The sequence below is a fragment of the Gobius niger genome (genome assembly GCF_951799975.1).
Source record: "Gobius niger genome assembly, chromosome: 9".
NCBI lineage: Eukaryota > Metazoa > Chordata > Actinopteri > Gobiiformes > Gobiidae > Gobius > Gobius niger.
The window spans coordinates 15,559,453-15,836,134 of NC_136860.1; the positions used below are offsets into that span (position 1 = coordinate 15,559,453).

Below are 276,682 nucleotides of genomic sequence, written 5' to 3' on the forward strand. Positions count from 1 at the left end.
TCTTTTTTAACTTTCACCCCCTTTGATCTTAATGAATGCTACAGAAGCTATAGGAAAATTAATTAATTTTAAGCCAAAATTCAGTATACTTTTGGCCACATTAGAACTCTAAAATCACCGAACATCATGATATACCAGCGTGACAAGAAACTCATTAATGCAGAGACAGTTGTGATTCCCAACTTACGGGTCAGACATGCTTGTACTGTATCTAATGTCAAAGTCCCCTTTCATGTTGTTTTCTTCCTGTGATGGGGCTAAAGGTTCGTAAAGGTTGCATTATATCGGCTGCACTTACATACAATTGAAAGACACGGCTGTTACAAAACAAAACTGACCTTTTTATTATTTTATCATGTGTTATAATGCCATCTTTTCCACATAGTTTCTTCATCATATTTATTCATCTATAGAGATCTTTAACATGGCACAAGTTTACTGTTGAACCAGTGCTCATGCGTGTAAACCAGCCAACATGATTTTTTTTTTTTTCTGTATTTACAATAAAATGAAAGAAATGTACAAGACTCCATGGCATTACACTGTTTTTGGACAATAAGTACAGATACACTTTGATCCCTCTGTACAATCTAACATGATAAGTCTACAATTTCAGTTTATTTTTCTTAATACAGAAACGGAGTTCATGATCCATTTTGGCCTTGGCACGTACATGTTTCTTCTTCTCTGCTCTTCCGGCGCACCCTCACTGACATGACTTCACCACGCTAAAGAAAAATACTAACATCTAGCTATCTAGACAATACTCTGATGTACAGCTAGAAACTCCCGATCTACTTCCTCTCTCTCTCTACTAAAAAAATAATTTAAAAACACATCCCATGACTTTCTTCTTTGGCACACATTCCCACTCTTCCATCTTTTGTCGAACTCCATGACTTTTGTACACACGACACACAATCAATATTTTAAAGCCAACTTCATGAAAAAAAAAAAAAGAAATGTCTCTTCAGTTCGTTTGTGCTCCCAAAATGTCCCCAGAACTTGTCTGTAATGGAATGCCTTTATACCCAGGAGTCGGGAGAGCCCGGATACTGCTCCGCCCGGTACGAAGGTCGCCGCGTGCTCGCGTAAAAGTCCACGTAGTTGGGTTTGTGCGCGGGCGTTTGCGAGCTGTAGTCGACCGCTGGCGGGTACGTGATGACCTCGTCCATGTAGAAGTCGTCGTAGCCGTGCGGATGCTGCGGGTACATTCGGTATGTGTCGTAGTTGTTCCGCCGGCCCGTCTCGTCGGTGTAATACACAGGCTGGAAGAGACGGGAGAAAGCAATGAGTGCTGGAGGCTTTCAAAAGAAAATATCCCGAAAACAAATAGGCTGTAGATCAGGGGTGTGCAAACTTTTTTCGTGGGGGGCCGCATATTGAAGCGTACACAGGGTGAAGGGCCATAGATCGGTAGTTAGTGCCGCAAAAGCTTTGACTAGCAGAGGTTTAAATTGTGCCCCATACCTCTATTTAAGCTTAAAACCTTCATGCCAGCTCTGTCGCACTATAAAATGTTAGTTGTTAGGTTAGAATTGTATAGAATTATTACATTTCAGATAAAAAGGCCAGAACAGCTGGAAGAGGTGTGTGTGGATCGGGAAGTTTGGGCATCTCTGCTGAGACTGCTGCCCCCGCGACCCGGCCCCGGATAAAGCGGAAGAAAATGGATGGATGGATGGAGATAAAAAGGTCCATCTCTGGTGATGTGTACCGATACAGCAAGAGGCCGAGGGCCACCATTTATTGGTTTGAGGGCCGCATTTGGCCCCCGGGCCGCACTTTGGACACCCCTGCTGCAGATTGATAATGTTGATAATGTCTATTAAAATGACAAGATCTCATTCAATTACAAACATTGATAATAATGTATAAAGCAAGATTTTTTCGAATGGCTCAATCTGTTGAATTGATGTTTGTATTCAACGCCGATGCATCCAGTCGTAGAAAACTTAACTTTATTCTCCCTTTTGCCAGAACAACCCAGAAGCGGATGGGCATCTCCGTGGCCTGAGTCAAACTGTGGAACACCCTGCCCTTGAATTTAAAGAACTCCTCCACAGTGCACCAATATAAAAAACAGTTCAAATTAACAAATATCAACTCTTACACACTACTGCAAAAAGTACATATCAAGCATTGTCTTAAATGACTTGAATTGAGGAAATATATCTTGTTTTGAGCGTTTTTGGCTCATTTAGACATTTTTCCTGATCGGACCAAGTTTATTTTGCTTGTTTGAGGACATTTCAGACTGGTTCTAAGGTAAATCTCGCTTGAAATAAGAAAGTAAAATTGCCAATGAGATAAGACCAATTTTCTTATCCCATTGGCAAAGAAAATTACCTGAAAGAAGAACGAAATGTATTGAAACGAGTCAGAAACATCTCAGAACAAGTGAAATAATCTAGGACAAACGCCCAAGAACAACTTACCGAGTCAAAACAACTAAAATTTGGATTATTATGCTCAAATTTAGATGTTTATACTAATCTAGTTAATTACTTTTTGCAGTGTAAATATTAGATTTTAACTTTAAAAACAGTAGTACCTGTGTTGTTTATTCTAGCTTTTGGCTTAAAGTATAATACCTGCGAATCAGACCATCTTTTTTGTGTGTCTACTTTTTGTATTTGAAGAAAGGGGCACTTAGCATAAGCGTTGTCTTCATCGTGCTCCTTTTCAATCATGTATAAAAAAAAAAAAAATCATGTATAGTTGTTGAAATGTGAAAACATGTAACTAACATGTCTGAAATAAATAAATAATGTAACTTCACCCAAAATTAAAGGTGCATTATGTAACTTTTTTACGCGGAAAAAAAAAGTGTGCGTATTGACTCAGCAGCTGTACGAGGGGGCAGCATGGCGCATTTACTTTCGATCACGGTGGTCTCTACAACGCTCCAGGATCAATTGTTTTGTAGGTTTTCTGGTGGGAGGGTCCGTCAGCAGAGAAAACCTTCCAAACAATTAATCCTGGAGTGTCCTAGAGACCGCTGTGATCTAAAGTAAAGGTGTCATGCTGACCGCTCATACAGCTGCTGGGTCACTACAGTTAAATATGAACAAATATCATCTTCTTTTTCCCACATAAAAGTTGCATAATGCACCTTTAAAATGGATAATCAAAGTTAAAATGTGCAACCTAGAAACCATACTGGAACCGTTTTAGTAAATCCGAGTATACCAGCTACTAAATTGCCATACTTTTTCCTGTAAGACTTCAGCGCCAGCCAAATAATGTCATTCTATACAAAGACACAGTCTGGGACCCAGTGTCATGTCGCCAAGTTCCAATAAACGTCATACACAGACGGATAAACTAATCAGTACGTATCAAAACAAACATGGAGGTTTACACGAGTGCAAAGTAATGAAAAAGAACTAATAAAATCACACAGGATTGAGAAACAGCTTGAACTTCCAACTGGTGAAGCACTAAAAGCTGATAATTAGACAAGAGATAAGTTCTTAAGTTTACTGGGATATGGATTTTTTTCTACATTACAAACTATTGGATCGTGACCAAACTTGTGGGAGAAGAATGGATGCGGTTGGTCTGGCTACCTGGAGTCAAGAGTCCTATTAAAGTCATGTAGTGTCGGAGTATGAGTATTTAGTACTGTATGTATCAACAGTTTATTCATTTTATTGAGAGTCCCATTAGCTCCTGACTTGGGGCACAAGCAATTCTACCTGGGGTCTTCTAAAGTAAGTAGCAATAGTTTTTGCAGATAATATGACGCCATAAGGCAATAACTTTGTGGTTAATGTCAGCATGAACATCAAATAACATAACATTTTACTTTTACTTTTGATGGCAAGAGGAATCTTTTTGTTTTGTTTTTGCTGTATCCAGTACATTTGATTTCTTCAGCTACAACCCATTTTCAAAATTGTAATTTTGAGCATTACAATAAAAAAGTTGAAGAGCCAAATGGCACAGTTGATCACAGTTGAATTACTTGTATTACTTGCAATCAGATATTCATTCACAGTCATGCAGCCCTATTGCAGCGTATTTCTAACCCCCCAAAAATAAATACATTGACAATAAAGAGTGAAAAAGTGAAGTCCCGTCACTTTTTGAAACTGATTGCAGAGGAGCTCCCGTTGCCTTTGCTCTCCGCTGGTGTTATCTGAACGGGCACGGCTGACTCTGTGTGTGTGTGTGTGTGTGTGTGTCACTGACAGCTTCGTGAGACGCGCCCAGACCGTCCCAATCCCGGCAGTCACATCCACTCGCTTTCTCACAAAGGCTGACGAGCTGGGTCATTCGCCGGAATCACCCTTTATCCACAGCGGAATACATGTCAGTCTCTTTGTATTAGCCTAGTGAGCCGGAAGAGCCGATCGCCCTCGCCAAACTTCATTCTGCTGAGTGAAGTGATCTGAAATATCGGCCTTTCAGCGCAGCTATCAAACTCTTTCTCAAGTGTTTTGCCTTTTCTTTTTTATCGAAAAACCCTCTCAGAAGTCGAGACTGTCCTGGGTTTGATTCCCTGACTGTGTGGGGGGGCTTTTCAGTGGCAATGATTACCTGTGTTCTTCGTGGCTCCTCTCTTGTAGGTGATGGGTAGTAATACGATGAAGGCTTACCAGACCCTAAAAGAAACAAAACGATACAACACAAAAATATATGAATAAAAAGTTTCCACTTCCCTCAGGCTAAAAAGACTGGAAAAATCTATACAGCCATCAAGGACTACTTCACTGAGCAGGAGAGACATACCGGCCAATACCAGGGGGAGGTTTTTGCTGCTCTGTTGTTTACATAGCCCGAGGGACGAGTATTTGACTTGGCTTTTTATCAAGCCAGAGGAATCCCAAAACTCAATTTCCAGTTGGCTGTGTAATACACGACGGCTGTGGCTTGGTGCTGTTTACTTTGCCCTCAGTGTGTTCCTACCACGGTGCAGGATGGAGAGCGCTCTCGTCTGGGTGGAGTGCGTCTGGCTGCCCACTCCATGCCCCCCAGTCGCCCAGCTCGGATTGATTAACCCAAAATGTCCTTGAAAATGTCTCAAAATTGCCTATTTTGTGGAAGACAATTTGCATTTCTTTTTTTTTTTTTAGTTTAGGATTTCTTAACTGCATAACTAATACAAGAATCCCATGTATTTAAGACCATACACGTAGCGAGCAGGTTTCCTTTCCAAAACCCCAGTTACAACATTACTTTTTTTTTTTTTTTTTGCAAGCAGCTGCACCAACTTTCCTAGAGCTGCCAGGCCTGAGCAGAGTCAGATAATATCAGAAGGTAGACAGGTTATGGAATCTGCTTGGAGCATTTCGAGGTTTAAAGTAGATAATGCCCAGCACAGAAAAGCTAGAGGCCAGCCTGAGATAACAGTCTAGGAGGCGAGGGCACGGTCTGACTACTACCATTTTAAAACGTGGGCAAGAAAGGTTTTATACTTTTGGAGGAAATTGTCACACTGTATTACAAAACCAGTGTGGCTGAACTTTAAAGAGAGGGTACCCAACTTGTTTTCTTTAATTACAAATTGTAATAATTATAATATCGCATTGCATTTACAGTATGATTGTATATTATATTAATTTATGCCAATGATCTGGACATGCGAGAGGTAATGAAAGAAATGAGTTTGGTAGTTTATCCTCAGCTACCTCCCTCTTTTACTGAAAACTAGTGCAGCATCAAAAGAGTACTTTGTAAAATTGTTCCATTCAAGGATGTATGGCCTACCAAAGTATTAAATTCAAGGCTTGTCAACATCAAGGCTGCACAGGCTGATAATACAGAGAAAGTTGGTAAAAAAGTCTGTCAAAGTGTTTGCAAACTTTTGGAGGAACTCAGTGGGAAGTGCTCATCTTTAAAGATATACTTCTATTTTTATTCTCCTTTCACGGTGGCAATCTTTGACAAGCAATGAATCATAGCTTTTTCAGCAAGACAAATTAGCCAAATATAATCGTCACAGCATCTTTCATAGTGACAAGTTTTCACGCAACAACTGCAGGCCCATTCCAGTGCTTTCAATCATAAAGTGGAGGAGCTTTTTCTTAATATACACTTTTTTTTAAAAGAAAAACAAACAAAAAATGAAAGATTTAACACATAAATGGAAGGATATGAATACCTCTCAGTGTGCGTTTTTTTCCCCATACCTGTATACTGGTTTTTATGTACACTGTTGTCCGCCTGGTAACTATAAAATTGCATAGTTGATGGTGCTCTCTGATAGTCCCGGGTGTTGTCCCTCCTGTCTTTGATGCCCAACATGGCCGGAGAGGACGTGGCGCTGGCAGCTGAAAGGAGAATAACAGACTGACTACCACTGTGTGTTTTTCGCTCTGACGGCGCCTGTAACAAAGTGGACTGACCAGGATGGTTGACTGGGGAGATCTGGATAGTGCTGGTGGGGAGCGTTGGCTGGGACCTGAACCTGTCCCGTTCTAGTGTGGAGACGGGGGTGAGGAAGTGGTTTTGCGTCCAACCGTCCTGGAAAAAAAACAAGGCAATACATATTTTAGGCACAGATAAAAAAAAAAAAAAGATTTTGGTGTCAATAAGGAACAGCTTCTACGCATAAATGTACAACTTCTGCAAATGTGTGGCTTTCACTCACACAAACTTTTCCTATCAAATAGCATTTGATCAACTTTTCACTTGACTTACTTTCTTATAGATAGTCCGTAGATCCCGATACTGCCACAGTGTATTGAGCACCTGAGCTGCCGCTTTAACCACCTTCACAGAATACCTGAAAACATTTATAAATACATTTACTTTCATAAACATTATACCCATCCATGTCCTTTGATAAGTTACAAGAAAATAATTTTAAAATCAACTACTGAAAACATTTTTTAGGTTGATTTATTGTAAATTAGGGGTGACAATATATATCGATTTTGTGATATATCACGATATTTTTCAGGTCGATACGATACCGATACTTTTTATTCTGATATCGATGCTTTTGATGACATCTGGATATTAATGACCAATGTCACGCACATTAATGGTGTAGCAGTGCCCCACTGTCTTCAGCCAATACAGGCCAATAATGATCAAGAATTCAGGCAGACCAGTAGAGGGCAGCACTATGATTTTAAGCACTTGGACAAAACACCATCACACAAATATATTACTTTTAATTATAGTTTTTCTAATTATAAAGAAGATTAATTTGGGGTTGATTCATTCTTTTTGAAACAGGACTGTGGTTTCTTGTTTATTCAAATGTAAATGAAGTGATGTCACCAACAGATCAATAGACCCATTTCTTAGTGTGTAATAAGTCAGGGATCATTTATTCACTTATTTATTTAAGAAAAAGGGGAACAAAGCACATTAAAAAAAAAAATCTCTAGCATAATGGCCAAAATCATATTTCACTGTTTTTGGAAAACAAGAAAAACATTTTTTTTTTTTTTTAAATACATTGGTATTCTTTATCGATTTTGTAACAATACAAAATGTAAATGATGAATAATATGTAGTATGTTAAAATGTCTATGCTGCTTATTGTAATTTTTGTGCAAAATATAGTTATCGTTATCGTGAGCCATGGATCGCGTATCGAATCGTGAGGTACTGAGAGGTTCCCACTCCTGTTCATAATTAGAAACACATTTTACATAGCACACCCTGCATATTGTTCGGTCAAAAAGCCCACAGAGCCCCAGATTTCTGGTTGCCACATCCTAGTGCTAAAACAGTAGGCACTAAAGCTAAATATATGACAGGTTAAGGCAACCAAGCTCACCTTTATATTTGTCATTTATAGTAACAGTCGTAGTTTTCTCGTCACATTTTTTTATCAAGGCCATGTAAAATTGTCTCACCTCCTTTTAAGAAACCCCCAAATCTCACCTTGACCACTGTGTAAACCGAAGAATGTTCAAACGACAGAATGATGGAAAGTACACTCTGTCCCGAATGCATTTCAACCTAGAACACTACTTTATATAGAGCTGACTCGAAATAGCCGCTATCCCAGCCGCCCACTGGGACAGCAAACCTCAATGCACACAAAAGCACCTTCCCTGCGGCTACGGCTTGTCCTGTCACGTTCATTTTGATCCTAGGGATTCTGACACCATATCCATGTTTATTTCATTGACTAATATGTCGTTTTTGTCAACACAATATCTCGTTGAGCAAAAGTAAACAAATCCAACCTCACAGGATGTATGACTGAAACCAAATCAAAATGAGTGGTCAAAAAGCGGCACAGGTATCCTCACCTGTCCCCGCGGCCCTTGGTGATGTTGACCAGCTTCTCGATGCCGCCCGTGTCTGCCAGGGCTTTGGCGTTCTCCATGTTTTTGCTGGTGACCTCGTGCAGAGTGCAGCAGATGGCGGCGACCGTTTCATCAGAGAGCAGCGTGGTGTTCCCCCCAGGCAGGCGGTTCACCAAGTCCCTCATGGCGTATTTCCCTGACAAGCAGAAGGCGAGGGGGGATTTATTAGGACAAACTGGGATCTTGATTCAGAGAGTGAGTTTTATTTACATGGTAAAATTAAGCGCTTTCTATTAGCTTTGATGCTAATAGAAAGTGCATTTGTCTCTCAATCCTCCAAACTGTTCAGTGATCCACGTTGAAACCTAGTCACCCTATCTTACAGCAGTAGTAAAGTCAGAACAGAATAGGTTTTGTGCACGGAATGTTTTTGGCTAACTTCCTGTTGGCCAATGTAAGGTAAAGACTACTTCCTGTCCACATTTTAACATACAGTAAATTAAAAAAAAAGATATAACATACATATAAAAGTTAAATAAACATCAAGCCGAGTGTGTTTCAAAAAAAGGTGTTGAGATGGTGGTGCTATTATTATTAGCATTTAATTAGCGTTAGCCTTTAGCTTCAAGGCTAAAACACAGTGTTAAGTCTCCTCCAGTGAAGTAATTACATCCATAGTAAAGTTTTAAACATGTTTTAAGCAATTATTCAACAGCTGCTATATTTCTGCCATGTACTGGTAAAGGGGCTAGATGCAAGTTTGCCATTTTATACTCACTACTGCCACCTCAGGTCATACATGTAACTGCATGTTCTATATTAAGCGTGTGCATGACGGCAATTTGGACCCGAAGTAACACGTTTTTGAGTGACAGTGCAGGATTTTAGAGGCAGTTGTGGTGAATTCCACACATTAGGACATGTAGGGGGAGGAAAATACATAATTTTAACATTTTTAAACTCCGTATAGTCCCTTTAAAGTATATTTTTATATTAACAAGAAACAAAAATCTCTCCATAGAAATAAAACACAAACAGAAAACAGTCTGTGGGTTGCTAATATGATGGTTGCAAAAAGTCATTTAGACCATACTTAGACCATATTTAGACCAGTCACTTCATTTAGACCATACTTTTGTCTTAGTGCCAGTTTAAAAAATCTATTCACCAATGAGTTCCTTGTTCCTCACGTCCAGCGCCATATTCCTCAGCGCCGTGGCAACCGAACACACCACGCGGTCGTTGTCCATCCGCAACAGCTCCACCAGAATGGGCAGCCCTTTCTCCTTCCGCACCGCCGCTCGAATATACGCCGCGAACTGCAACACACAAAATGACAGCTTCTAGCGGAGAAGACTACAAGTAATCCTTCCTTTCACGGAGCGTAAGCACAAAGTATTAGATTGATAGTAGAAAAAATAAGAGCAGTACCTTCCAGTTTCCCGCTGATAGGTTTTGAAGAGACCCTGCAGCTCCCTCTAAAGTGGCAGGATTTGAGCTCTCGGCCAGTAGTGTGAGGTAAGGCTTAACTACAGCGGGGTGCCACAACATCTCGGCGCCCTTGGGAGACTTGGAGAAGCCGGGTATTGGTCCCACACCGTCCCACTACACAACAGTAATACAGTAGTAGCGTTATATGACAGCACAATATATCGCCAACTTATCATTAGCGCAATATCAGGGGCTTTACACATTTATTTTTTGCAAAGAGTGCAAAACAAAAATGCTGGTAATTGTTATTAATTAATTGTTAAAAAAAATCTGATTTAGTCAAGACTTTAAACTACGATTTTACTTTTATTTAAACCTTGTTTTGTTTTTTGTCTTATTTTGACACAATATGATGAAAAAGTTGGTTACCATTTTTGTAAAAAATAAATAAATTACAATATACTGCGTTCAAATGGCTTACCAGGCTAGTGCAATACTAAACAGTAATCGAATTGTGCAATTTTATCTCATACTGAGCTAGCCAAAAATTTAGCTATTGCGTTAGTTCATGTATTTCTCTGACGCTGGTTCAACTATGTTCAACAGTGAAAACTACTGTGATTTTTGTCATTTTAAACAAATGTATTACTTTGAAATCTTACAATTAGTGCAAAATGTTATAATGTATTTCAAACCAGTGACAAACTCACAGTGTCTTCTTGTGGGCTCTTTTTCTTCTTCTTCTTGCGTCCCCAACAACTTGAGTCGTCTTCTTTACTGGGTGACTCGCATCCCAACAACCCGTCGACTTCATTTCCCCCGACCTGTCTGGAGGGGGGCATCTCCAGCTCGAGGCGGTATGACAGGTTTCTCAGAGTGCAAATGCAGTTCTCTACAATCTATGGACAGAAAAGAGACAGCTGTCAGAGTCAGAACGCCAAACACATCTCAGTGGACTGGAAGACCGCTGTGATGAGGCTCAGCAACAATGATCTGGACAGAGCCCGTTCGGACAGGGTTGTCTCAGAGGGATAGAACACTGCATACATATCGCAGCCTATTCAGTCACGTCTTGATGGGGAAGGCTGCAGAGCCTTGATCCGTGCCAGCTCCAACTGACTGGGGCAGCTTCATTCACAAGGCTGCAAGGAAACTGAACTCTCTTCTTCCCTCTCTCTGCTGCCCCCTTTTGTGTCCATGTGTATTTTGTGCTCTTCCTTTCATGCATAGTAGTCACTACAGTGGGCAGTTACTAAATTGTTGTTTTCTCCGACATGAATGAGTCTACAGTGCACGCTAGTGTGTTGTACCAGACACTTCCACCCACTGGTCAGCTTTTGCAAGTGCATTTTTTCTCCCTCAAGAACAAGATGGACAGAAGAGCAGGTTTGCCTTGCAGGGGAGGAATGTCCATCCCTTCTATTCTAGGAGACCCTTGCATGGGACATCAAGCAACACCTAAGGAGTAATACAATTGTCAAATTGTCACTTATATATAATCAATATAAGTATAGAGTTTGTGATTTGAGGAAATTGTATAATAAGAATAATAAGAATAATTGTGTAATACTCATGTGTCCACTAAATTGAGCATCATGCTAGCTACATTTTGACTACGATATATAGTATTGCTGCAACTTTGTTGTTTTTGATCAAGAAATGCAAACAGATGCCATAACTCTGCCTGCAGAGTCATATGCAGCAGTGGTTCATAGCATAGGGTTTTGGCCTCCCCAAGGGGGCAGAGCTTTGTCTGGTCAGAGGATCAGATGGGCAGTTATGTTTATGTTTAGATATAATGTTGAGGGCCAAAGTTTTGTATGGAGGGGGGGTGCAGCCTGACTACAGCTTGCACCGGGGAGGGGCTTGGAGGGAAAAACACCTTGAAGAATGCATGTTGATAAAAATGAAAGTGTCTATTTTCTTCTCATGCCTATTGAGTAAAAAAAACATGTGGGAAAAAAATCCTGAAGCCGCCGATCATAATTCATGCATGAAAGGGTTTTTATGTGATGGTGTTTTCATTTTTTGCACTATGGGTTTGAGAGATTGTCTTAACGTGCTTTACATGTGGTAGAATCGGCAACAAAATGAACTGAACTGACACTGCCATGGTGGGAGGTCCCTAAATCACTCTGACAAAAGCCACAATACACATAACACCATTGTATTCATGACATTTCCCAGCGTTACTAATCAATTAGTCACACAACCTAAAGGGCGTTTGGTTAGAAAGACTATCTTGGACCCAGCCTAATGGACTAAGTCCCATGCTGTTGGAGTGCAGAAGCTCGCAGAATGTCAATGAGCATATACATCTGACAGAAGAGAGAGGCCCCGCTCCCAAAGGATTACAAACGAGCCACTTGCCTCTTCAAGTACTTTCACACCACATAAAAGTACATCTGGGAGCGTGATTTAATCTCCAGCACACGGACACGCGGATGTACTGTCAAGTCTGTGCTGATAAGGAGAGGCCTATCATGATGTTTTAATTGGCTGGTGCTTTGGGCAGTGGAGCATGAAGCAGTTTTCCGCTACTGGCTTTCCATGAGCATAATGTAGACAGGAAGAAATCTTTAAACAGGCTCAAGGAGATTTCCCCTCACGGTTCTTATCTTACGGCAACATGTTTCTCCTTTGAGTGAGCCCTAATGTGCAAAGAAATAGATGACATGCAGCTAACAACAAACTGAAACTACTTAAATCTATACAATCAAGTCGCAACCTAGACACATCCAGAGGTTCTACAAAAAGCCCCCAGAAATCCATCAGAAATGTGTCTGAATCGAGCAATTTCAACGAAGCCCTCGGTAAACATAGTAAATGTGTGGTTGTGTGTGTACGTGTACTTTACCTTGCTGTCAAAGTCCGAGGTGTTGACGCAGGCCTTGATGACGTAGAGTAGCGAGTCCACCAGCCCCTCACAAGTGCGCATCTGTTTTCGGGCCTCCTCCCCAGCCGAACTCAGGTTCCTTTCAAAACAAACACACAGTCTTTGATTTGGGGCTTAGCTTGACAAACAAATGGGCAACAACACCACCGCGGTAAACAGCAAGGCGGCGGCAGCTGCTCGTGCGGGTTTGACCATCTTTGTAGACAGTTTGTGAAGTACAAAGTGTGTGTGGCCTAACTGGACTCATAACGGCATCAGCTCTTGTCACTTTGTTGCACTTACGTCAGTAACTTTTTAAAGAGATGGTACTTTTAAGAGTAGTTTAATTACTCCATATGTGCTACTTGAGTTGTACCTGAGCAATACAATCTTGCAGCAATAGAATTGGTGGAAGAAAGTAGCAAGATCAACTGAAGTAAAAGAATCCGCTTCAAAGCAGTACTAAGTAACTTGTTTACCTTTTCGTAGTCCCTCTGGGGGTAATACAAGTGTTGAGGGGATGATTGGGGGGTCTTTCATCTCCCCCAGAAAACCACAATTGCAACTTCCCTGTCACTGGGTCGTAGTCCCCAATTACACACTAATAGAATCGCGAAGAAGAAGCCAACAGGCTAACGGCCAAAGCTAACAGCAGGCTAGCGCCACTTAAAAACAGTATTTACAGCCAAGTTTGAGTGAAAAAAAATATCTCCATTGTATAATTGGATGTACAATATCCCGCTCTCCCATTGTCTTTTCTGTAAGCGTAGTATTTACTCTCACGGACAATTAATGAGTACAAAAACTTAACATGCTACGACACCTGCAGTGGCGCTTATGGCCTCTAGGGGCATTGGTTACCTATTACTGCTTTAAAGGCGCTATGCCTATTTTTAGTTTTTTGATTGTAAACTCAAAACACCCTCTAATTATAAAGTATTTGCATCAATTTCATGAAGTTGTAGACTAGCTTGTTAGCATTACTTTGACAGTGAGCATGAAAGGTGACCCTGCAAGTTGTGAAAAGTGCTTGTAAACTCATCCCTGTGAAGAATTCTGAAGTAAGGAATGAGTTAGGGAAATTAGGGATTAAATTGGACACAACAAACAATTTAATTTACCTGCCCCCTCTTTCATTATCAACAAAACAATCAAGTACAGGGCCTAGTAGATAAAATTAAAAAAAAACTAAAAAAGGTTAAATTTATGATGCTCTTGATACACAGGGGAGAGCTGCTGGTGTTTTCAGACTTTATTACGTTCAACTCACCTAATACACTACGTCTACAATGACATCACAGCAAAAACAAAAGTGTTTAAACTAAAAACACTTTACTGTTACAAAGTAGTGAAGTAAAAAGTACTGACACAGTCTCTGAAATGCACTTCAATATAGCGGTTATTCCACTCACTGCCAGTCTGTCTAAAAGTGACAATCGCTTTATGTTGACAGTGACATATGACGAAGGGTTGAGGTAGTGCCAGTAAAGACATTTTAAAGCAACAGCACCACTTAACCCACCTCGGCACATTTAAACAACTCGACGGCTGACACACTCACACGCGGCGGAGAGGACATGTTCTATCTGCACGCTCTTATCTGAAAAGACTGTCACCAATTAAAGCGCTGTGTTCTCCATCCAGCAGCAGCAGTCTTCAAAGGAAATATCCCCAAGAGAAAAGCTAGACGCATTACATCACCACTCACTGGGAAGCCAAGAACAGAATGGGGGCAAATATGCTCTGTCAGGCTTCATGGGTCGTAGGCAACATCTCAAATTGGCTTTAAGATCATACAGCTATGTTTCTAATGCTTATTTATTATATTTATAGTTTTTTTTTTAACTCATTTGTTTTAATAAGTGGTTAGATGTTTTGGGCGCGGGTGGATGCAATTTCAGCAGCTGTCCACACAGAGGTGCTAGTGGTAAGCGTGTTAAATCCAGTGATCCTGGATTGTGACTCAATAGGAACAGTGATTTGTGCATTTTTCAGTAAGGGGAGTTTAGACTGCGATATGCTGATGGGCTAATACACCTATAAATTAATGTATTCATTTATTTGTCCAATTGGATCAGATATATTTTAAGCTAGAAAAGACAAACAATACAATATATATATATTCAAGAGCAAAACAAAAATGTTGCAAAACAGACTGATGGATACGGCAGCGGCTGCAGTACAAACACCGAGCACTTGGGGCAAAAGTGGCTCAGGTGGGTTTGTCTCATCAATGGAAAATCAGTAATCCTGCTCACGCCAGTTCATATCGTTGTTGTATCCTTGGGCAAAACAATTTACTCGCCTTGCCAGTTGCTAGCCGTGGCATTGTGTGCGACGATTAAAAATAAATGTTAAATAATAAATGTTCCTATCTCATCGATTAAATTCTCCAGGTTCTAAGTTTTAAAATGACATACTGCCCATATTCACTCAGAGTTAGTCTGTGAAACTTGTGTTTTGAAACTGTGCGATTCAAAACTGGTGTTGGTTCAGTATTGGATATTTGTAGCCGATCACCGATAGCATACTTTTTCCACTATCGGCTCCGGTATCCGATACAAGTATCGGATCGGTGCATCCCTAGCTGTAAGCCGTAGGTACATAAGTAACTTACCACCACCGAGTGTAGGGATCACCATTGAAATGACAGGTCTAGCTGTGTGGGAAGGCTATTGTTATATTATTTTCCAAAAAGGGCAACCTCGAATGGGACCAGCTGTGTGTGGTATGATCAATATTCACCTCACGTTGTGCAACTGCGAGTAAATTAAAAAAACTCTATAGGAGGCATCAGATTGAGGTGCATACCTCAGACTGCCCGTGGTGTTCCTCAGCACCAGAGACGAGTGGAACTTTAGCTTGTGGTCGTCGTCGAAGGTGCTGCTGCTCCAGCCAGAGTGCGGGATGATCACAGTGTTGGTCAGAGTGGTTAAGGCGTCCCGTATGATTGTCATTTTGACCGGATCGCACGAGGACAGGTTCCACAGCACCCCTGTAGAGGAGAGAGAGGGAGACCACAGCATGTAAACACAGCACACACAGGCGCAGGACAAAGGCACGCAGCGGTAGTTTGGTCAGCTGTCAGGTGCTGGAATGTGTGGACAGGTCTATCAACGTCCACACAGCAGGCACTTGTTTACACGCACGGCAAAAATTCTAACCAGTTCATGCTGTTTTAAAATGTGGAAATCTACAATGGGGAAAAGTCATCAGTGTCAACTGACTATTAGCATATGACAGTAACACATTAGGAGGGTATTTAAGGAGAAGCAGAAAATAAATAGATTAAACAGGCAAACAAATAAAACTATATTAACATACATGTTTTTTGTGGTAAGGAAGCCAGAGCATCCAAAACACAATAGCAAAAAGTAGGACCTCCGAAGAAGCTTTTTGGGAACAGGAGGACTGGGGAACTGTTGCTGCAGTGGTACGAACAACCACTGAAGAAGATTCAAATATTACACAAAGATGCGAAAGAGAAAGAAAGAAAGAGGCTCAACAACAACAATACAACTTCAGGCATGTTATTGCTTGAAGTTGTTTTTCCATAATATCCCTCATTTGAGATGAGTACGAAAGGCCATGCCCGGTCCCCGGCCTGGGAATCTTTATGACCAGGGTGAGATTGCCGCCGTGCCTTTATGAGTTTAACCTCTTAAGTCCCGCTTTAACTGAGCACATTTTCTCCAGTTCAGTTTCAGCCAAATCTAAAATCTTTTCCACTGGAGCTTACAGCCTATAGGCCAGAGTAACGCCTCATTTGAAAGCTAAGACCCACAAAACTGATGGCATCTTTTTGTGGTGCTTGCACTGCTTTTTTTTAAAAATCACATCTTCAAGTGTTTTTGTCTCTTTTAATTAGCTTTTTGTCACGTTTACATCACATTAGTCACTCTTTCATCATCCCCCTTTAGTCCCGTTTTTGTCGCTTTATTATTGTGTCATTGTTGCTCTTTTGTCATGTTTTTCATCTTCGTTTTTGTTGCAGTTTTGACACTTTTTTCAAGACGTTGGCAGATTTGGGTAAAGCCAAACTGGAGAAAAGGTGCACGGTTCAGGTGGGAGTTTAAAACCTCCTGCACCTCCATACCATTTTAATAACATGAATGTCTCTTTCAAAATACCATCGACTAAATCAAGGCTAAATGATGAGATGAGAAGTAAAGTCCAGTAGCGTTCAAACCACAAACAATTTCCTTTTTTTTATGACAAACTGTGGTAAACACAACCACGCAATATGAATGTACCATTAGCCAACAGTCCAGTCAAAAACCTTTAACCCCAGCACTAGAGCACATAGACCAGCCTTTACACACTGTAGAAATCCATCGCATCTGTGGGTGGACATTATTACTTTTCCATCAAGGTAATAATGTGAAGACACGGTTTGTGTGGCACTTTGTCATTTGTTTGAAATCTAATAATAGCTTAATATCAAGTCCCCCATAATAATATCATGTCACCCAGTTCAAGCATACTTTAGCAACCACTGATTATTATTACACAGTCTTGGTCGTCTTTGAAGCTGCATCTGTCAGGGATTATCCTCCTTGTAGCATATTCCTTTAATTAGATGGCTCTCGCTGCCAGGCTTATGCTCGGGCACACGCTGGCTCCTGCTGGGCACTGCTAACCTTGGAGCAGTGTGCAGAGAAGACCCAGGGCTAAAAACGGACCGCTCAGAAATGACAATGTCCGATTATGACGCAGGACATCGATATGACTGCTGTGCAAGGGGCATAATAACGAATTGTGGATTTTCAAACAAGTGAAGCGCTTTGCAATAAGATTTGAGTTCAGTGCAAGTTTGTAGAGGACGAACCTACAGCGCTGAGGGGTATATAATATCATTTCCTAAGTACTGTGATGGAAGCCTTTGTGACTTGATTATGCAGCCACTTAAAGCAGTACTAAGTAACTCATGCCCCTAGAGGCCATAAGCGCCACTGCAGGTGTCGTAGCATGTTACAATTCTTTACTCATTAATTGTCCGTGAGAGTAAATACTTTGCTGACAGAAAAGGGAGAGAGGGATATTGTACATCCAATTACACAATGGAGATATTTTTTTTAATCTCAAACTTGGCTGTAAATACTGTTTAAGTGGTGCTAGCCCACAGTTAGCTTTGCCCGTTAGCCTGTTAGCTTCTTCATGATTCCATTAGTGTGTATTGATGACTCCGACCCAGTGGCAGCCAAGTTGCAATTGTGGTTTTATGGCCAGAGACACCAGGAGGAGATGAAATACCTCCCAATCATCCCATTAACACTTGTATTACCCCCAGAGGGAGTATGGAAAGGATTTACTGAGGTAAACAAGTTAAGTTGTCAAAAATTCCTTCAACCAGGACAATGCAATTAATCATAATTTAATCAGATTGTGATCAATAAGATTGCAATGATTATTAGAAAAGAACAGGTCTTTAGCCATTCCTAAGGCACGATCTTAGAGTGAAATGCATCAGTTTTAAAGCTTTTGTTTTGTTTCTTTACAAAGGATTTATTCCATGTGTGTTATTTGAAACATATTTCCTTAAACCTATATCTATTTAGAAAAACAATGATCAATTTCTTTTATTCACATGCCATAGAAGGGTCAAGATGAAGCTTTATTAAGATTAGAACTTCAAAAGTTGGAGGATTATTCGCCCTATAAGGAAACAGATGGCATTTACTGCAGACTAACCATTACCATTGTTAACAGCTGTCCTTTACCGACATAAACATCTACAAAGCACATTACTTTACCCACAGCCTTTCGAATTTAAAATGCAGCGCATGTGTTTGCCAGCTATCTGCAGGACTGCCTGCACCAGCCCTCTCATTAGGTGGGCTAATGTCTCTGCACCTCTCAGACATTCAACAGTGGGAGACTTTCAAATCAAATGCTAATGCCGGGGACTTTAAGCACATTAAAAGTCACTCTTTGACTTTATCGCAGGTTAGAAACGATTTCTCTTGTTGACTGATGTCCGCAGACCGGCCTCCACAGCTGTCTGGACTCGTTTATTCTAAAGACGGAACGGCTGGGAATGAAAATAAGCAGGTACATATGTATGCAAGGAAGAAAGAATAGTTTTTGTACTCGTGTTCAAAAGTTGGATCTTTGTCTAAACTTTCTACTCGACTGGACCCTTTCTCTCTATTAGTTTTTTTTTTTTTTTTTACAATGATTAACCTCTTAACCCTCACTTGAACCGGACACATTACCTCCAGTGTGACATTACCCAAATCTAAAAGCCTCTTGGAAAAAGCATCAAAACAGTGACAAAAATGTGAAGATAACGAGGATGACAATGCAACAAAAAAGGACCAAAAAGGACCCAAAACAAGCAAAAAAAGAGCAACAAAAAAGCAGCAAAAAAGTGACAAAAACTCAACAAAATAATGGCAAAAATGAGATGAAGAAACAACAGCAACGACGCATGGAAAAAGATCAGTTTAGATCAGTTTTGTAGGTCTTAGCTTTCAAATGAGGCGTTACTACTGCTGGAGAAAATGCACTCGGTTAAGGCGGGTGGTAAGAGGTTAAAGTTTTGTGACAATAAGGTCGACAACAAATCTAAAAAGGAAGGAAATGATCATGAACCTGCCGTCATTTTGACAAACATGATGTTCCCAGCAGGCCACAGAACAAGCCCCCTGGAGGTTTTCCACGCTAGACAAATCAACAGGCGAGTCCGCCCAGGTGTGACTGACAGGCTGTCAACAAACCCGCACCGGCAGCACTACCCATGATTCATAGCTGCCTGCCACTGAATGTCCGAATGCGTGTTAACAGACCTCCAAGCCTTGTTCTCTGTGCCGTTCCCTTGTCCCTTGGCCTTACTATGAGAAACATTGACCCAAGGGGTGACGCACAGAACGGTGACAAAGACGCCACTAGTCCACATCCAGAATGAAGAGATAGACGTGTGTGATCGAAGACAGGCGTGGATAAAAATATCTTCCAGTCAGTGCTCCGGAGCGATAAAGTGAGCGGTGGCATAAGACGGATTGCTCTTTCCCTAAAGGTAATCGATGTCTAAAGATTATGGCTGATGGAGACTAATGGACCTATCAGGAAGGATTGAAGTCTGTGAAGATGGCACATGCTCATCAATACTTAGTAGACAGTACAGCCGCATCGTCATCGGCAGTGCAGACCAGATTTCAACGAGATACGAGATGATTTAAATGTGTTTTAGTGGATTTCTTAACTTTGTGAAATCAACCGTCAATAGGAAAAATGCTTACATATAGACAAGGTTCTTGATCTGAGTTTACATGTTTGTAGGGCGGGGGACCATTAAACGATACTGGTATTGTTATTATTATATTTATTATTATTTATTATTATTATTTTTATTTTTTTCTCCTTTTCTCTCTTTCCCTTTTTTGTTTTTGTTTTGTTTTTGTTGTGTGTTTCTTCTATCTCTCTGTTCGTTTCATCACTGTAATCTTCACTAATACTACTATTATTGTAATTATTATTATTATTATTTTCATTTATAAATGTATGTACTCACTGTAAATACCTGACACCTGGTGCATAAATAAAAAAAAAAAAAAAAAAAAAAACGATACTGGTATTGTATCGGTATTGAAAAAAATAAAGTAACAAAAGCAGGTACCAAAAAAATAGTTTTGATGTTGTTGAGGGACAGCATTAAAAGGAAGTGACTGGGTTGCTTCAGCTCAAATAAATGATTTCTAGCTATTGTTCCCCTTCATTTTATTTTTTCTCTATTTTTCCCTTTTTTTGCCAAATGTTTGCCCCATTTTTCCCAATTTTGTTTACACATTTTTTTTCTGATTCTTGCCCCTCATTTTTTGCTAATTTTAGTGCTTTATTTGTCATTGTACAAGTGGACAGCGAAATTGTGTTCAGGTGTTCTGTGGGTCAACCTGACCAGCATGTTTTTGGAGGTAGAGGAAACCGTAGCACCCGGAAAAAACTTGACCGCCTTCAGTCTCCTCTGATCCTCTGAAACCTCCTGGGTTTGTCCCTGTTTCAGAGCATGGTGTCCTGCACTGGTCAGCTCCTCCTCTTTCCTCTTCCTCCTGTGCAGCTCCTCCACTCCACTCCACTCCAGTCCTTAACCATCTTCAGTTAATCTGTTGTATTCGTCCATTAGCCAGAACAATAGAAGGCATGTGTGGCTTAGTAGCGAGTCTTGCCCGGATACCTCCTCGTTTGTCCCTTCCTTATTTCCTCTATACAGTAGGTATCAGAAAAAGTTCAGGTATCAGTACTGAAAACCAAGAATTGTTAAAGTACTGGTAATGAAAAAAACATTACAATACCCAACATTACATATTTGCGTACACCGATTTAGCTGTAGAATAGATTGAGATGCAAAATGGTCACAATAGGGCTGTGCAATATTGAAGTAACTTGCGATATGCAATATGGCTGTACAATGTTGCAATATTTCACTAGAAGAACTTTATTTATATAGCGCCTTTCACAGACATAGTCACAAAGCGCTTTACATGAGACAATGTGTCAATAGAAGATTTAAAACACACTAGATCAGCACCTTAACAGGACTAAAATATAACTAAATAAGGAAATGATTAACTAAAACTTTGACTAGAACTTTTACACATTTTTTTTGGCAGTTTGCAAAAAAAAAAATGTGTTGACTTAAGTGATGTTGCTGATATATTGTGGCTTCTAATATCGCAATACAATAGTTTTTGAAGTATATTGTGCAGCCCTACTGTGCAATGTAAGAGTATGATAGCGAATCATGGTTTGACCCAGTGACGATCTAACAATCTGGAGAGATTGTCACATCATGAGTCAGAGCACATGCCACGGTCTTGCTTGCCTGCCTCGCTTAATGAGTGAGAGGCGGATTTAACCAAACACAGCCAAGTATGAACCACAAGGAAGAAATAGCAGCAACAAGAAACTATTGGCGCACAAGGGTTAAGATGAAATTGAAAAATGTGAGATGTATAGGTCACAATTAGCATATTGCAAACCTTGAGGTAATGTAATGTCCTCTGCAATCGAAAACCTCCCCCTATATCTGCATGTTTCATAGACGTTTAGTAATACCTTTCCTCAAATGTGCGCAGTCTTGATTAGAAAGGTAAATCCAATATCAGTTTATGTCAGCATAATGGTAGTTATACAAAATCAGGCAGCCTGACTGGAGAAAGAGTGGATCTTGACGTAGAAAGAATGGATAATACAGTGGTGTGACATAATACATGGATGTCCCAGATGAAATATAAAAGAAAAAATGTAAAATACAGCAAAAAATCCATGTCCAGTCTATGATTTAGGTCAAAAGAAATAAATACGCAGAGAGAGTCAAGACTGCTGAGCACACACATAAATGCCCATTTTATTATTTCCTTGGAAAGTGGCCAATGCAGCCACAAACCGCTTACTGTTTGCTTTTGAACCATGTTTTTCATTTGTGCACTGGAAGCACATCGCTGCTCAAAGGCAAATATTGTCGCAGGTGGTTGAGCCAAAGACCAATTCTGTCCCGTTATTCTCATGGATTTTCACCCGAATAAATCCCTTAAAAAAAAAGGCAATAACTACTGGGAGATGTCATTATTTAATAAGATGAGGCAACCTATCCCCTTTTAGCAACTAGCAGTCAAGATAGATCGCTGTTTAGTGCAAGAGATGAGTATCGATGAAACACTCATGTGTACCACTGAGTGGAATCAATGGTGCGCCGAGAAAGTGATTCTGGTTATTGAGCTAAACCCTTTCTGTACAATCAAAAGGACCAGCGCCCGCAGTGGCAAGAGTGTTCAAGAGTGTGACCCAAGCGTTAGTCAATAAAATCATGCTAAAACAACGACTCAGTGCCACAGTAGTGTCCTGAAAGGTTGACCGAACATACTACATATCATGAGCGACTGTTCCGATAGCCCGAAGCAAATGAGCTCATAATGGGTTTTTGAAGCCAGTTCCATTATTTAGAAAAGACGAAAAATAAAAACAAAAATGGCCAAAGGAAAGAAATTGGGCATTTTAGCGCTTGGAAAGACAAATGCGTGGCGGTAAGAATGACAAGACTGTGTCCAATAATGACTTGAACAGGGGCGATAAAGGTTTGAATGGAAAGCCCATAAAAACCAAGGGCCTGCCCCCATTTCCTATAGGCTTCAGCAGCTAATGCGATGCTACCTCCATGTTTACTGCTCACAGTCTCTATGGTATCTACAGATTTATTTCTATAGAGAAGCGATAATGAATTAGCACCTAGTGCTCCTTAATTGGAGCTGTAAGATATATTCCTGCTGTCACAAAGCATACCAAGTGCACCAAAGTATGGAGTAAAATTAACAGTAAGTTACACAAAAGGATGAAAGAAAATTATTCCTACATTTTAGGTTTCTTAATTGGTTGTTTGCCATTGTACTGCATCTGCTCTCAGTAAATCACTGACTTGAATCAAAATAAACATGAGTTAAATATTTCAGAATTCAAATACACTCAACAATTACTAACATAAATAATACATTGGCCCCTTGCAAATGGCCTGGTTTGGCCCACGCAGACCATTAGAAATCCATAGCACTGAGCAGGGAGGTGGCAATGATTGTGAGCTGGAATAAGATGGATCGTTCTACTCCTTTAGGCGTAAAGATCATGGCTGTCAGAGACTGATTGGCTCATCAGTACAAACTGGTACTTTTGGATGTGGACATGACACAGACACTCTTCATTGGACCAGTCCAATAACCCGGCTGTATTTACTTGCAAAAACAGTTGCAGATGGCCGCCGACAGTGCATCACAGTTAGATTGAAACGTCTACTTGCATGCTGAAGACAAAGGTTCTTCAGCTGTCATCTGTACGTTTAAGTGTTGCTACGAGTCCAAGTTAAAACCCTCCCCCTGGTCTTTACGAGTTCACCTTCGAGCCATAGATTACTTATGCTGCTGACGAAGCTTCTTGGATGAGAGGCGAAACGTCTTACACCAAAGCGTGCATCTATCTACTTTGCTTTGCCTCAATGTTTACGCAATCCAGAACTCAGTCTCTATTAACGACATCTAATATCTTTACCTTGAGACTCGCAAAACAGGATCATATTCTTTATCAATTCAATAAGACCAGTTCTTTGAGTAAAATCTGTCAAAAAGTTGAAGTAAAATCCAGTAGTTCTTCGCTTGAGCAAGGCCATGAAACCCTACGCAGTAGTACGATTACTGACCCTGGCCCGTGTTTCATCTCTCAAAGAACCAAAGTGTTAACAAGATACATTTTTTCCCCCTTAACAATCCATGCCTCGCGCTATTGTTACAAGTGAGAAAAGCCCTGGGTGGCTTCTGTCCAGGGCTCTTGAAAGATTTGCTGTCTGCGTCTTCTAAGTGAGAGCTCTTTTTCCGCGGATTGTTCTCCTCAGCCGTAATTAAGGCGAGGTGATGCAGCAGTCCTGACCTTTGCTAATTGCTCGCCAACCTGGGGCCTGCACTACCAATTATCCACGGCAGGAGCTCAGAGTCCGGGATGAAAGGGGAGAATTAAACGGGCTCACAAAAAAAGCTGCCACCACTGATTGGCCGCGGCATGTCAGTACAACCTTTTGAAAGTGAAAAGGGAAAAAGGAGAGAAAATGTGGAAAGGTTGATAGTAAAGGTCATGTTTCTTTTGTTTTTAATCATTATTGCTTTTTAAACGATTTTGGACAATTTCCTTTGTAAAAAAACAAAACAAATACATGTTTAAAACCTGCTATACTTGTAGATTAGGCTTCAGGTTAGTCCTGAAATGTGGGCGATCCATATATCAGTCTGCTCTCCAATGTTATTGCTCCTAAACTTGTTCAAATCGAATGGCAATTGTGATTAGAGCTGGGCGATACAATGATAAAAATCACTCTGAGCTCAAATACTTTCTTCACTCACTACTCCTACTGTCAGGATTAAACCAGAACTAAATCAGGAGAAAACTAGGTCTAAACAAGGTCTAAAAGGTTGTGGCAATTGTAGCACTTTGAGATGTGTTTTTCATGTTTCATGTTTTCAAATAAAAAATAAAAAAAATCGGTCAATATCACAGACTGAATCTGGATTAAACCAGGACTACACCAAGAAGTAAATCAGACTAAAGCAGGGGCCAAAATCAAGGTCTGAACCAGGACTAAACTAAAACTAAACCAGAGACAGAATGAAACAAGGATTATCTGGGACAAAACAAGGGCTAAACCCAAGGACTCAATAAGAAATAAACCAAGAGAAAACTGGGTCTAAACCTTAACAATATCACAGACTGAATCAGGATTAAACCATGAGGGAAGCATGTCAAAACTATGTAACTAGGACTGAAACTTCAGACTCAAACAGGTCTTAACCAAGGCTAAACCTGGACTAAACCAGGACTGAACCTAAGAAGAAGCAGATGAATTTAGTCGCCTTTAAAAGACAATACAAACATTAATTCAAAGCTGTGGGAACCCAGGGTGCTGAGGTTGCTGCAGCACCCCCTTGTGTATGGTTTGTGCATTGCAGGCAATAGCAATAAATAGGAAATAATCACAGAAAAGGCATTTTTCGGGGCAACCTTGTCCCTCAGCACTCAATAACCAAAATATGCTCCCACGACTCTGCATGAATTGTGAGAAAATCAAAATTGTGATTCAAACTAGAGAAAATTGTGACACGAGTATTTGTCCATATCGCCCAGCCCTAATTGTGATTCTTAAAAATATAATCCAATTGATTTTTTCCCCTCAAAAGTGCGCGCCCTAATCTGCGTAGGGAAGACAATTTGACCAGACATCATGTATGTGGACAACAAAGATGCTCTAAACTGCGTTCATTTGAAGAAGTAGAATAGTTCAAGCATTTGGGATTTGCAAAGACCATAATCCTTTGCCTGGTTTTATTGCTGTCAATGTGAAAAAAAATGCATTCATTAAATCAAAATCTATTGTCAGAATACGTCAGTTATTGCTCTAAAGATCCATCCAAGACGAGTAGTCAAAAAAGTTGCATTTCTACCATAAGCCAACATATTACGACATATGATGCAGGCTAAGCAAGAAATCTCAAAATCACCGCTACAGTAAATATACTTAATTGCAACTGCATAGGGGGAATGATCTCCACTTTGTCCATAAACACCATCCCGCTTTGTGTACACGAATCCACATGTACCGCCTCCCCGGGGGACTGCTGGCACCGTAACGTGAGAGTGTGAAAGCGTGGGCCGGGCCAAACAGCTGACTCAGCCACCTGGGAGCCAAATGTCTCGCCTTTGCCTTTTTCTCTGCTGCTGCTGCTCCAGCTCCACCCTCATCCTAAACAACATGGATTTATCCCCAGTTCAGCAGAGCTCAGAGCTGGCAGGAGCTCGGGCGATGTGCAGGCCGTGGCCACTCCCAAACACACAGCAATTCCCAAAACTCAAGGAGCCAAATCCTTTCGCTGACTGTAGCTATGAAAAAAAAGAAAGAAAAAACGGCAGAGGAAATGTGGTTTCATTTTTTTGGGACTTTTGCAGATGGCACAAGCAGACGCTATGGTGGTTAAGGAAACGGAAACAGTCGCTATGACGAGGACAATTTTACAGTGCACTCAAAGGACAGACACGACTTAAGCACTGAAACTGGAGACTTTCAGCGTGGGTGAATAATATATCAAATAAAAGTGAGGGTAAAACTAGTTCCATGGTGTATTCTTTCCACTTCCGACTCTCTGACTATGACTTCAAACTTTTCTCAAGGTGTGCAAAAAATATCATACTTTTGTGTTGGTCACAAATATCATCCTAGTATTTTTACTATCATGATTTTCCTGTCACAGTCCATATTTAGTTTATTAGTTCCTTATGTTGATTTTCATTTAGCAACATAGGATGGTGCTGGTCTACTTTCCCACCACCATTGGGCGCGCGACACTTATTTCTACATCAGTGTGGTGGTGGTCAGCGACTAATCAGAGGCTCGTATCCTCCCGTGTCTCCTCATTTTGCAAACTAAGAAGGCCTTTCTGGTTAAAGAGGAGAGGAATTTGATTTTTTAATTTTTTATCTCTATCCCTCCTCACTTTGCAAACTTACAGACTATCACTTTAAGTGTCTTACCAAACAACACAAGTGAGAGTGTGCACTAGCCAGAAGTACAATGTAAGAAAAAATTAATAGTGGAACAACTTAACTTACTATATTTCACGAATGCATTTAAAACACATTACGCGCCTACAAATTTTACAATTGTTTTCTCCATCAAATTGTACAATCTAATGAATGAATGCGCTTCTAAAGAGCCGCACATTGAGGGAAACAAAAAAACAAGGCTTAAGTGGAACTAAATAAGGTAAATCATGACTTAACCTGAACATGTGCACATCTACTATGCGTTTTTATTTTAGGAATTGCTAGAAAAGTACATTATTTGTTATATATTGTGGCTACTTGCGATATGGTTATTACTGCAACAATCTTCAGCAAGATATTTTATTGACAATATGACAACAAAATGTGTTTGTAGCTTGTGAAAAGCAAACTTGAAGTCTGAAGTCAAAGTCTAAAAAAGAAGAAGAACTTTATTTATATAGCGCCTTTCACACCCATGGTCACAAAGCGCTTTACATGAGACAAAAAGAAAGCTTTCAAGACTGGCCAGACATCATCAACTTTCCACAATCAAATCTATGTGAAGCTGCATTCTCCTTATTGTTACAGGTTGCAAGCAAACTATTTACTTGCACTGTGAGCTAACCAAAGGATTGAATCCAGGCTGTGTGAGCAACCCAAGCTAGAACTGTACAAGAAAGCCAGAACAGTACATCAAACGGCATCCTCTCACTTCTTCATAGCGTGGGAAACAGTTGAAACATCCATCTTTATAAACCATCAGGGCAGCAGCACCAAAAGAGCTGGCTGCAAAAAGCAGTGCAGTCTCATGTTACTTCCCCAATTTCCCACTGCCTACGACAAATTACAGCTAACCTTTAGTGCACAACCCCCACAGGCAGCAGAGAGAAGCATGAAAGCGAGAGCGAGGCAACAGCAGCGCACACGCTAACGCTAAAGTAGCATTTTAGCACCTTCTGTATTTTTTCTGCATCATTACTCCGAGCTGTGAATCCGCCACAAAAGGCTCCGAATGCCAAAAAAAGCGCTCTACTCTAAATAGTATGGGTTGAACTGGTGCTAGTATTGTCTTTTTTAAGCTTTACAACAGCCATTTTAAGCACAAATTCACTACAAATAATGAACGTACCGGTTACGAGTTCTCGCACTTCCGCGTCCACAGTTTTCCGCAACAGCCGCAGCAGAGCCGGAATGCCGCCGGCGTTCCTCACGGCGATTTTGTTCTCGTCCATGGTTTTGCCGTAAACCAAATTCCGCAAGGCTCCGCACGCGTTCCTCTGCACTTCCAGGACTTTGTGATCCAGTAAGTCCACCAGGTGTTTGATGCCGCCGAGTCGACAAACCTGCGGGACGAAACAAATGCTTGAATATACTGGTTATATTGATGCCATTTCGAGGCTATGTTTATCCAAAACAAATCCTTTCCCTCGTCATCTCAAGAATCCCTGCGAGGTCGTTCATATTTCGAATTAAACGTGATTTGTGTGTGATGAACAGACGAAGTCACAGCGCACGGTCTTTGTGGAAGTCGACATGGAATGAAACATGACTCTCTGGATCTGGCATTGTTATATTTGTTGTCGGAAGCCAATGGTGCACATACATTTACAACCAAATGATCATGTAGGCAGTTTTTTGGACTGTGTATGTATTTGAGTGACGTACACAGATTTTATTCATGACAAGTGTTTCCTTCCCGAATCCCATCTACTTAACCTCTTACCGCCCGCCATTTTCTCCAGTTCGGCATGAAAAGCTTTCTTGACTGGAGCCTTGAACCTATCGGCCAGTGTACAACGCCTCATTTGAAAGCTAAGACCTACAAAACTGATCTAAACGGATCTTTTGTCACAGTTTCATTGCTTTTTTTTGGTCACTTTTTTGTTGCAGTTTAAGAGGATATTTCAGGATTTTTGACATAGGGCCTCATTTCCTAGTTATCCAGAGTGTTGTTGATTTCTGGAGATATATTTTGATTTCATGCAGTCCTTATATTTGAAGTTTAGGGTGCTAAGCTAGTGCTAGGCTAGCGCATGTCTATGGTAACTAGCAACCTGCATTTAAATCCTCTTCAAATCATGGGGTAGTCCTCCAAACGTTGCCATATCTGATTTGTAGTAAGCTCCTTTGTGAATTCCACGTGTAGTAATGCCGGCCGCTGCTTAGCTTACAACCAGGAAGCTGATGCTGCTCAAATATAAGTTCTTTTAAATGCAAAATGGTTATATTAAAAAAATTATTCAGTCAACACAGACATTTAGATCGGTAGTCTGGTGTTATAAGTGATTTGCCTCAGGTGCACTGTGCTTGGGTCAGACTGTTTTTAATGCAGGCTACTAGTTACCATAGACATGCGCTAGCCTAGCTCTAGCCTAGCACCACTACACTTTTCAAATATAAGGACTGAAATCTCTCTTGTCACTTTTTTGTTTTATCCTTGTTTTCGTCTCCTTTTATTCGCTATTTTGGCGCTTTTTTCAAGAAGCTTTTAGATTTGGGTAATGCCCAATTGGAGAAAATGTGTTTGGTTCAGGTGCGGGTTAAGAGGTCAAACACAGCATGAATGGCATTTTTGTAGTGTATCGATGTCGTGCAGGTCTGATAAATACGACTTGGCAGTTCAGACTGAAGCTGCAATGCATAATATCAGATACACATCAGACTCAGGACACAAAAGTGGTCTAGGTCGTGTTAGGTCAGATACAGGGCAAAAAAAAACACCGAATAGGGTTACTCTTGCCTGCAGTCTGAATGTAACCTAAGTGCCTGAGCGTGTGAGCGTGCAGATATACGTCAACAAAATAGTAGAAGGACAAATGTTCCGTGCTGAAAGTATCGTCTCCGAGTTGAACAGTAAACAAACTCCCATGTCCTCACCTCGGTCTTGATTCTGTTGTCTCCGTAGCACAGGTGTTGCAGGTAGGCCGCTGCGTTGGCCTGCACTGAGGGGAAGTGGTGCTGGAGCATGTGAATCACCTCCGTCAACTCCGGGTCGCGCCACGCAAACTCCCTAAAGAGAGCACGGAGAAAAAAAACATCAACTTCAGCTTCAGTCACTATTGCAGAACCCCGGGGCCAACACGATAAGTCCAGGAAATGATATTGACATCCGCTCATATGTAATCTAATCTGTTTCATACACACACCGGGATTATTAAGGCTTTACGTGCTTTTACCCAAACCTGAACTCATATGATGGATGAGGAGCTCCATTGTGTTCTGACTTTTCTTGTTCAAAGTTGTGGGGGGAACAGTGGGAAAGCAACATGGTCATAAGTGCCGTTGCCAAACAATGTTAAGAGGCAATTAGGTACATTACTGGCAGCTATTCAAACTGTTAGCTTGCTCAAAATCTGTTAACGCCGCAAACCTCAGACAATAAGCGTCTTGTAGGAAAAGCTTTATGACTTTAAATGAGTTCTGGTATGCTGTAGCAATATTGACAATAGTAAAACAAACTTTGTAGCAAACAAATTACATTCCAGAACGAGACTTTGAGAAAGGCTTGTAGCGCTTGTATTGTGTGGAAAGTTTAAAGGTTCTGTACCTGATTTTTTTTGGTTTGTTTACGAACAATGAAAGTAGGGGCATGTAATATTTAAACTGTTAGTATTCCTTCGTACCTGTCAGAATGTGTGTTTCACAACTTTTAGGGAGTAAAACAAAGCTTTACTATCATGCTAACGCTAACAATAACAAGTGTTCTGGCCGACTCTCCATAAAAAATGCTTTATAATTCAATTCTCAAGAATAAAAATAATAATAAAGCACAAAAAAGGCCTTTAAACTACAATTTCTAGAACAATATAAAACGGCGTGTCCCGGATGCTAACAATTACAACTGCCTTGGCTTCCAAATATCATCCAATAAATCACTATCCGCACAGCGTCGGGGCAGTCCACGTGCTGGTTTCTCTGCAACAACATACATCAGGGCAAACAAAGCTCCCAATGTGCCAGGTCAGGGGTTTACTGCGGAGGTCACCGCGCACCCGCAGATTACACAGGTTTGTGGGGACAAGAGCGGACGCAGCAGTCTGTGAGTGCCCATTGTAAAGAAGTCAGGCATATTAGAAGCGGCTTAATGGCCAGAGCGGTGGGCCACAACACCGGGGGGCTCCATGTTTGAATAGTAAGGGGACACTGGTGTTGACCCAGCAGAACAGGGGTGCCTTGTAAGCACACAGTGTTCCCTTTAAATGACTGGGCTAGGCTATGCTAATGGCTAACCACTGGTTAGCATTGGCTAGTTTTCCCCTCAAATTAGCACACATGATAAATTAAAATAGTTGTTTGTGAGTGAGGAGACAAAAACGTTACCTGACGCCATATTGGATAATGCTTCTAATGTAAATAATGTCAAACTGAACCTGAACTGAAAGCACAAAGCCTCTAACTTATCTATCCTTCCTTTCTCACTTTTATTGTGACAGAGCGGCAACAGGAATTACTACAGCCACAGGGGGTAGCCTACTGCACAAAATGCAACGACATCTTAAAGCATTCAAATAGATACGTTTTTTGCCTAAAATGCAAACGAATGATTAGCAACAGTGATTAGCTTTCAGGACCAAAAAGACTAAGTCATTAGCGTTTAAGGCAAAACACTTTATTGCTGTACTTTGTGTTGTACTGTGGTTGTAGTGAGTCTTATTTCTTCTCTGTGACAGTAAAAAAAAAAGTGAGAAAGGCAGGATAGATGAGCTGTTAGTAGCTTTGTGATTATAATGCAGGTTTAGTTTGACACTATTTACATTAGAAACATTATCCAATATGGCGGTGGGTGTCGTTTTTGACTCACGAGACTCACAAAAATCTATTGCAAACTAGAGGTCAACCGATCTGTCGCGCCGATATATGGAGATTTTACAATATCGGCTGTCGGCTGATCTAGTACCGATAAAAGCCAATATCTCCGGGATAAGTGATAGAGACTTCCCGTTTTTTGCATCTGAAAGATTCAGGGCTTTAAAACGAGTCCTCCCACAACTTCCTTGGCCTCAGGGGAACAGAGAAACATCGCAATAAAAATTGGTTAAATAGTTTCACTAAACCTCAGTCAATATGGACATGCCGTGGCTAGCAACAGTATGATAATGCTAACGGCAGCATGCTAATGCTAACGGCAACTAATCAAAGCTGGGACAGAAACTATGATTGGATCAATTAAAGTAATAAAATACAATCGTCCTCTGCTGGAGCGGCCAAGTCCTTGCGTTTTAAAGGACTAGAGATCAGACATTTCGAAAAATTGGCCAATAAAATTCCCCCAAAAATCAGCATCGGGCTTAGAAAAACCCATGTCGGTCGACATCTACTACAAACAAAATAAGACTACAAAGCGTTATATCTTGGTTTTGATTACAAATACTGCTTTTTAAGACAATTTGATGTCATGGTGTGCAATGCTTTGTACCACAGATACTGTAGTAGTAATGCATCCAATAATATACTTGCAGTGAGTCTATTGAAGATTCAAGATTTTTTATTTGTCAAACCATGTGAATGCCACATGTTGTAAAAATGCATAAAGCTAGAACACTTTGCCTTGTTTGTGACTTAAAAATAGTTGAAAAGCAAGTACTGCCTACCTTGGATCTTTCTGAATACTGTCTATCGAGGGTGAGCGTGTGGCGTCATCGTCCATAATAACAGCTTGCCGAGCGTAGTTTGGGTCCAAGGGCCGGTACTGTGACGTGCGGTAGGGATCAGGGTAGGTCGGCGTGCTGTTGAGCGCGTAGTTGCTTCTTTGGTAGGTCATAGCACTGCGCTGGCTGGACGTCCTCTGCAAGCTCCCCACACCTAAAAGTTCAACAAAACAAGCAACAAAAGCATGCCAAGTTATAACGACAACAAGAACAAGGAGACCAAAGGCAGGTTAGTGAGAGATTAGCGGACCTTTCGGCTTAACTGCGGCACACCGGCTTACAAACTAAAAAAAAAAGTGGCAGGCTGGAGTGGAAATACAAACAAGCATTCTGTCCAACTCAGCAAGTTTTCAAATCTGGGTCCAATTAATGATGAAACGCAGCTCCCATGGTTCCCCGAAAGCAAAGTTCCTCTTCTTTAAAGTTGTTGGCTTCTCCTTCTTCTTGTTTTTTTTTCCCTTTCTTTACAAGTCTGCACACAGCCAAGAGGAATCCCGCTGCTTTCCAAATAGGACAGGAGGGAGTCAACCTGGTCCGCAAATCCCTCGCCGGTCTATTCCTAGCTTTACTTGCTAAGACACAAGTTCATTCTTCCAGGCAGGAATTTATATCCATCTTGACAGCCTTCTTGTTCAATCGTTTTGCCGCTCCAAGTGATGGTATGGCCCAGTTTTTTACGCACAATGGGTCAACATCAACAGGCGCGCTGGAGGTATAGCATGTGATGGGAGGCAGCGTGACTGGCTTGATCCGTATCAGCCAACCAACCGGACGAGGCATGTGCGCCACGCTCCGGCTCCCCCCACCCCACCCCCCACCTCCTCCCACACCAGCCAGGAACCAAGACGTCAACCCGGCGGGAGCGCTCCAAAAACACAATTTCTCACATGAACGCACTTCCATGTTGGACGCGGGCGTGAATTTGGTGCAGTATGGTTATCGAGCAGAGAGCAAAAACAGAAGAGTAAAAAAAGTACAGAGAGGGTGAAAGCTTACAGGCAAAAAAGATTGTAATTTTGGACGCATGTTTTGAAATCTATCAATATCTTATACAATTATTAAGATTGTTGCTTGTTGGTGTTTTTGTCGTTCCACCAAATAGTCAGGTTCAAGATGCAATTTCCCCAGATTAGCAAAACTATACATTTTGAAATCTTTATTAAATAAGCAATCAGAAAAACAATGTTTCCATTTGCTTATATATATATACGATAATAGGAAAAATAAATTGAACGAACATCTATATCGGGAGTAAAAAACGTAGTTTGGCGGAAATTTGCAAAATTTGGCATAAAATTCCATTTAGTTGTTCCAATCAAAAAAGGCAATGAAACCCTTGTCATGTGTTTCATGGAGTTACCGTAGCGATGACCCGAACTTCCCATTTACTGTAATGGAAAAATTGTACAATTGCACAATTTTACCAAAGTGTCAAGGGCAAATGGAAACATTGTTTTTCTCATCGCTTATACCATGAAGTTTCCAAAAATATATCGTTTTCAGACTCTCCATGAAAATCCCAGTGGAAATCTAAACATAGTGAACTGGACTAAAATAATTCTAGTTTATGAAGATATTGACAAAATTGCAATGAAATAATATGAATTCCTCTGTAAACAAAGGTTAATGAACGGTAGCCATTACTTTTTACTTCAACTTATCATTTTTAAAGTAACAGTACAATTATTTGAGTAAAGTATTTGGTTAAGAGTAAATCTGTGAGTGACAACAGCTTCATGTGGCAGATGGAAGTTCAATTAACTTTTTGTAGCAGTGGTAATCGAATTATTATTATTTTTGGAGTAAAGTAAACTGCTTTTGGCACCATAGATCAAGATTTTATACATGATTTAATGTTTAGTTGGATTACATCAGCCCTAAAAACGTTTACAGTTATTCATTCATATAGTACACAACAAGTACTTAAGAAACTTTGGGTCATTACTTTTTCCTCAGGCTGGAGTAACATTATTTTAAAGTTAGGTTACCCTTACTTCAGTAAATCATTTGGACACTCGACCCACCTCTGCCAATGCATAGCTGTTTAATTTTAATCAAGACATTTCACAGTATATAAATAGAATAAATAGTAAATAGAATAATATATTAAGACAAGACACTAAAACAGAGCAAAGTCTAATCAACAGCTAGGACTAAATTTCACGACTCACTTTAGTCCAGCTTGTTGGATATTTGGATGTTTTTCTAAGTTTGTATAACGATATTTGGACACATCCCTCCAACTCCTCCCCTCAGCTTTTGGACAAAGTTCAGTACTTGGATGTCACATCAAATCTCTCGCACAAAAAATAAAGTAGAGCAACTTTCCTGGGACAAAAAACAGACAGCCAGCGGGGAAAATAACCCACTGAAATTTCATTTCACAAGATAACAAAAGAATGCTTTGGGATCAAATTGGATTTTTCTAATGAGGTACCTCTCACAAAAGCTTCATATCGAACAACCCCCGACTTCTCTACCCCTTCAGCTCTGCTTCGCCTTGTGCGTGTCCTCAATATAGCTTGCATTATATCTGTGGGGCTTCTGCGCGGCATCAATAGCATTTATTACAAGAGTTATCGGTCTAAACAGATCTTCGACGTGCCAGGGAGGAGGCAAGAAAGTGTGTGTTGCAAACTGATCGAGCGCATCAAATGTGACGCCAAAGTGAGGGGAGCCGGGAAGACGGGCAGGCTGTGGAGGTGGCTAAACCAAGCTGTCCTCCAGCCTCTTCATCCTCCAGCGTATTCTGCCGCTGACACACGGGTAATGGACTGCTTTGTGGCAGGATGACATATCAGTACCTGCCTATTAACTCTGCCTCACCCTTTTCTCACTGACAGCGGAGGGAGGACGGCAAAAAAACACAGGCTGAAAGAACAAAAAAGAACAGAAAATTGAGGAGGACTCGACAAAGAAAAAGCTGAAGGGCAGATGCACAGAGTGGTCCCAGAGGGATATAACACACTGGCAGGCAGGAGATGCAGAATTGTGTGGACAAAGCGCACAGATGTACTACGTTAAAAAGTGCTTATGTTGCAAGAAGCGCATGGACTCCTTTAAAAGACACGGGCTGCGATTCTCTCGTTCAAAGCAGACAGCAGGATTTACATTGCAAAAACACAAACACAATTAAGTATACATTGAGAGAACATCATTTAGAAAGCAAAATGTGCCGTCTACATGACGTATAATTACAGAGAGATTTATCAATTGCCAGTGTTCAAGATGACAAGCAGCATCTTTTATTTCTATTTAAATGATGATGAAGTAAATCCAAATGATTTTCATGAAGCCACTTTGCAGAACATTTCAGGTTATATTATGCTGCCATGTCCTAAAAGCAACTAATGTGATACATGTATGCCAACCATGAAGCTAACAAAGCTGTAGCATGAACAAGAAAAGCTACAAATCAGGTCTATAGAGAGGCAAGTTATTAAAGGGATATTTCAGGATTTTTGATATAGGTCCTCATTTCCTAGTTATCCAGAGTGTTGCTAATTTCTGGAGATATTTTTTGTATTTTATGCAGTTCTTCTGTTTGGAGAGTTACTTGGTGCTAGGCTAGTGCAAGGCTAGCGCATTTCTATGATATCAGCTAGCCTGTATTAAACACACAGTGTACACACAGTGCACCTGAGGCAAATCACTTACAACGCCAGACTAACGATATAAATGTCTGTGTCGATAGAATAATTTTAACTATTTTGCATTAAAATAACTTATATTTGAGCAGCATCAGCTTCGTGGTTGTATAAGCCATGCGGTGGCGGAGTGATCTGCTAGAAAATAGTTCCTTAAAATGCGATCATTCATGTGATGCAAGGTCAGTTATATTCCAAAAATTATTCTATCGACACAGACATTTATATGGTTAGTCTGGCGTTAAAAGTGATTTGCACAGATGCACTGTGGAGCGGGTCAGACTGTTTTTAATGCAGGCTAGCTGATACCATAGAAATGCACTAGCCTTGCACTAGCCTAGCGCTACGGAACTCTTCAAATGTAAGAACTGCATGAATTATTAAAAAAAATCTCTCCAGAAATCAGCAACACTCTGGATAACTAGGAAATGAGGCCCTATGTCAAAAATCCTGAAATATACCTTTAAGGTATTTTCCCCAATAAAAGACTTGACTAGTGATTAAACTAAAGCTTGTGTTTTATTCCATTTCTTGGATGAAATGTTTTGTAGCATCATTTTTAAGCCATGATCCTATCCAAACATGAGCACACTCTAAACAGAAAACATTTTGGAAAGCATTCTCGTTGAATTTATTTTATTTGACGTCCCTGTGCAGCAGAAGGGCACGCATCATGATTAGGATATTACAAGCTGCGGCAAAAGCCCGTTATCTCCCCCCATTCTCCCGAAGCACTGGGGCCTTTTCACATTTCTTACAATAATATGGTGCCTGTTTTGTCCAGATTCCCCTGACAGTCTCTTAGTGATGATGTATTGTAGATGGCAGCCCCACATGCTGCATTCATATTTAATAAACAAAGGGGAACAAACGTGTGTGTGCGTGGAATAATAAAGGATTTGCAGGTGTCGTCTTTAAGCCCTTTTGATGTGTCTTTGTATTCTGTCCTTTTTAGTTGCCGTCTTGTCTGTGAAGGTATCCGGCTGGTCTAGTGATATTTTAGTTTATTTCACATCTTTACATTACTTGTTGCAAACTTTTAATAGACTGTAGCTTCATTTCGTTCACAGTGACTACGTTGGCCAGAAACATCAGATAACTGGAGTAATCGGATAACCCAGTAATCAGATCTGATGCGTTTATATTCACTTCAGAAATCGGATTATCCAAAAACTCTGGGTTTTACATGAGCCACAGCAGCTTTGAGCCCCTGCAGAATGAGGTTTGAACGACATTGATTTGGACTATTTACTTTATTTTCCTGGTTAGTTTATACACAAGAGTGAAAGACCAGAAGGAAATAGACGTTACATCTTTATCAGATAATGTATTTCAGATTATGCTGTTATTTCTTCAGTAATCTGAGAACTCCAGAAATCAGATTATGATCAGATTTTTGGTCTCCATGTAAACGTTGCCAATGTCACCGAGATCTTGATAGTTTCATGTATTACATTTTGGAAGCTGGTTAAAAGTGTGAAAATGTCAAAATTATCTTAGTGACAAGCCTTGCCTGAATATTAGTCATTATCATATAAACTGCACTGCATTTTGACACAGCATACATTTATACTTTTCACATCGGACAAGCTGATGTTAAACAGAAAGCCTCAAAACAAAAAATATCCCCACAACAAAATTACATCCGTCTGCCTGAGGTAATTATAGATATTTATCCAGTTTTTCTTGTCGACAATAACAAACTGACAAACAGGATAGATCAATACATGACAAGATTTTTTTTTCTTTTCTTTTTTCTACTAACCTGACGCACTCCTATACAGAGTGCCCGGCTGAGTGGGGCTCCTGTACAGCGGTCCCTGGTATGTGCGGTCTTCGTAAATTGGCGCGATGTGGCGGTCAGGAGATATGGCTGACCTCATCTCCTGTCCCAGCGGGCTGTGCTGACTGGCGTAGGAGTTGCGCATACCTACACGTGGATGAAAAAAAGCATTGGTTTATACCTGTGTCGTGTGCTTTCTTCTGCTACTTATCTAATTTGTCAGGAGAAACAAGAGTGTGTCAATATGGATGTCTTATTTTCTGGATTGTACATTTATTTTCTTTGTACCAATGTCACTCTGCATGATGATGTAGTAGCTTAAATTAATTGAATTTCTTACTTCACAGGACAAACAGTGAAAATAAAACAAGCCAAACAACAAACAGCGCAAACAAATGAAAGGACAAGAAGTGCAAGGGAATGCTGACAGGTCGCTATAGTGACAGACTGTGGAGCTAGCATTAGCCTCAGTGTGAGTCAGATGTAGAGCTGGAGGAGGCAAACAAGTTATTCTAAGTGCTTGGAGAAAAACAAGTTTTATTGATCCAATACTAATCAGCAGCCGATTTCCATCAGTAAATATGATTGGCACAAGTCAAGTATAAAGATGTATTTCTTATACTTTGCTCAAGACTCTTTTCAGTTGTTAAGTAAAGCATCAGTGGAATTCTAATATATCACGCAAGTGCACTTTACCCAACTTACATTTAACTACTTTCTACCTTCATCCTTTCCGAGTGTTAATGATGCTTATTTTTGAGTGCGAATGTTATGCCGCGGTCAAGGGTGCTTTGAGAAACAGGAAGTAAGTCAGACAGCCAGGCCAGCAACCCCAATTACTTTTTGATTCAACAAATAATTAGGCTGGTCTCTGCAGATTTTGATCAGACATCCAGGGGATAAGAAACATGCACCATAAACATGGCAGAATATTCTCTTTGGGGTGTGGCGATACGGTCGCGAGGAAGACTCTGAAAAGGATCAAGCTCTTGCAAACAACCAAGCTCTGCTCAGTTTTCTCCTACTATTCTGATGCACATTATTCTTTATTAAACTATTATTTTCCAAATAGACAGGCCGTGTGATTGGCAACTGTTTCTCTAGATCAAGATCATCTGGTCAATCAGTAATAGACGTAGTAACTCAATGCATGAAATCACAAGCACTAGTACAACTGTTTTCAGCCAAAGAGAAATTCCACATATGTTCTTATGTAAACTTGAGTAAAAGAGAAGACTCTACAGAGACGTATTGGGAGTACTCATGACAAACTGTGCAATTTGAAGCCAGGCAGTCAGTCAGTCCCAGGAGAAACAAAGGAAACTCCCTACAGCTGAACATCCCGCTAAGCTGCGTGTTCCCAGATCACAGGTTTTTGTACATTTTCTGCAATTACGCTCAATTGCGAACATTTGGGAGGCAAAGTAGATGTCACTCAGCTAAATTTCAAACTTAAGGAAAGAAATTGGTTTGTGGGTTTTGCAATAACTCTGAAAAGACATCGGGTTTTGACGCTGAAAATTCGGGGAAATTGGTAGAAGAATAAATGCAGCTTTTTCTGGGTCTTTCCAGCGTGTTTTTACTCAAAGTGGTCCTTGTTTATCTCTTGTTAGCATGTGTTTACTCTGGGACTAAAAGCGGTCTCTGGGGCTGCATTTTGTAAAACCGGGCCAGTTTTAATGGAAAAGGTCAAAACAAAATACAGTTTTTGGACTGGTCAATTTGATTAGGCCAGTTCTTAAATAAAGCATCTGAGGCTACAACATGAAATCCCATCAAACGTTATCCTTTCTGATGAATCACAGAGAAACACCTATACATTCCCCCTTTTTGTAATCTCGAAAAGCATGCTCGTGCTGTTCTTCACTTCAGTGCGGCCCGCAAACCGTGAACCCCCATTGGACCAGTGTGCGCACAGTCGCTTGCTCGAGTCCCCACCAGCTGCACGACAAGCTTCCACCGCGCACAACAAGCCCGACGAGGAGTGCCGTCACAGTCTGCGGCGGAGGAAATGAATACACAGGCATCGCATCCATCCCCTGGGAGCTGGGGTCGAGAGGGGGGGTGACCGGTTTAGATTGACCCCCTGAAGGAAAAGCTGAAGAGAATACTGTACGCTCATTTCTTATTCATGGGAATGCGTGTTTACCAATCAAGACAATGGGGATTCCAGTTGCTTATTTAGGGGCGTTGTAGGGCTGAGTGATTATGGAAAAAAACATGTTTAAACTACAATGGTAGCGGATATAGTCAGGATTTTTTTTTTTTTTATTGCGCGCAGATTATGTTATACTGTATTAAAGTAACTGCAGCTTTTGAGCTTTTCCATTTGTGATTTAATTTTGACAGTAATTGATTAACCTAAGGGGACCAAACAATGGCAGGTTAAAAATTAAACAAACTGAGGCACTCCAAAAGTAGAAATATTAAAAAGCCTTTATTTAAACATGGCTAGATAAGGTAAAATTGCCAACGCGTTTCGGCTCTAGGCCTTCCTCAGGGCAAGCTCGAGATGGCTGCCTCTGTACAGCTATAAGCTTACAGCATTGGTCACATGTCCCAAGTGGGTTGGTCCAAGGTGGGTGTGTTCATAGTCACCTGGTTTGTAGAATACAAAACATTAAAATATGTACAATACTTAACACAATTAACATATTTTATTGTACATATTTTGGAGTGCCTCAGTTTGTTTGACTTTTTGCTGAAACGGATCCCTGCACTGAAGAGCACCCAAAAGACTAAACTCCTCCAATTTTTTCAACTAATGGCAGGTTAAAATCAGTTACTACATGATCTTTATAAAAAATACCATCTTGTGTGCAAATCCATTATATAGTAAGGATTTTTTTTCACGGCAAGTTATGCAAATAATATGACATTTTACAGGCACTTCTTTTTTTACTTGAGCCCTCGTTTTTATCGTGCAATTAAATACATTTTGTTTCTTTGTGCATTAATGAGTCAGCATTGTGTCTGTTAATGCATTTTAGCTTTTAGTGCCACCCACGGCGTATGTCCTTCAGTGACTTGCAAGGCCAGAGTAGCTTTTAAATGTAATACGCGCACACATACACACACACAAAAACTCCGGCATAAACTATTCCTCTGAGCAAAAACACAATGTTATGATTTGTGGTGGAATGGCGTCTCGCTGTTTAGGAGGGAGAAGCTGCATAATGCGGCCGCTGCTCGATCGCCCGAGCAACTCTGTATAGTCCACACAGTACTGCTAAAGGCTTGGCAGGGAATCAGTCAGGCTTTTCTTGTTCAAAGATTTAAGAAGGGTGCTCTCTGAAGTAGTAAAAAAAAAAAAAAAAAGTGAAAGAAAAGGGTTAGAAAAGCTACGCGGGGTTAATAAGGGAGGCAGGGACCACCGGAGAATAGGCTGGCCTCACAGGCGCAGTTCTTTGGGCCAAGTCTAACGTGATTATGCATGTTTCTGGTAACTCCAGGTACCCACCTAATCCTCGCAGTAGGACCGTGTATGATTACGGAATTATGTCAGATTGTGTGTGGGTTTTTTTTGCCCCCAGACAAGTGTTATGTTATTCAAATAAAATTCAGTTCACATTGCACATTTAGGCATACATTTTAGGAGCATAAACCTTTGAGAAAAAATGAAACTAAACTGCAGGGTTAGCAGGTTTTATCAGTAATAAGAACCTATGGAGACACATGGACATGCAGCTTTTTCAATATGCCAATTGTGATCATAAAATGCAGTAGTGGCTTGTCTAGTGTCACAGCAACTTGCTTTATACGTGAAATAAGTGTGGAGTCTCCCTCTTTTCAAGCATTCTGAACAACAATTTGATGTCTTCAAACTGAAGTCAATGACAAACCAAAAGGATTGTTTGAAATTAAGAATAACTTAACTGTTCTCTTGCAAGTGTAATTAAAGTTTTGATGGTTCTAAACTTGAAGCTGGTTAGATAAGATAAGATAAGAAGAACTTTATTGTCTGTCCCCAAAGGCGACAGAACGTGACAGTTAGGGTGTTACCAAAATGTTTTTTGGCAACTTAGTCATGTTTAATCATAATTTTTAATTCATTTAATTAATAGTTTTCCTACTCAAAGCCCACAAAAAACAAGGCCAAAAACAAACGGGCAGATAGTGAATGGATGTCAAATTTCCGAATTTTGTCAACTCTTTAAAATACAACTCAACAATGCCCTTTTAAAATTCCTTTTTAAATTGACCAATGCTGCTACTTCCAATAGTAGGAGAACCTATACTCTACTGCTAAATACATTGAGGCACCTCTTAACGGTTCTCACATACTGCATTTTAAATATTTGTTTTGCCCTGAAGTTATATCTATGGCTGAAAGATATCAAATCAATATCGAAATATGAACATTCAAGATATTAATATCGAAAAAGCAAGATATAAAACGATAAACCATTATCATCAATAAAACTGCATCGTTTGTAACATGCTGTTTATATTTTCTGAAAAATGCTTGGTTTTCACCAAACCCATAGTTATATCGTATCAATATCGAGATATCTGGCATATTTTTCCATATCGTTCAGACTTAGTTATATCTCCCTCGTCCTTCAGAGAATATTTTTTGTATATGTGCCAGAAGTAATTATTTTTCCCGCTTTGCACCGTTCTAAATTTAAAGCAGTACTCAGTAACTTGTTTAGCTTAATAAATCCTTTTTGTAGTCCCTGGAGGTAATACAAGTGTTGATGGGATGATTGGGGGCCTTTCATCTCCCCCTGGTGTCTCTGGCCAGAAAACCACACTTGCAGCTTTCCCAGCTCTGACCCGGACCACCAATACACATATGGAATCACGAAGCAGAAGCTAACAGGCTAACGGGCAATGCTAACTGCAGGCTAGCGCCACTTATACAGTATTTACAGCCAAGTTTGACGGGGAAAAAAACAACCTTCATTACGTATTTGGATGTACAATATCCCTCTCCCTTTGTCTTTTGTCTCATGGACAATAAATGAGTAAAAAACTGCAATAAAAAACCTTCATTACGTATTTGGATGAACAATATCCCTCTCCCTCTCCCTGCAGTGGCGCTTATGGCCTCTAGGGGCATGAGTTACTTAGTACTGCTTTAATCAAGTCTTCAAATTCTACAGCTTTTGTTTGTAGGAACTAAATACCCCAACACTTCCACACAATAAATGAAATAAGGCAGAAATAGTGCACAGTATGCATGTATATGATATGTATATGTAAATATGTATGTGTATATGTATATGATATGTATATGATATGTATATGTAAATATGTATGTGTATATGTATATGTAAATATGTATATGTATATGTATGTGTATATGTATATGTACTATATGTATATGTATATTGTGCCGTAACTTGCTTCCAAAGAGCATCTGCAAATTGTCAAGAAGGTGAAGAAAAATAACATGGAGCTGTCTATTGAGGATGAATGGCCCCCGTTCAGTGTGTTATAGTCATTTAATTCTCCCCTCAGCTCCTGCGTGCTGGCGTTAACAGATTACACTTGGCACACAGGCATTTGAGATGGAAGAGGTGGCGGGATGGGTGAGGGGGGGCTGCCTGGTGTGTGCCCGCTGAGGAGAAAACAAACATTTTAAATGGATCCAGCTGACTCGCTGTCTGGGATGCAAATTATTTATCAAAAGTTCAGGCATATGTATGATTTCATTTCAGTCACATCATGTCACGCAAAACGTAAGGGAGCTAAAGTTGTAGAAGAATCTTGTGCTACTACTTCCTGTAATAATCTGTTTAAAAATGGATGTATCCAATTTTGTTTGAATTTACAAGATTGAATTAACAGCATGGACAATGTTTTCTTGTCGCTACATTAGGAATTAGAATTGTAGGATATTGATAGAAAAATATAGGGATTAGTTTAACATTTTTAACATTTTAGGCATCCAGGGGCATTAACATTTTAGATAGGATTCAAATATGAACGGCTGAATTAAGGGGAGACACTACAGGCAAAACTAATTTTTTTTCAGTTTTCAGGTTTTGGGCCAAATTAGTCTCTGAACATATAAGCTTTCACCCGGAAACAGAAAATATGCCTAATCTTCACAATAACATGTTTAAATATTGCGCTGATTCAATGTTCCCCCATAGACTTATATGGGACAATGCAATTTCAAGGGCCTTTTTCTCAAAACACATTTTTCTTTCATTGTGGCGACACTATGTCCACGTCAGTAGGACCTAAAGACTTCAAATATTCCAGCCTTGGACTGAACAATATTTGGAAGAGGGATTTTTTATTATTTAATCCCTAGCCCCATTTATTGAGTTTTGAATGTCAAAAAATAAGGCGAAAATTTAATTTTTACAAAATCCTACAAAAAGAAATCCTAAATCCCCTCAGAGAAAGTCTTGGTAACTCATTTATCAATAAAAATGAAACCATAAATTTGAATGTAGCTCTATCCATTATTCAGATTTCGTCGCCGAAAAGATGGGAAATTTGGGGCATTTTTAGGCATAAAACACCTTGTTCTCATATGAAAAGATAAAATGACAGAAAACTTGCAATGTATTTTTTTCTCACATTTATGCCAGTGATCTACAGCAAAAGTTTGATTGATATCTGTAAATATAAATTTTTTCCCTATTCACCTGCAGTGTCTCGGCTTAAAGCATAATCCCCAGCATTTCAGAGCGAGTTCTGAACTACAGGGTTAGCAGGTTTGAGACATAAGATCCCCTATTTTGCTCTGTGCTGATACTGCGCTGTCTAAAGGACTGCAGCTCAAATTGCAACTTCAATTCTATTTCGATCAAGTTTTCAGCCCTAATATGTCTTCAGTGTATTATCTTACCTGCAGTTGGATTGTAAATAAATAACTGTAGCTTCTGATCTAACTCCTCATGACACAATGGTACTACACACCTATGTACTGCGTTGGTTTCAAACTAGAACACTAATACACAATACCTATACAAGGTGGATCTCATCAACTGACACAGAAAACCACTAACGCACAGCTAATGGTTGAGTCGGGGGCCAGAACAAGCTGCGGTGATTGTTTTTAAAGCGTGCACCTGTTGCTGAAAGGGCTGGTCGCGCTGCTGCCTGCCTTCACAGCCACGCGCTAATGAAACGGGGGAAAGGCAGGTCTACACCAATGACATGCATCACATTCACACCGACTCCACAATATGAAATGAAAGGAAACCAATAAAACGGTAACGCTCACCTTGAACGTCGGCATCCACCAGGGCATCTGAGGATATCCCCGGGGCAGCGTGAAGTCAAGCAGAAAACAGTCTACTAACCTTGCAATAACAACTGGAAACATTGCTGACATTGTGTTTTTCACAGCTGTAATGTCAAGGTAATGGATTTTGATTTGGCCCGTGCAATTTACACATTGTTCAAATCGCTCTCCACTTTAGCATCAAGGTGTAATGCCTTTCTGAGTGTGTAAATTATTCTTGTTGAAAAAAGGCACGTCACTATCTAGATGTATTGTTCTCCATTAATTCTTTAGGCAACCGACCAAGAGTTTTCCACCTGAGCAGACAAGCGGCAACTCCATGCTTGTATATTATAAAACATAAATCTACTGGAGCCAATGGTCTGTCCATGAGGTCAGACGGTAAAAAGTACGGTCCAGTTTTTCTACAACAGCTGCTGAAATGTAAAGCTCATAACATAAAGTTGCACGCGGCACAATCGCTGCGGTGTAGCATAGGTGTCGGAAAAAGCATCCGTCAGGTACCGGTACCAATAACCAGGTTATGTTTACGTATTTGACCTTTCAGTGACCCAGTGGCTGTATGAGTGGTCAGCATAGTGCCTTTACTTTTCATCTCCGTGGCCCCTACAACGTTCCAAGATCAACTGTTTTTATAGGTTTTCTGGTGAGAGGGCCCGCCAGCAATGGAAACCTTCCCAACTATTGATCCTGGAGCGTCCTGGAGCGTCCTTGAGACCAGTGTGATGGAAAGTAAAGGCGCCATGCTGACCACTCATACAGCCGCTGGGTCACTGAAAGGTCAATAATAAAAATAATAATATTTGCACAAAAGGTTCCATAATGCACCTTTAAAGCCTCACTGTGTAACATTTTTACCAAATAAATAGAACAATATTCAAGCATTTATTTTAGTACAGATATTGACTTAAGGCAGCCAAATTTGAGATTCAAATAGGTTAAGTCCTCATCCAAACCCATACTTGTTTTGTATTGGCAATAGTATAATTCAAAATGTTACGCAGTGTGCTTTTAAGAATTGGTATCAATAAAAATACAACAGTACCCAGCCCTAGCCATAAATTTGAAAGGTAAACATTCTTCCAAAATGAGTAAGTCGGCAATTGAAAGTGGGAAATTCTGATGCATTTGGTGCAAAGTTTAGCTCGAGGAGGCTGTGTCAGACTAAAAGAGAAAGGCAACTTCTGAACAAAGTACAAAACACAAACCGACTTAGCCTGAGAGGATTGTCGTCATCCAGTGAATTTAAAAGTCAGTGTTAATCACAAACATGTGCGAAAGTATATTGGCAAAGACCTTAAGAGAGCCTTCTATGACAAATGCTTTATACCGAGTGTGATCATTTACCCTCTCCATAGGTACATTACAGACAGCATAACTGATTAGCTATTGATCTGAGCCTGATTTACTTGAACAGAACGCTGACCTCCCCTCTATAGCCCAGGGTATTTATGCGTTCATTACCTGTGAGGCTGTCGGGCCGCGTCATCCTCTCGTAAATGTCGTAACTTTGGAGTCCGTACGGGTCCGTGCTGTGGAGCAAGGAACGCGGCATCGTGGAGCTGTAGTGCTGGGGTACGGCCGTCATACTCGTCCTAACCGGGGATGAGGAATGGGTGGGCTGCTTGGTGAGCGGCGCGCTGACGTTCTCCACCATTGTTAGCGGCGAGCCCATGCGTCCCGAAGATGACCCGGACGCTTGGTACGGCGACGTGGTCCGACTGCCCGACCGCGAATTGGCCGACCCCACGCGCCGCAGCCCGGAGGGGGAGTTCTTCTGAGTGGAATAGGGGGAAGTGCCCCCGCAGGTGGTGTTGGAGCGCTGCACAGAGGGTAAGGTGCTGGAGAAGATGCTGGATAGAGGCTTGGGTTCTGTGACGATGGGGGAGCTGTAGGGGCTGTTGACGGAGGTGCGCAGGGAGGAGCCGCGGGACGGGCTGGTGTAGGCCGGGGAGTGGGAGCGCGAGGGGACAGAGCTGACCCGACGCATGGCCCGACCCGGTACAGCTCCGGTGACCGGTGGGCCCTATGAAGAGAGAAGAAAGGGAACGTTCAGCATAGCCACACGATATTTTAATGTATGCTAATAACAATCACGAATGCATAATGTATAATGCATATGTTAAATCAAACATAATGCTGGACATAATAGCACAGGCTGTGTTCAGTTCCCCTCTGCCCCTGCCCCCCCCTCCCCTGTGGTGTTTGACGGTGCCATTTGGTTCTTCAGTGGTCTATGTGCAGCTCTGTATGAGGCGTGATTACACCACGGCACTGGTGCACTATGTTCCCTCTGTGCCCTGCAGCCTTACATTGCTACAGAGAGCGAGAAATTACAGCAATTACATTTTACAAGAGTTTGAGTGCTTTGTGTGTTTTTGTATCGCATCTTTACAGCCTGTACAGTGAGGAAGCTTCGCGCAACCTTGAACTCGCTGGTATTATTTTTGATACACATTGTTGTTCTGAAAGTGACATGTTTTTTTGTGCAGCAAACAGTATAATAGGAACTGCTACAATCACGTTTTCCCTCCGTGACAGAAAAACTAAACATTGCAACAATATCATCTTAAACCTTCACAAAGTACGTATAATTTATTGCCATACGATCTACAGCTGAAATAAAAACACTTCTGGATTTCCATGAGATCTCCCGATAAGCTCCTCCCACCCTACGCCTCTTGCTCCCCCTCACTGTTTGTTTGCATAATTAAAGGCCAACAGGCAGAGTCATCTACAAAGACCATGATGCTTTGCTCTGTTTAAAAGCAGTCAATAGGGATGCACCAATCCAATACATGTATCGGATATCGGAGTCGATACTGAAAAAAATACAATATTGGGTATTGTAGCCAATATTGGGTATTGGCTACAAACATTGGCTAACAACCTCTGTGAATGTTTTTTTCGCCACACAAAATGCCGGGGCTAGCAACAGCATGCTAAAGCTAGCGGGCGCATGCTATTTCTAACAGCAACTAATCAAGGCTTGGTCAGGAACCATAATAGAAATACCTAAAGTAGCCTAATAACATTAAATCGGCCACTGTTGGAGTGGCCAAGCGTTTGCATTTTAGTTTAAAAAATCTGTTATTCTGTTAAAGAATAACTGATCAAACATATTCTTAATGCACGGGTTGTAATGAACAGATCACTTTATGTGAGCTGTTTATATTAATGTAAAATAGCCTGTCACTATTTCACTCAGAGAAACCCACTTTTAAGACGCTCTCTTGGTCAGGTTAATATCGGATGCTCAAACCCCCGGTATCGGAAGCAAAAAAGCTGGATCGGTGCATCACAAGCCGTCAACATGAGATGTTTACTATCAGGACTCGTTTTGGGACGTTCTCTGTTGATTTGTGAGCCGGCTTTGTGTGTGATATGTTAAAAAAATGTCTAACCGGTCATGGGGATAGGGTTAGGTTTAAGGACGGCAAATGTCATGTAAGTTTTATTTTACACAGATCTTGCACATAATTTTAGAAACTAGAAGGTCTTGGCTTTCAAATGAGGTATCACACGGGCATATAGGCTGTAAGCTCTCTTGTCAATACGCTTTGGGATTTGGATATGCACACATGGAGAAAATAACCCTAAGATGGCAGGTTGATATTGTGAGAAAAAAAAGACATTTCCTGTTACTAAACATTTATCAAAACATGATGATGAAATGTTCCTGTGAATACAAGCCTGAAACTTTTCCCAACACCAAGCAGCATTTCTACAGTTTCTTCAGTGGCCCTCTATTTTGTAAGATATTTTAAGTTACTTCCTGAGGCTGTAAACATAAACTTGCCTGAATGTTATTTGCTGATAGATATTGGCATTTACAAGCATTACTACAGGTGCGTTTCATAACGTGTCCAGTGAAAGCGTCCATCTGGCAGGTACCTGCGTAGAAGCCTGGCCCTCTGCCCTGGCATTCCGGCCGGCGCCGTTGCCAGTGCCCGCTCCAGGAAATGAGTGCTGCACCCTAAGCTCCGCCTTGCCCAGGTTCTGGCTGCTGTGGTAGCCGCTGCTGGCATCCTGGTAGCCGCTGTCCGAGTAGGAGTTCATTTGAGTGGAGCTCCGAGAATTCCCTGCAGACCCTACGAGAGAGAGAGAGAGAGAGAGAGAGAGAGAGAGAGAGAGAGAGAGAGAGAGAGAGAGAGAGAGAGAGAGAGAGAGGGGCAGAAGGTGAGGGGACGGAGGCGCCATGAAGCTTACGTAACAGACATGACCTTTCGCTAGGCACCACCGCTAATGACAAATGGCTGGGCCCAGGGAAAACTGTTCTTTGGCCCCGCAATTTAACAACCCATTGTGGATTATTGAGTTTTTATTAGCCATAATGAAGGATCAGAAGTAAAAGTCATGCACTAAATATCAAGCTCGTCAGGGAAAGACAAAAGTTCTCAAAAGGGCTGGACAATTTAGAAGACAATTTGCAATCTTAATTGAATTCCTTCTGACCTAAAAAGCAAGGCTCGCACTTTTAATTAATGGTTGATTTATTATATTTGCTGACAGCTTTGCAAAGGGGGCTCTCATTGGCCACTTGACTAAATTGTTGATGGTTGGTGTAACATACTCAACAAAGCATTAGACCATTGTCATGCTGCCTTCGAGTGCTTTGGTAAAGATGGTCCTTTCCGGTTGTGAAGTGAAACATTACAAAACACACGAGAACACACGCAAACAAGTAAAATCATGTGAGAAAGTCGTATACAGCAAACCTATTGCTACCTCGCACCTACTTTGATCGGTAAAATATATATAGTATTGTTGCTGCTTTTTTGTGTGTTGAAAGGTCAAGTGTTGTGTCATCTCAGAAAACGCAGGTATCAAAACATAGCTCCAGTGGAAAATATGAGATGAGGTGGCGTCCGTGTGCAATTTTCTACTTGACAAGTGGTATTTATCATAATTACGAGACCACGGGAAGGCGGCATCAGACGCTGCAAAAGTCCTCTAACAAATGCACATGGATGATGCTTGGATCAGCAAGTGCAGTAAAAGTCCTGGTCAGGGGCACCTTTCTATACATATACAAATATACTTTGTATATTTGAGGCCTGCGGGTTTTATTAAACAGGGTAGAGTGACAGAAACTCTATGCCATGCTCATGTGCCTGAAGAAATATGATGAGAGACGATTCACAGCTTCAAAATCAGGGCATTTTAGTTTTGAGGTGTCCTTTATGAGAATGGTCAAACCTTCTTAGCCGCAACATATTTAAAGTGATAGTCTGTAAGATTTCAAAAGTAGACGTTCTAGCGCCCTCCCCCTTCCCTTCTGATCAGACCGGACAGGCCAGGCCAGTACACAGTAAAGCACCAGGGAAGGTAACTTTATAGGAGAATCTGATTGGTTGCCGAGTTAAAAAATATGAAACTATTAAATTGCAGGCACAGGCTGTCAATTATACTGGTTAAATAAAGGTCACCTAAATAAAAAAAATTATACAAGGTTTTAACCCCTTAACCCCCACCTTCTCCAATTCGGCTTTACCCGAATCTAAATGTTTCTTGACTGGAGCTCACAGACTATAGGCCAGTGTAAAGCTCAGACCTACAAAACTCATCGAAGTTTCTTCCTTGTTATGATTGTTGATGAATGATGATGATTACAGTGATCACAATGATGATCGCAATGAAAGAACGGCCAAAACGCTACAAAAACGCAATGATTCTGTGACAAAAATGAGGAAAAAAAAACATGACTAAAATATGACCAAAATGTGGCAAAAAGAAAACGTGACGAAAAGAAAACACGTCAAAAAAGTAATGAAAATGCCACAAAAACTTGATTAAAAGCGCAACAAAAATGACCAATATGTGATAACAAAAATAAGAAAGAAGCTTCAATGAGTTTTGTGGGCCTTAGCTTTCAAATGAGGCATTACCATGGCCTATAGGCTGTAAATCCAGTCGAGAAGCTTTGAGATTTGTGTAGAGGTGAACTGGAGAAAATGTGCTTGGTTAAGGTGGAGGTTAAAACATTGCACACGATTTCTCACTTAGGTTAAAACTGCATCTAAAACTTGCAGACAATCACTTTAAATTTCATTCACTATTGGGTTGCATAACAACAAAGAGGACCTCATTGCTGTTGATGATAACCGTATGGGAGTCGATGATTAAGCAGTTTCATTGTAATAATACAAAAACGCATACACTGGCCTTAATACAATACACTGGCTTTAATGGAATAATACATTTACCCCCTGGCCCTCATCGTGAGATTTATGAGGTTATGAAAAGTGTTGGTAATATGATTATGGGAGGGGCAAGACGAAACTATGAGTCAGCAACGAGAGAGCGGCAGTAACAGACCCTCACTTTCATGGGGGGAGGACTGCTCCGGGGAGTACAGGGACACCTGCTCCGGCTCGGTCCTGATGCGGTAACTAGGCGACTGCGAGCTGTCAGTCATCCGAGATTTGGCATCGCCCGAGGTGGCGGCATCTGGGGAGACGGAGGGAAACAGCCAGTCTAAAAAGAGGAAGAGCTTTGCGTCTCAAACAATTACAGCTTTTGCTTCAAATGGGAATATTTAAATAGCCATTATACCACAGTCACTTTTGGAGTTTAGAGAAAACAATAACAGATGAGATTTTCCGCAACATTAGTTTTGCCTTTGTGCGGCAGAGAGTCATTACGTTTTACTGCCCAGCTAATTTAGGAATACTAAATTGGGGCGCATTTCACAGCACGCGGTATGGGAACACTTTGGACTGCAGCACATTTAAACTAATGCTTGCGATAACTTAGTTGGACTTTGCAATCATGTTTACTTTACAATATTTGAATATTCAAAATTAAACATTTATTTAGCTTTGCATAGATTACTTTATGGGTCAATATATTAGGCTACTGCAGGTCTTAATGCTTAATTCAGATTTCTTTTTACAAGGTCATTCATATTACTTATTATACGCGAGCAGTTCTCGTTCTACCGTATTTTCTGGACTATAAGTCGCACTTTTTTTCACTTTGGCAGGGTCTTATACTCCGGAGCGACTAATATGTTATCTTTTTCCTTTCTTTTATTCAAATGTGTAATTTCACATGCCGCTAGAGGGCACTGAAGGCTAATCGAGCAGCAGAAACACAGTTTGGAGTGAGCAAGAAAGCGAGGTTACTCTTAGAGAAGAAAACAAAACAAAGCTAATCACGGGCTAAAAGCTAGATGGCCACAGCTAGAGGAAAGAGTTCACAAATGAGAGCTTGGACAACATGCTGCCGGGAGAGGTTTGTCAACGGTGCCTCCGTGCCCAGGTCGTTGCCAAGGCGATTGTTCAGAAGTGACACCGAAGATGAAGATTTCAATGGATTTAGTGATTTGGAGTGAGATCGAGAGTTTGGTTTGTTCTTTATGCTATAGCTATCTGAACGGCGGCATGGTAGCACAGCGGTTAGTGCTTGTGCTGCACAGCTAGAAGGCCCGGGTTCGATTCCCACCAAGGAGTTCGCATGTTCTCCCCGGGTACTCCGGTTTCCCCTACCACTAAAAACATGTACAATAGGCCAGGATGAATGAGTATGTTTGAGAGTGCGCATTGGGGACGACGGACGGAAATTAGCTCAAGGCTACAGTCGGGACAGTGCAAGTTAATGAACAAGCCACACCTGTTCATTAACTTGCACTGTCCCGACCAAATAAACCAATAAACTAAACTATTTATGTGGCGTCAACATACCAGACACCTATTTAGTTTGTTGTTTAGGCTTCATGTAGCTAACCATCAATGTGCTACGTTAGCAAACCGTACGCCTCTTCAGCCTGTTGTTTTTTTCTCATTCAAAATTTTTTGGCTGGTGCGTCTTGTACTCCAGAGTGACGTACAGTCTGGAATATACAGTACTATTAAAACAGAACATGTCCTGAACGTGTCGCGCATGCGCCACAGAGGGCAGAGCGTCACACATGGAAGTAAACATGGATTGAAACACAGGGCTGCGGCTCTGACCGTGTTAAAGTTGTGGGAATTCAACTGAACAAACACATTTATAACCTAATCATTTTAAAATGGAGGAGAGAGTTTTTTCAGGCTATGATCTTTTGTGTAGCAGAGGCAGTGACGTGTGTTATGTACAGAGATATGTGCCGCTGTCGAGTCCAGCAGTAGTAGGTGAGTGACTTCACTCATGCCAACTTCAGTCATAACAAGTCCACGTGTTGTTTTCCTCCCGACTCCAGGCAGTTTAAACGAAGAATGAATAGCATTTGTAGTGTATTGATGACATGTAGGTTGGATGAAACAGACAGAAGCAAAGGATCAGATACGTCTTGGATCTACGAGCACATATCCATTTGAAAAAATCAGATCCATTTTGTTCAAAAGTACAACTTTGATTTAGCCCAGGGCTGCCCAAAGTGTGGGCCAGGGACCACATTTTTGTTGAGTTAGAATAGTACAAGTTTAATAACTCTCAATAACTAAAATTTCCGTGTGAGTCAGAGCAGGCATTCATGTTCCAAGCCTGAATAAAGGTTAACACTTCTGCAAACTCTTTGTTGGGGGCCATATGGTATCTCCAAATCTATTAGGAAAGGGATAAGTAAATCATTAAAAACAAAGACCCACACATTCAGTCCCAATCGTCAAATGCCTAACTTTAGTCCGAACACTAGACATTAGCAATGCATTACAGCCCTAGTACGAGCCCCTTCTATTCCGCTTCTGTTCCCACAACAGCCGGCATGAAAAACAGGGACCTGAATCAGCTCTCTAATGTCCGTGCACTTAAAGCCTCTCAATCTGGTTAAGCATGACCAGTATCTCCGCATCAAAAACAGTAAGCAGTAAACAGAAGAGAACAGGCAGAGCCGCATTAACAGCCAGTCCCCCACCCCAAGTGAAAGCAGCCCCCCCCCTTCGCACCGCAGTGTGAATTAACGCGAGGCCTTGTGAAGGAACGGCCTGTTCTGTAGAATTGACCTGTTGGGGAAAAAAAAAATGTGTTGACAAAAAGGCCTAGTGTGTTTGACAAGCTGCCGCCACCCGCCACTGCCTCCTCTAGACTTCTGAGGCACTATTTACAAAAAGGATGAGTTTCAGTCCAAGAGATCCCGAGTTAAACTGTCAGAGTACACTTCAGCAGGACCTGTTGACCTTGAGAAGTAATGAAGAAGCGAAGTTTGTGTATTGCTACTTCCCCTCATTACCACAACCACTCAGGTACTCCTCTCAGTTCCATTTCTATTACTTCTACTACAACCTTTGTGGGCAATATGCCACTACAATTGTAAAACTGGGACTGCATTATCCATTTGTTGCTTAGTCTGAATCCTCATGGGTAATTTTGTGGACCACTGGCTGAGCTTGCTTTGGCGATAGTCCTGTATAATCAAAAGTTCAAAAATGACTTTCGCATCAGACCAAATGTGGATATAGCTGCATAAAGTTCTCCATCTTTGCACTCCGATGTTTGCCACTGTCACAGACCATAGAGACTTTACACTGGGCTCTGACCCTGTTTGATAAACGACATGCCAAAAAGCCAAAATGGGGCAGGAAAAGCGGAGAGGACTGGAGGCTAAGACAGCATCCTGTTCATCACGCTCAGAGGAAAGATGGCCGCTTTCAACCCCGCTATCTGTGGCTGACAACGTCGCCACTAAAAATGGAAGACTTTACTGCTTTAATGCCAGTGCACTTTAGGAGAGCACTGAAGACATTTGAAAGACAGAAACTGGGGCTAAATGCCTAACTCCTTCAATGGCTTTGTGAAGTAACTTTTTTTTCTCTCTATTCTTTAGCTTTGAACATTTTCTTATTAAAACTTGGTGTGTTTGATAGAAAGCGCAGCACAAGCAGGTCTACGACTGTCACAATACTCTGCATTCTTACCTCTTAACCCCCACCTGAACCAAGCACATTTTGTCCATTTGGCATTAACCAAATCTAAAAGCTTGTTGAGAACAGCGTCAAAATAGCAACAATAATGGGACAAAAAAAACACAAAAGAGGGAAAAAAATAAACTAAAGGGCAACCAAAATGGCAACAAAAACATGACAAAAATTTGACAAAAACAAGGACGATAAAGCAAAAAAAAAAAGGGATGGCTAACTTGTTCCACTTGGTTAAGCCGGGGGAGGTAACATGGCATCTTTTAATGTTTTTGGGATGTTTTATTGCATCTCTGTGCACTGCAGGGCACAGTTTTTTGCTGGAGTTAGAAAAACATCTTCTTGAAATGTAAACAAAGTGCTTCATGAAAAGTTATGTCATCTGCTCCAGACTTCTACAACTATAAGTGGAGTTACCAAAAACGGAAGAGAGTAAACAGAGGAGATCTCTTAGCCAGACCAGGCTAATCCACATAAGCCTCTTGTACTGACTGTAAAAGTCTAAGTACGCTCTTTGGATATCAAGCTGGACAACGCTCTTCTCCGTAGACTGTGTAAGACTGTTGTGCACATGGCTCAACAATGATCTGGACGGGGCCCATTTAACAGGCTTTCTCAGAGGGAGACACCATGGCCTTCTCACAGCCTCTTTAGTCCTGCCTCAGGGACAAGGCATCGGAGTCCAAGGCACTGAAGCACAGCGTCATCCAGCTAAACTTGAGTAAGAATAACAATGCTTTGACTATGATGCAACAAAATCCAGGAAATACATACAGGAGTGCTTCAATTGAAAACAACAACAGTAATCAAAAGAGCATAACTTTTGCCAGCGACTTTTCTGCCGAGTTTCCAACTTTCCGCTGGTCTGCTCCTGTGCCTTTCTCTCACTCTGCTCTCAGCGGACCATTTAACTCCGCTGAAGACGATAAAACACTTTTGAAAAAACAGAAATAACATTTTTTAAATAAAGGGTTATGTTATCTTAATGGCTACATTATGAAATATTAATGAGCAGGACTCTAAACAGTCTCCTGATCTTTGAAAAAAAAAAAACGGCTCAAAGTTTATTTCAAATAAAATCGATTAAAATCATAATCGTCCAAACTGAGTAAAAATATATATATAATAATAATAATAAAGAAATACATTTTTTTTAAATCGAGATTTTATTTTTTGGCCATATCGCCAGCCCTACTCCAGATATGTTTTTGATGAGCAAGCAACCTTGTAAAGCAGGAATAGGCAAGTGTGCTTGGTAGGCCGATTTTCTTCATAAAAAGAAGAAAAGCATGTTCTAGAAATGCCAGTGCTATACATAATATAGGACCTAATTGGGTGTTCTGTTTGGAAATTTTTGAAACATTTTTAGAGTACCTTAACTCTGAAAATGTTAAAGTACTGTCTGGTTTGTGTAAAAATATTTCTCAAAATCATCTTCCATGCTGGAGGGCCAAATTTGGCTCACGAGCCTGACGTTTGTAACCCTTTGTGACCCTTTGTAAACAGATTTTGCGTCATGTGAGTTTTATGTGACGGTTATTTAACCAGGCAAGCCTTTGAACTAAGATAGGCCTATCCTCAATGTTTTTGCACCAACTTTGGTGGCGATAGCTTAGTTGCTATGGTTCCATGATGTAAAGCTATTGAATTCCCAGTAGACATGGAAAAGTGCTATGTCGATGTGTTTATGTAATTACAGATACAAAATTCTTATTCTTACTATTTTGTACCATTAATAAGTCTGTTTTTGTGATCTGTTTGTGTCTGGAGTCGACATAAAACCACTCTTTGGTGTGGCGAAACAGTCTTGACAAGTTAGTCCCGTAGCTGTGCGAGTGTGCTGTGTGTCTGAGAGGTGACAAAAGGAGGAGGCATCGATGTGAAAACGTCCCAAAAACACAAAGCGACACCGTCTGAACCGGAGCGTGTCTGCGGTGCACGTCCTGTGCCGGCGGTGGACACGAGCTGTGACTGCATTGACATTTCCTGGGGCTAAAAAGCCTCGTTTCCACGGTAACGCTTACGGATACAGCCGCTCGTGAAGCCGATAATACAAGACGTCTCCCTCAATACGTTCGAATGGAAGGGAAAATAGATCATTTATCATCGGGGGGGCAATGGCAAATCAATACCAAACAAACTCACGATTGTGATTAGTTCCCCGACTCGGGACTAATGGAATGCAAAGCGGAAACAAATGAGAAAAAAAAAAAGCCAGGTCCGTGTTGATATTCCCAGCGCATATGTACAACTATCACCCCCCACAGGCCTCTCTGGCGGGGCTGACAATAAAAGATTAATGTCCGCCGCACAAATTCTGCTACGCAATTAATAAGCCATGAAATACATCGTAAATTCAATTCATTATCTCGTTTTGACTGAAGATCTTTGAAGGATGCAAGCTAGCCAAACAGAGACCAAAGGGGCCCGGCGCTAATCCCTGTGCTCCTGTCATGAGTGGGCACAAATAGCTGAGATAAATATTAAAGTGAGGATATGCCCGGGGCGGCTTGTTCCAAAAGATTCATGCTAGCAATTATAACAGGGATGCACTGTAAAGGTTTGACACGGCCATTAAGTTCTCATGAAGTAAACTTATTTGAAGTAGTGTGGCATAAATGAATAAACATGAGCAACAGGCAGCAGAGGATTATAATTTTTCTTCCAACTAAGAAAAAAAAGGTTGTTAGAAAATAATACACTAAACCTAAAAGGTGAATAAAAAAAGAAAATAATCTTCTGTAGAGGCATAGTGATGTAACTAAAATACGGTAAACTTTGGCTGCATCAATGGGCTAAAATTTCACAATCACCTACATTATACAACAGCCCTTCAGTATATTCTGACAAAATTAAAATGCTATTTTAGATCCGTGCACGATGCTCAAAAGTTCCTCGATTTAAGTGTTTTTTTTAAATTATTTTTTTAGGTATAGTAAAGACTACAGGTCAACTGATATAGGTTTTTCTAAGGCCGGTGCCGATATTTTTGTCCGATTTTTCCAAATGTCTGGCCTGAAATCCTGTAAAAACAAACTCCAGCAGAGGCCAATTTGACTTTATTACTTTGGGTTATTCATTCATAGTTTATTTGCCGTTATCATTAGCATACTGTACGCTAGTCCATGATTAACTGGTTAAAATTGCGTAACCGAGTAAAAGCATTTTGTTCGGTTAACTGGCGTCTTTACTTTGCTGTGCCATTGAAAATACTTGTAATACATCAGAATCAGAATAGTTTTTATTGTCATTGTTTATAAACAGGTTCACAAACTGGGAATTTTTCTCAGTGATGATGTGCGCTAGGGCTGAAAGATATATCATTATCGTATCAATATATGAACATTCAAGATTTTAATATCGAACAAGCAATGATATATCGCTATCATATTGATATCAAGATATGAACATTCAAAACATTAAAACTGAAAAAAGCAAGATATAAACAACATACATTTTCATATATAAAACTGCACTCTTTATTATTATGTTTTCATTTTTCTGAAAAATGCTTGGTTTTCACCTAACCCATAGTAATATCGTATCGTCTCGATATCAAGATATCTGGTATGAAATTTTGTCCATATCGTTCAGCCCTAATGTGCGCACACTAATGGTTAACCGAGTATTAACCGCCAAGGGCCTAACGGTTAATGAAAAACTTGTGAAACTTATGTTTAACAAACTTGCAGCTAACCAATTTTCATTGCAATGTTTCTCTATCGCTTTCGGTCCCGGAGATATCAGGCCAATAGCCAATAGCCCACATTGTAAAATCCCCAAATATCAGCCTAATACATCGGTCGACCTCTGGTAAAGACAAACGATAACCATTTCTTCTACTTGGCAACAACAATCCCTTAGCATCCTGCACCCACACAGTTCATAGTTTTACACTATGTTTGAAGGGACTCACCTGGAACTCTCCAAGGCAGGGACTTGTCAGATGAACTGTAAAGAGAGGGGGAAAAAAGACATCAATGTGGATACTATACACATAACAAAAGCACCGTGAAGCGAGAGTGAGAGCGATATCCTGTGGGAACAATACAGTGACCACTAATCATAACACTGCAAGGCTAGAGAATGGCTTATACGAGCAGCAGCATCCTTTTAACCGAGATGTGATGTCCATTTGTGTCAACAGTTTATCAATAAGAAAGGTCCCTTGGGTGTCGGCTGAGGCTTGTGGGGTTGTCTGCACAACCACAACACAGCTGTAGTCAAGATGTGATTCTTGAGATCGTGTTACGTGGGATGAAATTGAGAAGCATTACCAACACCACAACTCCCTGCTTTCTGTACGTCAATATAGTACATTATGAGAGTGTATGTGTATTTATCGATTGGAAGTAAAAAAGTATTTGTATAGCGCTTTTCACAGACAGTTGTCACACAGTAAAATAAGAACATACAACAAAATACTGTACATTCAACAACACTAGGTCAAATCTTTAGATCCAGAGAGGGCAGGTCGAGAAAAAGTTCATTCTTCAAGTCTTGGCGTGACTGCTTTGAAGCAACAGTCTCCCCGAGTTTTAAAGCAGGTTTGTGTAAATGATTTTGCAAGAAAGGGGCAAGAAGTTCCATTGCATTCCATTGGATGCACCAACATATCGGGCCAATTTGGGTATTTTACAACATCGTCCGATATCTCCGAAACCGAAGGTGATTGAGACCGAGCGGAGTCAGAGCTTTAAATTTAACCCCCCCACACATTCCTAGGCCTCAGTGGAGCGGAGGAACATCGGTCGCAAGTTTGTACACCTATTTTCTATATTTTATGTTATCTTTCAAGCAAGCTCCCTCTGAATAACCAACTAATCACGATTGCCCTGAATAAATCAGCCCTATGCCCCTCATACAGTGCCCCCTGCGGTCACAGTTCAACACACAACTCCATTAGATATATTTATCTACAGTATAGTATGTCTATGATTTAAACCTTTACTATATTAATACATGTTTAACTATTTGAGGAAACTAATTACACCAAATTAAATTAAGTAAAATATCGCCCTATATCAGCCTTCATATCGGCATACGTGGCAGACCCCGAAAATCCATATCGGTCGGGCCCTACCGTATACTGTATTGCTGCAATCTTGCTTAAAACATAGTGAGACAAACAAGATTTGATAGAGACAATTTTTTTCCCCGCAGAAAGCCTCACTTCGTCTGCGCTATGATTATGTATTTAGACCAAAGGCAGCACTTCACGTCTCTCCCTCTCTGCGCTGCTTATTAGCCCAGACAGGGGTCGTGAAGCAGACCCCTTTGCTTTTCCGCCACTCCTTTTGCCTAATGCAAAAGACGCTCTCCGACACCTGATGCCCCGAGCTGTGTATCCATTTTTTGTGACGCCTTTAAAAGAAAATAATCTTCCTCGATTTTTTTCATTTTTAATGAGCACGCGGGCAATTAAACAGGAGGAAGTTAGCGGCGCCTTGCTCCAGTGAACTGGGACAAATGGAGAGGCAGGAGAGCGCCAACCGCAAGACGCACCGAAAGCCAGCTAGTGACGGGACATTTCGTTTTATTGAGCCCTTTGGGTGGAGGAGACACTGGATGAATAGGGGTCTTTTAGAAGCGTCGCCACAGGTCAAGTTGGATGGTTGTCATTGCTGTGTATGCGTGTTGACAACGGAAGGGAGGGGGTCATTACAGGGGGGGGGCCAGGGGGGTGAAGCGACTCCAAACTGACTTGTTACCTGCTGGGCTATTGGAGGTGAAGCTCGATGGAGACAGCTATTCTCCATTGACACGCAAATGTGCACTGATAGCGGGCGTGCTGTTGTGGCTTTTAAAAAGGTGTGTGAAAGATCGGTTATGTTTCGCGAGCAATGTTTTAGACGAGGAAAAAATAGAGCTACAAGTGCAAACATAAGTGTAGTGTAAGTGTTTTCTTTTTATTCATGCCTCTCGATTTCAGCAGGTCATTATTGTGTACCTACATAATATTCGTATTTTGAGACGGTGCCCAAAGTAGGATGAGGTACGAATAGGCCTGTCAAGATAGTTACTATATCGACTTATCGTTCAATAAATAATAGATAAACAATACATTTTTTGGCTCGATATTTACCCCTATTTTTTCTTTGTAAAACAATTTTTAGCTGAAGCAAATTGAGCTACATTATATTTCATGTTTATTGAAGCTTGTGTGGCATTTCAGGATATGATGATGCACTTTTAGAACAATGGTTTACTGACAGTGTCCAGCATCGTTAGAGTCAATAATATCGTTTATCGCGATACTTTCCTGCCTCAATATGTCGAACTTCAAATTTGTTATCGTGACAGGCCTTAGGTACTAATGTAAAAAAATTATTCTTTTTGTAATTGTGAAAAGAGTACATTTGTCACAATGCATGTAAAATCAATCAATCAATCAAATTTTATTTGTATAGCGCCCAACAACAACCAGAAGGTGCCCAGAGCGCTTTCCAGGATAAAAACAAGAATCATAGTAGACAACAATAAATACAAAAACACATAAAAACAGCAGTCGAGTCGGTGGCTTTGTATCGAAGGTTTTCCTGAAAAAAATGTGTCTTCAACTGTGATTTAAAAACACTCAGCTCTGTGATGTTTCGAAGCTGGACCGGAAGTGCGTTCCACAGCTTTGGGCCTTGCGCGGCAAATGACCGGCCTCCAAACTTTTTGTATTTGAACTTGGGAGTGACCAGGGAGGTGTGTTCAGAGGAGCGCGGAGTTCTGGCTGGTTCGTAGACCGTTACTAATTCGGCAAGGTAGGCCGGGGCCAGACCATTGATGGCCTTGAAAACAAACATCAGGACCTTAAAGTCCACCCTAAACGCCACCGGGAGCCAGTGGAGAGAGCGGAGGACTGGGGTGATGTGTGAGCGTCTGGAGGTGTTGGAGAGGAGACGAGCTGCTGCGTTTTGTAGCAGTTGAAGTCTAAAACGCAGTCTGCGGTAAGTTCTGCAGGACAGGTCATAGTCATTTGGTGGAAAAATGCTAATACAAATCCTACATGGCCAAACTTTATCGTTACTAAACTTACAGTACAGTAATGCCTCAATGCTTTATTTTCACTTTTGTGCAGAGCAAAAGAAAAACCTAATATCCAGACTTCCACCTTTAAGTGTTATTACACATGCATTCACGCGTCCAAAAATGAACAATGCTAACCTCGATCTGGCATTTTCAGGTCTTAACCAACTCTCAAACACTGTGTTAACAATTACTGCGTTCACAGAAACAAAAAATATGGCCCAGGAGAGAGGAAACTGAAGTTAACAAGCTCAGCGCGCTTTAAAGCATAGCTGCCGAGATGTTTTTGTTATTCTTGAAACCGCATAGCACCTGCATCCATTTCCAAACGAACGGGGAAATGGACAGTCACTCAGAGTGCTCGCAATATGCGGGTAGTGCTATTCATGGCTTTGCGAGTGTGATTTGCAAGTAAAAGAATGTTTCAGGAACGGGAGCCTAACAGGTATTGTCATGAAGCCAGGAATGATCGCACGAAATGTTCCACCTTGGTGTTTGAACGTTAATGTATGTAATTTTATGTATATAGATTTGATAACTGCTGAAAATTCATTATTTCTGCTGTCAGTCAAATGGGAAAAAATAACATAGTATTCCCACTTGCAACGCTACAGTGAAATTGCAGATATTTTCAATGATACGGTATTACCGCAAGAGAAATAAAAAACGGCCAATTCCGAGGTACTCTTGTGCACTCAATCGCTCCATTTTTCGATTATCTTTCACATTGCAAACTCTTTCTATGAAAGATTTTCCCATGTTAGTGATTATCTACTGTATGGACGCCTCAGAATGGCGTCTTATTTAACGTCACATAAAAGCAGCAGTCTCAGGGGTGCAGTAAGCCATTCGATATGACCATCTTGCATATCAGACCTGATTTCCTTTCCCTCATGACAAAATCCTCTCATGTGCTGAAGATCTTTCTCCATGGGGTTTGGACATGTAGAAAACCAGCAAACCCTACAGTTTTTAGACCTACAGTGAGAACCACATGTTTACTTACACTTCATAAAAATACACATTTGCATTTTTCTCTCACTGTCTGAGTTGAAACCAGAATTAACTTGTATTTTTTTAGGTCAATTAAAATTTTATATTACTTTCTACGAAACCAAAAGTTGACATTTCATTAATATTTGGTTGCATTGCCTTTAAACTGTATATTTTGGGTCAAACATTTTGGATTTCCTTCCACAAGCCTCTCACAAAAGTTGGCAGGAGTTTTGATTCATTTCTCCAAGCAGAACTGGTGTAACTGAGACACATTTGTAGGCCACCCTGCGTGCACATGTCTTTTCAGCTCTACCAATACATTTTAACTGCATTGAGATCAGGACTTTAAGATTAGCACTTCAGATAACTTGACTTTGTTATCCTTAAGTCAGACTGTACCCAGTGTGGCAGTATGCTTTGAGAAGTGCCCATCTGCGCCCAAGCTTTAACTTCCTGGCTGATGTCTTGAGATGTTGCTCCAATATTTCCACATAGTGTTCTTTCTTCATTATGTCATCCATTTTGTGAGTGCACCAGTCCCTCCCACAGCAAAACAACCCCACAGCATGATGCTGCCACCCCCGTATTTCACAGTTGGGATGTTGTTCTCAGGCTTGGAAGATTCACCCTTTTTCCTCCAAACATGACGACGTTCATTATGGCTAAATTTGTTTTTGTTTTTTTTCCCCGTCAGACCACAGGATATGTCTCCAGAAATTATAGTCTTAATCCTTTTTTTATTTGAAAACTCCAATCTGGCTTTTTTGTGTTTCTTTTGGACTAAGGGCTTCTTCCTGGCAGAGTTCCCTCTCAGCCCATGTTGGTAGAGTACTTGCTTCACTCTAGATAATGACAAACTCTTTGCCACAGCACATTCATCACTGAGATACAGAACCTGCCTTCTATCTGATCTGTATGATGGCTGGTTTCCATCATTGTTTGAACCAATGTACCCGGCACCTTGAAGTGTCTTGAAACTGCACCCAAGGATGAACCAGACTTGTGCTTCCAAGAACATGACATCGTCATCTGGGCTTTCCCAAATTGTTTAAAGGCATAGTAATCTTAGTGTGTGTAAACTTTTGGTTTTGTAAAGACTTGTATAGAAATTGTGTAGAAAATTCTATCTCTCATTCTTGTGGAATTTGCCAAATGTAACTATTTTTTTTAAAAATTCTAATTGACCTAAGAAAACTAAAAGTTAGTTCTGGTTTCATGTCTGACAGTGGGGAAAAAAATGCAAATGTGCATTTTGATGAAGTGTATGTAAACATATGGTTCTCACTGTAGATGAACATGTCCCAAACATAATGAGCAAAATCGTGCAGTCATAGCACAGGCCGAGAGTTGAGTAAAATCTTTCAACTGATAAACACTTGCCTTTTTATTTTGTAGCTTTTAATCAAAAGTAAAGGGTGAGAAAGCAACATAGAACAAATGCATTAATGAAAGCCAGCACAAATCTGACCATTAGGTAATCTCAGAAATAATGTCACAGTCCATTAACCTCAGAGTAATTTCCCCCGACACCTCAAAGAAATGAATTTTAAACCAGACTTCAACCGGGGCTCAAAACAATTCCACCCATGCCGTGCAAGTAAATGGATGTGAAAAAGTGGCTGCACAAAAATGCTTTCAGCCTTTCCATCTAGGCTGGAATTACAGCATGAAATATTGTCTTACATAATCTTAATCAAATCATGCATAACTTAAAAATCGTCATGAAGCGGTCACAGGGGTAAGTTTGTTTGATCTGATATTGACCTTTCCGTTTGGTCACATGCTAACTGCTGCCCGTGGCTTTTATCGACCTGGTCACTTGAGCTCTGAGAGACAGCTGTGCTCGTTGAGGTGAGGTGCAGAGATGAAGTGAGAATGAACCAACCGGCTGACCGATATACTTCACTGGGCAAGAGACACTGCGCTGTCACAGGCTTAAATTGACCGATGCTTGTTGCTAAAACGTCTAAAAAAGTCATTATAGGAGAAACTCACGACTCAAAGTACATCTTTTCCACAAAGTAATAACGCCAGACAGAGGCACGACTGGATTTTACGCGAATATAGAACGATTATAGAACGACTGGTCCGCGTAGGGCTCGCTGTGGCCATGCAATGAGTTGTTTGTGCCGCTGTTTTGACAGAGAAATGAAATGTCTGTGTGTGTTCTGCTCTGTCATTGTGTGTGTCCACTTTTGAGACTCTAAAAATCAGTCACGCTTCTCCAAAAACGGGCTTAAAAATCAAACATGTTTGATGTCCTGCGATTGAGGTTTAGTCGCATCTTTCTGCTGCCCACATTACACGATTCCAATTCGAGTCCAGTCGTTGACCCTCCCACACACTAGGCAAAACTTGGAAAGACTGAGAATTAAAGCAATATTGGGCAAAAACTTTGTGTAGTGTGTGCTGAGCGTTATACATTTGTTTAACTTCTGTAGCCTACAATAAACAGAGTGTTTATTGGTTTGCTAAAAAAGGTGGACAATATAGCGATATAAAAATCAAATCAATCCCAATCTGACTTTGCATTCCCTACTCTACTAAAGCTGCTGATGTGCAACATTGCCGATACATCAATAACATTTCTATTATGGAAAACTGACTTAGTGCTTGTTGTTGCTGAAAATGTCTTAAATCTCAACAGGTAACACTTTTTGACATAGTGCCTCATTTACTAGTTATCCAGAGTTTTGTTGATTTTTATTTCTTTTATTTTAATTCATGCAGTCCTTATATTTGAAGAGCTTTGTGGTGCTAGGCTAGTGCATGTCTATGGTAACTAGTAGCCTCCATTAAAAACAGTCTGACCCAAGCACAGTGCACCTGAGGCAAATTACTTATAACACCAGACTACCCATATACATTTTTTTTTAAATCTAACCATTTTGCATTTAAAAGAACTAATATTTGAGCAGCGTCAGCTTCCTGGTTGTAAGCTACGCAGCGGCGGAGTGATCTGCTCGGTTACCGGATCTACAGTAGTTTGTTTACCTGCGGCTGGCATTACTACATGTGGAATTCACAAAGGAGCTTTCTACAAATCAGATATGGCAACGTTTGGAGGACTACCCCATGATTTTTAATGCAGACTACTAGTTATCATAGACATGCGCTAGCCTAGCACTAGCCTAAGAACTGCATGAATAAAACAAAACATATATCTCCAGAAATCAACAACACTCTGGATAATTAGGAAAGGAGGCCCGATGTCAAAAATCCTGAAATATCCCTTTAAGTACAGAGTCCCCAGTATATCAGCAGAATATGAAACTGAAGTGCCCTTTCATTCATTGTCCCATACGTCATATACACAGCAGGCTGATTCCATGCCATAAGGTTATACTACTATGGAATCTGGCTGCAGCTGAGCCGGATAAAAGCGCCATGTGGCATCTCATGTGAGCCGGGGGTATATGGAGTGAGCATCTTCTTCTCATTACCTGCTGCTCGCGGCGCCTGGCGATTCTGCCCCGAGTCGGCATCTTTCCAGCTGATTGGCCACAATCTGCCTCTCCACCTCCAGCTCCCGGGTTAGCCGCTCAAACTGCAGCTCCTGTATGAAAACACAAGGGGAAAGGAAGTTTATTAAAGGTTAAAAACACATAATGGATAGGGATGGAAGATAAATCGCAATTTGAAAGGTCACAGCTATCAATCGCATGGGCTGCAATCACACGAAAAAAAGCCTAAAGTTCTAGTCCATATTTCAGTTTCCTCTCAAATATTACTCCTCCTAGACATGTTGAAACTGCACATTGATTGAAAAAATAAATGGCAAATGTTATCATAATACTCTTTTCATATTTATTCCATAATCACTCAGTAATATTAATAGAAATACAACAGGTCTAGCAGCAGGTATGACACAAACGAAGGCAACATTTTGACAGGCATGGCAACATGGTGTGTTCCCCATTATTTGTGAACAAAAACAACAACCACACAGAAAGCAGTGCCAGAGAAAATGGTTACAAAACATTTATTTTGAAACTTTTCTGGATTTCGGCTCAAAGTGCACGAGCCAATTCTCACTTGCAAGGCCTCATTAATAACGCAAAAGCTTTAAGGGATTATGGAGCCAGAAGTAGTTACCATATTTTTTTTTTGGGGGGGGGGAGTAACAAAACCATGACGGACAATCGAAGAGTGAATCCTTGAAAAAGAGCTCAGCGACTTCAGACTTTTAGAAACATTTAATCTTTAGACGTTAACTCAGGCCATTTCCACGTTATGATGCTAGCAGCCAACGAAAACAAAACTTAACATTTTGTACAGTTGAGTGTTTTTGGCTGCCTAAAAATGCTAATGAGCGCTAATTTCCACCCATTGTCCCAGATTTACATTCACAAACACCCTCATTTACACATCAGGATAAACAGACGGTGGAGGGAAAGCAGGTGAAGTGTGTTGCCCCAGGACAAAACAACAGTATGAACTGGTAGGAGCTAGAATTTAACTGATGACCTTTGGATTGGTAGGTGAATGCTCTGCCACTGAGCCACTGCCATCTGTAACAAGAGGCAATCCACATTTGGTTGCATTATTTGACGTCACCTAGTCTTTAACAGCCCCAAACCTGGATAAATCAATGGACAATTAACAAAACCAAACGACATCAAAACCCCCCAACTTCCAAATTCACATCGATTTAATGCATAAACAAATGCCTTTCTGTAAACCAACAAAAAGTCAATAAAATCCCCCTGCATGTCCCCATAGGATTCTTTGGTCCAGTCCAGTTACTCACTGTCCGCGGCCTCTACGCAGGCAGCAGGACACGAGCATTTCTCTCTGCCCACACAGGGAGATAAGCACCACTTGTGAAGGTGATATTTAGCCTCGGTGGCACCGTTTCTAGGGGAGTTGTCTTGAAATCAGCATTTGACTAATTATATTGCCAGGGCAAAGCTATTACTTGCACAAATTTCCAGCTCCCTGGTCCGCATAATGGCACTCGTAAGACACACAATGTTTGGAGAACACGGCAAACACATTGGCTCTTTTAATTGGGTGCATTTACAATGGGGGGGGGAAACATTCACATTTTGTAACTAGAGGGGAAAGAAACGACAACAGCAAAATCTAGGCTGCATGATCAATCGCACAAAGTTCTAAAATGGATGTGATACATACACTTCATAAGTTTTCTATCAAAGATCATACCCAGTTCTATGCACAGCTGAAACAGGCCTTTTCTTACCTTCACGCTAGGCAGTGCTATCATCTTGTTGCCCTCCTTACATGTCCAAAGTAAAACCCATTACTGTGTTGAAATCCATATATGGTACACGCGCACACTTCTCGCACACAATCGCAGACTGCATGTGCTATTCTGTGACCTGCTTGAGGAAGTGTGGCCACTCCTAAGGCGCTTGGAACCGGCCCACTTTTCACACCTAGTGCCCAATAGGTCCCAGGGGGGCAGTGAAATCAGCCCCCGCACCACACCTCGCCTCTTAGCCGCTGCTCCGTGTTCCCTGGCTGCAGTTGTACAATGAAAACTTGAGTGAAAGGAAGCGTGAAGGAAGGAAAGGAAAGTGGCCCGATCCGGTTTTGTTTGTTTTTTTACTTTGCAGCCCATATGTAGGCTAGCCTATACACACGGGACACGGAAATGCAAGCAATTACGGCAACAAGCTGAAATGTCGGCGATGTGGGAAAATGGATATAGGGCCTTTTCGGAGATTTCTTGTTGTGACTTTTTTTTTTTTATTGTGGTTGTGCGTAAAGTGAAGCTAAAAGTATCTTATTTTTTGTTGTAAAGACAAAGGCCTAACGTCTTCAAGCCTTGCATTAAAAATCTTCTTGTTGCCAGGATAGACCTAGAGGAAGTTCGGCCCCATTCACTATAATGTATCTGCATAGCCCCCATGAGAATGCATTCAAATGGATTCTCATTTAGCATACTCACTTCATTAAGCCCTTGGTAAAGCAAAAAGTGCATTTCCTAGCATTCTATCCTGCTACTGTTAGCACAACATTGCTAGCAATTACTTTTAGCCTATATTTCAATCTAGAACACACAATCTAGAACAGCAAAATCAAGCTTAAGTGTGTTTACATAACAGTGCTATTTCGGAAAGTAGTGTTAGCATAGCAGCTAACACATTGATGATGGTATGTTTTGGTCTTTGCAAATACCTTGAGTTTAAGCTATTTCGACAACAGCTGCTAACTCTAGCTGTGCGGCGTGTGACGTTCTACTTCTACAGCATGCCGTCTGCTGAACTGAAGTACACGCATACATTTACACCTCTATAGGGATTATGCATTCTGGGTCTGGTTTAGCATATTCACACTTAGCCATGCTAAATCAACCAATTAGACAGCACAACCTTTGACGCCATGTATAAAAGGGGACAAAGATACCAAAATAGTAATGAATTGTGTCAAGGATTACACAGATAGCCTAGCTCTTATTTGAGGTATTACAAATGATTGCTAGTGTCTTCTAGACGTTTTCTAAAGAGGCTGGCTTTGAGCGAAATTTTAAGGGTGAAGGTGACTTGATATGCAGAACAACCCACCAGTGTGATTGACAGCTCTATCGCCACCCGCTAGCTTGAAAGATATGCACTCAAAGTCTCCTCTCTACGATAAGAGTAATTATTTAGAACCTCACAGTATTTTAAACGCCCTTCCCAAGTGGCAACCTTTACATTGTAATCGCTAATGTTTAATGATCTTGAGCGCCGATTTAGAAAACATGGTTATCTCAATTATAAGGACCTTCCCTTGCCTTCAGCACGGGAGATCAGGTGGAGCTTGACAGGAGGGGCATCTGATGTTTAAATAGACTGGTCTGCCGTTACAAGCTAGGTATGGCTAACTTTTATCATGTGGTATAAAAACAATAGGCTACGGCAAAGAAGTACCATAACATCATTGTCCAAGCCCTGTTATGAATCAACTTTTAGTCAAGAAACATGAAGACTTTAAAGCAGAACAAAGTAACTCAAGGCCATAAGCGCCACTGCAGGTCTCGTAGCATGTTATGGTTTTTTACTCATTAATTGTCCTTGAGAGTAAATACTACACTGATAGAAAAGACAAAGGGAGGGAGGGATATTGTACATCCAATTACACAATGGAGATAATTTTTTTCACTCAAACTTGGCTGTAAATACTGTTTAGCTAGCCCGAAGTTGTCTTTGCCTGTTAGCCTGTTAGCTTCTTCTTCATGATTAAGTGTGTATTGGGGCCTCCGACCCGGGCCAGGGAAAGCTGCAAGTGCTTTTTTTTTTCTTGCCAGAGGGAGATGAAAGACCCCACAATCATCCCATCAACACTTGTATTACCCCCAGAGGGACCACGAAAAGGATTTATTAAGGTAAACAAGTCATTTAGTACTGCTTTAAAACCAAAGACGGGGCTGCGGAGAGTGGCATTTCCTAACTTTCCCACAAAATCCAAACTCACTCTAAATATTAATATGGTTCCTTCATATGCCTTACTTTTATTAATATATATTCTTGACATTCATATGCCATTTTCTAGTCTCCGAGGTTATTCTTGCAAGACTGCATTATCTTCCAACATACTGAAGATTGCCCAGTTAATATCAACATTTTCATCACGTACGCCCGACAAGAACAGCGTTATGAGACAGACGCTATCGCAGGGCGCAGAAATCATCCCAATATAAGCCTTTGCTTGCTCCTCTTGCGACTGATGCACGGGCTGCTCATAAATAGAGCGCGCACAAACCAATGGGAAATGACAAAGACACCGCTTTTCCAGCAAAGATTTACTTACTAAGAAATGAGCCATCAATCCTGAGAGCCGCACCCCCCGCCGCGAGGTTTAGTCACAAGAAAATTGCCTATTTCAATCTGTCATTACGTCTTTCAGTTCTCCTATAAAATATGCAAATATGCAGCTATGACTGAAAAATAAACCAGCAAATCAGGGCCGTAATTATCTAAATATTCAAACTTAATGATGAGCTGTCTGTTTGTTGTAACTGTCAAAGAATATTTTATGGGGTGGCACGTGGTGTGAAACATTTGAGAACTTATAAAGCATTACCGAGACATTTCATTTGTAATGCAATCCTCATATCCACAATTCAATCATTACTTTCTCCACTCATGAGAAAACACCACGACCACAATCGCCTCACGCCAACCCAGGCCTCATACGCTTTAAGTAGCAGCTTGTTTCACTAAAGAGTCACACAGGGATAGAACAATAAGAGGATTTTGTACACAGAGATGCTTGAGGGCTGTACGCTTTAAAAAAGAGCTGTGGTAACAAGATGATATTACAATCCGAGCAGACGGTGTTTAAGATGCATCGGGGGAGAAGTGAATCAAATGGTCTCAGTGGTGACTTTGAAGAAAATGCGGAAATCAGTCCGGCGTGAGGGTTCGCCGCTGATCTGAGAGAGAGAGAGATGTATAATGTGGTAATGACACACATGGACACACTGCAGGCACAAAGAACAGCCAGTGTAGTCCCATCCACGGCACCATTCAAAAGAACAGGGGAGACTACTGGATGTACTTGTATTGTACCCCAGACTAAGCATGCGTCTATTATAGCTGGTTTTATATCTTATATCAAAGCAGATTTTTATGAGAAGCACAGTAGAGAGGGACATCTGCTGATCCATACGGCACTTTGGTTTCCTACCAGAGCTACGTGCCTATAGTGTTCTGCGACTGCCTTTGCGCCTGGCCCTGCCCTGCTGTCGGCAAGCCCAGCGGAGCTCCACAAAGCTCCAGGTCAGTCTGCGCCCTGACAAACTGGCTTCACAGCTGCCTGTCAGTTGGAAGTCATTTTCATATCTGAAGCCTTAATCACCTGTTCTCTTAGAGATTTCCAAAACAAATGAGTACATCAGCATTACACTCAGGAACAGGAAGACATGGTCTAAATTGTGTTAAAGGTTTTCTTAAATTCAATTCATTTATTCTTTGTTCTTCTGTTTTGATAGCTTTATTATTTGTGTGCCCCAAATGAATCTCTGACCTGTTTCCCTGTTTGGTTCAAGCTAATGAGAATTGAATCAGCGCCAAGCCGGTATGCCGACCAGTATTAAAGTGATAGTCTGGGAGCCTAAATGTTTTCCAAATGTTATAAAATGTGCATTAAGTAAGTAATAACACATATAATTTTTGTTATGTCCCTCCATCCCGGATCTCAGCAACTAATCAGAGTCTCATATACTCCCGCGTTGACCAATGAGACGAGATGTTCCTGTCAACCAGCTTGTCAGGTCCAATCAGGAGGGAGGGGGAGGAGCTTGATCGCTTACTTTTGAAAGTTCAGTTCCTGCTCTTCTCATTTTAAAAGGGCTTTTTGGTCAAAGAGGGGAGGAATTTGAATGTTCACTTTCAAATGTCACTATATCTCTCCTCACTTTGCAAAACTTACAGACTATCACAAAGACATTTTGAACGCCTATCCATTCTTTTCTCATTCAATCATTCTTTCAGAAGGTCACTGAACAGCGGTCCATAGCTCCAGAGACAAAAGAAAGACATTGGGATAGCAGCTTTCTGTTGTAACCATAACATTACCGACCATGTGTGGAGCAAATTGGAAAAGCAATTAATGGCGTAATTGCTTGCTGAGCTTCAATCCGTTTTAAAGCTTTGCCAATGAACTACTTCAAATGACAGAGAAGCTATCGGACAACTTTGGCGGCCCACTCCTTTGTAATGCACAGCCAGCCCTTAAGCGACACTGCTCCTCTTTTGTCACGCTACATTTCTGTCTTTTACAGGTGGCAATGGGGATTACAGTGACGCTCCTTTACCCTCACATCCGCCGGCTTTCTCACAGTGACACTTTTAGCACGCCATTTTACAAAGGCCATTTGGATCTGCATTACTCATTACAATACTTAAAGAGAATTTAATGTATCTATAATTGGCTTGTCATTGCGTGTAGCGCCATAGCAGGGACCTTATACGGGGCCATATATTCGCAATCACGACGAAGAGCCGGTAATTCACTGCTTTCTCAACGGTTGGCTTCTACTCACTGTAACGATCCTCTATGTCAGCCCGAGCACGGCGGTAACAAGTATTTAACAAGGCCGGAGCTTATTTAAGGGATATACGCGGGTCGAGGCGGAATGGCGTGGAGAGGAGAGGGCAGAGACGAGGATTTCTTGTGCAAACACGACTTGGGGCCGCTTTTATTTCTAACACAATGAGCCTCCTGATTCAGATCCTGCCCTCCTGTGTCCTCAAAAGAAAGCGATGACACTATGCTGGCAGTATGCGCGCTCCCATGTCATCTTTATGAGTGCTGACAATACCAAGCCCCACACGAGACGTGCAAAGTGGCTGCTGCCTGGTGCTGGTTCAGCACACTGTATATCAACAGAGATAAGAGTGACGTACACACTCGTAAAAACCTATATTACACACATAATAAAACTAATACGGAATGCAGTGGGGTATATTATGCCTTTGGGAGTATATTTACTTTGCCGTTTCATTCCAGGGAGGCACTTCAATACATAATTCAATACTTTTTAATGCATAACCAATGTTGTGCGGAGCAGGTTTGAATGGCACTTTTGTGGGAGGTTTGCAAATTTCTGACAGTATACTTTTGAGTTTCAAATAGCTGTGTGCGCAACTGCATAGACGTGGGCCAAAGCTTTCCAAATGAGATTATCTTTTTAGCCTTACACACAAACATCGGACGGCCAATTAAATCACCACTTCCATTATTGGTAATAACAGCCATAACCGTAATTGCATGGTGAATGGCAGCATTTAAGCTCACTGAGTCCACATTGTGGTAGTCATCACTGCCAGCAGGGATTCATTAAAACAGTTCTATTTAAGAATTAATGACAAAGTAAACACTGAACTATCCAAAAGTGCTGCATGCATTGTAAGTTGGTATGCACAATATTAAAAAAAAACTTTTATGCGATATGGGAGTGCAATGTTGCGTTATGATGTTAATTCGACTTTTTCCTTAAGAGTTTCAACAAGGCATGTTCTAATCAATTTAATCACAGTTTGCAAGATTGCGAGTTGTTTTTCCGCAAATTGTGAAGAATAAAACAAAAATACTAATTAGCACCAAAACAAGGCTCAAATTTAACTATATTGGAAAATCATAACCAAATCTGCTCCAATGGCACATTTATAAGTTCCATGTAGGGATGTCCCGATTGGATATTCAGATACACCGGTTTCGGAAGCTGATCCAGGTATTTTGAGAGTATCGTATTGGATTTAATGACTGATCGGGTCCGTTCGCCCAAAATGTGGCTGTGAATTATGACAAGAGAAAATTGCAGCGCAGTCATTTAGCTTTTACAGAGAAACCAGGAACTCAGGCAGAATCTAATCTAACAGCGGTGATGAGAGCGCTCTCGTAGGCACGCTCTTTTGCTTTATGCAGAATAATTAGGCATGTCGTCCTACTAGTAGAGACCAAGAGCCACAATGTTCAACCTTTATCCTGTGAAGAGCCACAAAGGCACCAACCATTTGCAAGATGCAGGGGTGGCAGTTTATTGTAATTGAATATAACGTGATCATTATATTTAATCACTATAAACTATGACTTTATGCCTGGCCTTTTTCTTTCCTTTTCAATAATTGTATTAGATTTATTGGTTTTACTCCGCACCAAGATTGAAATCAATTTATATTAAAGGATCTATCCTTGATTTTTTTTTAATTTTCTGTTATTGGAATACAATTAGTTTTCTCCTTTAGTATATGGTAAAAGCAGACATTTGTCAAAAAAACAAGCCTTTTAAAGCCGGTCATAAAATGTCAGGCTCGTAGGCATTTTTTTTACAGTGAAGCAACAGTTTTCCTCCCTGACATTTGTGAAACCTGGTTTAAACTCAGTCCCTGTGACAAATTTTGATGTTGTAAATGCAATAGGAAAGTTTGAGATGAGTTTGGACCAGAAAATAACAATTTGAAATTTGTACAATCAGGTATAGCTCCATTAAATAAACTTTTTTCTGCTGTTCTGCTCTGACTGGGACAGCATTTGATTCATTATTAACTCTACTACTATTATTTCGACTTTATTTGTATTAATGCTGGAGTATGTTTGTGCCCACTGAGCCCCTCCTCTGATTCGGCCCTGGCCAGTGTGCTCAGTGGCTGCAGCTTGACTGACTGGACAGTGCAGAGAAAGTGTTCTAGGCAACACAAAGTTCTCAAACTTCAATCAGGAGCCTCTGGAGAATGTCTGAGATTCTGTTTAATGTTGCATTTCATACAGTTAAAACACCTGTGAAAGAAAAGTCAATGACTTTGCGTATTTCTGCATTACCATGTCACGCTTCGCATCATATGCATTTCGTAATTTCGATCTTTTTCTGTGAATGTGAGGTCAAATGTCCTCAAATAAAGCGTGATCATAAACTTGAGAAGCACAGAAGCTGTTCCCAGTGACTGTTGTTTAACCTCACCGTCTCACTCATGTGTGTAGAGATGGGAAACGGGGTCTGTGGGATTGGATTTTTGGTCAAGATTCTTCATGACTGTCACAGTTTGTGGGAACTATGCACCAATTCTTATGTACAGAGCCACATTATATTAAAAATACCCAATCATGCAAAGAGCTGCACTCCGATTGGCCAAGAGTCGCATGAGGTTTGCGAGAAACACAAGGAAACATCCAACTTTAGTTTCATTTCCAAATCAAAGTCGCTCATCACAGCCGTGTCCCTGCATGTTTCAAAACTCTATCGGCGAACAAATATGCTGACATCAGAGTCTCTTGTGCTTGTTTTAAGAACTCTGAGAGAACTCTAAACAATCTGAGCGGAAATCACAGTTTCAGAACAAAAGTATTGATCAAATATGCAAACAGGGCTTGTACGTGGTGCATACACATTGTGATGAATCATGGGAATTATGTAGGGGATCCAAACGGCGACTCAGCGCTTTTTGCATCAGGGGACAGAATAACGAAGAGGTATACATGTCGCACGGCGTTTAATCTGCTGTGCTGTGTTGAAATCCCTTATTTAATTAAAAAGCGCTGATCGTATCCTCGCGCCACTTGTTAAGCGGGGCCAAGTATGTCGAAGTAGTAATGATGGGGGAAATCAGCTTTGAAGGGGAGGAGAAGAAGAAGAAAAAAAGTCTTGATGTTCTTGATAACTCACTTCCGCAGATGGCCTTTCCCTTTTAGCCAAATCCGAGAGCCTAGCAGAAATGTGTTTGTTCATTAAGTGGCAATGAGGCTTGACAGCTCCGCACCTCGCCGCAGTCTGGCATCTCGGCGAAGCGGCGGGAGAATGACAGCAGAGGTTAAAAGTCTTCCGCAGCGGGGTGGGGAGAAAAAAAATAGACCCAAAATATGAGCGACAAAAATACGTCGACGTGTTCGGACGAGGAGGAACCGCAACGGGATTTTACGAAATGCCACAACCTTGTTTAATCCACTGCAGTGTTAGGGAAGTGGTCGGAAGCGTCGTAGCTCAAGAATTAGAATAACCGCACTGAGACGGAAAAGAGATATAAAAATTGCACAGCTGCGGAGAGATATAGGTGAATCGGGGGGGAAAGGAAATTGCTTCAGCGTCCACAGCTGGATGAACTGATGATGTGACAAGAGGCCAAAATAGCACAGTGAGAAATTATTCACTCGCGGATAATGGGAGTACAATAGAGCCGGGGGAGAATGGATTTCTTGCTGAAAAACTCGTATAATCTTAAATGTACTTACACTTTCTCTCAGCAGGATTAGACGAGCACAGAATTGAAATGACTGTTTGTAAGGCTGTAGAATTACAGTAATCGATTATATTGTCAATAACAAGAGACTAACAAAAGAGTCACAAAAACACAATGAAGAATGAAGGCACCGGTGTCTAAATCTTATTGAAAAATAGTTTACAATTTACTTCTGTAGTTAAGGTCAATTCTCCTTTCAAGACATAGATACACAGATAAACTAAAGTGCACAGTTTGGTGTATTTCTGGTTTGCGGAAAGTGTTACGGTATCTCAAAAAATATGATATCAGGTATTGGCTACAAATACAGCTCAACAGTCCCACCCACTCCCGGTCACGTGTTGGGGTCCAACATGAAAAATCCCATGTATTATTAGCATTGACTTTCCGAAAAAGTAAACTATTAAGAGTTTACCATCACGGCGCCGGCTAATCAGCTATGCTCTAACTCATGGACATAAAACAAACAAGGTAAAATTGAAGATTTGTCTAAAATGTTATAAACTGCAAAATTCTAAAAGTAGTTTCTTCGTATTTTCAAGCATTGTTTGTTTCTTTCTTGTAAAATACCCGCGCAAGTGTCGGTAGTCAGCACAAAGCTGATGAGCCAGCGTCGCGCCTTTAAACTCTTAATACTTTTTCGAAAAGTCAATGCTGAAAATACATGGGATTTTTTAATGTCGTGGGTAGGAGTGTTGAGCTCTATGTCCGGCACCAGTTTTATTTCTGACCGTACATGATGAAACACAACTTTCTTCATGGGCATGCTGTACGTCAATGTGAAGCTAAGAACCTGGGTAATGAGATCACTTTTAATCTCTGCAAATGTATTTCTCATAACTGCGCAAAATGCCGTGGCTAGCAATAGCATGCTAAAGCGAGCAGCAACATGCTATTGCTAGCAGCAACTAATCAAGCCTGGGTCAGAAACTACCTCAAGTCACCTAATAAAATCAAACCGCCTGCTACAGTGGCACAAGTGTGATTTAGTTTATGAAATGCTGTTGAAAATAATTGATCGAACATTTTTAATGCACAAGTTGTAATGATCAGATCACTTTATGCAATAAAGTGATCTGACCTAAATTGCCGGTCATAAACCAAGGATATTTAGAGTAGAAAAGTCCAGTGATTCTTATTGAATGTGTTTCCATTTGTTTATTCATAGATATAATTGATATCTTTTCATGTCATGATGCTACAGATTTATTCAATCAATTTAATTCAATTCAACTTTATTCCGGACTGGTAGTCCATTAAAAATGAAATAAAAGACAAGACAAACAATTAAGATGGCATTTTAAAAAGACAATCATGCCATTGTGTCCACAAGTCAGATTGATAATGTGTCGCACTCCATTTTATATTTGTGAGGGACACTATTATTTCATTTTCAGACATTTTCTCTTAGTAACGGTTATTAGCGGGCATCAGCAGATACTCAAAGCCCCAGTATCGTTATAATGTCACATTATTGAAAGTTAAACTCTACTAGACTAGATTGGTCTATTCTGGCCAATAATGTCCAACTAGTAGATTTTCTTTATGAAGATTTCAAGGGGCTGTAGAAATAAAGAGGTTGAAGAGGCTGATGTTTCTGCTGCTGCGGGAGGAAATGGGATCAACAGTGGTTGTGGCACAGAATGATGGAGGGCAGAAAGAGTGTATTTATATGAATGGCTTGTGGAGCAATTAGTTGAGAGGCAAAAATAGCACGTGGTGATTGGGAGACACCGCTGCAACTTTTTCAACTTTGTATAACTCCAGCGGCTACAAGTGCTTAAAACCAAGTTTGGTTTTAACGGGAGGCACAGAAGCCAAAGACGCACACACGTGGGAGAAGTTCCTCCGTGCCATATTTGAACATGAAAAGGAAGTCACAATCCGTCTTGATAATTTAAATTCCACGAAAGGAACTGTCATCTAAGCGCTGAGTGCTATTAATGTAGCTGTCAACTGCATTAGCGAGTGCGGCACCCATTACTTGGCACACAACAGATTGACAACAAAAGATTCTGAGCAACAAAGGGCTTAAAATGGAAGCTATATGCAGATGAGAGAAGGAAAGGAGAGGAAGAAAGGAGCAAAACCACGTCAACGCTACGCTTGATGACATGAAAGTTTCCTTAACCAAAAACAAAAGTACAGTTTTGCATTTCCGTAAGCCTGATGCGTTCTTGAATTATTAGCAGCATAATTGCTCCGCTGATGCAACAAATCTGGTATAATGTCTCCTTTGTAAACTTTTAAATAGATAAATTTACTTTTTGAGCGACTTATGGGCAGTGTTTGTGTTGCATTCATGGATGTTTGAGTAATCCGGCATATTTAGTAGCACCTTTGTTTTATTTACATAAACCTTTACCAGACCTTCAAACTTACCTTCAAACGATCTGAGAAACAACGCTAAGTGAACTACCTGGCAAACTCTGCCTTTGCCTTTCTAATACAAATCAAAACAAGGTCCAGGTATTTTCTATCTGAACCCAATATTATCAATGACTGAAGTGTCCACATTTGTTCAGAAAAAAAATGCCTAATTTAAGACCCAAGACAATGATTATGTATGACATGATTGTAAGTTTGAGAATATACCGTAGTGATAGAATTTGATTTTGTATTGTACCAACTGTGCGACATTGTGTAGGTTACACAATTACAACACAAATGCATAGCAGAATAGAATAATATATCTGGAAGGCAATCTGCTTTCTTTGGATTGGAACAAAAAGCTGAAATGCCGCAGCAGTGCAATCACACTGCCACTTCATTCACGGAGACCTGTGAACATACAACTCCTCAGAGGGATCAATAGCCGTGTGTCAGACAAAAAGAACAGTGCTCGAGGCTACAGCGGGAAGAGTAAGCAATCTCCACACCGACAGTCAGTCTGCAGGTGGCTGGGTGGGAGCACAATGAGCTCACTGACTTCTGTGATTACCCAAGAATCAGTCATTTAGAGAGCTCATCAGAGACATATTTGGGCAGGCTACAGCTCTTGAGAGCCTCATCTTCTCGGCTGTTAACCCACACTAAACCATGCAACGCATTTTTCAGCAGCTGGACAGGAGAATCAAGAAGGAGCTGCAGGAGACAGTGTTATTTCACAGCATCCTCTTAACACTCATAGAGAGCATGCCTTAACACAAATGAAGTGAGAAGTTTAATTAATGATTATTGTCAACACGGCTGCCTGGAGGTGGTGATAAAAGTTTGACTGGGGGAAGGACGGATTTGCTTTATGAGCAATGGTAACACGCAGCACGGTATGAGGGGGTAATGCATCTTGAATGTTGCAATAGCGATATTCAATTACTGAAAACATTGGCAATTGTTAAAACACATAAAAACAGACGAAACGAAGCATAAAACTGTTAAAATATGTGTGTAAATCTCAGGCTGCCTGAGAACCTCAGTGATATTTTTAATCACTAATTATTGCAATTCTTAAAGTTTGCAAAGTGAGGAAAGAGTGAAATTTGAACGTAAACAAATCAAATTCCTCCCCTCTTTAACCAGAAAACCCTTCTTGCAAAATTAGGAGAACAGTATCAGAATTTAAACGATAAAGTAAGTAAACGAGACATAAATAAGTAAAAGCATGATAAGTAAATGATTGTTTATAAAATAGAAATATTCACCCTCCATGGGCGGTTTCTTTTTTCCTCCAAGCTCGGGTCCTCGACCAGAGGCCTGGGAGCTTGAGGGTTCTGCACAGTGTCTTTGCTGTTCCAAGAACTGCACTTTTCTGGACCGAGATGTCTGATATATTTCCTGGAATCTGCTGTAGACCTCCAGTTTGGACCACAGGCACCACTGATGCCTTCACCCGCCAGGTTTTCTCCAGCTCTTCTCTGAGCCTCTGGTATTTCTCTAGTTTCTTGTGTTCCTTGTCCTGATGTTGACGTCGCTTGGTATTGCCATGTCAACAACAACGGCTTTCCTCTGCTCTTTATCCACTACCACAATGTCTGGTTGGTTCATTACTATTCTGTCCGTCTGTATCTGGAGGTCCCACAGGATCTTGGCTCGGTCATTGTCTACCACCTTTGGAGGTGTTTCCCACTTTGACCTTGGGGTTTCCAGCCCATACTCTGCACAGATGTTCCTGTACACTATACCAGCCACTTGGTTATGGCGTTCCATGTAAGCTTTCCCTGCAGCATCTTACACCCTGCAGTTATGTGCTGGATTGTCTCAGGGGCCTCTTTGCACAGTCTATACCTGGGGTCTTGTCTGGTGTGATAGATCTGGGCCTCTATTGCTCTGGTGCTTAAGGCCTGCTCCTGTGCAGCCATGATGAGCCTCTGTGCTGTCCTTTAGTCCGGCTCTGTCTAGCCAATAGTAGGATTTCTTGATATCCGTCACTTCAGTTATGTTTCGGAGGTAAATCCCATGTAGAGGCTTGTCCTCCCATGACGGAACCTTCAACACCTCATCTTTTGTTACTCATTGTCTGAGACATTCACTGCCAACGTCATCTGTTGGAGCCTTTTCCTTAATGTACAGATCTTGGATGTTTCATCCTGGATAGTGGCTCACGACTAGTGTACAGTCTCTATCATGTGGTTAATTTTGCACATTTCATAAATCTAATACATTTAGACTTCCATCACTTAAATTAAGTAGTTAGTATCGCATTGATTGCTTGCCCAACAACAGGAAGAAGGCTGGTCTTTCGCGTTGATGTTATGTACATGTAATATATAGGCTGGTAGCTGTAGTTGTAGGAAACTGTGGCTGCAGTTTTCAACAACAAAAAAATCTCAATATATCCAACTTTGTAAACTGGAGCTATTCCAAGGGCACTCTAGCCTTTTGTACAGTGGCTCCATTTTCCAGAGCACTCTCGTCTCCCCAGCAGCTCAGCCCCATCGGGTGTGCAGTTGACAGTAGCGATGATTGTAGACATAATGATGATGAAGCTGACAGTGATGTTGATGCTTTCGAACAGTCTGGGTGGAGGGGTGGGGGTGGAGGAGTAGTCCCTGGGCTGGATTCACAAAGACAGCAGTGTACCATTCCCGCCGTCCCACACTTTTGCACAGTCTGTGACACGTAGGGGCAGATTATCTCCTCTGTTGCTTCCGTGTTGCTCTCTTGCGCTGACAGCCCTTTACAGCTTCAGCCCACAGGTGACAGGCTCGCTATGGTGCCTCTCCGCATCGCACTTTTGTCCTTTTTGTCTTCGCTCGCCGCCGTCTGAACTGCAGCTGGATGATGTGACCAAAAATGGCATGTTTTAAAATCACTATTCTACACTTTGTTGGCAAGAAAAAAAATACGGGATTGGTAAAGATTCTGAATATGTTTTTAGAAACGGCTTAATTAAAGTGAATATAGACATGCTGTATCTCATTTGGAAGCTCTGGGTGAGTGACCCTTCACTTTTCCATTCACATCAAGTCGCTTAAGAAAATCTCCTGGTATCGGATATCGGTAGACACTCAAACCCCAAATATCAGTAGCGGTATCGGGTAATAAAAAGCTGGATTGGTGCGTCTCCCTTATCTATATGACATATACAGTACACCAAGCGAATGTGGCTGTAGTGAAGAAGATTAGATGCACAAGTGGGTCAAAACACTGCTCCAGGTATGTTTTTGTTGAGAGAATAATGGAGCTTTTTACCATGTTTCAAAACCCCAAATGTGCCTCAGATTAAGTGTAAATGAATATAGCGAAAGGCCTATACAATACATTCTTGCTACATACATGAATTATTGCATTAGGCCAGGAGACCCTGACCGACTAATGGATATAACCTCTCCAAACCTTTGATCTAAGCAACAACTGTAGCCCATGTACAGTTTGAGAAGTGTAGCCTCAGCCAATATCGCCATAACAATAATTTCACTTTATTATGCATATACCTACCTACTCCTTATGTTGCTCCTCCCCCTTCATTTCCGTCCTTTTGCCTTCGCCCATCGCCCTCCGAACACTACATCTCGCCCCGTACACTCTCCTTCACCTGGCTCCTTTGAATCCACCTCGTACGTCGTGCACAGCTCCCCCATGGGGTAATTGCTTAGCGCCCAAGCTTCCATTTGTGCCTATAATCGAGGCCAGAATGCTTATGGCTCCAGATTTCTCCTTGCCCGTGTGACAGAGGCAGCAGCAGCAGCACAGGGAGGAAGGAGGGGGCTGATAAGACTCAGAGGAGAGGAGAAAATCACTAGTCGATTGTAATTAGAGGCCCTTATTTCGCTCAAAGAGTAGGCGCAGACACCGGAGCCTAAGGAGAACGCTTCAACCTTGCTTTTAAGCCGCGAGCAGCAGAGAGGTTTAGTGCAGGTTGAGCCAGTGCTATGAGCTTCTATTACACTTAGTCCTTACAAAAGCTGAGGCTAAACAAATGTGAGACTACTTCACACATTATTGTATTGGTTTACAGTCCCGGTGATCGTTTGAACACAGGGTTTCATGTAAAGCAATATCCGTAGCACGACTCACTCAATATCTGACTTAATAATGGAGGTTCTCGATCTGCGTGAGATTAAGACAATTTGTGAAAAAAGCCTCAGACAGACAAACATTCAATTGGAGTCTTCTTTTGATCATTATTCAAGTCTTGTTTTGGCAGCAATGGATGCAAAACAAAAACTAATTGCTTACTTATTTGGTTTCTAATTAAATGGAACGCGTGTTGTTGAAATGGTTTGGTAAATTATTGAAAAAATACTGTTATTGCAACATTCAATTCAATCATGGAATATAGTTTACATTTAAGATACAGCAACGCAGAAAGAAAAAGCCAGAGTTAGATTTTGTTCAGCTAAGCACGAGGAGTCAAGACTGGTCAGCTCTGCTTAATGCTTTAGCCTCAACTTTAGTCACATCGAGTCCAGAGATGGCAGGTTGGTATGCACAGGCAGGGAAAACTGACCCAATTCGCCAAATCCACATCACTTAAATCAAATTTCCTTTAGCGACTTACTTACTGCCATATTCTGTGTTGTCCACAGTGTTTTCCAAGGCCAGCCATTTGATTGTTTTCATGCAAACTGACATGGTTTGCTACAAAACTCGGGCAAATACAATTTTCTCCCTTTCCAAACCGAAAGTAGTTTGGGCAATTTGGATACTTATTAACATCGCAGCAGTGACAGGAAAAACACAAGGTCTGCTCCTGCAAACTTACAAACACACATTTAAGATATCAATGCTAATGTTTCTGGGCCTGTAATATCAATCTGGCTCTTACAGGAACCTCTTAACCCCCATCTGAACCGAGCACAATTTCTCCAGCTTGGTAATATCCAAATCCAAATCTAAAAGCTTCTTTAAAAAAAAGTATCAAAATAGCGTCAAAAACCAGGATGAAAATGCAACAAAAGTGAAATTAAAAAACGGCAAAAATACAACAAAAAAGTGACAAAAACGTACTGTTAAAAAGCCACAAAAAGTGCGGGAAAAAAAGTTCCAAAAAGACAACAAAGCAACAAAAACATAGCAACAATAACACAAGAATAACACAACGAAAATGTGACAAAAATGTGACAAAAAACGCTTCAAAAATGTGACAAAAAACGCTTCAAATATGTGACAAAAAAAGCGGCGGCACTGTGACAAAAAAGTTGCGATCAGTTATGTAGGTCTTAGTTTTCAAATGAGGCGTTTCTCTGGCCTATAGGCTGTAAACTCCAGTCGAGAAGCTTTTAGATTCGGTAAAGCTCAGTTAATGCGGGGGGTTAAGAGTTTGTTCTGGTGACCAGGAGGTCCCGACACCCATATTGAGAACCACTGATTTAGGTAAAGCAGTACTAAGTAACTCATGCCCCGAGAGGCCATAAGCTCAACTGCCGGTGTTGTAGCATGTTACGTTTTTTTACTCATTAATTGTCCGAGAGAGTAAATACTACGCTGACAGAAAAGACAAAGGGAGAGAGGGATACTGTACATCCAATGTCACAATGGAGATCATTTTTTCACTCAAACTTGGCTGTATATACTGTTAAAGTGGCGCTAGCCCGCAGTTAGCTTTGCCCGTTAGCATGTTAGCTTCTTCGTGATTCCATTAGTGTGTATTGGTGACTCCTACCCGGTGGCAGCGAACTTGCAGTTGTGGTTTTCTGGCCAGAGACACCAGGGGGAGATGGAAGACCCCCAATCATCCCATTAACACTTGTATTACCCCAAGAGGGACTACGAAAAGGATTTATTAAGGTAAACAAGTTACTTAGTACTGGTTTAGTACAAAACAACCTGTCTCTCTTAGGATTTATAATGTATAAAACTTGCACAATCTGCAAATTAAACCTCCACAAAAATGTACTGAAAATCACACAAGACTTGGCTTGTGCTCCTTGATGCATTTAAAACCTTCTGTGGTCAAAATGGCACATCTAAATCACAAGTCGCAAATCTAAATCTAAATTCCCCATTTTGTCTGTGATTGTCTAAAACCGTGCCACCCTAGATCGATATAGCGCCACCCAACAGAAATGGGGCTTTGCATAATGTCAATACCCATTCTTTACGCGGACACTGAGTGGGTCACAAATCCTATGGCAGCATTAAAACAAGATGGAGAAGCATCTTAAGCAGCCAACATTGCTGCCAGCTCATCAAGCTTTAAAGAGAGGGCTTGGGTGGTAGCACTAGTGCCAGGGTCAGCCCCTGAGCCATGCTAACAGCACATAGTCTGCTCGAAAATATCCCATTCAGAGACACAGCAGGCTGATTTTTCTTGTGTAATGGACTCCGACTAGAATATTCCTCTGTGGCGTTTTCAGGAGGGAGGCATATTGTGAGGCAATGGAGCGGCGTGAGAGAGCAGCCCTGTTTGCCCGTCTCTGTGGTACAAATAGGCATGTCCAGGCAAAGCTAATGACAATACACAGAGGGAGAAGCCTCGTGATAGAAGGGTAACACCTAAAACATCAGAAAACAGTGTTTCTCAGCGCGATGACCAACAATGTTTATATCTTAATTAACAGGAAAAGGAATTAAAATGTTTCAAGGCAATATGTGTGAATATTTCTTCAAACAACTGGCTTCACTTGAAACAAAACTTGAACATACATTACACAAAAGCACAGCATTAGTTGTTTACCCTCGTGACCAGCCACACAAAACTTTTGGCAGAGAGTAGATTCGAACATATGACCTCCTCCATTCCAGCCACTGCTGCTTCTTCTGTGAGTCAGCGTTGGGCAAGTCGCTACACAGTCGTCTCAAATAATTAGCCTGCTCTTTTCCTATTCCAAACAAAGAGTCTGGAACATTCTCTAAATGGATACTCGGAAACTACAACATTATTAACCACTATCCGAGTGAGACTCTTTCATTGTCATTTATTTTTCCCCATAAATTCTCTTCTGTGTAATTTTGAAATGACACTTTGACTGAATTGGCCAGCTGCTCTGCCTCAACTTGAAAGTATGAATTTTTAACACACAGCACATCAGCCGCTTCACAAACAACAGCACAATTATTTGTCTTTGGACTTAACGATAATAACAAAGTAGACGGTTATTGTCCAAAAAAGAGTGGGAAGAAGCACAGACGATCAAAACATTTCTTAAAGGAATAGGCCACCGTTTTTTAATACTAATATGTTCTTACCTTAGCTTAGACGAGTTGATGCGTAGCCGTCTGGTCTTTGTGCGTGCGCTCAGTCATGCAAATGTTATTAGCATTTAGCCTCTCCTAGCAAAGGTATAGCTCCAAACTGGGGTGAAGTTAGAAGCTGCCAAGCTGTTCCACGTTTTCCCTATTTAATTAGTTACGTGAGCCTTTACAAAATCTAAGTCTAGTTACACAAGATCAAACCTGTCGATTTTCTCAGCGGATAAAAGGGGTACTATATTGGTAGGCGTAATAACATAGGAGCGCTTCAACGTCCGCACAGTAATATCTCACTTTACTGTGTGGACGTTGAAGTGCTCCTTAGGTATTATTACGCCTTACAATATAGAATCCCTTTTATCCGCTGAGAAAATCGTTTGATCTTGTGTAACTAGACTTAGATCTTGTAAAGGCTCACGTAACTGTATTTAAATAGGGAAAACGTGGAAGAGCTTGGCAGCTTCTAACTTCACCCCAGTTTGGAGCTATTCCTTTGTTGGGAGAGGCTAAATGCATCAACTCATCTAAGCTAATGTAAGAACATATCTCAGTATGTAAAAACTGTGGCCTATTCCTTTAAAGCAGTACAAACTCGTGCACCCTAGAGGCTATAAGCGCCACTGCAGGTGTCGTAGCATGTTGCGTTTTTTTACTTATTAATTGTCTGTGAGAGTAAATACTATGCTGACAGAGAAGAGCAAGGGAGAGAGGGATACTGTACATCCAATTACTCAGTGGAGATATCTTTTTTTTTAGCCTGTTAGTTTCATCTTTGTGATTCCATTAGTGTGTATTGGTGACTCCGACCCGGTGGCAGTCATGTTGCAATCATGGTTTTCTGGCCAGAGACACCAGAGGGACTACGAAAAGGATTATTAAGGTAAACAAGTTACTTAGTATTGCTTTAAAAACCTCTTAGCCCCCACCAGTTTGGCGTTTCCCAAATCTAAAAGCTTCTTAAAAAAAGCGTCAAAATAGCGACGAAAAAGAGGATGAAAACACAACAAAAAAAGCAACAAAAAAGCAACAAAAACGTGCTCGAAATGCTACAATAACACAATAAACAAGCGACAAAAGCACAACTTAACAGTGGTGGAAGAGCCACAAAAAAAAAAGAGCAACAAAAATGTGCAGAAAAACAAGACAAAAAAGCGTGAAATAAAAGCAATGAAAAAGCAACAAAAAACATCAAAAACATGACAAAACCCCCCGTCAAAAAACCTACGAAGACACGACAAAAACGCGTACAAAATGTGACATAAATGCGGCGACAACGCAACAAAAAAGTTACTATCAGTTTTGTAAGTCTTAGCTTTCAAATGAGGTGTTACACTGGCCTATAGGCTGTAATCTCTCCCTTCAAGAAGCTTTAATATTTGGGTAAAACTGAACTGGAGAAAATTCACTCAGTTAAGGTGGGGGTAAGGTTAAATCTAAACATTAACACTTCCAACTAGTCTGCCTAAACTTATTATTCAAAACACATGTATATTTGTTAGTTTTTTCTCTACAACATGCGCTCGCTTCCAAACAGGAGACGCATTGTATCATGCGACCATTGTATCGTACTGTAAACTGAGTGGGAGAAACCCCTTTGACTAAAGCCAGTAACAACAAACTCTACCTTTCTTCCCTTTGAAAAGCTGACTGGCTGCGGGCTGGACCTACATGACAGACAATTTAGCAGCCATAAACTAAAACCGAAAGGAGCCAAGTACGTCCCGGGGCCATTTTGTGCTCAACAGAAAAATAAACGCACTAATTTGCTCTTTAAATGCACGTCAGTCAACTCCAATACGTCCAACTTGTTTAAAAGCAAAAGCCTTTCGAGTCATTGGGAATCTTCTGCTATCGCCTCGTAATGCTTCACCACCGCCGCTAAAGATAAAAGATTAAATAAAAACTAGGTCTCGAAAGCCGTCAAACACTGCCTTTGGTTAAATGAAAAAAATATTACCAGCGCAATTATGAAGAAAATTAATCTCGGCTGTTAATTAAGTATTAGGCTTTCGCTATTGGGGCGATATCACGCTTAAATAGTGAAAGATCATTGCATTGCGTTAAGTGGTTTTCAAAAAAGAAAAGGCAGAATGTGTAGCGTAGCCACTTATGGGCATTAAAATTGCACCATAAAAATGATGATAAGCTGGTTTGCTTAACATAGCTTGACATATGTCTAATGTACTAGGATCTAGCAACTCCAAGATATGGACAAGAGAAGTGGCTGAACTTGGGAACAAGACTTTGATATAAACTAGGGATGCACTGGTAATGATATCGGATATGGCTGCAAATATCTGATACTGAATCAGTTTTGACCCTCACCGCTTTAAAAACATGACATTCACCGAGTAAATCTATGTGCATGTGGGCATGAACCTGGAGAATCCAATCACTGAGTGAGTTTTAACCTCTGCAAATGTATTTATGATCGCTGCGCTATATGCTGTGGCTAGCAACAGCATGCTAAAGCTAGCAGCAGCGTGTTAAAGCTAGTGGCAGTAAGCTAATGCTACTGTCAACAATCAAGGCTGGGACTAAGATGGAAATACCTAAAGAATCTAAATAAAATAAAATAACCACTGCTGGAGCGGTCAAGTGTGTGTATTTTAGCTTATGAAATGCTGTTAAAGAATAACTGATCCGACATATTAGTTATGCATAAGTTATAATGATCAGATCACTTTATGGGAGTTGTTTATCTTTATGTCCTAAAAGCCTGTCATATAGCCAAGAATATAAAAAACTCCAGCGATCCTTGTTCAATGTTTTCTATTAGTTTATATACATTGATACAACTGATAATTGATCAGTAACATCATGACAAGAAAATATTAGACTTTATTGATGTTAAAATGGAGAGAAGAGAAACATTAACTTTTTTCAGTCAGAGAAAGACACTTAAGAAATTGGTACCGGTTAATATCGGATATCGGCAGGTACTCAAATCCCCAGTATTGGCATCAGAAGCAAAAAAGCTCGAATGGTCCATCTCTAATTTAAACCTATTTGTGTCCCCAGCTATGAGGCAATGTTTATCCAATGCAAAAAAAAACAACAAACAAAAAGAACATACCTTTAAGGGCTAAACATAACCCCTAAATAGGTTCACTGACTGCCTCAGACAGACAGCGATGTGTAAGTGGACACCTAAACCCTATATTGTGCAGACGCACAGATTGCTTTCAAGGAGAGGAAGACGCACACAATGCTGCTACACTAAGCTCTTATGACAAGTGAATGCGTGCTCCCTTGTATGGACAAAGCCAGTGCGGCTGTATATGTACGGTTTATAAAGTCTCAGAACTATACTGTCAAAATTATGCAACCAGTAGTAAAGCAAAAAGTTAATACAAACACGAACTTACCAGTAACTCCACTCATGTTACGCCTCTACTCTCCTGCCACCTTGCCAGTTCCCGACAGCGCAGGATCCTTCCCCATAACAATCACAGGAAAACCCAAAACAAAAAACAAAAAAAAAGGGTACTTTGCGTCCCTCCTACATCTTGCTACCATTTACCTCCGCAGTCCTGGTTAAACGTGCGTAAAAAAGTAAGAGATCATTTTTCATTCCCAGCTCCGCCGCGGCTCGGCTCCTGCCTGTCAGAGTGAAAAGGGAAAGCGGATGACTGGCTCTTCCTGCTCGCCTGCATGGATATGTGCTCCGACCGGACGAGCCACTAGGAAAGGAAGTGACATCGACAGGTGCTCCCCTGCGTCCTTCTAGGCTTCCTTCCTGGCTTACTTCCATATGTAAACAATAGCTGTCCAGGACTCGAGTGGCGCTAATAAATAAGTCAAAGTTGTTATATTAGGGAGAAGATATGAAAAGACATCAACCATATGACAACACACAACAAAGAGCTGTGTGCTTAATCTACAAAAGAAAATAAGTCGTGCCAGTTCTCATTGTCCCGGGGCTTTAATGCTGGACTCAGCAGCTTTGACTGTTTACATGGCAACCTTTCTTACAGGAAACTTCATTTACACAAGAAAAAGCTCTCGCAGGGGCCTCTGGAACAGCCAACTAGCTGTCATTCAATGCCAAAAAGTTCAAAAACACTAGCTCCTTCAGTGATGGTGAAAAGTATTTTAAAATACACAAAACATAACAGAATGCAAGTAAGAATTAAAATAGCAATTTACAAAGGGGCATTATGGTAGATCACTTTGAGGATCAGGAAGTGAAACTACTGAATATTTAGCTTTAGCCATCTTAATTCAAAATATTGCATTTTCTACCAAAGAAAATGTAAGATAGTGGTAAAGATGTGTTTGAAAATATTACAAGACCTGCAATAAGCACAAAACCCCATCTTTAAGAACTTTTAGCATGTTTTTTTGTGCAGATATAGTACGTCATTTCCTGAAGCAAACTAAATATAAGCACATATTCATTTTCATTAGCATTATGAATGACCTAATACTACTGACAGTCATTTACAAGCGGCAATAAACCATTTACAGCCATCATATAAAATCTAATTCGACTCCGGAACCACCACTTAAACGTCCGCCTCGAGGCATTACAGAGCCGTACACGGGCCAGGCCAGAGGGGCAGGGACTGTGGAAGTGAACGGGCAGAGAATGAGTTGAAGAGACAGGCCTGGATGGATTGAGTCAGAGGGCATGTCCTACTGCCGCCTCACGGCAAAACCCAGCTCAATATTACTTCCCTCTTCTCCGCGCGCCAAGCCACAGCCGTCGCCAACAAGCAAGGCAAACCCCTTCAGTTTTCCAAATAGGAAAGTCCGCCACAGTGGGATTTCAGTCTTTAGACATTTAATTTCCGAACAGACACGAATAATAGCTTTTTGCATTTATTATGCACCAGTGAGGATGTGATTATAGCAACAACTGGAAAGAAATGTGTTCCGCCAATGTTAATTTGCAGAAAATATATCAGTGATGTACCATTGTTAGCCACCTAGCGGTTTGATAATCTGCAGAACTGTCTTTCAGGTTCGATAAAACATACAAATCTAATGAATGAAGATTTAACTTTTTCCAGAATAATCAAAAAGCAGCAGCGCCCAAACCTTCATAGGAAATTGCCTTGGTACCAATTATATCATGCAACATCCAACATGAGAAAGCACACGCTGCACAAAGCTGACCACAATCTTTCATAACTGAGGAGAAGACCGACAGAAATGATATTCATTGTTCCCAGAGCTGTTATAGTGTGCAAATCCGTGATGTTTAGAGCCGTCACTATGTGGAACAAACTGATCGCTGCTGCATAGTGCCTACTGAAGCTTTTCTACTTTGAAGAGCTTCTTCAGATAGATCCATAGATACTTCATTTCATTCAAGAAAAAAACAGTTGCATATGACCCTGCTCATAAAGATTGCAACCTAATGTTTAGTGAGGATAAAGCTCGGCATCCCTCTATAGATGTACTTTATATAAAAAGCTTATGAACTTATGTTTTAGAAAGACCCCATGAAGTTAATCTGGTGAATACTAATGGGGTCTGGAAAAAACAAAATAACAATGTATGTCTCATCTTTTCAGAAAAAGTTTTAAAAGTGAGACTGCCTGATGAGTATCTGATTGATAAAAGTAGGACCTTGTTTTGCTTTTCTTCATCCCAAATGCTCCAAAATACGATATAAGTCAACAGCAGCTCCCCACTAGAATGTTATTGACCAACGTCTAAACTATAAGAATGGAAGCTTCAAAGATGTCACTGCACCTGCTCTTTGACGGAGGCCAGGATGTTGTTGGCCGTGGTGTCCGCCTCCATGCTGCGGCCCGTGGGTCTGTGGGTCTTCAGCAGAGGCCCCTCCTCCGTCCCGGGGCCCTGCTCAGGAGCGGGCATTCCCCCTGTCACCGCACAGAACAAGCATTCATCAGAAACATGTCTCAAGGTCAGATCCTAAAGTCAAACGACACGCTGTCCAGTAGCTTCCAGATACATGATGTCATATCCGAGCACACATTCATCATCGGAGTTTTTGTCGTATGAAATCAAAACACAATATGTAAACATGTCAGATTTTTCTGTGCTTTTTTCACATTGATTTATCGAACTATCAGAAGTTGCTAATTATTTATAAAGCTGTACGGAATGAAATGTCACAAAGGCAATTTCATTTATCGAAGTTCATTTCTGCACACAGTAACTTGCAGCAGACTGAATTGGATTACTTGCATTTCAGACCATGTTTGCAGAACAATGGTGTGCTGGGCAAAGGCAATGGATAGGTTAGGTTAGGTTAATTTATTTGTACCCGTGGGTAAATTCGTTTTGCAATTCTGAGAACTAGTCGACACATTAAAACACATTATACAAAGATAAAACATCACACATATAAAATATAAAACTTGTAAGTGCTCCACATACTAACAGGATGTGCCTTTGGTACAAAAACGACTGAAATTTAAAGGTCCTATATCATGCAAAATCGACTTTTTGTTGCTTTTAGCCATGTTGTTATGCTATTTCCTTATCAAAAACACCCCCAGAGTGGTTTGTGGCTTCATTCACGCAGCTCTCAGTAATCCTCCTGAATCCTGCTCTCTGAGCAGCTGCTCCTCCCTCTCCTGGTGAACGGCTGAGTGTTCAGTTGTGTCGTAACAACGGAACGGAAGTGCTCGACGTCTGTAATGTAATGTCTTAATTCTATGCTTACGGCCTGATTTTAATTTGTAAAACAGCTTTTTCATTATTTCTGTCGTAAGAGAGAAACAAAGAGTAAAAAATGAAAAAAAAAGGATGTGCCCGAAGTGCTTCCAGGTCAGCTGTGGCCAAAACAAACACATCGCTTCTGAACAGATCAGTCATGTTTGCGCTGCAGCTGTGAAGATGGAGCTCGTTACCTACTCTGGACACACCTGTTTTTTATTCTTAACTAACGATAATGTCACGGACGGAGAAAAAGAAGCGCGTTTGGCTACGGGGACAAGGAGTTTATATTCAACCCTTTTCAGGAAGAGGCCACTCAGCTGTTTTTTTCTCCGGGATTCAGCGACTATCACCAAAATGGTGTTTTTCTGTGATTGTCACTGATGGATGTTTGGGGAACCTTCGCCAGAACCAAAGTGGATTAACTTTTATAACCAACGCGAGTCCCATAATGTAAACAACGATGGAGCAGAGCGGTGAGTCAATCCAAACGCAGGTTAGCTTGTGTGTTAGCATATTAGCATGTGTGTTAGCCATTTATGAAGCTGTGTTGCAGATGTCAACTCCATATAACTGCATCGTGAAGTAACTTCACTTATTGTTGTTTATTTATATTACGGTAAAGTTGTATGCGTGGAGAGAGGGGGCGGAGTTAACTGAATCGAAGCGTTGTGTCTTCCGGGTTTGAAAAATACCTCCAGAAAACACTTATATTTATCACAAAAATGAGTGCTCCATAATGGTAGAGGTACAATATATCATATAAATGCCTATACTTAACTTTGGAATGGCTAAAATAGCATGATATAGCTCCTTTAAGACACTTGACAGTAACAAAGATAAAAAATTAAAAAAAAACCTGTCAGGGGCAATTTGATCCCGACTTGTTCATAAAGGAAAGGGCAGCGGGAACAAAGCTTTTCTTAAAACGGTTTGTGTGGCTCATTGGCATCAAAAACCGACGCCCAGACGGAAGCAATCGAAACTCTGAGTGCAAAGGATGCTCTGTGTCTTTTGCGATGCTTCGTGCCATCCTCTCTAACTGTCTATCAGGCAGAAAGTCCAAACTGGTCTGAGGCTGGCCAATGACTTTACTTGACCACTTGACCAGCTGATTCAAGGCGTTTTTGTTTCTAACAGAAGAGCTCCCGTACCAGGCGACCAGGCAAAAAGCTAGGGTCGCTTCGATGAATGCCCGATAGAATGAGCTAACCATCTAAGGCAGGGGTCCCCAACTAAATCAGCTCGAGGTCTGCAAACTTTTCTTTCGACATATGTCCAGGGTCCGGACATATGCAGTGCCCTTGCTCTTTAAAATGTTAAAACATGAACACAGGTTGTTTATTTACATTGCAGAGCTGATCAGTCAATCAAAAATGTTGCCGTCTTATTTCAATGTTATTCAAATTGTTTAGCTCATTTTGAATTCAGCCATAGAAATTAAGTATATTGAGAGGATTTTAAAGGCTTTAGGGTCTGGACTAAAGCCTCTGGAGGTCCGGATCTGGACCCCGGTCTGCCAGTTGGGGTCATCTGTTCTAAGAGAATCATTTACCAAGCGTTTGCTCATGTGCTAAACCAGTAGTAGCGCGTGCAAAAATGGATCTGCCACAAACTCATTCGCCCATCTTTTTTACTCTCATTTATATATCAGATTCGGGGCATTCATACCGTAATGCTTGCAATTCCAAATGGTAACTTAGGCGCAACATTCCCACAAAAGGTTATTTCCAGCTTGCACTGATAAATGACCTCCGAAGTGCGAAGAAGGCTGGTCTAAATAATGAAACTCCAGGCAGAAATAAGGTCTCAGCACATGACTGTCACAAAGGTCGAAACTACAGGCTTAGGAAATGTTACAAATAGTAGTTTATAGGTACATTATATTGCCTAAATAATTGCAGCCTTTGCCACCATATAATTTGGATTCTTTTTAGAGAGTGACTAATTGCACAGCCCTACAGCAGACTAAAAACTGATAAATAAAGTTGTGTTCATATTGCGACCAGAGTCAGACCTACGTTATGAAATGACTCATACTGTACAAGGATAAATATAGCAACTGAAACATTTGGGGTATTTGGTTCAGCTGAGAGAGCTCCAAGTCCGTCCCCCAGTTAAAATAAACCCTCATTTGTTCACACGTCCCGGCCCCTGTGCGGCACACGTGGAGACACACTCCTATCACATTAACACTCCGAAGTAGACACCTCGCGGATGACGAGCCGCCGAGTGAGCCTTTAAAAGAAACATCTAAATAAAAAGACGACTAAGCTGCGGCCACACGCTAACGCCGGCAACAAGCAAACACACCCACACATGCCATATGGCTCGGAGGGAAAAAGCTCCTCGTCTGTGACAGTGCAAACCAATGCCATATGGCCTTGGGACAACACACGAGTGAAATCATGATTTAATGCAGTGACATAGTGTACACACAAGCAGCGTGAGGTGGATCACAAACTCGAGCTTTCGGACCGGCTGTAGTGGATTTTTACTGGACAAGCGCAGGCAAGCCATTGTAGAGGCGTGATAGTTGTCAGGACTAGTTCACGATCAATTGGAATGCGATACATAACCAGAAGAAACTATCCAAGACACGCTAATACTGTAACCCAAAGGTAATCCATGCAAGTTCTTTTTGAAATGCACCAAACCACGTAAATCCAATGCCTTTGATCTAAAGCACACTATTTAATGAAGGTAATAGTAGATCCTGAGTCATTTGTTCATTACTCAACTCTTTTTCCACTTATAAGCTGTCGTATAATACTTGTCCCAGCAGCGAATGGGAGGATCCAGTGGAAACCATTCCAAAAAGGGAAGAACATTTAAACTCCACACATAAATGCCCACACAAATCGAACTCAGGAACTTCTTGCTGTGAGTCAAGAGCACTAACCACTCAGCCATCTAGTCACTGACAGTAAAGGTGACTTGGTAATTATTGCGACAGGCCAGATATAACACAAGCAGCATGAGTTGGATTGCAAACTAAAGCTTTTGAACCGGCTGTAGTGGATCTAACGAGACGAGCGCGGGCAGGTCATGTTAGAGGCAAAAAAATAATGGCGTGATAGTTGTTAGCGCCGTCTCCTTCTCCGGCATTAGAATGGGCAATAGTCACGGCCTCATTATATCTGTTGACAGGAAGGGACCCTGTACCTGGCTGCCTGGTGAGTCAGACAGTCAGCAGCCGTGTCGCAGTCAGGCTAAAGCAACAAGGCTAATAACACAGGAGAGCTTTGTGACTTCAGGGACTATGCGTGACGTTTACAGCCTGCCTGCTCTACCACCGCTGTCATCTCAGCCACGAGAATCAAAACACGCTCTTGTTTTGGTTACAAATATCATGAACTTTTTACAAGGTCTGACAGCCCAGGCAAGACTCTGGTGTAGCGGATAGTGCTGAGAGAGGACGGGAGAAATGCTTAAATCTGACAATAAAAAATTCTAACCATGCAACTTCGGGCAAACAAAGCTGGACTTTTTATTTATTTTTGACAGTGAAGCACCCCAAGGTGTCAGAGACCAACATGAGTAATAAGTGGGTGATCTTCTCCATTGACATGCAAGCAGCACAAAACACATTTTTAATCTTTTCACGTCTGTTTCAATTATGCATTAGAAGTTGGGCATTTTTGTGCCAAGTTTGGACAGAATTCAGTAATTTTTGTCTTTTTAAGACCCGGGTTAGTTCTGATTTGATCTTAGTCTGGGCCTGGTGATACTTGGAAGGTCAAATATTTCATGAGGCAGGACATGGTGAATAAAGTTTGAAAACCATACATATCATTAAGTAATAATAGACAAAGTAGAATTAAACCAGGCCTAAATAGACAAACTATGGCTAGATTAAGACTAAAATAGGTGTAAACAAGGCCAAGGCAAAGTTTAAATCCACTATTTGGCATAAATAAAATAGGCTCTGTCCACAGAATATTTGGCTAATATTTGGCTAGTGTGGCTAACTTCCTGTTGGCCAGTGTAGCGTAAACACTACACACGACTACCCTGACACATTTGAACGTAAATGCAAAATAAAATAAGAATAAAGAAAATAGAAAGTCAAATTAACGTCAAGCCAAGTGTGTTTCATAAAATCAGTTCAGATATTGCTGCTATTTTACCATTTGCTAGCTTTAGCTAAATTAACGTTAGCATTTAGCTTCAAGCTTAAAACAATGTTATAAACACAAGCGGGGAAGGGTGTCTGAGTAAAGTTTGTACACATGTAAACATGTAGTTTCAGGAAGACATGGATCTCTGCATAGGAATAAAACACAGTAAACAGTCAGAGCCTTAGGAAACTACCATATTAATGTTGCTAAAAAAAAAAAAAAAAGCCAACAGTGAAAAATAGGCTACCAATGATAAGCCCTTACATGCACAAATATCCTGACATTCCTGATAATGTCATTACTTGTCATACAAACTTGCTATTGCTCAATGCCTAAAAATGGTTTATAATGACATTTGGAAACCGACAAGTAAAAGAATGCCTCGCAGCCATTGCCGTTGCTGAATGGGCCCATTTTGCTGCAGCAGAAGTCACGCTAAAACAGTTAAAGGAATATGCTCCACCATAAACGCTCTGTGGTGAGTGGAACCATTCGCTCGGGATGACAGCCAGTTTAAACGCGCGCTGGTCGGATTGTTTACAAGAAGTATTTGGCAAGGGATGAGACCAGGAATTGGAGGGCGAGGAGGGGCATGAAAAGTACAACATGGGAGGTCTTTCAGAAATGTGACACCGAAGGTATTCCTGGAGTCCCTAAGATGAGGCACGCGCTTCAAGGTGTCAATCTTTACTCCCCAACTTGCAACATATACAGTCATGGGTCCGGGGAGTTGCACTGCTGGAAATACTCCTCTCTCTCCTCCAAAGACGTTTATGAATGTTCAGAAACATTACGACTACAACTGAGACAAGAACAGACGTTACATGCAAATGACATCACAGCGTGGCAACAGAAGCCAAATGAGTGTCAGCGCTAACTACACATCTTAAAATGAGCCTATAATTACCTCAGACTTCGGGATCAATCACATGGAGAAACGTTTTTGTTTCACTTTAAGTAGTTATTCCGAAGTCTGTTTGATTGTCATGCAAAGTGGTAACCGAGGAGACCCCACATGGTCGTCCACATGACTTTGTTTGCAATCAATCCGCTCAGAAAAAGATGGCGTTCCAGCTCATTTCCATCCATAATCAGAAAAAAAGCTTGGAGTATTAACACACTCGCATAAGTAGGTGGGAATATTTAAGTCAGTCTCAACTTTTTGAATTTCTATTTTAACATGATGTTGTTGCGTAATCAGTGTACATTTGTTTACAGAAACTAGAAATGTCTGAAAACTCTCTGAACCCACTGACTGCATACCGCTAGCTGCTCCCTCATTGCTAAATCGCATTGACCGCACCTCTTTTGTGAACTTTCAATGATTTTTATTCCAAGAAATTCCATCAACAGGAGAAAAAAAAGGAGGGAAAAAAAGGAAAGAGGAGCTGTTTTGGCTTGGCAGAACTCCTCCTCCTCTTTGACTTCTGCTCAAACAAAAACAGGAGTGAGTCAGTTCAAATTTGAAAAAAAAGTTGCTAACCCGGTCAGAGCGGGGGAAATGCCTATGACAAAAAGGGGAGGTGTGTAGCAGGAGATAAACAACAGCGAGACAGAGTTATAATCTATGGAAATTATGAGTAAAGCGTCTCTTATCGTGGGCTGGCCTCTCGGTAACCTCGCTATTTCATTGTTAAATACGCCTGCATTGAAGCGACTTAGTCACCTCTGACATTATTTCCGGGCTATCACTAAAGTCACTTTGCAAATTAGGTTTTTTTTTCTCCTCTGTCTGAGCCGCTTACACTTACACTGAGGAAAAATGTGTGCTAAGCAACTATAGAAAAAAGTTTTTCTATAGCAAAGTTAAACACTGCCCTCTTTAGACCTCTATTACTGTACAATCTGTTTGGTGTGAAAGGTGTGCATCATTAAAAATCAAGTTTGTATGTATGAGTATGAGTTAAAATATGAATAACATATATTCACTAATACAAACGTTATGGTCCAACATGTCAGTCTACCTTGCACTGTATTTACATTTTAGTTTTTCGTAACGATATAATTAACAAAGATTAGAAAAGACATTCAAATTGGATTTTTTTTAGCACCGGAAAGGTTTACCTGAATAAACATGATTCATAATGTTGCATCCATATCCTCCCTCCTTCTAAAACCTTGTCCCAAATGGTGCTTCCCCCCCTTTTTTCACCTTTAAAAGCAACCTCTGACACATAAATTAATTTGCCTCCCAATTTTAAGGCATCTCAAAATTTGCACTACGGAAACCAAATTGCTCAAAAAAGTTATCCCAAACACTCTTTTATGAAAAGCATGAATCCTACCTCTGAAGTTCCCCATTAACGCCGGTCTGGAATGCTTTTAGCCTTCGCAGGTTCGAGACAGGCACTGAAGACGACAACACCTCTGCCAGCCTAGTCTTTCGATGCACGCGGCTGACTGGTTCCTCTGCATTCTCGCTTCAAACCGAGAATTACCTCTGTAAACTTTGCGCGGAGTTTTCTGCTTTGTCAAGAATGCGACGCTGCAGAAGCAGGTAGGGGCCGGTACGAGTGGCTTTGAAGGCTGTCATTAAGGTTAATGCCAGAGGAAAACTGCAGCGAAGTTCCCACTCAGTCAAAGCATGACCTCATTTCAGCTCAAGAGCGGAGGCTAATTATTGCCGTTACTGTTATTGCCCTTGACTAAGCGCAAGACTAACAGTGTTTACACGGGACAGCCATTCTCTCGGGGATGCTTTTAACCAGAAACGAAGTACATACAACCCAAAAGCTATTTTCAGGACAGACCGAAGCGACTTTAAAAAGATCAGCAGCTAAAATGTTTTACCCATTAAGTGAAACGCACACTCCACACTCCAAAAAAAGTTAGCAAAGAGGAAGCTGAAAGCACCGTCGTGTTGTTATTTTAATGGAAAACCCACACGTTGTTTGCATACTACTGTTATATCAGGCAGTGGCAGTGGCACACATATTCTTCCTTCCCATTCACAAATTGACGTGTGGAGAGTTGGCCTTTTTAGCCCTAGTGCGGTGAGTGACCTCAGGCATATTTTCTTACACATCCTCTTTCCGTGATTCCCAAACTTAATGCACTTTACGGCACTGGAAAGCAAAAGGAAACGCGGTGGTAAGCAATTCACGCAGCGTACAGCCGGCTGAGTGTCAAATCACTGAATAAGCCCGTTTTGAAGTAAATGTCACCGGGCTAAGGAGAGATTTACAGTTCCACTTTCAAACATTGGCATTCCCCCCCCCCCCACACACAACCATTTCGTCCACCTATGAATCCGGCGGTTGTGTGATCCGCTGAAAGCCACCTGTGTTCTGTCGCCTTTCCCAGGGGTAGCGCCGCGCCGGCAAATCTAATATGACTGGCAGACTGTTGACGTGCACGAGAAACCGGGTTAGCGGAAAATGAAGTTAAAGAGGGGAAAGTTTACATGCTCCGCTCGGGTCAGGGAGGGGATTTTCTCACAGGACACGTTCACATTTTATTGGAATTTCAATCGTTGCATAACGTTGTGTACGTCACTTTCAGTCCCGGAGATATCGGCGCTAGATTGGCCAATAGCCGATATTGTAAAATCCCCAAATATCGTCCCGATTTATGTTTCCACCTCTACAAAAGTCACTTCACATTTCAACAGCAAAATTGCATATTCACATTGGCAAAAAGGGTTAAGAAAGCCTAATGAAACACACTGTATAGCGGGCAGTATTGGGATTTGGATGATAATCATAAGTGAGTGGTCAATGATCAGCGTACTACAGCACGACACAAACATTTCACTTGAGTTCATGTACTACTAAGTATTCCTTTACCCCTCACTTCCCCAGAAATGGCCTGCCAGTCAATAAGCTATCGTGTCAGTCAGCAGAATACAGATTTGTCTTCATGAAGCCAAGCAATGCCGGGTCGCTGACTTCAACACCGAGAAATAATTACACATTAGTGCGGATTTCAATTTCCATAGACCGCTGTTCATACGTTTGGGTTTATGTGGCTGGCTGAGCGCAAAGGGCAGACAAATGGGGAGCTGCGTGAAATCCAAACTGCAATTAGTAATCTACACAAAGCATTTCAGCTTTCATCTATTGTCTTTGTGACGGTGTAGATTGATGACATCTTTGAGTGCTTGGAGTAAGAAAAAAAGTGGACTGATGGAGCCAAATCGAATAAAACAACCCTTTGGGCAGCATAGGTGTCATAAACCTATTCATGAGCCCACACAGTTACGCAAGGACGCTAATTGTTGCAATGACTGTATAGCATTTGTACAACATTTAGTCAGGTTCTGAACAACGTATTCCTATTGCATGAGCGCCGAGCGTGCAATAGACAAACGTACACTCGCACGTAACACACACGTAGCTTATTTCTATCTATTGACCATGAGGTCTTTAAAATGGCGACCTTGACCTCCAGTGGGACTTTGATCAAGCCTTGAAACCATGCTCCTCACTGATTAGCATGAAGATAACCTGAGCCTGAGGAACTGCCGAGTGATATCATCTGGTTCACTTTTAATTGAAACCCACAGGCTCCCCACCCCGCCAGCATGTGGTCTCCTTAACCTCATCCGGACTTGCTCAGGCAGCATTACGTAGCATGAGCAGGTTTTCAGATGCAGAATACACACAGTCTCTTTGCAGCCACCGGCGGCGAGCACGGGGCAGCACTGTCCGATGGTGTTCCCAGACGCCAACTGTGCATTGACGGCCCTTGGGTAAAACAACAAGATCCCAGCAAATGTGCAACAGCAGTCACTGAAATGCATGTTCAAGACAAGACACTTTGGATGTGTGGTTTGGAGGCTGGATAAACAACTCGGATTTTTACACTGCTGTAGTTTTAACAGGTGCTATATATAGCTGCGACACTGCACAAACAAATGACTTTTTTTCAGAAGTCTGCTGCACTCTGACCACTCGGTAGGGAATGGAGGTGACGAATTCCCATAGAAGCCAGAGAACAAGAGTACATGACCTCTTTCTAGTGTGACAACCGTGAAAAGATTTGCATTCTTGATTAATCCCCGTGTTTACAATCTATTAAGCCATTAAATTGTATGTGGTATGTGTCGACACGCCAGTATGCGCTGGGTACGTTAGTTCAAATCCCAAGGGGCCGCATTAATCCAATGGCATATTCATTAGGCCGGCTCCCCTGCAGTTTATGTTTTATATTTTCACCGTAGAGACAAGTCATGTCGTATAACGGCAAAGACTCCTCTGAAAAAGTATAAATAAAAAGGCAGCGGCTTGCACCTTCGTCAAAACAAAGCGGTCCCACGGCGCTTTTACTTTATACGAGCCGTTTATGAAGCACTTAGCAAAAAGCAGCGATGGTTTTTATATGCTTAGTTTAGAAGGCTGTAGCTTTCCCATGCGGCCTTATGTCAGAATACAATTAAATTCAGTGTGATTTCGAAGAATATTTGTGAACATTTGCCAGAGTGGCCCTTCTGACTTGACTGGCAATACAATGCGGTAGTGTTGTTTACAAATTCTTTGCGAGGCTCCCACGTGGTCCAGTCAACCAGAAGCAAAAACACACCAAAGTTATTTTTAAATCCCTGTTTGACTTTTCTGCACTCTCAACAGCTGAAAATGTTTTGCTTAAGTTGACACACCCATCCACCAAAGAATGCGTCTCCTTTCAACAGCAAGACGCAGTATCCACATGCCGGCGCGCAATAACTCTATCAATCATTAGCTCGCTTCTCGGACAATGATGGACTATTTCAAGCGGGACGTACCTGCTCATTGTTGACTCTGGGTTTTGAAACGTGAGCGGAATTCCAGATAGCGGATGGGAGCAGCAGCGTGACACATCGCCCTTCATTTTCTGAACTAACGCGAGTCACACAACGCCTCACTCACGGGGCAGCTCCCATGGCTGCACGGCATATTGGACCGCAAAATGCTGTTGCAATATCCTGCGGCCTATCTGTTGCAGGCCAGGGGTAGGGCAAGGACGGGAGTTATAAGCTTTGGAGAGAAAGTCCGGACAGGCGCACACAACTGGGCGTGCACGCTCCCCATGTTTACCCGCGAAGGATGACTGCAGACCAAATATTCAGTGTTTGCAATGAGAACAGAAGGCCAACCATCCGTGGGACAACTTCCCACGAGTAATCGCTCACGTGCTGCAATCAGACTAAAATCACACTTTATATAGTCTAGGAAATCGCAAAAAAGTTCAATTATTTAGGAGGTAATGCAGGTCTTATCGTTGGGCTTAAAAACTGCTCAAAAGTAGCTCAGGTCTCTATTAATATATTACAGCATGTGATTCTGTATTAGTTTAGCAGCTATCTTTAAGTCTTCTCTCAAATGTTTACGCTCCTATACATGTTCAAAATCTGCCCTTTAAATGTAATTGTGCTTTCAAAACAAGCTGCACAAATCTAAGCACAATCTCAGAAAAAAGATTCGATTTTTTTCCCCCCAAATGTGCGAAGCCCAGTAGACAATAAATACCGGTGCCACTTCAGCCGTTTTCAATGCGCCTCCTCTGGTAATATGTTGTGACATGAAATTATTCTGATTGGATGTAAATCCTTTAAATGGAATCTGTTTGCGCTCGTCAGACGTGCCTTATCCTGTCACACATTGTTAGTGGAACACTTTTAATGGCCTATTGCGCTTCTGCATACAATTACAAGCTGCACACGACTGCGGATGCGACGCCAGCTGAGAGAGAATTACACAGCATAATACTGTCGCTGCCTCCGGAGGTCAAATTGAAAAGAATGCTATTTAATGACTATTAAATTGAGTATTTGGACAGATAATCTGACTTACAAAGATCAACATCTTGCACATGGAAGTTTATGCCTGGTTATTAAAATGAATGATTTTGGCACAACAACCGTAAAGTTGTCCAATCTCTTTTAAAAGTTCATCTAGATGTGGTTCTGTTTTAAAGCCACACTGTGTAACATTTCACCCAGAATATGCATGATTTTTAAAATAGATATTTCATGATTGCATGATTTTTAAAATAGATATTTCTATTGTGGAAAACTATAGAAACTATGAAAAACTTCATCTGATTTTACTGGGAGCGGGGGCGTCTCCAGCTCGTTTCCATGGAGATGATGACTAAAGGCAGCCATAAGTGAGACTTACAGAAATAAGTCCTCACTCAAATCCATCCTTTGATTAATGCAAAAGTAGACATTTCTGTGTCTATCTGGTCATAGTGAGCCTTTAAATAGACCTCCAGCAGTGGCGTGTCCTCTTTGGGCACCTGTACAAGTGCAGAATGTCGTCGGTATTTTCAATTATGTTTACTATCAGATACCTTAACGCAATGCACCAATATTATTAGAATACGCTGGCATCATTTTATGCTGCAGGCTTCCGTCCCGCAGATTTGCACCTTACTTACTTTGGATAAAATTCCTCCCACTAGGCACATAAGATGCCAGTCAAAGTCAATATGTTTAGACTTGATGTCACACAGGGCTCGGGAGTGTGAAAGGCGACAGAAATTCCATGTGCGCATCCCATTGGGGGAAAAAAAAATGTTGAAAAGGCAAATTAGCATAACAAATGTCCGGCGCCTGGCAGTGCTGCGGCTTTCACAATGTCAGGTGTCTGAGGTGAGTCAGCGAGCCCACTCAGCAACTCCACATTAAGACTGATTAGTTTTCTGGGACAGTTCATCTCCTGCCGCGATCAATCACCGACTTGAATTAGACACGGAGGCCCGAGCGGAAGGATTCCTCATAAAATCGCATTCTGTGGGTTTATTGTTGCATTTTGGGGGAGAATAACAGAGCTGACATTTACGGTAATAAATTCACCTGGGCCGCTGGTGATATGATAAACTGCTGCCGCTCAAGTAGTGGAAAAATCTGTGACATAACGCGAGGCTATGGAGGGACATCAGGACGGAGCTGACAAAAACAAACAAATCTACAGTATGCAAACAGAATCTAATAATGTTGACTCAAGAGCTTCTTCTTTTACTGTAACGGAGGCTGACACTGCACTTGAAAGCTACACTATAGCTTGGATGAAGTGTTGCATCAAGAAATAATGTTGTTGCAAGTTGTAAAAATTGTCCGTGATTTATCAACTGCTATCAAAGCTGTAGCACCAATCCGATGCCGGTATCGGATGTCAGATCCGATACCCGAAAAAATAAGGTACCTGCTTCAAATATCCGAGACTGAAATTAATCCAGTTTTGGCTCTCACCGCTTTAAAAACACATCTTTCACCAACTAAATCCAAGTGAATATGGGCATGCTGTATATCATTTTAACTGCACAGAACCTGGAGAATTAAATCAATGAGTTAGTTTAAACCTCCGTAAATGTCTGATTGCCGCACAAAATGCTGCGGGTAGCAATCGTGTGCTAAGGCTAGCAACAGCATGCTAAAGCCAACGGCAACAAATCAAGGTGGGACTGAAAGGGGAAAAAAAACAGTCATATATTTAGTGTAGAACTGTCCAGTTATTCTTGTTTAATTATTTTCCATTACAGTTTAAAGCAGTACTAAGTAACTCCTGCCCCTAGAGGCCATAAGCGCAACTGCAGGTGTAGTAGCAAGTTACAATTTTCTAACTTATTAATTGTCTTGGAGAGTAAATACTACGCTGACAGGAAAGGCGAAGAGAGAGAGGGATATTGTACATCCAATTATACAATGGAAATATTTTTTTTCACTCAAACTTGGCTGTAAATACTGTTTAAAGTGACGTTAGCCCGCAGTTAGCTTTGCCCGTTAGCATGTTAGCTTCCTCTTCGTGATTCCATTAGTGTGTATTGGTGGCTCCGGTCCGGTGGCAGTCAAGTTGCAAACATGGTTTTCTGACCAGAGACACCGGGGGAGATGAAAGACCCTTCAATCATCCCATAAACACTTGTATTGGACAACGAAAAGGATTTATTAAAGATTATGCTTTTTTTCAATCACATAGCACAGGTCTATATCACACTACAATGATGACGAAACCTTCTGTTGGTCTGTAAATGCGGTAAATTAGAATAACTGCCTTGTATAAAATTGCTCTCTCAAAATGGCTGTAGCGAATGTCTCTTTAAGAACCTCTGACCCTTTCCGACACGCCCCCTCCACACGCTGTCTGTGGTATCAGTGGGGAGGGGGTTCTGAGGAGCAGTGGTTGGTTACTCGGCTGGTGACCAAAGCTCGGAGGCGTCTCCAGGAGGTGGGGGCGTTCCTAGGAGGACTCAGGCAAACCTATCCCTAAAATGGCCACCATCAGAGTTTTTACAGATTACTCAAAAATACGTGAATGTGCCAAGGCAACACTTCAGGCATGTTTTTAATGAGGGAATAACATAATAACATGATGTAAAGCTTGAAAAAGTCGATTTTGCATAATACCCCCCCTTTAAGGTAAACACGTTACTTAGTACTGCTTTAAAGCTACTCTAAGCGTTCCCGATTTGCCAGACTGGCATGGTTGCATTCCCACTGTCGCAAACAGCTAGGCAACTTCGTACCACAGGAGTAGACCAGCGCCGCACCTCCCTAACCTCGCAGGACACCCCCTCACCATGTCAACACAAATACGTGTAGAGATCGCAAATGTTTGAAGCAGCAGAAGCCGCAATAGTTAGCGCTAACACAGTCAGAGTTTAGCTTTATCACAGAAGTTAAAGGGGGGGTATTATGCAAAATCGACTTTTTCAAGCTTTACATCATGTTATTAAGTCATTCCCTCATTAAAAACATGCCTGAAGTGTTGCCTTAGCACATTCACGTATTTTCGAGTAATCTGTAGAAACTCTGATGGCGGCCATTTTAGGGATAAAACGCCTGATTCCTTCAGGAAACGCCTCCGACCTCCAGGATACGCCTCCGACCTTTCGTCACCAGCCGAGTAACCAACCACTGCTCCTCAGCAAACCCCCTCCCCGCAGTGTCTAGCCCTAAGATGTAAACAGAGTCATCATGGAGGATTAGCTTCATGTGTTGTGAACCGGAGCTACAGCAGACTTTTACAAAGACACACATCAGTGTTTCTGTTACCGAAACACCCAGGATTCAAACCGGTGACAAGAACGCTTACTTCAGTGTCTGGTTCTGCGCTGGGCCTTGATGATGCACAGAGCCTCCGGAGAAAGCTAATGCTAAGCTAAACCTCGAGTCATCACGTGAAAACGAGAAATATGCACAAATAAAGTCAATAAAACCACCACACACATAAAGAACCGTTTAAGAATGATCACACACGGAGCCAGGCTTGTTGATTTGGAAGTTTATTGCTCACATTTCATCTACAATGGGTCATAGCCGAGTGGCTTTCTCCCGGAGCTAACAAGCTAGCCGCGACAAGCTAACGGGAAAATTCACTGAATACAAGCAGCATATTATGCATTGAAAACGTCACTAAAACAGGCAACTGCTTGAAGCAGCCTTTATGATGATCACACAATGAGCCTGGCTTTACACATTTGTGGTTTATTGCAGACTTTTCATCAACAATGAGCTGTAGTCGATTATAACAAGCTAACGGGTAACCTCGAAAAACCATTGTCCACCTGCACAGATAATGTCCGTCTTTAAATCGTATGGGCTCCTGCAGATCCTGGTGTAGTCCATGGGGGTATAGTTAGAGATCCATAGGGCATGGCAGATGCAAAGAGAGAGCCTCCAAACAGCAGTTATTTTTCAGGCAAGAGCCCCTTCCAAGCGTCCGGTGTGGAAGGTTTGTCTCCAAATAATATCCTGTGTGGCCATTGTTCACAAAGTGATAAACAGTAGGTCCTTACCAACAATAAAAAATAAAATGCACCGATCGTAGTTTCAATACTGTGGAGAAAGTGTTGTGATGCCACAGACAGCGTGTGGAGGGGGCGTGTCGGAAAGGGTCAGAGGTTCTTAAAGAGACAGGAGCCTATTTCAAGTCATTTGCTAACGCCATTTTGAAAGAGCAATTTTATACAAGGCAGTTATTCTAATTTACTGCATTTACAGACCAACAGAAGGTTTCGTCATCATTGTAGTGTGCTATAGACTGGTGCTATGTGGCTGAAAAAAGCATAATACCCCCTCTTTAAGAGAAAGATAGTGAACTGACAAACGTCTGACCGACCTGCTCTGATGCAGCTGAAATCCTCATGAAATGTCCGTTTGTTTAATAATCCAATATCTACAAGGAGCTGTCGGATCTTTTTCCTCCTTATGATTAAAAAGCAGGCACCGGAGGCTGAGGCGGTCAAAGGTTGCGGGAAAAAAAAGCTCTGCACTGTAAACTTAGTTCTAAACGGAGGTATTATGTTCTAAATGCAAAAAACAAAAAAAAGTTACATGAAAGTTGCAGTTTAGCTAATAAATGTAAGTCTCTTAATAATTACTTTGCTACATATGTTATTTATGCTGATTAATGAGATTTCCGTATCTCATTAACGGTTAATATCAGATATCGGCAGACACTCAAACCCCCAGTATTGGTATGGGAAGTGAAAAAGCTGGATCGGTGTCTCTCTGGCTGTGTTAGCCCATCACTCTTATGCAGTGTTAATTTATGTATCATACCACGACTTTCCCGGCCCCAAAGAGCACCTCTGGTTATTAGTAATTTACTCCTTGGAGGTCCAGGAAGCGCTCCTTTTCCCATCTTTCTTTGATAGTCTGTCCAAGTAATTGGCAGCTAATCATGCTTTAGAAAGCAATGCTAATTTGGGGAGAACATATCTACTATCCAAACAGAAGAAAAATGGAATGGAGGTCAAAGTACTCATCAGAAGATGGGGTGGTCAACACGATAACTAGCCAAACATGTCATACTTAATGATTTGAAGCAAAAAGAGACAAAGAAACCGATGTGGGAGATGTTCATTGATATGGTCAATAACAGTGCGCCCCACAACAGAGCAGAAGACCCCTGTTCCTGTGAAAACATAATGAAACCTGTTAAGATTAAATTAATAAACAGGAGGCTGGCTGTGCACTTCCTGATGGCTGATTACCCTGGCACTGCCTCTTTGATGCTCTGATACGGACAGGCCATGCATGGATGACGAATTATATCTGTTTGATGTCAGACCCCCCCCCCCCCCCTAACAAACATACTGCAATGAAAGAAGCACGGGATTAGCATTGTGACCTGCTAATCAAAGCAGACCCTTATGTCTACTAATTGAACTAATAACCCATGCTGTTGATGTGTTACGTGATGATATAATAGCAATCTGCCCACTCAAGGAATTAAATCAAAAGTTTTTCACTTGTTTGGCACTAGGCTGATGATAAGAAAGAAAAAAAAACTTCTCATTACATCACAGTACACTGATTATCATGTCATTATCTTGAAGTGGAGCCAAATCGTAATGTGGCAGCCAAGCTTTACGTCCCAATCGACATTTTATCCAGTGTTCTCAGCCAAGCAAGAAGCAAAACATCTCTTATGGAATTTGACTGTAATTTGACTGAAGAACGCTCACAAAAAAAGGTGATACAACCTCTCGACGTTGCAGTAATATTCCACGGGAACCCAGGTAATAACAGATATTACCGAAGCGCAAAATCAATTCATGTACCTGGGCCGTCAAGACAGCGAACGCAATGCACGTTGAAGCACGAACGTGTGAAAAATATCCAAGTTTAAGTAACACAGGCAAGGGAGAGGGAAATGTCAGTCGGCTGCACTCAGCCTTAAAGAAATAATGACATACATTACAGGTGAGTGGACGCTGAAATGGATCCCGAAGTTTTGCACATCTGTATTTTACCCGCACTAGAAGGCTGTGACATCTCCGGCTCCTTGTGCAATGTCACCGCAAACTGGGGGAAGAATGTAGGGTTTCCGCAAGACGGGATGGCTAATCTGTCAAAGGAGGATTTAATTGAAAAAATAAATCACACCCCAACAGTATAGCAAAAATAAATCCTGTCTTTAGTCGTACTCTAATGATTCATGGCGGATGTGGAGGGCTTTGCGGCTCGGGCAGAGATCCATTTCATCGTAAACGAAGTGCAGCTGGATGCGAGGCCTGTAAACGCTCTTTAGGTGAACCTCGCTCGCACCTGGGAGGGAGAAGGTACACAAAAATAAAGAGGAACTGGGATTGTTCAAAGCTGCCGGTGCGTGGAGAGGCGGAGTGCACTTGAGATGGCGTGGAAAGGAGTTATCCTCAGGTGAAAATGAGCGCTTTCAGGTTGGTTGGATCTGTAAGCTGCGGCTACAAAACAGAAAGAGTGGCTCGGGAAAGTTTGCAGGCAGCTGCAATCCAATCTGTGTTTTTTTATGAAATGGATACAACATTTCACACATCAATCATCAGGCTGCATGTCCAACATTTTTTAAAGACTTTTAGCACGAAGTCCTGAGCAACTGTATTTTTCAAAAAAAGAAGGTGGGCAATTGAGGATTATAGTATACTATTATAGCGTATACGTTTGTTAAATGTGGCGTCACGACATCCGCTTCCGGGTCCTGGCATAGCGGCTAATCAATATTTCTGAACCTACTTATTTCTCAGACTCATTAGCCAAAAATGCCGCACCTACTGCTAAAAAGTATTATTTACTAAAGTCAGTACTTCTGGGGTTAGCGTAGCTGCTCCGCCGTTAGCATTAATCCCCGCTAAACTGGAAGTACCGATTTTAATAAATAATACTTTTTTAGCAGTAATTGCAGCATTTTTGGCTGATGAGTCTGAGAAATAAGTATGTTCAGTCACTCCCCGTTGAGTTTCAGAAATATTGATTGTTGTATTAAAGAGTTTTTTGTAGTTTCTCACACATCTAAGACCCCGGAAGTAGAGCTGTGTACATTTTCAAAAATTACGGACAAATCAAGTCTAAAATGACCATGTTTTAGCAGGAAATCCTGAGCAATTGTATTTTTCAAAAAGGAGGTGGGCAGGTGACGATTAGCTTGAGGCTAGCATTTAGCGAGACGCAACAACTGCACAAGTCAAAGTAAATAATGCTCAAGACTAAATTAATTGTACATTTTTAAAAATTACTGACAAATGAAGTCTAAAATTAGTATGTTTTTCCCTTAAGTACTAAGTAACTCTTGAGTTACTTGAGTTACCTAGAGGCTATAAGTGTATAGATGTCGTAGCAAGTTGCGTTTTTTTTCATACATCCAATTACAAAATGGAAATATTTTTTTCACTCCAAAAACTTGGCTGTAAATACCGTTTAAAGTGGCACTAGCCCGCAGGTAGCTTTAGCCATTAGCCTGCTAGCTTCTTCTTTGTGATTCTATTAGTGTGTATTGGTTGCTCCGGTCCGGTGACAGTCAAGTTGCAATTGGGGTTTTCTGGCCAGAGACACCAAGGGGAGATAAAAGACTCTCGAATCATCCCATTAACACTTGTATTACCCCTCAGAGGGACTACGAAAAGGATTTGTTATGGTAAACAAGCTACTTAGTACTGCTTTGAGTCATGTCATGTTTTTTTTCACAGCTTTGAAAAGTTTCTTGTCACTTCATAAACTTAACTTTACGCTAGTTCTCAACGCCTTGGAGGCTTAAGTCTAGTAACCAGTGAGTATAGCAGCTCAAGTTCAGATTGCTTTGTGAGGGGAGTTCAAGCGAAGGGGCGTCTTTCAGGATCAATGTCTGCTTGTCTGCCTGCAGGCCACAGGTTTGTCAGCTTTCATGCCATCAGTGTGTGATGGATAAAAACAGGCTGTGCTCTGATGACATAAAGCCCATATAGAAGCTGGAGATCTATAATAAAAATGACTTTTAAATGTCACGTGCAAACTGTAGTCGCTCGTTTACACAATGTCAACAACATTTTTTTTCTACAGGCCCATTTCACTTTGCAGAAGCCTTTCACAAGCCTTGACATTTAAGAGGCGGATGCGTTGCTCTTTTGCAGACTTTTGAAGGACTGGATGATCATGAAATCAAACAGTAATTCTTAAAAGGTGAGTGAGTTTCAGGGCCTTTGATAAATTGTAGATTTTGACAACCTTATCAATGCGATCGATTGAAAACTGAGGAAATAAACAATTTTTATGTATTAGATTTTCTATTTTGGTTTTGGATGCTCATGGTATAGGTTCAAGAGGGGTGTGGAAGCTTCAATAGCTGAGAACCACTTAGCTTGACAACAGTTTCAGTTTTCACTGCTCGCCTGAGAACCGGTAGCGATACGTGGTCACTAGAATGTAACCTGACATTGACGAAATGCCTTCACCTCCGGAGTAACTGCAGCAGGCCGTGAATAGCTACGTTCACACCATTTGGGTATGACACAAGATCCTACAAACCAGATCCCAACCACGTAATTCTAAACCAAGAAACACTCAACTTATAGTGAGGAATTAACAACAGCTAGTCACACGTGTCACACTAAGACCATTTCAATTACAACATGTAGGGAATGGATAGAAGAACAAGAATCACGCTCGGATTTGATTTTTACAGCAGAATGAACATTGAAACAAGTCCACGAGGGTTAACATTTTGAGTCAGAAATATCAAGTGCTTAACGAAAGAATTACATGCATTTCATGTTTGTAAAGACTATAGTATAGTATAGTACTCGTCCAGGGTTAGCAGGGTGAACCTTGCATTCTTAAGAGCACGAGTTCATCTTAATTTGTTCTGCATTAAATAACATATAAAGGGCTGTTGCAGCAATAAAATCACCAACAAAAAAAAACATAGTCCATTAATTTTACAAGTGCCGAGATCAGAAATGTTAAATACGCCCACTGGGAGCCTTAGAATTTGCAGCATTTAACCTTGGACAGTGGATTTGCATAAGAAAAGAAAATCTGCTCTATAAAAATGGCCAACAATGTGCTCCCAGGAGCTGCATCTCTTCCCCCTCTACTCTTTATTGGACATGACAGTGGCGTTTCCTCTGCTGGACTGGTCTTTTTAGCATTAGTGAGAGACACCATTGAGTGGGGTGATAATGTGAGATGCTCTGTGAAATATTCAACAAGGTATTACGTGCACCGTAGAGGTAAATCTTCCGCTTCAGAAGTCTGATTGAGTAAGCGGCTTGATCCTTTACGGTTTTAGTATAGTAGTAGTAGTGGAAAAGCTTAGCTCCAGCTGTTCACACAGTGAGCACTGGCCAACGGGGGCCTGCTGCTCTAGACTTCTCATGTAGGCCATATACAAGAGCTTTTCACTGGACGAAAAAAAATATCTATTGTTAGGGTAATCTCTTGAAGCACTGACATGCTTTGTGTTGTGTTATTATCCTTAGCGGTCCGAGTTCCAACAATAGCATGAAATCTTATAGGAATTCATTGACAATCGCTCATCAGTCTTACACGCCAGGGCTTATCCACTGAAGTAGTTTCAAGACTCAAAATTGGTCATTTATTACTGTGGTAGCTAGAATGAAAGAAAACAGGGGAAAAACAATTAACTACAGTATGGATTGAGAGTGTAAAAAAGGGAAAAAACAAACATTTCAAAAATGAGTGTTGACTTCTACCCAGAGTCGGGTCCACTCGTGAAGGCACTTGACTGATTGAATAGCGCACAATGCGTGCTGACCTTCTCTTGACTTGTTGTGGGTGCAGCTTGATTTTTGGGCACTTACAGTACATACACACATTGATGCACAAAGCACAAGGAAAATAGCCATTCCATTCCATTCCATTTGTAAGACTGCACTGGAGACACTGTGCACATAAAAAGTGAAAAGCAACATTTGATCGCAGTAGAAAAAGCTAATCTGATGTGTAGCCTATACAGGGGTGAGGGCACCACTATTGCCAGACAAAATATCACAAGTGGTTTACGATCGTCCATAGCCGTGTATTGGGCGCTACGAATGTCATATCATGCGTCTGCACGTAGCAGATGATGAATACTCGCTGTCATGTTGGATCTGTTTTTTTTTATCCGTAAACAAACTACAAGCTTCCGTATGTTGAATAGTGCGTGATCGTCTTGCCATCCCTCCTTGTTCTGTGATTGGCTCCCAAATCCATGCGAAAATTTCGACCATGGTCCCCAGGCTGTTGTGCAGTTCAAAATGATTCGACCGCACACAGCAAAATGGGTATCCCCAGGCTAGGTAAAGAGTGGGTCAAACTTAAAGTTGCATTATGCAACTTTTTATGGGGGGGGGGGGGGAGGGTGATATTTGTGGGTATTTGAACTTGTAGTGACCCAGCGGCTGTATGAGTGGTCAGCATGACGCCTTTACTTTCGATCATGGTGGTCTCTAGGACCCTCCAGGATCAATCGAGGTTTTCACTGCGGATGGACTCTCTCACAAGACTAGAAAATGTACAAAACAATTGATTGTGGAGCATAGTAGAGACCACCGTGATGGAAAGGCGCCATGCTAATCTCTCATACAGTCACTAGGTAAAATACGCACTATTATCAACATTTTTTTTCCATATAAAAAGTTGCATAATGCACCTTTAACGTGTCAACTGCGCCAACAAGACTCTGGCAAAACGGTGTTAAATCAGAGTCATGGATGAGGAACTACACAGAAAGTTTGCAGTGGCAGGAATAGCAACATAAGTTAAAACATCTGACAAAAATGAAAGTATGTAACTAACAAAATGTCTATAAATCACCCTCGAAATCCTGTAGAAATCATGCCCCATTTAATCAGCCAAACCTGCTGAACCTCCCATATCAAATCAATAGGGAATACATGGCCGAATTCCAAAAGGCCACTGCTGGACCTGTCAACACAGCAAAGGTAGCGTGGCACATCCCCTTCCAGATAACACCCATGGCCTAAAAATCCAAACACCAAGTTTCAGACCCAACAAAAAAAAAAAGTGCTGCAGTTCTGTGCTGCAGAGGGGAGGGACAGCAAGGAGCATGACAAATGAAAGTGACAATCCGCTGGCTGCATTCATGACCTGCACAAAAAAAAAAAAAAGTCTGTCTCCCTCGTACCACATTGGACAAGCAGAGCATAGAAAAAAGGGGTGAAAAAGTTAGCATCTTGTCATGCTCTCAATCATTCGCTGTCAGTTACTTACGAAGCATTCTGTCTGGTTGGCTAATGGGAATCACAAGGGGAGTCACTAGCATTCTTCCCTGTCGTAGTGCGAACGGGAGAGTGCAAAGTGTTTGACTGACTGGCATTGAAAGGCTAACATGTTGGGGTACGGTAGGGCAGCGCAATCTTTTTAATCGTCGGGTCAGTCTGTCGCTCTGTAGAGATGATACAGGAGTGAAATGCATTCATTTTTTGATTGAGCTAAGGTTTATTATTCAAAAAGTCTTGTCTATGTTCATTATTCATAATATTAGAATCTATATTGATTGTTTTTGTACATAGATTCACCATATCTTTTTGAATTTACTCATTTATTGCCACAACGCCCAGCGCAAAAGGTGCATCCCCCTGCAACTCTTCTGGGCACACCTTCAGATGAGCTCAAGTTTGTCCGCAAATCTTTAAAGCCACGCCGCATAGGATTTTACCCAATATGTACATTTGAAATACACGCATTTATTTGATGACAGATTGAAAAAACACTTCATAAATGTACAAACAAACATGTGCTTTTGCTCCCCTACGTACAGACGCGACGGTCACTTTAGTGGGTGCGTCTCCAGCTCGTCTCCACGGCGACGTCGGCTAAAGCTAGCAGGATTTAAGATTTAAACAGGTTAGGCCCTCATCCAAATCCATGGTTTGATCATCACCCACTGCAGAAATAGCATTTTCTGTGTTAAGCTGGTCATTAGGAGCATTAGGGGTTTCGTATGCACGGCAACAGTATAGTCCCAACATGTCACACGGTGTGCATTTAAACAAGACACCTTTAATGTTATGCCTCTAAACAAAATTAATTAGGGGTCCTTTTAAGTTTTGAGCAGAGTTGAACGTGACTTTGAAGGATTAGAGTTGGGAAAAGAAATCCGCTACTCCCTGTAGAAACACAGCTTAGAAGACGAGATTTATTTTGGCGCTTAAAAAATGGGACAAGGCAATGATGAGTGGGTAGTATCTCTGAGGACACGCACAGAGTGATATGTGGTAGCCCCATTTGTGTCAATGTGGCAAGACTACACACACATTACGGCAATTCTAAAAGGCAAAGGGGCAAGGCATTTGACTCATTCTGTAGGTATATAGCTTCAAAGATCAAAACGTTCCCGGGGGCCACTGTGAGTCAATCCATCTTATCTTTACAGCTCGGGCCACAAAAACGCATGCACCACTGGCTGTAAAAGAAACGCCCGTAGTTAATACAGATGTGTCATTAAATATGGCGTGGTAGTAGTTTTGAAATGCAGCCTGAACGTGAGTAAAAGGTAAGCTTATCTTGTGTGAACAGCCTGGATCTCCTCCCCTCTCTCTCTCTCGGCGGCGACCTCGCATTCCCGGGATTCTCGCACTCAATGCTCACCTGCACCAGCGTTGGCCACTTAGCAGCAAGCGCGCTTTCGATGACAACAACGCTTTCAATGACAAGTCAAAGTGAACATTCGGCAAAACTTACGCACCGGTCTGCTTGCGCAAAAGAACCGGCTCTTTCGGCTTTTCTCTCGCGGCGCGCAGCTAAGTTTTCATCCCGACTCCCACTGCTGCTCGAGCCAAGGACTGCGCCTCAAGCACCATCTCTGGCTCAACAAAAAGGTGTTCGTTGTCGGCGATTAAGCGGGTCACAAGAGAAATGTTGGATTCTCCCCCGGTGTGGGAGAAGCCGAAAGTACCGCAAACACCAAAGAAAAGCCCCTCCGCTCTCTTTCCAAACACTTTTCCCACAGTGGAAGTCGCGAGCAAAGCCACGCATGGCTCGCGCGTAATGCTTTCGTTTCCACCATAGGTTTTCTCTCTCTCCACAAATTGCCATGCAGTTCTGAGTAAAAATACCTTGAAATACCTTTGGAGTGCTGTTGTCGCGCTGGATGAGCCCTGGCTTGGGGTCTACATTGGAATATGTAACTTCATAGGTCCCGTGGTTTAGTCCCATGCGTGTGGAAGAGAGGAGAAAGTCGGCTCCATAGCTGCGGTGGTGAAGAAGGAGAGAGGACTTCGCTGCTCCCTGCTCCACGGCGGCGGTCCCAGGCACTGCGAGCGGGCATGACGTCAGGACGAATGTGGGAAAGCCACGAGCACTCCTGATTGGTCGGTTATTTTTTATTTATTTATTTTTATATCCTTTTTGTTCTTTACTTTTTGTGTTTTTTTTTAGGTTACTGTTATTATTCTATTGTTATGTATTGGTGGAAAATAAAGAGAAAAGGAGGGGAAAATAGCAATCTTGTGGGCGTGTCTTCATGATGAACAAACCAATCACAGGCAGTGAATACCGTTGCCGTGGCTACAAATTTTGTCAACTGTGCCCAGTGCTGCTGCTACTAAGAGGGTAAGCTACACATGCAGGGCGTAGTGCCCGCTCAAGCTTTTGCTCTCTTTCTCAAATATCATTCTGCTTGTTATAAATGCCTGAAATGTGTAGAGTACAAAAAATAAAAAATCTATTTAAAAATGTTGCACTAGTATCATATTTCATGTAGGCTACGTAGCTTTTTCTGTCGTCTAACGTGACCATTTTTTCTTTTCCACTTCCATAGCGTTCTGTAGCAAATCATAAAATGATAACATTTATATTGTAAGAGCGTTTTAAACCTCCAAGGGCAACCTTGCCTGCTTATTCTGCAACTCAATCTGAATAATATCATCACAATGATAAAGTATAAGCCTGATAAATGACTTTATAATATGCCAAACAAGGTTAAGGGGCAAGTTACTTTAGAATTGAAAAATATTCTATATTAGCCAAGTTTGCATCACATATTACTGTTTTGAATATATAGCTGAGTTACACTACTTTGAGTTACTTTTGAGTTACTATAAACTGAAAATAGTACTAATGCCACTGAAGAAAAGTGCAGTCAAAGATTTCCTTTTCCTTCTCTTTCCCCATTCTCTCGTGTTTTGTTTTGATGACAACTGCAGACCTTATACACTAGTGTCCAACTTCATTTGGTGCTGCATTTTATTTGGGAGGAGTTTTTTTCTATCGAGCATGAATAGAAACGATTTAAATGCACTTGTAACTTGAGTTACTTAAATTGTAATGACAAATATATTACTGTATTTTGATGAAGTAATATGCTACATTCTTTAGTTGCTACAGAAGGTCCTATGTTTTTGTAGCTTATTACTTTTGTAATACATTGCCCCCAACACTGATGCAAAAGCTTTTCAATTTTAAACTATGTCAGTGTTCTTTGTTCACAGGAAAGCTTCTTCAATCAATACTTTACAAAGCATACACAAGTACAGAAATGAGTGGGAGAGATCCTCGTACATTTATCACCAAGTGCAGCACTGATGATGTTGGTAAGTCAGCAGAAAGTTGCTCTACATTGCTTTGCTTGTATCATAGTGACCGATTATATAGTTTGTCACTTTTGACCCCGAATCTTGCTGAATTGTCTTTGTAGCTGTCAGGATTTTGTCAGTCGTAACCTAAGTCTGTGTTTATTCACCTGCCAGTGTGACTCCACAGCTGAACTCCTCAAATGTTCTTGCACAGTCTGCTCCCTGCTCCCCTCTGCCTCCCTGAACGCTGATACCTCTGACTTTCCAGAGCTTCTTCTCCTTCTCTTGTGCCATTTATCTGCCTGTCTTTCCCTCCATGCTGAGCTGGCATAAAGACTTTTTCCTCCAGCATCAGAAACGATACGATTTTCAGCCATTTCCAACGATTCTAATTCAGCCACATCATTTGCTTTCATCCATGCAGAAAGACTGACAATGCGAATGAAAAATGGCCTCAGCGGCTGCACCAAGTATAGGCCCGCTCAGTATGAGAAACTGCAAGCCATTGTTGATGCCAAACGCCGGGAGTCTAATCTCATTGGACAAAAGGTAAATTTCAGTCCTGATCAGTGTCAGACGGGCTTTCCGTATGGCTAATGTAATTATATAATTTATTTATGTACGGTGTAGGGAATTCAGTTTGTAATGAAGTAATATCAGCAAGAACATTTTGGGATATCTAACGCCTGTATAGAAAGTAGGCAAGTAACAGTAGCCAAACTGTAGGAAAAGGACTCAAAACTTTCTTTGTCAAATGCAAATTGAAATAAAAAAAATATAAGAAAACTTCAAGATTAGAAATGTATACTTAAATTTTAATTAGTGATAATTGTGTTAAGGCTTTAGTACTGCATTTCAGTTTTTTTCTGGTTTAGAAATGGGTTAAGCCTAGTTTAAACATAAATATTATATTTGAATTCTGGTCTAATTTAGGCGTTTTCTTTACATTAGATGTAGTCCTGATCAGATATTGATCTAGGCCTGGTGGTGCTTGCCAGGTCAAATGTATGATACAGGGTGTAAAAAGTCAATAAAGACAGTATTTGTCCCCTTACTGACCTCTTGTGGCTGCACACTGCAATCACGCAAGTACCGAAATGAGTGGGAGAGATCCTCCTACATTTATCACCAAGTGCAGCACCGATGATGTTGGTAAGTCAGCAGAAAGTTGCTCTACATTGCTTTGCTTGTACCATAGTGACCGATTATATAGTTTGTCACTTTTGACCCCGAATCTTGCTGGTGGTGCTTGCCAGGTCAAATGTATGATACAAGGTGTGAAAAGTCAATAAAGACAGTATTTGTCCCCTTACTGACCTCTTGTGGCAAACTCCTCCACCCATCAGAATGACTTTCTTCCCTAGTTGCTTGTTCGTCTTACACATACACAATGTACAGTTTTTTACATTTGGTTAGGTAGTATGAGACACATATTTTGGTGTGGAATCCCTGAAAAGACAAATGTATGTATGATATTAGCCCGTAAAGAAAGTCCAAACAGTGGGCGTCCAAAAATACTGTGCTACTACACGCCCAGTTCACTGCATTGCTTTGAAAGGACGCCAAAAACAAAAACATTGCATAACCTTTACACCAATGGAATCAAGCAACATTATCCGTGGCATACACAAAAGCATAATAATCACTCTTTTCATGAATATTCATCCAGCCGCTTGTGGTCGGCTCTAAAAGTGTTTGAAGTTGCACGGTTAGGCCTGCTCCTGTGAGGTAATGGGCACACAGTAGCAGGAGCCAGTCTTCATAATCTTTACAGTTGCCCGTGGCCTCTTTGCAGCCCTGTTCTCTGCATAACCCAGATAAGGCCGGCGACGTCCTCATGCGGGCACCCTGCTGAAAGGCAGCTTTTCTGGGTCCCTGCACATGTCCTATTGGAGATGGTGATAGACAGTAAATAAATGACCATGAGTTGCCTTGAGCAGAAGATCATTTTTCCCCCCCTGCTGCAGGCTGTGTTTTGCTCTGGAGATAGCAAAAACCTGAACATTTCTGTTCCTTTGCAGAAGATGTTTTTACCCAGCAATGGAAAATGCGGCAAAAGGAGTTGCATGGTTGCTTACTCTGCAGCGGCATCCACTGAACCTTGTCCCTGTGTCAAAATAAAGATTATACAGTGAATGCAGAAAAATAAACTCTACTCCTCATTTGGATTCATTAAGAACTTAAATGTCATTATACAATTGTACAACGATATCGCGTAGATCAAATGTTAGTCCTGTGCCACTGCGGCTCTGTGTTCCACCTGACCAGCGTGTTTTTGGAGGAGGAGAACACGCAAACTCCAAGTCCCAGACAATCAGGTCTCACAGCTTGATATCCTTCATGTTACATGGTGAAAAAAATGGATGAAGCTACCAACTTATAAGACTGAGGCCCTTCTCACATAACTTCTTAGCTGCGGGTCTTGCCCGGATACCTCCTCTTTTGCCAGGAGGTATACGGGCAAGGCTTGCAGCTAGCTACACAAGTGTGGTGTTCTCTTTATTTTATGTAGCGCCTCTTGTGACGCCTCCACTGTGCTGCAGGTGTGGGCGCCTCTTGGTGCCTCTTCAGTGTTTCAGAAGAAGAAATCTGTTGATTGGCCTTTAGATCATCCACTGGCTTTTTATTTACTTTTTATAAAGCCGTTTCCTTCATGGCCAGTAAGGCGCTTAAGCAAAAAAGTCAGCTGAACCTTACATGGCAAAGATGTACAAAAGCATCTTGTAAAGCAATGTGGAACACACAATTATAGCCACACTGTGCAGCATTTTATCCAACCAACAGAATAAAAATGATATTTCACTGGTGAAACAAAAACATCCCAAAAAGTGTCTTGACTGGGAGCAGCTCGCCTTTCCTCAACCCTCACTTGTAACTGTGCTTGGAATGGGACATCACCACTATTCATGCTGCTTAGCTTTCGCTTCAAGTGGCTAAACACAAAACCGCTTCCAAAAGCTTCATTTTGTGAGTGCCAATTGTTTGTAATTGAGCAATAGTTAGTTTGATGACAGTTCAGTCGGTCCTGTAATGTAGAACCATATAACCTGGGATGTTTTCCGCAGTCTGGCTCTAAAAAAGTGTATTATGGGCTATTCTTCATACATCCAAGCAATTTTAAAACCTTGGTGCTGGCAACTATCAGAAGAAATACTTACTTACTGTCAAAATCAGCAATTTGAATAATCCCTGCAGACAGCTAGAGCTTACACTGATAGATGCATAACAAAGACTTTCTAAAAAGGTACAATGAAGCTATAACACAGAAGAAGACATTAAGTCTCTTAAAAATAGAATTTTTCATCAGACCAAATGTCAGTGTGTCAGTAAATAGTAATCTGTTCCAAGTGACTCATATGCATATGTTTTATCGTCGAGATTTCTCATAGTGTTTTGAGTGATCAAGATTAACTATCACAATATCATTACCTACAAAACATCAAGGTCCATAAACCTGATCATAATATTAAGGCTACAGTAGCAGCAATGCATTGTAAATTCAAACGTGCCTGCAAGATTAGCTTGGTGCAATTATCTGAACCGGCGGTCTGTGGGCGCAAACACAAGCAAAGAAACACGAATCAGTGCTCGCTGTGCTGTGACCGACATCCTTGTTCTCTCATTATTACAGAAGGAAACAAACGGGAGGCGATTAAGATTTGCACCCACCACTGTTCTTCAGAATGGTGCCCCATGCATGTCGGGCGGGCTTCTGCTTGATTATTTTGCTGCTGCTATTTGGCCTTTTTTATTTCCTAGCATCGGCGCAATTAGACTTTACCTGGGTAGAAAATGAATCAGCACGAACAGTTGGTGCTGATTTACAATAGAGCTTTTTCAGTCACAGTAGTAAACAGACAGAGGGTGTGAAATGATATAGCATTAGCATTACCTGTAGTTATTAGTTGAGGAAAACAACAAATGTGAGCTAAAGAAGAAAAAGCGTCTCATTCCTGGTTTGATTCCGCAGCTGTTTCCATGTGTAATGTTTCAGTTCTTTTTAAAACCCTGGAGATATGAAGGCATTTGTACAAACTTTTAACTTCATCACTCGTTCCCGCGGAGGTCCAGGTGGTGTCTAGCATTACCTTTTGTTCTCATTATTTTGCCCTCAGTAGCACTACAAAGTCAAACCAAACAAACATTCTTTCAGAGTGGATTTGAAAAGCAGCCACTCCGGAGACGGGTTTGTTTATCTCTCTCTTGCATATCCCATTTCAAGGATAAACTCTTCGATTACATTGTCTTTCAGGTTCAAAGAAGCTTGCGTGCCGCCAAGGTAACCAAGGAGAAGTCGATCTTACGGCAGCACAGGCAGGTGTGGAGCTCAGAGTGCCCCAGGCTGCGAAAGGCTGAGTAAGAGCACCCCCGATTATGCCCGTGCCATTATCTGCCGCACTTTTTTCAGAATCTACTCTTTCAACGCGGCACGCACCCATCATGCTTAAGCCCCGCACACCTGCACTGAGCCCCTGGAAAAAACCTGCTTCAAAAACAGGTTCAAGAATACCGGAGCCAAGAAGGGCAGGGATAAAACGCCGCTGGCAGACTCGTGGAGGGCTAATCAGAGTGAAGGCACACGATGTTTGAGCAAATTTTGAGGAAAAAGATTTCATTCATTCTACACTTTTAAAGGTACATTTTGACCTGGCAAGATGGATAACATGCTGACACACAAATATCCAGGTTCGATATCTATTATTATATATATATATTTTATTTATTGCATTGAAAAGCAACATTAAAATGTTTACATCACAACTGCAAAGTCCATACACTTTGAATGAAAAGGATCAGAGATTATTAGAACTGTATTGTGTCATCTGTGGGATAAAACCACTTAGGCAGCCACTGTATAGCAGCAGAGTCTTGTTGACTTATTTTCAGGTGGAAGAAGAAACATTTAAGCATTTTTAAATCAATCCACCATTGATCAAATGTGATTTCACTTTGCAGCTTCTTTTGATCCTGTGTCTTCAAAAAAATTAGCAATTCTCTCAAATATTATCATGAAAATCACATTGGCATATCAGATTGTGTTATTATTTAAAGACCTTTTAATCAAATTGACATTGTTACTAACAGGGTTCTTCATCTATGCTGTTTATTTCCACCTAATTACTTTATTTAAAGGCTTTATTGTTACTCTGAATCATGTCTGTTTTAGTAAAAGACATGTCCAGGTAAAGTTGGACAAACCTTTCAGATAAAGTGGAGCACTTTTGTCCGTCTGGCCTGTATAATGTATAGAAGATGCCAAGAAAGTCAATAAAAAGTCAGAGGCAAAAAATATATGTAATTGCTCTTGGTCTGAGCTACTGTGCTTAAAGAAACAATACTGTATGTATTTTAACATACTGAAATGTGCTTCAGTTTGCACATATCGAGTGATACAAATTCATACAATTTTTTCTTTGTATACGGTCAACTAAAACTGATGCTCAGCATTGTCAAAAAGCATGTTTTCACTTTGTCAAGTCCCGAGAGGGCGCGTTAACTCAAGCAAAAACTCAATCACTGCAATCGGCATAATATTTCTTTCCAAAATCCAAAAACTAAGACCCCCTAACAAAGAAAAAAACATAATGGCAGTAGCAATAATATATAAAAATAAGATGGCGTTGGGCAGGTCAGTCTGCAAGGGCGGTAATCACCGCTTTGCGACTATTTTTCAAATTATTGTTAAATAAATGTCTTTCCATACTTTTTTTGTAAATTATTATTGAAATAAATGTTTTTACTTTAAAAAAAAAAAAGGGTTCCGTGACCCACCTTAGGGTCCCCAGTTAAAGATGCACTATGCAACTTTTTTATGGAAAAAAGGTTGATATTAATACATATTTGAACTTTCAGTCACGCTTCAGGATAAAGTTTTAGGTTTTCACAGCTGATTGAACCTTATTCATGGTTACACATTCATTCAATTCCGAAAATCTACCAGAAAAAAAACTGAAATAAAATTGATCCTGAAGCATCAAAGGATGGAAATTAATGGCACTTTTTTTTCTTTTTTTTCTTTTTAATATAAAAATGCATAATGCACCTTTAAGAAACACTGGGAGCATACATACACATTTCATTTACTCAGTGTTGTTGAATGGTTATCCATTTGTACCTAGATTTTAATTTCTGCACAAGGAGTTTGACAATGACATCTGTAAGTAATATCATTAAATTAATACTTAAATAGATGTAGTATTTCTGACACAACAGTAGGCCTGTCACAACAAGTTTGAAGTTTATATAGTGGCAGGAAAGTATCACACGATAAACAATATTATTGACTCTAACAATACTAGATACTGTCAACTCTCAGGCATAAAAATGACAGTAAACCTTTGTTCTAAAAGTGCATAATCATGTCCTAAAATACCACACAAGCTGCATTAAACATGAAACATAATGAAACTCAATTTGCTTCAGTCAAAAATCAAAGTTTTCCAAAGAAAAAATATGGGGAAATGCTATTAAATGCACAGACAATAAATATCATTTGTCTGTCATTTATTGAACAATAAGTCGATATAGTAATTATCGTGACAGCCCTACACAACCGTTCATCAAATATCCATCCAGCTTATCTTTTAATTATTGATCCCAAAAATGTCAGTTGCTGAACTTGTGTATTCTAAGGCTGAAGTTCCCTTGGCCATGCTTGGTGGAGTGAGAAGGGCGGCCGTAGCTCTTGGGTGCAGCCTGACTGTGATGGTGTCTGAGCCAGCCAAGGTTAATGATGTACACAAGCGTCAGGCCGCCATAATGAGCCCCGTCATAAAGATGTGCCACCGCTCCTCGCATGCCACTAAGCCAGTCAAATTACCTTGGGATTACAAAGGCTCTGTCAAACGAGAGGCAACACAGTATGGCTCTGTAATGACAATCCTTTATGGCTAATAATGTTATGATGTTGTACACTGGGAAGTAACAAGCAGGCGAAAGGGAACGGAGATGCATTTTGACTGCATTTATGGTGATTATTTTTGTTTACGGATTTGATGTGGGAAAAGTGTTATGTATATGTGATTGTGCCATTTGAACGATACCAAGGAAGGATAACTGTGAGTAGAGGTTGTTTTTGAAAGTGACCATAGAAAAGATAAAAAATGCACATTGGCATTCGGTTTGTAAGACTAACTAGTTGCAGGTGGCAGTTGCGGCCGGTGGTTTTTTTCAGACATTCATTATCACAGATTTGAAAATACCAACATTGTACCAAGTAACACAGCATACAGGATTTATTTCCACTTCTGACTCTGCATTAGCCAAATAGTCAAGTCCAAACAGTAGCTACAACGCAAGATTTCATCTGGGATAATCCGAAACTTGGACTAAACAAAGACAACCTGGGACTGAACCTGGGACTAAACCAGAGCTAAACCAGATCTAAACTAGGACTAAACAAAGAAACCAGGTCCAAATTCTGTGCTGTTGTGCTTTGTCATGATGTAGCTACACAGGTATGTGGCTAATGCCAGCACAAAGCAGATGGAACTCTTATGGCACAAAACTATTTTGAAAGCTTCCATCAAACATGTAGTGAACATGAATTAAAGTCCATCCCTGTCAAAGCCTCACCCACTCACACCCCACCCCCCAGTTTGAGTTGGTAGCCATCACCATTTAGCTGGCCGATGTTACAACATTGCCCCCTGCTTTGAAGCACTGCTTTACAGTTAGCCAATCAGAGACTGCTTTCTCAATGCAGCGCTTCAATGGGATTTTCCATAGAGCTTCAGGCAGCTCTTAGGGAAAATGAGAAACACACATTTTCTCCTTTATTATAATTTAATACCTACATTTGCCAAATAAAATAAATGTTATTTGGCAATTTTTTGGGGGTGAAATTTTAGGGGACGTTCTGCTTCCCTTGTAGTCAATTGAAAAGTTCTGGAAGTGTCACAAAATGTCCTGAGAAAACAGGTGCTCATCAGATTCACAGGGGTGCAAGGTAATAAACATGGAAAATGCAAATGATCCAAGGCGCTCAAGTTTGCTTGTGCTTTATTTATTTGCCTAAGGCAAAATGAAGCACAAAGAAAACTGGAATGCCTTTGATATTTTGGTGCTTTATGTTTATACAGATCCAATTTTGACATTTTATTTCAGAACATTATTAAGTATTCAATTTTTCTGTATATTATTTAGTGTGCAGTAATGAGTTTCGATGTTCATTTGCTAAATTTTCAACCATGCTAAGACTTATTGATATGCTTATATATGTGCATTTTTATGAGGATGTACATGATGTAACACTAATCTGTCTGGCAGGGAGAAGACTGAGAATGACATCCAGGACTTTTTACAGCAAATCAGACCAAGTGACAGAAGTGACACTGCCATCATCTCAATTCAAGAATATGGTAAACTCAACCTCAATCTTAGTTTGTATGCAAATTGCAAACATTTCCTCCACTTTGCAGGGGGAAAAAGAACTTAATATTAAAACATGTTCAAAGTTACTTATTAGTTAGTTACTTATTTTATAGCATAGAAATGGTATGGTAATGGTATGGTCTAAAGTGAGTGTTTTTTTCATGATATAGGCTATATGCACAGTTTCCCCACGTGACGTCTTCCTGGACAGTCAGCCAGACGCAGCACTTCCTGTCGCTGGTCGTTTACGTTCACAATTAGCAGGTTCCCACACAAAAATAGCGATAGCTCAGGATCTGGTTAAGGACAACGAGTTACTGATGGACAGTCACAGCAACGTATTACAAACATCATGTTCGCTGTGAATCCAGCACCCAAAGGAAACGCCAGCTGTCGTAAGGTAGGAGCTTTTATCTTAGAGCTAAAGGCTAGTGTTGAAAAATGATAATATAACATGTAAACAAGTAAATATTATTTAAACTACTAACAGGACGATTCTTTTTTGCGCAGGCTCGTTCTAAACTTTGCGCTAGTTTTATTTTTTATTTTGTTAGCCGCGTTAGCTTCAAGACAAAAACATCCACCGTTATGAACACGGAGGTTTCCTCCAGTGAAGTCGTTACGTCTCACGTAATATTTTCTAACCTGCTCCAGCCACATCCGAACTTTTACTCGCTGTCCTTTACCAAATCTTAAGCTATTGCTTCATTTCTGTGGGACCTGCTAATTTTTAATGGGAAGAGATGACAGACAGGAAGGACAGCCTCTGGCTGACTGTCCAGGCGGAAATCACGTGGGGTCACTGTGCATATAGCCCATTATAACTGATCATAACCCTAACCCAACAACTATACATTTCGGAAACATTGCTTGTATTTTCTTGCTAATATCATGGGAACAAAGGCTGCAAAAAATCACTATCCCCCTTTATTTGTAGTTATCATGCAATTTCCATCTTACTGTGCTTTAAAGTTAGTCGTGTTTTTTTGTTTTTGTTCTGTATTGCTATTTGAGTAACTGTTTGAATAACTTAATACATGCTTGTGGGTGAAGAGTTCTTTCTGAAGAGCGATCGGGAAGCCTTCTGGAGAGCCACGGTGGAGCCTGTTCATCAGCTTAGAGACGACCTGCGCTTCAGACTCAGTGAGGCACTCAAGCAGCCACTCAGCACTGATGAGTCGGACAGCGAACGAGTGCTACAGCAGGTACAGTAACTCAGAGGTAGGCCGGGCAAGACTAAATGATGAAATAGTTTGCTCAACTGTTTGGTAGAGTACACTTTATTGAATGATGTGTTGTTTCTAATTCGGCCAATCTTTACCATTCGGTTTTAAGTGTAATGTTTAGATGAGGGTTGGGCTAGTTTGAACAGGTTTAGACAAGGTTTGGACTGGCCTATGCTGGTTTTGACCGGTTTGTATTGGTATAGACCAGGTTTGTATTGATTTAGAGCAGGTCTGGACTGGTTCAGATCATCTTTGATTGGTTTATGCTGGTTTTGACAGGTTTGGTTTTGAACAGGTTTAGACTGGTTCAAATCAGGTTTGGACTCATTTAGATTAGGGTGGGACTATTTTGGACTGGTTCATGCTGATTTGGACTGGTTCAGATCAGGTTTGGGCTGGTTTATGCTGGTTTTGACAGGCTCTAATTGGTTTAGACCGGGTTTGGATTGGTTTCTGCTGGTTTTGACAGATTTAGATTGGTCTAGAACAGGCTTGGACTGGTTTCTGCTGTTTTCTTTTTTTTTTTTTACAGGTTTAGGTTGGTTTAGACCAGGTTTGGACTGGTTGATGCTGGTTTTGACAGGTTTAGATAGGTTTAGAACAGGTTTGGACTGGTTTGTGCTGTTTTTGTTTTACAGCTTTAGGTTGGTTTAGACCAGGTTTAGATTGGTTTAGATCAGGTTTGGACTGGTTGATGCTGGTTTTGACAGGTTTAGATTGGTTTAGAACAGGTTTGGACTGGTTTGTGCTGTTTTTGTTTTACAGCTTTAGGTTGGTTTAGACCAGGTTTAGATTGGTTTAGACCAGATTTGGACAGGTTTAGATCAGGTTTGGACTGGTTTATGCTGGTTTTGACAGGTTTGGATTAGTTTAGAACAAGTTTGGATTGGTTTAACAAAAAACTAATAAACATTGATGTTTGTACCCCAAATGGTTTTAAAGTACAAAAAAGTGGGTGTAGGATATTAAATTTCAATGCATTTTTTTAAAACTTGTCAACTCTTGTAAGATTCGCAATTTTCATTCCAGCCATTCAAGATAACCACTAAGCGCAGATGCTTCACACTTTGCCCTTAATCAACAGTAACAGATAAACAAACAGTCCAACAAAAAAATGCCATAGCCTTTCATTTTAGCCCTCTCAGTTTTGCAAGTCGGCCCGATTCTTCATCTTTGCGGAACAAAACTACTCGCAGGTCTCATCGCTCAAAAGCCTATTTAATTGCTTAATATCTGAACTTCACATGCCTTCGTTTTACAAAGACCTTTGGCAAACGCCACACGTCAATGGTGAGATTAAGAGGTAAGTAGGGGTCTTTAGGAAGAACCAGCCATTTTGTGTTTGGCTCAGTCAGGCCAGTTTCTTTCCCACGACCCCCCACTACACTGGCTGGCTCGCAATCTCAAACCCTCCCTCCCATAGCTCCATAGGCATAAAAGAAAAACACCCCCCCACCTACCTAAAATGCTTTCTCTTTTCTTCTTTGTTTCTTGCTTATGCTTTTTCCGAATAAAAACAACAACAAAAAGACTCAAATCCATGGGAACTTAGGCCATACTTGTGCTGTAAACTTACTAGTTTATAGCTCGTGGGCTATATCTCCCTGTTATTGTGTGTGCAAAGCCAGCATTTCCAGCCTGATCCTATCACTGTTCCAATGTGCTTTCTAACTCCAGCAGAATGATGCATGTCTGCGCATATCAGTGAAAAATATTGTGGCCAAATAAACTGTCATATAAAGTTGCAATGGGGAAATATTGCCAAGGAATAGCTGTTGTTGTTGTTGTTGTTGTTGCGTTATTGCTTTCAAAATCATTAAAAGTACCACCACAGCGGAATGGTCATAAAAATTATTCAACTTGACAAAACTGCAAAGTTAAAATTACCCAATTTGTCAAACACAATGAAGTAAATTTGCACAATTAGCATATTTAAACGGTTTGATTGTGATTTCAAATCTGGAAAATAATCAGTACTTTATTCAAAAAAGCAACGGGTTTGGTCTATAACAATTTTTCTCCCCAACAAATGTCTGAAAGTTATCTATAAAAATGTAGAGCTAATTGATGGTGCGATAATTATTACTAGCTCATAAAAGTGTTACGAAGTAGGAACAATGCCTGATGTCTAAAACATCTTATGCACCTAAATTGTTTTAATTCCGAACTTAACAGCTCCAAGTTCCTGCCTGTGTCAGAAGAATTTATACCAACTATCATACGGTAACTCCCAGCTGACACTTTGATCCGTTTTGTAATCCTGTGACATAGTCTGCAATACACAAATCGTCGAACTTAGTCTTACATTTGGTAAAACACATTATAGTGCTCTATCAGCTTTATGTGGATGCTAACTTGAGTAGCTTCATCTTATTATGTCCAACTTCTCGCTTTTACCAGTTTTCGTAGCCATTAAACTTGTGATGGCACAATCCAAGGTGCATTTGTTGAAATTACAGTTCTTTTAAAAAAAAAAAATGCCAATACATAAATACTTATTGCATGATTAACTGTAAAGACTACAATCTGTCTTTACCAGAAAAGAAAATAACAACTACAAAACAACAACTTAGCATTATACTACACAGCATTGTGCCGTTATTGCAAACATACTGTGTAGTGAAAGATTTATTAAAAGAAACAAGACCATCTAAAAATCTGAATCATGTATAAATTTCATTTCACTTCACGATTGTGTGTCACTTAGTGTGTCTTTATATTTCAATTAAATACATTTATGTTTATGGTCGATAGTATGGCAAAATGTCGAAAAGTTAAAGAGAGGCCCATACTTTTGCATACCACTGTACCTCAAATAAAGCTGAGTGAACTTGTAATGGACATAATTGCATCCTCTTCCTACAGCCAGACCAGCCCTTCTTCCCCAATGAGCTTCCTGTGCCGCTTCTTGCCTAATGAGCTAAATTAGCTGCTCGTCACTCCCTGGTTCTCAAGGTGAATTCATACAAAGCAATGCTACTTCTTCCTGTTGTGGTCCATAGCGCCACTGCTAACTCAAAGCGTGAACCGGAGGTGTCCTAGACGTTGACATGCACCACACAGTTCCGGAGCCCCCGGGAGCCGTCTGCAAATTAGCTTAAAGGGCTACTAACCCCTCCTTCCAGAGCCTCAGTATCAGAGCCTCAGATTTGAAAATCTCAACAGAAAGGGGGCGTTGCCTGGAGGACTAAGGGGCACGCGGGAGGGGTGAGGGGTGGGAGGGGCTTGAGGCTTCTGACTTCGACGCTGCACCTGCAGCGCTCCTCGTAAACAAAGTCCGAGCATGGGAGCATGGAGTTCCAGCGAGCTAACTTATTTAGCAACTTGTTCCACTGGGACAGCTCGACAGCTCTCTCTACACAGGGGGGGCATCGTGGCAGACAGCGGCCTTGTACCTGAGGCGCTGGGTCATTTATTCCTCTGTCATTTACAAAGCTAGCGGCTTAGCATTGAGCTCGATCGACGTTAGCATCGCAGCTAAGGGACGTAACTGTCCTGGCTGCTTCAGAATTTACCGATCTATTTTAGATGTAGACTTTTGCTGTGGTCTACGTGAACATGGGAGATGTATCTCAGTGTCCTCAGCAGAGTGTGTGATATAGAGACGTGGCTATTTGTGTTACAAAGATTTTTATTATTTTTCTTACAGCAAAGTGCACAAAACATATCAAATAAATAAATGTAGGCCTGTATTATTGAGCAGGAACGCTGTCTTTTTGAAATTGTTTTTGGTTTGCCATTGAAGATGTGAGACAGAATCATTCAGGTCATGTTTCTCTAAAGGCTTGACTGTAACATTGTGAACCCAAAGAGCCAGTTAGCCCCAAGTAAATAGCCTGAAGTAATTTCTATTACTAAATTTAGTGAACTAAAAGGTTTAACCAACGTTAACACATACACTAAACTACCACTGAATGATGACACTGTAGAGTAAAGACTATAATGAAGTATTTATATGTATGCTTTTTTAGTTGAATATTGAAATATTAATGAAAATTATAGATCTTGTTTTGTACCAGTACTTGATTCTGCACTTCTGGCTCTTACAACAGTGCAATTTCCAAATTATAGCACAATTTCTTTGGTAAAACTTACTACAAACTTACAGCTCACATTTCACTTGAGGTTGAGCTGCATGTGGCACTCACTTGGTCTACATAGATGTGTGCAATAAACAAATTGAACAGACAAAGTTGACTGGTTATGTTATACAATACCAACTGTAATAAATATACATGCAGTAAGTTTTCAGCTTCTAGAAACATAAAGTGGTGCTGCATATACCTTCCTGTGACATATCTGACAGAACATATACAGGCTTCATTTTTTTTTTACTGCCCACAATTAAATCTTGCATGAAACATTGATTTTAATCTATTACGTTGTCCAATGGGCACAGAATGGTTCAGGCACAGGTCCTTTGTGTGCTCCTGATATGGGAGAGGATCCTCGACCACACTTTCAAACAGCAGGGCCATTAGTTGGTCAAAGTAGACTGTAAACAAAGCACAAAACATTTGTCCTTGTAAAAGCATTGGTTGTGTTGTTTTTAATGTGACATACCTGAGGTAGCTCTGGTCTTCATGGCTCTCACTGTGTAGTCTCCACGCTTGAATTTTGGATACACTATGACGATTTGCCTTTTTTAATCATAATTCAAGGCACCAAACTGCACCCTAAAATTTCACAAATAAACATTAATATGCAGTATCTATTTTCTAAACATTTCAAAGTGATAAAATAACTAGTGAATATTTGTTGAACCTTTAGGAATCATTACCTGGCCAGCCTTCCTTTGAATAAGAGGCCCAGACTATTGTGAGAATCAGACTATGGATTCCTCAATATTTGAAGTGTGGTATTGTGGGCTTATTTTAGCTTAATCTTTCAAAAAACGTGGTGTTAACAAAAGAGTAAGAGTCTCTCGCATGCTGCTGTGCCTACAAAGAATTATAAAGAATTACAAAGAATAATAAATTGATATGTGAAGTGTAAATACATCAATATAAATTAGATATTGGGAGGAGTAGTTGTAATTACACATACTTGATTTTGGCCACACTCTTGCATCATCCCCAACCAAAGGCCTGTGAAGACAGCGAGGGAACAGGGGGTTTTCCGTGGACATTCTGAATGTAGTTGCCCAGATGTCCACTCAGCCACAGCCTTTGATGGTGACCAGTAGAGATGGTTCATATAGATGGTTCACAATGCTTTTCTTCCACCTCGTCATTTCCTCCGTTCACCTTTTCTGGCCCAGCGCATCATTTTTTTCCAATCTCTGGGACACAAAACACAAACCCCTCCTTCTCCATGCGCACGCTGTTTCCAACCTCATTGCTCTAATAAGACAAAAAAATAAGAATATGAGTTCTATCATAATGCACAGTTATCCAAAGTTACATATTTATGTTTGTATTGTAATGTTTTACCTGGACTAGCTCGATGTCAATGACTTTGTTACTCGTTAGATTCATCATGGTGTAACTGCCATACTTGGCTGAATGTCCTACATGAATGCAAGTTATACATTAGCTGACTTTTAATACTTCAAATAAATGTTTATTAAATGTATTTACCAGGTGAATCTGCCCGCATGTCCCCGCCCAGTGTAACAGAGCCGCTTTCAAGAGCCTCCCTGATTAGGTCATCCTGCTCCAGCTTCCACTGCCAGTTGACCGTAGGGATGAGGAGCTTTGCCTGATGCCTATAGAAGCACTGCTCTGACAGTCCCTGAATATTGAAGGCCCCCAAGAACTATAAAATTAAAACATCTGTTATCATCGGATAATATATGGAAAAATAAAATGTTTTTGTAGTACCTTTGAAATCTGGCTAAAGGATGAGCCGGTGAACAGCACAGCAGCACAGAGCTGTAGGTTTCCAGCTGGGATGTTGTTCACCATGGGCTGACTGGACCACTGACTGGAGAACTCACAGCGAGGACACTGTTGAGTGACCCAGACAGGACATCGCCTAAACAGCTCCAGCAGTTGGTCCTCAAGAACAATATGTTCTTTGTCCTTGTGTGGAGGGACTTCAGCAGGAATGCTATATAAAATAAAGGATATTTCATCCCTCAAAAAACCAGGACGCTGTATATATTTTTTCAATTAAAACTCTAGATTTCCTTTGTACCTTGAACAGTTCACAGTGCTGGCACTGTCATCGATGTGGAAGCTGGGGTCAGACGCTGACACCTCACACCTTCTCCTTTTTAAAGATGTAGAGGCTGCTCTGGGACTGTCAGGAAGAGGGATTTCCATCAGGTCCTCAGTCCCACAACCGACGCTTGTGTAAGCGGTCCGGGCTTGAGTAGCTGTACAAAACACAAACAAAAAAAACACGTTTAAAATGGCAGTAATTACACAACTTGTGTCTAACTACAGTATATAAAAAAACAAAAGTGTAGACTGTTTTATACATAAAATGACAGTGCTGTATAAAGGATAAATAGATTTCACCTTTGCGTCGCCTGCTCGGCTTCACATTGGCCTGGACACTTGCATGCCTTGTAATGACTGGATCAGTCTGGACATTTCTCTCTGCTCACTTTTGGCTGAAAACATAACAATAAATAATATTTATAAAGTGCACACACAAGTGACATGCAAACACATTGTTTGTATTGATGATTTATAGGAATACAACCTAGGATATACTTCAGAATATGCCACCCTATAGCAGATCAACCAAATATTTGTATCAGGTTAATTCTGGCTACAGTCGCTACTAAAAACTTCCAAATGGTTTGGCATTTTGAAAAGCTGCGTCCAAATAGGTGTAAACTTTGGTTCACTTCAGAAAACTTGTCAACATGAACATAATTATCAGAATGTATCCTACTTTGTGAACCTGTTCAACAACAATGGCAATAACAACTATACTGATTCTGAAACCACGTAAGAACAGCTCACATCTGTGAGCGCCCAATGACCACACGGTCCACCTGGAGTGGTCAGCCCGCTCCTCACTGACCACATGGTCCACCTGGAGTGGTCAGCCCTCTCCTCACTGACCACATGGTCCACCTGGAGTGGTCAGCCCTCTCCTCACTGACCACCCGGTCCACCTGGAGTGGTCAGCCCTCTCCTCACTGACCGCATTCGAGCATCAAACGGGAGCAGAGCGCGCACGGAGCCGGTCAGTTTAGCCTCAGACACACAGTACGTTCTAGCTATACGTTAGCTTTACAGGCTAGCTATACGTTAGCTTTACAGGCTAGCTTGTAGCTACTGTCAAAAGCTACAGTCATGTCAAACTTCGATTAGTTTGGTGCTCAGACTCGTGCACATTTGCGCACAGTGTTGGCGTAACTTTGCAGACTGATGCATTAGCAGGCTGCCCCGGACAGCGAGTAGACGCGCTTATAACCGGTGGCTGCTGTTCCTCAGCCACAGTGAGCGAGTGCGGGACACGTCGCCTGGAGCTGAGGCTGCAGTGTCTATTTACACGCCATATTTTTTCAACAGATCTACACGACTCATGTGATTGGTGTTATCAGAGGCCAAAACGGCGAATTTGTTTGAGACACTACAATAACGATCTATTCTGACGTGCACATAAAAATTCTATATACTGTACATGACTCAATCTGTGAGCAAAGTAGCTACTACTGACAGAAATGACCGGGACAGAGTGAACCAAGTGCCTCTTTTTACAGCAGCTACAATCAATGCAATTACTACCAAATCCAAAATGGGTAAATCATTATTTTTCTCACTCACCTCACATTGTTGGCGGGGCAGGAGTGTCTGTGGGGACGGCCTCGCTCTTCAAACGGAGAAGACTAGCATAGCCCAGTTCAACCTCGGTGAAGTTGGCGAAGGAATCAGCACGTAAAATGGTCTTTTCAAACTCCAGCCCCACTACGCTACACTTCCTCCCCATCTTAACACAGTACAATTAACAACTAACAATTAAATTATACACGATAGACCACTAAAAACAATACTAACAAACGCCCTAAGCTAAACTGAGCAAACTAATCTAACAATAAAAGCAACTAGTGACTAAAACTACAATATTCAACAACTAACACAACTAAAACTATACACTTATTTATAATAAAAAAGCTATCCTAATAAAATCTACCTAAATGCTATGACAACTAATCGCAAACCTGACAATCGATGAAAATATTCTCTCGTTATTCCAACTCCAACTCGCTACGGGGGCGTGAGCGAGACTGAGCCCTTTTATACCCCAGAGCGGCAGGGCCCGTGACATCATCTCTCGCCTCCTGACATCATCTCTCTCCCCTCCGCTAATTGGGTGCCGAATTCAAAAAATCAAATGCAGTACCGACAGTTCGCTGCAGATGGCGCCACACAGACGGTTTGGGACACAAAGACAGGATTTCAACAAATTTGCACTAAATTGTTAAAATAGTGACATATACACGTAGACAACACTATAAGATACCCATTTATACAACTTAGCTAGAAAAAAAAGTTGATTTGGGGGTTAGTTGTTCTTTAATCATCTCCCGCTCAATACGGCTAAATGGTACAGATTGCAATATGGAAGAGGAAGCTTTACCGCTCCTGGCTCGGCACATTGTTCCCGTTTTTATGACGCACTTAGGTTGTCAAAGCCCATACATTTCTTATCCAAATGGTTTTATCTTCATGCTGCTAGATCAACTTTGTCAAGGAGCAGCAGGCGGACATAACCAGAAAACTTGAAGACGAGTACCGCGCGGTGGAGGCGGAAATGACAGCCTTGTGCTTGGAGGTACATTTCCTGACATTTTGTGTGATATGGTTGGCAATTTGCGTTTGTGATGATTTTGGCATCTGTTGCAAATTGCAGGAAATTTTGAGCGGGTCTTCAAATAACGTGCTAATGGAGGACCTTCCGGAGGAGGTGCTTTCGGACATGGACTATCCATACCCAGAGTTGAAATCGTCTCTGATGGAGGCCTTCCACTCGCTGTCAGAGAGGTACCGAAGCAGAGTGGAGAGCCTCAGAGACAAGCTGCGTCAAACTGACAGGTGGGGCTAATGGAGGGAAGATGGGAAGTTTAGGGTCAAGTCAAGGGTGTTGCAAAACATTATTAATCCTTGGTATGTGGAGAAAGAAGTTGTGAGTGCTTGGTAGATCACCTCTGTAAGCAAGAGAAACCGGTGCCCAACGCGTTTCGACTGTATTGAGTCTTCATCGGGGCACATGTCCTCACAGATGCATGATGATTATTGACAAACATGGTCACATAACCAGACAAGTTACAATACATGACAGCAATAATGCAAAAAAAAAAATATATATATGGGCTCCATATATGATGCATCGTATATAATGATTACAAAACCAATCTGACTCCAAAACCACCACATGTAGCTTGTGGGCAGTGTGGCTTACAATCATATACAGTATACAAGTAAAAGAGATTGATTCATTATCAACCCTTCTTCTGTAGTGCAATTTAAAGGTCCACAATATGGCCTTGTTGCTTTGACATTTTTGTAGCATGATTTCAATACTGCACTAGACAAAAAAAAATCTACTGCAGAAGTGCTCTGATATCTATTTCCTGTGTAGAATCAAGAATTCATCTTGCCAATCTTGTCAATCTGAGCAGGTCTACACTCAAAGTGTGTTCACTGCACCACAGATTTGCTAGCTTGGTGTTGAGGGTTACATTTTGTAAGTTCCTTTTCCACAGCCGCCTGCACAGGGCCTGACCAGCCTAGTCTCTCACTCCTTACAATCTATTCTTTACAAAATAAAAGAAGAAGAAGCCTCAATAATATCCATATAAAGATGCTGTAAAATGTAAAGTCAATAAACTTTTCTGAATCTGAATCAGAATAAGTAGATAAGTAAGTAAGTAAGTGCTTTATTGTCATTGTACAAGCGTACAACGAAATAGTGTTCAGGTGTCTATCCTGGGCTCCACCACCTACAGGGCTTGTCCCCCGCAGAGCGTGGTGTCCTGCACTTGTCAGCTCCACCTCCTCCTGCACAGCTCCCTCTGCTCCACAACAGTCTTTCACCACCTCCTCGTTTGTCCCTTCCTTGTTTCCTGTGGCTCCTCTTGTGACGCCAGTGCCAGTGTCTCAGAAGAAGAAATGTGTAGGTCTCAAATGGGTTTAGCTGATAAGCTAGCATTTGGTTTACCTTCAAGAAGCTGCTTTCTCCAGGACCATTTTGGACTCTCAAAGTAAACAAATCCACCAAACCTCCACAAAAACACGGCAAAGACGTACAAAGAATCATGGAAATCACAAGCGGAGGGCACTTTTCAGAAAGTGGTTGAAATTGAAAGTAACACAATGATAACCGGCAAACATGCTAATCTATAGAGTTTGACCACAGACAAGAACAGAACAAATTTGCTGACGGTGTCTAGACTATAATAGTATTCATTCCTTCGTATGACATTTCCGAAGTATGGGCTGGAGTTTTGAGAGCGTAAAAGAGAGGTCAAAGTAAAAATGACATCATGGACTGGGACAACAAGAGACCAGTATCAGGAATGCCACGGATATAGATCTGTAAACGTGTACCACAGACATTAAACCAGAACAAAGAGACACCTAGGATATTGTTCTGAAGAAGTCACACTGCAGATGGCAGTGTCGTTCTGTTGCTCCAAACTAGGACAAAAAAATGTAATCTCTTTAAATCAGGTGAACTGACAACATCAAACGACACTTCTGAGAAAGCCAGCAGAGTGCAGCCAAAAACTGTCATGAATGACAAATGATAAGAAATGCAAATTTAATAATTAGAGGACGTAATGAATCGACAAGCTTTTTGCTTGATTCACAAAGTTGGAGTGGTTAATATGATTAACTGTCACTTCCCTCAAAGTTGTGTGTTTAAGTTACCTGGACACAGGTAATTTGGGTCAGCTCTGAAATGAAACATTTGCTATGCATTTGCACATGCAATTGTTTTGTAAATGTGTCTCCTTTGTTTGGATTTTTCCAATTTCACTGTCTCTCACTTACTGCTGCCTTTTTAAATTAATATTGAAGACTGCAGTTTTCCCTGACTGCTTGTATACTAAATACAGTAATTCTTACCTTTCACATTTATTTTTGCTGTTATTTTTCAGATTCTGTGGCTGGGAGGAAGATGACCACCTGCAGTTCACTTTCATTGTCTCGCAGTATAACCAAAACGACAACAACACCAGGACTCTGTGTATGGACATGCTTCAGAGAGTGTTCTCAGAAAGAACAAGACAAGAGCTGGTCAGTGGTTTGGTCTTAATAATAATTTTAATATTATATATTCTGCACAGAATCATCTTTTTTTTTTGCTGTTCTGTATTTTTGTGACTTTTTTAAAATAATGACTGCACCTGCCACAATAGATCCACTTGTACTTAATGTTGACAAGATTAGCTTATAAAGATATCTTAAAGTTCTCGTAATGACACAAGTGAAAAAAACATCCTATTTTTTCCCTTGTGGTTGTGCCCTGTTTTCTGCTTCACCGCCAGCGCCATTGAGTTCACAGGTAGCGCACCCATGCATCCTAGTCTATAGATTGAGTGTCCCATCTTTCTAAAAACAGTCCTGCCATGGCCTGTCTGCTGCTCCACACAATCAATGCAGCTCAGCACCTTGAACCAAGCGACCACACCGATAAGCCGGTACAATGATCCACTCAGCACGCCGTAGGATTTGTGCCATGTCACCCAGCATGGACCACTCGCCTTCCATCACCATGACAACCCGATGACCACCACCTCTTCCTTTTTTTCCTCTCTAGCCTTTAGGGGCGGATGAGAAGGCAGTCTAATTTATGTCGCTTTTATTTTTAAAACCAGCCCGCTAAAGCCGCAGACAGCAATTAATTCTGCCATTAGTCATAATTAAACTGGCCAGTGTGCGGAAGATAATGAAGTGCAGATAGTTGGCCAAACCCCAATAATGAAGTGTTTGAATACTCGTTTTCATTCTAAATTAGCTTTTGCCCTCATTTTGTTGTCACAATATTAGATCTCTTCCCTGGAGAATTCTGTCTTACTTAAGTTTTCCATGGTATACGGAAATGTAACATGATGAGACTACCAACTGTAAACAGGGTCCATAAAGGTCCTATCTATATCATATCATATCTATATTCATGCAATATTATATATACCCCTCAGCCTTCATATTTTAGTTGTATAACGTAAAATGCAGTAACATATGTGTCTCGATAATTAACATATGTTTGATGATCAGGTAAAGTGCAGTAATGCTATAGACCAGCAGAGTGCGCAATTCAAGCAGGCCGACGTCGGAAGTTTCAAATCCACTTTGAAAGGCTCAGGCTGATTTCGTTTGGACTCAAATTCACTGGTGGATCAGACCAATCTCACGGGACCCGGGAGTATTGCCATGAGTGGGCCCTTTTATCAAAACTAACAACTTGGCAACGTCTCAAAAACACACAGTGTGCTGCTACATACACATACACTTTTGCTTTAGCCCTTTGTTGTTTAGCCACACTTTTAGACATGGCTATAATCAGGAGCATTTGACGAGGGTTTCACATTATAAACGTGGTTAAAACCTCAAAGTCGATTTTGTATTTGTATTTTTTGCAGAAGTAGACATATCACGTCTCCTGCAACTGCTGAGTCGCTAAGACAACCGGTTCTTAAAAGTTCTCCAAGTCAGAAAAGTTTCTTCACCCAAGTATAGGGTGAAAATATGAAACAAAGTAGGGAGCTCAGAGTAGACTCACTACATTCGGAAGGGTCAGATGAGGAGACTCCAGCTGTTGTGTGTCTATGTCAGTGGTTCTCTAACTGGTATGTGTCTCACTGGTGGTGTATGGGCTCATGGAGGTGGTTCTTCTCAGGGTCATTTGCAATTTAAGACTAAATGAACATATCTCGAGGGAAAATGACATTCACAGTTAAGTATAATGGTATGGCAATGTTTACCTCAACAAGTGGAAAAAACCTCTCCCTGTCATTTCAGCCGACCGATTTGAACAGACATTTTTTGTGTGATGGACAATTCCCATTGTTCTTTCTGACAAGCGAATCAATAGGATGTCTATAGTCAGTACTTAAATTACACTGTTGCCTTTGTGGACTTCCAGACTGCTGCCTCGTGCTTGCGGCTCGTCCTCTGTTCAAGGCTGTTGGTTTACTCGCTAACCATTCGCCACAATTTATTTTCATTCCAGCCTCATTGTCTCCGTTTTATTTCCTTTGTCAGTCTCCAAATAACGCTGTGAAATAAACCAGCGGCATTTTGTAGCTTGTGAGCAGAGGTGGCTGATTATCACAGTTTAAAGGCTGGAACACGCCACAGAGACACAGTTTAAGATAGACAAAGATTAGAAAAGATGTTTTTATATTTTCAAAAGATATTGCACATATAAAATTGCTTGATTCAGACTCTATAGTTATTAGTTCATATCCTGCTAGGGTTATCCACAACCTTTTATCCGTATACCTATAGCTTTGTTAAGGACATGCAGCCATCTCACTTGGGGTGCAATTGGAAGTGTTAGATGTTCTGAGCTTACACCTCCCTCTACTGGTCAGGGCACTTTACTGTCTTTAATCCCTGCTCGTAAACACCCAAAACCATCGCCATTTGAACAGCATCGCCAGCATGATCTCTCACAGTGGCATCCAGACTCCCCTCTCTCTCCCCTCTTGCAGCAGAGGCAGGCAGAGTGTTCTTCGAGGAGACAGCTCTCGGCAGGGGGGCAGTGGCTGAACTAAAGGCTGTGTCATTATAAAGGTGCATTGCAGACACCGGGGGCTGCAGACAAGCACGCACACAACAGGCGCAGTGCATGATGGAGGGTGTTAGCCAAGGGGCATGCTAAGGGAGTCACCCCCATAAGAGTGCACACAAACATGCATTCTGTCAATGTATTCAGTCTGTTATTTTGTTTTCTTTTTGTACTTGCATCATTTTGTTTGTAGTATCTAATACACCCCGGGATTGCTTTCAAAGTATTTGGGGAAATCCATGATATTAAACCAATGGAGACTTTCAAATGTAGAATACCAGAGAGAGAAGCCTCTGGTCCAGTCAGCTGGACATTGCCCGTAAAGTCCACAGTTTTGTCCTTGAAGAGCAGTGTGATTACATAAGGGAAGGGGTAATAACACATAAGTTATGCAAAACTGTAGATCAGCTTATCACATTGTTCCCAGTTTGGCTTTACCCAAATCTAAAAGCTCCTTGGCTAGAGAGCAAAAGTGTATTGCCTCATTTGAAAGAAAACTGAGTGTAACATTTTTGTTGCGTTGTTTGGTGCGGTTTTGTCACATTTTGAGCCGTTTTTGTCTTGTTTTTTTTTATGTTGCTTTTTTGGTGTGTTTTCTACGTTTTTGTCACTTTTTTGTTGTGTTATTGTTGCTTTTCTGGCATGTTTTTGTCGCCCTTTAGTTGCTACTTTGTTGGGTTTTTTGTCGCTCTGATAACTTTTTGTAATATTTTGAAAGCTGAAAACATCTAAGTACTTTTAAATTAAAATGTCAGAAATCTTCCCATATGGGAACAATAAAGTATACCTTAAACTTGCACAAAACTATGTGGGGCAGACCTAAACAGCTTGGCTCAATCCTTTACAAAAAAAACAACTAAAGTAATCAGTAATCAGATTACATTTGCATTAAAGTAATCAAAAAGTAACTAGAGTAATCATTAGTTGGATTACTTTCATTCATAAAGTATATTCATACCTATGCACACTCATTCTCTGGTTGATCATCACATTATAATCATAATGGTCACTCTAACTGTTACTTTACATTCTCCTAGCCTTCATCGTTCATCACTCCGATGCTGCTTCACCTATAGGCCCATTGTGTGATGAAGCATGTACCCTCAGGGTCATACAAACCTATGTACAGACACGCAGAGCATTGCAAGTCACCCCACGTCACCGTTGAGCTGCAAGAATAGTACAGGGTGGGGGGGATGAAACTCGGGGTGCGTCTCCGTCCATGTTCTCAACTTGTGCATTAATAAATAGGCCTCGCTTGGCTGGCCTCGGCGCTCGCTCCGTCACCTCACTCATTTTCAATAAAAGCAGTCAGGCGTCTAATGCCTTCCCTCCGTCAGTTAGCCGCTATTAGCCCGCAGATGAATATCGCTCCCTCTGTTCCAGCGCAGCGGCCAAGTGATGCAGCCCCCGTGAGCGCGCTGACACGATGATGAATAGCTCCGGAGCCCTCTCGCTCACAGAACGGAACAGGACATTTCACAGACAAGAGAAGAAAGGGTACAGCAGAACAGGTGTGCTGCCAATAATAGGCACATTGTAAAACGCTGCTGGTTCTAAGTGTGACGATGTAGACTTGAGAAGCGACAGTGGTGCAAGTGCTGGTAAGCATTGCCATTGAACCGAAGGGTAGCCAGTTTGAATCTCACCGGAAGTGCGTACTGTTGCTGTGTTGCTATTGCTCGTTGCTATTGTCAGTTCTTCTCCAGCTGTTACAGGGAGGGAAAGGGAATCTGGCGTAAAAATCTGAGTAAACAACATGTATTTGGACTCAACTCGACTCAGGAGCAAAAGTACAGACACATGAAAAGTTGACCATCCATTCTGTGAGCACCATGGACCAAAATGACTTTCGCAAATAACTGTATAAGAGGAAATACTGTAGTGCTAAAGTAAACAAAAGGTTTCACAAACACACCCAAAAACACTTTGGAATTGATGTGTTTAATTCAACCTTAAAGGGGCTCACTACTGCCACCTCAGGTCTTATGCGTAACTGCAGCTTCTAGAACGGCACTTAAGACCCGAATGAACACCTTTTTGAGTGACAGTGCAGAACTTTAGAGGCATTTGTGATGAACAGGTCTGAGCTCATTCTACATATTAGGACATGACTGGAACATGTAGGGGGATGAAAATACTTAGTTTTAACATGTTTAAACTCCGTATAGTCCCTTTAAGGTAATACTGATGCAAAGAAAATCCAGTTCATATTGTGTTCTCTGTCCTACTTTCTCCTCCCACTTATTTCACTCTCATCTCGTGTCTGTAAAACACCTCACCGAATGTGCTAATGCTCTGTCTGACCTGTTCTCCTCAGACGGACCACGAGCGTAAGTGGAGCTGGCAGCATTTCACTCAGAGCCAGCTGAGGGTAGTGACCCAGCAGTGGCACAGGGACCGCGAGGAGCTGCTGGCCCGGGCCCTGGTCAATCTACAGGAGGCCAAACATGCCCACCAGGAGGCGCTAGACATCCACAGGGACAGACAGCAGCAGCGGGACATCTGCGCCCAGCTCCACAGCAAGGTCAAAGCACAGGTCACGCAGTGTGCAAACACTCCATGTTTAATAGTACATTTCAAAAACACTAGCATATTAGTTATGCCCCGCTTTTTACTTTTTGATGTGCATTTTTATTGTGTAGGTGTTAGAATTAGGCCAATTGCCATTTTATCTGGGCAGAGTTATGTTAAGGTTCAGTTTAAGGTTTACTTTATCATCCAGAATCTACTCGGACCCCCTTTAGAAAACTAAAATAGATATAAATAATAAAGTGCCTTATTTTTCAACTGCACATTGTACAATGAAAATTGCGTTCAGGTGTTGGGTTAGAGTTTGGCCGCCATTGTGGGCCAACCTTACCAGCATATTTTTAGAGGTAGGGGAAACCGGAGTAACCCAGCTGACTACTACCTTCAGTGCTCCTCTGAAACGGTGCACCGCCTCCTGGGTTTATCCCTGTTTCAGAGCATGGTGTCCCGCACTGGTCAGCTCCTCCTCCTTCCTCTTCCGCCTGTGCAGCTCCCTCAAATCCTGCCGCACCGCCTTCTCTCGCTCCTTCTCATCTTCATCTTTGTCCTCCTCTTCTGCTGGCTCTGACGTCATTCTTCACCTGATGATCACCTGTGAAACTCCGCCTTACAGTTGAGCCAGGACTCAGTGAATATGAAAACACAACAGTCTTTCACCATCTCCAGTGAGCGTACGTTAGCTAGAACAATAGTAGGGATAGAAGGCTTGTGTGCCTTAGCTGTAAGTCTTGCCCGGATACCTCGTATATACAGTACCGTACCTCCTCCTAAATCACAAGAATTGCAACAGCAATATAATTTTTTAGTCGGTTGTCAAGTCTTATGGCGTCCAAATGTTCAGAAAGGGTGCCCATGTCAGCTAAAAATCACTTTTCACTGTTTCCCTATATACAGTATATACCTTTGTCAGTATAGGGTTAAGGGCTGAACAGTAGGATGCCAGTTTGTTCGTCCGTTGTCCATTCTGGCTGGAGGATCAAAAAAGTATTTTATAATCATCATGACTTGCCCTACTGACCCTTAAAATTCCTGTTTGAAGTACATTATAATAATATATACTTTCTGCCTTTTAGAATTCAAAGTCTACCTGACAGGAGACAAAATGTTCTGTTTGAAACAATCTCTAAATGGATGCATACTTTTGACAGCTCTAAGCACACTCAGTATCTCCCTCTACAGATCCAAAACAAATGGGGAAAAAAAGAAAACTGGCAGTGTTGATTTTCCTTTCTTATCATATCTAGCAGGATTTCCTTGTCCTGATAGGAGCATGTGTAGCGCTAGCAGGACATGTGGGAAAACAGACAGACAGGCAGCAGCAGCGTGCGAGGTGCCAGCGCTGCCTCCTCCTAACACTTTACATCTGCTGATCAGGCCGCGTGCGCTACCACTGCCAGTCCGTCTGACGGCATCTCGCTTTTGGGTGCCCCCTCGGGACTGGCTGTGAATGCAAACAAGCTAATAAGGACCGTCTGGCGAACGCGATGATGCAGTCTCCCATGGGTGCCACAGTTCACACTCGCACCACTTCTTTATGCGAGCAAATCCGTGTGCCGTGACGCGCTGCTGTACAAATGGGATATCTGCTTGTGCTTGTGCTTTCGCTGTTATGGCCGATTAGATAAAAGGACTCTGTGATGGATCGAGGGAGGCTTACTGATGGGAAAGTGGAAATGCCAAATCAGGAGGGATAGACTTACTGTTAAAAATGCCGACTGAGTTTTTGTATTTTGTGTTCAAAATCTGTGCTTATAAAGAGAACTACAGGAAGCGTTTATAGAAGGGAAGCAGTGAAAACTCGCCAGAAACCCAAAGACAATTGATCCTGGATCCGAAAGTAAAGGCACCACTCTAACCACCCATGCAGCCACTGGGTCACTGAAAGGTCAAATTAACTTTTGTTTTATCACGTAATGCACTTTTAACATGGACTGCTGCCCTTAAGAGCCTCCACAGTCAAGTCACATTTTAGGTCAACAGCGGACATGACCACATGGTAATAAAATAAAAGTTAGTAGGAAATAGGACGTTACACTTCGCAATAATGCATTTTCTTGCCTTCTACTAAACCATTTCCTCTAGATTTTTTCCAAAAACGGCAGGTGTCCTTTGGGTAATTTTGCTACATTTGCAGTACAACACAGGCAACTGTTATTTTTATGGCCCCGTGTGGCAATAAGGAAAACAATATGAAAACAAAACCCAGCAATTTTCTTCCTGTGACTTCTGCATATTTCCATCCACAAAAGTGCCTTTTCCGCCATTCGAAGCTCGGGTTAGTGGCCCTGTTTGCATCCAATTTCTGTTTGCCACTGCCTTTATCGCTCTGGCGCAGAGGCGAAAAGCGCAGGAGTGATGGATTCTTCTTTCTCCTGACCTTAACGACATGTCTCCTCTATCAACATAGAACAATTCTCATGCTCTTTCAAACAATATAAGGAGGGGTCCGCAAAGAGTTGAGTTTAGTTGATGAGCGATGATTGGAGTTACTTAAAGACACCATTTAGTGATTGTATGTTATTTTGTTTCATTGTTCAAGTTATAGTAAAGTACTGCGGCTACTTTTGGACCAGCCTACTATACTGTACCTACATCACTACTACAACAACAACAACCATGTCTATCCTTCCTATACACAAGGGCTGAATCAAAAATAGACTAGCTAATATTGTGTATTGTACACAGTATATGTCGTGTAACAGAAATCATAATCTTCCCAAAATAAATAGAGTTTAATTATAGATGTGTGTGACTGAAACTAGGGTTGCATGATATTGAAGTAATTAGCGATGCAGCAGTGCATTATACCCCATGATATTATTGCAATATTTTACCAAACCATTTCAATATGATGCAGTATGTTGCATTCTATTTAAATACAAATGACACGTTTTTCAGCTTGCAGGACTCAGAACACAAAATCAGGATTAAAATATTTTTAAAGAAGAACTAAGTCACTTGTTTACCTTAATAAATCCCCTCCTTCTGGGGGTAATACAAGTGTTAATGGCCCTTTCATCTCCCCTTGGTGTCTCTGGCCAAAAAACCACTCTTGCAACTTTCCCTGCACAGGCTAACGGGCAAAGCTAGCTGCGGGCTAGCACCACTTTTGCAGTGTTTACAGCCAAGTTTGAGTCTGCATTGTCTAATTGGGTTGTGGAACAATGTACAATAACCCTCTCTCCCTTTATATTTTCTGTCAGCGTAGTATTTTCTCACACGGACAATTAATGAGTAAAAAATACTACGCAACATGCTAAGACACCTGCAGTGGTGCTTATGGCCTCTAGGGACAAGAGCTACTTAGTTCTGCTTTAAGTTCTGTTCATTGTTTTTGGGTCAGTAAGATGAAGACTTTAATGATGTTGCCATATATAGTGGCTTAACCTAACACCTAATACGTGATACGATTTTATTTGCATTATACTGTGCAGCCTTAACTGAAACCCAGTGTCACAACCAATTGTCCATAGATAGCACAACTCGTCCAGTTGCAGTGATGACACTTTCATACAATATAAGATTAGTTAAGTAAGTAACACATTAGATTGGATTTAAAGAGGACATGTTTTAACCCAAGTTTATTTACACGTGAGAAACATTGCAAAAGCATTTCTCCTTAAAGGTGGCATCTAACCCATTCTCAAAAAAATCTAAATAAAAAGACATTTGATATATAACAACATGCTATCCATATAATGACCTAATGATTTACTCCTTTTTGTGCACTCTGAACTATGTTTGATGCTATTCACTCACTTCAAAGGACCACCCATTGACTAATGCCATTTTATGGTCACCTACCCCTTTAATTTCAGAAGTAGCCATACATACGTAATGTATACCAAGTATAATGACATGGTTGATCGAGTTGAGCACCTTACACAGTGGCTCATTTCCTTATAATTTATCTCTGAAAGACAGACTTCTTTTCAATCAGGCCCTGTTTGTTGCACGCTCCTCGGGTTTCTGTAATTAGCAGTCTTTGTTCTAGCCCGCGCTGTTTATTCACTCCTTTTATTCCGTCCTTGCTTTCATTCGCCTCCCACTTATAGCTGCCGCTCAGACTTCTCTGATGAGGGATTGTGATTTTCATATGAGTAAATAAAGCTGGACACACACACACATACACGCTCAGGTGAGGAAACAGCGCTGGACAGGAGGACGTGTAATGGGTTTGTTTGTTTACTTATGTACTGTACTTGATAATGTGTATAATGTGTAATATTCTTGGGACCATGTGAACGCACTTAGAAATCTACAAGAAGGGACAGATGAGCTGCTGGTCTGAATTGGTAATTTTGATCAGGGACAACAGAATTTCCTTTGTGTGGGTTCAGAAAGTTATCATAAATAATTAATCATTTTCCTCAGGTGGACTTGTGGAGGTGCATAACAACACAGACATGATTGAGACCAATGGAATAAGTCTGCAACTGTTTTACATATAAAACATCCCTTTCTAGTTTTTCATACTTTTCTGAAACTTTAATCATTTTTGTTAATACATTGTTCACTTTGGGCAGTCACTGGGTTTGAGTAATAAAATTATTTTTTGCTATTTTAGTGTCAGACTACAACCAGGCAGATATGGTTTAAAAGGGCTCTGAATACTTTTCACGGTAGTGTGGCAGTAATAGTACGGCAACAACCCATTTATTGAAGCTAATTGAATGATGTAACGCTGTTCTTGTCGACGCTACCTCCACACTGTCAAAATCACAGAGATGCCCACACACTGTTTCTCTTGGCTTTTTTCCCCCTGTTCATGGCGAAGAAAATCTCAATAAAATGACTACAGTATATACCTCGGCATTTGGTGAACTTGACCCATCCCCCCTGCAGTCTGGTAATACAGTATTACCGTATTTTCTGGACTATAAATCGCTCCGGAGTAAAAGTCACACCAGCCAAAAAATACATAATGAAGAAGAAAAAAAACATATATAAGTCGCTCTGGAGTATAAGTCGCACAACTACCTGGGCATGGAGGCGTAACTGCACCATTGACAAGCCTCTCCCGGCATCACGTTGCTCTCATTTGCGAACTCGTTCCTCTCGCTGTGGCCATCTAGCTTTTAGACCGCTATTTGCATTTTTTGTTTTCTTCATTGCAGTAAAAGGAACCTCTGCTTTTCGCCCGTCCTTCACAAGTTTCTCCCTCATTCCAAACTTTATTTCTTATTTTCTTTACTTATTTTTAAATCTTCAGTGGTACAGGAGCAGCAGATACTGGCACACAAGCCTAGAGGGCCTCCAGCGGCTGTCCGTGGGAAAATAGCAAACATGTGAAATGATATATTTTGATATATAAGTCACACCTGAGTATAAGTCGCACCCCCAGCCAAACTATGAAAAAAGTGTGACTTATAGTTTGGAAAATATGGTATGTGATTGTGACTGTGATCATATTGGGCCAGATCTTGTGGTTCATAGCGCAGGCTGTAGAGAAGACGAGTGCGCAGACGGGTGGCGCTCCTTGCAATCTTCAGTGTCATACCTGGCGCAAAAAGTGGGCAGGACAGGAGGGGGGGACAGACTCGCATTGCGATGTTGTGGTGCCGCCCCCTCCCCATGCTTTCCCCAGACCTGCGGAAGGTGGTGGGTAGCGGGGGGTTCTCTTGTACATGCGTAACATGCGTGATGCAACGCGCAATGTTTAGTAAAGATTAAAGAAATAAAACTGTCCCTCCGCTGCTGCAGCCACTCGCTGCAGATCCAAGGTGAGCGGGCGGGGACAGAGAGGCAGCAGCCCCGCGCTGGACACCGTTCGAATGCGCAAAGTTACGAAATGTACAGGATTTAACTGATCAGAAACTGTCATATCGGCTGCGAAGGAGTTGCAGAGTTATGTAGCAGTTGCAAGAAAACTGTAGCGTATTGGAACATTTGCGCTACAGCTGCAGGATTCTTGGAGCGGCTGAATTGGAAAAGAAAAAAAAAGTTGCTATGCGCCCTGAGCAGTAGCTACACAAGGAGCATCATCAGGAGGTAAAGATTGACACACGATGGAAATGTCACCTTAAAACTCAGATCAGACGTGGTGTTGTGGCACTTGAAGGCATGTGTGGTTTATTTATGGAAAACTGTTGTTTTGGTGTTGTGTTGTTGATCTACTGTAGAAAGTAAGCCGTGTGTATCCTACGCTCGAACAGACTTTTCAAGGCAATTTCGCTTTTGTTTTCAATTTGACATCGATTCTAAGGAAGAAGACAAGGCAGTGGTATGTAAAGAGGAACATAATGTGAAGGTTGCCATAGAAGAGTAGTGCTGCTTGTAATGAACCACGCCGATCTTGCATGTGGCGCAAAACCTGCGCCACATGCAAGATCGCGCGTGTACCACGTTGCGTTTAGAGTTGCGCACGGACTGCGCCAGTCACAAGATCTGGCCCATGGTGTGTTAAGTTTAACCTCTAAACCCCCGCCTTAACTGCTCACATTTTCTCCAGTTCGGCTTTACCCACATTTAAAAGTTTCTCAACTGGAGTTTACAGACTATAGGCCAGTGTGAAGCCTCATTTGAAAGTTAAGACCTGCAAAACTCCTCTAAGCTTCTGTTTTGTTTAGTCATTTTGTTGTGTTGTCGCATTTTTGCCACATTTTATTGCCTTTTTTGTCATGTTTTTGTCACTTGTCGTCGCACTTTTGTCATGTTTTCATTGCTGTGATCAAGCTACACAAATGTGACCAAAAAAGCAACAAAAGCGTGACGGAAACACAACCAAAAAGGATGAAAATGTCACAATCATAACGAGCAAGAAGCTTAGATTAGTTTTGCAGGTCTTAGCTTTCAAATGAGGCGTCACACTGGCCTATAGGCTGGAAGCTCCACTCGAGAAGCTTCTAGATTTGGGCAAAGCCGAACTAGAGAAAATGTGCTCGGTTAAGGCAGGGGGTCAAGGTGTGTAACCCATTCCATCGTTGACACCCGGCAACCAGCATTTGCGGGACTTGACCCACCCTCAACCCCAGCAGTTTAGTACTACAAACAATATAATTTGATCAGATTGTGTGCCAAGTTTAAGGTTTGTTAGAAACTTCTGGATTACAACAGTAAACAGGTTTTTACAGTTATTTGAACTGGCTTTAAAACCCTTCTATAGCTATTTCTTTGTGTTTTCCTCTCCAGCATTCGTTCCTTTGATTTCTCCTCAAACATGGACTGTTTTGCTACCTGATTAGCCTCAACTTCTAATTGACTTCTCCTTGAATCTGACCCTACCTGTCCTGCTTAGATCTCCTGAACGTTGGATATGTGCACAGCGGACTCCTTAGCTTAACCTCTCTCAGCTGAAGCGTGCCCTGGCTGTGTTAATCGAGGTATTCTCCCGATGCCATGCGCTGGCTGATCTTGTCTCACTCCCAGTCAATGCTTGGAATAACTAATTTGTCTCTTTGTGCGTGTATGGCTACGGCTCAGACTCGAGGTGGAGCGTGGGCAGCCGACATCTCTCTGAGGAGCTAATTGCTCAGATAAATTGCGGAAAAAAGCCCCATACCTGCAGGAAAATCTGTAATAATGCTGCTTCAGATAATTGCATGGTTTCAGCTCGCTCATTCCTTAATGGCTGTCTTTTGATGCGATATAGCATTAATGCTGCTCAGTGGAAAGGGCCCTGTGTACATAAGTCTGGCAGTTCACTGTTGTTGTCATTTGCAGCCTCATTTAGCCCCACAAAACATCAATCAGTATCGGCATGGAAGTAAGTTTAAAGTTGGCTTTCTTAGATACTGCATTGAAGTAGAGAAGTTAAAATGAATGAACAAGATATGACAGTTTTGGGAAATGTAACTTTACGTGCAAGAACAGTACAGTGTAACTACAGCAATGCCAGTGAAATTACATTCTTAGAACAGAGTACCGGTACAGGGTATCCACAGTGCAGTATATGCAGAAGTACTACAATCTCTCGCTCTCCACTTTTACTACAGAGGACACTCCAACTTCACATTATTATACTTTATTATTATTGATGCCACAATCATGCATGATATGCCCACTTTAAAGGGACTAGATGCATGGTCATTTTTATGCTCACTACTGCCACCTCAGGTCTTACGCGTAACTGCAGGTGCTATATTAAGCTCGTGCATGACGACACGTCAGACCCGAATTAACAATTTTTTCAGTGACAGGGCAGGATTTTAGAGGCAGTTGTGATGAACAGGTCTGAGCTCATTCTACACATTAGGACATGGCTGGAACATGTAGAGGGATGAAAATACTTCATTTTAACATTTTTAAACTCCGTATAGTCCCTTTAATGGCCACTCCCAGACAAGTCAGAAGCCTTAAAATTACACATTTTTTTCCACATTTCACATTCGTTGACTGAAGAGTTTTTCCAATGTCAGCACAGCCTTTTTTTTATTATCATTATCATTAGTTGATATATTGTTGTCATGCTGTGTTTATTTTGGTTTTCTTTAATGAAAGCCAGGATTTAGTGACCTGTTCACTTTGAACCTGTACAACACATTGGGGCAATGATGCTTTATAAACAAAGCTGACCTTGACCTTGACCAAAAAGAGAATGGTTTGTTCAAAAAAGGAAGTTTAGTGTATGCTCACTGTTTCTGTCATATTTAGCCTCAGCATGTTTATGTTTTTATCTTACTCATTTATCTCTTTCAGACAGAGCTGGAATAGAAAGCCTTTGAGGAGGCTGCCAAGCTCTGATAAAAAGCGCGTCACACTATTGTTATTCTGACATCTCTGTACTTTTCAAGCACTGTCAGAAAAATATGGCATTTTCACTTTAATCGCGCAGATTCCACTGACAAATTACGGTTGAACTCAATGCGATCGTTTTATTGTACGAGTGGCCGTCAAAAATGAGACACATATGAAATGGTCTGTTTCTTCTGATGATGACACCGGGTGTTCTAAAAGTCGACATAGCTTCACAAGTAAGGCTTAGAAATTAAGGCTGCGTAACTTTTACCAGCTTTCCATTAATTATTTTAAGTTATGAAATGTGAAATATCAATGCTGTGGTGTCCAAAAGGTTGTACAGGTACGAGCCCTTAAATACGTCCAGCATTTGGATGTATCCAGTATGACTATGGAAGAGCCAATGTATTATCCTTACATTTTTACACCTGAACTTTAGACTGGGCCATTGCATCATATATTTTCCTTGTAAACATGCATGAGAAGCCCACACACACTTTGTTGACACAACCTGAAGTCAAGGCTCAGAGTCGGTGAAATCTGCCTGTGTTATTATTGGGTCACATTTGGCTATGAGGTTGCAGCAGAAACGATTCACTGTGTGTGCTGATATTTAAATGTGAAAAATGCTTCACGTGAGGAAGTTACAAACAGAAAATGTGAAGGTCAGTGCTGGCCAAAGTGCATACCATTTGCACCATACAAATATGGTGTGGTTCAAATAAGAAAAAAATAAGCAATAATATCCCTTTTGTTTTGATAAATGTATGTAATGTAATGCACATGTTGCTACTCGGTGTGCCAATTGTCTATTGCAAGTCAAGGTGTTAGGAAAATGTTTCCTGACAAAGAGTAATGCCGAGACATAAAAACAGGCACTTGCCCTATAAAGAGTTAAATTTATATACAAATGTAAGTTGGATAAAAGTCAATTTTTTTATTTGACCATCTAACTCTGGCCAGAATATAAAGAATTGGCCTGCAGGTTTTAGACACATGGAAACCATAAAAACTCCAGTTACAAAAGGCCCCACGTGGTTTTGCATGGATCAAACCGGGGACCTTTTCTGCCCCCGCTCCACCCACATAAATGTCTCCCCATAGCAGTGACACCTGTTGCACCAGACCCGTGCCAAATGGGAGTGGATTAGAGACTGGCTTTGTCCAAATCCCCTGTCACCAAACACACTGTCAGCGGCAGTCATGTGCGTGGCGTTGTGATGGGCTGTGCTAACGCCTGTGAAGCTATGCTAATTTGCAGTTCGGCCCTCGAGGGATGGGTAAGCTGTGCGTTGATAGATCTGTGAACATGCTGCCCCGCTGGAGCCCTTTAAATAACTTACAAATGATGACTGCGTAATGCACGTCAATCACTCACTCTCAATCAGTGTGAGATGGGGTGTAAATGAATAGCCCCTCTGACGGGCCTATAAAACAATGCTACTACTATACTCCATATATTATGCTGTGATTTTCTTACCCAATTTCTCGCACTACCACTAATTCAGCTGATGTTGCAAGTAGAGCTGCTATGATTTGGGGCAGATACGATTGCAAAACCAGATTCCCAGTAAATAGAAAAGATAGCACGCACAAGTAAGTTTCCAATTATACACCAAAAGTTATTTCAGAGAAACATTTTGAAAAGTGCCCATTTTGTATGCAACCCAAAATAATATCAGTTTCGAAATGTTTTAACTGTGACTTAAAAAGCAGTGGAGCTCTGGAGCCTCATTAAAAGTGTTATGTCATTTAAGTATTGCGCTATGGGCTTTGGATACCGTATCACAACAAAACCATATTGCAATCAATGGGCGAGGGAAGTGCTTCTCTTTGGTCCTCATGGCGGGCAGCTGACATCCCTGCAATACTACCCTCTGGTGGCCAGGGGCGACTCCAAAAGACACTATGGGCCAGATCTTGAGCATGGCGCAAGGACAGCGCACACTCTAACTCGATGCCTATCTTCTGAGTGGCGCTGCTGTTGCGCTATTTGCCTGCGCCACTTGCGAGAGGGTGTTGCTTATAAAAAGAGAAGAGGTCGACTGAGCCGTGATTTATTATTATTTGATGGCAGCCTCACATTCATTTCCTTGTGTGCGTTATATGTTAAATGCTAAACGTTGTTCGTGTCCCGAGAGCTGTGGCGGCGCGGATCGGCACTCGCTTGGCCGTAATCGTGACCAAAACAAAAGCACATGTTCACCCCCCGTTCCGCCACAACCGCTCCCCCTCCACCCTTCCCGGCCGTGGAGTCTGGTTGGAGGATAAAGGCTGTTGTACATTGGCCATAGGTGTTCTTCCACTCCACGTACATCCCACTTAAATTTGCTAAGTCAAGGAGCTGCAAGATCTCAAAACGCAAAATGTTATGCATTTAGAAACACAGGATCGGGCTCCATATTTTGTACCTAGATCTATATGCCCTGAGGAAGACCGACTTGCAGTTTTCTGGTGAGAGGGCAAAAAATTGATCCTGGAGCGTCCTAGAGACCACTGTGATGGAAAGTAAAGGCGCCATGCTGACCACCCCATACCCCTACGAGGTCAAATACACACAAATATCAACTTTTTCCCCCCACATGTATTATTATTATTACTTTTAATGTTAGCTTTTTGGCCCTTAATAATCCTTTGTGATTCATCTCCCCAGCCACTGAGGTTGAACCCTGTGGTAAAACTTTTCCCCGTGATGTTCCCAAAAGTGATCAAACCCTAACTGGTCACGACAGTTTATAACACATTTAGAGGAAGCTCATGCCACCGCTCTGGCACTTGGTCTCAGCTGCCCTGTTACTTCCCAGACAGCTGCTAAAAAAAAAAAAAAAGGCTCCTTACATGCATTGTGTATTTCATCCTGGGTGTTTCGTGTGTGTGCATGCAGTTGCAGCAGTGGCGGGAGCAGCAGGAGAAGGTGGCGAAGCTTGAGGCGGCGATAGCTTCCAGACAACAGGAGGCCGAGGAGAAGAGGCTGGAGATGGAGAGAGAGAGAGAGGCTGCCATCAGGTCACAGCAGAAACAACAAGTAAACAGATCTCTCCGCTCTCACTGCCGCACTATACTTGGAGTTTGCCTTTTTGTTTATTTAAAATGAGTGAAGCCGATCAAAAGAAATGCTTGTACTTTACTCTCATTAACCTTATTGGAAGAAATATTACGATGGCTATACAGTACAAAATCTTTAACATAATTTTCTTAGTCATCTCTTTATTTTGATAGTAGCTTCGGGGTGGCTGTCCTCACCAGTGCAACAATAACTAAATGTTTGCCTGTTAATTAACTCTCTCCTCGGGGTTCTGGGAGGACGCCGTGATTAATGACGGGCATTTAGCTTCCAATGGATTTCATAAGACACAAAACAATGGGCTCGGGAGACAGTGAAATATCTGCTCATTCTGTCTTATTTACACTTATCTGATTTTTCCGCACCGTCTCAATCAATAGGACGCGGCGACGCTAAGAGCCACATTAGTGGGAGGACAGCGGGGGTACTTGTTGTTGCTAACTTCTTTTTTTTTTTACCCTTTCTTTATGGATATCCCGCAGTTGATGGAGTTTTACTTGAAGCAGCAGAGAAAAAGAGAGGAGTGTGTGAGGAGAGATCAGGAGAAACTGGCAAGTCTGCGGCACGAGATGGAGACGCAGGCCAAAAGAGACGGAGAGAGGTGGGTTTTACACATTGGGAAGTGACAGCACTGAAGTATAAGGTTGAACCTCTTAGCCTCCACCTTAACCGAGTTTTCTCCAGTTCAGCTTTACCCAAATACAAAAGGTCACAGCCTATAGGCCAGTGTAGCACCTCATTTGAAAGCTATGAACAATGTACAAAACTCATCTTTGGATCTTTTTCCTTGTGTTGTCGTCACTTTTACAACCTTTTTTTCCCCATTGCTTTTTTGTTGGGTTTTCATCACATTTTTGCCACATTTTCATCACTTTCTGTTACTTTTCCGTTGCTCTTTTATGGCTCTTCTGTTGCTTTTTCGTCACACATTTTTTTACTTTTTCGTCACATCTTTGTCGCTCTTTTGTTGCGTTTTCGTCATTTTTTCATTGCTTTTTTTCTCACGTTTTAGTCGCTCTTGTTGCGTTTTCCTCACACATTTTTGTCACTTTTTCATCGCTTTTTTGTCACGTTTTTGTTGCTCTTTTGTTACGTTTTCATCACACATTTTTGTCACTTTTTCATCGCTTTGCCAAGTTTTTGTTCGCTCTTTTGTTACGTTTTTGTCACACATTTTAGTTGCTCTTTTGTTGTGTTCAAGAAGCTTTTAGATTTGAAGAAATGTCCTTGGTTCAGGTGGGGGTTAAGGGGTTAAAACGAGCACTACGCCGATATTGAACCACTACATGCTGCTTATAATAATAAATGAGGTTTAACTGCTTAAAGCCACACCGCGTAGAAATTTACCCAATAAATAAAATTGAAACACAAGCAGTTATTTTATAACAGATATTTTCATCATTGAAAAATACCTCATAAATGTACAAACAAACATTTATGAGGCTCACCTCCCCTAAGATATATATGACTGTAAACTTTACTGGGAGTGGGTACGTCTCCAGCTCGTTCCCATGGAGATGTGACGAAAGGCAGTAGAATTTGACATTGAAACAGGTTAGGTTCTCATCCAAATCCATTCTTTTATTACACACTGCAGTAACAGCATTTTCTGTGTTGAGCTGGTCATTAAGGGCATGTTTTGTTTTGCCTGCAACAGTATAGTTCAAAATGTTACGCAGTGTGCCTTTAAGATTATGTTTAAAAACAGGGAGGTTAGTTATTACATGAAACAGGATATTTAATTTTTAAGTTTCAACAAATACTTTTCATCTTATTCTCAAACAAAAGTAAAATATTGAAGGTAACAATAGGTCCAGGTTTGGGTTGGTTTAATGCTGTCTGTTCAGTTTCTATGGTGTCAGTAGTTTTTGACTTGATATTTATGTAGTTCACTCAGTGGTCAGAAGCGAATGTAATCCCCGGGACAGCAAACACAACAAACACATTAAAACCTCTTAACCCCCACCTGAACTGGGCACATTTTCCTCCGGTTTGGCATAAAAGTGACTAAAACTCTACAAAAGAAAACAAAAATGTGACGAAAAAAACGTGAGAAAAAAATGATGAAAGTGCAGCAAAAAAGTGAGATACTCAAAAATAAAGCCTAAACTGGGAGTAAACCTTGTCTAAACTAGAAAAAACCCCTAAAACAATTATTTTTAACGTCTTTTGCGGGGGGTAGTCGGTGGTGTTTAAAGACTTCTTTTACAATGTCGTCAACACAACACATTAGCTATGACAAACAATCCGAATCACCCTGAAGTACAAGGAGGATGTGTCCTCTACGGTAATAATCTTAGCAGTTAACCATTATGCAACAACAAGCCGTAAACCTCTGGATACGTGAACACCAAAATGATTATCTCCTTCCACCATAAAATGAATAAACAACTATTTATCGCTGTAACCTTTACAGCGGGTCACTCCGGCCTGACCTAATCTGTGTGAGTTTATGTGCTGTGTGATCCTCTAAGGCTGAAGTAGAGGCAGATAATGGGGGTGACAGTGTCGGCAGAATGGGGCCCCGGCAGCATCCGCATAGGCAAGTATCTTGAGGGGCTGCGGACCAGATAAAAAGCACTTGATGGTCCTGGAGCTCAGACTGTGTGAATGTAAAAGGTCTATAAATGCCAACGCTGCCTGGGGAAATGCTGGGAATGGGTACTGGGAAGAAGGAGTCTCGGTGAAGGATGGGATAAACAACTAGGCAGGTTTTGGCACATCACAAAATTGACCTGTATCTAGGGCTGTCACAATAATTACAATATCGACTTATCATTCAATAAATAACAGATAAACAATGTATTTTTGGGCTCGATATTTATCGTTTGTACATATATTAGCATTTTTTCTAACGGAGGCTAATTGAGTTACATTATATTTCATGTTTATTGCAGCTTGATGCACTTTCAGAACAAAGGTTTACTGTCATTTTTATGCCTGAGAGTTGACAGTGTCTAGTATCGTTAGAGTCAATAATATCGTTTATCGCGATACTTTCCTACCTCAATATATCAAACTTCAAATTTGTTATCGTGACTGGCCTACCTGCATCGAGCTGCTTATTGATGTCCTGCCCTGCCTAAGACTAAGTTTCCTATTTTAAACAAAGACTAAGAAAATGAGAGCGTCTGGCTGGAAGTACGTTTGTCATTTATTTTCCCTTTCATTTGGGAAAAATAGTACTAAAACATATAGGCAGAAGTTTGTGGGTATGCATTTGAAAGCTCAGAACTTCAAGAATTCGGTCACGGAGTTTTAACAAGGCAAATGGAAGAAAGCACCAATTTGTGTTAACCTCATACAAGCGGCATAAGAGAGATGGCACATAAGATAAAGTGTAGCAAACAAAGTAAGTAAGTATTGGATATATTACTACCACCATGTTTTCTAGCTAGTAACAGTATCACACTTACCAAACAATGTTCTCTTGGCTTTTCTTGACCTACTAGCAGCGATGAGAGTACAATGAGATAATAGTGGGTCTGGGCCTGTCAGTCTGACATGTCTGCCTTCCTGCAGCTGGAGCCTGGTTCATCCCCGCACAATCACTCTCCTTCACCCAGAGGGAGCACGTCACCAGCCCTTTGATCCAGTACCAATGTTATACTGCTACTACAACTAACTTTCTTCTACTATAAGTGGATACAGAGGCTGAGCAGTCACTGGACCAAAGCTTGGCGATTCCATTGTCTGTGTCTTTTTCAAATGTGTGAGAGGCAGAAAATGACTAGTTCCTCTGGACTTTTGTTGCGTTTTAGTATTTTTGCTGGTCAGACAGGCTCTAGACGGGCTCTGTCAGTCAGCCCCCGGGCAGTTCACTTTTAGTTCATATGTGTGTATCCTCTGTCTCTGTTGTCTCCAGGGTACAGTTTAGGGCAGAGATGCTTCAGAAACGCCAGGAGGAGAGAGAGGGGCGGGAGGCGGAGCGACAGAAAGAAGAAGAGGAGAGAGAGAGGCGTCTGGAGGCTCTCCGAAACCAGGTGTGAGAAGTGCCTACTTAGGTTTGAACAACACTGCCATCTTCTGGTAAGGAAATACGTTTTCTAGCAGGGCGACAGAAAAGATTCACAGTACGTTAGTAAATACACTTTCACCTTTCAACGCTAGCTGCTAAATCTAAAGGACACTGTCTAAAAAAACTGTCTGAAATAGAGCAGATCTTAAACTGACGTAATTATCAACATTATATCATAGCACGAAGGTCCCAGGTTTGATCCACAAATGATAATCTTTCACACACACATCACAAGAAGAGAGTGTTGTGTCATTAATAACACCCTAAACACCCTGAGCCAATGTCGCCACATATCGAAATGCAAGTAGTTGTAGTAGTAGTAGCGCTATATTTCCCATGTGTATGTAAAGGACTTATAGACTAGTACGTCTGTTTCAGGTGGCAGTGGTGGCTGAGGCGGATCCCGACAGGTTGATGGCGGACACAGAGGCGTGGAGGAGTCGACACGTGAATGCGAATGATTTTGAGCTTCATAAACCTCTTTACAGTATCAACACGTACACAGACTCACAGGTGAGGAACATCTAAAAGCATATAAGCTCCTAACTAATGGAGATTTTGATGTGAACGTTATTGTTCACATAAAATGTACTAGTGACGGATTTCTTTATTGGTTTAAGCTTAATCTATGGATAATGTTGTGCAAGTATATGCCCCTGAAATGGAGGAGCCTATGCAGATGATGTCACAGGATGGAAACAGAAGTCAAATTAGTGTCAACATTTTGAATTATAAAATGTGCTTCATGAAAATGTTTTGAAGTGCTTACTCTCTATAACATTCCAAACCCGAACTCAGTTGGGAAAAAGAATAACAAGTCATTGACGGGAAAGACAGCAGTGTAAAGTGGAACTTACCGTAGCTTGTTTTTAGCGCAGAGTTTCCCGCTCAGATTGATGGACTTTGGGACACTTTACCGTGAACATTGCGTAAATCTTTTGCCAGTATTTTGTCACGTGTTACTTCCTGAACTGGGATAATTTTGCGTGTTATGCGACTGTGGCATTTTGTGATTTTAATTTTTTTTTTGCCAAAGTTTGCCATTCCTAGAATCTATTACAATTGACTAAAACATTTATATGACGAGTACAACTGTTACATTACGCAGTTTCCCTTTAAAGCTCTCGACCTTTTGACCGCTCTTGTGGTCACTTGGCTCTTATCATTGTCCCATATACGGGCCTCCTACTTCCACTGTGGCCTTGCTTCACTTTAAACTTGGGTGGGAATGACCAGTGCACGACATGCAAGAGAGGTCAGGTACTGTTTGCTTTCACGATGGGGGCCTTTTTATCACAGGCTGTACATCAAGAAGAAGAGATTGTGTGAGCTTTTTTTTGCTACATGAATATATAGAGTGTAGCTGTTTATATTTGTTCACACTTACGGTTCACAATCGCAATCCTTCTCGATACTTGTCTCGATATTGTTCCTCCATTGTGTAGTCCTGGCCTGTAATACTCTTGTGTAACATTGTGACTAATAATTCCCCACTTCCGCCAACGCTTTAAAACGTTGAAGTTACTCATAAGATTATAAAGCAAACACCGATAATGTGGGGGCGTGCAGAAGCTGTCAATGTGTTATCGACTTGGAGAAATATCTTGTGTTTTTCCAGATTGTGTCTGATCCGAGGGTGCGCGTGGAGCAGGCCCTGCGCGAGGCTGGTCTGCACAACACCGTGTACGCCCGACAAGTCCTGCTCGCCATCCCACCGCCCAAACCTCCCAGGAAAGACACCAAATCTGTACTTAAACTCTGATCGCTCAGTTTATACGTCACCGGAAAACTGAGCTGTCATAGAACTGAATATATGAATAAACATGAATTCCAAATGTGCGCCAAATGTTGTTTTGGTCAAGCACAAAATAGCTGCATGAGTGGCTCTAAAATGGGCTTTTAGAACTAGTGTTGCACAACTCTCCTGGTTTTGGGTGAAAAGCAGATGATTGTAAGAATAACTTTCTAACAATGTTTCACCAATAGTTGCCTTTGACTACAAACACAGATTGCTACTTAGACACTCTGAAGGGCAGTGTTTAATACAGTTAAAAAATACAGTTTATAGCTTTAAGAAGCAACTCAAATGATGTCACGGTGCATGAGTATTCTGGAGAGTTCTTAAAGGTGCATTATGCAACTTTTAATGTGAAAAAAAAACTTGTGTACCCAGCAGCTGTATGAGTGGTCAGCATGGTCTTTACTTTCACAATCACAGTATTCTCCAGGATCAATTGCTTGGAAGGTTTTCACTGCTGACGGACCCTCTCACCAGAAAACCTCCAAAACTGCTGACTGATCCTGGAGCTCTGTAGAGACCACCATGATGGAAAGTAAAGGCGCAATGCTGATCACTCACTTCTGGATCGCTACAAGGTCAAATACACACAAATATCAACTTTTTTTCTTCTAAAACATTTCGTCAGGTGGATTGATTTCGTTATTGGATCTGAAAATATTGCTGGATTGATCATGATTTCTTGTTCTTGATTGAGAACAGTAAAGAGGTGTTTGTTGTAAAAAAAAATATATATATATATAAAAAATATAAAAAGACTCCAGGAAGAGTAGGATAAGCGCTAAGCTGCTGACGCTAATGCGGTTCTTAAAGCAGTACTAAGTAATGTGTTTACCTTAATAAATCCTCCCCGTAGTCCCTGTGGAGGTAATACAAGTGTTTATGGGATGATTGGAGGGTCTTTCATCTCCCCCTGGTGTCTATGGACAGAAAACCATGTTTGCAAGTTGACTGCCACCGGTCCGGAGAAAGCAATACACACTAATGGAATCACGAAGAAGAAGCTAACATGCTAACGGGCAAAGCTAACTGTGGGCTAACGTCACTTTAAACAGTATTTACAGCCAAGTTTGAGTGAAAAAAAATATTTCCATCGTATAATTGGATGCACAGTAACCCTCTCTCCCTTTGCCTTTCCTGTCAGCGTAGTATTTACTCTCCAAGACAATTAATAAGTTAAAAAATCGTAACTTGCTACTACACCTGCAGTTGCGCTTATGGCCTCTAGGGGGAAGAGTTACCTAGTACTGCTTTAATGCATATAAACATAATGATTAGCTAGACATAATGCTTCTTACAACGGGTTATTACAACACACTGTTTGGAAGAGAACCTAATGCAGGCGTCCCTAACTGGTGGACCTGGGTCCAGATCCGGACCTCCAGAGACTTTAGTCCGGACCCCCAAAGCCTTTTTATCCTCTCAATATGCTTTGAATAACATTTAAATAAGATGGAAACATTTTTTATTCATTAATCAGTTCTGCTATGTAAATAGACAACCTGTGTTTCAAGAGCAATGATGTCCGGACCCTGAACATACTGTATGTCGAAGGTTACGGAAGAAAGGTTTGTGAACCTCGAGCTGATTTATTTGGGGAACCCTGACCTAATGTATTAAAACCCCATGTTTGCCAACTGTTGTCAAAAACAAAGCAGCAAAATCTCCATAAAAACGATCTGGTGGTGTCCCACTGCCAGAAAAGTACTAGTCATGTCTGAGAAAACCTGAACCTGCTCTCAGAAAAGGTTCACCTCTTAACCCCCGCCTAAACCGAGCACATTCTCTCCAGTTTGGCTTTACCCAAATAAAAAAAAGGCACCAAAATGGGATGAAACAAGATGAAAACACAACAAAAAGCGACAAAAAAGTGACACAAACGAGAGGAAAATGTGCAGACAAAAACATGACAACAAAAGCAACAAAAAAGCGGCAAAAACGAGGATGAAAACACAACAAAAAGCCACAAAAGAGCAACTAAACTGTGACAAAAATTAGGATGAAAAGGCACCAAAAAGGGGACGTAAACGAGACGAAAATGAGAGTGAAAACACACACACACACACACACACAAAAAGTGACAACAACACAGCAACAAAGCGAGGAAAAAGATCAATTTTGATCAGTTTTGCAGGTCTTAGATTTCAAACGAGGCTGTAAGAAACTCATCTACTCTTGGGTAAAGCTGAACAGGAGAAAATGTGCTCGGTTAAGGCGGGGGATAAGAAGTTAAAAGTATATATTTCACCAATGAAAACACCTATAATGAAATGAAGGCTTGCACAGTGGTTTTAATGTGTTGACATCATTATATACTTGCTCCACTTACAGTTCCACTCCCGCAGTTCCATTGGCCTCCGCTCTTAAATCTGATACCCTCACCTGATGAAATCGTAGAACGTGAACAACAACCTATTACTAATTAACATATTCACCTTACCCCAAAAAAACATCCTAAGTCAGCATCTGTCAGAACATCTGGTGTGGCTATAAGTAGAAACAGAAAGTCAACACTCGATGAGGTAACACTGACTTCTATGGTAAATGTTTGTATAGATTTGTAGGTGGAGTCAGTGGGTGAAAGAGCGCCCATGCTTTGGCTTTGAGCCCGGGACACTGCACTTTAATCACATACCATATCGGACGGCGTTCCAACAGAGGGGGGGGAAATGCACTCAGGCAGACGGACGACTGATCACATAACCTGTCCCTCGTTACACAATGTCCTCGTCCCATCTGCCAACACTGACGGGGGAACTTACATAAGACGGGGAAGGTATTTGTGAAATGGAATGGAGAAGTAAGTGGAAATTACAGTTGTAAAAATGAAATGAAACGCATGCCAGTCCTAATGCTCAGCTGAAAAGAACAGCTTTTGGAAGTGGACCCAATGTATTTTAACCTCACGTTTGGCAAAGTGTCATCAGAGTAAAGCAGCAACAACAACGTTTCACCCATAAAAACACCTGTAGTCAAATAAAGCGTGTTTTATTATGAGGTCAAATGTTGCAAAGTGTGGCTTTAAAAATAATACAGAATGACGAAAGAACTTTAGTTTTTTATTCACTTACAAGTAAAAACACATTTTTCCTCAAATTACTGTGAAACTACAACTTTACATGTCATTTCTATGAATAGTTTATTGACATACCCAAAGTGATACAGTCCTTAAAATATATTATATTAAGTACATAGTTTAATATTGTAGTACAAAGTTCCATTTACAATTCGCCGACTTTTAACAACAGAAATTCTCAAAGCATACAAATATGTACAATACTACTTATGTTAATACAACTGATCTCTTCCGTACAGTAGCACCAAAGCGTTTCATTGTAACAAAGTACAAAAAGTTAAAATATAGAGATTTACATTGAATATACATATAGACAAGGAAAGTGCATTCTGTTTACATATTCACAATTTGAATAAATTAGGCGATGAGTCCCAGGCGTTTCTTGATAAAGTAGGAGACTAACATCTGAGGTCTCTGCTGGTACTCCACTAGAACATCGTGAGGAGACGTGATCTGGTCTCCCTCGAAACGATTCAGCAATGTCACGCAAATCACAGCCGCTGCGGGAGACGGAAAACGCATGTTCAACACCGAGGAGGCAACGTTTTGAATATACTGCGTGGCTTTTGAAGTTGTACCTTTGAGTCCGCAGACACGGCACATCGCGGCGAAAACCGTGGACTCCATCTCAATGTTTCTCACTCCGGCGTCGTAAGCCTTTCTCAAATACTCCAGCTTGTCTTCATTGGAGAAGGAACAGAGTGCCCCGTCGAGCCTGCCCTGGCCTGGGAGAAGACATCACACGGGTCAGAGCGTAATCATAGGAATCACTTCACTGCCTCAAAAGCTGTTGCTACAAACCTTCATAAAAATCGTGGGTGCACATGGTGTTCCCGATGACGGTGGGCAGGTTTGGGATCTCAGTGGAGTACTGCAGGAGCTCGTTGGACACGCCCTCGTCCAGCTCGGTGCTCCTGGTGATGACCTTCCCCAGAACGACCTGCTCAAACTTGGCTTGGAAGGAGTAGTCCACAGCCTTTTCCGTGATGACCACAGTCCCTGCTGGAAGGCCTGCAGGCAAAGACGGGGATTACTTAATATGACTGGTATGATAGGAATACCCATCTCCGCTGTCCTGTCTCCAGAGGAAACTATTGTACATTCTTATATAGCCGGTTAAAGTGACAGTCTGTAAGTTTAGTAAATGTAAATGTTTCAGATTGCGCATAATTGACCCGCTAAGTCTGCAATTTCACCTAACGCAAGTAATTTCAAATAATTATGTTTCCACGAAAGTCCCTCCTTTTGCTGATTTCAGCAGCCAATCAGAATCCCCGGTGCCATCACTGTGCCCAATGAGACGAGCGTTCCTGTGAATCAGTTCCGGTGAAATGTTGTTCTTTCTCCTACATTTGCTTACTAGGAGTGGCTTTCAGTTCTAATCAAGATGAGGGAGGGGCTTGATTGTTTACTTTTGAAATTTGTCTCCCTCTCCTCATTTTGTAATCTTACTTTAAATGTAGATATGAATAATAATAATAAATATGACCTATGTTCTATCTTTTTTTTCTCCATCATTTGACATTCATTTACCAGAAAAGTCAGGCTAAGATTCAGAATCTCTTTTGCAGGGGGGTTCTAGCCCCAAAGGGAGCCCTACTGTACATGTTTTAGTGGTAGGGTATTCTCCTTGCTGTGAGGCGAGAGTGCTAACCATGTGCGCCACTGTTGGTCAGCTGATTTCTCATATTCAGTCCTGAACAGGGAACCAGTCGTATGGCGCCAGATGCCCTGCCTATTGCAATTAGAGATGTGTGTAATTGGAGTGGGCCAGGTGAATGAATTGTCTTGCTCTGGCCCAGGACACTATAGTAAAGCCTAAATGACGTTTCGATTACATGAAGTTATGAAAGTGCTGTATGTCGATCAAGTAAGTAAGTATAATGGACTAAATCAAGTCAGTCAGGCATAAGAGTAGAACCAAGCCTTGGCCTTAAAGCAGGGTGGACTTTGGACCCTCACAGGTATTCCTAACAAATATTTAAGCCTGTGTAGCCCTTCAAAAAAAAACATGAATCCCTCACCAACTCCGCCAGAGGTACCAAGTCTGAAGAGGACCACGTCACGGCACTGAGCGTGATGCAGCATTTTGATCAGCTCATGCAGCATGATGGATATTGAGGGCACTCCCATTCCATGCTGTTGAACAGATGAGACTTTTAGTTCCCAAACACGAGCAGGTAACACAGGGATCCGAGTATTTGCGCTGCATACTCACACTCATGGAAAGCACTGGCCCCACTTTGTACATGCAGTAGCGGTCCGTTCCCTCGCAGATGTCCTGAATGTCCTCGGGGTTTCCGGGCAGGGTGAGCTCTTGGTGGATGAATTGGGCGAACGCCTTCATGCGGTTTGCGCTGCCACCGACGCACACGAACTACAGGGAAGATTGTGAGTGAGCAAGTGTTTTTAGTTCAAAAATTTGATGCGTGAAGTGCCTTTACAAACCTTGATATCCCCAAACATTTCAGGGAGATTATGAGTCTTGGTGCCGAGGCTGAAGTGGTAGAGAATATCCTCCTCCATTGTGAGCAGATTGGGATTTCTCACAATAGCAGGTTCTCTAAAAAGTGGAATTAAAAAGTAAAGTAAACATTTTAAGCTCAATATGAAATGAAAGCTGCAAAAACACTTACTGGATGAACTCCTTGTGCTCAGTCCCCATACAGTTCAGCAGAATTGGAGCCATGATTGTCGATGAAAATGTTCTCCCAAAACTTCCAAAATAGTCACAATTCAAAGCTTCTTGTCAATTGTCGCCGTTATCCGAATAGGAGCTGAGTGTCAATGCCCGGCTTATATAGGGTCAGCCCGTTATCTGTGCACCGATTGGTTGTAAAAAGAGGAGTTTTCCTTCCTTCACACCCACCACCCCAACACAAACAGAAAGGGAGCAATCACCTGCTGGATCACAGTTGAAGGAGCCACAGCGATCAAAACAGACCCAGTGACGTAAATGCGGCTATAACGCGTTAACGAGTTAAACAAGAAGAAGAAATGGATTGAATTTTAGCTTTGGGTTACTACTGTTGTCATATGTGACGTATTATGAAATAAGACATTCTGGCTGTATCGATTTATATTTATTATAACTACAAAATATTTATTCAATTTCATAAAAAAAGCAACAAACAAATCATGTCCTTATTTACAGCAATGGACCAACACAAAATTTAACTCGTGCATCAAGCAAAGCACAAATGCTGCTGTGTGACGGGGCATTTCCGCACACTGGTCGTCTAATCTGTGGAAAGAGAAGTTTTCTGTTAAACGAAGCAATATAATAGTATTCTGAAGAAGTTTTACAATGATGTTACATTTTTCAGTTCCATATTTTTTTTAAATACAATGCACATTGCACAATTTGGGTCTGGATCATTCTCAAACCACATTTCTTTATAATTGTTATTATAATTATTATGGATTTATTCTGTGTGCAAATCTGACCAATTCTTCCTGTGGATTAGATTCTGCCGAACAAAATTTAGTTCAATATAATGTGCTCTGTAACTATGTGTAACTTGTACCTATAATGGGTTAGATACACAATGGACTAATATGTATTAGTATTTCATAGGTACATAATGTAAGATATAACTCGAACCCTAAGGGTCCCGTGCCCTACATTAAGTACCTACAAAGTACTAATACAAGTCCTTCCATTGTGTAAATTAAGTTTGGTACAATGTATCAAGGTGCTGTAGTATAAATCTCTCTATCCCAATTACTTCTGTGACCTGTGATTATTGGCCATTTCATAAACAATGGTCCTCATATGCAACAAAATGACAATACTGAATATGGAAAGAGGGCAATGTGTTTAGCTAGGCCAAATAGCTAGGTGTGCCCCAGGGTTCAATTTTAGGCCCAGTGCTTTTTAATCTGTATATGCTCCCTGTTGGTGATGTCAGCTGGAGACACAGGGTCAATTTTCACAGTTATGCTGATGATACACAGTTATACATCTCCATGTCTCCAGATGACACCAGGCCAATAGATGCACTTTTTTACTGCATTTTAGATATCAAATTCTGGATAGCAGATCCAGCTTAACCAGGACAAAACTGAAATGTTAATCATCGGCCCTGAGGCCCAGAGAGAGAGACTTTTACCCAAACTACAGTCACTGTCTTTTAATCCTTCCTCACAGGTGAAGAACCTGGGCGTGATCTTTGACTCTGAGCTGGCGTTTATTCCACACATTAAAAATATCACAAAGATAGGTTTTTACCATCTAAGAACATAGCCAGAGTCCGCCCCATTCTCTCTCGGGCCAACACGGAGACGCTCATGCATGCTTTTATCACCAGTCGTATCAACTACTGTAATCCCTGCTTTCTGGTCTCTTCCCAAAAAGAGTATCTCAGGTCTATAACTTTTACAAAATTCAGCAGCTCGTGTCCTGACGAAGACCAGGAGGCGGGACCACATTACACCGGTTTTAGAATCGCTGCATTGGCTCCCCGTGTGTTTCAGGATCGATTTTAAAGTTATTTTAATGTTTTTCAAATGTCTTAATGGTCTTGGTCCTTCTCTCTTTCAGAACTGCTTTTACCTTACGAACCTTCATGGCCCCTTCGCTCCTCCGGCAGGGGTCTCCAAGTTATTCCTAAAGTCAACAAAAAGACTCATGGTGAGGCGTCTTTCCAATATTACGGCCCTCGCCTCTGGAACCACCTGCCGGAGGAGCTCAGGGCTGCAGAGAACGTTCATGTTTTTAAGAGCACCCTTTTAGCTTATCTATTTTTTTAATCCTAATATATAAAATATATGTATGGGAGGTTGTCCCAGGCGCATTGTTTTAAATGTTGTAATCTGTAAAGCACTTTGTGATACCTTTCGGTATGAAAAGAGCTTTATAAATAAAATTTGATTGATTAATTGATTGATTGAAATAATAATTCGAATAATGTTTGGTGTCGCTGGCCTATACCCTGGAATTTTCCGCAATGTGGCTTTAAAAAAAATAATAAAAGGTTGCAGATTGTGCTTTACATACTTGACACATTAGCGCTGGCAGCAGGTTTGCAGTCTCCCACATAGCCAAAACTCAACAGTGTCGACATGTCCACGGGGGCAGGCTTCTTGTCAAAGACTCTGGGTATAGAAAGTTTAAAACATGTTTATTTAAGGTTGGCACTGGAACATTCAGTTTGTGTGCTAGACATGGACTCAAACAACAAAGTACACTCCAGGTCAATAACTGTGCCTTTTATGTCCATGTATATCGCTAAAAGTGCATAGTCACGCCTTCAAATCCCGACACGACATAGATGCGCGAATTTTATCTGGGAACAAAAGTACAGTTCTTTACATCACACTTACATAACCGCTAGTAAAGAGTTGACGCATGACAAATAATACACTATAGCAATCGTCTCTGCTCAAACTAAGGGCAGAGGAGGGCACAGAAGTGTTTAAAAAGTCACTGATTGTCCGGAAAGTAGCAAATTCAAACAGAGCAGAACAGCTGTGGCCAAGTCAAATAATCAGGTGAACTGTGTGTGACTGGATCTGTGCAAATTCCCGACATTTCACACAGACATGGTCTTCGAAAAACTACCATAACAAACAAACAAAATGTGTAGAATTTAGCAAATCCAGTGTGTAACTGGGGCACGGCTCAAGCAAATAGAGACAAACTGCAGACAAACCGCAATGTTCAGAGCAAAGTGCAGGTTTACCATCATAACATGTGGCTGTAAATAATATACACAAGGTCACAGGATTTGTAACTAGAAGAAAAAAAAAAGGAAAAAAAAAATGTCGGGTAGCCAAACATTTTTGTTTCCAGTGGTGCACAGTTTAATCTTTAAAAGCTTACAGTTCACATACTTTCCAATCACAACATTCTGATTGAAAAGGCAATACCTGCATTTATTTTGCATAACAACATGTTTTTTATAACTTACTTTCTGAACTATGATGCGTTAATACAACTGTCTAATAATGAGTATTGAAACCAGCAAGACATCGCAGGACAACAGCACCATCTAGTGGCTACAGACACTTACATCCGCCTGAACTTGCTGCGTTCTAATTTTTGACTTGGCAGTTTCTCCTCCGTCTGGCTGTCTGGGATGTTGTTATTCTGTGAAGTGCAAAGGCAGGCATATGTGACACATAAGGATACAATATGATTAATGCATTTAAATTAAGTTCCCAGACATTTCAGAACATATTTGCCCTGATATGTATGGTTCTCAAGTGGTGGTTCAGGACCCAAACGTGGGTTGAGGGGCCATTTTTAGTGTGTCAAACGCCTGTTAAAATAAAGGCATTGATCAATTGTTTTGATAGCTGACTGTTTGACGAACAACTATCTTTTACATTTTTCTAAATGCTTCATAATTGTTGATGGCACCAGTCACCTTGCCCAGGGAAAACAGTTGAAAGCTAGGTCTGCAGCTAACAGTGACACATTTACAGAAATGTTCATTAGTGTGTACTGTCCCTGTCAAATAAACGAACAAATATATATGTATAATCACTGCCTGAATCAAAAGAATTCAGTGAGAAAATACAGCAAACTGCAAATGTTTTTAATGATAAATTGATACTAATATTATTTTTATTTGCTTCTCATCTTATCTTAAAGCAGTACTAAGTAACTCTTCCCCCTAGAGGCCATAAGTGCAACTGCAGGTGTAGTAGCAAGTTACGATTTTTTAACTTATTAATTGTCTTGGAGAGTAGACAGGAAAGGCGAAGGGAGAGAGGGTTACTGTGCATCCAATTATACAATGGAAATATTTTTTTTCACTCAAACTTGGCTGTAAATACTGTTTAAAGTGACGCTAGCCCGCAGTTAGCTTTGCCCGTTAGCATGTTAGCTTCTTCTTCGTGATTCCATTAGTGTGTATTGCTTGCTCAGGACCGGTGGCAGTCAAGTTGCAAACATGGTTTTCTGGCCAGAGACACCAGGGGGAGATGAAAGACCCTTCAATCATCCCATTAACACTTGTATTACCCCCACAGGGACTACAGAAAGGATTTATTAAGGTAAACAAGTTACTTAGTACTGCTTTAAGGAAGGAAGGCGGATCTTAAAGCTGCACCCGTTGAAGACTACTGATCAAAACAACAGGGTCAACAGGATTTTTACACGTTAACATCTCAAGGGGAGCCACAATATTACCTATAAAGTACAGTCTTTACACATTTCTAACTGCAACCATTCAAATTACTAGTTCAACTTGATTTAGACTCATCATTCGACCATAAATCAACGTACAAAGTCACTCAGATTAATCAGCAACTTTGTAAAGTAGATCCAAGAGTCACTGGATAGATTTTGTTTACCTTCTCTGTGCCACCACCGCCGCCGCCACCGCCGCTGCTGCTATCATCCCTCTCCCAAGCAGACATATTATCACTCCCAAAGGGTGGCTCTCTGCGCTGAAAAGCTCTGGGGCTTCTCTTGTGTTCGCTGTTAATGAGACTGTCACAAACAGAAAGGCGCGGTGTGAATAAACTCCGAGCTGACAAATAAGGATGAAAAGATGAAAAAGTAGCAGAGATTAACGCTGGCGAAGATGCATGAAGTACTTTTAATGATTCCCCTGGCGTTGTCAATAAACTCAATCTGACTCATTACTGCATGAAACTCAATTGCAATGAAGGTTTGAAGTTTTGGAGACGCTCTGTATGAACGGCAATGACATATCAGCATATGCATACAATATAAGGGTGAGAAAACTTTTTTTGCTAAGGTGACTTGGCAATGTATGCAACAGCTTAAATATAGTAAAAGTGTTAACATTCGGATTAGAATTTCCATTATTAGAAATGGGGTTAGTGTCATCATACTGCAGTAAAATCCCAGGCAGTATAATAGTAAACCAATAGAACATTACAGTGTAAACTACTCAAATGATCATTCACACTTAAAGGAAAAGGCCACCGTTTTTCCATACTGAGATATGTTCTTACCTGAGCTTAGACGAGTTGACCTGTCTGGTCTTTGTGCGTGCAGTCATGCTCAAAGACCAAAGATGTTGATAGCGTTTGGCCTCTCCCAGCTTATTCCTATGGCTCCAAACGGGGGTGAAGTTGGAAGCTACCACGGTTTTCCACGGGCACGCAGAAAGACCAGACTGGTACGTATCAACTCGTCTAAGCTCAGGTAAGATCATATCTCAGTATGGAAAAACTGTGGCCTGTTCCTTTAAGTGAGTTCCTCCATGGCTACATTCATTGTTTTGGCAACTGTAAGATGCTCGGGTATATTCGGGTTCTTTACCGTGGACTCCCATTTCCTTCAGCAGCGAGTGAGAACCAGTCTGGAGCCCTATACGCTTGAGGGCTGGAGGTCGCAGATTCCTTGTGCCAAAGTAGTCCTGTTGAACAAAAACAACCTTTAGAAAAAAGCAACAAGAAGAATTTCCCTTTGTCGTCCAATAAAGTCGTTCCGATAAATCGCACGAATCTTTGGCTGCTCCATACTATCATAAGTGCCAATTACTTTATAGAGTTGGGGCATGGTAGTTTTGGGGGTCATGTACTGTAGGTATGCTAGTAAAATACAAATATTTACAGAGACCTTAAAGCTTTACGAGCCCACTGTCAGCAACTATGCGCAGGAGAGCGAGGGATGGGCGACTGACACATACCTTTATGTCCTCCTTGCTTGGCCAGTTTGACATACTCAGAATCCCCCTCCAGAACCCCAGCTCTCCTCCCTCGTGCTCTTTCATCAGTGAAGGCGTTCAGTATCGGAGACAGGCCAGGGATCTGTGAGATGTGGCCATTCACTGAAAGAAAGTCTTTCTCCTCTGTCACAAAAAAACAAGCATAAAACAAACCAAAAACAATTCATAAAAAAAAAAATGCCATGCCTAAGACCTAATGTAAACAATGGGTAACGTTGACTTCTTTTTCTTTTTCTTTTTTTTTTGCAAAGTGCATGCTAACAAGAGCTTTGCTAACCATGATCTAAAGTTATACTTGCCACTTTTGGTTAGTAGAAGGTCATCATCCGTGGGCATAGGTGGGTTTCTAGTAGAAAGATAAACAAAACGCCAGACTGTCAAATTCTCCTGATCCTGACTCAGCGCTAAATTAGCTTGTTAGCATAAAGGAAGTGCATATATAGTCCGACAAAGGGCAACAATACCAAAAAACAGCTAGTCGAGCGTGTGTTAAACCGCATTAGCATAACCTCTCCTCTTTATTTTGTACATTGTGTGTATGAACTTACTCTGAAGTCATGGTGGAAAGAGCGGAGCAAAGTGCAGGGTACGAAGCACGGAGTGTGTTGTTGAAAAGCTGGGAGGGCGTTGCCATGGAAACGGCCTCTAGTGCCTCCTCTGAGCATCAGGCGCTGGTGATCATCAGGCGGGACAGGGCGAGTGTGTGTGGTCCATGTGTGGTCCCCACAGACACCCGAGTTTCAGAACCGCTGGGCCACAGACTTGATTTCAGAGTCATTTGGCTTTGCAGCTAATTAGTCGACACAAATTCCACCCAGAGGTTCAGCGTATCGTAAATACCATAAAAAGTCATTGCCTTCAGGTAATCATGGAACATTTTAGATTTTTAAAACATTAAAATCTAAAAAAAAAAGTAAACCTTCAGAGCATAACGGATGTGTAAACAAACAATAGTAATGGTACTAATTGCAGAGCATAGACATGCCCTGGGCCCTGAACGTCCTGTAGTCAAGTCACACAAAATAACACAGTGAGTGACAGGAAACTCCTTTAAACCTTCAGCATAAAAGCAAAGTATGTGCTAAATATTTAAAGCAGTACTAAGTAACTTATTTACCTTAATAAATCCTTTCCGTAGTCCCTGTGGGGGTAATACAAGTGTTAATGGGATGATTGGAGGGTCTTTCATCTCCCCCTGGTGTCTCTGACCAGAAAACCATGTTTGCAACTTGACTGCCACCGGTGCGGAGAAGAAGCTAACATGCTAACGGGCAAAGCTAACTGCGGGCTAGCGTCACTTTAAACAGTATTTACAGCCAGGTTTGAGTGAAAAAAAATAGTTCCATTGTATAATTGGATGCACAGTAACCCTCTCTCCCTTCACCTTTCCTGTCGGTGTAGTATTTACTCTCCAAGACAATTAATAAGTTAAAAAATCGTAACTTGCTACGACACCTGCAGTTGCGCTTATGGCCTCTAGGGGGAAGAGTTACTTAGTACTGCTTTAAATGGGTATACGTTCACAATTATATTACTATTCTGGTTGACTGGAGTTTGCCCTTAAACGAGCGAGCAATTGTTCATGTATTGTAAAATGGATAATACATTATAAAAATGTAAAATTGGAAATTTGGAAAAGAAAAGTAAAGGTGGCATGATATACTTGGTTGTAAAGCAAGCAAGTTTTACAAGTAATAGTAATAATGATAAATAAGTTGTATTTATTTTTCTGCATTCATGACCCTATTTTAGTTACTGTTAAAATCTCACAACATCAGCCATTGCAGCTATACATTTAAAGCAGTACTAAGTAACTCTTCCCCCTAGAGGCCATAAGCGCAACTGCAGGTGTAGTAGAAAGTTACGATTTTTTTTAACTTATTAATTGTCTTAGAGAGTAAATACTGCGCCGACAGGAAAGGCGAAGGGAGAGAGGGTTACAGTGCATCCAATTATACAATGGAATTTTTTTTTTTCACTCAAACTTTGCTGTAAATACTGTTTAAAGTGACGTTAGCCCGCAGTTAGCTTTGCCCGTTAGCATGTTAGCTTAGGATTTATTAAGGTAAACACGTTACTTAGTACTGCTTTAATTTAGTAGATGCAGGTTAGCAGTAGTAGTGGTGGTGGTGGTGGTTGTTGTAGTTGTAGGCAGGGGTTCCCATACTTTTTAGGCCTCAACGCCGAAATTACCATGCAAAAATCCAGGACCCCCACTGCAAAAAACGAACAAACGAACAAACAATTAATAATATAGATGACAATGACATCAAGCAATAAACACGCAAAAGCTAATTCGGCCATATTTATCTCTACATTATCACATTAGCGCACTAGCTCTATTTTATTTTGAAGTCGGTCCACCGGAAGTGCGCGCTCGCGTCACTGTCGCTTGACACGTGTTAATTACAGTTTGTAGCACGGTGACTTCCTCCTCAGATCCCTGGATCCTCGCCTTCGCCGCACCGACGCCTTCAGTGTGAGTTGAGAGAGAAGCCAGACAGAAGCAGAGCTAAAGGTGTGCAGAAGCAGCGGCGGCAGCAGCAGCAACATGTATCTTCACACTATCTTCCATCTGTGGACGAAAACCGTATGATTTTTTTTACTTTTATCCACTGCGTAAACGCCAGGGAGACGATGTTGGCGTCAGACAGACTCGGCTTTTTGGAGTTTGGAAAACAAATCGGGTCCTGTGGGTGATTTTTTTCCCCCTTCTTCTTCTTCTTTTTTCGGGAGATGGCACTATAGTTCGACCTGCGCTGGTTGTTGAATCTCCATAAAGCACTTTCAAGACTCATTTACAAGGTAAGTTGGTGGAAAATGTTGGAACCGATCTATAGATAACGCGGAGTAGCCTATGTGTGGTGGTGGTGGTGGGGTATGGGCACATTTTTGAAGACGTGGTTAGAAGTTTGCTGATTTGTTGGAAACATATCTCCGACGTGAATTCTATGGTGTTTTTGGCAACATAAAACCTTTCAACCTCAATGCGCACAAATATCTGCTTGCGTTTTCGGATTATTTCACTGTTGTTACAAGATTGACACCAAAATATTGCGCATGAGCCTTTGGGGTGTATCTCTGGGTCGTAATTCCAGTGTCGCCATCACATTAAACCTCGAGCGTGTGACTTTGTAGGAAGAATTCTCATGCAAATTGTCTTTTTTGGGTAGAGGGTCGTTCTTGCAGACCGTGCGTCTAGCGTCGCCCCATGCCGCGCGCACTTTAACATTACAATTGCCAGCCTTGCACTTCTTGAATGGGGGTGAGGCCAGAGAGGAGAGGGGAGTTTGCACTACAGGTTTGGACACAGTGGAAGACGCACACCATCCAGAATGCACGTCTTGAGCAATATGTAAACAATCTTTGTTGACGTCTCTGGCCCAGGTGTGTGGCATCATCAAGTCAGGCATGAAGTGAGGAGATTCCAGAGGCAATCAGTTGTGAAAAGAGGGGAGGGAAAAGAGTAAAGGAAGAAAGACAGCCAGGGAGGCAGCTGATGAAAGGGTGCAAACTTCATTTACAGAGGTGTAAATGCTCGCGGAAAACCATCAGAGATAATTGTGTCGATTAAAAAGACGTGTGAATGGGCACGTCTCGCGCTCAGTGTGTTCTTTCTTCGAATCAACTCGCACATTGTTCCAAACGCCGGCTCCCCCTGAAATTACATTCCCACATACTAATCAGGCTTTTGCTTCACTTCGCAACAACTTGGGGGCTATATATTGCAGAGAGTCTGTAGTAACCTGGAAAATGTAGTGCAAATGAGCTGTGGCTTTTCATGATGTGCCACATGGTGATTATATGGAGAATCTTAGTCTACCCTTTTAGTTAGTTTAGTGCTTTTGGTAAATGGTCTAGTCTCAACTTATATAGTGCTTTTCCACCTACATTAGTCACTCAAAGCACTTTACAGCACGGATCCACTCAGCTGTTGTGGCAGACACTGGAGGCAAGGTGGCTGAAGTGTCTTGCCCAAGGACACAATGCCAGTGTGCACCGTCAGGAGGCGGGATTCGAGCCCCTAACCTTCCTATCACGAGACAACCCGCTTTTTACTTTATTTTTTAGATTTTAACTGTCTTATAATGATGTTCCTGTGTGAGACACCCGAGTTTACAGTCAATGTTCTGAGCCTTCAGTCCCGTGTCCCCTATGAATTTAAAGGAACGCTCTGTAACATTTTGGACTATACTGTTGACATCAGTGCAAAACATGCTCCTAATGACCAGCTCAACACACAGAAAATGCTTTTACTGCAGTGCGTGATCAAAGAATCGACCTGGATGAGGACCTAACCTGTTTCAATCTCAAACTCTGCTGACTTTAGTCACATCTCCATGGAGACGAGCTGGAGACTTACCCACTCCCGGTAAAGTTAAATTCATGTCTTAGGAGAGCTGAGCCGCTCACAGCAAAGGCAAAAGTTTGTTTGTACATTTATGAGGTGTTTTCCAATGATGAAAATATCTAAAATAAATGCTTGTATTTCAGTCAGATTTATTGGGTAAAATTCTATGCGTTGTGGCTTTAAGCATCGCAGGGTTCCTTCAATTGGCAGCGAGTCAAATTTAAAAGTAATATATTTTTAATGCCACTAATGCAAAAATTCCTGGCATATTTCATTTTGTAAGAGTTGTATGCATTCAATCAAATGGAGGAGTGAGGAGAAATTTAGATGTTCAAAACTAAATTGGTCCTTGAGCAAAAGCTAGTGAGATTTCAGTCAGAACTGCCGCAGAATTTGCTTTCGACCATTGCGACCACCAGTTTTTGTGTTTTTGACAAATGTATGTTCTACAAAGAGTTTAGCAACGTCATTGTTTTGTGTTCTGTCTCGAAGGGAAATTTATATTTTCCTCAGAAATGTATATTTGTTGTCAATTTGAATCCGATTTAATGCTCTCTGATTACTTATAAGGCCTTGATTTTGTTAGTTGTCACATACTTCATTCAATGCTTTATATTGCCCCGCGGAAACCCTTGATTTGTCCCACTTTTACGCCAGCTCTGTCCCAGGTGTCCCGCTTTTTCACCAGTTCCGTGCCTAAAGCAGTATTTTTCACTTGAAACTTAATGACTTTTTACCATGTGTGCGTCAAAACTCAAAGTTTCCATAGCAACTGAACCAATTATACAAGTCTTTCACCTTAACGCTGATTGGTCCATTTGATTGACATGACAATATACTTTTACACACTGTTTTACCGCTCACCGTGGTGGGAAAATTCACATTATGGCTCCCCGGACAAGTTCCCAGTGTTTTTAGTGGAAAATGTGGTCACTCTTTGTCTAAAACCTTCTTCCTGGAATAGTATTTTGTGTAATCCTGTTCACTTTTGGTCATATCTTCTACTGAAGCTCTTCAATCTGTTTTTCCTGGATTTTGTTGATCATAGAAAAAAAACAACTGTCTGTCCTCAAGATTTTTAAAGGCACTAATGCATAGTTCAAGGACTGTGCCGTTCGGGCTCAATTAAGTAATTCTTATTCTGATCAATGGACCTGTTCTGCGCTCGAAGTGTATTCATCACTGTGTCATGGATTCGCGAAAATACTGATGGATGAAAGTGCAAGTTTGTCCTTTCTCGCTGCTGCGTGCAGGCGGCGCTCCAGGCTACTTCCAAGTCCTATACAGTCCAGTCATCATTTTGAAAACATAAATATCAATGCTGAGGCACCCAAAAGAATGTTTGTAAGCCTCAGTTACGCATTCGTCCACTTTATCAGCTACAAAAATCTAAGTGCACATGAATTGTAAAGCAATCAAATCGTGATCTAGGAAATAGTTTTGTTTCACCAGATTGATATGGCCATGTATGTCATGTGGTGTGTGATCTTTGTGGAAGTATTGTTTATGTTCCATGGCCGACCAGTCACTGCTTCCTGGCTTGTGACTTCTTGGCTTTCACTGGCTCTCATACGGGAGTCCCTGATAGTGGTCAGATAAGAGGTCGTCAGGCAGTCTGTCTGTGGGCTCCGCTGGTCTTGAGGGGGGGTCTTGAAGACTTGCATCCTGCTATTGTAGTTAGTTGCCTTATCTGCTACAAACAATATCAATAGCGTTCAAAATAGTGGGTCGGCAAGTTTGATTTTTGGAACGTTAGACATGCAAGTTTCACAGTGTGTGGGAGTTACTTTTTTTCTCATGGAATATTAGACATAAAATATCGCCGTTGAAAGAGGTTTAGCTGCAATGATTGTCCCATTTATAACCAAGGGGCATTTATGGCTTGAAAGTCACAGGCGCAAACAGCCACCACAATTGATTATTATTATTATGCGTCTAGACACTAAGTAACAATTGGCATGATGACTCAGATGGATAGTGAAAAGACTAGGTTGTGGCTGAGGGTGCAAGGCAGCAGAGGCTGACACAAGAACATTTTTCATACTTTGTGTTTATAATATACTTTGGTGTGTACAACAGTAACATTGGAATGACCAGATGCATTGTTTTAAGCAATAAGCCTTGTCCAATCATCTGCACTTTTCTTTTCTTCATGAGCTTGTCATGTGTTTTTAAGTTGATATTTAAACTGATAGAGGAATTGCATGCATTTCAGAACATGTTTCTAGAGGTTTAGTGGTTGGTCTTTGGTCATATTTAAGTCTCAATCATAATTTTAAAATGTAAATAAGCAGCCTGATTAACGTCTATATTACATGGGGTAAATATGTCTCTTAAAAGTTTGTCATTGGACTTATTCAACTTTCTCTATTACGTCAGCGGCTGCTGCTTCAGACACCGCTGATGACCATAAAGTGTATAATTTTCCCACAGACGTCTGGGCATTTCAGAACGCGCGAGGTTAGGAGCGCGAGAAGAGGGACGGGGGGTAAGCCTGTGATAGCGATCATTTCTCAGTGCACAGTAATTTGGCTGTCACAAGCAGCTGGTAGTTTGTGTTGGAACAATATGGAGGGAAAAAGGGTAACGCAAGCTAGCCCAAAACCCTAAGCTAGAGTAGTTAAGGGGGTTGGGATGTGTATGCATATATGTGTGTGTGGAATCAGGTTACACTGTCTGTCATCAACAAGAGGGCTGCAGTTATGGGACCAAGATAGACTGCTTCAAGTCTGAGCAAGAGTCTGAGGGATCATGGCCTGTCTTCGTAGGTGGCTCTGGGGTTGGAAGAAAAGAAAAGGGCAGGGAGCTTTGTGGAGATACTGTTTGTTTACAAATGCGGTTGGTGGACTGATCCCAGCCTGGGAAAAGAGGCAGGACGTGGCTTGAAGTTGGAAACACAAACGTTATGGGAATTGGAGAGGATACCACTCCCCTGGCTTTGTTGCTAATTTGACTAGTGGGTACCTGTAGCACTAAAGGTACTATACAAACATACAATAGCAATTTGCTAGAAGGCACAATGGAAATCAGCTGGGGCACCACCTAATCCCGCACTTCATGATGACACTATTTATTAGATTTTGTATATATCGTATTTTCCGGGCTATAAGTCGCACCGCCAAAAAAAATGCAAAATGAAGAAGAAAAAAACATAAGAAGTCGCTCTGGAGTATAAGTCGCACAAATACCTGGGCATGGAGGCGTAACTGCATCGTTGACAAGCCTCTTCCGGCATCACGTTGTTCGAGCTCTCATTTGCGAACTCGTTCCTCTCGCTGTGGCCATGTAGGTTTTAGCCCGCGATTAGCTCTTTTTGTTTTCTTTATTGCAGTAAAAGTAACCTCCACTTTTCGCCAATCCCTCACAAGTTTCTCGCTCACTCGAAACTTTCTTTCTGCTGCTCGATGACTATTTTTTAAGTCTTCAGTGGTACAGGAGCAGCAGATACTGGTACACAAGCCTAGAGCGCCCTTTCGCAGCTGTCAGTGGGAAAATTGCAAACATGTGAAATTATATATTTTGATATATAAGTCACAGCCCCAGCAAAACTATGAAAAAAGTGTGACGTACTGTGTAGTCCTGAAAATACGGTAGGTAGTTACCATAACCTTTTAAGAAGATGTACTCTTGGCTATAACCAATGTTCACGCTTTGCTACCCTCTAAAACTGTAGGTGATCACTTGCCATCTGTACCATTTCACCCAAATAAGTCATTCTACACATCCAATTTTCATATTTTAATCTAATGTGGATGTTAACTTGATGTTGTAGCAGAGGATGTCTAGTACTATCATGCCTATAGTCTTTTCTAGCTACAGTATCAGCTCGGTACAATGCTGTCCAATGTCCATGTGCGAGTGTCGGCAGCCATCTTAAGTCGAGAAAGTTTTGCCTGAAGTAGGACTGCAAACCCCACAGCTTTTGACCATGTGTGAGCCTTTTATAAAGTTTGACTGGCGACAGATCTGGCTTCAGAGGATGCAGCAAGCAACACAAAAACACAGCATGTGGCTTGAATTTGCCTCTGTCTATGCTTCAGTCCACCATTCTTCTTCTTTTTTTTTGAAGGATCCCTCTGTCTGTTCTGTTATTTTTAGTGCAAAAAGGGAAGAAAAAAAAAATCTTTGAGCCTTTTAATAATCATCTGCTGTGTGTCGCCCAAGTGTATCAGGAGGAGAAAAGCTGTCTGGGACTGGCGGGCACTGCAGTCTCAGCAGGACACGAGGAAGTCGGAGAAAGAAAAACGCCGAGAGATAAAACAGCAAGAAGACACTGAATTTAGTCTTGCTTTAAGTGTTTGCTGTTTGTCTTCATTATATCGATTTCCTCTATTCTGTGTGTCCAATTGTGGAGACTGCGAGGAGACGAGACATAAGGCATAGATCCGCAGCGTCTCCCTCCCCGCGCTAACCCCAGACTGCACTGGAGACAGTCTGCAATACACATTTTATGAGCCCTTGACTCGCCTCGGTGCTCTTGTCTTATCGCTCAGCTGTTAGAGGGGAAAAGTTAAAGCTCTGTTTCAGTCTCTGATCTCATTCCCAAAACCAAATCTTGGGCTCTGTTTTGACTGGGAACGTAAAATAACCTGTCTTTCATCGTGTGGGATGTGCGATTGTGAAAGGGGAGTTTGTTATGATGGTGGTTTTAGCCAAGCGCTGGCAAAAGATGAACTGCAGGGTTTGAGGAAAGCAAAGGTTTTGCTTATGGCTTTTTGACTTGAGCTAGCTGTATCTGTGCTTTCTTGCTAAAGCTAAACATGGCAGGTGAAATTAGAAGGTTTTTAGTTTGTAAAAACAAATTTGTACAATGGTATTACCTGGAAATTGTATGCAGTCAGCTTGCCTTGTGGCTATAATATCTTTTTCTTCTAATTCTGTATAAAAATGGGCAAATGTGTGCCTTGAGGGTTGCACACTATATTGCAAACAATATCGTATCTGCGTATGCAATATCCGTTTATTATAGCCACATTATTCCGTAACATTTTTAAAGTCTTCATCTGACTGAGATCGACACATTTTTTTGCAAACTCAGCCAAAAACAAACGATGCATGAACTTATGTAAATGTGAAAAAGTTCAGTCTTCATTTGAGTCTTGTTTTGGTCCTGATGCTGTGTTATTTGTTTTGTCTTGTTTTGACACAATTTGCTGAGAAACTAGTTACTTACTATTTGTGTTAACTAGAATGGAACATATCGTGAAATGGTTTCGTGTCATTGCACAGCTGTATTGCATATCGCAAGTTACTTCAATATCGTTCAACCTAGTATCTTGTTATATTAGTATTCAATTTGTTCATCTGACTCTAGCTAAATCTACAATGTGTATTATATGTAGTATAATGCAATGTTTTTTGCATAGTGCTTATCTTGTTTGCGTGATTTGACTTAACCGGCTACATTTACATTTACAAACGTATCTGTTTTACAAGATGTACTGTTGAATGTTTTTGTTAATTTTCCTGACTTTCTTCTGCCGGGCTATTTGTGTATTTGACTTATGCTAAAATTATCTTGTAGAAATTGTAGAAATGTGGTTTAAGCAAAAGTTTGCTTGCTAACGCTAAACTTTTCTGAAAATAACATTGTATAAATTTCAGATTTTAGTTTACCTTTTGAATAGATAATAATCTTTGTATACCTTTTTAAATTTGCACAAGAACCTTTGTTTCTCCTGCTAAACGTTGAAGTACTCTCAATTCTCGAGAGCAAATTTTACAAGCTTTCAAAGGCTGAAATTAGACACATCAAAAACAGTTGTTAAAACATTCTTCAAAACTTTTACTGTTTGCCCCTGGTCTTAGAAGTCCCCAAGCAGTCAGGAACCTTGTGATTATAAACTCATCCGTAAGAGGCGACCGCCCGCGTCAGTCATGCTAAACAGACCCCGGCTTATGAGTCCATTGTTTTTCAAGGTGAGATGTTTGCACAGTCATTACCATCACTTTGGGGAATGGTCACACAGGAAAGGCTCGCTCCCAGGCTATAAGCACCGGTGACCAGTTTCGAAGGTGTGAACTTGGCTATGAAGTTTTTTATGTCACTCTAAAGCTTTTATTGTTAGACTTTCCGCCATTGCCCAAGTGCTTTGAAGTTCCAAGCGCTAAATAAGCTTTAGATTGGGTATCTTTTAAATGCTCATGTCTTGTCGGAGATACTGAACTTGTGAATAAAAGGCAATGGATTTTAGTTTTAAAATCTTTAAATATCAGTAAAGTAAAATGAATTAGTGAGATGTGTCATCATAGTCGCAGCCAAAACGTTTTCACAAGTCTTGTAATAATGATAATAAAAGATACTATAGGAAACTTGGCTGTGTTGTAACCACAAAAAGGGGTTATGCACCGAGCCCATTTCAAAATTAAAAACGCTGCCTCTCTTCTAATGGTCTGGGCCAAGAAAAGCACCAAAACACTCAATAAATATGTCCAGAGCACTCTGTGTCTGCACACTCTGTTCCCTGCTCTCTTTTCTCTACAAGGGGGAACATCTTGGAAAGTTGTACAAATCTAGGTGTCCTTTGGAGAAAAGTGGGCTGCCCTTAGGAAAGTGAACTTTGTGGGACAGTGTTGTATTTGTGCATTCCACTTTTGGGCAAACATTGTTCAACACTATAAAGACGGTGTTTGAGTTGGCCGCGTCCAATGTTTTGATGGCTCTGTTAAAATGAATGTCAAATCGCTATGGCGACCATTGCGTAGGACACTTGTCAAACATTGTCGTCAGAAGACAGTAAAACTATCCAACTTCTGTCTCATGAGAATTCAGGCCACAATAAAGGGACACAATGAGAGATCACTCAGGCTCCATGGGAAAGAAAATGGAGGTCTTTGTGTAAGATTATTTTTGTCACGTGTTTTAGACACAGGGGGGTGGCTCTGGGCATAGGTGAACCGGGCGGATGCTGTCTTAAATTGCCTGGCATTATGTACTCGCACAACATTACCGACATTCAGAAATATCGTTGGAATGGAAAGTGATGGAGACTTAGCGTGTTTTGTAGGAATTGTAGATTTCGTAGGTCCTTTGACTCGTCCACGTAGCTGTGTAAAAAAACATCAAATATACGGAAGGCCCTTGGACATTTTGGGTCAAAACCTACAGTGTGTCCTAGAGCTACAAATCAGTGATCAGATATTGTTTAGTCGGCAATTTCGCTCGCAACATGAAAGGAGTTTCAAACCTTAGCTATTGATGGGTTGGAGTATTCGATGGATAATTAACCATTTAGCTTATAGATTATTATTAGGAGATTATTCTTGTTTGTGATACAGTTACATGTATTTGTTGACATTCTGTGAAGCATCAGTCATCAACCTTTCTATATTGCATTATAATCGTTCGTAATAAAATTAAAGGGCGTGACATGCAAAATCAACTTTCTTTGAGCTTTTACCATTGATATTAAATCATCACCATGTCAAAAACTTTACCTTTTTTGACCATTCAATTACTTCACACCTCAGTTGTATCAAATTTATAATTGCATCGAATATAACCTGGAGAACTGTTCGATTTCATTTGTGTTTGTTCTGCCCTCAAAGCTCCCGGGCCGAAATGAGGTCTCTGCACGCCATTGCTTTAAGTTATACTACAAAAACAGACTAATAAAGTAGTTGTAAAAGCCATTCATTTTCTGAAATGTAAATGGATTCCCTTTAATCTCATACCTCTGTGGATCTGTGCACAGCCAGGTTGCTGTATCCATGGAGCGATGCCCAGCTATGCACTGGCCCACTACAGTGAGCGCTGAATGAAGAATTAAACATAAGCAAGGGGGTGGCATTTGCATTTGATTACTTAGCCCCGCGCAGTGAATAGGGGCAGCTGCCGCGATAGTGCCCCGAGAGGAGGGTCCTGGCCCGAGCTGACGGGGCACTCCGGATTCCAGCGGCTCTTCCCGGGGACCCGCTGAAGTTCGCCTTTCATCTCGTGCTTGATGAGGCTCTCGGACAGGCAAGTGTGTTCGCAAAGGTTAATGAGCTTTTCTTTCCAGTCAGCAAACCAAGTGTATGCAACTAGATATCAAGGAGTATAGGTCAGCCGGCATCTCGCTGTTATTTCAGGCTAGGTCGCGGCGCTGTCATGGGTAAATTTCAATTCGGGAGCCAGCGGGGTGCCCGAGCTATTTTGACTACGCATCTTGCTTGGGTATAAGTTTACCCTGGGACATGAAAAATCATACATATATATTCCGGTAATGGGGTGCTTGTTTGTTACTAGCATTTTCAATGTGTTAATGCACCAGCGTGATTGCCTCTCCTCATGTTGTGAATCCTAGAAGACAGCTTGACGGCTGGCCTGCTCATGTTTAGCGAGGGATTTTGTCTGAATATTTGACATAATCCGCCACAATATCAGCCCTGACATCTGTTGATGCAGCTGCCCTTACGACTCGCAGATTTTGGAAATGTGGCGGTCAAGCGTTTTTGCCTTGAGGGCGCCGCCTCAGATCAATATTGTGTTTTTGAGGGAAATGCTGGTCTGTTCTTCCTCGGTGTTGTGTAATTTGGTGCTGACTGCTACTTACGTCAAGGAATCAATCAATACTTTGATGCTTCTTGTTCACGATTTCATTTCGCAGAGCAACATTAATTTGTTTTCAAAGAATGTGAGCACAGTCTGATATATAATGTATTTTTGCCCCAATCAGTCAAGATTATTTCTGCTCTAATGGAAGCGCAAACAAAAAGAAATGGGTTGTTGTTTTATTTTGTTCCAATTTATTGTTCAGTACGTTTATTTTTAAAATGTGAGGCCCCATGATTTCTATTAATGGGAAACACTGAATTAAAGGAAAAGGCCACCGTTTTTCCATACTGAGATATGTTCTTACCTGAGCTTAGACGAGGTGATACGTACATAATCACTCCGTTTGGAGCTATAGGAATATATTGGGAGAGGCCAAATGCTAGCAACATCTTTGGTCTTTTTGCGTGACTGAGGGCACAAAGTTCTTCCATACTGTGATATGTTCTTACCTGAGCTTAGACGAGTTGATACGTACCTGTCTGGTGTTTGTGCGTGCCCGTGGAAGAGCGTGGTAGCTTCCAACTTCACCCCCGTTTGGAGCTATAGGAATACATCGGGAGAAGCCAAATGCTAACAACATCTTTGTGCGTGCCCTCAGTCATGCAAAACGACCAAAGACCAGACAGGTACGTATCAACTCGTCTAAGCTGAGGTAAGAACATATATCAGTATGGAAAAACGATGGCCTGTTCCTTTTAAACATGTGTTCTCTTCTCACCTTTAACTTTGCCCACAGTCCAACACATCTATACTCAAGAACTCTTTTAAAGCAATAACTTCTTACACTTTTTACATAACAGACCATTCTAAGCCCAATCTGACGCGGCCTAATTTTGAATTCTAACCGCCTGTCTGTGGACTCATCTTGTGCCGGACTCCATCTGAACCCACACGTTTTGCTGATAAAGTGTGCAAGGGCCCGGAGCCAAGCGATGACTGGTCCACAGGCCTCCCACTGCATGACGGGGCTCATCAACTCTGCTGAGTTAGTTCAGTTGAATCGCTTCAACGAAGAATCCAATGCAAGACTTCGGTGGGCTCCCTTCAGTCTTGATGGATGAGATGATTCTTATGTCATAATAAGCTTTTGATCTGATTGGTCGGCGCGCACTAAGATTTTGATTAGGTGAGGTACCAGTGGCCAAACTCATCTGAAACCAGCAGACATATTGCACAACCATCGTTTCTAGTTTACTTTTTATTGCCTCTACCCTCCTCTATTGACCTTGGGTTTCAGGATTTCTCTTTTGTTTTTTGAGGCGCTCGTTTAGACCCGTTTATTCTGTTTGCCCCGTTTATCATGAGTTTACCATGAGTTTTTTGCACCATTTTGTGTTGGCTCGTATACCCCCGTTAACCCACTCTTGTTCTTTTTGCCTGTCTCCGTTTTAGTCATTCAGAGTGTTACATTGCACTGTAGGCAGAGGAGGCTTTTGAGTCCGGGGTGAATGTGCAAAGCTGCGGTGTGAATATGAATGTAGGCTGCAGCAGGAGAGGACGGCGCTGGCCCGCAGGTTTTGCCGCACACCCACACGCACCTCACAGTCCAACCATCTGCACCGGCCCGATGGCGCTCGGGCACTTTGGACCGGGTCGAGGTCAGGGGCTCCGAACAACACTATAGGGAGTTTTGATCATTAGAAAAATATGATTGTTGGAAATGTGGTTATGTTTTAAGATTTGACAAATGTATTACAATGTACAATGATTCGCTTTATAAAGTGAGGTTGTCGTTACATTTTGTACTATATTTTTTGTAAAGTTTAGACATAATATGCATGGGTTTCAGTCATCACTCTTTCCTGTTATGTATGACATTGTTTTTACTTTTGACAACTCAAATGACATTATCACACGATTATTATTTATTTGCCGCCGTCTTAACCCCCACCCTCCACCTCACACATGCAAATTTTCACTGGATGTTACACAGCTCCCCTAGGAGTGTCAGGAAGGCCTCATTTCAATTCTCTAAATCTCTAGTTCCAACAAGTCTATCACATTTCATTCATATTTCATAAAGAGGGTAGAGCGGGTCGTCTTTTGATCGTTGCTGTGTCCTTGGGCAAGACACTTCACCCACCTCCCCTCCAGTGTCTGCCTACACTGGTGTGTGAATGAGCGTGTGAATGGGTTCCTTGATGTAAAGCGCTTTAGGTGCCTAAAGCAGGTAGAAAGGCGCTATATAAATGTGACCATTTATAAAAATAAAAAAAAAATAAAAAAAAAAAAAGTATGGCGCCCTAGGTTGCCTATGCACATGGCCGGCCCTGAACACACCAAGAAAAATCAGTTCAAACTGATTAAAAATCCATATTTAAACCAGGGTTAGGCAAGTTTGAGTGAAGGATATTTGCTGGAGAGCCAGATTTGGCCCCTGAGCTTGACATTGCTCACCTATACCTTTAATTAAAACTCCAGCATTTCCTATGTGCTTCATGTTTGACAACTTTTGAAGGAACAGCGGTAGACAGGAAGACCCACAGCAGCTCTTTTACTGCTGCTTAGTTAAGGTGTGGAATAAATGAAGCTCTAAACTTTAAAGGGGGCCTATTATGCAAAATCGACTTTTTCAAGCTTTACATCATGTTATTAAGTCATTCCCTCATTAAAACCATGCCTGAAGTGTTGCCTTGGCACATTCACGTATTTTCGAGTAATCTGTAGAAACTCTGATGGCGGCCATTTTAGGGATAAAACGCCTGATTCCTTCAGGAAACGCCCTCGACCTCCAGGATACGCCTCCGACCTTTCGTCACCAGCCGAGTAACCAACCACTGCTCCTCAGCAGAACCCCCTCCCCGCAGTGTCTAGCCCTAAGATGTAAACAGAGTCATCATGGAGGATTAGCTTCATGTGTTGTGAACCGGAGCCACAGCAGACTTTTACAAAGACACACATCAGTGTTTCTGTTACCGAAACACCCAGGATTAAAACCGGTGACAAGAACACTTATTTCAGTGTCTGGTTCTGCGCTGAGCCTTGATGATGCACAGAGCCTCCGGAGAAAGCTAATGCTAAGCTAAACCTCGAGTCATCACGTGGAAACGAGAAATATGCACAAATGAAGTCAATAAAACCACCACACACATAAAGAACCGTTTAACAATGATCACACACGGAGCCAGGCTTGTTGATTTGGAAGTTTATTGCTCACATTTCATCTACAATGGGTCATAGCCGAGTGGTTTTCTCCCGGAGCTAACAAGCTAGCCGCGACAAGCTAACGGGAAAATTCACTGAAAACAAGCATATTATGCATTGAAAACGTCACTAAAACAGGCAGCTGCTTGAAGCAGCCTTTATGATGATCACACACTGAGCCGGGCTTGTTGATTTCGTAGTTTATTGCTCACATTTCATCTACAGTGAGTCGTAGCCGAGTGGTTTTCTCCCGGAGCTAACAAGCTAGCCGCGATAAGCTAACGGGAACATTCACTGAATACAAGCAGCATATTATGCCTTGAAAACGTCACTAAAACAGGCAACTGCTTGAAGCAGCCTTTATGATGATCCCACACGGAGCCGGGCTTGTTGATTTCGTAGTTTATTGCTCACATTTCATCTACAGTGAGTCGTAGCCGAGTGGTTTCTCCCGGAGCTAAGGCACTATTAGCCGCGACAAGCTAACAACCTTCACCTTCACAACATTCATTGAAAACAGGCAGCATATTATGCACAAATAACGTCAATAAAGCCGGCAACTACTCGAAGCAGCGTTTACGATGATCACACAATGAGCCTGGCTTTACACATTTGTGGTTTATTACAGACTTTTCATCAACAATGAGCTGTAGTCGATTATAACAAGCTAACGGGTAACCTCGAAAAACCATTGTCCACCTGCACAGATAATGTCCGTCTTTGAATCGTATGGGCTCCTGCAGATCCTGGTGTCGTCCATGGGGGTATAGTTAGAGATCCATAGGGCATGGCAGATGCAAAGAGAAGCCTCCAAACAGCAGTTATTTTTCAGGCAAGAGCCCCTTCCAAGCGTCCGGTGTGGAAGGTTCGTTTCCAAATAATATCCTGTGTGGCCATTGTTCACAAAGTGATAAACAGTAGGTCCTTTCCAACAATAAAAATTAAAATGCACCGATCGTAGTTTCAATACTGTTGAGACGAGCGCAGTGTTGTTGTGATGCCACAGACAGCGTGTGGAGGGGGCGTGTCGGAAAGGGTCAGAGGTTCTTAAAGAGACAGGGGCCTATTTCAAGTCATTTGCTAACGCCATTTTGAAAGAGCAATTTTATACAAGGCAGTTCTTCTAATTTACTGCATTGACAGACCAACAGAAGGTTTCGTCATCATTGTAGTGTGCTATAGACTGGTGCTATGTGGCTGAAAAAAGCATAATACCCCCTCTTTAAGATTTTGAATAAAGATGTGCTGGGAGTGGGAGTCTCTATCTGTTAAAGCAGTGGCTCAATCCATATCGAACTAACTTTGCCTGAACCATCACCAGAGTGCGCATAACATTACATAACATAATTGGCGATACATTGTCCAGTCCGTGTCGTCTCCCCCTCCAGTTTGCCGCAGTTTTTCCCCCTCACTGGCCGTCGGTCCGTGCCATGGTAACAGTGCCAGGCTGCCAGCTCAGACACAGATTCCACCTCCCGTCTGCCTCCCTGCCAGCGTGATGACTCAGCAACCTCCTCCACCCTCCTCGCTCCTCTTCCTCCCTCCTCACCCTCGCCCATACTCCGCCACTGCGCTCATCAGACAAAGTAGTGTTTTGTCACCCTCTCCTTCCCCCTGACCTGAATGCGAAAACAGACCAAAATAATAATAATGATGCGCCCGACTCGGCTAATACGATTTGTTTTGCTCTCGAGAGCTTATTTCAACACTGGCTTTTTGAAATGGCACAGCAGTAAATTGGGTTTAATGCAGGGCTGAGTAATCTGAGTTTTGCAGCTTCTGATGAATGAGGTAAAAGTTAATGCTGTTATGAAATGTGTTGCTAAGAATCAGACAGACGCATAATGGAATACACTATTACAGAAAGTACACTGGTTTGCCCCTAGATTGGAGAGTTATTTGGATCAGTGAATTTAGAATATTTATGTAGCCCGCTTTGGAAATACTTAAAAGTAAATTATGAATTGGGTGTAGTTAACTTAAAGCCACACTGCTGATCAATGCTATCTTACAAGTTCAGCTTAAACTGCCGTAAAACTCAAAACATAAAAAAGGCTTGTAATATCAAGTTTAAACTTGTTCTTAATGAACAGCCAGACACCAACAATGCTATCTTTTGCTATGGGTTATGTGATATCGAGCCTCACAACAGTTTACACCTGGATGCCTGCGTTAAAGCAAAGTGGTAACATGTCCATGGAAACAAGCTTGTGATGTCCCGCTCCTAACAATGATACTAGTCAGGTATGCGGAGTAGTTGTGCCCCCCCCCCCCCAAAAAAATAAATAAAAATAAAAATGAAAATAAACCCCCATAAAGAAGTTTGTATTTTGGTGTGTTAATAGTGTGTAATATTATGCATTAATAATAATATATAATAATATAATAATATGGCATTAAAGTAACTTTTCTTAAGTTACAATCACTGTCCAAAGTGCTCAAATCTTAGTACTAATCTTCAAATTGCCTGTAAAAGGAAATGCAGGTCAGACTGTCTAGCATACTGTATATCTATATGATAATCTATCAAATGTCCTCCAGTTTGTCATTCATATTAAGTGGCACATTTTATTTACTGTAATCATCTCCGGCTGCTAATCACTTTAAACCCTCCTCAGTCTCTCCTCCGGGCAGTGCTTATCGGGATGGCCCTTTGGAGTGGGATCACTGGGAAGAAAAAAAAAAAACATGGCGTTGCCGCAAAGTTGGAGCTAGTGCTGATATGAGATCACTTTCAAGTGTCTCCAGCAGCACACAGCAGGGGTCACCCTCACGCACTCCACTCCCCGGGCCAAGTCTGTCTGTCCCAGCTAGTCCTCTCAAGTCCTCAAGTACACCGCCAATGGCTTTGTTGCGGAGGGTACAGTACAGCGAGACAGATTCTTAAAAAGATGCATGAATACTTTATGAGCAGTGGTCTATTGTGCGGCTATGTAGCTCAATTATAACCGTCGAGGGAACGATGGCTTTAAAGTGCACTTAAAAGCACAACTTCCCGTTTTTATTTTCTTGTCCCCATCCTAACCCCCAATACACTTAAACATGAAAAGTCCCCCTCTTTCTCAGTTTTAGATAGCACAGTTAGGGCTTTTGCCTTTGACTATCCAAGGCTTCAAACTTTGTTGGTCAAGTCACTATACGTTCTCCTTACTACCATGGTCTTTCTCAGTGTAGTCTTGCTCCTTCATCCTGTTCATATTAGGGGCTCTTGTGTTGGCAATTGAGGTTATTCGTGTGATGTCATAACATAGCAACAGCATGGTTGTTAGCATCACAGCAGCCGCAGAAAATTGAATATTGTAACATGAAACTATTTTTTAAGACAAAAAACAGTTTGTCATTGCTGAACTTGACTTACTGAACTTGATACCCACTAAGATCTGCAGGAAACGTAATAGATGGAGTGGATCTGTCATTACCTCCTAAAGATAAAGATAAACAACATAGAACAACATTGTCTGGATTAATAGATTCTAATTCTTGTCTGGGTTTGCAAACAAAACGGAAGATCCACACTAACAGACCATCCATCACTTCTTCAGTCCCTCCCCAGAGTTGGGTGCATCACTAAAACATGTATACCAGGTTTCAAGGATGAAAGGCTTGGGACGTCAATGTCTTCTGTGTGGCCCAACGCTGCCCCCAAAAATGTCACCCAATGCTCCCCTGTCAGACATTTTAGATGTTTTCACCTCCAGCCAAAAAAACCCTAAGGCATTTAGTCCATGATTGAGATACCTACTTAGTCTTTGGATTACGACAATTCATCCTGGAAACTATGATACATGGAACTTCAGTGGGAAAGCTCAATCACTCTTGAAAAGTTTACAAAAGTTTTTTTTTGTGTGTGTGTGTGTGTGTGTGCTCTGGTTCCCTCACTTTTCAGGCAGCTGCCATCTACCATCCCTGAACAGTTAGTGACATCACACTTGATCTGGTTTAGACCTTCTTTGAGTCAGGATTTAGTTCTATTTTAGAACTAGTATTGTCTTATTATTGGCTTTTTATAGAAGTGATCTTGATTTGGTGGTATATTTTCTTAAGTGGTACATGGCGACGTGTTAACAAACAGCAACCTCCCTCTCTCTTGGTACAGCTGCGTTTTTTTGCCGTTTTTTTTTTTTCTCCGACCTGCATTTGTGGTGTCAGTGTTCAACTCTGTTTTACTGGATGCTTTTGTACATCTTTGCCGTGTTTCTGTGGAGGTTTTTTGTTTTTTACTGCAGAGAGTCCATATTGGTCCTGAAGAAAGCAACTTTTTAAAAGTAAACAAACCGCTAACTTATGAGCTAGAGACATTTGAGACCCACAAATTTCTGAAGAGGCGCCAAGAGCCCCCCCATACCTGCAGCACAGTGAGGTGTCACAAGAGGTGCTACAGGAAACAAAAAAGGGACAAACAAGGAGGCTAGGCCACACATGCCTTCTATTCCTACTAGTGTTCTGGCTGATGGATGTTCTCCGTAGAATAAAACAGATTAACTGCTATGATCTTCCCAGAAGATGGTGAACAACTAGTGTGCAGCAGAGGGAGGAAGAGGGAGGTGGAGCTGACCAGTTCAGTGCACCACGCTCTGAAACAGGGGCAAACCCAGGAGGTGGTGCACCATTTCAGAATATCAGAGGAGCACTGAAGGCAGTCAGCCAGGTTTCCGCCGTGTGCTACGGTTTCCCCTACCCCCAAAACCACGCTGGTCAGGTTGGACCTTGGCTCAGTCGCAGCAGCTCAGGACTAACACCTGAACACAATTTAGTTGTATACTTACTTACTTACTTGGTGCCAAATGTTTGAGAAACACTGTCTACATGGCTGCAGTGGAGAGGTTTAGTGCCACACATGCACAATGCTCCAAAAACTACCATCATTAATCTCTTGACCATTAGAAGTGGAGAAATTCTGACCAAAAATAACAAGGTAGTAGTTTTTTAGTCATATTTTGTGGGTTATTGGCAGATCACATTATTCCCATCACTGGACATAGGAATAAAAACGAAAGGGGGTTGATAGATGGGTCGAAATGAGAGCGTACCCTTGGCACCGCGTCAACGCCGTACAGACACACGCACGCCTCTCCAAAGGCTGCCAGTGAATTCAATACACCACCACTACACACACGTACACACAAACTGGCATTCACACAGCGCCATGAAGTTGTCTGCTCAGATCGCAATCGCTCCTGCAGATGCCGCTAACCCTTCTCTCTCTCCTCTTTCCCCCTTCACGACGAATCCCTTCTGAGGTTTCCAGTGTCAGGACGAGTTCTGGGTGTGTAGTCAGACACAAAGCTGCGAGACGGCTCGATGTTACCGCGCTGCCTCGGTTCCATGCTAATGTGTGAACTGTGAACGCAAGTGTGGGGTATAGCGTCTATATACTGCCCCTATGTAAGGTAAACACGGTGCATAAACATGGGCAGTTGGGTTAGCGCTGACATGTCGGCGATGCGGGCCCACATGTATATGTATAGACGTTTCACACGATGGATGACTATAGTCTATATGATATGCGGACGGGGTATAATTAGAAGTTTGAAAATGTTTTACACATAGATAGGAATTGGAGTTTAGTCTAAGACAAGCAAAGGGTGGTTTGACGAAAACGAGGCGTAACCAAAGATGAAAACAACAAAAAAGTAGCAAAAAACATGACGAAAAAGTGACAACGCATGGAAACTCAACAAGGAAAAATCTGTGGGTCTTAGCTTTCAAATGAGGTATTAAACTGGCCTGTAGGCTGTAAGAAGCTTTTCGAATTGGGTAGAGCCGAACTGGAGAAAATGTGCTCACTTTCTCTACTTTTAATTCGGGGTTGCTGACAAAAAACCTTGATACTAAATATTTGTTCGCTAGCAATGTTAGCGGTTGCAATTGTCAGAAAAGCCAAAAGCTGCAAGTTTTATCAGGCATTTTCCTGTCCATACAATGACATGCACATATCCCATTGTTTACTGAATCGTCAATAAAAACAAACTGAAACATACTTGACGTTAATATTGCAGTTAGATATGTTGAGCATTGTTTTCTTCTTGAGTATCTCAGTTTGACTCATTTTTGCACGTCAAATAAACTGCATTTTCTGTGCTAAGGCCTAAATAATGTTGTTCAGGGGATGTCATTATTTTTGGGTTGTGCAACATTTAAATTCAGTAGTTATGGCCGCTGATCTTATGCATTTCTTTTTTGTTGTTCGTTTTGGAGACCGCGAGTGGGCGAAGAAATAAGATAATTCCCCTGGCCCACCGCACGGCAGGTCTTTTGGCAGCAAACAAAAACCGAATCATTTACCCACCCGCTAACTGCTGCCATTAAGTGGAGACTCCTGACATCCCCAGCTTAGTTAATTATGGTGAGTTATCGATCTGCCAACTGCGTCTACTTCTGGATACGGCGCTCATTGTTGGCTCTCGGACATGACTGATATATGAGTCAATATGGAGATAACTAAATCAGTCCTCTTCTTGGCCGCCGCGCTCGACTGGCAGACAAGTGTACTGTAGTGTCTTTTTACTCATGTCTTTGTCCCGCGTCTTCCGGACTGGGCAAACGTCCCGGGGTGGCGCGAGAGAGAGGGAGAGCGCGATGCCCTTCTTCTTCTCAGTGTCCCCAGGGCGCTGACACCAGACACTTCCCCGTCCCACTTCCTCCTCCTCATGCTGCCTACCACCAACCACGCTTTTCACGAGGCTGGCTTGGGGATTGTCTTAATTGTGGCAAGCCGTATTTTCATGTTAAATCGGTGGTTTCCATGGGTCCTTGCCAGATAGGTGTTGATGAACTGAATGCTTAACGCGTTGAGACAGCGCACTTGATGCTAATTCTACTTACCTGGGAGGTCTAAGGTAGCCCAACAGGGACATGGGACTTATTAACTTGATGATTCATTAGTTGTCGCTTGAAATCATACCTGGTGCATCCTGTAAGTTTGTTAAACTTCGGTAGCCTGGCTAGACGGTTGATTTATTCCATGCACAGTTAGGTTAGACAGTCTGGTATTTCAAGGCGGGACTGGCGCAGAGTGAACCCATCAGAGAAATAAGTGCATTTTCACTTTCGTCAGTACAATAAAGATGGCTTTTGGCAACTTTTATATCCATGGCAAGAGCAGTCACTTACTCTTCCTCTTTCAAAAACAGAAGCACAGGAGTAAAAGACTTCAAAACCAGCATTTTGAATCTTTTGCTTTAAAGAGCTGCCATGGATGTGCTTTGCTAGAGGGAAATCCAGTCTCTTATGCAGCAGAATCAGACAGTACTCTGTTTTGAATACATAGAGTAAGTCATGCGGCCAGACGGGCTATTCCTTTGGTATTTTGGAATGTCCATTCATGGTGTGTCATGGGTGCTAGCTGCTAATCATTGCCGTGTTTGATATAGCATGTTTGGCTAATTGTAGAGGTTAGTGTCACCCTAAACGGACTTTGGCACTTTTTTGTGTTTTGCCTTGCATTAATCATGAGTTTTTATAGTCTCAAATTACCACCCAAACAGCACCCCATAGCCTCCAATCTAACCCCACTGTGAGGCCTCTCCTGACCCACTGTCCCACTGTCCCCCAGTTGCCCTTTGGCCACGCCTCTTCCCCCCCTTTTTGCCCCCCCCATTTGGGAGCGCCCACTCTTCACCCCTCCACCATTCCCAAAAGCAACACATACACACTCGCCACTCAGCCTCCCGATTATCTCCATGTGCCAGGCCGCTGTTTTGTGCCCTGATTAAAGCAGCAGCATGTGGTCCGTGCGCAAGCGGGCCCGTGCAGACGCCGGCGTTGGGCTAATGCTGTTAACATTACGTGCTTAATCATTTATGTCTGAGGAGACGGGGGCACAATGGCTGGAGAGTGGGTGGGTGGAGGTGTGTTTGTGTGTGTATGGGGGGGGTATTTATCAGTGGCACAGATGCACTGAAGCGTGCACACACATGCTGCCAAGATAACGGCCCCGGTGTTGCTCAGTGTGACACAAAAGGCAGCGCGCTCCGGGATACTGTGCAGAAAAACTAACATGTCATCTTTATAAAATGGCTAGTCTAGAGAGTATTGGCTTTTTGTGTATTCAGTTTGCGATTTAATGTCACTGTGTGTAGTCGGGCGAAACAGCCTAAAGTATTGTATAGCAATAGTGGCCGTATATCTGGTTCGAAAGCCGCAGCTCTGAAGCCAAGTTTAACAAGAACAGGCTAAGAAAGTGGCGTCTGGAAAACCTGACCTGAAGTCAATGTGTGGGCAATGTAGCAAAACGTTTCAAATCACAGTTGTCAGAGTTTAGATTAAGATTGGTATTTTTATCATGATTTATGTGCAGCTAGTAGATTTATATTGCTTTTAAGGGAACTAAAGTCATCTGCTTCTTCTGAGTGTTCACACTTTACTGTGATTGGTTATACCTTTATCTGTCTATCTGTTTATGATGATCTCTACTCCCCCTACTGCCCAAATGTGGTATGGCCCCTGATGGTCTATATCTCCGTATGACGTGCTTGTTTCATATGAGGTGTTAAATGTCGTGGAGTCTCTAAAAGCCAGCGTTTGCGAGCCCACACTCCACGCCGTGCTCCTCTTCCTCCCTCTCTCCTCTTCCTCCCTCTCTCCTCTTCCTCCTCCTCCACCTCGCACGTCTGTCTGCCTCTCTCCACTCTGTGCCAAGCCGCCTGTCCCGGTGACACACACGCGCGGGCATCAACACACCCTCGCGCACACTCCAAAGGCAGCCAATAGGAGAGCACCAGTCTCCCCATTGCTTGCCACTCAACGCCTTGTTGCCAGGACGACAGGCAGGCATGAGACCCTCTTTATCTGAGCATTTTAAAAACTTGATGTTGACTCTTTTATTTTATTTTTTATTTTATTTTTTACAACAAGAACAAGAAAACAATTTGGTCTGTGAAAAAAATATTCTTGAAGCGTTAGAATATCCCCGCCACTAGCCTGGCTGTCTTGTTTCTCGCTGTGCTGTCCCGCAGATGGCTGGTGCAAAATTGAAAGCCTTTGCGTGGGGTTCATCGCATTTATTTTGGCAGTTTTTAGCATTAGCACACCACCATGTATTTGTGGGCTGGGTTTTCTGCACTGCAGCTCTGACCAGTTTCTTCTGTTCTCTGTGCTCTCCTAGGTCTACCATGAAGTCTGGGGCCATGTTTCTTTTGCTTTTGATCCTCCTCATAGTGCCTTGCTGTAGCTCGGAAGGTAAGTGTTAGTTAAAGCGGGCATTCCATAAATAACGGTGTATATACATTTTTAAAGTGTATAACTGCCCCATCAACCCCGCACATTGCAATAGGAATGATCTGCCGTCTAGACTTAAGTACAAAGGTGACTGGTGGCCCATGCGGCTTGTCATCAAGCCTATCAAACTGCATAGAATTCAGAAATCCAAAACTATAGTTAAACAATGATCATTTAAAAAAGTCTGTTCTTCAGGCCTGTTACTTAAAGCAGTACTAAGTAACTTGTTTACCTTTATAAATCCTTTCCGTAGTCCCTCCGGGGGTGATACAAGTGTTAATGGGATGATTGGATGGTCTTTCATCTCCCCCTGGTGTCCCGGGCCAGAAAACCACAATTGCAACTTGACTGCCACCGGACCGGAACAACCAATACACACTAATGGGATCACGAAGAAGAAGCTAACGGGCAAAGCTAACTGAGGGCTAACATCACTTTAAGCCATATTTACAGCCCAAAAAAATAATATTTCCATTGTGTAATTGGATGTACAATATCCCTCTCTCGCCTTTTCCGTCAGTGTAGTATTTACTCTCACTGACAATTAATAAGTAAAAAAAATCGCAACTTGCTACAACACCTGCAGTGGTGCTTATGGCCTCTAGGGGCATGAAGTTGCTTAGTACTGCTTTAAAAATGACAAATGGCATTATGATCTTGGAATATACCTGTGTGTGACCACTGATGGAAAAACCTTGTTGGAGCACATTGATTGAGGTCGTCAGTTGGCCTCATTCTTTGGCCCAAAATGTTGCTGAACCCAGATCTGACCAACTGCACCAACTGCAGCAACTGCAGATCAAGGTGAAGACATTTTAATGATCGGATGGTGTATTTTTGACCAACTAAACATTTTTTTTGTGTGTAATTGTTTTGAATTTGCACAGATTTTAAAATAAATAAATAAATATTTTGTTTTCTTATTTCTTTTCCACAACCAGTCAAAGCTCGTCTGATCCGTTTGCCCGTTATCTTAAAGGAGCCGTATGACGTATGCGCTATGAGTGGTTTAAAATAGACAATATAATCAGCACTTTAACTGGACTGCACTAGCACTAATTCAGACTGAGGATGTTCCCTTGTGTTCTGATATTAGCCACAGCATCAGGCAGCCCAATGCCGCTATTTGGGAACTAAAGCCAACAAAAGTGTAGACATAGAAAACTTTAACTTGTGAAATGTCTAATTATGAATAAATCTGCATTAATTCTGCATTAGAAAATCATTGTATCAAACAAATCATCACCGTCACAGATGGGGAAGGCATACAATAAATAATATTCCATGGCTTTAATTTTCCACCAACATAACTAATTCAAAGTCTTGTAGAAATGAGCAGGATGTGAGTAGGTCATACCCTGTCGCGGGGGGCTAAAATGCTATGATTCAGACCATCCCCCCCTCTCTTCAGTAACCCACATTAAAATAGACCGATCTTCCAGTCCCCACCCATGAGTCATTGCTCCAAATTCACACAATTTGTTTTGGTCTCACCACGCTCCCAGTCTGTCTCCCTTTTCTGAACTGCTGTCTATGTGTTATTTAAAAAGGACTGCAGTGGCACGCACTTTGAGAGAACGCCGCAGAGTCTTGCTTCAGAAGTTATCCCCTGACTAATCTCTCCGGCAGACACAAAACATTTTAGCGCCATTCTCCTCCCTGACCTTGTAATTTTTTGTGTGTGTGTATTTTTCGCAGGAGCCGGCAGTGTAAGGAACTTTGAATGCGAGTGTGACGCATCCACGTGCAATGCGGACAGCCGGTGTTTTGGACAGAAGTGCTTCACCTCACTAGCCGTACGGAACGGGACAATGGCATCAGAGAAGGGGTGCATTGTGGGTGGCGAAGACGACGCCTGCACACGCCCACCAGCGTCTGAGCTGGTGGTGGAATGCTGTGAAGGAGATTTCTGTAATAAGAACGTCTCCTTGCAGCTTCCAGTTGAAGGTAAGGTTGAAGAATGAAAGACAAGTCATTCTTATGGTTCAGTCACAATTTGAACAGTGGCAATTTCACAAAGGGTTGTGTGCTCTCACTGAAAATGAAGTTTCAACAGCAACAAAAAATGAAATGGGGAAAAAAATCCTGAATAAAACCCCAATTACTTATTTTTTCCATAATTGGTTTCTAGATCCCCATATGTACAGCTTTCCTGGCATCAATTAGCTGTGAAATGAGTCGCACAGACTGAATAAACATTTTGTCTGCTGTGCTGTCTCTTTAATGTAAGTAATTGCCTTTTTCGACAAGGGTTCAATTCAGCCACACTTGAAGAGTGTAGTACATCACTCCTGGGTTCAATGGGGTTGAACATTAGCCAAAGCCGTTTTGCTTTTGCTTTCCTTCAATCCTTCAAACAAAATCACCACAGAAAGTAAGAAGGAAAACACATAGGCAAAAGTAATTCAGATCTGATTCAATGTATTGTAAAAGTATCAAAGCCTATTTTATTTATTGTAGGCGATGTCTACATTGACCCCACGTCTCGTTTTACAACTTACTCTTCATATTTTGTAAACTAAAATAATCAGGTACAGGGTTTTTCAGTGAGAGTAATATGAGTGCTGAAATAAACATAATGAGTCTGATCAAGGGGTTTAGATTTGAAACCACAAAAGAGCATTGTCCGATCACTTCCTGAAACTGTAGGGTTGCAGAAAAGTCAAATCAAATCGAAATCACATAAAGAAATCCGAATATCGTTAAAAAGTGCATTCATTTCTGTCCCATGGTGGAGTTTTTTTGTTTTTAAGCTTGTGGATAAAAGGTGAAGTTAATACAGTAAGATCGTTAACAAAGAAAATCAGTTTAATTTTTCTTTTGATTGAATTGTGATCTTTTTATTTGGTTGCTTTCATTGCCTTTGCCTTTTGATTGCAGTGTTCAAAATGAAAATGGAATATGTCCAGTTTTTGAACGGCCAATGGAGCCTTATGACTCATCCTCTAATAATACAAATAATGGTGCCACTGGTCGCCCCACCACATATGCGTAGTACCGCTGTCTTCTGCCAAGCGGCGTCCATTTAATTCTCACTCCCATGTCGGCCATAATCTGCACGGCCGCCATTTAATTTAATGGTCACTAATGGTATTGGTCTAATGGACGCGCCGTATGTGCTCTTATCAGATGTGGAAGTGTCTGCTGGCAGGCCCGTCCTCCGGGAGCAGCAGTGCGTGTGCGACGGCGCCCACTGCCGGCACCACCCGCGCTGCACGGGCCAGCACTGCTTCTCGTCCCTCACGCTGAGCGACGGGGCTGCGGTCCAGCACAAGGGCTGCCTGAGGGACGACCAGGAGGGCAGGGACACCTGTGCCACGGCGCCCTCCTCCACCCGCGTCGTCAAGTGCTGCCAGGGCCATCTGTGTAACATGAACGTCACCGTGCAGGCGCCGGGGAAAGGTGACTTTGGACGCAATGTACACATTCATCTTACTCTCTGTTCACTCTGCACTTCCTGCTACATAAGAGATTAGAATTCTACTTCTCTGATTGTTGTCTTTCCACAGATTAACCTACAGTTCATCACATTATAAACTAGATACATAATGTCAAGTCAGCACATTCGAGTACTAAAGTTATTGTAATGTTTCAGTATTCTGACCAAATGTACGACCCTGTGGCTGGGAAAAGGAGCCAGAGGGATTTTTTTTAGTTTGAAATTAAAATGGTCCATCTTCCAAACACTTTAGTGGATGTACAATACTAACAAGTAGAAAAGGCAAGTTTGTTTTTATAGAGCAATTCAAGGACTTTACAGAGCAAGGAAATCATTAAGTACATTTAAAGGCAAGTTATTAAATACAGTACTAGTGAGTTCTCCCTGGAGTCTGACAATGGAAGATTTAACTAAAGCCACACTGCATAACATTTCACTTAGGGCTGGGCAAAATGGACCAAAAGTCATACCCCGATATATTTAGGTTGAATATTGATATATACAATATATATCCCGATATTTTTTTCTTAAAGTGCGCTCATGCACAAGCTTAATATAGAACCTGCAGTTACGCATAAGGCCTGAGGTGGCAGTAGTGAGCATAAAAATGGCCAACTTTTATCTTTAAGTAAAAGTCAAAGCCAAATACGAATAATTTTATTGAAACCTCACTATAAAATCTAGTCATACAATAAAGCTCCTGCACATTTTAATTAAAAAATATCTTAAATATAAAAATAGCCTATGAAATAAGTATTACAGGGCAAACTAGAACTATATCGATGTGTGATATGATCTAATTCCAGATCTCATTTAAAATATATGAATATATCTTAAATATCGATATATCACCCAGCCCTGATTTCACCCAACAGATAGAAATACAAGCATTGGTTTTATCAACCTCTTGACCCCGCATTAACCAAGCACATTTTCTTCAGTTCGACTTTACCGAAATCTAAAAGCTTCTTGAAAAATGTGACAAAAATGAGGCGTAAAAGAGGATGAAAACGCGGTAAAACAGGTGACAAAAAGTGATGGAAAAAGCGCCAAAAAACAAACAAAAAATGACAAAAACGCAGCAAAACAGGCGACAAAAAAGTGATAAAAGGCAACAAAATGATTTGGGCTTTTTATTCCAAAGTGAAAATGTGCTTGGTTAAGGTGGGGTTAAGTAGTTAAAGAGATTTTATAGTGTGTGTATTTAAAGTGTGTTTGCTGTGAGCAGCTCACCTCTCCTAAGACCTGACTGTAACTTTACTTGGTGAGGGGACGTCTCCAGCTCATCTCCGTGGAGATGTCGACTAAAGGCAGCCAAATATAATATTCAACTAGGTTAAGTACTGAATCGAATAAAGTATATTGTCCCTCGTGGGGAAATTTCTTCTGGGCAGGTGCAGCTGACGACATGTAATACAGAAACGGACAAAACAACAGTCAGTGCAAATTGTTAAGTTTAGCTTATTTGAGCTGTTTACATTCATTCAGTTACAGACGTCATATTATTACACAGTAATTGAAGCTCAAAAGAAGTAGACCTACCCCTATTTTCAATACTCTCAGTACTTGTGCATTTGTATCCCATTGGAAACTCGGCTGATGATAACTGTAGCTAACAATTTTCCTTACATTTATAAAGTTACCATAAGAATATGCAAAGTTCAAGTATGCCTTTTTCATACCCAGGCACGCACAACCACATGTACCTGATTATGAGTTACATTCTCCTATTACAATACATTCAGTAATATAGAAATTACTATTTGCAGCATTTGACAATATAAAATTGGTAATTAGTAATAATACTTAATAATAGGTGCAGACATGTACAATGTGATAATAAGACATTTAAGGAATAAAAAACTCAATCATCCAACCGAATGTGGGCAGACAAATAATACACATGAGCAGAGCCAAGGGTTGCCATGTTGCGACTCCAGAGCATATCATTCATATCCGTTTTTTGATTACTTGCCGCAAAAATAGCCTTATCTGTGACTAGCTGTTCACTCTTAGGGTTTTGTATTTCTGGTGTCAGTATAATCCAAAATATTACGCAGTGTGCCTTTTAAAGAACATTTCCTTAAAAATACAGTATTAAACTAAGAACAACCATTTTTCTTCATAATACAGTAATCTTACTAGTTGCACATTGTCAGCCTCTGTTATTTTTCTTTTGGCTAATTTGACATGGTAAATACATACATTAAACTTCTGTCTGAGTCAACTTTTTAATCATAATCTGAATACTTAGCTTGCGTCTCCTGGTTTTGCTCCCACAGAGGAGGCGGCGGTGAAGCCCGTGCTCAGAGAGGAGCATGAGTGCGTGTGCGAGGGCAGCTCCTGTGAGACGGAGAACCGCTGCAGGGGACACCAGTGCTTCTCCTCGCTCACAGTGAACGCCGGCTCCCTCATCCACCAGAAGGGCTGCTTTAAGGTGTACGAGCAGAGCACGCTGACCTGCAAGACGCCCCCATCCAGAGACCAGGTCGTGGAGTGCTGCTACGGCCACCTCTGCAACATGAACAGCACCGTGCAACTGCCGGTCAGAGGTAACTTCTTAGAATGCGCTGCACAAACATCGAAGGAAACTACTTGCATGCATAATTGTGGTTTATGAACCTGCTTTTGGGCACTTCAGCACTGAGATTTTACATTTCATAACACAAGTCCAACAAGAAGCTTGTCTTAGGAATCACAATTTTCTTCTTTTTATATGTTACTTGGCAGACTATAAACATATTTAGCACATACAAATAAAGTCCGGTCTTTGGCAGATTGTCCAGTAGAAGTGGAAAAAACGGCACTTGAAGCTGTTAGCATGAAGCTAACGTTAGCATTGTGGTTAGCTTTCTCTCTTATCTATGTATTTATGGGGCCATTGCTCCTCTCTATGTATCTGTATATTTATTTGGTAGAAAATACATCATTAAGCATTTGTTAAAGTACTTGTGGAGTAATGGGTGAAAGAGTAGTTTTCCTCTTTTTTCTTTTCCTCCTGGGGTACATTCGAATTTTGTGGGCGTTCCCAAATCTGCCATCTGTATCAATTATTCCACGAAAACGTAATTTGTTTGCTTTGTAGTAGCAGAGCTCTGGTGGAGTTTTTTCCTCTCGCAGACCTGTGATGGAGGTCAGCAGAGAGATTTCTGGTTAGCAGAGCCAAAGAAGAAGCCACAGTGGGAAATGAAGCGGCTATGCATGAAAAATGGAATCAGGCGCCACAGAATTTTGTCACAGCAGGACAGAACCTGCATCAGTGTCTCAAAATACCACACCAGGTGTGCTTTTTGACGAGGGAACAATATTGCCAGATGGTAGACAGCTCGAAAAGACGGGTCAATTTTGCATAAACCTCCCCTTTAAAATGTTCTTGTTTGCATTCATACACAGTAATTGCAGTACAGGCTGACTGAATATTCTACTAATTCATTCTGCCCATATGACTGTGAAGTTGACACCATTGTCTGTCAGATTTTCCGCCCCAGCTGTTTTGGATGCGTCCATTGGCCTGGGGTTTTTGGGGCAAAGTGGTCATTCGGCTGGAGCTTTATGAAACAGAAACGCCAAGGGACGGCCAGCAACCACAGGGAGGTTTTTGAATATTATTTAGTCATGGTCTACTTGCGCTGTGTCCCCCTCCGCGGCTGTCAAAAACTGCCTGACAAGCACCTACTGGGTGAAGCCACCTGGGAATGAAGGAGAGCTTTATACACAAAAATGCTGTCTGAACTTTCTGCTTTATGATTAATTTGAAGTGTGTGCAGAGAGCTTACGCGGCGACAGCGTGGTGATTATCTAAATATCTTAATGCATCTTGTGCTTATGTCTAGTAGGTTTCATGAATGCGTCGCTAGTTGAGTGGATTTGGGGGAAAAAGAGCGCACTATGCATGCTGAGAAAAGGGGGACATTGTCAATGCTGCAGCAGAGCTGCTCAGTCTCTCCCTCGGAATGCTGGGAAAGTCTGAATAGTGTTCAGTTGTTTGGGCTGGTCTCAGCGGGCCACATTGGACACCCCTCACCATTGATGTTTTTTCCGAGTAGGACGAGATTTTAGGATGTTGTTTGGTTTGCTATGAATTAAATAAATACGTGCCAGACAATTTTGTGTTGAGTTATACTTTATTTCTTTACATAATTTCATTATTAGGTCTTTCTTGTTCAATGCACTACTGCCTGTGCAGGTACGTTTCTTTAAAGCCTTTTCTACCTGGCAAGCTACTTTTACACAACAATTGTGTAAAATTGGTGAAGTTCACCCTGGAGAATTAGTAGCCAAGATGATAGGAAGTTTTGTCCTTGTACTTTACTATACTGATCCAAATGTTGGCAGGTTGTGTTCAGCGTGTTCAGAACAAAAAGATTATGCATCTACTATAACGTGAGTCATCAAGCACATGTAGAAATGTAGAAAGTATTTGGCGAGCTATGAAGTGCTACTGGTTGGACATGTCACCCTATGTAACACACACATTCATTTCATTAGCAGTGTTAAAAACCATGCCATCTTTACTGTGGGCAGGCTTGCCTCTCTTCAGACCTCTATGGAGACCCTAGGGTCTGGCCTTGGCCAAACTATAGCTGTAATTAATCTGGGTAGGGGTTAATTTGGCCTGTTACACAGTGTCTAATTGTCATAACAAACATGAGCAGGCAATGGAACTTCAATATGCAACAAGAGGAAATGAGAGAGACAGCCCTCTGCTGGCCGGGAGTTCCGCTGCTCCCAAAGGCAATTGGCTTAGGTAAAGCTGTCATGTCATCGAGAAACGATCTGGAGTCGAATCTTTCGGGTATTCAGACTAGACTTTGCATGTAAACATAATGAATATCATGCCTGGCTACTCATATGGAAAATGTTTGGTATAGCTGGCATGTCATTATTATTTTTTTTAGGACACTTTATGTAGTTGTTCTTGTGACTTTTACAAATATTGTACATTGTGTGTTTTTGTTTTTAGGCCATGATATACAATTGTTTTCACCTCACAAAAATACCTGCTCTAGCTGATTACATTAATATTGTAGGTAAATTATTCATCCAACTGTTTTAAGAAATCAAGAATAAAGCACACTGTAGCCTCTTGTACTGTTCATTCACCCTCACCAAAGAGAATTAATGAAAAAAACATCTAATGCTCTTTACAAAATTGTCTGAATAATGTCTCTATTGTTTCTCCTGATCACAAACCCACTCCTTTTATTGTGTGTCCTTCCAGCTGAGGAGCTCTCCCACTACAGCGTGACCACCCTGGCTATTGTCATCGTGGCGCCCATAATAGTCCTGATTGTCCTCTCCGCCATCGCCATCCTGGTGTTCCGCCGAATCCACCACAACCAGATGGAGAGGCTAACCTCCCGAGATGCTGAATACGGGACCATCGACGGACTCATAGCTTCCAATGTGGGGGAGAGCACTCTGGCAGTAAGTATTGGAGAAAGTAAGAGGCACGCTTTGCTAAAAATCTATAGTGGGTTAGAGAAGACCCGCTTTTCCTGCCTAGTTGATGGATTTTCCTGAATTACTCTGAAGTGCTTTCAGTGAATTGTGCTTTTAGTTTTTGTTTTTTTCATTTGCTAATGCAATGAAATATTGCTTTTTTTGTTGTTGCTAAAAAGTCTCAAATTCCACCTATGCCACTTGGGAGGTAGATTGTCCCTTGGGCCTGTGTGTAACACAAGAAGAAAAGAAGAAAATGAAAGGATTTAGTTGAACAATGGTACCATTCAGTATGCCACGGTCTGCTAGGATAAACAAACAATAATTACTGTAAATTGCACAGAAATTACTTATGCAGTTTTGTCAAAATTCAAAATATAAATGTTTGAATGGAGCTGTGTAATAAGCCCTGCAGCGCTGCAGGGAACCACTTGATCCTCATGCACAACACTGTACTTAAAGGAACAGGCCACCGTTTTTCCATATTGAGATATGTTCTTGCCTGAGCTTAGACAACTTGATACCTGGCTGGTCTTTGTGCGTGCCTGTGGAAGAGCTTGGTAGCTTCCAACCTCACCCCTATTTGGAGCTATAGAAATGCATTGGGAGAGGCCACATGCTAACAACATCTTTGGTCTTTTTGCGTGACCGAGGGCACGCACAAACGCCAGACAGGTACGTATCAACTGGCCTAAGCTCAGGCAAGAACATATCTCAGTATGTAAAAATGGTGGACTGTTCCTTTAAGTAGTTAAGGAAAACATCTAAAACGTAAAGCCACACAGTGTAACATTTTTGACTAGTAAATGGAAAAAATACAAGCGTCATGATAGATGTCTCAATAAACCAGTTTCTCTCTTCAAACCTGACCCGTAACTGTTCAGGTAGTGGGACGTCACCACCTCGTCTCCATTGAGATGTTACTGCTTTGCTTTTCAACAAGTAGATAGTATTATGTTTGAATGTGTAGGTCCTCTTCACATGCTTGATTGATAATCCTCTGCAAAAAAAAGCAGCATAGGCGCACGTTTTGGGTCGTCTGGCCGGACAAACTCGCTTCTTTCTGTTGGAAAGAATAAACAGAGGAGAGTAGTCTGGCTGGCAGGCATGTTTGTTTATGTTTTGACTCTCACAATCTTTTGTTTTATCTTGTGATGTAGCAACATATAACCTGGAATTATTGCGCAGTGTGGCTTTAAGTATAAATGATGCTTTATATGTTGCTTGTTTAATATTTAGTTGCAAAGCTGTCGTTTAGCTCATAAGTCTTTCCAGTGGCCATTGGCTGGATGCCTTCGCTCCACTCAGTCTTTGTATGCAGCGCTTTATGTTTGAGGTTAGCTCAAATGATCCAGAATTTGGGTGGAGGCTTGTGGTTAGCGTTTAGCCTGAGTGTGTAATCATGTCTTGCTGAAACATCTCAGTTGGCCTCAGCTCTACGGCAACTCCTACTTAAAGACAGAAGTTGAAAGTGAATATATTTTTGAGTAGTTTATTATTTGTGTGCATTTTTGGACAATACTTTTCCACCCTCTTTCTTTCTCGATGAGATACGAGATAGTGACTGAGGCAGTTGTCCACAGCGCAAATTTTAGAATTGGACTTTTCAGCAAAAGTTTTCAAAGTGGAGTTTTCTGGACTGGCTTGTGTGAGTTCTTTTTCCTTTCCTCTTCCTCAGCTGAAACAAAGTCCAGACAACCTCTTTGAAAACTTTTGCCAAGATGGAAAACTCCTGGATGAGATTGTAATATATTATTCACTGCAGACACGCGAGCGGGCTACACAATATTTGCACATCATCCTTTTTCCTTGAGAACCAGTTTTGTCGTGCCTGATTTACAATGGCAAACTATGACATTGAATGCCGCAGATTCTCTAATTCAACTTAACAACACCATCATATGCAGTCGCTCGTCTCGGAGAGATGCTTTCGACTCCATCCAAAGTCCGCTTCGTTTCAGCTTGGCAGCGAAACCTCCGAATATGAGAGCCACAGAATGTTTGTTTGAGCATAATTAAAGCGCTCTTGGCAGGATGAGGAGAAAGGTTATTAGGAACAGCGGTGTGGAAAAGCCGAAAACACATGCGCCGGCCGATCCCTCCGTCCGCAGCCCAGAAAGTCATCTCTGATTCCGAATGATAGTGCGGCGCGGTGATGATTGCGCTCTGCTGCTTGGCCCGAGTCTCACCTCATAAACCAACTCCACAGAGAAGAATCTGCAGGGCCCGTTTATGCTGAACGGACTTTTTTTTTTTGTGGGCCTAGTTTTAACCGCGTTCCAGTGTTGCCTCGTCATGAAAACTCACCTGGAGTTTTTTCATTCATGCAGGTTACAGGAATCCTCAATATTCAGCTTGCACAGATGTGTTTAAGTGGACATGTTTAAGTGAGGCTTGAAAGCATTCTTTTAGTTACATCTGCGTCAATATTTTATATTTTTAAGGTGACACTTCAGGTGAATAGAGAAAAACAAAACAAAACTGTAACTGTAACTAAACTGTAACTTGGAGATATCAATTCTAAAATATAGCTCTATATTACTAACGTTTTCTGTCTTTCTGTTTAATGTTTGCTTATGAAAATAATACATTTAATGCAGGTTTAAATGTATTATTGTTTTATTTTGTTGCTTTTTTAGGAGGGGATTTTGGATATCTTGTTTAGCTCGATAAATCACAGTAGGAATTAAATACTGTATTTATTTTTTAAAAATGCCTCTGGAAAAAACCTTCTAAATATTATTAAAACTGAACTATCTTTTGCCCCTAGAGGCCACAAGCGCCACAGCAGCTGTCGTGGCATGTTGCGTTTTTTTTTACTCATTGTGTGTGAGAGTAAGTAAAACGCTGAGAGAGGGATATTGTTCATTGTGCTAAAGCCCAATTATACAATAGACATTTTTTCCCCGCTCAAACTTGGCTGTAAGTACTGCTAAAATGGCGCTATCCCACAGTTAGCTTTAGCCTGTTAGCTTCTTCTGATCGTGATAATCCAAACAACAACGTTTTGCTAAATGTTCATCAACAAACCGAAAGCTGCAGACAGAATACAGTCAGGACTTGACTGTGCCATGTCATGAACCTAAGAAAATGATGAGTGATTATTAGACAACTGAGAGCAGCGGGGGAGATGTTTTCATTAGCGTGTTTTGGGGCTGCCGGGTCGGTGCAGGGAAAGTGGCAAGTGTGGTTTTCTGGCCAGAGACACCAGGGGGAGATGAAAGACCTCTCAATCATTCCATTAACACTTGTATTACCCCCAGAGGGACTACGGAAAGGATTGCATAAGGTACACACGTTACTTAGTACTGCTTTAAGTCTGCGTGGGTAACTAAATTAGAGATATTGTTGCAAGAGCGGAATAAAAACTTAATTTGGAGAAAATCATCCCTAAAGTTTGTAACGTGAGCACATGTAGTTTTCTCCCATCTTCAGCCGTGGCTGTCTTCCAGAAAGGAAATGACCATGGCGTCATCTTGCCTTTCGCAGTACACGTGGATACAAAATATAGCAATATTTGTGATTGAATATGAATCCGACTGCTGCGGTGTGTGACATTGTTGTAAGTGCCTGAATTGCTCAGGCTCCGTCACTAGCAGACAAAACGTCATAAGATAAGCATCGTGAAGTGAGTAGGTTTAGTCTTTTTTTCTCTGACATTAAAACTAGGATATTAAGAGTAAAATAAAAAAAAAGTAAAATTCACAACATTGATTTTGAGTGAAAAATCTGTTTTCACCAGCCGCATCTCGCCTTAAAATGTTAAAATATGTGTAAGAAAAGCACAATACAAAGTAAGTGAATCACTACAGACAGTAATGGGAATGGCAGACAGTGAATACAAGCTTTCACTTTGATCAAATGGCACATTAGCAAACCAATGAGGCCATGATGAACACACTTTGACCGCATAACTGCTCAGAGTGAATCTGTTCATGCATTTCTTTAAAAATGTGGCCAAAACTTTTGTCCATCGATCACGCAACAAAATCCAGAAAAACACAAAAAATAGATTGGAGCATTTCAGCAGTAGAAGAAGAAACAACTGAAGTTGCTCCAAACTGCGTTAATGAAGTGAAATTCTTCAGGTGTGTTTTTGATGAAGGTTGTGACATAGTTAAAAACGCCATAAAGTTTATTTTGCCCGTCTCCTTTAAGGTTTTCACTTGCATTTCATCACTTAAATTGCCTTCACTGCAAATAATCAAATCTGGCTTTATTTCACTTCGGATGTTGAGGCAGAATAGCTTCTATATTCATATCATCAAGTTATAAAAGATGAAGATCTGTGCAGAGTAAGCCCTCACTCTGTTTTATGTGCTTTCACCTATCTCTGCTTCAGTCTTTTAGGCCACATTTGCATTATGCATGTGTTTATCACTCCTGACAGTGCTGATTTGTCTGCCTCTGCTCCTAAACCTCTTTGTTCTGAGCTTCTGCAGTGCCCCCCTGTGGTAGCTCTGTGAAGCTCTGTGTCTCGGCGGCTAGATAAAAATAAAAGGCTTAGCAGCATTGCGCCTGTTTTGGAGTCTGGCCCTGGGATTAGATCAAATCTCCTGCGCCCACACCAGACACAAGGGAGGGGGGGGGCAGCCACGGCAATGGCGTTGTTTACTCACTAGGGGGCGCTCCACACCTCTGCTAAAATATGTTATTGCTGCTAGACATGTATAAAATGCAGTAGGAGCTGAATCTCTTTTAAAACACCAAATAAATAAATCAATACTTTTCAGGAAGATCGTAATTAGCCATCTTTGTTTCGTTTTTTTTTTTTTAACGCACACACCCAACAATCCACAATGTCGCAGTTCACACACGCCTCCCCTGGGTGCCACATCAAAGGCACCGCAGCCTGTTTGGCCTCCACTGGAGACCAGATGCTTCTTATTTCATCATTTTTAAACCGGCGCTTGAGGATTGCTTTGAAAAAGATTTTGTTATTCACACAGTCCCCACACACACACACACAAACACACGCACACAAACGCACACACACTGGCCCTAATGCTTTGTGTTGCTTTCTTTCCCAGGATTTGCTGGACCATTCGTGCACTTCAGGAAGCGGTTCGGGGCTGCCGTTCTTGGTCCAGAGAACAGTGGCTCGACAAATCACACTGAATGAATGCGTGGGTAAGTGGTCCTAGTGTTTTTATGTTCTCCAGAGAAACACTTTATAACTCGCACACAGCCCGTTCATTGCAATACGTCAATACCATCACAATGTCCGGACTTGGGTGTATGGAAAACAACAACAAAAATGTTGTGCTTGATCATTGGTTTGATCCACAAACTTGCCATATTAATCTTATGGTTTTTAACAGTCAACAATACGTTAAGAATTAAATAACTTTTTGAAATTTTGAGAAAGCAATTTACTGTAGTTTGTTTGTGACGACAGAGATGACAATTATTTTTCTTTGAGAATGAGCTCAATAAAAAAAAAAATTCAATTCAATTCAATTCACAGCTGCCCTCGAACTCAGTTATTAATCTACAGATTGTTAGGATGCCCTCAGTGCAATGTATTAAAATAAAGAAAACTTAATATCTTAAATTCTAACTACTACTGATGAAACTACTAAAACTATATCAAATATTGTGAACAATTTAATGAGAAAAGTGGAGTTTTCTTTTACATTCCTGTAGTACTTATTATACGGCCTTGCCAACACTAATTCCACATTCCTTTTGATACAAACTGTATGAGCTGTATTTCTCTGCCGCAGTTGTGTTCACAAATTCCTTGTAACTTAACCAGCATTTCGACGAGAATTAAAGTCGTAGATAACTTCACTGTATTAGACTTCAAGATGCAGAACAGACTAAAGTGTTCTGTCATTGTAGAGATTTTCAAATATTGTCAACTGGACTGGCCTGATCGTGTTGAGGTTTCACTTCTGTGTAGATCAGGGAAGCAGGAAGGAAAGGAAACATTTTTTGTTAGTGAAACTATTTTTCGTCATGGCAGTCCTGGTCTCTCCTCTAGGAGGAGCCAGAACTTAAAAAGGCCTCTTTGTGTTAATCTTATTTTTTAAGACAAGTGACTTCCACTCTAAATCACTGGTCTACGCTTAATAGGAAAACCAATGGTGTGATTTAAATGGGTGCCTCATGTTTTTGTCCACAGGTAAGGGCCGATATGGAGAGGTGTGGAGAGGACAGTGGCAAGGCGAGAACGTGGCTGTCAAAATCTTTTCCTCCAGAGATGAGAAGTCCTGGTTTAGAGAAACTGAAATCTACAACACTGTTCTGCTTCGGCATGAAAACATTCTAGGTTTGTCTTATACGTGTAACTCAAATCAAAGTTCCTGCTCTGTACTGAAAGAAAAAAGTATTGTTGTGCTGTATTAGTGGATGAGAAAAAGATTATTGTAATGAATGTTTGAATCAGCTTTATACTGTATCTTGCACATAATCAGTGTGATTGTTATATATTTTCTTCTCTAAATATTCCATTTAGTTTGCAATTCATCAAAAGGTGACAGTGCATTTGCATCAGCAGCGTTTTATTTGCTCCTGTAGGAATCATGTCATTTGGCAAATAGGGCCTGGCTGCCTGGACAAATGCTCGAACCACTGAACCCACCGTCTTATTAATGGTTTTGTTTTCCTCCTTCCTTAGGCTTCATTGCCTCCGACATGACGTCCCGTAACTCCAGCACTCAGCTCTGGCTCATCACGCACTACCACGAGATGGGCTCCCTGTACGACTACCTGCAGCTCAGCACCCTGGACGCCCTCAGCTGCCTCCGGATGGCGCTGTCCATCGCCAGTGGCCTCGCACACCTCCACGTGGAGATCTTCGGTACTCAAGGCAAACCGGCCATTGCACACAGAGACCTGAAGAGCAAAAACGTACTGGTTAAAAAGAACGGCCAGTGCTGCATTGCTGACCTCGGTAAGATGATGTTTTCTGTTTACATGCTTTTTAATTAGTTCCCCATCCATCACTGCCAGTTCCTCAAGCTAAAGGCAAACATTTAAAACCTGAAATTGCTTGTTTACACATTATGCTTTTGCTAACTATTTACACGCCCTGAGTGTTTCTCGAGAGCTGACTTTCGCCATTGTGAGATCAATAAAGTTCTATCTCATCTTCATTAGCCACTAGCATTGAGACAAAAACGGCTACCTTCATAAAAACAGAAGCATCCTCTTGGGTAAAATTCACACGCACACATTCCTACGTAATGTATTTAATAAAATATCTTGTAATAACTGGTTGTCTTTCACAAACTTTTTAAATTCACCGTCTTGCTAAGCCTTTATAGGCGTTCAATGGGATGGGAAGTGGTCATCTCCAGTGTTTGAATAAAACAGAGTTAGTCAATGTTAACCTCTTAACTCCCACCGGAACTGAGCACATTTTCTCCTGTTTGGGGAGGGGAGGAGAGAGGAGAGAGGAGAGAGGAGAGAGGAGGGAGGAGAGAGGAGAGAGGAGAGAGGAGAGAGGAGAGAGGAGAGAGGAGAGAGGAGAGAGGAGAGAGGAGAGAGGGGGGAGGAGGGAGGAGGGAGGAGGGAGGAGGGAGGAGAGAGGAGAGAGGAGAGAGGAGAGAGGAGAGAGGGGAGAGGAGAGAGGAGAGAGGGGAGAGGGGAGAGGGGAGGGGAGAGGGGAGAGGGGAGAGGGGAGAGGGGAGAGGGGAGAGGAGAGAGGAGAGAGGAGAGAGGAGAGAGGAGAGAGGAGAGAGGAGGGAGGAGGGAGGAGGGAGGAGGGAGGAGGGAGGAGGGAGGAGAGAGGAGAGAGGAGAGAGGGGAGAGGAGAGAGGAGAGAGGAGAGAGGAGAGAGGGGAGAGGGGAGAGGGGAGGGGGAGGGGAGAGGAGAGGGGAGAGGGGAGAGGGGAGAGGGGAGAGGGGAGAGGGGAGAGGGGAGAGGGGAGAGGAGAGAGGAGAGAGGAGAGAGGAGAGAGGAGAGAGGAGAGAGGAGAGAGGAGAGAGGAGAGAGGGGAGAGGGGAGGGGGGAGAGGGGAGAGGGGAGGGGGGAGAGGGGGGAGAGGGGGGAGAGGGGGGAGAGGGGGGAGAGGGAGGAGAGGGAGGAGAGAGGGGCTTATGGCCTCTAGGGGCATGAGTTACTTAGTTATGCTTTAACTAACAATATATTTTCAGGAGCACTGACCACTTTGTCTCATACAGCACTGCTTCCATTTGAGCAGTATAAATGTAATAGCACTCCAAGTCTTCATCCGCACAGGCAGACATGTTTATTTTAGAACTGAATTAGACTTGCTTTTCCGATCTGTCCTAATGTCCACATAAACATGGTTGCAGTTCTCTTGTGAGTTCGCTCTATTTTAGAAAGAAAAAACACAACATCCTGTGGAGAAAACCAAATCCGACAAGACCAGTGTGTTCAATAAGAGGAATTAGGTGCGCTTTGTCCCTAAAGGTGTTTATTTTCTCTATGCTAGGTTTGGCAGTCATGCATTTCCAAGACACCAACGAGTTAGACGTGGGGAACAACCCGAAAGTGGGCACCAAGCGCTACATGGCTCCGGAAGTGCTGGATGACTCTATTCAGATGGACTGCTTCGAGTCCTTCAAGAGGGTGGACATCTGGGCTCTGGGGCTGGTGCTGTGGGAGATCGCCCGGAGGACAGTGAGCAACGGTTAGTACACGTTTGTTAAAGTCAAGTATAACCATGTAGACTTGGCACTCATTTTGCTCTGTTGTTATGCTGTTGTGATGATGGAATGCGATCTGACATTTGTTTTTAGTGCTGTAAGTATAGTGAGCGTGTATGGACATTGAATATACGGAGGAGCACTTGCTGGATCAGCTGGTGGACCAGAGTAATTTGAGTTTAGAGAAAGGAAATGGACTGATTATACAGGTGGTTTAGTTCTCAAAAAAGTTGGTTTAGTCCAATATGGGCCTATAATAGTGACTGAAACCGGGTGACAGTGGTGACAGTGTTCGCCCCTGGAGGGTAGCCACTATACACACAATATGAGTTTTAAGACTCTTTTTTTATTGGTCAATAACGATTATTATTATTATTATTATTATTATTATTATTTATTTTTTATTTTTTTAATGTCTTTTATATAATCCTGTTTATGATGCTTCTGAAACTAAACTTTGTTGGTGTTGAACTGTGACAGCAGGGGGATTTATCATCTGATTTATTCAAGACATTCTGGTACTATTTTTAAGGCTCTGACTTGGCTCTTTCTAATGCAACAAAAAACAGGAACTCTCTTCCACTTTCGAGTTTGGAGATATCAGCTTTTATCAGCACTTTTATTAGCATTTGGCCGATAGCCAATATTGTTAAATACCCAAATATCAGCCCGATAAATCGTCCGACCTCTACTCACAATGTGGAACCCAGAAAACCAGTTTCTCCTTGTTTTATGTATTCTTTTTCGTTCATAGTGAAAGCAAAACTGAAATGTTGAATGTATTGTGTGTAGGAATTGTAGAGGACTACAAGCCGCCTTTCCATGACGTGGTCCCCAGCGACCCGAGCTTCGAGGACATGAAGAAAGTGGTGTGTGTGGACCAGCAGAGGCCTAATATTCCAAACCGTTGGTTCTCTGACCCGGTAAGTCTGATTTCAGACATTCTTGAATGCCACATTAAGATGGAGGCCAGGGGCCAATGTCTCTGATGGGCGATGCACTGTTTTTCATAGAAAATAGCCAAAGAAATAAATGAAAAGTGATTTAAGAGTTTAGTTCACAGATTAGTCGTCTCTGCCATACCTGTGTGATCTATGTGCCAGTTCAACACTATGATGTCATGTGATCGCAACATACTTTGACTGTGTTTATTACCTACCTCTTACACAAACATCTCTCTTTTCCAGACATTAAGCTCCTTGGCCAAACTCATGAAGGAGTGCTGGTACCAGAATCCCTCTGCTCGATTAACAGCGTTACGGATCAAAAAGACTCTCACAAAGATCGACAGCTCCCTGGACAAAATCAAGACGGACATTTGATTCTGCCGCAGTGGTGGAGAGCGCAATATTAAAAGCCTTTGAAGACGTCCTGAGACTGGAGTGAAAAACACACACAAACAAAGGACTTGATAAGTTGAGTGCCCTTATAGTGGCACAGACCAGTATTTATTTTGAAGAAAAAAAGAAACACTTGGTGGGAAACATTTTGGCATCCAAAGATGGCTTACCGGGGCATTTCTGAGACGGCCAAGAGTCTTGGGGAAAAGGAAAATATCGATACATTAAATAGGAACTCGACCATTGGGGAAAATATGTTACATGGGCATTTGCTTTTGTTAGTACTGCACATTTAGTTTGTTTTAAGTCTGAACTTACTGTATTTTGCAAGTTATTTTACATTGTTCTTTTGCATTGTAGTGGACTTAGAAAAAAGTCAGTTTGCCAACTCGTTGTGTACACACTCCACAATAAGCAGTGCTATGTTTTACTGGGACATGTATCTCTGTTTACAATGCTGTCTGAACTTCTGTAGGCTTTAACGTTTAGTTGTTCTTCTGCGACTAAGGCACTACTCTCTTGCTCTGAAACAATGCTTTGTATTTTCTCCATGCATTTGAGTTATGTACTTGTTCTTTTGTCTCCAGCTTTACAGACTCTAAAAGAACAAATCAAATATCTGCTAAGTAATTTGCCGCTCAGAGGCCTGTGCGTAAGCCTTGTACCCTGTCTTAATGCGTGCATTGTCGTCTTAATGCGTGCATCGTCAGAAAATGAAGTTCAACTTCAGCCTTTTTTATTCCTTTAACATTTTATATCAAATAGTGATTTCTATTAATTAAATAGAAAATGTGTTTTATTTGTCTGACTTGTCCTGATCTATTTATTGTTTGTTTTTTGAGATTTATAACATTCAAAGTAATGCTTCTAGACAGGAATTCAATAGTGATGAACTGGACTTGTCTTTGAGTTCTCATGCGCAGGATGGAATTAAAGTGCACTCTGCTCAGACTAACACTGCTTCATGGTCTTTGTGTTTTAATAGCTTTGCTTTGATTAAAGTGGAAACTCGTGGCCAAATTAGGCAAATCCATAAATGCAACATGTATTGTATATGTTTTATTTCTTCAAAATCATATACCACGATCAGACACAGTGCATTTCATTTAGCGAACCATCTTAATTTTGGTAATTTTGGTAACTCGTGATTTAAAACTGAGCTGACATAATTTATACTGTAAATATGAATCAGATTGTGATATATCTTTGTGATCATTAGATCGCTTTATAATGTCTGAAAAGTATTAAGTACTAATCATTGTTTTACAGTGAAGTGTCATGAACGTGTCATGTTCTGATTAATACATAGAACAGTGACATGTGAATATGGAAAGTTTCGTAGAACTCTGACTCAGGGCCTGTTGGTACATACGCAGTAATCCCACATCCACTGTCCAAGGATCAATGATAAACATCTATACAGTAAAATCTTAAATCCTGTAATGTGGTCTGTGCTCACTCCAACATTTTATTAGCATTTAATTTTTAAGGACCAAAAACTTGAACTTCTCTCCTCCAGACTGAACCTGCCTGCCCTGTATTGATCCACACACGGGGGCAAGTGTTTGAGACGGACTGAATATAAGCTGGAAACAAACATAAATGAAACATTGCACAACTCTGGGATTGGGTTGGTTTTAAATGAGGGATAACGTTCAAAAGGCACTGTAAGTTATCCTGTTGTCTGTTGTGACCGGCCTTGAATGTATGAATAGGTCAAACGTGTTGGCCTGTGTAGAGACTTGGATGGTTACCAAGGAAACAAACATTGCAGCCAAAAAAAAAAAAAAGTTGCTGTTGTTAATTCATTTTTTCCACACAGGTGTGCTAATCTGCAACTGTACGGGACAAGCGGACCCTGCCCCGGTCACTGAGCAGTGTTCAGAGAGGGGCTGGAGGCAGAAGAGAGTTAGTGTCAGAGGCTGATTTAAAATATACTGTCAAATAGGACATATAGAAAAATGGAAAACCTTTTTGACTGGAGTGGTCGCGGGTTCAATTCCCACTGAAGGGCATACTTTCCACACTCAACCAAAAGGAAGGGCATCTGGCTGTTGCGGGCAAAACAAAACATGCTCCCAATGACCAGTTCATCACACTGCAGCGGGTAATAAAAGAATGGATTTGGATGAGGATCTCGCCTGTTTACATCTCAAATTCTACTGCCTTTAGTCACATCTCCATGGAGACGAGCCGGAGACGTACCCACTCCCAGTAAAGTTTACAGTCATATCTTCGGAGAGGTGATTCTCATGGATATTTGTTTGTACATTTATGGGGTATTTTTCAATGATGAAAATATCTGTCGTAAAATAAATGCTTGTATTTCATTTTTATTTATTGGGTAAAATGTTACGCAGTGTGGCTTTAAAATCGCGTTGCGGAAAATTCCAGGTTAGACATTCTTACATCATGAGAACAACAGAATAAAACAACAAAAAACCCTCATAATGTTGTCGTGCCAGCAGCAATAATAAACCCCCCAAAGCAGCATCATCTCCCTGAGAGAAGTTGGGGACATCAAGTCAAGTGTGAGGAGGGGCGTGTCCCCGATCTGTAAAGACACGTGGTTTTATTTCTTCAGCACACCTTAAGTTAGAGCCTATTTTCATTTCCTCTTCACTGAATGAATTGTGTGACTTTAAATGCATGGACTCGTTGTTATAGCACTTAAATAGCCCAAATGTCGCGTGGGCGTCACGGCCCGTTCACATTCACATGTCTGTGCGGTCTGTTCTGTAATCCTCTTAAACTCCGGTCACAGAGGCGGGGCCATGCCTGTTACTCTGATCAACACTTTCCCCTCTCAACTCTCCCCTTCTCATTCACTCCGAGGACACTCCAATAACAGCCGCCCGGATAACTGGCCCTCTCCATGGGCCGTGCGTATGGCCGCCGCGCCCGTAACCCCGCGACGCGCCCCGGTCAGTCTGCGTAATCGAAGAGGAAAGCAAGGAGCGGGCCGGATGACATGACGCGCCCCGCCAAACGCAGCATTCAGGCGGCCTTGGTCTTTCTGTCAGTCGCCCACCTCACTGCAGGTACAGTGCTCTCATATCTGCTCATAAGTGTATTACGAACTCCTGTAAGTTATTGGGACGTTCATTAACAAAGTCCGCGTGCGCTGCAGACACCTGTTTGCTGCTGTTTACAGACTGGACAGTAGTCTTCTGTAGTTGTGCAAGCTTCTATATCGGATAACTGCGTATGAATATAGCATTACATTGTATTGCATAGCTTTCGGATATTTAATGGAGGCAAAGTATCAATTAAGATTGGATGTAGCCAAGATTCTTTGCAATGTTTTGGGGAGCTGCTGGCCAAACAGCCTGTAGCAACTATGTCTAATTTAGTTTGAAGTAGACTTGAATAAGTAAGTGAGTGTAAGTGAATAAGTATTTTTTTATTTTTCCTGATTTAATGTGTCTTGAATCATGACAGTGCTTGATTTGAGCTCACGTTTGGGGGAGCACATTTTCCATTTTGGGGGGTAAAAGATCCAGCAGATATTTTGGAGGATCCAGCAAAGGGATGTTTATAATATGGTGTAATGTTTCAATGACTATTTTGGCCTGTTCCCCTCGTTTTACACCAGTCCAAAAGTGTCCCCGTGTCTACTGATTTCACTCATTATGGGATGCTGTCGGTTGAGAATTCATCCACCAACCGGAAGCTCCCGGGTTCAGCTCTCATATGAGTGGATACAGCGTGCAAAAGTGTATCTGAACAGAAAAGCCACAGAATAAACGATACGACAACATCACTAAAGCGACAGATTTGATTATTACCATCACATCGCCCAGTCATCCTCTGTTATTGCCGTCTCTTTGCTCTATTTTTGTCAGTCTGATGATCATACGGCACTTGAATGGCGGATAATTGCAGAGTGCCTTTGTGCAGGTACGTGTGTTTTGCCAACAGCAACTGCACAAGTGTACTCAATGGACCTGGTTTAGCAAAATATAATCAAATCTGATCAGTGCTGGCCAACATGTACTCTTCTGTATTCAGCATTCACAGTGACGCATCAGGGAGATATTTTTAAAGAAGCGTTTGGACGATGGTAAATAATTTCCAAAACGCACCTGTTTAATACTGGCCGATACAGTGTTATTATCTTATTTTGTTTTGCTCCTTTTTTTTCCGTCAGTGGCCAGTTGGTCAATTTTCATGCTGGATGCCGTTCCCGCCGCCACATTACTATAACTGGAGATGCCAATTTCAGTTTCCAGAAAAATGCAGCCGACTCCGGCCGCTCCTCTGGTTAACAGAAAGTCTTAGAAGAACCATTTAAATAGTGAAATCTAAAAATGCAAATTGGCCATGTTTAGGGAGGAGGAGGAGGCGGAGAAAAAAAAGTCTGTTGTTGAGCTTTCGGGTGGTTTGGGGTTTGGAGCTTATCCACATTTGACAATATAAGAATCCTAACTTACTGCTGCTCCAGGCAATTGAGGATTTTTGTTTTCCTATGCGTTCAATGTTTCTTTATCAATACAGAATGTAGTAGTAGGTTGTAAGCCTTGAACATTGTTACCTGGCAACAGCTTGATCTGTGGACAAAATTCTTGACACACTTCATCTGCCCTTCTGCTGATCTTGTGCCAATAATACTTCATTCTATTTCTACTACAATTACCAAGAACACCTGATGTGCAGGAGTCAAGGTGACGTCATTGAGCCTTGATGAAAAGGAGTTCCCCTTTAAAATAGTGCCCAATGTTTTGATGAGTTGAGAAGATCTTGATGTGAACCAGGCCGTAAAATAATATTGGAGCATTTTTTTCTACAGTTGAAGTTTTGTCACACTACGAGTGCACGTCCCTTTAAAGCAATCATAACAAGCAATTAGTATAGGCTATATCTGCAAGGAAAATGATTAATGGTATAAACGTATTCACGAACTGAGCACAAACATTAGACACTATGGTTTAGTGTTTATCAATGATTCAGATGAATTACGTATTTGACAACACTTAACGTTTAATGTTAATATCTCAAATTTTCCTTTTCTCTTCCTTATCAAGTCACGGATGGTTCAATAAACAGAGCTTGGCAGCAGCTTGGAGGGGAACACAAGATTACCTGAGTGTTAAACTAAGAAGCATTACTTGTACAGCTTTGGGCGCTTAAGAGACTGACTGTACCTTATGTAACCGGAGCATCCTCAATTTTAGAGAAATAACTCGAGCGCAGCTAATTGGTGCGGTTTGTGTCAGTTTTCCAGCCCGGGAGTGCGTTTGCGTGCTTCAATATGCAAATACTATTGAGTTTTTGGACTGCCAGGCTGAAGTTAAGGAAAGGAAAGTATGTTTCTTGACAATTGTAAGTGGAGTCATTAGTGAAAGTTGCATTCATGGTTGTTATTGAAGTACCTGTATACCTTTGTAGGGCCCGACCCCAGCCGATACATCGGGGCGATATTTGGGTATTGTACAGTATCAGCTGTCGGTCGACGTCTCTGGGACTGACAGTGCGAGAGACTTCACCTTTTTTTGCGTTGGAAAGAGCTCAGTCAGAGCTTTAACATGAGCCCTCCACAACTCCCTGCCTCAGGGGAGCGGAGAAACATCGTGGTAAAAATCGGTCACAATGTCCTGAACAAATCAGCCATATGCCTCTCATACAGCGCCCCCTGCTGTCACAGTTCAACACTGACGTGTTTAGAACCATCATACACAGGATGATTGACAATATTTTTAATTTTTATTTCAACAGTGCATATTGGCATTGGAAACCCACATCAGTTGACCTCCATTAGATAAATTATATATATTTCTATGATTGAATCCTTTATTTGAGAGTTGTTGTTTTTTTAAATTACATCAAATTACTTGAAATATTGGCCTATATATCGGCTATCGGCCATGACACCCCCCTCATATCAGTATCAGAGCCCACAAATCCATGTCGCTCAGGCCCTATACCTTTGTCAACTGTCATATGAAATGTGGGACTGGTTTATGAATAATATCTCTAATATTAGGCCTATCTATGTAAAACGCTGGAATAAAGATCTTTTTTTGGACTAAAACAGTTAAATAAGGCTTAAAAAACAAATTTATGCTAAATATCTTTTTTAAATTGTATTTTTGTTAGCTTTTAACCATGTTATAATGTTCTTCCCTGGTCAAAAACATTCCTGAAATAATATTTCACTTCATTCAAGCAGTTTTGAATTGTCCTCCGAACTTTGGTCGTTTCTTCTTCCACAGATCTGTATTTCCTGGATTTGATTGCGTCACAGATGAAACACGACACTTCCCTCCACATGTTTAAAGCCCATTATCCATTGTTGTTGTTCTGAGTCATTCTGCTCTCAGAGTGTGTTCATGATGGCGTCATCGATTTGTGATATGCTGTCTATCAACATGTCATTCTCACTGCTGCCTTCATAGGGTTGCTCCAGACCACTTCAATACCTGACCAGCTCAATGAATTAGTCATTACGGGTCTGTTCCTTATATATATAAAATGTGAAAATTGTTTCTGAGCCTCAATAATGCGTATGTCTACTTAAATAACTCCAAAGTCCAAGCTTCATTAACTATCCATTATATAACATAGCTGAATCTGACGGGTGTGTTTGGTGTGTGTTCAACAGCCCTGAAGTGCGTGTGCCCGCTCTGTGCCAACCACACCTGTGAGACCTCGGCAGACGGAGCGTGCTGGAACTCCGTCATGTTGATCGATGGGAAGGAGGAGGCGGTCAAGTCCTGTCTGACGTCTGCAGAGATGAGGGGCCAGATCTTCTGCTATGGCTCGAGGAACGTCTCCAAGAGAAACTGCTGCTTCACCGACTTCTGTAACAACGAGACTCTCCATTTACAGCCAGGTAGGGTGGCATCTTGGGACCAACATTGCTGTGTTTATAAGTTAAAATAATGTTGGAAAAACAAAAAAATATAACTTAGCCAACACTAAAAGTGCACAATGCAACTTTTTATACGGAATAAAAGTCAATATTAGTTCGTGTTTGATCTTTCAGTGACTCTGGTGGTTTGGGTGGTTAGCTTGGTGCCTTTACTTTCCATCCCGATGGCCTAGGATGCACCAGGGTTAAATATTTTAAAGCTTTCTGGTAGGTTTTCACTGCTGATATAACTGTCTCTGTTACATTTCATCATAAAACCTACCAGAAACTCTTTTAAACTTGAAATAAAATTGATCCTGGAGCATCAAAGAGGCCACCGGGATGGAAAGTAGAGACACCGATCTAACCTCCCATACAGCCACTGGGTCACTGATAGGTAAAATAAAACTCATATATTTTTCTTTCCGCATAAGAAGTAGCATAATGTACCTTTACCATGTGCTAGCTCTCAATAATACATCGTTAAAAGGTCAAAATTATTATATAATTAACCCTCGCCATAGTTAGTTCATTCAAACTCTCAGAACAATGTCTCAGCGATTCAGCAGTCGCCTACAAACTTCAAGATTAGAAGTTCAATTCCCTCTCAGACTACATTGCTTCTCTGCCCTTGAGCAAGAAACATCACGTTTTCATTAAAAAAAACACATATATATCTGAAGTTTACAAACACCAAAAGGTCCTGTAGCTGAATTTCCTGTGGTGCTGTCAACAGTAGCAGTCAGTGTGGGATATCCTGGGTGAGACGGGGCAAGCAGACGCTGATCCTCCTAGATCCTGTGACATAACAGAGCTGGCGGCCAGTCACTGCCCCTCCCCCCCGGCACAAGTTTAAAAATACTCTGACGCCATTGGTTTGTAGCATAGACCACTGTAGGCTGAGGACACAGGGATACAGGATTTACAGTGACAAGGTAGACGTGTAATTTACTTGATGTGTAGGTCGCGTTCATCATCACCAAGAGCCTTTTCCGTTTTAATATTAGGGTTGAGGGTCGGTTAGAGTTTGCCTTTTAACTGTAAAGAAGAAGGGCATTCTGTTTCATACATATGACAAATAAATATTAAAAAGAAGGTACATTTATGGTACATAAAGGTGTAATGAGCAAACTAGGTGTTGCCCAGACAGTAAATCAGATGCATCCTTGTTGTTTTTTCTCTGGTGGACATGAATATAGGTTAAATGCAGTTTGATGACTGGGTTCAGACGTTCATCTCAGCCTCAGACATGTGCAATTGCTATGCAGGAGCAATGCAGCGTCACAGACTTAGAAGAGCTCATACGACACTGCTGTTTTAACCATGTTGTAAAGTTCTTCACATTTCGTTTCAGTGGTTAAAATGCCACATATATATCGCAAAGTCTTCATCGGACTGAGAGCGATATATTACTTTGAAAACTCTGCATAAAGCAAAGTTCACTTATAGGGAAACATTTACTTGGTCCTGATGTAGCCTAGTCTTTTTTTTTAAGTCTTCTTCTGACACATTTTGCTGAAAAACCTTTTTACTTACAATTTGTGTTTAAGTAGAATGGACCATATCATGTTGAAATGGTTTTGTGAAATATCGCAATATATTGTTATTGATGGGCGTAGCTATATATATTTTTTTAAACTGCTGTCTCTGTTTTCAGTGATGCCATTTTGCACATACACTAGTTTAGGGTTGAATTACATTTACCTTTGTTCCTTTTATATGGTCTTAAGCAATCACAGAAAAAAAAAAGTGAAGACAATTAAAAGCAATTTAAAATGAAACAAGAGTTATCTAAATGGACGGTCAGTGCACAGTTCAAGGCTGTGTGCGCGTTGCCAATTTTTATGAACTATTTATCCAGAGAAACTAGTCTTAAAAAAATGTCATATTGATAGGTGTTAAAAAGAGTTGATTTTGTCTATTAGATTTTTTAAAAATATATACAGCCTACTATATTTTGAGTGCGGGTGGAGGCACTACAGCATCTAGCTCGGCTAACCGCTATGTTGACTTAAATTGATCAGTGTACCTTTAATTACTGTCAGGGGATTGTTATGAATGATATATAACTTTTTCCAGATTAGATTTGATTTACTGCAAATTTGGATTCATCCTCAATCTGTGCAGTAACGTAGATATTTATGAGACGCATCCACATTTATATCGGTTAGCTTAGCGACCCTCTGCTGCAGTCAGTTGATTATTTCATAGCTTGCCAGTAAATCTTATTTCATCAGGATTCATAGGGATCTCCCGGCAAGCCTCACCAAAACAAAGACTATCCAACCAGTTGCGATTTCTCAGCTGTATAGCCTACTACAAAATTGCAGCAGAAATGCACAGGAAACATTGAGAGACATTGAAACAGTACATATGAAAGAACAAAGGCGATCTTCAACAAAAGACCTAAGACAGCAACATCAGGGAATTCATTTTAAATAAACAAATAAAAGTGTTGCTCCTCATTCAGATCATCTCTACTTAATTATGTGATATTTTTTTATGTGATTGTTATTAAAATAGTCTCATTACTCTATTCTATTAATTTTAATTCTATTAAATCCTACTTTCCCTTTATCTTGTGAGAAGGTTTACTTGCTGCTTATTCTTCATAATGTGGAAAATTTGCTGATGTATTTGTTCCATTCCTAATTACAATGTTCTTGATAGAGACTATATTTAGCAACATGAAGGCTTAACTTGGAGATTATCTTCAGGGCAATGTCTATACTGACCACCAGAGGGTGCTATGCCCGCGCTTACGATAATGGAAGGTATTAATCAATGATCACATGCTACAGTGCTGGGAATGCACATCCTCCATAGACAATAACATTTCCTGTCTTCGTGGGGTCTTTTTTAATGAAAGCTTGATAGTAAAAATCTACAATCGCATTATTTTACTACTTAAAATTGCTCTTACATTTTTATTATTGCAAAAAGTCATTCCACCTTATGCAATACTATGCCCTGTATCCTGATCTTGCTGTTCTTCTCTCCTCAGATCGTCCCACAGAGGAGGCGGGCTGGGGCAGACTACAGTGGACCGTGCTGATCCTTGGCCTCTCCAGTCTGCTGTGCCTGGCTGTGCTGCTGACTGTGTGTGTGCTTCATGGAAACAGGTGCTCCTACAGCCGGGCCCACAAGCAGGACCCCGAGGAGCCCTTGGACGACCAGACCCTCCTGTCCCCCGACAAGTGTCTCCAAGAGCTCATCTATGACATGAGCACCTCCGGCTCTGGGTCAGGTGAGACAATGAGCCAAATACACACGACAAAACCTAAGAAAGGAAACAGGAAAGTGGATTCAGGAAGCACTTAGAAACCTCTATTGTTTATCTTAATACGCTGAAGTTTGACACTGAAAATGTTTATTATTAGTTTATATTAGGTTTATATAAATACTGTTTTTCTGTATTATTTGCTGCTCTGTGGTAATATCTTTTTTCCCCTTCATTTTATTTCTCCTCATTGTTTCAGGCCTGCCACTGCTGGTCCAGAGAACCATAGCGCGCACCATCGTCCTGCAGGAGAGCATAGGTAAAGGCCGGTTTGGAGAGGTGTGGAGGGGCAAGTGGAGGGGCGAGGATGTGGCTGTGAAGATCTTCTCCTCCAGAGACGAGCGCTCCTGGTTCAGAGAGGCTGAGATCTATCAAACGGTGATGCTCCGACACGACAACATCCTGGGCTTCATCGCCGCTGACAACAAAGGTAATCCTAACGATACGGCTGATTCTATGGTTTGCAACAGGGCCGACTCTAGCCGATTTGGCACCGAGGCAAGATAGGGCTATGGGCATTGGTTTTACATAGTGCTTATCTGGATACTCAAAGACCCTTTACATTGCATTATTCATTCACTCCAAACTCGGTGGCTGTAAGCTTCTATTGTAGCCACAGCTGCCCTGGGGTAGACTGACAGAAGTGAGGCAACCAGTCTGTGCCATCGGTCCCTCCAACCACCATCAACCACTCACTCACGCACTACATTCACCCAGGTTCCCAAACAGTATCCAGTCCAAGTTCCAACTAGGCCCTTCCCTGCTTAGCTTCAGAGGTCTGACGGGATCGTGCAGAGAAAAGGTGGTATGGTCTTTAAGGCGTGTAAAAATATACTGACCTGAAAATAAAAAATATGTATATATTAAATGGCCATACCGCCTTTGCTATGCCCAATCCCGTCAGACCTTGGAGGCTAAGCAGGGAAGGGCCTGGTCGGTACTTGGATGGGAGACCGAGGAAGCCTGGTGAATGTAATGAGTGAGTGGTCAGTCTACCCCGGGGCAGCTGTGGCTACAATAGTAGCTTACCACCACCAAGTATGGAGTGAATGAATAATGCAATGTGAAGCGTCTTTGAGTATCCAGAAAAGCGCTATATAAAACCGATGCATTATTTATTATTATTAGTATTATTAAATGTGTAATTTGGTGTCCCCTCCTGTAGATGGTGCCTTAGGCAACAGCCTTATTTGCCTGTGCTCAGAGGCCCTGGTTTGCAAGCTGGAAATTATTATAATTTTTTTTTAAATGAGGAAATGAGGTAAAAAAAATCTATATTAAAAATTAATGTAATGAAGGTTTTGTTACTTTTACATTAGATCTGGTGTATGAAACTAGGACTCACAGTAAACACATGAGATTGAGATTTTTGCCCATGTATAAATATAATTTTGGAAAAACAACAGGAGTTGAGCTGAGTTTAACATTGCTATGTCTTGGACCTCTTCACATAGCTATTATCTTAGCAGACTCCACTGTAAGGGCTCTCTGTGCTTGGAGTGGCTTGATTCCCAAGGCTGTTTAGTGAGTTTTCACACTCCAGGATTGTTGTCATGTACATTCCTGTTTGTGCATTATGCCATTCTGTTTGCGGCAAGGATAAATGCATGCAAATGGACAGCAGATGTGAAGTGTGTGCTATGTTGTGTTGCAGACAGCGGCTCGTGGACTCAGCTGTGGCTGGTCTCAGAGTACCACGAGTACGGCTCCCTGTACGACTACCTCAGCAGTTTTACTGTGTCTGTGGAGGGCATGATCGCACTGGCTCTGTCTATCGCCAGCGGTCTAGCACATCTCCACATGGAAATCATTGGCACGCAAGGTACGGAAGTTAGAATATCATACACGCTTTTAGATCAATAAACACTCTCAAAAACTAAGAGGTGTTTTTGCTCAACTTGTTTATAGGGAAGCCTGCCATCGCCCACAGAGACCTCAAGTCTAAAAACGTCCTGGTGAAGAAAAACGGCACAGCAGTCATCGCCGACTTGGGTTTGGCTGTAAAACATGACTCCACCAGCAACGCCATAGACATTCCAACCAACCACAGAGTTGGAACTAAAAGGTCGGCTTGACTTCCAGAATCTCAAGAAAAACAACCATAACATATGCTGTAGTTGTAGTTTTTCCTAAGCATATTATGTTTTATTGATCTGTAAGACCAACAGGACAGTGTGAGGTCACATACGGCCAACATCAGAGCAAGGATGCGGAAATTGCTGCAGAAATGAGTTAGTTAGTTGGGTTCTTTGGTGAAAAGCTGCGAGGAGGGAGTTATTCTACAGAAGAAACTGACATTTTTAAACACTGTTGATCATTTTAGTGGGGCTGTTTTGAATTCATGATGCAATGACATTTGCTTTGTGGAATAAGTAAGGAGGATTTATCAACGCAGTTAATAATTACAGTAATTTCGAAGAGGCACTGGACCTTTTTCTTCATTAAAGGCCTAATTGTTTTGTCCTTTGCAGGTACATGGCCCCAGAAGTCCTGGACGAGACGATCAATACGGCAAACTTTGAGTCGTTTAAACGCGGCGACATCTACTCACTGGGACTGGTGTTCTGGGAGCTGTCCCGAAGATGCTCCACCAGAGGTAACCCCATATTGGCTTGGAAAACTTAAAAAAAAACCACAACAAAAAACAATATAAAAGTATTGATTTGAGAAGAATAGACGTCTAATATAGTGTTATGTTTTGTGACAGGATTCCATGAGGATTTCCAGTTGCCTTACTACGACATGGTGCCTTCAGATCCATCCATCGAGGACATGAAGAAAGTGGTTTGTGAGCAGAGACTCAGACCCAACATCCCCAACCAGTGGCAGAGCTGTGAGGTAAAATAACCGCCACTAGCATTACCAATACAAGCTAATGTAATCATCACTGTCAAGGAAAAACAAAAACTGCACAATAAATGGGAAGTAGGAAAGATGAATGCACCTCTCTTAGCTTTGGATGCCCCTTATTCTGTCTTTGAATGTGGCACACATCATCTAAAATAATATAATATCTCATTAAATACTGAAATAAGTGATTTTACGCATTCATTTATTTGTAAAAACAAAACAAACAAAAAAACATGTTTTGCTGCCCTAATGTTTTTAAAGGGACTAGATGCAAGTTGGTCATTTTTATACTCACTACTGCCACCTCAGGTCTTACGTGTAACTGCAGCTTCTATATTAAGCTTGTGCGTGACGGCACTTCGGACCCGAAGTAACACCTTTCTGAGTGAAAGTGCAGGATTTTAGAGGCAGTTGTGGTGAACAGGTCTGGGCTCATTCTACACAATAGGACATGGCTGGAACATGTAGGGGGAGGAAAATACATCATTTTAACATTTTTAAACTCCGTATAGCCCCTTTAAGTCTGTAAATGTAATGGATTTGTAGATCAAATAGAGCAAGGTTACTTTTTCCTAATCTGCCTTCGCCCCTAAATCATTCGACACACCCTGTACCATCACTGCATTAAAGCAATCACACTGAGAGCTCGATTCTATTAAAGTGATAATCTGTAAGTTTGCAAAGTGAGATAAGAGTGAAATTTGAAAATAACCAATCAAATCCCTCCCCTCTTTAACCAGAAAGCCCTTCTTAGTTTGCAAAATGAGGAGAGCAGGGTCCTCAAAAGTAAACGATCAAGCTCCTCCCCGTCCCTCCTGATTGGACCTGACAGGCTGGTTCACAGGATAAGCTCGTCTCATTGGTCGACGTGGGAGGAGACTAGACTCTGATTAGTGGCTGAGATCCGGGAAGGAGGGACTTTACAAAAATATTCACTTTAATGATTGTGAACTAGATCCACACCAAATAGTTGTAGAAAACAATAGCATGATGTATTCAATGGGCACCACAGGTTGTCTGTCCACATAAAAAGAAAGAGATAAAGATATATGATGTGACCAAACTGTCGCTTCTATTGGTAAAGGTAAGCAGTGTTAATTTTGACAACATATTTAGTTTTAGTTTTAGTCTTAGTCTTTTGACTAAAATGTAATTTAATTTTAGTCGAGATTTAGCACAAAAAAAACGTTTCAATTTTAGTCTAGTTTTAGTCAACTAAAATTGCATGTCAATGTAGTCGACTAAATTTAAGACGAATTTAGTCGACTTTGCATTTATAATATTCATCATAATCATATTTAATCAAGGTCCTCGACTTCATGGAGCTGCTCCACATGAACAAAGCTCAGAGCTGATCCTTTGGCATTGAATTTACATGATCTGAGGCTCTTTCAGACGGTCAATAGAAGTTTGGATGATTTTAGTCTCTCCCTTTCATTTTTATTTAGTCTTATTTTAGTCGACTAAAATATCTGGACATTTTAGTCATAGTTTTAGTCTCATGAAAAACTTTTCATTTAGTTTTAGTCCAATTTTAGTCGTCAAAAATATCACTTTGACTAAAATTAAGACTAAATATTATAGTCGACGAAATTAACACTGAAGGTACCTGCCTGACAAGCCTTTACAAAGTGACTAATGAAGTGTTTTGTAATAGTCACCAGCATTTTACAAAGTACACTAATTCTGCCTGTTCTCCCCCCCCCATGCAGCCGCTGCGAGTGATGGGCAAACTGATGAGAGAGTGCTGGTACGCCAACTCTGCCGCCCGACTCACTGCCCTGAGGGTCAAGAAGACGGTCTCCCAGCTCACTGTCACCAAGGACATGAAAGACTAGCCTGAGTATCAAAGACCCGGGTGAACAGACCGAACCGTGTGCTTTACAATACTGCCCTCTAGTGGATCTGGAGTGCACTAAAACGGACAACTAGAAATGAGAAAGAGCCATAAGAGTGTCATGTTTATTGTATATACAAAGGACTACCTCATTTAATAAGTGCCCAAAGCTTGAAGTTGCACAGCGTCACCTTTTTGTGCCATTTGTAGCAAACAGTATCGCTGAGTAGAATCTAAAACAAAAAAAAGACCTAAATTGCTGTTTGTTTTTTCCTTCTGTTTAAAAGTAGTTCTGTCCAAACACTTTTCAGCACGGATTGTATTTACTTATTCAAACACAATTGAATCAGTTTAAGATTGCCCATTTCTCTTTATATACATTGGCAAGGATGTGGCTTGAAAAAAGAAAAGAAAAAAAGTCTGCCTATGTGTTGCCAGGCCTGTAGATGCTCTCCCCTTTTGTAAGTGGCCTTAAGAGCGCATTTTGAGCAACATACCGCATTGTATTTATGAAGGGAGTTGGATTTGAAGCATTATTTCAGAATGAAGATACACTTCGGTTTTTAATTTTGCTTTATTGGCTCACTCTAGTTTAGCTCTCAGATACAGCAGTGCTGCCTCTAATGTACATTGACCGTGGGATTCTCCGGCGCGACACCCTGTACGTTAGTAGCGATAAACTTTACCGAGAAAAGGACAGTGTTTTTGTATATTTCATGTTGAAGTATTTTATTGTGTCATTATTTCTGTTTCTGTGAGAATCAGACGGGTGGCACTGAAAAAAAAGTGAAGGAAGAAGCTGCAAGCATTCCAAAGAGGAGCCCTTTCTATGTGCAATTGATCACTGGTGTCTATTTTTATACGATGTCGAGGTTTTTGAAAGAATATTCAGAGGCTGCTTTGGCAATGGTGACTTACTGACCTGTGAAATGTCGGAGATTTTGTTATTTGACTCGGACGTGGATCTCATATCACTTCATTGTAACATAATCTATTTATTCTGTACAGAAGTATATATGATAATGGTCAGTCAATAAACTGTTTTGAAGAAGCCGTGTGCTGTCCTGGATGTGACTATTGTGCAGTTTGCCTGGATGTTACATCAGATTTGGTACGTGTTGTGACCGATATTCACCTCGCAGATGCATTCTGAAACCAAGACTTTATCTCAGCTGCTGGGTTTTTTTTACCTGAAGTGACGCGTGTCGTTTCCTCTGCCCTGCTCATTCAGCTCCTGATCTGATAAGACCGTTAAACTGGGGGGTTCTAAGCCGGGTGAACAAGGACGTGAACGCTACACAGATGAGTCAGCTCCGAGTTCTGCTGCGCTCATTGAGAAAAATTTCCATTTCATCCATAATGTGCAAGACACTTGACGGTTGCAGCTTGCTTTGAACTCAGAAGTTTTTACATCAGAAAGTTTTCAAACCCATTTTCATTACGGCGAGTTGCTTTGATACTAAAACTACATACATGTATTTTATATTGATAAAATCTACGATACTTGACAAAAAATACAAATGAGAGTGTTGGGAAAAAATTAGTCCTATTTGCGTTGTTGTCAAAATGTTGTCATACATTGTGGTAATGGTGACAGATAAAAGTGCAGCCTCTAAATAAGGGAAAACCCCTCAATATTTTCAGTATCAGACTTCCACATAAAGTTAGAGATAAACAGGTGACTTGGTGCTTTTCGATGTGAAAAGGTAATGAAGGCCATGAGATGAAACTCAGCACATCTGACCTGTTTTTTTTTTCTCTTCATATCCCTTCACCATATAAAAGTTGTCCTTTGATGAAAGAATTTGTCGCCGACCCAGACAGTCCCGTGGCTGCTCTGCTAACACAATAAGGTCACTGGGGCAGACTGCTGATAAAATCTCTATTCAACTCAATTAAAAGTGTATAAAAGAGCATATAACAGTTTTTCTCAATAGCTTTGACACGTTTCTTTCATAAACCTGCTGCTCATAGTTTCTCTTTTGAATATCTCAACATTTTTCACATTTTTCATTGCAACACTTCCAGGCTCTTTCTCAGAACAACTCATGCAGTTCTCACAAGACACACAATTTACAGTGTTTCAAAATCAATACACCAGTTCTCACATGCAAACCTACTTCATCACTTTCAATAGAGTCACTCGGCCTTAACTGCAACTCTCATGACAGTGAATTCATACTTGTTTTATAGTTTTCACACATGAATCAAAAGTAGAAATAAATGACAATATAGAGACAATATTCAACGCACACACACATGTATGAGAGAGCTAAGACAACGCATGGCCAATGCAATACAGTAAATTAGTAAAAAGACACCAATTCTTGTTTATATTAAAACTGTAACTTGTCATGTTAAAAGGGATGACCATAACAAACTGCTGTAATCTATACAATACATACATTAAACTTGTACAGTGCATTTTTGTACCAGTATAGGCTAGTTTTAAGTATCACAGGTAGTGTCACGTGCTTCTGTCTGTTCCAAAATTGGCCTAGACGAGGGTAAAAGGTTGAAATTGCCACATGTTTTCCATTCCTTGAGATGTGTAAAATCCAAATGGTCACTGAGGTAAGTCACTGAGAGGAGGGCAAAGAGCTTTTACTTGTGTCAAAGGAATGAGGAACAGTTTGAGGGTTTTAATGCAAACATCTTTTGAAGACTGACTGGAGTGTTTTTGAAAACCAGATATCAGAAACCTCCCTCTCTCTCGGTACTGCTGCACTTTTTTTGCCCTTTTCTCTCGAACTGCATTTGTGGTTTCTGTGTTCCGCATTGTTTTACTGGATACGTCTTTGCCATGTTTTTGTCGGGATCTGTGGATTTTTTTTTTTTTACTGCAAAGAGTCCATAATGGTCCTGAAGAAAGTAGCTTTTTAAAAGTAAACGGCTATCTTATGAGCTAAAGACATTTGAGACCTACAAATGTCTTCTTCTGAGACACTGTAGAGGCACCAAGAGCCCCCCACACCTGCCGCACAGTGGAGGCATCACAAGCGGAGCTACAGGAAACAAGGAAGAGACATATGAGGAGGTATCCGGGCGAGGCTCACAGCTAAGCCACACATGCCTTCTATTGTTCTGGCTAATGGACGTTCACTGGAAAATAATACAGATTAACTGCTAAGCTCTTTCCAGACGATGGTGGAATACTGTTTTGGAGTGGAGGGAGCTGCGCAGGAGGAAGAGGAAGGAGGAGCTGACTAGTGCAGGACACCACGCTCTGAAACAGGGACAAACCCAGGAGGAGGACTGAAGGCAGCACAGCCAGGTTTCCTCCGGGTGCTCCGGTTTCCTCTACCTCTAAAAACACGCTGGTCAGGTTGGCCCACAGTGGCGGCGAGGCTCAGTCGCAGCAGCTCAGGACTAACAACTAAACACTATTTCGTTGTAAACTTCTACAATGACAAATAAATCACTTACTTACTTGTTGGTATAAACTATACCTTTACACTGTTATTGAGTCCTTGGGCAAGACACTTCGCCAGCCATGGCTCTGTGCCAGGAGCTGGGTAAGTGATGGTGGAAGGCACAGATTGAGAGCCATTATGCTTCCACTTGTCTGCTCCAGGACAGCTATGGCTACGAGTGAGGCGGGAAACCCATGCAATGATAAAGCACTACATAAAAGCGCTGTCATGTAAAAGAGCTAAAACAATGTAGGCTACACACTCGGTTGTACAGGAGTTTTCAATCGTATACAGCGGTGACTAATTTGTCAATTTCAGTCTTGCAGTGTTGAGGACGCTTCACCAGCTTGTAATATTTTGTCAGCAGGTTGTGTCAACTCAGTTCAGAAGTCTGGTTTGTATCTTGAGATAAAAAATAATATATAGAAGTTGTATTGCATTCAAGTTCTGCTCTTCCTTTAGCTTCTATTCCATCACCTAGTCCTTGATATTGTGTAGAAATAATGTCCCTTTAAAAGCCTGGGCGTGCCTGCTCCACTTCTCTCCCCTTTCCCCTCTATCCCATCATGTATTGTTCCTCTGACCACTGGGCTGTGCGTGCGCTTTTCTCTTTTGATCCGAGCATGTCTGATGCCTTCCACCCAATGACCCGTGCTGTCTGTTTGGGGAGCGAGCTAAGGCGGCCTTTTGTGTGCCCTCACGTGACATGTCTCCTTGGTTGGCGGCACACAGGGCTCCGAACTAAGCCAAAGCTGAGCCCTATTGAGGAACGGACAGAGTGCGGCGGCAGCAGCAGGTGCAGCCAGAGGAGGTGAGAGGGGGTACTTACTTTTCGTGCATTGCTGATTTCTGACAGGCGTGAATCCACTTGCAAAGGAACTCATGGGGCCATACATTTTACCCTCTCCTCTCCTCTCCTCTCCTCTCCTCTCCTCTCCTCTCCTCTCCTCTCCTCTCCTCTCCTCTCCTCTCCTCTCCTCTCCTCTCCTCTCCTCTCCTCTCCTCTCCCCTCCCCTCCCCTCCCCTCCCCTCCCCTCCCCTCCTCTCTCTTCTCTTCTCTTCTCTTCTCTTCTCTTCTCTTCTCTTCTCTTCTCTTCTCTTCTCTTCTCTTCTCTTCTCTTCTCTTCTCTTCTCTTCTCTTCTCTTCTCTTCTCTTCTCTTCTCTCCTCTCCTCTCCTCTCCTCTCCTCTCCTCTCCTCTCCTCTCCTCTCCTCTCCTCTCTCCTCTCTCCTCTCCTCTCCTCTCCTCTTCTCTCCTCTTCTCTCCTCTTCTTTTCTCTCCTTAAAGGTGCATTACGCAACTTTTTATGTGGAAAAAAAGTTGATATTTGTGCTTATTTGACCTGGTAGTAACCCAGCGGCTGTATCAGTGGTCAGCATGGCGCCTTTACTTTCCATCACGGTGGTCTTAACAATCCTCAAGGCTCACCTGTTTCGTAGGTTTTCTGGTGAGAGGGTCCCATCAGCAGTGAAACAACTGATCCTGGAGCGTCCTGTATGCCACAGTGATGGAAAGTAAAGGTGCCATGCTGACCTCTCATACAGCCGCCGGGACACTACCAGGTCATATACGGCAAATATCAAATTTTTTCTCACATAAAAGTTGCATATGCACCTTTAAGTACTATTGTAAAGATCTTTTTTATTTTTGAATTCCTGCAAAAGTCAAACTTTGCACACTCCCCTCTGCCCAGATGCCCTTCCTGAAGTCAAAGAAAGCTACGATTTACGACAATATGATTTATGTATTGTATGTTGTGTATTCAGGACAATAGCACACATTTTATTTACCAAGTTTTATTTAAATGTTCCACTGAAGAATCAGAATCTCTTTGTCAATGGAATCCTGGCCATTGACATTGGGAAACAAGTAACTAGCAGTGGTTGGGGTAAATGTACAATCAGAAGTGGGTAGTAGGCGAATAAGTAACAGAATAAGTAGTAGTAGTATTATCTGGCATATACAAAATACATAAAAGGCATTGAAAGGTAATTTGCTTTCTTTTGTGTCCTCTTTTTTATGTCGACTCAAGTCGCATTTTCAAGAAGCAACAAATCTAACTGTAAAAGCAAAGGGGACTTTTCTCTTTCTTTTGCAATTCTTGAGTAGAAAAAAGTTGAAAGCAGAGGTAAATAGGTGCTCCAGACAACCGATACACATCGACCACAGAACCTCTCACATGACGTGGATTTCCTGTGACACTTTCTGTACTTACTGGCTGCGCAGAGGGCCGGGCCACACAGTCAGTCACAGAGCAGGGCAGGAGGGCAGCATGGTGCATTGACGGCCACTTCCACCATGAATTTCAACATGTTCGGTCGCTACGGCAGCCAGGAGAACTGCAGCCAGGAGGGCAACACGTCCAGGAAGAAGAGCTCCCTGTGGCACCGGCGATCGCTGAAGGGAAACAGAGACAGACAGAGGCAGAATGTGGCAACTTTACCAAGATTCGGCAAGGTGAGAGATACTACGCAAACTGATAGACATGCATTAAATATACTGATCTATTGCAAACCACTATCATATGCATTGATAAATATACTAGAAGCATATGTGCTATGCAAAATAGTGTCTAAGAAAAACTTACTTTTGTGTGGATCTGCAGAGGAAACAAAGTATATGTGTTGATGTAAGTAAATAACAGTTAACCCTAATTAAAAGTAAGGCATAGTTTGGCATTTGTGACTAAAACAATACAGCACAATTCAATGAATCTCAGTTGGACACTTGTTCATATTTTGCAGTCAGTTTTCCAGAATTGTTTTTACCGTTTGTCATATTTATGTATTGCAAGATGCTTTTTAATATAGTCTGCCAAAGGTAGGCAACATCAGGTCCGCGAGCCAAATTTGGCCTCCAGCATATGTAATCTTGCCCCGATGATTCAGACAATTATGATGGTACACATTGTTTAGAGATCTAAAAAAAACTCAAAAAGGGGGAAAAAGGTGATGAGTGTAATCTATCTGATTTTGATCTTTTACAATACAGTACATGGAAGTTGTAATCCTGTTTAAAAGGAAGTGAGAGTTCACTGATTTCATGCCAGCTGTGTATTTGCAATGCAACATTGCAATGCAGAAGCCGACTAATAACTTTAATCTGTCGTCTGTTATATAATAATAAGCTGCATTAGACTCAAAAAGTCCTTAGATTGGATTTAAATGCTCTAATTGTATTGTTGTTATGCATTCACAGCCCAAGCAGCATACAGCACTGGTGGATTACTCTGACCCACAAAGGTGAATAAATGGCATTTGTGCCAGATTAGCCAGTTTATGTAACCAATATATGTGCATTTGAGTAACTAAAACTGACATTGTGTTGTGCAGGACCACGATTACTCTCGAAAAACAGGACAATGAATCGTACGGGTTTGAAATTCAGGTAAGAACTTATTGCAAAGAACTGGGAATGTTTGCATAGTAGACATGTCGGTAGTATTAGCAAGAGTAGAGGCACTATCAGAATATTTGTATAAACTTGAAGAATTTGAAGTACTAGCAGCATTCTACGAACAAAACAAAAAGGATCAGCAGCAGTAGTAGTAACTGTGACAGTGCGGTGAGTAACATAAGTACTGTATTGGCAAAAACAGTACTGACAGCTGCAGTAATCATGGTAGCAGGTTTATGAAAACTACTATTTGTTGGGTCAAAGATCAACCATAGTTGTAGCATTAGTAGAAGTACTAGCCGTAAGTAGTACTAGTTGTAGTGGCAGTGGCAATAGTAGTAGCATTAAAGGACTATAGCAACATAGCAGAAGTATAAAATCATTAGTGCTAGGTATAGTAGTGGTAGCAAAGTAATTGCAGTAGAAAAAACGGTTGCAAAAAGTAGCTCTAGTTATAGCTGATGCAGCAAAATGAACAAATATTACAGTATTTTTTTGCTGCAGAGTTTACAACTAAAGTACACACAATCCTTCAAAATCTGTTAAACTTTTACTGCTGCAAAAATCCCTCAACATTTTTACCTAACTATCTAGTCTATTATACACGACATGCACAACACTAACTCTACTTTATCTCCTGCAGACATACAAGCTGCCCCAGTGGAACAGCACAACAGTGGAGACGTGCACCTTGGTGTGTTTGGTGCAGGAGGACAGCATTGCAGAGAGCGCGGGGCTGACCGCAGGTAAATCTTACATATCCTCTCTCTGACCTTTCTGTGTTTATGTTCCAACGCCCACGCCACAAGTCACACCAAAAAACGAGCAACGGCAGATGTCACCTTTGCTCATTATAAAACAATTTCTCCTTTTCTACTTCCTCAATGCCCGCAGGAGACATCATCATTACTGTCAACGGCGTCAGCGTAGAGGGATCGTCGCCTCAGCACATATTAGACCTGATGAGAGAGTCGACAAACCGTCTCAAGTGAGTTTGGATGAGATACGGACACACAGTACAAAACTACAATGTGACAGTTAGCCCTTTAAACAAGTTACACAGGAGTATTAGTACTAACAGCAGAGAAGTAGTCTGCAGGTTTGTAATATTGACGACGGTTGTAATGTCACTAGATGGAAATTTGGCCTTTGATCAAGACCGCACCGTAAAATGTAAAGAATATTTTACCTTGATTTGCCAATAGAAATATAGTACTTCTTTAAAGGAGAAAAGCCCATCCCACCAAATCTTCGAAGCTTAGCACAGTAGGGTCTGGTTAGTAGGGATCCACTTTTGTCACAATCCGAATCGTATCATGAAACTCAGGGGGTGATCTGATACGTATCACGATACTCAGGGCCTGAACCGGTACGTATCATGATTTTAGGGGCTGATCCGATACATATCATCACCTTACTCAGGGGCCGATCCGATAGGCCTGTCACGATAACAAATTTGAAGTTCGATATACTGAGGCGCAATAAACGATAATATTGACTCTATTGATACTAGATACTGTATGAATAGTATCTAGTACTATTGATACAGTATCTATCAATAGTACTCGTACTACAGTACTAGTTTCTGCCAGTAAACCTTTATGAAAGTGCATCATTATATCCTAATATAACACACAGGCGGCAAGATACTTATCACAATATTCAGGGGCAGATCCGATACATATCACGATACTCAGGGCCTGATCCGATACGCATCACGATACTCACTCCTTAAAATGTGTCCAAAGTTTCTAAACCAAATGCCATTTGACACTTATTGAAGTGTTAAGATTGAAAAGTGCATTTACACAAAAAGTCAAAAAGTGCTGTGTAACGGTTACTGGACAACAAAAGAGGTACTGGAGCACAAAAGTATTGCGATCCGATCCGACATTTTGTCCAAGCCCTACTGGTTAGTATCAGGATGAGAGACCATAAGGGAATATCAGGAAGCCTGGGTGTGTGTCAGTGAGTGAGTGGTTGGCGGCGCAGATTGGTAACCTCACTTCCGCCAGTCTACCCAAGGGCATCTGTGGCTACAAAAAAACGTAGCCTCACACCACTGAATATGAAGCGAATGAATGATGCACAAAATTGAGCGTCTGGAAAAGCGATACAGATGAAAAAAACATAAAATAACCCCAAATCTTATTGCACCTAGAATAAGACTATTGTACTTCAAAATAAAATATTGTATCTCCATAATGCGAAAAGATTGTGTAACTAAAACCCACCCTTTGCTATGAAGCAGTAAGGAAGTAGTGCCAGGATCAAAAATATGTGCACGACCTCCAGTAACCTCGTTTATACTACTTACTATTATATGTCACACTGTGCTGAAATAAAAATGAACAGAGGAAAAAATAATTAAAGATGCACTAAAATGCCTCAAAAATTAAGTTGCTTATCTTTGTATTTGCAGAATTGAAACCGTCAGTGGAAATGTGGTGAAGCAGATCGAGCTGGACAAGAAGCTGAACCAGCTAAAGGTAACACCAACCCAGAGAACAAAAGTTATGTGTAAAATCAGCGTTCTAACGTTTCTTATTCTCACAGCTATCCCTCCGTGAGAAGTTGTTGGAGCTGCAAGCGCTGGGTTTACAAGAAAAGCGTCTAATGAAAGGTGAGGCAGTCAGACCGCAGCGCTTCCTTTCTCACACACCACTGGCTTCAGCGTCTTCAGAGCTCTTTACACAGTCAAACTTCTGCAGAACTGAGAAGGAGTTTCCCTCAGATGAAAGCTCTGATTACGGTTTCCAGAGAAGCTCGCACTTTGGGTTAATGTAACACACAACGCAAATCTCAGAAGCCAATTATGTTTACAAAGATGCGATGACGGTAACATAATGGAGGATATCGCACACAGCACAAAGGGTGGGTGCTACGATTTCCCTCATTAATCCAAAACATGTATAGTAGGCTAATCCTCCAGTGCATTTTTGCGTTTCTGTCACTTTTCTGTCACTCTTTTGTCACACTTGCCTTTGCAAATTGTACTTTTTTCCCCAGTTTGCTCCCCTCCCCCTTTCTTTCTCTGTTTTGCAAATGATGAATTGCCACAAATCAAGTACTATTCCCCCCCCTTTGTTTTCTAGGCAAAACATCTGACTCTGGTCTCCACCCTTCTATCGAATCTGACCTGAGTTCCCCCCCCACTGGCCACAGGGGGCGCCGTTTCTCCAGCGACAGCAGCTACAGGAGCGCCATGACCGATGACAGTGACCTGGCCAGCGTTTTCGGGGACGTCTGCTCCCCGAGCCCCCTCAGCGCGGCCACCACGGACGACGACGGCTGCTTCTTCCCCTCTAAAGACTTTTCAGCCCAGGCCCCGAAATATCGCTCGAGCCACGCCTTCAGTAGCAGCTCCAGTCTGGCGGGGAGCAGCAGTTCGTTGTCTCCGGCGTGGGACGAGACAAAAGTGACGTCCATATTCGGGACGTTGCCGAGGAGGGGCCGCAGAGCCAGTGTCCGCAAGCACATCTTCAAGTTGATCCCGGGGCTTCAGAGCTCTGTGGAGGAAGAAGACGCTCCGAGATAGAAGTTACACTAAGCATTTACGAACTTGAAGGACTGCCCGAATGTATTGGAAGTACTGTGACTAATCGCTGTACTGTACTGCGCAAAGTCGAAGTGGGACATCATGATAATATTATTTTACTTGTAGCTTTATATACTCTTAAGCGCTTTAGATTGTGTTACTCATTAACCACACACTCTTAGTGGGTGAAGGGATTGAACTGCCAACCTTCTGGTTATAAGTCAACGGCTCTTCCACCTGAGCCACCGTCACCACCAGATGTACTGTACATTGACAATGCTTGGAAGTTTTCGTTCCTAGCACATTTTTGAATGTTAAATTTTGCTGTCGATCAAAATCACGGGTTTGACTCAAAAGTGTTATATAAGATTTTGCACGTATTATTCACTAAAGAGGTAAAAACAAATGGAGATTGTTGAGAGTCTTTACCGATGGGTGAGTGAAGCGCTCCTCTTTGGTCCTCATGGCTGGGTGCTGTGCTGACATTGCTGCAATACCACCCCCTAGTGGCTATTGGCGACTTCAAAGCAACAATGAGCAACAATATGGAAGCCAATGGGGACTTTACATGTGTCAAAAACAACTTAAAAGGCTCCAAAGACTAAATTATTTCAAATATACTGTTTCCCATGACAACTCTGAGGAGAGTATCATTCTGTTAACCGTGCTGGTTTTCGTTGTATGCATTTTTAAAGTTTTAGCTTTGGGTTTTGATTGACAGGCCCTGGAGGACTGAGGAAGCCTGTTGTCGCACTGCCTGCTCCTTCTTGTCCTTTTTTGGAGCATGCTCTGTAGGAGGAGCTTCTCGATTATTAATGTAAATGAGGAGGATTGAGGAATCTATTAATATTATGACTTTGGACTTGAGCATCTGTACATGTTTGTTTAAAGCTTGTCATGAATGTATGCGGTGGCACAAAAGCATTACTCATCGCTGGTTCAGATTAATGTGCTTTCTTTATCATCAATCGATCAGCCAGATGAATGTAGTGTATGTAGCACAGTTGAAAACCACTTGGGTTGTCTTTTGGGGCACGTTCAGGTGCGCAAAACCAGCGATGCAAAGATAGCTGCTCAAAAACAGGATGTGGTTTAGACGTTTCTTTGCTGGTTATGTAGAGCATGCAAAAGGCAGACGTACAGAATGACATGTAAGTTCTTATTCGTGTCAATAAAGAGCCTGTCAAACAATGGCATTCGATTTTGGGTTAAAATGTGAGAAAAACTAGTGAGCATTTCCAGTAAACCATGAAGCTACTTAAAATGTGTGAAGTAACACTATAGGCGCTAAAACACAACTAAAAAGAAATGCTATAAGTAGGAAAACTGAGAAAATACATGTTCTTCTGGTTTCAATATTTTTTGTTTTTGAGCACCAGGTTGAAGCCAGTAATCGTAAATACAGCGACGGCGGAGTAGAAAATAAATGATGAATTGTTATAGACCACTGTGCAGAGAATTTACGGCTGAAACACACATTTGTTAGGGGCCAAAGACTTGATGAAAAATACATCTTCAAGAATACAAAAGAAGTAAACACGTCTTATGTAAAGCATATGTTGCAAACTGCATTTTGATTGTATTGCTTTTTTTCATCGGCAGAGAAAACCACCTGTAAGTTCTTGTAAGTATGGGTGGACGGCCTTGTGAACCCACACCCAGATGACAAGGGAAATGATGTGAGTCAAGCCCATTCACACAGAAGACCGGTGAATGACAAGAAAATGGGCTCGGTCATCAAAACCAGTTAGCTAACAACTCCTATAGATAGCCTCTCTTCCACAGAAACGGGTGGGAACCTCTGGGTACGATTCAATATACGATACATGGCTCACGATAACCTTACGAAACTGCAATAATCAATATATTGCACAAAAATAACCAACAATACAGTTTTCAGGTAACATACTGTACATATTACATGATATTATCCATCATTTACATTTGTTTTCATGTGCTTTATACCCCCACAGTCCTATTTCAAAAGGAATAAATCACCTGCACATTAATATGGTCTATAATCAAATATATCATTAATAGTAAAAATAAAAAGTATTGGTGTAAAATTTTGCGATACACTGCGAAATTAACATTGTTGATTGTAAATTGTTTGACACTCAATTCTATTCTCCCATTCAGTTCATTACACAGCCTACTTAGAAGTATATGATACAGTTTTTGTAAATAAAGGAAGTTATTTGTTTACCTGCCATGAAACAGGAAGCGTAAAGCCACCCCCTACACACCCGTAGCATTTGGTTTACCACAAGTTCCACTGCTATCAAATGCATGTCATTTCAAGCACATGCATCTTTCAGAATGAACTGGGCCATGGACTGGATAATATTTATCGTGTCCTACTTATCACAGTCTTGTGATAAGGTGACACACAATGTATAATGTGCAGAAACACTAATAGGTTGTGATATTTACGGAATTCTTGAGTTTGATTCAAGCACCATCTCAATACTATAGTAGAAAAAAATATATTTTACTGACCTAAGACAGAAGATGTAGAGCAGGGGTCCCCAACTGGCAGATCCGGGTCCAGATCTGGACCTCAAAAGGCTTTAGTCCGAACCACAAAGCCTTTTCATCCTCTCAATATACTTCATTTCTAATAATTGAATTAAAAAATATCTTAACAATTTGAATGACATTGAAATAAAATGGCAAAATGATTGATTCATTAATCAGCTCTGCTATGTAAATAAACAGCCTGTGCTCATGTTTTAACAATTTCAAACACAATAACAGCAAATGTCCGGACCTTGGACATATGTCGAGAGTTATGAAAGAAATGTTTGTGGACCTTGAGCTGATTTAATTGGGGACCCCTGATGTAGAGCTTTCGGACCATTATTTATGGATAACCATAAACCAGGAATCCAAGCATCTGCATTTTTGACAATTAAAATCTACCAATGAAGCAGGCCAGCCCTCCGGGATTAAACCATAGAGAAACTGCAGTTGGAATGTTTGTTAACAAGTTTAAAGATGATTTTTGTCATTTTTTCCCCTCCTCTTTTGCGTAATTCTTTGTTTAGAACTACTTCAGTTCAGATTTAGTCCAATAAGACCTGGTTTAGCCCTAGTTCAGTACTGTTCTATACTTGGTTTAGCTCTGATTAGGGCTGGGCATCGGTAAACCACTTGATACCAGCATGGAATCAAGAATAAAGTTTAGGCAATACCTGTATCGAAAAAATTGACAGCAGGTACAAAATTTTCTTTTTTTTATATTTAGATCCAAATTTTGAAGCTGTTGGTTCAGGGACAGCATTTTTGCCCAATCTCCCCACCCTATTTTTTTTCCCATTTTTAAAAAGGTTTTTGCACAATTTTCCCCCTAGTCCCCCCCCCCCATTTTTGCCACAATTTCTCTCAATACATCAATTAAGAGGATGTATTGGATGAGGGTTTGTGATGTGAAACCCTCATCCAAAAGTTTTAGAACTACTAAACTAGATGCGCCCAAGGAAGGTATGATGTCACGTGATCACAACCTATGTTTACAATTACCCGGTTCTAATGTTTTTGGGGGTGAAACATTTTCCAGCACGTTGCCGTATTATATAAATGTTCATTAGGTTTGCACTTCACACTTGCATAACAGTGCGTGGTGCTTAAGTAAACCATAGGGGGAATGTTAATCCTCGCTCCTGTGGTACAGAGAGAAGGTGGTCACAGCGAGGAGATTACTGAAGCACTGCATTCATTCCATATGCAGATGCAGGGCCCACAAAGGGGCTCTGTCGACGCCACAACAAAACCTTTGTACTTCACATTGTACAGAATGCACAACACTGCAGACGACACAGCCTTGGATAGATGCTCTCTTTGATGAAATTCAGGGAGCGCTGCTTTTCTTGGTGATGGGAGATTTCGGGGCGCTGAGTATTCGGACAAGCTGAGAAAGATGGCGGAGGTGTTACCTGGATTTGAGGACTGTCAAATTCTGGAGATCATCGGAGGGATCGCACCGAAAGCTCTGCAGACCACGCTGGAAGAGCCGCACAAAGAGACGGATGCCTGGTCCATGGAGGAGGGAGATGATTCCGTGTTCTACAGCGATGAAGACACACCTCAACAAGAGGCCATTTTGGAGCCGAGAAGAACGGTGAACAGTGAGGCTGAGGAGATGCCACTGGAGGAAGAAAAACATGGGGAGGAGAAAGTCACCGGGACTGTTCAACAAGACATGACACAAGAAGATCCGATTAGACTGGAGAAAAAGAAAAGAGAAATTGAGCATGAACTCGAAGCGGTAAATCCAAGCGCAATGATTCCAGAGATAATCGTGAGCACAAATGAAGACGCTTGCCAGTTGAACAACACAGATTTAACAGCTCATTCTTCAAGCCAAGGTGAGGCTCTGTCATCTTCACAAGTCAGGGCACGTAAAATGATTTTATTTGCTCTCTTATAATAACTTTAATAATAATAATGATATGGCTTTCAGTTCTGTTTTGTTTACTGAATCTCATAATGATTTCCATGTTTCTTTTTTTTTTGGCATTTTCTTTCATAATATTACAATTTTAATTTTTACACTATTTCATTTCATTCTATTTCTCATCATTTATGTAACAACTGAAACATAGATTAGACTTCTCAAACACTGAGTACTTCTACGTGAGTGAAACTATTTTAAAGTAAAATTACTCTTACTTGAGTAAATATTTTGGCTACTCTACCCACCTCTGCTCGGTGTTGGTAAGCTACTCTTGTAGCCAGAGCTGCCGATGTAAGGTTGCAAATCTGCGCCATTGGCTCCTCTGACCAGCATCAACCAACCAACCCAACAACCAACCAACCCACCCACCCAAATGTACAGTCTCCCTCTTCACCAGCAGTAACTCTAAAGGAAATCTGAAACTAATATTTTTTTCTGTGATCAATCAGTCTGATAATATAATATCATCTTTTTATTATATTTCTGATATTTTATGTTATGATTATGATTGTAGTACCATTACTGATATTTTATTTGGGAATGCTTTACATTACCTTATGTTCTTATTGCCATGTGGTGACGGTCATCTTTTCCAATTGTTAATGTTTACATTCATGCATTACTGCTTCACAAATTCAGATACCGTTTCCCATTCCACCAACCAAATTGACACAACTATGATCTAAAAATATGGTTTTCATTCTTTTCATCCATAAATCTTACAGACTTTTCTCCATCACCTAAAATTCCCAAAGAAGCAGAGGCTCCTGACCGACGGTCTGGCATCTACCAACCTCCACTTGTGGTGTATCGCAAGTCCGAGAAAAGCCACAGTGACTTACAAGCAGACTCCCAGGAATCCAGTGAGGCCCAGGCCCGCTCCGCTCCCGCCTTAAGTAAGAAGAAATCCAGCCATCCCAAGTCCTTCAACCACCTCACATCCTCCAAGTACAGCACTGTGTCCTACCGCAGGATCCGCCGCGGCAACACTAAGCAGAAGATAGAGGAGTTCGAGTACTTGATTATGAACTTATAGACATGTTTTCATATCTTTACTTATACAGCATTGTATACTAACTTTAAATCATGTAAGGTTCTTTCATAGAAAAGTGTGTTTTGTGTTCTGTTGCAAATGTAGCCTTCACTTGTTTCGCCTTGTTACCACTTCAGTCCTCAAACTGCCTTCACTGCATGTTATTTCTTCTTTTTACCAAACTGCTTGACTTCAAGATGCTTTGTATCTATAAATAACTAGGGCTTTTTTCCAAAGACACATTATTTGAAAGAAAAAGACAGAATAAGACAGAACCTGAAATACCAGTTACAATGTCCAAAAGTACTATGATAATCCTGAATAAAGTATACCATTAAAGTAACAGTGCATTGTGGGTTTCAGCCGTTCATACAGTGTATAAAAAAATTACTTACATGAAAAACCTCCGATCCATAACCTCTAAGATGAGGAATGTATTCTAAATAAGTGCTCAAATCTTAGTCAATTAAAACAGAAGTGACGCATGTAAAATGTTACTTTTGTAGAAAAGCCTGATTTATTTTGATTTATTTAACAAAACCTTAACAATTAAATGTCATTAAATAATGAAAACCTTGATTCTTTAGTGTTTTGAACAATACCTCCCCCTAGTGACAAAAAACAAAACTTACAATCATCACATTTACAGTGACAAGCAATTAGGCTCTTGTTCTCCGTACACTATAATCGCCACATATTTTTACTCAATTATTAAATACAAATTAAAAAGAGGCTGAAAGAAGTTTTTTTCCCCCTCCAAATACGCTACTCATGAAACTGTATGTAACACTTGGACTACACTGAAGCACTTTGAAAGTGACAATCTTATCTGCATTTGACATAACCCTGAATCATCCAGAATCATATCGAATACACTAAATAAACAAACCTAAAGTCAACAAACAGCATAATTAGCATGTGATGCAAATATATACAAAGAGAGACAAAATGTATACAAACAAGGCCAAATAAACAATCCAGTTAATTATTTCACTCTAGAAATCTAGAAAAGGCTCTTTGGCAGAAAATGATATGTTGTATTTAACTCTTACAGTCTATTAACGACATCCGTGTGATACTGATTTAATCAAAGTTTCATATAGGCACAAATGGTGGAAAAACAAAAAAACTAAAGTAAAAGCATTGCACAACCCCATCCAAACATGGCACCCACAAAGTCTACCACCAAAGTATTTCCAAGAAGTAGCTGCAGGACCGCAGTTAGCACTGAGTCCAGTCCAGTTCGATCATCAAGCAAAGTAATGAGTCAACTCCCACTTTTGAAAAGCGTTATTCTGGTCACACGATCTTTGCAGGACGGCGTCTCCTTTTGACCCGGCCTCCAGACACATGAGCTGGGCGTAGTCGCTCCTGAAGTGCTCGGCCTTCACAAACACCAAATGATGCATTGTTAGGAAAATACAAGCACAATTTCACAAATTAACACATCAATGACAATGAATAATCTACAATAGAAATTTAAGAGTCTTTACAGACATGATTAGGAAAAGTATTTTATGATTACAGTGATGATAGGTGGGAAATTCCTAATATTGCCTCAACTAAGAGAAGAAAAGCATTACGTAAAAATACTACTTTGAGTAACTTTTGGATGTAAAGTCTAATCGTAGCGTAGTTTTCAAAGTCTTGAAAGGAAATAATTCCACTACACATAACTACATGCGACACATGGAGCCGTGTAGAGCTTGACTAGAAAAAAAAAGGCAGAGGACAGACTCATGGGGAGATGAGTAGCTAATAATGAAAGTACTGTTACTTCAAAACTGTATTACTCAAGCACAAGTAAAAAGAACGCTGAAACTACTACAAAGTTATGGGTGGACTTACCAGTGGTAAGCTGGGGACTTTGTGGTACCATCTAAGCCGTGCGCTCGCCCGGTCACACAAGTATAATCCGATGTTGCCCCCTTCGCTCTGCGGGCCAATGCAAACGTTCTGCTGCTGTAGTTGTTTCAACCAGGTGTAATTAAAGTGCTGGCTCTATAAAAACAGGGAAGGAAAGCGTATAATTAAGCTAAAAAAAAAGGAAAACATTTTGGCAGACATGGAGCGTAACCAGTCTAAACATAAATGGCGGTTTTACGTCGATGCAGGTTGTGTCCTCAGCGGATAAGGTTTTGTAGATACAGCTTTTATTTTTGCTTTCAGACTGTGTGCTTTGGCAAAATCATTTAAAGGGAGAGTGTGCAATTCTCTTTTCTTAAGGATTTTGCATGAATTGTAGAGATGAGCAAAAGAAACATTAAGCAAATCAGGCAATGTGGTGCAAGCTTTTCTCAATGTGTTTCTTTTCTTTACATTGTAAGCAAATTGCGAAAGAAACAGGAGACACAGACACTGCAATTGACAAGCTGAGCTTAAACAGATGATATACTTACTTACTACAGCCAAAATGTTGTGCAACCTAAAAGCAGACCTCCTCTGTCATTTTTTTTTTGCTTTTTGCTAGAAGGTAACACGCTTTTCAACTGTAAATATGTTGCAGATGTGACTAGAAAATGTCATCTGTACCAATGCTCGAGCTTATTGTTATTATTCTACTCAGGTATTGTGCACTTTGTGAGCCTACCTGCTGGTTGAGATCGCAAGTTTCAAAGGTGAGAGATCCTTTTTGGAGATTGAGACATTTCCTCAAGCCTTGATTGAACACCTGCAAGTCAGAAAATGTATTCATACCAGCACATTCAAAGCAACATTTAAGATTTTGATGGTTAATGACCCCTGTTTATTTTGCCTGAGAGAATCCTAACAGCAGGTTTCTTAAAAACACCATGGGCGTTGTTTATTACCACGGCTCTTAATTAGTTTCTGTTCAGTAAACTTTGCTGGAAGCTTCCCCACAGAGTGGCATACTAATCAATGCAAATTTCTAAAGTTGATATTTTTGAAGAAAGTAAACAACTTTCTAGCGGAAAAACACGACAGGTTTTACATACCAATCCCTCGGCTTTGACCACAGGGGCGTCCGCATCGGGATACACGTTGTCCAGGTACCATTTGAAGCTCTTGCACTTGAGCTTTTTCCTCAGAGCGATTTGCTCGCTGAGGTCGCCGATGTCGATGTTGTTTCTGTTCAGCAGGTGGTGGTACCCGTGCCCGTAGAAGATGTCTTTGTACTCGTCCAGCCACACTTCGGCCACACGGGCCAGGTTTCTCTCCACCGTCTTCTGCCTGTCTTTGGGGAACTTGTATGGGTTTTGCCCACGGAATATATGGCCCACTCTGGAACAAGGGATGATCTCGATTTCTCCTCCACACATCCAGATCTATAGCAAAAGAAAAATGCATGTAAAAGAAACTTTACATGGCCATGGAAGGATTGTGCCTCAGTGCCGTCCCGGTTATACTAATTTTACACTTTTATAAATTTCACTGTTATGATTGTTGTGTGGGTTTGAAGTTTGATTTAAATTGATACCTTAAATGAGATCTCCATATTCTCCCCTCCCCACACATCCAAGCCGGGATCATATGCACCAAGTTCATAGAAATAGTTCTTGTCGATGGAGAAAAGTCCCCCAGCCATGACCGGACATCTGCAGAACACATTAAAGAGATGTCAGACAATACGCTGGGAATGTGCACAGGGACTATAATGTGTAAAAACACTTTTGCATTTGAACCTGATGGGGTCTGCAATGGTCATGTTATTCTTCTTAATGTAATCTTCAGACAGTGGACTCCATCCAAATACCAAAGGCCATTTGAAGATACCACGCTGGAAGTTGTCAACCAGAACGTAACTGCAAAAGGAAAAAAAAAAACCTGGTTTTGTAACCTGTTAACATAGAAAGTATTCACAAACCCCCATCATCTCCAGCTATTATGTTGAATTTCATATCTTTCTGTTTCATGGGCAATAAATACAACTTGTAAAACACCTCAACTTTTCAAAAGTTCAAAGGAAGCTCAACGATGATTGAGAGCAATGGAATATGTCTGTTGCACTTCAATGTTATGGAAGTACTGATTGATGTCAGTAGTGTAGATGGACAACTTCACTATAACAAAAAAGTGATTAATAAGTGTGTTGACTGCAGTTGTCACCTCAAATCTTGGTCACTGATGACCTCAATAACTGGACAGGGCACTTTCCTGCGGTCCAGATAGACTCGCTCCAGCAGTGGCTCCAGCCAGCCCACGTTACATTCAATGTGTGAGTCGAGGAAAGTCAGGACTTCACCTGTAGCACATTTGTAAAGACAGTAGTAGCAACATTAAACTCCAACTCTTGATTATTTGAAAAAATATAAAAGGTAAAAGTATCATTATTACATTATTATCAGATGTGGCAGTGAATGAAAGAATATACAATGAAAAGTGTGTATTTTGAGCTTGACTTCTTTGTTACATAGTTTTGCAACAACAGATTGTATCTATGACTTCAGCAGAGTTGACGGGTGAGAGTTAAAACAGATGTATGAAACAATAAGAAATGTGTTTTAAATAAGCTCAGTTAGAGGAAATGTTGTAAATCAAAGAGCAACCGTTTCAAATTTAGATTCCTGCTGACTAATGGCCGGTTGCAGAGTTGAACCAAATATTTGGAATATAATGCAGCCTAAATTTTTATTATAAGCTTTCCAGTTTCGTGAGTACATTTCCAAATCGCCTTCACAGAATCCCATTCATACAGATTTTTCTTTTAAAAGATACACTTTACCTTCCGCTACTTCTGCTCCAGCCATTCTGGCCCTGATGAGCCCCTGCCGCTCCTTTAGACGAACAATCTTCACTTTGGGAAACTGTGCCATGTAGTCGTCCAGCTGCTTCTTCAAATAGTCTGCAACGACAATACATGCACTGCTTTCAACAAGCTGCAGACGTTTTCACCATTCTGACCAGGCAAGCACAACACTAAAACACATAACAGAGTAAAAAACAACAACAACAACAACAACAACAACAACAACAACAACAACAACAACATGAAGCATTGCCTATATCACAATAGCAAGAGTAATGGCATTCATTAGATAAACATAATATCTGAAAATTTAAAGTTGAATTACCTCAGACTAAGTACAGTATGTAGCAGTTTGATCTTAAAGAGGGGGTATTATGCTTTTTTCAATCACATAGCACCAGTCTATATCACACTACGATGATGACAAAACCTTCTGTTGGTCTGTAAATGCAGTAAATTACAATAACTGCCTTGTATAAAATTGCTCTCTCAAAATGGCTGTAGTGAATGTCTTGAAATAGGCCTCTGTCTCTTTAAGAACCTCTGACCCTTTCCGACACGCCCCCTCCACACGCTGTCTGTGGCATCAGTGGGGAGGGGGTTCTGCTGAGGAGCAGTGGTTGGTTTCTCGGCTGGTGACGAAAGCTCGGAGGCGTCTCCAGGAGGTGGGGGCGTTCCTAGGAGGACTCAGGCAAACCTATCCCTAAAATGGCCGCCATCAGAGTTTTTACAGATTACTCAAAAATACGTGAATTTGCCAAGGCAACACTTCAGGCATGTTTTTAATGAGGGAATGACATAATAACATGATGTCAAGCTTGAAAAAGTCGATTTTGCATAATACCCCCCCCTTTAATATTTAGTTTCTATTGGTTAAAAAATGTACATAATGCAACTGCAGGTCCATTTCATTGCTCTGAAGTTGTGCTGTTTTTGACCATAAATGTTTAGGTCTGTGGTAAATTAATTTCACTGCCCATGATACAGAAAAGTGTAGCCTCTATGAGTCAGAGTGCAGATCATAATCAGGCTTAATAACATAGGAATAAGTTAATATAACATAGGTCAGAAACCACTGTTTATCTATAATAATCAGTCCTTTGAATAACACGTATCCATAAATAGAGTTTGTTTGCATTACCTCTGGTGCTGCAGTCATCCACCAGTATAATTTCCTTGAGGAGATGTGGTGGAGACCTGTTGAGGACACTGTGCACTGAACGAAGAAGGGTGGACCAGACTTCATCCACGAAACAGAAGATCACGCTGGTGGAAGGCAAGTCATCGTGGATCTTGTGGTCTTTACACCTTTAGACAAAACACTTTAGAATTAGACCTGGCGTTCAAACTTATACGGAAGACAATTTATCTGTCAATGCTCACGTCTTGGGCCTTGTGTCCGGGATGGCTCTGTCCAAAGGAATCTGGTCACTCAAGTGGACGTTAAAGAAACCCTCGTTCCACCTCTTCTTCACATTGCTGTCTTCTTCACTGGCCAAGATGACGGCATGTCCGTACTGGCCCACCGCTTTGGGATCTCTGGGAGCCTGAGTCATATCTAGTGCGAGCACTTTATGGACACCTGGCTTTTTCCTAACTGCGGTGACATTTTCTTTGAAGCCCACTTCCTTCTGGAGCTTTGGCACAAATGGCAGTGGCTCCGTTCCTTCTCCTTTTTCGTCTTCCACTTTGACATTTGCCTGGTCGTGTGCCTCTGTGACAGCGTTGTTTACCTTTGCATCCTTTAATAGAATGTCGGATGGTGTTCCAGCAGGGCGTGGTTCATCTTCGGCTTGAAGTTGTGTCATTATCTCAGCTTGTTTGTTCATTGCTTTGTCTATTGGCTTTGGTGGGGCATCTCTGCTCTTTGGAAGTTCGACTACTTTACTGTCAAGAACACCAGATTGCACTTTGGCGTCAGGCTGCTTCTTTCCATTGCCATCCAAGGCCACATGCTGTTTTGGCTGCTCCTTTTGTTGTTTACCTTTGTCATGAAAAGCAGGTTCAGGCTTGTCCTCCGGAAGCGGTGATTTGGAACGATTATGCTGTTTAAAATCCACCTTATTGTCTCCAAAAATGTGCTCTCTCTTTCTCCCCCTGTACACTTTCTCTGCCAACTTGTCAACATTGAGAGGTCCATTATTGGCTTGCGTCGCCGCCTGGTTGACCCTTTGAACTGGGTGTCCAAAGCCCTCCTTGATCACCTGGGACACCTTGGACTGCTGCTTGAAAAGTTCCCTCTCTCTGATCACCCTCTCCTTCAGCATCAGACTGTTCACGTCGTTTATGGACATGCGTAAAGCGGCTATATCGAACAGCAGCCATACGATAGACGCGGCGAACACGAACGCGAGCACCCTCCCACTCCCCCTCAGATATCTCCTCAGCTTCATCATCGTCAAAGTATTATACATTATTCAACTCGACATGTCAAAACGTCTCCTCACTGCACGAGGAATCACTGTTGTTCCAGATGAGCTCGCTGCCTGCGTGGCATGCTAAGACACAAACACATGTAATAACTGTATATCAGCGCAGAGAGAGTGACTGACAAGCCAACGCCAACAGTATAAAGTTAGTTTCCTATACCGTGAGGGTTCCCGATCATCTCCAAACGCCGGGAGACATTTTGTTGGACGTATTAGTGTCCCAAATTCGCGTTATCTGGGAAAATCCGACAGAAAACCCCGTAACTTCTTCTGTTTTATCTCGAAACCTCAACTTTGATTGACAGTGCGATTTGTATGAGGACGTAGCTACCGACTTCCACATGGCCAACGCGCGCTGATTGGTCAGATCTTATGACACGTCAACGACGCAGCGTCACGCTAAGCTAGCCGAAATTAGCCTCTACTAGCAAACAGGAAACCACAAATGTTTTCCTCTTTTCCTCTTATTTTCAGTTATATCATGTTCAATAGCGGTGTCATTTATTTTAACGTGTAAATGTGTGTGATTTTCTTCTAAAAAAAATAAGTGCAAATGTGTTTAATAGAATATTTGCTAATCTTATTTTAAGACCGGAAGTGGGTGCAATCATAATGCTAACTGCTTTACCATACAGTCTGCACATCAGCTTCTTTTACAGCCCCTTGTTTGTCAGAAGAGTGTAATATTAAAGATTGTCTCTCCGCTAACATTGCACACATAACAGGCTAAGCATATGTTTTATTTTATCTCATGCTTATAAGAAAAGTTATTATGACAGGTAAAATGCCATCCACGGTAAGTTTGTGCATTCCATTGACACACCTTGAGATTGAACTTGTCTGCCCACATTTTGATACCTGTAGGCCTACTTATTGAGCAAGTTTAACCTGTGCCATGCCTTTGACTATTATACTGTCAATGAGTAATGCTAATTCATTCATTCAAACCTTTATTTAACCAGGTTAAATCTCTTAAATCTCATTAGATTAAAAAAAAAAAAAATCTCTTACAAGAGTGCCCTGAACTAATACTACACCACTGACAGTACTCTATTGACAATGTACTACACATCTTAAATGGTAGTTTAAGTAATCCTGCGTTTAGCAGTGCAATGTGTGGCAAAATTATCCTTTTTGCCGCACATTTAATCACAAAAGATTGGATTTGTAACACTGTCTCAATTCCACTGTTAAGTATTACAAATGAAGCAATATACTGGTCCCATATGTGGCACAGTAAGAAATCACACATGCAATTCTTCTTGGTTTAATGCATTGACCTATGTAATATCCGGTTTAATGATACTTTATGGTATCCGTATATGAACTTTTTCGGTAGTGGCACCTATGCTATAAAATAGATGACACTGTCAATGGATTCCATTTTTTTTTTTTATATATATATTTGTGCTTGAGTCATCGAGTAGTTTTTGTGCTATCACAAAACATTACTATCTAAAGATTATTTTTAAAGATTATTTTTCCCCATCTTGTAACCAGTTCTCAGTAGCAATTACCAATAACCAGAGGCGGGTAGTACTCGGTTACATTAACAACTTTTTTGAAAAGATTGTACTTCTTAGAGTAGTTTTTTCATACAATACTTTTTACTTCTGCTTGAGTATAATAATGAATTATCTGTCATTCATTACAGATACTTGCAGAAACTGACTTGGCAGATCTGAAGGTTGAACCAACATAGGACAGGATGGTACAAAGTAAGGGCAGAATTTAAAAAAGTGTTTATTATGAACAAGTATAAATAATACACATACATAAAACTAAAAGGGTTTGGCCAGAACGCCACATCAAATTCGTTCCACTCCCTTGGCCGCACCCGCCTGACTCTTCCTACAATAACGATTATGTATTCCTAAGTATGTTTGCAGCACAACATAGTCACATGTGCTGCTCCTGCATTAGTTCAGCCATTAAGCAGTGATTAGCAAAGGTGACGGCAGGCTTTCCTCTTCATCAGCGGTCCTCTCCTGGGAGCCCCATTGACTCCAACCAGCCTATTAAGAGTCCCCAACACGAGGGGGAGAGGGGGAGGCGGGGCGGTTGCTGCTTCCCATGGTGGCTGCCCTTCGCCGCACTACACACGCTTTCATTAGTGTGTTAGCTAAATGATTGGCCTCAGGACAGCCCCCAAGCCCTGCGATGCATGTGTTAGCTTATGTTCCATCCGCCGGTCAATTTATTCATTTATGCAGGCGTTTCCGCATCCACACTCTCATGACATCATTTGGTACTTTTTTTTTTTTAATTGTGCGGCCTCCAAGCTGATGGGTATAGGGAAGGAAACACACTGGTGACACAGAGGTGACAGAAAGGTGAACGCCAATAAACAGGAGATTGTTATTCATAAATCCTATGGTGACATTCCTGGAGGCTATACAATAGACGTGCATGCATTTATGTGTTCCATACAGTCATACCTGTTTTGCAATGTATATGGATTTGTAAATGTGTTAATTAATTTTAATGTATTCATCGTATACAGCACAATTACGGAAAACAATGAGAACAAAGTGTAAGTCTGCAGATCGCTGTAACATTACAATAGAAAAAAAACGTACTTACTTACTTGAGATCAACAAGCTCAGCTGTACTAAATTCCTATCTTGATCTGCCCCGGGGCTGTTGTGACTCCAAGCATGCCTCTGCTGAGGGCGTGTAACGCGCAAATGCAAATGAGCTTTGAGAATAGCAAAAAGATTTATTATGGGAGTACATTGGAGGGGTCACAAGAGGCAGGAAAACAAAAAAGGGACAAACGGAAGTATCCGGGCAAGACTCACAGTTATAGCCACACATGCTTTCTATTATTCTGGCTAATAGACAGTCAGTGGAGAATCACACAGATGAACTGCTACGCTCTTCCCTGAAGATGGTGAAAGACTGTTGTGGAGTTGACGGATCTGCGCAGGAGGAGGAGCTGACCAATGCAGGACACCACGCTCTGAAACAAGGACAAACCCAGGAGGCGGTGCACCGGTGCTCCCACCCAAAAACAGGTGGTCAGGCTGGCCCACAGTCGCGGCGGCGGCGGCGGCTCAGTCGCGGCGGCGGCGGCTCAGTTGCGGCGGCGGTACTAACTCCTGAACACAATTTTGTTGTATGATTGTACAATGACAAATAAAGCCCTTCTTTCTTACTTACTATTTTTGATAGGATTTGGTAACAGAAAATGCACATGATTAACCCATTGATTGTTAATTCCCATAATGCAGCAGTCTCATTTAAACTAATTTAAAGGCCCTTTACCCCTTTTTCTCCCCTACTGCTAGTCGTGTATTTTTTGTGTGCAAATATATAGATAAAAAAAACATTAGGTACATTTTTTGCTGCTCAAAAGCCTTTGAACCATCACAAGTGCCAGGCTCACTTGCATCGGTTTGTAACATTTGTCTGTCATTAGCTTCACTGCTCCTGAGAGTCCTCACTCCTCACACAGTTCCTTTGACAAGATAAAGTTCAACACAGAAATATCCATCAAACGAGAACTTTTTGACCTGCCTGACACGTGCAACTTTAAGCCGTCGCCGCGCTCCCTCCATCAGAAGAGATTATTAGGCTAATGCCACCCCTGCAGTGGCGCGCGTGAAAGGAAGCTAAACGAGCTGGTATGATATCTTCAGAACATGCTAATTACACCCCGGAATTAAAACGACAACACTCGGTGTGTCATTTACAGAGGGGTCGGTGCGCTAATGTGGAGCTAGCAGGAACAGACAGCCAGCAACAATATGGTTAAGTCTGACCCAGTGACATTTTCGGCTTCAAATTATGCACATTGTGTGAATTAAATTAATTAGAGAATTCATTAAGAAATACGGCTCGCGGAAATGAGTATAATATTTAGTTATGTGATGTAATTTTCTCTCATTGTTAAAGCTAATTTGTTTCACAACACTTCCTGCGGTAGTTTGCCCACCGTGCTAACTATGATGTATGCAATTTGCCGGCCACTTAATTAATTATGATTAGAATTAGGGGAATGTACGGCCTGTTTTGACAGATGGTTCCCATCAGGGAGACCTTTGCACAATTAACTTGGAATCAATTACGTCCTATTTCTCTGTTTGGGGCGACTTTGGACTTGGTTATGTGAGGATAGTTCAGCATGCATCAAGAATGTGTATGAAGAATTTTAATTCATTAGCGAAAATGTGACAGTAATAGCTATTACTATGGTCGTACCTCACTCCCCCTTTCTTTAATTTATTTGTTGTATTTTTTTCTCCATCTTTCAAATCTTCTATGCTTTATGCGTCTCTCAATAGCAATAAATTGACGACTTTATTTTGAAAGTTTGCATATGCCTGTGTGCCTTCCCTTAGACATATTTTGGCATTTAACGTTAATGCAAACTTATGGTCTGCTGAGAAGATGAGGAAAATCTCTCACTGTTCCCTGCACTCATACCCACTTTAGTCCACAAGATGGCGCTTTAGTTCTGTAGGTTTGATGGGAATATGTCTGCATCGTACGAAGGGATGAAGACTCCTGAAGAATGCATCTTCTGGTTTTCATTTTGGAGGATAAAATATGTACATTTCCAGCTAAAGTTGGTCTTGCTCTGTGTAAGCAACAATGATACAAACATGTTCCATTAATCTCTCGATAAGTAATACGTGCTCATATATCCACTAAGGTGAGCAAAATCCTTGCAAAAGGACTCATAGAACCAAACCTAATTGTAGTATCTGCACTTTGTTTCCCCCGTAGAGTCCGAAAAGACAGCATTTTCGTTTGCAAATATGGCCCATGTAAAATTTCCTGTGTGAAAGGAGGATTGTCGGATAAACCTGCAGGCCAGGAACAGTATGTTTTTGAATTGTCATGTCTGTTTGGCCACTGTATCAAATTGTACAAATTTGTGAATCACTTTTTGCTTTAGAATGGGCCCGAAGAAGAGTGGTTTGAGAGTCGGTGTGTCTGCAGAACACAGGTAAGGCTGCTGTGAGATTGTTTCAGTTGTCAACTTGTCAGCATTTTCTTCTATTTGTCAATTTGACAAATGATAATTGTTTAGTGCACATTTAAGGCGTTTTTGCACGTTGTAATCAGATTATGATTATCACTCTGATAGAGAAAGACTGTCTTCCTTCAACAGCATGTTGCTGTGACATTTTGAACTAATTACGCCCCTGTCTTTGTGATAAAACCTGTGGACAGGCCTATTCTAAATAGTTCTGTCAATTACATAATGAGTTGATTCATATTACACTTGCTGACTGACATCGATTGATTCAATAGTTTTTGCAGTCCGTCTAATTACTGCGTTTGCTTTGTTCTTTTGAAAAGATCTGATTTCAAGCAAGTATTTTCATGTAAGTAAAATTACAGTAACATCTATGTAAAAAAGTATTAAATATGAAAACCTTTGAAAAACCTGAAAAGACCAAATTTCCTCCCCAAAATGAACTTGCAAATGAAAATGTGCCATACTATTTAAGTGTAACCAGTGTACCGTGGCACCGCAATAACAGACCTGCACAGAAAGGCCCTAATTCCATTCACTGCTGCATTCTCCGCCTAAATACTCGATCAAACCGCGTGCCTTTAAAGGAGGGCCAAGTCCTTTATCCGTTTTCTTGCAGGTGACATGAAGGTGATAGTGCCTTGGCTCCCACTGGACATGACTTAATGTCTGACATAAAAAAATAACTACATCATTTGTCTCAATCCAGAGGGCTGACTTGGCATGGACAGCAGCGTGCTAAATGTCACCCTGTAATGAGCTCTGGCCAAAGGTACACAGTATACGGAGAGTGCCCGCTGGCTGCTGGGATGCCCACAGCTTTTCACCCCTCAGCCATTTTGGACCACCCCAGCTTTCTTTGTCAACGCTCGCCTCGCATGATCCGTGTCCAAAGCGGAAAAGTTGGACAAGTGAAAAGTTTGAGTCAAACGGTGGTTTTGTTTTTGGGTGAATCAGCGTCATCTATATTTGAATGTTTCATTCAATGCTCTCATTTCATCAATTATTTTGCACTTCTCACTTCTTCACCGTTAAAGCGTCTCTGGACAAGGTAAGCTTTCACTTGATGCTTCCGTACGTAATGCAGTTTTATCTCTTTTGTAAGTAAGTTTTCTTACTAGTCTCGAAGCACAATAAATTCTGATATTCAGTACCCTCATATCTGTGTATAGAGTGCTTTCAGAAGACTTCTATTTCTCCTCTGATTACTCTTCAAAATTACGTCAATTTATTTTTAAATGAAATAAAATAAAAAACAATTACATAAAACAAGCAACATTTCATAGTGCCAAAAGTATTCCGACCTTACACTACTGCAAACCAATTACATAGCACTCAATCAAAAGTTTAGACCTGTGGTGCTTTCCATTAAGAAATGTGCAGCTTTGAAGAGTGTAGATATTTTTCCAGAATTAATCAAACACGATTTGAGTGTCAGACTTCATCATGAAAACATAGGGATAAAAAGAGGCATATTAATATTCCCGGGTACTGCTGTACATGTTTCTCCATATTAGAAATCCATTGAACTCTGCTTAATCTGTAACCTTGTAGCACAAAGGTCCACAGCCCAATGCACTACAATTGGCTAATTGAGGCTAACCGTTGATAGATGTATCGCTGCTTGGATCATGTGCCACCTCACACCAGTTGTCATCTTCTAATTGAACGCTTTGAGTTTTCAGGAACTTGTCTTGTATTGTTGCATGCCAGTGACAAGGCGCCAGCTTGATAATCACCCGAAGGCGACAGAGATGAGCGAACACGGTATCTAAATTAACTTTTCCTATTTCCTGGTGAATGAAATCAATTCCAGCCCTTTATGCTTCTTTCATCTGCCTTTTGTCTTGTTGCGGAATCTTTTCTCTTTCCTCCCCATTCATCTGTTTTGCCCTTTCCTTGATCTGATAGCATTAAACATATAATTAAGTCATAAAGGAGGGGACTGATGAGTGTAGCAGATGGTAATTGCGTCCTACATTTGAATGAAATGATATGCATTGCTACAATTTACAGCCCTCGCCTCATATTTTATTCAGCAACCTTTTATCTCTTTTCCTGCAGAATTATTCTGCAATAAATTTAGACATCTTATCAATAGGCCGAGTGGTAGTGGCAGAAACATGGGGAAAAATGAGGCCCGGCCGTTTTATGCTGTTTAAAATAATTTTCCATAATAAAGGAGCTATCAGAGCTGCTCTATCGCGGAAGAGGGAGCGCTTCCTCAGGCTGGCGCTGGTTTGTGGACGAGCTGTCAGTCTCCTGTTAGAGAGAGAGAGGAGATGGTTTCACGCAGGTTCATATGAGGTGTCTCAAACTCAGGGAAAACAAAAGTGAAGAGAAAAAGTTAAGCCCAGAGCTAAGCTGAGGGTTGATGGTTGAAATTCCACTGCATACCAAGTCTGTGACACAGTGCAAAACACTTCCTCTAAGTGATTTCAACACTATGATACTTGCCAGTGTATATATAGTTTTGAGACCTTCACAGAGAAGACCTTTTAAGTTGAGGTTTGGCCATAAGGGAATTAATTGCTGTGTCATGCATGCAAACTTCAGCACACTCTGTGAAGAAAGAATGTTGTCGCATGATTATATTAAGCTTTTGCAGTCACATTCAAACAAACAAACAAAAATATAGTAACGAAATTATTACTATTTATTTTTACTTTTCTTTTTATCATCAAATGTTTTCGTATCTTGATCACTCTCTTCTTGCAGGCTCCTTCAAGTCACGTAATAAGTTTCGGTGCTGACGACAGTGCCCTCTGCTGAAGCAAAAAAAAAGCCCCCTTGTCCTGGTTCACTGTCCTTTCGGCACATTTCTGTATTTCCAGCTACAAAGTTGATTGTGCTCCATTGTCATTGTAGAAGACAGTCCTTGCTCTCTGGGAAGTCAGCGGCAAAACCTGTCTGAAGCAGTTGACTAAAACATGTCAAGACACAAAAACAAAATCATGTTTATATTAATCACACGTATTACAGTTAGACTAAAATAAGGAATAAAAAAATCAACAAAAAATGACAATTGCAAAATTTGAACTCTGTTAAATCCAAATCTCTGTCCTTGCGGCGCATTGACTTTCCTGTCCAACTTCCAGGATGACTTTTCTTTTGTCTGATCATTTGTCCTCAGCCAAACTTTGCTCCTTCCTCGCACACGCTGCATGTGAATGGAGTAGTGCCAGGAGGCTCTTTTTGTCCCATTGACATGCTCCCCTCCTGCATGTCCCCGGTGTCGTGCTGGACTCCACTGATATTTGAGCTGTAGCCGGGGCCATATAGGTTTAATTCTCCTGCCAACCTGCCAAGTGCACACACTGCTTGCCAGCTGGAAGGCTTTGACATGTAGAGGACCATGGGGGCATTAGCATTAGGGGCAAGTGTACAGAACATAAGGGACTCTCCACCATGAAGGTGCAACACAAGTGCTTGGCAAGAGGCGAGACCTTTGGAGCTTGGGTTCATTACCTAAGCGTGTACTAGTCCATGAGTGTGTTTTTCCTTTTCATGTTGACCAGAAAACTTAAATATCACATTTTTTATGACAAATAGCTTTCGCATAAGTCTGTTTGATTAGCAACACGGGGACTTAAGTAGATTGGCATTTAATGAATTACTTCCAGCCTTGATAAAAGATTATAGTATCCACTTCATATACAGTAACACAATACTTCTCGTAAAATACAAACCTTCACTTTAATGATCTGGTCTTACAGTCAAGCTTACTTACTTACGTATGGCTTGTATAATGTGTTTTAATGTGTTGACTAGTTCTCAGAATTGCAAGACGAATTTACCCACGGGTACAAATAAATTAACCTAACCTAACCTAACCTTACGTATGGCTTGTGACACCTTAAAGCTAGTCATTTAGTCCAGTACTACTATCACGAGTCAGTTGTGGATTTTGGCATGTACAGCAGTTGTCACCTTCAAGTGCTCAAATAAAATAAGTCACTTTTCGCTACTGTTCTCTAAAGCGGCACTAACATTACACAGTCTATTGTCGTTCATGCACAATTAGCACTCTTGGTGGCTCCTGCTGATTCATCCATTAAGAATCTACAGTGGCCTGCTTAATTTAACATAGTTCACACACACACAGGTGGCCATCGTTGTTTACCAAGACTAAACAGGCCTATCTGTTTTCCAGCTCGGAGGAAATCTATCTGGAGCGACCCAACTCTATTTATTGATGCTTTCAGACTCAGCTGGTAATAGACTGGAAACCACAGATAATGCGTTTGATCGACCAACGTGAACACATTTCATTTGTCGGGGGTCGATAACAGTTTACAGTTGACAGAGCTACATTTATTTCAGCTTTTTGATTGTCCGGAGAGCAACGGCATCCGCTCCACTCCGAGACGACTATTACGGTTTTATATGTTGCAAGCATGGAGTCTTCTGTTCTATTATTGCCAGCAATCTGTATTTAAAACTAATATCAGTGCATGGCTCGGGGCGAAAGGCACCAAAGCAATCTCAAATGCACCATGGCTTTCCCTCTCTCTTCCTTGTGATGGGAATTAAAATGAGAAAAATAACAATTCCTCTACATTTTTCACTTACATCCGTTTTTTTTTTCTTCATTTGAGACTGGTAATGATTAGATTTATTTCTTTTTGTTTTGTCCAGAAGCCTGATTTGTGTTTTGTTGCGCTAAAACAAAATAGGAAAGTGACGTGGAACCGAAGGCAGGACTAAGGAAATTAACTGACGTGAAGCAGACGAAAGACGTTGGGGCGGCTCAACCTTTTGCAGTTTGCTGGATGATTTGGGGGGCGTTCGGCCATCATGCTCCACGGTTCGCCCCGGAGACATGGGAGGCCACGGCGGGCAGGGGCACACGGGGAGGACAGGCTGCGGTGTACCTCGCGCATATGAAGACAAAAGCACTGGAGATGGGGGAGTCCACATGGATAAACATTTACTGAGCTGTTGCTCCAGGCCACTACAATTCCAGGGGATTGCACTGGCTGAGGTTAGGCCCGTAACCTGCTTTTGAGGTTGGTGGGTCAAGATCTAATTTCACTGTTGTAAATATGGGCTCAATAGGAAGATTCTATCATTTTTGTTTTTGAAGATTGATGATCAAAGGTGCAGTATGCTGACAGTATGCGATTGCAATGTATAAATATTTCAAATAATAATAATAATACAAACTTTGGAGAGACTATTTAGTTCTTGTACCAGTTGTCCCTTGTCTGGCAACGACAACAATGAACATTAAAATGAACAGTTTCTAAATATGTTGCCCATTTCAAACAATGAATGAAAGCTTTATTCCATTTACAATACAATACTTTCTTTAACATAAACCTTTCTATACAACCATAACCTTTTTATTATATTTGACTGTGCATACATGATCTTTTTTTCATCTGACATCTAAGCTTCGTTACTCGCCTCTTGTGAAGAGCCTGTATTCAGTGCTTTAAGATGCGCTGGTCACGGGTGCCTTGGCGCTGGTACAGCCAGGTTAGGGCCAGGCATGAGCTGCATATTGTTTGTGTTCATTTGAATAAGGACAAATGTCAGATTTCCATGGCTCGGGGCGGCCTGCATGTTAGATGATCAACTCTTTTGGGCCCCTGGATGTGGGGTCGTGGGCAGCGCTTCCAGGTCACTGTCACTGCACGCCGGTTTGGGGCCATAATTGACCTTTTGACAGAGCGCACGGAGACAGCCGTTCTCCCAGGGCACAAATAATCACTTCACATTTACTTGTGGCTGGGCTCATGTTCACTAATTAAAACATTTGGTCTAGTCAAAAGAACAATGTGATGTAAGACGCTGCTTTAAGTATTAATTATCTCATCAGAGATTGTTGCAAAGAGGCTTTTGTGCATCAGTGTCAGGCAGCTACCAGTGAAGTTGCTTTGTGTATTTAGACTTACGAAGTAGTTTCCTTTAATTTATGTTTCATTTTTATGCTCATCTCATCATAATCTACCGTTCAAGTCTTGGAACAATCATTATCTCTTTTCTTTATGAAGTCTCTAAAAGATTCTTCATTGTATCATTTTTCTTAAGTCTCTTCTTGACCGCTTTTTCTGTTCCATTCCTTATTGACAGTCGACCAAACTTACCATGCTTGCTCTGAAATAATGTTTGCATTGCAAGTATTCACTTGAATTGAGAAAATTGCCCCATTTTGCCTTGTTTGTTGCAGTTACCGTGTCACAATTCCCTGGTATCTGGGACATGTAACAAAGGTTGAATATAGCCGTTTTCCCAGAAGTCCTTGCTCTCCCTGGGGCCTCCTCTCGGGTGCAGGATGTCCAAAGAAGCGTGCGTTTACCCTTCACACGGCTTGTCTTTCCTTACAGCCATCACACTTACGGCTCTGCCTCTTATTGCCCCTAACAATAACTTTCACTTCACTTTGTACAACGTTCCTTTCCTGTATTTTAAAACATTGTTGTTCCTTATATGTGCCAAAGCAGACTTTCTTTTCATATAACAATTCCAATTCCCCTCACTTCTTCGGGCTCCTAAATCCTTCACTTTTCCCCGGATTACGTCTCAAATCTAGATGTATGGAGTGGAAACGCAGCGAAAAATGCTCCTGGCACCATTGTTGGGATTTGGAGAGTATTTACACAAAAAGCAGAGAGCCAGTGCCACAGGCCAGGCCTTTGAGAGCAGCGTATTACATTATTAATTAAAATACAAGTCGCTGTGTAGCCCATGGGTATACAATGTAGCACACTTGATTGAATCAGGTAGCGGAGGCCCAGGACTGCAGGATTTAGTGCTCGGAGGGACTGGGGAGATTTGAGCATGGATGTATTACTCCATACACAGAAACATGTTTGGACAAACGCTCCGGAGCTGTGGCACTTTTACAGTTAGATGTTGTTGTGCTATGGAGTGAGGCTTCAAAGCTGCAGTGTTCACATAGCATGTTTTCAGTGTTAAATGAATTTGTTTTGGAATCTATTTATGTAATAGACGGCATGTCAAAGTCAGTGATGAAAGCTCAGGAGACATTTTATTAATTATCAATAGTGAAGAACCCACTTTTTCTCAAGTTAAGAAATGTGTTTATAGAAATTCATACATTTGTTTTTAATGGGCCCAAGCTATTTCAACTTTATGGCTTGGATGACTGCCTGTGCTTTTAAATGAATGTGTCTGTGCTATAAATTGTAAAAGTAGCACTCCCTGTAAGCTGTAAGTTTGTGACAATACAGTATTGCTTTTTTGTCATTATGCATTCAAGTTTCACGACGAAATGGGGGAAATTAAATGGACTTCGCCTGCTGCCAGTGTATGGACCAATCTGACCCGTATGTTACGGTCAGGGTTATAAGGCAACCACATGCTATCGCTACATAGAAAGTTCCTGTCAGGTCCAGGAATGGTGACAATTTTAACCTCTGCACCACAATGCCCTCCGGTTTGTCTCTTGCTTTGAATTACAAAGCTGACTGCTTGCTTGTAAATATTCACAATTTAAAGTGTCTTGATTTTACTCAACTCAGCTTCATCTTTAAAGCACCTCTCATGCACAAATAAATCAATGTGCGTCAAAGAAAATACACATTTAAGCAGAAATTGCATACATTAGTTTGAATGTAAATAAACATCGAAAGGGGAGCAAGAGGTTGGATGTTGGAAGGGGCTTATAGTAAAATCGCTTGGAGAATCAGAAAGTGAAACAACTGGATATTTTGTTTTGGCTGTTTTAGATCAATATTGGCATTATTACCAATTACCTGCAAAAAGCATAATACCCCCTCTTTAAGAGACTATTCTGAAATTGTAAGCCAGTGCAGGAATGTTGATATAGGAGTAATATGGTGTCTTTTATGACAATCCTGACAGCACCAATTTTTATTAACTGTAGTTGTCTGATGGCGGTAAACAAGCCAAACCCTAATCCTATCTGATGAAACTCCAAGTGCCTAATCCTTCCTATACTGTGGCTTGAGTGTTTTGAGCCATTCGAACATCCCCACCTTATTGCTCGTAATCAGGGGCGTCGGACTGGGGGGGTAAAGGGTACTGAGTACCCAGGGCCCAGAGCAGGGTAGGGGCCCTAAAAAATGCTGCAAAAAGCATTATGTATTGTAGTTTCTAAGTTTCCTCATAATTGATACTATAAGAACTGAACAACCGGGCTAAAATACAATGGCTGCTACACAGAATTTTGCACAAACAATAATGATTGATAATATCTCAGGGCCCGGACACCCCTTTAAAAATGTGCCAAATGGTTCAGCCCACACACCAGCGTTCAGAACAGTGCGCTTCAACTCAGCAGTGACTTTGATGAGGTACACTATGTAATGTAATGACACAGAGCTATGAGGAAAGACAGATCTTAGTCTTACCTCGCTCTAATGTGCTTTTATTTAACACTAGCCTGTTCTAGTGGACCTTAGAGGAAACTTTCTTGTCATAAATGACACTTCAACATGAGGTGAGGTGAGTCCTGCCTCTGCCTGCGCTGAGGATGGTGCAGAGTCAGAGGAAGAGACAGAGCTCCTTCTCTCCTCGTTTTAACCTCTAAAGTTTCTCTTTCCTCATATTTATTATAATTGAGCCATCAGGCCAATACAGTGAGAAAAGCCACAGGTCGCGCACGCCGTTTTCGCCGAATTAATTATGCAAATTAGCCGCGCGCATTTGAAATTACGCATTATAAATGCGCAGCTTTGGAGACGAGTTAACGTCGTTCTACTGAAACGGTGGAGCTCGTGCTTTTGCCTATTCCAGCGTAACTTTTTACAACAACAATTTACTGACAATACTCTTAAAGGTATCGGCTTCAAATATGGTGAGACTAAATGAGGCTGAAGCCCTTGAGTTTTTTGTTCAGGTCCTGTGGGCCACAGAGACATCATATAGTATAATATTTTTTGTAAAATAGCATTTTAATGCATATTTTAAAGTCGTGTTATTCTCAGCACAAATATCCCATGTCCCTGGTGCAGTCCTCCTGTTTAATGTGGTCTGATAATGATCATTATGCTCTACCTAAAACTAGCAATTTCAATTGGCCCAATGAAAGTAGAATATTCCACCCTAATCTAAATATCTATGTCATTACAGGATTAAAGGTTATTACATTTCTGTAACTGACTCCAAATCAGATGCAATTTCAAGTCAAAATTGCACTTTTTTGGCCAACCCATTTTATCACTTAGTTAAGGTATATATAATAAAGTTATAATAGAATATAAATGAACTGCACTGTCAAACCACCAAACCACTGTTATGTGGTCAAAGAACATAGAATATGAAAAGTGAATTTCATATGGGGGGAAGGGGGGTCCACCAAGATAGTTTGTACCCAGGGCCCAGAAATTGGTGCTACGCCCCTGCTCGTAATAGTTCATCATAAAGTGCCGACAAACTGCAGTGGTCTCTCCCTGCCTCATTACGCTCTCCTCTAGTCGCGTGCGAATATGTAATCTTCTAATAAGCGCCTAACTGACAGACTCAAGTTGGCCCAGTTTCTTTAGTGCAGTTCTGGGAACACTTACGGCATTCGAAGCTGGCCAAAGACTAGCGTAATGAGAGTGACACACAGAGAAACAGTGGCTGGAAAATCTCCTCTGATTCCACCTGACCTCCAGTCTAGGTCTGTTAGATGTGGTCCAGGAGGATGCAGGATGGAAATATCAAAGTGGGCCCAAGGCGTTTCCTTGGAGTTCAGTGCTGCAGGTGATGGGAGTGAGAGTGGCTGAGGTTATGGATTTCTGTTGTCTTTTTGAATCGCTTTTTATCAAGATGAGTTTGTGCATCCATTGAGATTTCCATTGTGCATTTGTGTATCCATTGTTTCCTGGACAAATTATGTAATGTTTTAAATACACCTTATTGTCTGTTTTGTTCTCCATTTGCAAACAACAGCAGGCTCTAAGGGTTAAAAATTGTTAAACGTATATACTTGGCTTGGTAGGCTTGTTAGGGGATGTAAATGTGATTTTAAACATAGTGGAGATGGACAGGGTGAGATGGCTAATTCTGCTGCTGTTGCAATAGAAATTGAAGGGTTTGTTTTGCAGGACGAGTGATCAGGGAAAAGAAAGACATTTTTATGAATGGATTGCAAAATACCAATTCTTAAAAGGGATGAGTTTATAACCACATTTCTTAATTTTCAGAGAGCAATTCTGTTGCTGCCATGTAAACAACAACTAGCCTGTTTTTAATGATTGATTAAAATATAAAAATGCTTTATAGATGGATAATTATGAAACTGTGCACAAAAACCTTTTTCCACAAATGTTTGTTTTACAAAGAGCTTCTGCTTTAGGACATTTAAACTACTATATGACAAATGTTCTATGTCTCACTTAGGTTCAGTGTGTTGACAATGAGATTTTGTGAGGTTTTGTGAGTGTTTATCGGATAAACTAATCTAGCATTGCATACATATACCATTAATGCTACTATAATCATCTTCATTTTGATTTTTAGCAGAGGCTTATTTTGTATAATCTTTCATTTTTTCCTCTATTTGTTTACCGTCTCCTCTGAGCTGAAGCACTGAGGATCTGAATTGACAGGCGCTAGACTTGAATCCATCTTTAGGTGCCTGTCATCTTGAAAGCAGCACATTCGTTTGCATCCGGGCTGGCAGTGATATGGAGTGTATCGAGTGGCACAGCCCACTGACTCCAATAGTCTGTGGTCGATTGATAACTAGCTCCTGTTTTAAAATCCTGGCACAACAAAGCAGCGCGGGCCTGGTCTGCTCCACTGCGCAACAATACCTCCACTGACTGGCAGCTCCATCGTCACCACAACAAACAACAACAACGCTGCTATTCTTTTCTCTGGCCCCTCGCTTCTGCTGCGCTTGATAAGAACAAGTTTACCTGCGAGGCCCCCTGCAGACCTGGGGCATTAACAGGAACTAACGGGATTATTGCAGGGCAAGAAAGGGCAGAATGCATTTTGATTACGTACTGATAGGTGCAGTACTTTTGGATGAGGTGATTAGTCTCTGTTCCATTGAGACCTGCTTTACTGCTGAAGGAGAACCTTGGAAAAATTAAGTGTTATCATCACCTTATTTATTTATTCATGCATGTAAACGCGCCACACCAGATTGTAATCTTGGGTTAAATTTCATTTGTTGTCATCCCACACTTGCACTCACACAACTCACACACTCATTCATCCTGGTGATTTTACATGTTTTTAGCGGTGCTGGAAACCGGACGACCCGGAAGAAACTTACGCAGGGATAGGGAGAACCCGGGACCTTCATGCTGGGAGACTAGAGCCTCTGCCACCATGCCGCTAATATGGCAAGTATCTGGGTTGTGGTCATTTGTGGAGCTGAGCTATAGACACAGATAAGTGACCATTCACTGTATGAAACCAGAAACCAGGTGATCATGCAAGGACTTTTCTAATCAATCTTGTTTCCTCAAAATTATACAAGATGTATTTCCAATAGTGACACATGGCAGCTGAACATTTTTTTTTTTATATAGTTTTTGCTAATGTAGTTATGGACATTGTTAGTAGCATGAAACACAGCATTTTGCTCACAATGTTAGATATTTCATCTATGATCCCAATTGCTTAAATCTACTTGTTTTGAATTGGTCTGAGGGGACATATTGTCTGCATAGATGTTAACATTCGACTTTTAATGCACACATTGTTATATTGTTCATTGCTCCCCAGTCCAGTGTGGTGGCCTGTCCCTGTGCTCCCTGCACTCTGTGTGGGTTAGAGCTGCAGGCTCCAGTGGAGGGTAAGCAGTGTTGATGTGGACGGCCCCTGGTCAGAGGCCAGGCCCTGGCTGTTAAAGCACGTCAGAGCCTGAGCGGTGCTGGTGCACGAGGCATTCACCCACTGCACACATGCACCGCACTGGCACTGCTCATGTGGGGCTAAATGGCATTGTTACAACGCGCCTCTGAGAAGTGTTGACAGGTCCATATGCTAATTTTAATGAATACAAGGGAGCGCTGCTTTTATTCACCTCAACTCAGCTGCGGAATCCGATCGGAGCACAAATATAATTGCGGCAAACTCAAATGAGCTCATTAGGAAATGTATTGAATTTACACATTATTTCCAGTAGTTAAGCTGAGTTATTCTCCCTAAGGACTCAATTATACACTCATTTGTGACTCAGGTAAATGGCTTTGCGGTGACTTTTTCAACTGCTAAATTGTAGTCACTGAATAATTTGTAAGGAGGCTGTTGTACAAGCTCGTCTGTTGACATTCATTTGCGCGAGAGCCTCAAAAATCAGGAAAGACAAGATAACTGCGCACTTGTGTTCAGTATGGAGTTGATTTGATTAACTCGTAACACTGGCTTCGCTGCATGTGCTCATCTGTCCCTGTAATGTTTTCATTCACAAGAGCCTGTTGTCTTTGGTGCATATGCCACTCCATCAGCCGGGATCTCCTTGAACTTTGTGAACAGTCTAAATGCCTTTTTCCTCCACTGACAAACAGCACACAGCCAGCGAGGAGCTGGTGAATCAGGGTTCAGTGTAAGGATTATAGCAGTGTGCCGTGGCCTCCATTCAAAGTGCACATTCATACTGTGAGTCACTGCTGGAGCTGAGGCCACAATGGTAATACTGTTATAGGCAGAAAAAAAGATGTGGAAACTATGTGACAGTGAGGAGCTGCCAAATTCAAATTGCTCTTCGAATTGCTGTTTGTTCGCTGGCAAAAATGATCTGCTTTTGCTGGAGATTAAATGGGTGAGTGAAGGCATTTCCACAGTGCTTTGTGTTGGCTGGAAATTACTTGTACAGTCTGTGTGGTAACAAGTAGAGGCATTTAATTTGGTTTCTATGTCCAGTTTGAGATAGTACCAGCTATTTTTGTTGCTGTTGCAAACCATATAGATGGTCAAGTATTGCTAGTTATTTCATTTGGATTGCACTCTTTGGGCCAAATTTTATGTTTCTAAACTCAGGCTCCAGACTATAATGTTTGCGCTGACAATAAGGTGCGCTCTGTGTAATCTATACCTGGCGCAGTAAGTGGGTTGAATGGATGCTTTACATGGGCTGGACAGACACCCATGGCTAACGGCGAAGTTATGTACAACATCCATTTCTCCCTGAGCTTCATCCTCCGGTGGTATGTGAGCGGGGGTGTGGGGGCACACGTGCTGTTTTGATCACGACCTGCAGCATCAGAGCCAGTTCTCTTCTCTTCTCAGCTCTGATCTCTTTCTCTCAGGACACAGACAATGTCTCACAGTGGAATCAAGTTTGTTGTATGTCCTGTGATTGAAGACTTGAAAATGCTGAATGAAGTGCATGAGGACGCGTGATGTTAATGTAAAGATTTAAGAGAGTTAAGGGGAAGAAGCAACAAGCACTCGTTGCAGGCAGCTGCTAGCAGCACAACACGCCTCATTCGACCCTGTCTTTCTAAGCTACACCCCTGTACCTTGGCCACGCAAGATGTCCCACTAGTCTTCGCTAACGCTTTTGTTGCGCAAGACAGAAGATTGGGCCCATTGAGTAAAAATGGTTGATTTCCTTCCTTTCCCTAATTTGTAGGTTTTAGATTGAACAGCACACATGTTGATGTTCCTGTTATGGTTGCCATTTTGAGAACTTTTCACCATCCAAAAGATAGAAACTCTATATTAGAGTTAAAATTGATTTAAATTATCTATAGGTCACATTCACATTTTATCACTTTGAATGCATGTAAAAAGTATGGTATAGTTTAAGCGTCTTTTGAAATTTCACTCACTTTTAAATGGCATGCATTGCTCCACCAAAATCCGTCACTTTGAGATGTTTTTTTTAATGATAGAGCATTTACAACTCCCTTCTGTACATTTTTCTGCTTGAGAATACAAATGCAAAATTATGCTTTTGTTTTTTTTTCACATTTGATTGATGTTTGAGCTGACTAATATGAAATGATAGTATTAGTATTTTTTGTCAATATGCCCACCCCATCTCCTGCTCATCAAAACTCTATTTGACAGTCTGGTTACACAGGTTAATCAGCTGCACAGTGAGTTTTGGCATTCCTCCCAAGTCTTCATCACCGACACTTTGCGACAGTTGTCCCCTTCAATGAGCCACTCCGTATGCCTAGTGTGCATGATCTAATGTCCCTCCGTCTCCTATCTTCTCCAGGCCAATCCACAATCTACATATTCAGGAGTGAAGGAGGAGGGAGTTTGGATCTCTTCATAAAGGTCATATACAGACTGAGGTTTACTTTCTTCGCTGCTGAGTCGGCAAACTGCCCGGCCCCGCGCAGAATGTACTTTTAGGTCCATGAGTCATTCCTAGTAGCACCTCTGTATTGTGATGCGGTGTGCTGGGCTGTGACTGTTGGCCGCTCTAGCCCAAGGAGCATCCATAAAGGGAGGTGCGCCTGGCCCCTGTGCTGCACTGTGGGCCCCGGAGCCTCAGTCCAAACACATCCTCACCACTCAGCTGTAAATATCACCAACAGCTGGTGGCACAGAAGCAACTTAGCGGTGCTTAACAAATGACTGGCCTACATGTGAGGGCGAGAGCGACCAGCACGCCTCTGAACCAAGAAGCATCTAAAAGTGCATATGCGGCGTGACAAAATGTTGGCTTGAAAGATGAAAGGACAAAGCAAGGATATAAATTATGTGTGCGCGTGCTCTTGGTAGGTCAAGTAAAAAGAAAGTTAGGAGATGTATGTTGGATGTAGGATGAATCTACGTAAGATATAATACTTTTCTTAGACTTTTCACCACTTGACTTAATTGTTCCACTTTTCTTTCACCTTTCTTACCATTTTAAGGAAATACTCTGACTATTTAATCATGATCGTAATACATTTCATGTCTCTATTGTGCAAGCGTTTCCAATGCCTGAACCTATAGGATGACCTTTTTGTTTTGGCTTTTACCAAATTAAAATTACAGAAAAGTTGAAGGAACCATTACCACGAACCAGTCAAAAACCATTCCTGAGCTGTCTAGCCGGCTCTCTTTCCTGCTTGTCGTGATCCCTCTGACGTGGACTCCTGCTCCTCACAGTCATCTCTGTTTACATCGACGGATTTATCAAAGTTGGCCCTGAGCTGCCTCCTGCAGCTCCAGGTATCGCCCGTAATGACATTCAGCGCGACCCAGATTACATTTATGATACCACATTTGATACAGCCGTACACCAACCGCGAGAAACGCCAGCTAAAAGAATCAAGCCTCCCTTTTCTCAGTTTGGACACAATCCATTTTCCAGTGTAAATCACTTGTCAGTCTATTGCAGGTGCCGCCGCTGTGATGTGAAAGCGAGAGGTGCGCGGCGCCGGTGAGAGAGTAAAGATTATCTGTGTGGAGCCATTTGGCTGGCAGCGCGCCGTGACAGAGACTGACAGCTCTTTCAGATGACTGACAGGTGTCCTTTGAAACGCGCTGGACGCTGCCTCTGTTCGCACTGTTGAAATGCATATTGGAGCTCTTATCATAAAGGCATGGATGGCCCAGATAGGTGGCGTTAACATTGCAAATGGCTCCGGAATTATTCATTGTCAGTGCGGTGGGAAAGAATGGCGGCGAAGGGGAGGGGGGGGGTTTGGCGGTGGGAGGATTCGGGTGGCGGTGGTGGGGTGAAGTTTGATTATTCCGCTCACACAATGGCAGGTGCTTAATGATTCCTCTCCACCTTGGCAGTGGCATGTGCTGACTTGAGGTGCCTGCGGCAGGTGACACAGGTCTGGCCAAGTGTTAGAGCAAGATCATACGTCCGGGTCCCCATTTTAATTTCTAATACATTAATCTTTTCCTCGCAGATCCCCTCCATGAATATTCCGAAGCTCCTTGTTTGTCGGATGGGCTGTCTCGCTTTCATCTATTCAGGTGGTTTCATTCAGTGTGAAAGCCAGCTAAATGGACCCGATCAGTCAATGACAAGCGGCGTACAATGGGGCCCGGTAACGCGTCCCTTTTCTCCTTTCAGCCCTCTGATAGACAACCCTGACACCTGCTCCCCAGGGATGCCCTCAAGCCCAGTCAGCCTCTGTTCTGGAGGGACTTGCCTTCACTTTATCAGCCCATAAAGGACTGTCGCAGGTGACTATATCAGCTGAGCTATGGAGCTGCTCCCGCTGACCTGCCCGGAGCCGCTGGGCAACGCATCGTGTCGCAGGCAAACGGATTAAGCCGGGTTTAACGCTACCAGACAAGCAACGCACTCTCACAAATGTTACGCCTTTGTTCTGTCTCATTAATTAGCATTGTCTTAAGTTCACCGGACCACTGTTCCTAATGAGCGGCTGAAGAGCACCTACAACAGCCAAGGCTTTGTGCGAGCTGACCTGACAGTGGCTCCTGACTCGGCTGTCTGTGCTGGAGTGACATACACAAGCATAGACACATGCACAGGGCAACGCTGCAATTATAAATTAATTAATACTCAACGTGAGCGGCAAGATGATTACATTCGCAGATAGTTATACCCTTTAAGAAGCATTTGGAGTTTGGACAAGATCTGGTGAGACAAAGCAGTTCGAACTTCTGAAATAAGAGGCATAGTGTTACATATTTACATTACTTATAATAAAGACCTCTTTGCGTAGATTAAATGAGAGAGATTAAATTAAAAGTTATTTCCTTTTTCTTGTCCTAATAATTTTTTTTTCAAAGAATATTTTGGTTATTTTGCAACATACCAGTACTTAGTTTATGATCAGCAGACAGTACTCTAGTGTTGACAATAGGCATCTAGTCAAAACACATACCATCATATGAAATGTGCCGTTTTTATAGTCACCCCTGGCATGACTGTAAAATGCGTACATTCAT

General features: G+C 41.4%; 9 protein-coding genes across 9 annotated transcripts; 5 read left to right on the forward strand and 4 right to left on the reverse strand.

Moving 5' to 3' along the window:
- Positions 1 to 320: 320 nt before the first annotated feature.
- Positions 321 to 116,653, reverse strand: pkp4 (plakophilin 4). Its single transcript, XM_079562841.1, is given in 24 exon segments — positions 321 to 1,042; positions 1,044 to 1,268; positions 4,546 to 4,610; positions 6,138 to 6,278; positions 6,354 to 6,471; positions 6,649 to 6,733; positions 8,223 to 8,415; positions 9,388 to 9,538; positions 9,651 to 9,824; positions 10,361 to 10,549; positions 12,508 to 12,625; positions 15,337 to 15,520; positions 27,722 to 27,935; positions 29,470 to 29,602; positions 32,184 to 32,394; positions 37,653 to 37,817; positions 44,860 to 44,886; positions 46,345 to 46,906; positions 48,775 to 48,971; positions 51,205 to 51,330; positions 58,636 to 58,670; positions 66,176 to 66,288; positions 91,694 to 91,824; positions 116,498 to 116,653. Coding segments are annotated over 23 exon segments (3,624 nt in total). The 5' UTR covers positions 91,820 to 91,824; positions 116,498 to 116,653; the 3' UTR covers positions 321 to 970.
- Positions 116,654 to 117,865: 1,212 nt separating this feature from the next.
- Positions 117,866 to 161,355, forward strand: LOC306967746 (coiled-coil domain-containing protein 148-like). The gene is made up of 14 exons (XM_079562916.1): positions 117,866 to 117,963; positions 118,370 to 118,494; positions 122,198 to 122,301; positions 126,214 to 126,305; positions 127,372 to 127,523; positions 136,185 to 136,280; positions 136,359 to 136,540; positions 138,610 to 138,748; positions 143,566 to 143,772; positions 155,338 to 155,478; positions 156,000 to 156,118; positions 159,383 to 159,500; positions 159,914 to 160,048; positions 161,154 to 161,355. The coding sequence occupies exons 1-14, from the start codon at positions 117,909 to 117,911 to the stop codon at positions 161,295 to 161,297; spliced, it is 1,809 nt and encodes a 602-aa protein (XP_079419042.1). The 5' UTR covers positions 117,866 to 117,908; the 3' UTR covers positions 161,298 to 161,355.
- A 3,210-nt stretch (positions 161,356 to 164,565) lies between these two features.
- On the reverse strand, positions 164,566 to 167,379 carry upp2 (uridine phosphorylase 2). The gene is made up of 7 exons (XM_079563193.1): positions 167,046 to 167,379; positions 166,858 to 166,972; positions 166,628 to 166,786; positions 166,434 to 166,548; positions 165,211 to 165,420; positions 164,988 to 165,134; positions 164,566 to 164,909 (listed from the first exon to the last, which is right to left on the reverse strand). Exons 1-7 carry the CDS (start codon positions 167,096 to 167,098, stop codon positions 164,767 to 164,769), a joined length of 942 nt encoding a protein of 313 aa, XP_079419319.1. The 5' UTR covers positions 167,099 to 167,379; the 3' UTR covers positions 164,566 to 164,766.
- A 243-nt stretch (positions 167,380 to 167,622) lies between these two features.
- LOC306967548 (uncharacterized protein C7orf57 homolog) lies at positions 167,623 to 173,340 on the reverse strand (the record flags this gene model as incomplete). Its single annotated transcript, XM_079562631.1, has 7 exons — positions 167,623 to 167,653; positions 169,409 to 169,506; positions 170,424 to 170,500; positions 171,712 to 171,850; positions 172,652 to 172,748; positions 173,022 to 173,181; positions 173,323 to 173,340. 7 exons carry the CDS (start codon positions 173,338 to 173,340, stop codon positions 167,649 to 167,651), a joined length of 594 nt encoding a protein of 197 aa, XP_079418757.1. The 3' UTR covers positions 167,623 to 167,648.
- A 2,146-nt stretch (positions 173,341 to 175,486) lies between these two features.
- LOC306967738 (activin receptor type-1-like) lies at positions 175,487 to 218,171 on the forward strand. Its single transcript, XM_079562898.1, has 12 exons — positions 175,487 to 175,865; positions 198,198 to 198,271; positions 200,009 to 200,257; positions 201,440 to 201,712; positions 204,032 to 204,301; positions 206,971 to 207,176; positions 212,222 to 212,321; positions 213,319 to 213,465; positions 213,814 to 214,089; positions 215,597 to 215,794; positions 216,603 to 216,733; positions 216,998 to 218,171. Exons 2-12 carry the CDS (start codon positions 198,205 to 198,207, stop codon positions 217,130 to 217,132), a joined length of 2,052 nt encoding a protein of 683 aa, XP_079419024.1. The 5' UTR covers positions 175,487 to 175,865; positions 198,198 to 198,204; the 3' UTR covers positions 217,133 to 218,171.
- A 1,816-nt stretch (positions 218,172 to 219,987) lies between these two features.
- Positions 219,988 to 232,217, forward strand: acvr1c (activin A receptor type 1C). The gene is made up of 9 exons (XM_079562940.1): positions 219,988 to 220,191; positions 223,752 to 223,982; positions 227,005 to 227,247; positions 227,480 to 227,710; positions 228,935 to 229,102; positions 229,189 to 229,345; positions 229,752 to 229,876; positions 229,988 to 230,118; positions 231,843 to 232,217. The coding sequence occupies exons 1-9, from the start codon at positions 220,122 to 220,124 to the stop codon at positions 231,966 to 231,968; spliced, it is 1,482 nt and encodes a 493-aa protein (XP_079419066.1). The 5' UTR covers positions 219,988 to 220,121; the 3' UTR covers positions 231,969 to 232,217.
- A 3,874-nt stretch (positions 232,218 to 236,091) lies between these two features.
- Positions 236,092 to 242,877, forward strand: cytip (cytohesin 1 interacting protein). The gene is made up of 9 exons (XM_079562624.1): positions 236,092 to 236,191; positions 237,607 to 237,837; positions 238,579 to 238,622; positions 238,713 to 238,767; positions 239,420 to 239,522; positions 239,671 to 239,764; positions 241,199 to 241,265; positions 241,333 to 241,399; positions 241,872 to 242,877. Exons 2-9 carry the CDS (start codon positions 237,679 to 237,681, stop codon positions 242,312 to 242,314), a joined length of 1,032 nt encoding a protein of 343 aa, XP_079418750.1. The 5' UTR covers positions 236,092 to 236,191; positions 237,607 to 237,678; the 3' UTR covers positions 242,315 to 242,877.
- Positions 242,878 to 246,107: 3,230 nt separating this feature from the next.
- On the forward strand, positions 246,108 to 247,953 carry ermn (ermin). Its single transcript, XM_079563288.1, has 2 exons — positions 246,108 to 246,681; positions 247,496 to 247,953. Exons 1-2 carry the CDS (start codon positions 246,234 to 246,236, stop codon positions 247,804 to 247,806), a joined length of 759 nt encoding a protein of 252 aa, XP_079419414.1. The 5' UTR covers positions 246,108 to 246,233; the 3' UTR covers positions 247,807 to 247,953.
- Positions 247,954 to 248,723: 770 nt separating this feature from the next.
- On the reverse strand, positions 248,724 to 254,920 carry galnt5 (polypeptide N-acetylgalactosaminyltransferase 5). The gene is made up of 10 exons (XM_079563179.1): positions 253,895 to 254,920; positions 253,653 to 253,819; positions 252,488 to 252,607; positions 251,872 to 252,007; positions 251,448 to 251,567; positions 251,243 to 251,360; positions 250,761 to 251,090; positions 250,394 to 250,474; positions 249,652 to 249,804; positions 248,724 to 249,188 (listed from the first exon to the last, which is right to left on the reverse strand). Exons 1-10 carry the CDS (start codon positions 254,905 to 254,907, stop codon positions 249,054 to 249,056), a joined length of 2,373 nt encoding a protein of 790 aa, XP_079419305.1. The 5' UTR covers positions 254,908 to 254,920; the 3' UTR covers positions 248,724 to 249,053.
- Positions 254,921 to 276,682: the final 21,762 nt, after the last annotated feature.

What these genes read in the sequence shown, in the direction of transcription:
- galnt5 (XM_079563179.1), bottom strand. Translation starts at nt 254,907, where the DNA reads ATGATGAAGCTGAGGAGATATCTGAGGGGGAGTGGGAGGGTGCTCGCG. An exon ending in GGATGACTGCAGCACCAGAG is followed by an intron (nt 252,608 to 253,652) that starts GTAATGCAAACA and finishes TTGTCGTTGCAG; the next exon opens with ACTATTTGAAGAAGCAGCTG. An exon ending in ATCAGTGACCAAGATTTGAG is followed by an intron (nt 251,568 to 251,871) that starts GTGACAACTGCA and finishes TTCCTTTTGCAG; the next exon opens with TTACGTTCTGGTTGACAACT.
- cytip (XM_079562624.1), top strand. Translation starts at nt 237,679, where the DNA reads ATGAATTTCAACATGTTCGGTCGCTACGGCAGCCAGGAGAACTGCAGC. An exon ending in GAGCGCGGGGCTGACCGCAG is followed by an intron (nt 239,523 to 239,670) that starts GTAAATCTTACA and finishes CAATGCCCGCAG; the next exon opens with GAGACATCATCATTACTGTC. An exon ending in AGAAGCTGAACCAGCTAAAG is followed by an intron (nt 241,266 to 241,332) that starts GTAACACCAACC and finishes TTATTCTCACAG; the next exon opens with CTATCCCTCCGTGAGAAGTT.
- acvr1c (XM_079562940.1), top strand. Translation starts at nt 220,122, where the DNA reads ATGACGCGCCCCGCCAAACGCAGCATTCAGGCGGCCTTGGTCTTTCTG. An exon ending in AGTCGCCCACCTCACTGCAG is followed by an intron (nt 220,192 to 223,751) that starts GTACAGTGCTCT and finishes TGTGTTCAACAG; the next exon opens with CCCTGAAGTGCGTGTGCCCG. An exon ending in CACAGAGTTGGAACTAAAAG is followed by an intron (nt 229,346 to 229,751) that starts GTCGGCTTGACT and finishes TGTCCTTTGCAG; the next exon opens with GTACATGGCCCCAGAAGTCC.
- LOC306967746 (XM_079562916.1), top strand. Translation starts at nt 117,909, where the DNA reads ATGAGTGGGAGAGATCCTCGTACATTTATCACCAAGTGCAGCACTGAT. An exon ending in TGACAGCCTTGTGCTTGGAG is followed by an intron (nt 136,281 to 136,358) that starts GTACATTTCCTG and finishes TGCAAATTGCAG; the next exon opens with GAAATTTTGAGCGGGTCTTC. An exon ending in AAGCTGCGTCAAACTGACAG is followed by an intron (nt 136,541 to 138,609) that starts GTGGGGCTAATG and finishes GTTATTTTTCAG; the next exon opens with ATTCTGTGGCTGGGAGGAAG.
- upp2 (XM_079563193.1), bottom strand. Translation starts at nt 167,098, where the DNA reads ATGGCTCCAATTCTGCTGAACTGTATGGGGACTGAGCACAAGGAGTTC. An exon ending in AAATGTTTGGGGATATCAAG is followed by an intron (nt 166,787 to 166,857) that starts GTTTGTAAAGGC and finishes TCTTCCCTGTAG; the next exon opens with TTCGTGTGCGTCGGTGGCAG. An exon ending in CACCCACGATTTTTATGAAG is followed by an intron (nt 165,135 to 165,210) that starts GTTTGTAGCAAC and finishes GTCTTCTCCCAG; the next exon opens with GCCAGGGCAGGCTCGACGGG.
- LOC306967738 (XM_079562898.1), top strand. Translation starts at nt 198,205, where the DNA reads ATGAAGTCTGGGGCCATGTTTCTTTTGCTTTTGATCCTCCTCATAGTG. An exon ending in GCCTTGCTGTAGCTCGGAAG is followed by an intron (nt 198,272 to 200,008) that starts GTAAGTGTTAGT and finishes TATTTTTCGCAG; the next exon opens with GAGCCGGCAGTGTAAGGAAC. An exon ending in CGTGCAGGCGCCGGGGAAAG is followed by an intron (nt 201,713 to 204,031) that starts GTGACTTTGGAC and finishes TTGCTCCCACAG; the next exon opens with AGGAGGCGGCGGTGAAGCCC.
- ermn (XM_079563288.1), top strand. Translation starts at nt 246,234, where the DNA reads ATGGCGGAGGTGTTACCTGGATTTGAGGACTGTCAAATTCTGGAGATC. An exon ending in AGCTCATTCTTCAAGCCAAG is followed by an intron (nt 246,682 to 247,495) that starts GTGAGGCTCTGT and finishes TAAATCTTACAG; the next exon opens with ACTTTTCTCCATCACCTAAA.